Source organism: Lepisosteus oculatus, chromosome 6, assembly GCF_040954835.1.
Source record: "Lepisosteus oculatus isolate fLepOcu1 chromosome 6, fLepOcu1.hap2, whole genome shotgun sequence".
NCBI classification, from domain to species: Eukaryota; Metazoa; Chordata; class Actinopteri; order Semionotiformes; family Lepisosteidae; genus Lepisosteus; species Lepisosteus oculatus.
The window spans coordinates 45514539-45757576 of NC_090701.1; the positions used below are offsets into that span (position 1 = coordinate 45514539).

The 243038-nt window shown below is 43.3% G+C and overlaps 8 protein-coding genes and 9 non-coding genes across 22 annotated transcripts; 9 read left to right on the top strand and 8 right to left on the bottom strand.

Moving 5' to 3' along the window:
- Window positions 1-4322: 4322 nt before the first annotated feature.
- Window positions 4323-35761, bottom strand: LOC138239473 (uncharacterized protein DDB_G0283357-like). Its single transcript, XM_069191686.1, has 46 exons — window positions 35489-35761; window positions 35317-35435; window positions 34720-35004; window positions 34312-34401; window positions 33070-33354; window positions 32865-33006; window positions 32747-32797; window positions 32005-32195; window positions 31411-31500; window positions 30355-30453; window positions 29938-30105; window positions 29335-29424; window positions 29104-29271; window positions 28093-28377; window positions 27445-27612; window positions 27034-27132; window positions 26617-26784; window positions 25783-25950; window positions 24928-25047; window positions 23293-23391; window positions 22882-22980; window positions 22465-22632; window positions 21862-21951; window positions 20797-20964; window positions 20194-20283; window positions 19777-20061; window positions 19546-19713; window positions 18595-18810; window positions 18301-18468; window positions 17467-17634; window positions 16864-16953; window positions 16009-16128; window positions 14995-15114; window positions 14605-14703; window positions 14167-14286; window positions 13777-13875; window positions 13170-13263; window positions 12340-12524; window positions 12109-12276; window positions 10858-11025; window positions 9607-9705; window positions 8341-8460; window positions 7945-8112; window positions 6694-6792; window positions 4557-4719; window positions 4323-4394 (listed from the first exon to the last, which is right to left on the bottom strand). Exons 1-46 carry the CDS (start codon window positions 35759-35761, stop codon window positions 4323-4325), a joined length of 6762 nt encoding a protein of 2253 aa, XP_069047787.1.
- Window positions 35762-47153: 11392 nt separating this feature from the next.
- Window positions 47154-125665, bottom strand: LOC102692827 (putative uncharacterized protein DDB_G0282133). Its single transcript, XM_069191687.1, has 57 exons — window positions 125634-125665; window positions 97958-98241; window positions 97796-97890; window positions 97245-97499; window positions 94046-94195; window positions 92384-92452; window positions 91925-91966; window positions 89330-89425; window positions 88852-89165; window positions 88372-88641; window positions 88144-88242; window positions 87541-87630; window positions 85522-85812; window positions 85038-85118; window positions 84814-84882; window positions 84211-84300; window positions 82609-82899; window positions 82129-82398; window positions 81901-81999; window positions 81301-81390; window positions 79699-79989; window positions 79219-79488; window positions 78991-79089; window positions 78388-78477; window positions 76369-76659; window positions 75889-76158; window positions 75661-75759; window positions 75058-75147; window positions 73456-73746; window positions 72976-73245; window positions 72748-72846; window positions 72148-72237; window positions 70546-70836; window positions 69397-69576; window positions 68815-68904; window positions 68587-68685; window positions 67759-67857; window positions 65974-66264; window positions 64825-65004; window positions 64243-64332; window positions 64015-64113; window positions 63187-63285; window positions 60922-61011; window positions 59857-60024; window positions 59254-59343; window positions 59026-59124; window positions 58198-58296; window positions 55933-56022; window positions 54868-55035; window positions 54451-54618; window positions 54013-54132; window positions 53014-53103; window positions 51949-52116; window positions 50281-50448; window positions 49030-49197; window positions 47779-47946; window positions 47154-47265 (listed from the first exon to the last, which is right to left on the bottom strand). Exons 1-57 carry the CDS (start codon window positions 125663-125665, stop codon window positions 47154-47156), a joined length of 8811 nt encoding a protein of 2936 aa, XP_069047788.1.
- A 2643-nt stretch (window positions 125666-128308) lies between these two features.
- Window positions 128309-133305, top strand: LOC102692621 (macrophage-expressed gene 1 protein-like). The gene is made up of 2 exons (XM_006634082.2): window positions 128309-128738; window positions 131767-133305. Exons 1-2 carry the CDS (start codon window positions 128310-128312, stop codon window positions 133303-133305), a joined length of 1968 nt encoding a protein of 655 aa, XP_006634145.2. The 5' UTR covers window position 128309.
- An 11826-nt stretch (window positions 133306-145131) lies between these two features.
- On the top strand, window positions 145132-145203 carry trnaa-cgc (transfer RNA alanine (anticodon CGC)). The gene has a single exon. It is a non-coding gene; the product is annotated as a tRNA-Ala (tRNA).
- A 402-nt stretch (window positions 145204-145605) lies between these two features.
- dtx4a (deltex 4, E3 ubiquitin ligase a) lies at window positions 145606-171633 on the top strand. The gene is made up of 9 exons (XM_069191480.1): window positions 145606-147448; window positions 153960-154917; window positions 163080-163141; window positions 163684-163845; window positions 164996-165057; window positions 165319-165474; window positions 165756-165917; window positions 166676-166765; window positions 167258-171633. The coding sequence occupies exons 1-9, from the start codon at window positions 147241-147243 to the stop codon at window positions 167483-167485; spliced, it is 2088 nt and encodes a 695-aa protein (XP_069047581.1). The 5' UTR covers window positions 145606-147240; the 3' UTR covers window positions 167486-171633.
- Window positions 171634-174352: 2719 nt separating this feature from the next.
- On the bottom strand, window positions 174353-192817 carry mmp17b (matrix metallopeptidase 17b). 2 transcript variants are annotated; one of them, XM_069191482.1, is made up of 12 exons: window positions 192083-192817; window positions 187758-188027; window positions 187082-187214; window positions 185986-186160; window positions 185727-185835; window positions 185235-185412; window positions 183272-183448; window positions 182646-182736; window positions 180744-180826; window positions 178694-178846; window positions 177450-177653; window positions 174353-176712 (listed from the first exon to the last, which is right to left on the bottom strand). In XM_069191482.1, the coding sequence occupies exons 2-12, from the start codon at window positions 187953-187955 to the stop codon at window positions 176414-176416; spliced, it is 1800 nt and encodes a 599-aa protein (XP_069047583.1). In that variant the 5' UTR covers window positions 187956-188027; window positions 192083-192817; the 3' UTR covers window positions 174353-176413. The 2 variants fall into 2 exon arrangements, with proteins under 2 accessions (XP_069047583.1, XP_069047582.1); XM_069191481.1 differs by having other exon boundaries at window positions 187758-188334.
- Window positions 192818-198959: 6142 nt separating this feature from the next.
- Window positions 198960-199032, top strand: trnak-uuu (transfer RNA lysine (anticodon UUU)). The gene has a single exon. It is a non-coding gene; the product is annotated as a tRNA-Lys (tRNA).
- Window positions 199033-199252: 220 nt separating this feature from the next.
- On the top strand, window positions 199253-199324 carry trnaa-cgc (transfer RNA alanine (anticodon CGC)). Its single transcript has one exon. It is a non-coding gene; the product is annotated as a tRNA-Ala (tRNA).
- A 446-nt stretch (window positions 199325-199770) lies between these two features.
- Window positions 199771-199844, top strand: trnat-agu (transfer RNA threonine (anticodon AGU)). The gene has a single exon. It is a non-coding gene; the product is annotated as a tRNA-Thr (tRNA).
- Window positions 199845-201498: 1654 nt separating this feature from the next.
- On the top strand, window positions 201499-201580 carry trnal-aag (transfer RNA leucine (anticodon AAG)). The gene has a single exon. It is a non-coding gene; the product is annotated as a tRNA-Leu (tRNA).
- A 2104-nt stretch (window positions 201581-203684) lies between these two features.
- On the bottom strand, window positions 203685-203757 carry trnak-uuu (transfer RNA lysine (anticodon UUU)). Its single transcript has one exon. It is a non-coding gene; the product is annotated as a tRNA-Lys (tRNA).
- A 445-nt stretch (window positions 203758-204202) lies between these two features.
- On the bottom strand, window positions 204203-204284 carry trnal-aag (transfer RNA leucine (anticodon AAG)). The gene has a single exon. It is a non-coding gene; the product is annotated as a tRNA-Leu (tRNA).
- A 1671-nt stretch (window positions 204285-205955) lies between these two features.
- On the bottom strand, window positions 205956-206028 carry trnak-uuu (transfer RNA lysine (anticodon UUU)). Its single transcript has one exon. It is a non-coding gene; the product is annotated as a tRNA-Lys (tRNA).
- Window positions 206029-206671: 643 nt separating this feature from the next.
- trnal-aag (transfer RNA leucine (anticodon AAG)) lies at window positions 206672-206753 on the bottom strand. Its single transcript has one exon. It is a non-coding gene; the product is annotated as a tRNA-Leu (tRNA).
- A 616-nt stretch (window positions 206754-207369) lies between these two features.
- Window positions 207370-216024, top strand: LOC107078169 (erythroblast NAD(P)(+)--arginine ADP-ribosyltransferase-like). Of its 3 annotated transcripts, XR_011189927.1 has the most exons (7): window positions 207370-207561; window positions 208661-208689; window positions 209482-209594; window positions 210000-210682; window positions 211716-211833; window positions 211909-212674; window positions 212973-216024. XR_011189927.1 is itself a non-coding variant. In XM_015353896.2 (6 exons), exons 3-5 carry the CDS (start codon window positions 209514-209516, stop codon window positions 211801-211803), a joined length of 852 nt encoding a protein of 283 aa, XP_015209382.2. In that variant the 5' UTR covers window positions 207370-207561; window positions 208661-208689; window positions 209482-209513; the 3' UTR covers window positions 211804-211833; window positions 211909-216024. The 3 variants fall into 3 exon arrangements, 2 of the variants coding, with proteins under 2 accessions (XP_015209382.2, XP_069047584.1); XM_015353896.2 differs by having other exon boundaries at window positions 211909-216024; XM_069191483.1 differs by lacking the exons at window positions 207370-207561; window positions 208661-208689 and having other exon boundaries at window positions 209451-209594; window positions 211909-216024.
- Window positions 216025-219244: 3220 nt separating this feature from the next.
- Window positions 219245-225134, top strand: LOC107078171 (protein tyrosine phosphatase receptor type C-associated protein-like). Its single transcript, XM_015353906.2, has 3 exons — window positions 219245-219385; window positions 223333-223496; window positions 224160-225134. Exon 3 carries the CDS (start codon window positions 224264-224266, stop codon window positions 224846-224848), a length of 585 nt encoding a protein of 194 aa, XP_015209392.2. The 5' UTR covers window positions 219245-219385; window positions 223333-223496; window positions 224160-224263; the 3' UTR covers window positions 224849-225134.
- Window positions 225135-225813: 679 nt separating this feature from the next.
- LOC102691816 (ribosomal protein S6 kinase beta-2-like) lies at window positions 225814-242766 on the bottom strand. Of its 3 annotated transcripts, XM_069191485.1 has the most exons (15): window positions 241998-242766; window positions 241747-241784; window positions 240467-240581; window positions 239196-239264; window positions 238073-238220; window positions 237137-237194; window positions 235055-235155; window positions 234528-234618; window positions 233521-233611; window positions 233313-233420; window positions 232841-232903; window positions 231802-231879; window positions 231361-231468; window positions 229385-229497; window positions 225814-228418 (listed from the first exon to the last, which is right to left on the bottom strand). In XM_069191485.1, the coding sequence occupies exons 1-15, from the start codon at window positions 242058-242060 to the stop codon at window positions 228229-228231; spliced, it is 1434 nt and encodes a 477-aa protein (XP_069047586.1). In that variant the 5' UTR covers window positions 242061-242766; the 3' UTR covers window positions 225814-228228. The 3 variants fall into 3 exon arrangements, with proteins under 3 accessions (XP_069047586.1, XP_069047587.1, XP_069047588.1); XM_069191486.1 differs by lacking the exon at window positions 239196-239264; XM_069191487.1 differs by lacking the exons at window positions 225814-228418; window positions 229385-229497 and having other exon boundaries at window positions 231384-231471.
- Between the last annotated feature and the right edge of the window lie 272 nt (window positions 242767-243038).

Below are 243038 nucleotides of genomic sequence, written 5' to 3' on the forward strand. Positions count from 1 at the left end.
TGGTTTTCATACTTGAAGCTTGTGTTGTGGTTGGAGATGCTACAGATTCCATAGATGGAGCAATTGTAGACATAGTTGAAGTTATTCTTGTGGTGGTAGCAGGTGGAGTAATTCTTTTAATAGCGGTTGTTGTACTTGGTGGCGCAGTTGATGTGGTTTTCATAGTTGTTGAAGTAGGAAGGAGAGTTGTTGTTGATGGAAGAGCTGTACTTGTAGTACGTTTTATACTTGAATCTGTGGTTTGAGATACTGCACTTGTTGTTGAAGAAACAGAAGGTGTTGATGGAGATGCTGTAGGTGCTACAGGTGATGGATGTGAAGTGCTGATTGAGGTTATCGTATCAGTGGATTGTTGAGACGTACTTGCTGGATGAGATGATGTTGGCGTTGAAGAAGCTGATGTACTTTGGAAAGTGGTTTTCATACTTGGAGCTTGTGTTGTGGTTGGAGATGCTACAGATTCCATAGATGGAGCATTTGTAGACGTAGTTGAAGTTATTCTTGTGGTTGTAGCAGGTGGAGTAGTACTTGTAATAGCGGTTGTTGTACATGGTGGCGCAGTTGATGTGGTTTGCATAGTTGTTGAGGCAGGAAGGAGAGTTGTTGTTGATGGAAGTGCTATACTTGTAGTCGTTGTTGGACTTGAATCTGTGGTTTGAGGTTCTGCACTTGTTGTTGTTGAAGAAAAAGTTGGTGTTGATGGAGATCCTGTAGGTGCTACAGGTGATGGATGTGAAGTGCTGATTGAGGTTATCGTATCAGTGGATTGTTGAGACGTATTTGCTGGATGAGATGATGTTGGCGTTGAAGAAGCTGATGTACTTTGGGAAGTGGTTTTCATACTTGGAGCTTGTGTTGTGGTTGGAGATGCTAAAGATTCCATAGATGGAGCATTTGAAGACATAGTTGAAGTTATTCTTGTGGTGGTAGCAGGTGGAGTAGTACTTGTAATAGCAGTTGTTGTACTTGGTGGTGCAGTTGATGTGGTTTTCATAGTTGTTGAAGTAGGAAGGAGAGTTGTTGTTGATGGAATCGCTGTACTTGTAGTACCTTTTGTACTTGAATCTGTGGTTTGAGATACTGCACTTGTTGTTGTTGAAGAAAAAAAAGGTGTTGATCGAGATGCTGTAGGTGCTACAAGTGATGGATGTGAAGTGCTGATTGAGGTTATCATATCAGTGGATTGTTGAGAAGTACTTGCTGGTTCAGCTGTTGTTGGTGTTGACGAAGCTGATGTACTTTGGAAAGTGGTTTTCATACTTGGAGCTTCTGTTGTGGTTGGAGATGCTACAGATTCCATAGATGGAGTATTTGTAGACGTAGTTGAAGTTATTCTTGTGGTGGTAGCAGGTGAAGTAGTACTTGTAATAGCGGTTATTGTACTTGGTGGCGCAGTTGATGTGGTTTGCATAGTTGTTGAGGCAGGAAGGAGAGTTGTTGTTGACGGAAGTGCTGTACTTGTAGTCGTTGTTGGACTTGAATCTATGGTTTGAGGTACCGCACTTGTTGTTGTTGAAGAAAAAGTTGGTGTTGATGGAGATGCTGAAGGTGCTACAGGTGATGGATGTGAAGTGCTGATTGAGGTTATCGTATCAGTGGATTGTTGAGAAGTACTTGCTGGTTGAGCTGTTGTTGGTGTTGACGAAGCTGATGTACTTTGGAAAGTTGTTTTCATACTTGGACCTTGTGTTGTGGTTGGAGATGCTACAGATTCCATAGATGGAGCATTTGTAGACGTAGTTGAAGTTATACTTGTGGTGGTAGCAGGTGGAGTAGTACTTGTAATAGCGGTTGTTGTACTTGGTGGCGCACTTGATGTGGTTTTCATAGTTGTTGAAGTAGGAAGGAGAGTTGTTGTTGATGGAAGCGCTGTATTTGTAGTACTTCTTGTACTTGAATCTGTGGTTTTAGGTTCTGCACTTGTTGTTGTTGAAGAAAAAGTTGGTGTTGATGGAGATCCTGTAGGTGCTACAGGTGATGGATGTGAAGTGCTGATTGAGGTTATCGTATCAGTGGATTGTTGAGAAGTACTTGCTGGTTGAGATGTTGTTGGTGTTGACGAAGCTGACGTACTTTGGAAAGTGGTTTTTATACTTGGAGCTAGTGTTGTGGTTGGAGATGCTACAGATTCCATAGATGGAGCATTTGAAGACATAGTTGAAGTTATTCTTGTGGTGGTAGCAGGTGGAGTAGTACTTGTAATAGCGGTTGTTGTACTTGGTGGTGCAGTTGATGTGGTTTTCATAGTTGTTGAAGTAGGAAGGAGAGTTGTTGTTGATGGAATCGCTGTACTTGTAGTACCTTTTGTACTTGAATCTGTGGTTTGAGATACTGCACTTGTTGTTGTTGAAGAAAAAGTTGGTGTTGATGGAGATGCTGTAGGTGCTACAGGTGATGGATGTGAAGTGCTGATTGAGGTTATCGTATCAGTTGATTGTTGAGACGTACTTGCTGGATGAGATGATGTTGGCGTTGAAGAAGCTGATGTACTTTGGAAAGTGGTTTTCATACTTGGAGCTTGTGTTGTGGTTGGAGATGCTACAGATTCCATAGATGGAGCATTTGTAGACGTAGTTGAAGTTATACTTGTGGTGGTAGCAGGTGGAGTAGTACTTGTAATAGCAGTTGTTGTACTTGGTGGCGCACTTGATGTGGTTTTCATAGTTGTTGAAGTAGGAAGGAGAGTTCTTGTTGATGGAAGCGCTGTATTTGTAGTACGTCTTGTACTTGAATCTGTGGTTTTAGGTTCTGCACTTGTTGTTGTTGAAGAAAAAGTTGATGTTGATGGAGATCCTGTAGGTGCTACAGGTGATGGATGTGAAGTGCTGATTGAGGTTATCGTATCAGTGGATTGTTGAGACGTACTTGCTGGATGAGATGATGTTGGCGTTGAAGAAGCTGATGTACTTTGGAAAGTGGTTTTCATACTTGGAGCTTGTGTTTTGGTTGGAGATGCTACAGATTCCATAGATGGAGCATTTGTAGACGTAGTTGAAGTTATTCTTGTGGTGGTAGCAGGTGGAGTAGTACTTATAATAGCGGTTGTTGTACTTGGTGGTGCAGTTGATGTGGTTTGCATAGTTGTTGAGGCAGGAAGGAGAGTTGTTGTTGACGGAAGTGCTGTACTTGTGGTCGTTGTTGGACTTGAATCTATGGTTTGAGGTACCGCACTTGTTGTTGTTGAAGAAAAAGATGGTGTTGATGGGGATGCTGAAGGTGCTACAGGTGATGGATGTGAAGTGCTGATTGAGGTTATCGTATCAGTGGATTGTTGAGACGTACTTGCTGGTTGAGATGATGTTGAAGTTGAAGGAGCTGATGTACTTTGGAAAGTGGTTTTCATACTTGGAGCTTGTGTTGTGGTTGGAGATGCTGCAGATTCCATAGATGGAGCAATTGTAGACATAGTTGAAGTTATTCTTGTGGTGGTAGCAGGTGGAGTAGTACTTGTAATAGCAGTTGTTATACTTGGTGGCGCATTTGATGTGGTTTTCATAGTTGTTGAAGTAGGAAGGAGAGTTGTTGTTGATGGAAGCGCTGTATTTGTAGTACTTCTTGTACTTGAATCGGTGGTTTTAGGTTCTGCACTTGTTGTTGTTGAAGAAAAAGTTGGTGTTGATGGAGATCCTGTAGGTGCTACAGGTGATGGATGTGAAGTGGTTTTCATACTTGGAGCTTGTGTTGTGGTTGGAGATGCTGCAGATTCCATAGATGGAGCAATTGTAGACGTAGTTGAAGTTATACTTGTGGTGGTAGCAGGTGGAGTAGTACTTGTAATAGCGGTTGTTGTACTTGGTGGCGCACTTGATGTGGTTTTCATAGTTGTTGAAGTAGGAAGGAGAGTTGTTGTTGATGGAATCGCTGTACTTGTAGTCGTTGTTGGACTTGAATCTGTGGTTTTAGGTTCTGCACTTGTTGTTGTTGAAGAAAAAGTTGGTGTTGATGGAGATGCAGAAGGTGCTACAGGTGATGGATGTGAAGTGCTGATTGAGGTTATCGTATCAGTGGTTTGTTGAGACGTACTTGCTGGTTGAGATGATGTTGGCGTTGAAGAAGCTGATGTACTTTGGAAAGTGGTTTTCATACTTGAAGCTTGTGTTGTGGTTGGAGATGCTACAGATTCCATAGATGGAGCATTTGAAGACATAGTTGTTCTTGTGGTGGTAGCAGGTGGAGTAGTACTTGTAATAGCGGTTGTTGTACTTGGTGGCGCAGTTGATGTGGTTTTCATAGTTGTTGAGGCAGGTTGGAGAGTTGTTGTTGATGGAAGTGCTGTACTTGTAGTCGTTGTTGGACTTGAATCTGTGGTTTGAGGTACCGCACTAGTTGTTGTTGAAGAAAAAGTTGGTGTTGATGGAGATGCTGAAGGTGCTACAGGTGATGGATGTGAAGTGCTGATTGAGGTTATCGTATCAGTGGATTGTTGAGACGTACTTGCTGGATGAGATGATGTTGGCGTTGAAGAAGCTGATGTACTTTGGAAAGTGGTTTTCATACTTGGAGCTTCTGTTGTGGTTGGAGATGCTACAGATTCCATAGATGGAGCATTTGTAGACGTAGTTGAAGTTATTCTTGTGGTGGTAGCAGGTGAGGTAGTACTTGTAAAAGCGGTTGTTGTACTTGGTGGCGCACTTGATGTGGTTTTCATAGTTGTTGAAGTAGGAAGGAGAGTTGTTGTTGATGGAATCGCTGTACTTGTAGTCGTTGTTGGACTTGAATCTGTGGTTTTAGGTTCTGCACTTGTTGTTGTTGAAGAAAAAGTTGGTGTTGATGGAGATGCTGAAGGTGCTACAGGTGATGGATGTGAAGTGCTGATTGAGGTTATCGTATCAGTGGTTTGTTGAGACGTACTTGCTGGTTGAGATGATGTTGGCGTTGAAGAAGCTGATGTACTTTGGAAAGTGGTTTTCATACTTGAAGCTTGTGTTGTGGTTGGAGATGCTACAGATTCCATGGATGGAGCATTTGAAGACATAGTTGTTCTTGTGGTGGTAGCAGGTGGAGTAGTACTTGTAATAGCGGTTGTTGTACTTGGTGGCGCAGTTGATGTGGTTTTCATAGTTGTTGAATTAGGAAGGAGAGTTGTTGTTGATGGAATCCCTGTACTTGTAGTACCTTTTACACTTGAATCTGTGGTTTGAGATACTGCACTTGTTGTTGTTGAAGAAAAAGTTGGTGTTGATGGAGATGCTGTAGGTGCTACAGGTGATGGATGTGAAGTGCTGATTGAGGTTATCGTATCAGTGGATTGTTGAGACGTACTTGCTGGATGAGATGATGTTGGCGTTGAAGAAGCTGATGTACTTTGGAAAGTGGTTTTCATACTTGGAGCTTGTGTTGTGGTTGGAGATGCTACAGATTCCATAGATGGAGCATTTGTAGACGTAGTTGAAGTTATACTTGTGGTGGTAGCAGGTGGAGTAGTACTTGTAATAGCGGTTGTTGTACTTGGTGGCGCACTTGATGTGGTTTTCATAGTTGTTGAAGTAGGAAAGAGAGTTGTTGTTGATGGAAGCGCTGTATTTGTAGTACTTCTTGTACTTGAATCTGTGGTTTTAGGTTCTGCACTTGTTGTTGTTGAAGAAAAAGTTGGTGTTGATGGAGATGCTGAAGGTGCTACAGGTGATGGATGTGAAGTGCTGATTGAGGTTATCGTATCAGTGGTTTGTTGAGACGTACTTGCTGGTTGAGATGATGTTGGCGTTGAAGAAGCTGATGTACTTTGGAAAGTGGTTTTCATACTTGAAGCTTGTGTTGTGGTTGGAGATGCTACAGATTCCATGGATGGAGCATTTGAAGACATAGTTGTTCTTGTGGTGGTAGCAGGTGGAGTAGTACTTGTAATAGCGGTTGTTGTACTTGGTGGCGCAGTTGATGTGGTTTTCATAGTTGTTGAATTAGGAAGGAGAGTTGTTGTTGATGGAATCCCTGTACTTGTAGTACCTTTTACACTTGAATCTGTGGTTTGAGATACTGCACTTGTTGTTGTTGAAGAAAAAGTTGGTGTTGATGGAGATGCTGTAGGTGCTACAGGTGATGGATGTGAAGTGCTGATTGAGGTTATCGTATCAGTGGATTGTTGAGACGTACTTGCTGGATGAGATGATGTTGGCGTTGAAGAAGCTGATGTACTTTGGAAAGTGGTTTTCATACTTGGAGCTTGTGTTGTGGTTGGAGATGCTACAGATTCCATAGATGGAGCATTTGTAGACGTAGTTGAAGTTATTCTTGTGGTGGTAGCAGGTGGAGTAGTACTTCTAATAGCGGTTGTTGTACTTGGTGGCGCAGTTGATGTGATTTGCATAGTTGTTGAGGCAGGAAGGAGAGTTGTTGTTGATGGAATCGCTGTACTTGTAGTACCTTTTGTACTTGAATCTGTGGTTTGAGATACTGCACTTGTTGTTGTTGAAGAAAAAGTTGGTGTTGATGGAGATGCTGTAGGTGCTACAGGTGATGGATGTGAAGTGCTGATTGAGGTTATCGTATCAGTGGATTGTTGAGACGTACTTGCTGGATGAGATGATGTTGGCGTTGAAGAAGCTGATGTACTTTGGAAAGTGGTTTTCATACTTGGAGCTTCTGTTGTGGTTGGAGATGCTACAGATTCCATAGATGGAGCATTTGTAGACGTAGTTGAAGTTATTCTTGTTGTGGTAGCAGGTGGAGTAGTACTTGTAATAGCGGTTGTTGTACTTGGTGGCGCACTTGATGTGGTTTTCATAGTTGTTGAAGTAGGAAGGAGAGTTGTTGTTGATGGAATCGCAGTACTTGTAGTCGTTGTTGGACTTGAATCTGTGGTTTTAGGTTCTGCACTTGTTGTTGTTGAAGAAAAAGTTGGTGTTGATGGAGATGCTGAAGGTGCTACAGGTGATGGATGTGAAGTGCTGATTGAGGTTATCGTATCAGTGGTTTGTTGAGACGTACTTGCTGGTTGAGATGATGTTGGCGTTGAAGAAGCTGATGTACTTTGGAAAGTGGTTTTCATACTTGAAGCTTGTGTTGTGGTTGGAGATGCTACAGATTCCATAGATGGAGCATTTGTAGACGTAGTTGAAGTTATTCTTGTTGTGGTAGCAGGTGGAGTAGTACTTGTAATAGCGGTTGTTGTACTTGGTGGCGCAGTTGATGTGATTTGCATAGTTGTTGAGGCAGGAAGGAGAGTTGTTGTTGATGGAATCGCTGTACTTGTAGTACCTTTTGTACTTGAATCTGTGGTTTGAGATACTGCACTTGTTGTTGTTGAAGAAAAAGTTGGTGTTGATGGAGATGCTGTAGGTGCTACAGGTGATGGATGTGAAGTGCTGATTGAGGTTATCGTATCAGTGGATTGTTGAGACGTACTTGCTGGATGAGATGATGCTGGCGTTGAAGAAGCTGATGTACTTTGGAAAGTGGTTCTCATACTTGGAGCTTGTGTTGTGGCTGGAGATGCTACAGATTCCATAGATGGAGCATTTGAAGACATAGTTGAAGTTATTCTTGTGGTGGTAGCAGGTGGAGTAGTACTTTTAATAGCGGTTGTTGTACTTGGTGGTGCAGTTGATGTGGTTTTCATAGTTGTTGAAGTAGGAAGGAGAGTTGTTGTTGATGGAATCGCTGTACTTGTAGTACCTTTTGTACTTGAATCTGTGGTTTGAGATACTGCACTTGTTGTTGTTGAAGAAAAAGAAGGTGTTGATGGAGATGCTGTAGGTGCTACAAGTGATGGATATGAAGTGCTGATTGAGGTTATCATATCAGTGGATTGTTGAGAAGTACTTCCTGGTTCAGCTGTTGTTGGTGTTGACGAAGCTGATGTACTTTGGAAAGTGGTTTTCATACTTGGAGCTTGCGTTGTGGTTGGAGATGCTACAGATTCCATAGATGGAGTATTTGTAGACGTAGTTGAAGTTATTCTTGTGGTGGTAGCAGGTGGAGTAGTACTTGTAATAGCGGTTGTTGTACTTGGTGGCGCAGTTGATGTGGTTTGCATAGTTGTTGAGGCAGGAAGGAGAGTTGTTGTTGACGGAAGTGCTGTACTTGTAGTCGTTGTTGGACTTGAATCTATGGTTTGAGGTACCGCACTTGTTGTTGTTGAAGAAAACGTTGGTGTTGATGGAGATGCTGAAGGTGCTACAGGTGATGGATGTGAAGTGCTGATTGAGGTTATCGTATCAGTGGATTGTTGAGACGTACTTGCTGGATGAGATGATGTTGGCGTTGAAGAAGCTGATGTACTTTGGAAAGTGGTTTTCATACTTGGAGCTTCTGTTGTGGTTGGAGATGCTACAGATTCCATAGATGGAGCATTTGTAGACGTAGTTGAAGTTATTCTTGTGGTGGTAGCAGGTGAGGTAGTACTTGTAAAAGCGGTTGTTGTACTTGGTGGCGCACTTGATGTGGTTTTCATAGTTGTTGAAGTAGGAAGGAGAGTTGTTGTTGATGGAATCGCTGTACTTGTAGTCGTTGTTGGACTTGAATCTGTGGTTTTAGGTTCTGCACTTGTTGTTGTTGAAGAAAAAGTTGGTGTTGATGGAGATGCTGAAGTTGCTACAGGTGATGGATGTGAAGTGCTGATTGAGGTTATCGTATCAGTGGTTTGTTGAGACGTACTTGCTGGTTGAGATGATGTTGGCGTTGAAGAAGCTGATGTACTTTGGAAAGTGGTTTTCATACTTGAAGCTTGTGTTGTGGTTGGAGATGCTACAGATTCCATGGATGGAGCATTTGAAGACTTAGTTGTTCTTGTGGTGGTAGCAGGTGGAGTAGTACTTGTAATAGCGGTTGTTGTACTTGGTGGCGCAGTTGATGTGGTTTTCATAGTTGTTGAATTAGGAAGGAGAGTTGTTGTTGATGGAATCCCTGTACTTGTAGTACCTTTTACACTTGAATCTGTGGTTTGAGATACTGCACTTGTTGTTGTTGAAGAAAAAGTTGGTGTTGATGGAGATGCTGTAGGTGCTACAGGTGATGGATGTGAAGTGCTGATTGAGGTTATCGTATCAGTGGATTGTTGAGACGTACTTGCTGGATGAGATGATGTTGGCGTTGAAGAAGCTGATGTACTTTGGAAAGTGGTTTTCATACTTGGAGCTTGTGTTGTGGTTGGAGATGCTACAGATTCCATAGATGGAGCATTTGTAGACGTAGTTGAAGTTATTCTTGTGGTGGTAGCAGGTGGAGTAGTACTTCTAATAGCGGTTGTTGTACTTGGTGGCGCAGTTGATGTGATTTGCATAGTTGTTGAGGCAGGAAGGAGAGTTGTTGTTGATGGAATCGCTGTACTTGTAGTACCTTTTGTACTTGAATCTGTGGTTTGAGATACTGCACTTGTTGTTGTTGAAGAAAAAGTTGGTGTTGATGGAGATGCTGTAGGTGCTACAGGTGATGGATGTGAAGTGCTGATTGAGGTTATCGTATCAGTGGATTGTTGAGACGTACTTGCTGGATGAGATGATGTTGGCGTTGAAGAAGCTGATGTACTTTGGAAAGTGGTTTTCATACTTGGAGCTTCTGTTGTGGTTGGAGATGCTACAGATTCCATAGATGGAGCATTTGTAGACGTAGTTGAAGTTATTCTTGTTGTGGTAGCAGGTGGAGTAGTACTTGTAATAGCGGTTGTTGTACTTGGTGGCGCACTTGATGTGGTTTTCATAGTTGTTGAAGTAGGAAGGAGAGTTGTTGTTGATGGAATCGCAGTACTTGTAGTCGTTGTTGGACTTGAATCTGTGGTTTTAGGTTCTGCACTTGTTGTTGTTGAAGAAAAAGTTGGTGTTGATGGAGATGCTGAAGGTGCTACAGGTGATGGATGTGAAGTGCTGATTGAGGTTATCGTATCAGTGGTTTGTTGAGACGTACTTGCTGGTTGAGATGATGTTGGCGTTGAAGAAGCTGATGTACTTTGGAAAGTGGTTTTCATACTTGAAGCTTGTGTTGTGGTTGGAGATGCTACAGATTCCATAGATGGAGCATTTGTAGACGTAGTTGAAGTTATTCTTGTTGTGGTAGCAGGTGGAGTAGTACTTGTAATAGCGGTTGTTGTACTTGGTGGCGCAGTTGATGTGATTTGCATAGTTGTTGAGGCAGGAAGGAGAGTTGTTGTTGATGGAATCGCTGTACTTGTAGTACCTTTTGTACTTGAATCTGTGGTTTGAGATACTGCACTTGTTGTTGTTGAAGAAAAAGTTGGTGTTGATGGAGATGCTGTAGGTGCTACAGGTGATGGATGTGAAGTGCTGATTGAGGTTATCGTATCAGTGGATTGTTGAGACGTACTTGCTGGATGAGATGATGCTGGCGTTGAAGAAGCTGATGTACTTTGGAAAGTGGTTCTCATACTTGGAGCTTGTGTTGTGGCTGGAGATGCTACAGATTCCATAGATGGAGCATTTGAAGACATAGTTGAAGTTATTCTTGTGGTGGTAGCAGGTGGAGTAGTACTTGTAATAGCGGTTGTTGTACTTGGTGGTGCAGTTGATGTGGTTTTCATAGTTGTTGAAGTAGGAAGGAGAGTTGTTGTTGATGGAATCGCTGTACTTGTAGTACCTTTTGTACTTGAATCTGTGGTTTGAGATACTGCACTTGTTGTTGTTGAAGAAAAAGAAGGTGTTGATGGAGATGCTGTAGGTGCTACAAGTGATGGATATGAAGTGCTGATTGAGGTTATCATATCAGTGGATTGTTGAGAAGTACTTCCTGGTTCAGCTGTTGTTGGTGTTGACGAAGCTGATGTACTTTGGAAAGTGGTTTTCATACTTGGAGCTTGCGTTGTGGTTGGAGATGCTACAGATTCCATAGATGGAGTATTTGTAGACGTAGTTGAAGTTATTCTTGTGGTGGTAGCAGGTGGAGTAGTACTTGTAATAGCGGTTGTTGTACTTGGTGGCGCAGTTGATGTGGTTTGCATAGTTGTTGAGGCAGGAAGGAGAGTTGTTGTTGACGGAAGTGCTGTACTTGTAGTCGTTGTTGGACTTGAATCTATGGTTTGAGGTACCGCACTTGTTGTTGTTGAAGAAAACGTTGGTGTTGATGGAGATGCTGAAGTTGCTACAGGTGATGGATGTGAAGTGCTGATTGAGGTTATCGTATCAGTGGTTTGTTGAGACGTACTTGCTGGTTGAGATGATGTTGGCGTTGAAGAAGCTGATGTACTTTGGAAAGTGGTTTTCATACTTGAAGCTTGTGTTGTGGTTGGAGATGCTACAGATTCCATAGATGGAGCATTTGTAGACGTAGTTGAAGTTATTCTTGTTGTGGTAGCAGGTGGAGTAGTACTTGTAATAGCGGTTGTTGTACTTGGTGGCGCAGTTGATGTGATTTGCATAGTTGTTGAGGCAGGAAGGAGAGTTGTTGTTGATGGAATCGCTGTACTTGTAGTACCTTTTGTACTTGAATCTGTGGTTTGAGATACTGCACTTGTTGTTGTTGAAGAAAAAGTTGGTGTTGATGGAGATGCTGTAGGTGCTACAGGTGATGGATGTGAAGTGCTGATTGAGGTTATCGTATCAGTGGATTGTTGAGACGTACTTGCTGGATGAGATGATGCTGGCGTTGAAGAAGCTGATGTACTTTGGAAAGTGGTTCTCATACTTGGAGCTTGTGTTGTGGCTGGAGATGCTACAGATTCCATAGATGGAGCATTTGAAGACATAGTTGAAGTTATTCTTGTGGTGGTAGCAGGTGGAGTAGTACTTGTAATAGCGGTTGTTGTACTTGGTGGTGCAGTTGATGTGGTTTTCATAGTTGTTGAAGTAGGAAGGAGAGTTGTTGTTGATGGAATCGCTGTACTTGTAGTACCTTTTGTACTTGAATCTGTGGTTTGAGATACTGCACTTGTTGTTGTTGAAGAAAAAGAAGGTGTTGATGGAGATGCTGTAGGTGCTACAAGTGATGGATATGAAGTGCTGATTGAGGTTATCATATCAGTGGATTGTTGAGAAGTACTTCCTGGTTCAGCTGTTGTTGGTGTTGACGAAGCTGATGTACTTTGGAAAGTGGTTTTCATACTTGGAGCTTGCGTTGTGGTTGGAGATGCTACAGATTCCATAGTTGGAGTATTTGTAGACGTAGTTGAAGTTATTCTTGTGGTGGTAGCAGGTGGAGTAGTACTTGTAATAGCGGTTGTTGTACTTGGTGGCGCAGTTGATGTGGTTTGCATAGTTGTTGAGGCAGGAAGGAGAGTTGTTGTTGACGGAAGTGCTGTACTTGTAGTCGTTGTTGGACTTGAATCTATGGTTTGAGGTACCGCACTTGTTGTTGTTGAAGAAAACGTTGGTGTTGATGGAGATGCTGAAGTTGCTACAGGTGATGGATGTGAAGTGCTGATTGAGGTTATCGTATCAGTGGATTGTTGAGAAGTACTTGCTGGTTGAGATGATGTTGGCGTTGAAGAAGCTGATGTACTTTGGAAAGTTGTTTTCATACTTGGAGATTGTGATGTGGTTGGAGAGGCTACAGATTCCATAGATGGAGCACTTGAAGACATAGATGAAGTTATTCTTGTGGTGGTAGCAGGTGGAGTAGTACTTGTAATAGCGGTTGTTGTACTTGGTGGCGCAGTTGATGTGGTTTTCATAGTTGTTGAAGTAGGAAGGAGAGTTGTTGTTGATGGAATCGCTGTACTTGTAGTACCTTTTACACTTGAATCTGTGGTTTGAGATACTGCACTTGTTGTTGTTGAAGAAAAAGCTGGTGTTGATGGAGATGCTGTAGGTGCTACAGGTGATGGATGTGAAGTGCTGATTGAGGTTATCGTATCAGTGGATTGTTGAGACGTACTTGCTGGATGAGATGATATTGGCGTTGAAGAAGCTGATGTACTTTGGAAAGTGGTTTTCATACTTGGAGCTTCTGTTGTGGTTGGAGATGCTACAGATTCCATAGATGGAGCATTTGTAGACGTAGTTGAAGTTATTCTTGTTGTGGTAGCAGGTGGAGTAGTACTTGTAATAGCGGTTGTTGTACTTGGTGGCGCAGTTGATGTGGTTTTCATAGTTGTTGAAGTAGGAAGGAGAGTTGTTGTTGATGGAAACGCTGTATTTGTAGTACTTCTTGTACTTGAATCTGTGGTTTTAGGTTCTGCACTTGTTGTTGTTGAAGAAAAAGTTGGTGTTGATGGAGATCCTGCAGGTGCTACAGGTGATGGATGTGAAGTGCTGATTGAGGTTATCGTATCAGTGGATTGTTGAGACGAACTTGCTGGATGAGATGATGTTGACGTTGAAGAAGCTGATGTACTTTGGAAGGTGGTTCTCATACTTGGAGCTTGTGTTGTGGCTGGAGATGCTACAGATTGCATAGATGGAGCATTTGAAGACATAGTTGAAGTTATTCTTGTGGTGGTAGCAGGTGGAGTAGTACTTGTAATAGCGGTTGTTGTACTTGGTGGTGCAGTTGATGTGGTTTTCATAGTTGTTGAAGTAGGAAGGAGAGTTGTTGTTGATGGAATTGCTGTACTTGTAGTACCATTTGTACTTGAATCTGTGGTTTGAGATACTGCACTTGTTGTTGTTGAAGAAAAAGAAGGTGTTGAAGGAGATGCTGTAGGTGCTACAAGTGATGGATGTGAAGTGCTGATTGAGGTTATCATATCAGTGGATTGTTGAGATATACTTGCTGGTTCAGCTGTTGTTGGTGTTGACGAAGCTGATGTACTTTGGATAGTGGTTTTCATACTTGGAGCTTGTGTTGTGGTTGGAGATGCTACAGATTCCATAGATGGAGTATTTGTAGACGTAGTTGAAGTTATTCTTGTGGTGGTAGCAGGTGGAGTAGTACTTGTAATAGCGGTTGTTGTACTTGGTGGCGCAGTTGATGTGGTTTGCATAGTTGTTGAGGCAGGAAGGAGAGTTGTTGTTGACGGAAGTGCTGTACTTGTAGTCGTTGTTGGACTTGAATCTGTGGTTTTAGGTTCTGCACTTGTTGTTGTTGAAGAAAAAGTTGGTGTTGATGGAGATGCAGAAGGTGCTACAGGTGATGGATGTGAAGTGCTGATTGAGGTTATCGTATCAGTGGTTTGTTGAGACGTACTTGCTGGTTGAGATGATGTTGGCGTTGAAGAAGCTGATGTACTTTGGAAAGTGGTTTTCATACTTGAAGCTTGTGTTGTGGTTGGAGATGCTACAGATTCCATAGATGGAGCATTTGAAGACATAGTTGTTCTTGTGGTGGTAGCAGGTGGAGTAGTACTTGTAATAGCGGTTGTTGTACTTGGTGGCGCAGTTGATGTGGTTTTTATAGTTGTTGAGGCAGGTTGGAGAGTTGTTGTTGATGGAAGTGCTGTACTTGTAGTCGTTGTTGGACTTGAATCTGTGGTTTGAGGTACCGCACTAGTTGTTGTTGAAGAAAAAGTTGGTGTTGATGGAGATGCTGAAGGTGCTACAGGTGATGGATGTGAAGTGCTGATTGAGGTTATCGTATCAGTGGATTGTTGAGACGTACTTGCTGGATGAGATGATGTTGGCGTTGAAGAAGCTGATGTACTTTGGAAAGTGGTTTTCATACTTGGAGCTTCTGTTGTGGTTGGAGATGCTACAGATTCCATAGATGGAGCATTTGTAGACGTAGTTGAAGTTATTCTTGTTGTGGTAGCAGGTGGAGTAGTACTTGTAATAGCGGTTGTTCTACTTGGTGGCGCACTTGATGTGGTTTTCATAGTTGTTGAAGTAGGAAGGAGAGTTGTTGTTGATGGAATCGCTGTACTTGTAGTCGTTGTTGGACTTGAATCTGTGGTTTTAGGTTCTGCACTTGTTGTTGTTGAAGAAAAAGTTGGTGTTGATGGAGATGCAGAAGGTGCTACAGGTGATGGATGTGAAGTGCTGATTGAGGTTATCGTATCAGTGGTTTGTTGAGACGTACTTGCTGGTTGAGATGATGTTGGCGTTGAAGAAGCTGATGTACTTTGGAAAGTGGTTTTCATACTTGAAGCTTGTGTTGTGGTTGGAGATGCTACAGATTCCATAGATGGAGCATTTGAAGACATAGTTGTTCTTGTGGTGGTAGCAGGTGGAGTAGTACTTGTAATAGCGGTTGTTGTACTTGGTGGCACAGTTGATGTGGTTTTTATAGTTGTTGAGGCAGGTTGGAGAGTTGTTGTTGATGGAAGTGCTGTACTTGTAGTCATTGTTGGACTTGAATCTGTGGTTTGAGGTACCGCACTAGTTGTTGAAGTTATTCTTGTTGTGGTAGCAGGTGGTGTAGTACTTGTAATAGCGGTTGTTGTACTTGGTGGCGCAGTTGATGTGATTTGCATAGTTGTTGAGGCAGGAAGGAGAATTGTTGTTGATGGAATCGCTGTACTTGTAGTACCTTTTGTACTTGAATCTGTGGTTTGAGATACTGCACTTGTTGTTGTTGAAGAAAAAGTTGGTGTTGATGGAGATGCTGTAGGTGCTACAGGTGATGGATGTGAAGTGCTGATTGAGGTTATCGTATCAGTGGATTGTTGAGACGTACTTGCTGGATGAGATGATGTTGGCGTTGAAGAAGCTGATGTACTTTGGAAAGTGGTTCTCATACTTGGAGCTTGTGTTGTGGCTGGAGATGCTACAGATTCCATAGATGGAGCATTTGAAGACATAGTTGCAGTTATTCTTGTGGTGGTAGCAGGTGGAGTAGTACTTGTAATAGCGGTTGTTCTACTTGGTGGCGCACTTGATGTGGTTTTCATAGTTGTTGAAGTAGGAAGGAGAGTTGTTGTTGATGGAATCGCTGTACTTGTAGTCGTTGTTGGACTTGAATGTGTGGTTTTAGGTTCTGCACTTGTTGTTGTTGAAGAAAAAGTTGGTGTTGATGGAGATGCTGAAGGTGCTACAGGTGATGGATGTGAAGTGCTGATTGAGGTTATCGTATCAGTGGTTTGTTGAGACGTACTTGCTGGTTGAGATGATGTTGGCGTTGAAGAAGCTGATGTACTTTGGAAAGTGGTTTTCATACTTGAAGCTTGTGTTGTGGTTGGAGATGCTACAGATTCCATAGATGGAGCATTTGAAGACATAGTTGTTCTTGTGGTGGTAGCAGGTGGAGTAGTACTTGTAATAGCGGTTGTTGTACTTGGTGGCGCAGTTGATGTGGTTTTTATAGTTGTTGAGGCAGGTTGGAGAGTTGTTGTTGATGGAAGTGCTGTACTTGTAGTCGTTGTTGGACTTGAATCTGTGGTTTGAGGAACCGCACTAGTTGTTGAAGTTATTCTTGTTGTGGTAGCAGGTGGTGTAGTACTTGTAATAGCGGTTGTTGTACTTGGTGGCGCAGTTGATGTGATTTGCATAGTTGTTGAGGCAGGAAGGAGAATTGTTGTTGATGGAATCGCTGTACTTGTAGTACCTTTTGTACTTGAATCTGTGGTTTGAGATACTGCACTTGTTGTTGTTGAAGAAAAAGTTGGTGTTGATGGAGATGCTGTAGGTGCTACAGGTGATGGATGTGAAGTGCTGATTGAGGTTATCGTATCAGTGGATTGTTGAGACGTACTTGCTGGATGAGATGATGTTGGCGTTGAAGAAGCTGATGTACTTTGGAAAGTGGTTCTCATACTTGGAGCTTGTGTTGTGGCTGGAGATGCTACAGATTCCATAGATGGAGCATTTGAAGACATAGTTGCAGTTATTCTTGTGGTGGTAGCAGGTGGAGTAGTACTTGTAATAGCGGTTGTTCTACTTGGTGGCGCACTTGATGTGGTTTTCATAGTTGTTGAAGTAGGAAGGAGAGTTGTTGTTGATGGAAACGCTGTATTTGTAGTACTTCTTGTACTTGAATCTGTGGTTTTAGGTTCTGCACTTGTTGTTGTTGAAGAAAAAGTTGGTGTTGATGGAGATCCTGCAGGTGCTACAGGTGATGGATGTGAAGTGCTGATTGAGGTTATCGTATCAGTGGATTGTTGAGACATACTTGCTGGATGAGATGATGTTGACGTTGAAGAAGCTGATGTACTTTGGAAGGTGGTTCTCATACTTGGAGCTTGTGTTGTGGTTGGAGATGCTACAGATTGCATAGATGGAGCATTTGAAGACATAGTTGAAGTTATTCTTGTGGTGGTAGCAGGTGGAGTAGTACTTGTAATAGCGGTTGTTGTACTTGGTGGTGCAGTTGATGTGGTTTTCATAGTTGTTGAAGTAGGAAGGAGAGTTGTTGTTGATGGAATCGCTGTACTTGTAGTACCTTTTGTACTTGAATCTGTGGTTTGAGATACTGCACTTGTTGTTGTTGAAGAAAAATACGGTGTTGATGGAGATGCTGTAGGTGCTACAAGTGATGGATATGAAGTGCTGATTGAGGTTATCATATCAGTGGATTGTTGAGAAGTACTTGCTGGTTCAGCTGTTGTTGGTGTTGACGAAGCTGATGTACTTTGGAAAGTGGTTTTCATACTTGGAGCTTGTGTTGTGGTTGGAGATGCTACAGATTCCATAGATGGAGTATTTGTAGACGTAGTTGAAGTTATTCTTGTGGTGGTAGAAGGTGGAGTAGTACTTGTAATAGCGGTTGTTGTACTTGGTGGCGCAGTTGATGTGGTTTGCATAGTTGTTGAGGCAGGAAGGAGAGTTGTTGTTGACGGAAGTGCTGTACTTGTAGTCGTTGTTGGACTTGAATCTATGGATTGAAGTACCGCACTTGTTGTTGTTGAAGAAAACGTTGGTGTTGATGGAGATGCTGAAGGTGCTACAGGTGATGGATGTGAAGTGCTGATTGAGGTTATCGTATCAGTGGATTGTTGAGAAGTACTTGCTGGTTGAGATGATGTTGGCGTTGAAGAAGCTGATGTACTTTGGAAAGTGGTTTTCATACTTGGAGATTGTGATGTGGTTGGAGATGCTACAGATTCCATAGATGGAGCACTTGAAGACATAGTTGAAGTTATTCTTGTGGTGGTAGCAGGTGGAGTAGTACTTGTAATAGCGGTTGTTGTACTTGGTGGTGCAGTTGATGTGGTTTTCATAGTTGTTGAAGTAGGAAGGAGAGTTGTTGTTGATGGAATCGCTGTACTTGTAGTACCATTTGTACTTGAATCTGTGGTTTGAGATACTGCACTTGTTGTTGTTGAAGAAAAAGAAGGTGTTGAAGGAGATGCTGTAGGTGCTACAAGTGATGGATGTGAAGTGCTGATTGAGGTTATCATATCAGTGGATTGTTGAGATATACTTGCTGGTTCAGCTGTTGTTGGTGTTGACGAAGCTGATGTACTTTGGAAAGTGGTTTTCATACTTGGAGCTTGTGTTGTGGTTGGAGATGCTACAGATTCCATAGATGGAGTATTTGTAGACGTAGTTGAAGTTATTCTTGTGGTGGTAGCAGGTGGAGTAGTACTTGTAATAGCGGTTGTTGTACTTGGTGGCGCAGTTGATGTGGTTTGCATAGTTGTTGAGGCAGGAAGGAGAGTTGTTGTTGACGGAAGTGATGTACTTGTAGTCGTTGTTGGACTTGAATCTATGGTTTGAGGTACCGCACTTGTTGTTGTTGAAGAAAAAGTTGGTGTTGATGGAGATGCTGAAGGTGCTACAGGTGATGGATGTGAAGTGCTGATTGAGGTTATCGTATCAGTGGATTGTTGAGAAGTACTTGCTGGTTCAGCTGTTGTTGGCGTTGAAGAAGCTGATGTACTTTGGAAAGTGGTTTTCATACTTGGAGCTTGTGTTGTGGTTGGAGGTGCTACAGATTCCATAGATGGAGCATTTATAGACATAGTTGTTCTTGTGGTGGTAGCAGGTGGAGTAGTACTTGTAATAGCGGTTGTTGTACTTGGTGGCGCAGTTGATGTGGTTTTCATAGTTGTTGAGGCAGGTTGGAGAGTTGTTGTTGATGGAAGTGCTGTACTTGTAGTCGTTGTTGGACTTGAATCTGTGGTTTGAGGTACCGCACTAGTTGTTGTTGAAGAAAAAGTTGGTGTTGATGGAGATGCTGAAGGTGCTACAGGTGATGGATGTGAAGTGCTGATTGAGGTTATCGTATCAGTGGATTGTTGAGACGTACTTGCTGGATGAGATGATGTTGGCGTTGAAGAAACTGATGTACTTTGGAAAGTGGTTCTCATACTTGGAGCTTGTGTTGTGGCTGAAGATGCTACAGATTCCATAGATGGAGCATTTGAAGACATAGTTGAAGTTATTCTTGTGGTGGTAGCAGGTGGAGTAGTACTTGTAATAGCGGTTGTTGTACTTGGTGGTGCAGTTGATGTGGTTTTCATAGTTGTTGAAGTAGGAAGGAGAGTTGTTGTTGATGGAATCGCTGTACTTGTAGTACCTTTTACACTTGAATCTGTGGTTTGAGATACTGCACTTGTTGTTGTTGAAGAAAAAGTTGGTGTTGATGGAGATGCTGTAGGTGCTACAGATGATGGATGTGAAGTGCTGATTGAGGTTATCATATCAGTGGATTGTTGAGAAGTACTTGCTGGTTCAGCTGTTGTTGGTGTTGACGAAGCTGATGTAGTTTGGAAAGTGGTTTTCATACTTGGAGCTTGTGTTGTGGTTGGAGATGCTACAGATTCCATAGATGGAGTATTTGTAGACGTAGTTGAAGTTATTCTTGTGGTGGTAGAAGGTGGAGTAGTACTTGTAATAGCGGTTGTTGTACTTGGTGGCGCAGTTGATGTGGTTTGCATAGTTGTTGAGGCAGGAAGGAGAGTTGTTGTTGACGGAAGTGCTGTACTTGTAGTCGTTGTTGGACTTGAATCTATGGATTGAAGTACCGCACTTGTTGTTGTTGAAGAAAACGTTGGTGTTGATGGAGATGCTGAAGGTGCTACAGGTGATGGATGTGAAGTGCTGATTGAGGTTATCGTATCAGTGGATTGTTGAGAAGTACTTGCTGGTTGAGATGATGTTGGCGTTGAAGAAGCTGATGTACTTTGGAAAGTGGTTTTCATACTTGGAGATTGTGATGTGGTTGGAGATGCTACAGATTCCATAGATGGAGCACTTGAAGACATAGTTGAAGTTATTCTTGTGGTGGTAGCAGGTGGAGTAGTACTTGTAATAGCGGTTGTTGTACGTGGTGGCGCAGTTGATGTGGTTTTCATAGTTGTTGAAGTAGGAAGGAGAGTTGTTGTTGATGGAAACGCTGTATTTGTAGTACTTCTTGTACTTGAATCTGTGGTTTTAGGTTCTGCACTTGTTGTTGTTGAAGAAAAAGTTGGTGTTGATGGAGATCCTGCAGGTGCTACAGGTGATGGATGTGAAGTGCTGATTGAGGTTATCGTATCAGTGGATTGTTGAGACGTACTTGCTGGATGAGATGATGTTGACGTTGAAGAAGCTGATGTACTTTGGAAGGTGGTTCTCATACTTGGAGCTTGTGTTGTGGTTGGAGATGCTACAGATTGCATAGATGGAGCATTTGAAGACATAGTTGAAGTTATTCTTGTGGTGGTAGCAGGTGGAGTAGTACTTGTAATAGCGGTTGTTGTACTTGGTGGTGCAGTTGATGTGGTTTTCATAGTTGTTGAAGTAGGAAGGAGAGTTGTTGTTGATGGAATCGCTGTACTTGTAGTACCATTTGTACTTGAATCTGTAGTTTGAGATACTGCACTTGTTGTTGTTGAAGAAAAAGAAGGTGTCGTAGGAGATGCTGTAGGTGCTACAAGTGATGGATGTGAAGTGCTGATTGAGGTTATCATATTAGTGGATTGTTGAGATATACTTGCTGGTTTAGCTGTTGTTGGTGTTGACGAAGCTGATGTACTTTGGAAAGTGGTTTTCATACTTGGAGCTTGCGTTGTGGTTGGAGATGCTACAGATTCCATAGATGGAGTATTTGTAGACATAGTTGAAGTTATTCTTGTGGTGGTAGCAGGTGGAGTAGTACTTGTAATAGCGGTTGTTGTACTTGGTGGCGCAGTTGATGTGGTTTGCATAGTTGTTGAGGCAGGAAGGAGAGTTGTTGTTGACGGAAGTGCTGTACTTGTAGTCGTTGTTGGACTTGAATCTATGGTTGGAGGTACCGCAATTGTTATTGTTGAAGAAAACGTTGGTGTTGATGGAGATGCTGAAGGTGCTACAGGTGATGGATGTGAAGTGCTGATTGAGGTTATCGTATCAGTGGATTGTTGAGAAGTACTTGCTGGTTGAGATGATGTTGGCGTTGAAGAAGCTGATGTACTTTGGAAAGTGGTTTTCAAACTTGGAGATTGTGATGTGGTTGGAGATGCTACAGATTCCATAGATGGAGCACTTGAAGACATAGTTGAAGTTATTCTTGTGGTGGTAGCAGGTGGAGTAGTACTTGTAATAGCGGTTGTTGTACTTGGTGGCGCAGTTGATGTGGTTTTCATAGTTGTTGAAGTAGGAAGGAGAGTTGTTGTTGATGGAATCGCTGTACTTGTAGTACCTTTTACACTTGAATCTGTGGTTTGAGATACTGCACTTGTTGTTGTTGAAGAAAAAGTTGGTGTTGATGGAGATGCTGTAGGTGCTACAGGTGATGGATGTGAAGTGCTGATTGAGGTTATCGTATCAGTGGATTGTTGAGACGTACTTGCTGGATGAGATGTTGTTGGCGTTGAAGAAGCTGATGTACTTTGGAAAGTGGTTTTCATACTTGGAGCTTCTGTTGTGGTTGGAGATGCTACAGATTCCATAGATGGAGCATTTGTAGACGTAGTTGAAGTTATTCTTGTGGTGGTAGCAGGTGGAGTAGTACTTGTAATAGCGGTTGTTGTACTTGGTGGCGCAGTTGATGTGGTTTTCATAGTTGTTGAAGTAGGAAGGAGAGTTGTTGTTGATGGAAACGCTGTATTTGTAGTACTTCTTGTACTTGAATCTGTGGTTTTAGGTTCTGCACTTGTTGTTGTTGAAGAAAAAGTTGGTGTTGATGGAGATCCTGCAGGTGCTACAGGTGATGGATGTGAAGTGCTGATTGAGGTTATCGTATCAGTGGATTGTTGAGACGTACTTGCTGGTTGAGATGATGTTGACGTTGAAGAAGCTGATGTACTTTGGAAGGTGGTTCTCATACTTGGAGCTTGTGTTGTGGTTGGAGATGCTACAGATTGCATAGATGGAGTATTTGAAGACATAGTTGAAGTTATTCTTGTGGTGGTAGCAGGTGGAGTAGTACTTGTAATAGCGGTTGTTGTACTTGGTGGTGCAGTTGATGTGGTTTTCATAGTTGTTGAAGTAGGAAGGAGAGTTGTTGTTGATGGAATCGCTGTACTTGTAGTACCATTTGTACTTGAATCTGTGGTTTGAGATACTGCACTTGTTGTTGTTGAAGAAAAAGAAGGTGTCGAAGGAGATGCTGTAGGTGCTACAAGTGATGGATGTGAAGTGCTGATTGAGGTTTTCATATAAGTGGATTGTTGAGATATACTTGCTGGTTCAGCTGTTGTTGGTGTTGACGAAGCTGATGTACTTTGGAAAGTGGTTTTCATACTTGGAGCTTGTGTTGTGGTTGGAGATGCTACAGATTCCATAGATGGAGCATTTGTAGACGTAGTTGAATTTATTCTTGTGGTGGTAGCAGGTGGAGTAGTACTTGTAATAGCGGTTGTTGTACTTGGTGGCGCAGTTGATGTGGTTTGCATAGTTGTTGAGGCAGGAAGGAGAGTTGTTGTTGACGGAAGTGCTGTACTTGTAGTCGTTGTTGGACTTGAATCTATGGTTTGAGGTACCGCACTTGTTGTTGTTGAAGAAAAAGTTGGTGTTGATGGAGATGCTGAAGGTGCTACAGGTGATGGATGTGAAGTGCTGATTGAGGTTATCGTATCAGTGGATTGTTGAGAAGTACTTGCTGGTTCAGCTGTTGTTGGCGTTGAAGAAGCTGATGTACTTTGGAAAGTGGTTTTCATACTTGGAGCTTGTGTTGTGGTTGGAGGTGCTACAGATTCCATAGATGGAACATTTGTAGACGTAGTTGAAGTTATTCTTGTGGTGGTAGCAGGTGGAGTAGTACTTGTAATAGCGGTTGTTGTACTTGGTGGCGCAGTTGATGTGGTTTGCATACTTGTTGAGGCAGGAAGGAGAGTTGTTGTTGATGGAATCGCTGTACTTGTAGTCGTTGTTGGACTTGAATCTGTGGTTTTAGGTTCTGCACTTGTTGTTGTTGAAGAAAAAGTTGGTGTTGATGGAGATGCTGAAGGTGCTACAGGTGATGGATGTGAAGTGCTGATTGAGGTTATCGTATCAGTGGTTTGTTGAGACGTACTTGCTGGTTGAGATGATGTTGGCGTTGAAGAAGCTGATGTACTTTGGAAAGTGGTTTTCATACTTGAAGCTTGTGTTGTGGTTGGAGATGCTACAGATTCCATAGATGGAGCATTTGAAGACATAGTTGTTCTTGTGGTGGTAGCAGGTGGAGTAGTACTTGTAATAGCGGTTGTTGTACTTGGTGGCGCAGTTGATGTGGTTTTCATAGTTGTTGAGGCAGGTTGGAGAGTTGTTGTTGATGGAAGTGCTGTACTTGTAGTCGTTGTTGGACTTGAATCTGTGGTTTGAGGTACCGCACTAGTTGTTGTTGAAGAAAAAGTTGGTGTTGATGGAGATGCTGAAGGTGCTACAGGTGATGGATGTGAAGTGCTGATTGAGGTTATCGTATCAGTGGATTGTTGAGACGTACTTGCTGGATGAGATGATGTTGGCGTTGAAGAAACTGATGTACTTTGGAAAGTGGTTCTCATACTTGGAGCTTGTGTTGTGGCTGAAGATGCTACAGATTCCATAGATGGAGCATTTGAAGACATAGTTGTTCTTGTGGTGGTAGCAGGTGGAGTAGTACTTGTAATAGCGGTTGTTGTACTTGGTGGCGCAGTTGATGTGGTTTTCATAGTTGTTGAATTAGGAAGGAGAGTTGTTGTTGATGGAATCCCTGTACTTGTAGTACCTTTTACACTTGAATCTGTGGTTTGAGGTACCGCACTAGTTGTTGTTGAAGAAAAAGTTGGTGTTGATGGAGATGCTGAAGGTGCTACAGGTGATGGATGTGAAGTGCTGATTGAGGTTATCATATCAGTGGATTGTTGAAAAGTACTTGCTGGTTCAGCTGTTGTTGGTGTTGACGAAGCTGATGTACTTTGGAAAGAGGTTTTCATACTTGAAGCTTGTGTTGTGGTTGGAGATGCTACAGATTCCATAGATGGAACATTTGAAGACATAGTTGTTCTTGTGGTGGTAGCAGGTGGAGTAGTACTTGTAATAGCGGTTGTTGTACTTGGTGGCGCAGTTGATGTGGTTTTCATAGTTGTTGAATTAGGAAGGAGAGTTGTTGTTGATGGAATCCCTGTACTTGTAGTACCTTTTACACTTGAATCTGTGGTTTGAGGTACCGCACTAGTTGTTGTTGAAGAAAAAGTTGGTGTTGATGGAGATGCTGAAGGTGCTACAGGTGATGGATGTGAAGTGCTGATTGAGGTTATCGTATCAGTGGATTGTTGAGAAGTACTTGCTGGTTGAGATGTTGTTGGCGTTGAAGAAGCTGATGTACTTTGGAAAGTGGTTTTCATACTTGGAGCTTGTGTTGTGGTTGGAGATGCTACAGATTCCATAGATGGAGCATTTGTAGACGTAGTTGAAGTTATTCTTATGGTGGTAGCAGGTGGAGTAGTACTTCTAATAGCGGTTGTTGTACTTGGTGGCGCAGTTGATGTGATTTGCATAGTTGTTGAGGCAGGAAGGAGAGTTGTTGTTGATGGAATCGCTGTACTTGTAGTACCTTTTGTACTTGAATCTGTGGTTTGAGATACTGCACTTGTTGTTGTTGAAGAAAAAGTTGGTGTTGATGGAGATGCTGTAGGTGCTACAGGTGATGGATGTGAAGTGCTGATTGAGGTTATCGTATCAGTGGATTGTTGAGAAGTACTTGCTGGATGAGATGATTTTGGCGTTGAAGAAGCTGATGTACTTTGGAAAGTGGTTTTCATACTTGGAGCTTCTGTTGTGGTTGGAGATGCTACAGATTCCATAGATGGAGCATTTGTAGACGTAGTTGAAGTTATTCTTGTGGTGGTAGCAGGTGGAGTAGTACTTGTAATAGCGGTTGTTGTAGTTGGTGGCGCAGTTGATGTGGTTTTCATAGTTGTTGAAGTAGGAAGGAGAGTTGCTGTTGATGGAATCGCTGTATTTGTCGTACTTCTTGTACTTGAATCTGTGGTTTTAGGTTCTGCACTTGTTGTTGTTGTAGAAAAAGTTGGTGTTGATGGAGATGCTGAAGGTGCTACAGGTGATGGATGTGAAGTGCTGATTGAGGTTATCGTATCAGTGGTTTGTTGAGACGTACTTGCTGGATGAGATGATGTTGGCGTTGAAGAAGCTGATGTACTTTGGAAAGTGGTTCTCATACTTGGAGCTTGTGTTGTGGCTGGAGATGCTACAGATTCCATAGATGGAGCATTTGAAGACATAGTTGAAGTTATTCTTGTGGTGGTAGCAGGTGGAGTAGTACTTGTAATAGCGGTTGTTGTACTTTGTGGTGCAGTTGATGTGGTTTTCATAGTTGTTGAAGTAGGAAGGAGAGTTGTTGTTGATGGAATCGCTGTACTTGTAGTACCTTTTGTACTTGAATCTGTGGTTTGAGATACTGCACTTGTTGTTGTTGAAGAAAAAGAAGGTGTTGATGGAGATGCTGTAGGTGCTACAAGTGATGGATGTGAAGTGCTGATTGAGGTTATCATATCAGTGGATTGTTGAGAAGTACTTGATGGTTCAGCTGTTGTTGGTGTTGACGAAGCTGATGTACTTTGGAAAGTGGTTTTCATACTTGGAGCTTGCGTTGTGGTTGGAGATGCTACAGATTCCATAGATGGAGTATTTGTAGATGTAGTTGAAGTTATTCTTGTGGTGGTAGCAGGTGGAGTAGTACTTGTAATAGCGGTTGTTGTACTTGGTGGCGCAGTTGATGTGGTTTGCATAGTTGTTGAGGCAGGAAGGAGAGTTGTTGTTGACGGAAGTGCTGTACTTGTAGTCGTTGTTGGACTTGAATCTATGGTTTGAGGTACCGCACTTGTTGTTGTTGAAGAAAACGTTGGTGTTGATGGAGATGCTGAAGGTGCTACAGGTGATGGATGTGAAGTGCTGATTGAGGTTATCGTATCAGTGGATTGTTGAGAAGTACTTGCTGGTTGAGATGATGTTGGCGTTGAAGAAGCTGATGTACTTTGGAAAGTGGTTTTCATACTTGGAGATTGTGATGTGGTTGGAGATGCTACAGATTCCATAGATGGAGCACTTGAAGACATAGTTGAAGTTATTCTTGTGGTGGTAGCAGGTGGAGTAGTACTTGTAATAGCGGTTGTTGTACTTGGTGGCGCAGTTGATGTGGTTTTCATAGTTGTTGAAGAAGGAAGGAGAGTTGTTGTTGATGGAATCGCTGTACTTGTAGTACCTTTTACACTTGAATCTGTGGTTTGAGATACTGCACTTGTTGTTGTTGAAGAAAAAGTTGGTGTTGATGGAGATGCTGTAGGTGCTACAGGTGATGGATGTGAAGTGCTGATTGAGGTTATCGTATCAGTGGATTTTTGAGACGTACTTGCTGGATGAGATGTTGTTGGCGTTGAAGAAGCTGATGTACTTTGGAAAGTGGTTTTCATACTTGGAGCTTGTGTTGTGGTTGGAGATGCTACAGATTCCATAGATGGAGCATTTGTAGACGTAGTTGAATTTATTCTTGTGGTGGTAGCAGGTGGAGTAGTACTTGTAATAGCGGTTGTTGTACTTGGTGGCGCAGTTGATGTGGTTTGCATAGTTGTTGAGGCAGGAAGGAGAGTTGTTGTTGACGGAAGTGCTGTACTTGTAGTCGTTGTTGGACTTGAATCTATGGTTTGAGGTACCGCACTTGTTGTTGTTGAAGAAAAAGTTGGTGTTGATGGAGATGCTGAAGGTGCTACAGGTGATGGATGTGAAGTGCTGATTGAGGTTATCGTATCAGTGGATTGTTGAGAAGTACTTGCTGGTTCAGCTGTTGTTGGCGTTGAAAAAGCTGATGTACTTTGGAAAGTGGTTTTCATACTTGGAGCTTGTGTTGTGGTTGGAAGTGCTACAGATTCCATAGATGGAACATTTGTAGACGTAGTTGAAGTTATTCTTGTGGTGGTAGCAGGTGGAGTAGTACTTGTAATAGCGGTTGTTGTACTTGGTGGCGCAGTTGATGTGGTTTGCATACTTGTTGAGGCAGGAAGGAGAGTTGTTGTTGATGGAATCGCTGTACTTGTAGTCGTTGTTGGACTTGAATCTGTGGTTTTAGGTTCTGCACTTGTTGTTGTTGAAGAAAAAGTTGGTGTTGATGGAGATGCTGAAGGTGCTACAGGTGATGGATGTGAAGTGCTGATTGAGGTTATCGTATCAGTGGTTTGTTGAGACGTACTTGCTGGTTGAGATGATGTTGGCGTTGAAGAAGCTGATGTACTTTGGAAAGTGGTTTTCATACTTGAAGCTTGTGTTGTGGTTGGAGATGCTACAGATTCCATAGATGGAGCATTTGAAGACATAGTTGTTCTTGTGGTGGTAGCAGGTGGAGTAGTACTTGTAATAGCGGTTGTTGTACTTGGTGGCGCAGTTGATGTGGTTTGCATAGTTGTTGAGGCAGGAAGGAGAGTTGTTGTTGACGGAAGTGCTGTACTTGTAGTCGTTGTTGGACTTGAATCTATGGTTTGAGGTACCGCACTTGTTGTTGTTGAAGAAAACGTTGGTGTTGATGGAGATGCTGAAGGTGCTACAGGTGATGGATGTGAAGTGCTGATTGAGGTTATCGTATCAGTGGATTGTTGAGAAGTACTTGCTGGTTGAGATGATGTTGGCGTTGAAGAAGCTGATGTACTTTGGAAAGTGGTTTTCATACTTGGAGATTGTGATGTGGTTGGAGATGCTACAGATTCCATAGATGGAACACTTGAAGACATAGTTGAAGTTATTCTTGTGGTGGTAGCAGGTGGAGTAGTACTTGTAATAGCGGTTGTTGTACTTGGTGGCGCAGTTGATGTGGTTTTCATAGTTGTTAAAGAAGGAAGGAGAGTTGTTGTTGATGGAATCGCTGTACTTGTAGTACCTTTTACACTTGAATCTGTGGTTTGAGATACTGCACTTGTTGTTGTTGAAGAAAAAGTTGGTGTTGATGGAGATGCTGTAGGTGCTACAGGTGATGGATGTGAAGTGCTGATTGAGGTTATCGTATCAGTGGATTGTTGAGACGTACTTGCTGGTTGAGATGATGTTGGCGTTGAAGAAGCTGATGTACTTTGGAAAGTGGTTTTCATACTTGGAGATTGTGATGTGGTTGGAGATGCTACAGATTCCATAGATGGAACACTTGAAGACATAGTTGAAGTTATTCTTGTGGTGGTAGCAGGTGGAGTAGTACTTGTAATAGCGGTTGTTGTACTTGGTGGCGCAGTTGATGTGGTTTTCATAGTTGTTGAAGTAGGAAGGAGAGTTGTTGTTGATGGAAACGCTGTATTTGTAGTACTTCTTGTACTTGAATCTGTGGTTTTAGGTTCTGCACTTGTTGTTGTTGAAGAAAAAGTTGGTGTTGATGGAGATCCTGCAGGTGCTACAGGTGATGGATGTGAAGTGCTGATTGAGGTTATCGTATCAGTGGATTGTTGAGACGTACTTGCTGGATGAGATGTTGTTGGCGTTGAAGAAGCTGATGTACTTTGGAAAGTGGTTTTCATACTTGGAGCTTGTGTTGTGGCTGGAGATGCTACAGATTGCATAGATGGAGCATTTGAAGACATAGTTGAAGTTATTCTTGTGGTGGTAGCAGGTGGAGTAGTACTTGTAATAGCGGTTGTTGTACTTGGTGGTGCAGTTGATGTGGTTTTCATAGTTGTTGAAGTAGGAAGGAGAGTTGTTGTTGATGGAATCGCTGTACCATTTGTACTTGAATCTGTGGTTTGAGATACTGCACTTGTTGTTGTTGAAGAAAAAGAAGGTGTTGATGGAGATGCTGTAGGTGCTACAAGTAATGGATATGAAGTGCTGATTGAGGTTATCATATCAGAGGATTGTTGAGAAGTACTTGCTGGTTCAGCTGTTGTTGGTGTTGACGAAGCTGATGTACTGTGGAAAGTGGTTTTCATACTTGGAGCTTGTGTTGTGGTTGGAGATGCTACAGATTCCATAGATGGAGTATTTGTAGACGTAGTTGAATTTATTCTTGTGGTGGTAGCAGGTGGAGTAGTACTTGTAATAGCGGTTGTTGTACTTGGTGGCGAAGTTGATGTGGTTTGCATAGTTGTTGAGGCAGAAAGGAGAGTTGTTGTTGACGGAAGTGCTGTACTTGTAGTCGTTGTTGGACTTGAATCTATGGTTTGAGGTACCGCACTTGTTGTTGTTGAAGAAAAAGTTGGTGTTGATGGAGATGCTGAAGGTGCTACAGGTGATGGATGTGAAGTGCTGATTGAGGTTATCGTATCAGTGGATTGTTGAGACGTACTTGCTGGTTGAGATGATGTTGGCGTTGAAGAAGGTGATGTACTTTGGAAGGTGGTTCTCATACTTGGAGCTTGTGTTGTGGTTGGAGATGCTACAGATTGCATAGATGGAGCATTTGAAGACATAGTTGAAGTTACTCTTGTGGTGGTAGCAGGTGGAATAGTACTTGTAATAGCGGTTGTTGTACTTGGTGGTGCAGTTGATGTGGTTTTCATAGTTGTTGAAGTAGGAAGGAGAGTTGTTGTTGATGGAATCGCTGTACTTGTAGTACCTTTTGTACTTGAATCTGTGGTTTGAGATACTGCACTTGTTGTTGTTGAAGAAAAAGAAGGTGTTGATGGAGATGCTGTAGGTGCTACAAGTGATGGATGTGAAGTGCTGATTGAGGTTATCATCTCAGTGGATTGTTGAGAAGTACTTGCTGGTTCAGCTGTTGTTGGTGTTGACGAAGCTGATGTACTTTGGAAAGTGGTTTTCATACTTGGAGCTTGTGTTGTGGTTGGAGATGCTACAGATTCCATAGATGGAGTATTTGTAGACGTAGTTGAATTTATTCTTGTGGTGGTAGCAGGTGGAGTAGTACTTGTAATAGTGGTTGTTGTACTTGGTGGCGCAGTTGATGTGGTTTGCATAGTTGTTGAGGCAGGAAGGAGAGTTGTTGTTGACGGAAGTGCTGTACTTGTAGTCGTTGTTGGACTTGAATCTATGGTTTGAGGTACCGCACTTGTTGTTGTTGAAGAAAAAGTTGGTGTTGATGGAGATGCTGAAGGTGCTACAGGTGATGGATGTGAAGTGCTGATTGAGGTTATCGTATCAGTGGATTGTTGAGAAGTACTTGCTGGTTCAGCTGTTGTTGGCGTTGAAGAAGCTGATGTACTTTGGAAAGTGGTTTTCATACTTGGAGCTTGTGTTGTGGTTGGAGGTGCTACAGATTCCATAGATGGAACATTTGTAGACGTAGTTGAAGTTATTCTTGTGGTGGTAGCAGGTGGAGTAGTACTTGTAATAGCGGTTGTTGTACTTGGTGGCGCAGTTGATGTGGTTTGCATACTTGTTGAGGCAGGAAGGAGAGTTGTTGTTGATGGAATCGCTGTACTTGTAGTCGTTGTTGGACTTGAATCTGTGGTTTTAGGTTCTGCACTTGTTGTTGTTGAAGAAAAAGTTGGTGTTGATGGAGATGCTGAAGGTGCTACAGGTGATGGATGTGAAGTGCTGATTGAGGTTATCGTATCAGTGGTTTGTTGAGACGTACTTGCTGGTTGTGATGATGTTGGCGTTGAAGAAGCTGATGTACTTTGGAAAGTGGTTTTCATACTTGAAGCTTGTGTTGTGGTTGGAGATGCTACAGATTCCATAGATGGAGCATTTGAAGACATAGTTGTTCTTGTGGTGGTAGCAGGTGGAGTAGTACTTGTAATAGCGGTTGTTGTACTTGGTGGCGCAGTTGATGTGGTTTGCATAGTTGTTGAGGCAGGAAGGAGAGATGTTGTTGATGGAAGTGCTGTACTTGTACTACCTTTTGTACTTGAATCTGTGGTTTGAGATACTGCACTTGTTGTTGAAGAAAAACTTGGTGTTGATGGAGATGCTGTAGGTGCTACAGGTGATGGATGTGAAGTGCTGATTGAGGTTATCGTATCAGTGGATTGTTGAGACGTATTTGCTGGATGAGATGATGTTGGGGTTGAAGAAGCTGATGTACTTTGGAAAGTGGTTTTCATACTTGGAGCTTCTGTTGTGGTTGGAGGTGCTACAGATTCCATAGATGGAGCATTTGTAGACGTAGTTGAAGTTATTCTTGTGGTGGTAGCAGGTGGAGTAGTACTTGTAATAGCGGTTGTTGTACTTGGTGGCGCAGTTGATGTGGTTTTCATAGTTGTTGAAGTAGGAAGGAGAGTTGTTGTTGATGGAAACGCTGTATTTGTAGTACTTCTTGTACTTGAATCTGTGGTTTTAGGTTCTGCACTTGTTGTTGTTGAAGAAAAAGTTGGTGTTGATGGAGATCCTGCAGGTGCTACAGGTGATGGATGTGAAGTGCTGATTGAGGTTATCGTATCAGTGGATTGTTGAGACGTACTTGCTGGATGAGATGATGTTGACGTTGAAGAAGCTGATGTACTTTGGAAGGTGGTTCTCATACTTGGAGCTTGTGTTGTGGTTGGAGATGCTACAGATTGCATAGATGGAGCATTTGAAGACATAGTTGAAGTTATTCTTGTGGTGGTAGCAGGTGGAGTAGTACTTGTAATAGCGGTTGTTGTGCTTGGTGGTGCAGTTGATGTGGTTTTCATAGTTGTTGAAGTAGGAAGGAGAGTTGTTGTTGATGGAATCGCTGTACCATTTGTACTTGAATCTGTGATTTGAGATACTGCACTTGTTGTTGTTGAAGAAAAAGAAGGTGTCGAAGGAGATGCTGTAGGTGCTACAAGTGATGGATGTGAAGTGCTGTTTGAGGTTATCATATCAGTGGATTGTTGAGATATACTTGCTGGTTCAGCTGTTGTTGGTGTTGACGAAGCTGATGTACTTTGGAAAGTGGTTTTCATACTTGGAGCTTGTGTTGTGGTTGGAGATGCTACAGATTCCATAGATGGAGTATTTGTAGACGTAGTTGAATTTATTCTTGTGGTGGTAGCAGGTGGAGTAGTACTTGTAATAGCGGTTGTTGTACTTGGTGGCGCAGTTGATGTGGTTTGCATAGTTGTTGAGGCAGGAAGGAGAGTTGTTGTTGACGGAAGTGCTGTACTTGTAGTCTTTGTTGGACTTGAATCTATGGTTTGAGGTAACGCACTTGTTGTTGTTGAAGAAAAAGTTGGTGTTGATGGAGATGCTGAAGGTGCTACAGGTGATGGATGTGAAGTGCTGATTGAGGTTATCGTATCAGTGGATTGTTGAGAAGTACTTGCTGGTTCAGCTGTTGTTGGCGTTGAAGAAGCTGATGTACTTTGGAAAGTGGTTTTCATACTTGGAGCTTGTGTTGTGGCTGGAGATGCTACAGATTCCATAGATGGAGCATTTGAAGACATAGTTGAAGTTATTCTTGTGGTGGTAGCAGGTGGAGTAGTACTTGTAATAGCGGTTGTTGTACTTGGTGGTGCAGTTGATGTGGTTTTCATAGTTGTTGAAATAGGAAGGAGAGTTGTTGTTGATGGAATCGCTGTACTTGTAGTACCTTTTGTACTAGAATCTGTGGTTTGAGATACTGCACTTGTTGTTGTTGAAGAAAAAGAAGGTGTTGATGGAGATGCTGTAGGTGCTACAAGTAATGGATATGAAGTGCTGATTGAGGTTATCATATCAGAGGATTGTTGAGAAGTACTTGCTGGTTCAGCTGTTGTTGGTGTTGACGAAGCTGATGTACTGTGGAAAGTGGTTTTCATACTTGGAGCTTGTGTTGTGGTTGGAGATGCTACAGATTCCATAGATGGAGTATTTGTAGACGTAGTTGAATTTATTCTTGTGGTGGTAGCAGGTGGAGTAGTACTTGTAATAGCGGTTGTTGTACTTGGTGGCGCAGTTGATGTGGTTTGCATAGTTGTTGAGGCAGAAAGGAGAGTTGTTGTTGACGGAAGTGCTGTACTTGTAGTCGTTGTTGGACTTGAATCTATGGTTTGAGGTACCGCACTTGTTGTTGTTGAAGAAAAAGTTGGTGTTGATGGAGATGCTGAAGGTGCTACAGGTGATGGATGTGAAGTGCTGATTGAGGTTATCGTATCAGTGGATTGTTGAGACGTACTTGCTGGTTGAGATGATGTTGGCGTTGAAGAAGGTGATGTACTTTGGAAGGTGGTTCTCATACTTGGAGCTTGTGTTGTGGTTGGAGATGCTACAGATTGCATAGATGGAGCATTTGAAGACATAGTTGAAGTTACTCTTGTGGTGGTAGCAGGTGGAATAGTACTTGTAATAGCGGTTGTTGTACTTGGTGGTGCAGTTGATGTGGTTTTCATAGTTGTTGAAGTAGGAAGGAGAGTTGTTGTTGATGGAATCGCTGTACTTGTAGTCGTTGTTGGACTTGAATCTGTGGTTTTAGGTTCTGCACTTGTTGTTGTTGAAGAAAAAGTTGGTGTTGATGGAGATGCTGAAGGTGCTACAGGTGATGGATGTGAAGTGCTGATTGAGGTTATCGTATCAGTGGTTTGTTGAGACGTACTTGCTGGTTGAGATGATGTTGGCGTTGAAGAAGCTGATGTACTTTGGAAAGTGGTTTTCATACTTGAAGCTTGTGTTGTGGTTGGAGATGCTACAGATTCCATAGATGGAGCATTTGAAGACATAGTTGTTCTTGTGGTGGTAGCAGGTGGAGTAGTACTTGTAATAGCGGTTGTTGTACTTGGTGGCGCAGTTGATGTGGTTTGCATAGTTGTTGAGGCAGGAAGGAGAGATGTTGTTGATGGAAGTGCTGTACTTGTACTACCTTTTGTACTTGAATCTGTGGTTTGAGATACTGCACTTGTTGTTGAAGAAAAACTTGGTGTTGATGGAGATGCTGTAGGTGCTACAGGTGATGGATGTGAAGTGCTGATTGAGGTTATCGTATCAGTGGATTGTTGAGACGTATTTGCTGGATGAGATGATGTTGGCGTTGAAGAAGCTGATGTACTTTGGAAAGTGGTTTTCATACTTGGAGCTTCTGTTGTGGTTGGAGGTGCTACAGATTCCATAGATGGAGCATTTGTAGACGTAGTTGAAGTTATTCTTGTGGTGGTAGCAGGTGGAGTAGTACTTGTAATAGCGGTTGTTGTACTTGGTGGCGCAGTTGATGTGGTTTTCATAGTTGTTGAAGTAGGAAGGAGAGTTGTTGTTGATGGAAACGCTGTATTTGTAGTACTTCTTGTACTTGAATCTGTGGTTTTAGGTTCTGCACTTGTTGTTGTTGAAGAAAAAGTTGGTGTTGATGGAGATCCTGCAGGTGCTACAGGTGATGGATGTGAAGTGCTGATTGAGGTTATCGTATCAGTGGATTGTTGAGACGTACTTGCTGGATGAGATGATGTTGACGTTGAAGAAGCTGATGTACTTTGGAAGGTGGTTCTCATACTTGGAGCTTGTGTTGTGGTTAGAGATGCTACAGATTGCATAGATGGAGCATTTGAAGACATAGTTGAAGTTATTCTTGTGGTGGTAGCAGGTGGAGTAGTACTTGTAATAGCGGTTGTTGTGCTTGGTGGTGCAGTTGATGTGGTTTTCATAGTTGTTGAAGTAGGAAGGAGAGTTGTTGTTGATGGAATCGCTGTACCATTTGTACTTGAATCTGTGGTTTGAGATACTGCACTTGTTGTTGTTGAAGAAAAAGTTGGTGTTGATGGAGATGCTGAAGGTGCTACAGGTGATGGATATGAAGTGCTGATTGAGGTTATCGTATCAGTGGATTGTTGAGACGTACTTGCTGGTTGAGATGATGTTGGCGTTGAAGAAGGTGATGTACTTTGGAAGGTGGTTCTCATACTTGGAGCTTGTGTTGTGGTTGGAGATGCTACAGATTGCATAGATGGAGCATTTGAAGACATAGTTGAAGTTACTCTTGTGGTGGTAGCAGGTGGAATAGTACTTGTAATAGCGGTTGTTGTACTTGGTGGTGCAGTTGATGTGGTTTTCATAGTTGTTGAAGTAGGAAGGAGAGTTGTTGTTGATGGAATCGCTGTACTTGTAGTCGTTGTTGGACTTGAATCTGTGGTTTTAGGTTCTGCACTTGTTGTTGTTGAAGAAAAAGTTGGTGTTGATGGAGATGCTGAAGGTGCTACAGGTGATGGATGTGAAGTGCTGATTGAGGTTATCGTATCAGTGGTTTGTTGAGACGTACTTGCTGGTTGAGATGATGTTGGCGTTGAAGAAGCTGATGTACTTTGGAAAGTGGTTTTCATACTTGAAGCTTGTGTTGTGGTTGGAGATGCTACAGATTCCATAGATGGAGCATTTGAAGACATAGTTGTTCTTGTGGTGGTAGCAGGTGGAGTAGTACTTGTAATAGCGGTTGTTGTACTTGGTGGCGCAGTTGATGTGGTTTGCATAGTTGTTGAGGCAGGAAGGAGAGTTGTTGTTGACGGAAGTGCTGTACTTGTAGTCGTTGTTGGACTTGAATCTATGGTTTGAGGTACCGCACTTGTTGTTGTTGAAGAAAAAGTTGGTGTTGATGGAGATGCTGAAGGTGCTACAGGTGATGGATGTGAAGTGCTGATTGAGGTTATCGTATCAGTGGATTGTTGAGAAGTACTTGCTGGTTCAGCTGTTGTTGGCGTTGAAGAAGCTGATGTACTTTGGAAAGTGGTTTTCATACTTGGAGCTTGTGTTGTGGTTGGAGGTGCTACAGATTCCATAGATGGAACATTTGTAGACGTAGTTGAAGTTATTCTTGTGGTGGTAGCAGGTGGAGTAGTACTTGTAATAGCGGTTGTTGTACTTGGTGGCGAGGTTGATGTGGTTTTCATAGTTGTTGAAGTAGGAAGGAGAGTTGTTGTTGATGGAAATGCTGAATTTGTAGTACTTCTTGTACTTGAATCTGTGGTTTTAGGTTCTGCACTTGTTGTTGAAGAAAACGTTGGTGTTGATGGAGATGCTGAAGGTGCTACAGGTGATGGATGTGAAGTGCTGATTGAGGTTATCGTATCAGTGGTTTGTTGAGACGTACTTGCTGGTTGAGATGATGTTGGCGTTGAAGAAGCTGATGTACTTTGGAAAGTGGTTTTCATACTTGAAGCCTGTGTTGTGGTTGGAGATGCTACAGATTCCATAGATGGAGCATTTGAAGACATAGTTGTTCTTGTGGTGGTAGCAGGTGGAGTAGTACTTGTAATAGCGGTTGTTGTACTTGTTGGCGCAGTTGATGTGGTTTGCATAGTTGTTGAGGCAGGAAGGAGAGTTGTTGTTGATGGAAGTGCTGTACTTGTACTACCTTTTGTACTTGAATCTGTGGTTTGAGATACTGCACTTGTTGTTGAAGAAAAACTTGGTGTTGATGGAGATGCTGTAGGTGCTACAGGTGATGGATGTGAAGTGCTGATTGAGGTTATCGTATCAGTGGATTGTTGAGACGTATTTGCTGGATGAGATGATGTTGGCGTTGAAGAAGCTGATGTACTTTGGAAAGTGGTTTTCATACTTGGAGCTTCTGTTGTGGTTGGAGGTGCTACAGATTCCATAGATGGAGCATTTGTAGACGTAGTTGAAGTTATTCTTGTGGTGGTAGCAGGTGGAGTAGTACTTGTAATAGCGGTTGTTGTACTTGGTGGCGCAGTTGATGTGGTTTTCTTAGTTGTTGAAGTAGGAAGGAGAGTTGTTGTTGATGGAAACGCTGTATTTGTAGTACTTCTTGTACTTGAATCTGTGGTTTTAGGTTCTGCACTTCTTGTTGTTGAAGAAAAAGTTGGTGTTGATGGAGATCCCGTAGGTGCTACAGGTGATGGATGTGAAGTGCTGATTGAGGTTATCGTATCAGTGGATTGTTGAGACGTACTTTCTGGATGAGATGATGTTGACGTTGAAGAAGCTGATGTACTTTGGAAGGTGGTTCTCATACTTGGAGCTTGTGTTGTGGTTGGAGATGCTACAGATTGCATAGATGGAGCATTTGAAGACATAGTTGAAGTTATTCTTGTGGTGGTAGCAGGTGGAGTAGTACTTGTAATAGCGGTTGTTGTACTTGGTGGTGCAGTTGATGTGGTTTTCATAGTTGTTGAAGTAGGAAGGAGAGTTGTTGTTGATGGAATCGCTGTACCATTTGTACTTGAATCTGTGGTTTGAGATACTGCACTTGTTGTTGTTGAAGAAAAAGAAGGTGTCGAAGGAGATGCTGTAGGTGGTACAAGTGATGGATGTGAAGTGCTGATTGAGGTTATCATATCAGTGGATTGTTGAGATATACTTGCTGGTTCAGCTGTTGTTGGTGTTGACGAAGCTGATGTACTTTGGAAAGTGGTTTTCATACTTGGAGCTTGTGTTGTGGTTGGAGATGCTACAGATTCCATAGATGGAGTATTTGTAGACGTAGTTGAATTTATTCTTGTGGTGGTAGCAGGTGGAGTAGTACTTGTAATAGCGGTTGTTGTACTTGGTGGCGCAGTTGATGTGGTTTGCATAGTTGTTGAGGCAGGAAGGAGAGTTGTTGTTGACGGAAGTGCTGTACTTGTAGTCGTTGTTGGACTTGAATCTATGGTTTGAGGTACCGCACTTGTTGTTGTTGAAGAAAAAGTTGGTGTTGATGGAGATGCTGAAGGTGCTACAGGTGATGGATGTGAAGTGCTGATTGAGGTTATCGTATCAGTGGTTTGTTGAGACGTACTTGCTGGTTGAGATGATGTTGGCGTTGAAGAAGCTGATGTACTTTGGAAAGTGGTTTTCATACTTGAAGCTTGTGTTGTGGTTGGAGATGCTACAGATTCCATAGATGGAGCATTTGAAGACATAGTTGTTCTTGTGGTGGTAGCAGGTGGAGTAGTACTTGTAATAGCGGTTGTTGTACTTGGTGGCGCAGTTGATGTGGTTTTCATAGTTGTTGAGGCAGGAAGGAGAGTTGTTGTTGATGGAAGTGCTGTACTTGTAGTCGTTGTTGGACTTGAATCTGTGGTTTGAGGTACCGCACTAGTTGTTGTTGAAGAAAAAGTTGGTGTTGATGGAGATGCTGAAGGTGCTACAGGTGATGGATGTGAAGTGCTGATTGAGGTTATCATATCAGTGGATTGTTGAGAAGCACTTGCTGGTTCAGCTGTTGTTGGTGTTGACGAAGCTGATGTACTTTGGAAAGAGGTTTTCATACTTGAAGCTTGTGTTGTGGTTGGAGATGCTACAGATTCCATAGATGGAACATTTGAAGACATAGTTGTTCTTGTGGTGGTAGCAGGTGGAGTAGTACTTGTAATAGCGGTTGTTGTACTTGGTGGAGCAGTTGATGTGGTTTTCATAGTTGTTGAATTAGGAAGGAGAGTTGTTGTTGATGGAATCCCTGTACTTGTAGTACCTTTTACACTTGAATCTGTGGTTTGAGGTACCGCACTAGTTGTTGTTGAAGAAAAAGTTGGTGTTGATGGAGATGCTGAAGGTGCTACAGGTGATGGATGTGAAGTGCTGATTGAGGTTATCGTATCAGTGGATTGTTGAGATGTACCTGCTGGATGAGATGATGTTGGCGTTGAAAAAGCTGATGTAGTTTGGAAAGTGGTTTTCATACTTGGAGCTTGTGTTGTGGTTGGAGATGCTACAGATTCCATAGATGGAGCATTTGAAGACATAGTTGAAGTTATTCTTGTGGTGGTAGCAGGTGGAGTAGTACTTGTAATAGTGGTTGTTGTACTTGGTGGTGCAGTTGATGTGGTTTTCATAGTTGTTGAAGGAGGAAGGAGAGTTGTTTTTGATGGAAGCGCTGTTTTTGTAGTACTTCTTGTACTTGAATCTGTGGTTTTAGGTTCTGCACTTGTTGTTGTTGAAGAAAAAGTTGGTGTTGATGGAGATCCTGTAGGTGCTACAGGTGATGGATGTGAAGTGCTGATTGAGGTTATCGTATCAGTGGATTGTTGAGACGTACTTGCTGGATGAGATGATATTGGCGTTGAAGAAGCTGATGTACTTTGGAAAGTGGTTTTCATACTTGGAGCTTGTGTTGTGGCTGGAGATGCTACAGATTCCATAGATGGAGCATTTGAAGACATAGTTGAAGTTATTCTTGTGGTGGTAGCAGGTGGAGTAGTACTTGTAATAGCGGTTGTTGTACTTGGTGGTGCAGTTGATGTGGTTTTCATAGTTGTTGAAATAGGAAGGAGAGTTGTTGTTGATGGAATCGCTGTACTTGTAGTACCTTTTGTACTAGAATCTGTGGTTTGAGATACTGCACTTGTTGTTGTTGAAGAAAAAGAAGGTGTTGATGGAGATGCTGTAGGTGCTATAAGTAATGGATATGAAGTGCTGATTGAGGTTATCATATCAGAGGATTGTTGAGAAGTACTTGCTGGTTCAGCTGTTGTTGGTGTTGACGAAGCTGATGTACTGTGGAAAGTGGTTTTCATACTTGGAGCTTGTGTTGTGGTTGGAGATGCTACAGATTCCATAGATGGAGTATTTGTAGACGTAGTTGAATTTATTCTTGTGGTGGTAGCAGGTGGAGTAGTACTTGTAATAGCGGTTGTTGTACTTGGTGGCGCAGTTGATGTGGTTTGCATAGTTGTTGAGGCAGAAAGGAGAGTTGTTGTTGACGGAAGTGCTGTACTTGTAGTCGTTGTTGGACTTGAATCTATGGTTTGAGGTACCGCACTTGTTGTTGTTGAAGAAAAAGTTGGTCTTGATGGAGATCCTGTAGGTGCTACAGGTGATGGATGTGAAGTGCTGATTGAGGTTATCGTATCAGTGGATTGTTGAGATGTACTTGCTGGATGAGATGATGTTGGCCTTGAAGAAGCTGATGTACTTTGGAAAGTGGTTTTCATACTTGGAGCTTGTGTTGTGGTTGGAGATGCTACAGATTCCATAGATGGAGCATTTGTAGACGTAGTTGAAGTTATTCTTGTGGTGGTAGCAGGTGGAGTAGTACTTGTAATAGCGGTTGTTGTACTTGGTGGCGCAGTTGATGTGGTTTTCATAGTTGTTGAAGTAGGAAGGAGAGTTGTTGTTGATGGAATCGCTGTACTTGTAGTACCTTTTGTACTTGAATCTGTGGTTTGAGATACTGCACTTGTTGTTGTTGAAGAAAAAGAAGGTGTTGATGGAGATGCTGTAGGTGCTACAAGTGATGGATGTGAAGTGCTGATTGAGGTTATCATATCAGTGGATTGTTGAGAAGTACTTGCTGGTTCAGCTGTTGTTGGTGTTGACGAAGCTGATGTACTTTGGAAAGTGGTTTTCATACTTGGAGCTTGTGTTGTGGCTGGAGATGCTACAGATTCCATAGATGGAGCATTTGTAGACGTAGTTGAAGTTATTCTTGTGGTGGTAGCAGGTGGAGTAGTACTTGTAATAGCGGTTGTGGTACTTGGTGGTGCACCTGATGTGGTTTTCATAGTTGTTGAAGGAGGAAGGAGAGTTGTTTTTGATGGAAGCGCTGTTTTTGTAGTACTTCTTGTACTTGAATCTGTGGTTTTAGGTTCTGCACTTGTTGTTGTTGAAGAAAAAGTTGGTGTTGATGGAGATCCTGTAGGTGCTACAGGTGATGGATGTGAAGTGCTGATTGAGGTTATTGTATCAGTGGATTGTTGAGATGTACATGCTGGATGAGATGATGTTGGCGTTGAAGAAGCTGATGTACTTTGGAAAGTGGTTTTCATACTTGGAGCTTGTGTTGTGGTTGGAGATGCTACAGATTCCATAGATGGAGAATTTGAAGACATAGTTGAAGTTATTCTTGTGGTGGTAGCAGGTGGAGTAGTACTTGTAATAGCAGTTGTTGTACTTGGTGGCGCAGTTGATGTGGCTTGCATAGTTGTTGAGGCAGGAAGGAGAGTTGTTGTTGAAGGAATTGCTGTACTTGTAGTACCTTTTATACTTGAATCTGTGGTTTGAGATACTGCACTTGTTGTTGAAGAAAAAGAAGGTGTTGATGGAGATGCTGTAGGTGCTACAGGTGATGGATGTGAAGTGCTGATTGAGGTTATCGTATCAGTGGATTGTTGAGACGTATTTGCATGATGAGATGATGTTGGCGTTGAAGAAGCTAATGTACTTTGGAAAGTGGTTTTCATACTTGGAGCTTCTGTTGTGGTTGGAGATGCTACAGATTCCATAGATGGAGCATTTGAAGACATAGTTGAAGTTATTCTTGTGGTGGTAGCAGGTGGAGTAGTACTTGTAATAGCGGTTGTTGTACTTGGTGGCGCAGTTGATGTGGTTTGCATAGTTGTTGAGGCAGGAAGGAGAGTTGTTGTTGATGGAAGTGCTGTACTTGTACTACCTTTTGTACTTGAATCTGTGGTTTGAGATACTGCACTTCTTGTTGAAGAAAAACTTGGTGTTGATGGAGATGCTGTAGGTACTACAGGTGATGGATGTGAAGTGCTGATTGAGGTTATCGTATCAGTGGATTGTTGAGACGTATTTGCTGGATGAGATGATGTTGGCGTTGAAGAAGCTGATGTACTTTGGAAAGTGGTTTTCATACTTGGAGCTTCTGTTGTGGTTGGAGATGCTACAGATTCCATAGATGGAGCATTTGTAGACGTAGTTGAAGTTATTCTTGTGGTGGTAGCAGGTGGAGTAGTACTTGTAATAGCGGTTGTTGTACTTGGTGGCGCAGTTGATGTGGTTTTCATAGTTGTTGAAGTAGGAAGGAGAGTTGTTGTTGATGGAAATGCTGTACTTGTAGTACTTCTTGTACTTGAATCTGTGGTTTTAGGTTCTGCACTTGTTGTTGTTGAAGAAAAAGTTGGTGTTGGTGGAGATCCTGTAGGTGCTACAGGTGATGGATGTGAAGTGCTGATTGAGGTTATCGTATCAGTGGATTGTTGAGACGTACTTGCTGGATGAGATGATGTTGGCGTTGAAGAAGCTGATGTACTTTGGAAGGTGGTTCTCATACTTGGAGCTTGTGTTGTGGTTGGAGATGCTACAGATTGCATAGATGGAGCATTTGAAGACATAGTTGAAGTTATTATTGTGGTGGTAGCAGGTGGAGTAGTACTTGTAATAGCGGTTGTTGTACTTGGTGGTGCCGTTGATGTGGTTTTCATAGTTGTTGAAGTAGGAAGGAGAGTTGTTGTTGATGGAATCGCTGTACTTGTAGTACCTTTTGTACTTGAATCTGTGGTTTGAGATACTGCACTTGTTGTTGTTGAAGAAAAACTTGGTGTTGATGGAGATGCTGTAGGTGCTACAGGTGATGGATGTGAAGTGCTGATTGAGGTTATCGTATCAGTGGATTGTTGAGACGTATTTGCTGGATGAGATGATGTTGGCGTTGAAGAAGCTGATGTACTTTGGAAAGTGGTTCTCATACTTGGAGCTTGTGTTGTGGTTGGAGATGCTACAGATTCCATAGATGGAGTATTTGTAGACGTAGTTGAATTTATTCTTGTGGTGGTAGCAGGTGGAGTAGTACTTGTAATAGCGGTTGTTGTACTTGGTGGCGCAGTTGATGTGGTTTGCATAGTTGTTGAGGCAGAAAGGAGAGTTGTTGTTGACGGAAGTGCTGTACTTGTAGTCGTTGTTGGACTTGAATCTATGGTTTGAGGTACCGCACTTGTTGTTGTTGAAGAAAAAGTTGGTCTTGATGGAGATCCTGTAGGTGCTACAGGTGATGGATGTGAAGTGCTGATTGAGGTTATCGTATCAGTGGATTGTTGAGATGTACTTGCTGGATGAGATGATGTTGGCCTTGAAGAAGCTGATGTACTTTGGAAAGTGGTTTTCATACTTGGAGCTTGTGTTGTGGTTGGAGATGCTACAGATTCCATAGATGGAGCATTTGTAGACGTAGTTGAAGTTATTCTTGTGGTGGTAGCAGGTGGAGTAGTACTTGTAATAGCGGTTGTTGTACTTGGTGGCGCAGTTGATGTGGTTTTCATAGTTGTTGAAGTAGGAAGGAGAGTTGTTGTTGATGGAATCGCTGTACTTGTAGTACCTTTTGTACTTGAATCTGTGGTTTGAGATACTGCACTTGTTGTTGTTGAAGAAAAAGAAGGTGTTGATGGAGATGCTGTAGGTGCTACAAGTGATGGATGTGAAGTGCTGATTGAGGTTATCATATCAGTGGATTGTTGAGAAGTACTTGCTGGTTCAGCTGTTGTTGGTGTTGACGAAGCTGATGTACTTTGGAAAGTGGTTTTCATACTTGGAGCTTGTGTTGTGGCTGGAGATGCTACAGATTCCATAGATGGAGCATTTGTAGACGTAGTTGAAGTTATTCTTGTGGTGGTAGCAGGTGGAGTAGTACTTGTAATAGCGGTTGTTGTACTTGGTGGTGCACCTGATGTGGTTTTCATAGTTGTTGAAGGAGGAAGGAGAGTTGTTTTTGATGGAAGCGCTGTTTTTGTAGTACTTCTTGTACTTGAATCTGTGGTTTTAGGTTCTGCACTTGTTGTTGTTGAAGAAAAAGTTGGTGTTGATGGAGATCCTGTAGGTGCTACAGGTGATGGATGTGAAGTGCTGATTGAGGTTATTGTATCAGTGGATTGTTGAGATGTACTTGCTGGATGAGATGATGTTGGCGTTGAAGAAGCTGATGTACTTTGGAAAGTGGTTTTCATACTTGGAGCTTGTGTTGTGGTTGGAGATGCTACAGATTCCATAGATGGAGAATTTGAAGACATAGTTGAAGTTATTCTTGTGGTGGTAGCAGGTGGAGTAGTACTTGTAATAGCAGTTGTTGTACTTGGTGGCGCAGTTGATGTGGCTTGCATAGTTGTTGAGGCAGGAAGGAGAGTTGTTGTTGAAGGAATTGCTGTACTTGTAGTACCTTTTATACTTGAATCTGTGGTTTGAGATACTGCACTTGTTGTTGAAGAAAAAGAAGGTGTTGATGGAGATGCTGTAGGTGCTACAGGTGATGGATGTGAAGTGCTGATTGAGGTTATCGTATCAGTGGATTGTTGAGACGTATTTGCATGATGAGATGATGTTGGCGTTGAAGAAGCTAATGTACTTTGGAAAGTGGTTTTCATACTTGGAGCTTCTGTTGTGGTTGGAGATGCTACAGATTCCATAGATGGAGCATTTGAAGACATAGTTGAAGTTATTCTTGTGGTGGTAGCAGGTGGAGTAGTACTTGTAATAGCGGTTGTTGTACTTGGTGGCGCAGTTGATGTGGTTTGCATAGTTGTTGAGGCAGGAAGGAGAGTTGTTGTTGATGGAAGTGCTGTACTTGTACTACCTTTTGTACTTGAATCTGTGGTTTGAGATACTGCACTTCTTGTTGAAGAAAAACTTGGTGTTGATGGAGATGCTGTAGGTACTACAGGTGATGGATGTGAAGTGCTGATTGAGGTTATCGTATCAGTGGATTGTTGAGACGTATTTGCTGGATGAGATGATGTTGGCGTTGAAGAAGCTGATGTACTTTGGAAAGTGGTTTTCATACTTGGAGCTTCTGTTGTGGTTGGAGATGCTACAGATTCCATAGATGGAGCATTTGTAGACGTAGTTGAAGTTATTCTTGTGGTGGTAGCAGGTGGAGTAGTACTTGTAATAGCGGTTGTTGTACTTGGTGGCGCAGTTGATGTGGTTTTCATAGTTGTTGAAGTAGGAAGGAGAGTTGTTGTTGATGGAAATGCTGTACTTGTAGTACTTCTTGTACTTGAATCTGTGGTTTTAGGTTCTGCACTTGTTGTTGTTGAAGAAAAAGTTGGTGTTGGTGGAGATCCTGTAGGTGCTACAGGTGATGGATGTGAAGTGCTGATTGAGGTTATCGTATCAGTGGATTGTTGAGACGTACTTGCTGGATGAGATGATGTTGGCGTTGAAGAAGCTGATGTACTTTGGAAGGTGGTTCTCATACTTGGAGCTTGTGTTGTGGTTGGAGATGCTACAGATTGCATAGATGGAGCATTTGAAGACATAGTTGAAGTTATTATTGTGGTGGTAGCAGGTGGAGTAGTACTTGTAATAGCGGTTGTTGTACTTGGTGGTGCCGTTGATGTGGTTTTCATAGTTGTTGAAGTAGGAAGGAGAGTTGTTGTTGATGGAATCGCTGTACTTGTAGTACCTTTTGTACTTGAATCTGTGGTTTGAGATACTGCACTTGTTGTTGTTGAAGAAAAACTTGGTGTTGATGGAGATGCTGTAGGTGCTACAGGTGATGGATGTGAAGTGCTGATTGAGGTTATCGTATCAGTGGATTGTTGAGACGTATTTGCTGGATGAGATGATGTTGGCGTTGAAGAAGCTGATGTACTTTGGAAAGTGGTTCTCATACTTGGAGCTTGTGTTGTGGTTGGAGATGCTACAGATTCCATAGATGGAGTATTTGTAGACGTAGTTGAATTTATTCTTGTGGTGGTAGCAGGTGGAGTAGTACTTGTAATAGCGGTTGTTGTACTTGGTGGCGCAGTTGATGTGGTTTGCATAGTTGTTGAGGCAGAAAGGAGAGTTGTTGTTGACGGAAGTGCTGTACTTGTAGTCGTTGTTGGACTTGAATCTATGGTTTGAGGTACCGCACTTGTTGTTGTTGAAGAAAAAGTTGGTCTTGATGGAGATCCTGTAGGTGCTACAGGTGATGGATGTGAAGTGCTGATTGAGGTTATCGTATCAGTGGATTGTTGAGATGTACTTGCTGGATGAGATGATGTTGGCCTTGAAGAAGCTGATGTACTTTGGAAAGTGGTTTTCATACTTGGAGCTTGTGTTGTGGTTGGAGATGCTACAGATTCCATAGATGGAGCATTTGTAGACGTAGTTGAAGTTATTCTTGTGGTGGTAGCAGGTGGAGTAGTACTTGTAATAGCGGTTGTTGTACTTGGTGGCGCAGTTGATGTGGTTTTCATAGTTGTTGAAGTAGGAAGGAGAGTTGTTGTTGATGGAATCGCTGTACTTGTAGTACCTTTTGTACTTGAATCTGTGGTTTGAGATACTGCACTTGTTGTTGTTGAAGAAAAAGAAGGTGTTGATGGAGATGCTGTAGGTGCTACAAGTGATGGATGTGAAGTGCTGATTGAGGTTATCATATCAGTGGATTGTTGAGAAGTACTTGCTGGTTCAGCTGTTGTTGGTGTTGACGAAGCTGATGTACTTTGGAAAGTGGTTTTCATACTTGGAGCTTGTGTTGTGGCTGGAGATGCTACAGATTCCATAGATGGAGCATTTGTAGACGTAGTTGAAGTTATTCTTGTGGTGGTAGCAGGTGGAGTAGTACTTGTAATAGCGGTTGTTGTACTTGGTGGTGCACCTGATGTGGTTTTCATAGTTGTTGAAGGAGGAAGGAGAGTTGTTTTTGATGGAAGCGCTGTTTTTGTAGTACTTCTTGTACTTGAATCTGTGGTTTTAGGTTCTGCACTTGTTGTTGTTGAAGAAAAAGTTGGTGTTGATGGAGATCCTGTAGGTGCTACAGGTGATGGATGTGAAGTGCTGATTGAGGTTATTGTATCAGTGGATTGTTGAGATTTACTTGCTGGATGAGATGATGTTTGCGTTGAAGAAGCTGATGTACTTTGGAAAGTGGTTTTCATACTTGGAGCTTGTGTTGTGGTTGGAGATGCTACAGATTCCATAGATGGAGAATTTGAAGACATAGTTGAAGTTATTCTTGTGGTGGTAGCAGGTGGAGTAGTACTTGTAATAGCAGTTTTTGTACTTGGTGGCGCAGTTGATGTGGCTTGCATAGTTGTTGAGGCAGGAAGGAGAGTTGTTGTTGAAGGAATTGCTGTACTTGTAGTACCTTTTATACTTGAATCTGTGGTTTGAGATACTGCACTTGTTGTTGAAGAAAAAGAAGGTGTTGATGGAGATGCTGTAGGTGCTACAGGTGATGGATGTGAAGTGCTGATTGAGGTTATCGTATCAGTGGATTGTTGAGACGTATTTGCTGGATGAGATGATGTTGGCGTTGAAGAAGCTGATGTACTTTGGAAAGTGGTTTTCATACTTGGAGCTTCTGTTGTGGTTGGAGATGCTACAGATTCCATAGATGGAGCATTTGTAGACGTAGTTGAAGTTATTCTTGTGGTGGTAGCAGGTGGAGTAGTACTTGTAATAGCGGTTGTTGTACTTGGTGGCGCAGTTGATGTGGTTTTCATAGTTGTTGAAGTAGGAAGGAGAGTTGTTGTTGATGGAAATGCTGTACTTGTAGTACTTCTTGTACTTGAATCTGTGGTTTTAGGTTCTGCACTTGTTGTTGTTGAAGAAAAAGTTGGTGTTGGTGGAGATCCTGTAGGTGCTACAGGTGATGGATGTGAAGTGCTGATTGAGGTTATCGTATCAGTGGATTGTTGAGACGTACTTGCTGGATGAGATGATGTTGGCGTTGAAGAAGCTGATGTACTTTGGAAGGTGGTTCTCATACTTGGAGCTTGTGTTGTGGTTGGAGATGCTACAGATTGCATAGATGGAGCATTTGAAGACATAGTTGAAGTTATTATTGTGGTGGTAGCAGGTGGAGTAGTACTTGTAATAGCGGTTGTTGTACTTGGTGGTGCCGTTGATGTGGTTTTCATAGTTGTTGAAGTAGGAAGGAGAGTTGTTGTTGATGGAATCGCTGTACTTGTAGTACCTTTTGTACTTGAATCTGTGGTTTGAGATACTGCACTTGTTGTTGTTGAAGAAAAACTTGGTGTTGATGGAGATGCTGTAGGTGCTACAGGTGATGGATGTGAAGTGCTGATTGAGGTTATCGTATCAGTGGATTGTTGAGACGTATTTGCTGGATGAGATGATGTTGGCGTTGAAGAAGCTGATGTACTTTGGAAAGTGGATCTCATACTTGGAGCTTGTGTTGTGGTTGGAGATGCTACAGATTCCATAGATGGAGTATTTGTAGATGTAGTTGAAGTTATTCTTGTGGTGGTAGCAGGTGGAGTAGTACTTGTAATAGCGGTTGTTGTACTTGGTGGCGCAGTTGATGTGGTTTGCATAGTTGTTGAGGCAGGAAGGAGAGTTGTTGTTGAGGGAAGTGCTGTACTTGTAGTCGTTGTTGGACTTGAATCTATGGTTTGAGGTACCGCACTTGTTGTTGTTGAAGAAAAACTTGGTGTTGATGGAGATGCTGTAGGTGCTACAGGTGATGGATGTGAAGTGCTGATTGAGGTTATCGTATCAGTGGATTGTTGAGAAGTACTTGCTGGTTGAGATGTTGTTGGTGTTGACGAAGCTGATGTACTTTGGAAAGTGGTTTTCATACTTGGAGCTTGTGTTGTGGCTGGAGATGCTACAGATTCCATAGATGGAGCATTTGTAGACGTAGTTGAAGTTATTCTTGTGGTGGTAGCAGGTGGAGTAGTACTTGTAATAGCGGTTGTTGTACTTGGTGGCGCACCTGATGTGGTTTTCATAGTTGTTGAAGGAGGAAGGAGAGTTGTTTTTGGCGGAAGCGTTGTTTTTGTAGTACTTCTTGTACTTGAATCTGTGGTTTTAGGTTCTGCACTTGTTGTTGTTGAAGAAAAAGTTGGTGTTGATGGAGATCCTGTAGGTGCTACAGGTGATGGATGTGAAGTGCTGATTGAGGTTATCGTATCACTGGATTGTTGAGACGTACTTGCTGGATGAGATGATGTTGGCGTTGAAGAAGCTGATGTACTTTGGAAAGTGGTTTTCATACTTGGAGCTTGTGTTGTGGCTGGAGATGCTACAGATTCCATAGATGGAGCATTTGAAGACATAGTTGAAGTTATTCTTGTGGTGGTAGCAGGTGGAGTAGTACTTGTAATAGCGGTTGTTGTACTTGGTGGTGCAGTTGATGTGGTTTTCATAGTTGTTGAAATAGGAAGGAGAGTTGTTGTTGATGGAATCGCTGTACTTTTAGTACCTTTTGTACTTGAATCTGTGGTTTGAGATACTGCACTTGTTGTTGTTGAAGAAAAAGAAGGTGTTGATGGAGATGCTGTAGGTGCTACAAGTAATGGATATGAAGTGCTGATTGAGGTTATCATATCAGAGGATTGTTGAGAAGTACTTGCTGGTTCAGCTGTTGTTGGTGTTGACGAAGCTGATGTACTGTGGAAAGTGGTTTTCATACTTGGAGCTTGTGTTGTGGTTGGAGATGCTACAGATTCCATAGATGGAGTATTTGTAGACGTAGTTGAATTTATTCTTGTGGTGGTAGCAGGTGGAGTAGTACTTGTAATAGCGGTTGTTGAACTTGGTGGCGCAGTTGATGTGGTTTGCATAGTTGTTGAGGCAGGAAGGAGAGTTGTTGTTGACGGAAGTGCTGTACTTGTAGTCGTTGTTGGACTTGAATCTATGGTTTGAGGTACCGCACTTGTTGTTGTTGAAGAAAAAGTTGGTGTTGATGGAGATCCTGTAGGTGCTACAGGTGATGGATGTGAAGTGCTGATTGAGGTTATCGTATCAGTGGATTGTTGAGATGTACTTGCTGGATGAGATGATGTTGGCGTTGAAGAAGCTGATGTACTTTGGAAAGTGGTTTTCATACTTGGAGCTTGTGTTGTGGTTGGAGATGCTACAGATTCCATAGATGGAGCATTTGAAGACATAGTTGAAGTTATTCTTGTGGTGGTAGCAGGTGGAGTAGTACTTGTAATAGCGGTTGTTGTACTTGGTGGTGCAGTTGATGTGGTTTTCATAGTTGTTGAAGTAGGAAGGAGAGTTGTTGTTGATGGAATCGCTGTACTTGTAGTACCTTTTGTACTTGAATCTGTGGTTTGAGATACTGCACTTGTTGTTGATGAAGAAAAAGAAGGTGTTGATGGAGATGCTGTAGGTGCTACAAGTGATGGATGTGAAGAGCTGATTGAGGTTATCATATCAGAGGATTGTTGAGAAGTACTTGCTGGTTCAGCTGTTGTTGGTGTTGACGAAGCTGATGTACTTTGGAAAGTGGTTTTCATACTTGGAGCTTGTGTTGTGGTTGGAGATGCTACAGATTCCAAAGATGGAGTATTTGTAGACGTAGTTGAAGTTATTCTTGTGGTGGTAGCAGGTGGAGTAGTACTTGTAATAGCGGTTGTTGTACTTCGTGGCGCAGTTGATGTGGTTTGCATAATTGTTGAGGCAGGAAGGAGAGTTGTTGTTGATGGAATCGCTGTACTTGTAGTACCTTTTGTACTTGAATCTGTGGTTTGAGATACGGCACTTGTTGTTGTTGAAGAAAAAGAAGGTGTTGATGGAGATGCTGTAGGTGCTACAAGTGATGGATGTGAAGTGCTGATTGAGGTTATCGTATCAGTGGATTGTTGAGACGTACTTGCTAGTTGAGATGATGTTTGCGTTGAAGAAGCTGATGTACTTTGGAAAGTGGTTTTCATACTTGGAGCTTCTGTTGTGGTTGGAGATGCTACAGATTCCATAGATGGAGCATTTGTAGACTTAGTTGAAGTTATTCTTGTGGTGGTAGCAGGTGGAGTAGTACTTGTAATAGCGGTTGTTGTACTTGGTGGCGCAGTTGATGTGGTTTGCATAGTTGTTGAGGCAGGAAGGAGAGTTGTTGTTGACGGAAGTGCTGTACTTGTAGTCGTTGTTGGACTTGAATCTATGGTTTGAGGTAACGCACTTGTTGTTGTTGAAGAAAAAGTTGGTGTTGATGGAGATGCTGAAGGTGCTACAGGTGATGGATGTGAAGTGCTGATTGAGGTTATCATATCAGTGGATTGTTGAGAAGTACTTGCTGGTTGAGATGTTGTTGGTGTTGACGAAGCTGATGTACTTTGGAAAGTGGTTTTCATACTTGGAGCTTGTGTTGTGGCTGGAGATGCTACAGATTCCATAGATGGAGCATTTGTAGACGTAGTTGAAGTTATTCTTGTGGTGGTAGCAGGTGGAGTAGTACTTGTAATAGCGGTTGTTGTACTTGGTGGCGCACCTGATGTGGTTTTCATAGTTGTTGAAGGAGGAAGGAGAGTTGTTTTTGATGGAAGCGCTGTTTTTGTAGTACTTCTTGTACTTGAATCTGTGGTTTTAGGTTCTGCACTTGTTGTTGTTGAAGAAAAAGTTGGTGTTGATGGAGATCCTGTAGGTGCTACAGGTGATGGATGTGAAGTGCTGATTGAGGTTATCGTATCAGTGGATTGTTGAGACGTACTTGCTGGATGAGATGATGTTGGCGTTGAAGAAGCTGATGTACTTTGGAAAGTGGTTTTCATACTTGGAGCTTGTGTTGTGGCTGGAGATGCTACAGATTCCATAGATGGAGCATTTGAAGACGTAGTTGAAGTTATTCTTGTGGTGGTAGCAGGTGGAGTAGTACTTGTAATAGCGGTTGTTGTACTTGGTGGTGCAGTTGATGTGGTTTTCATAGTTGTTGAAGTAGGAAGGAGAGTTGTTGTTGATGGAATCGCTGTACTTGTAGTACCTTTTGTACTTGAATCTGTGGTTTGAGATACTGCACTTGTTGTTGTTGAAGAAAAAGAAGGTGTTGATGGAGATGCTGTAGGTGCTACAAGTAATGGATATGAAGTGCTGATTGAGGTTATCATATCAGAGGATTGTTGAGAAGTACTTGCTATTTCAGCTGTTGTTGGCGTTGACGAAGCTGATGTACTGTGGAAAGTGGTTTTCATACTTGGAGCTTGTGTTGTGGTTGGAGATGCTACAGATTCCATAGATGGAGCATTTGAAGACATAGTTGAAGTTATTCTTGTGGTGGTAGCAGGTGGAGTAGTACTTGTAATAGCGGTTGTTGTACTTGGTGGTGCAGTTGATGTGGTTTTCATAGTTGTTGAAGTAGGAAGGAGATTTGTTGTTGATGGAATCGCTGTACTTGTAGTACCTTTTGTACTTGAATCTGTGGTTTGAGATACTGCACTTGTTGTTGATGAAGAAAAAGAAGGTGTTGATGGAGATGCTGTAGGTGCTACAAGTGATGGATGTGAAGTGCTGATTGAGGTTATCATATCAGAGGATTGTTGAGAAGTACTTGCTGGTTCAGCTGTTGTTGGTGTTGACGAAGCTGATGTACTTTGGAAAGTGGTTTTCATACTTGGAGCTTGTGTTGTGGTTGGAGATGCTACAGATTCCAAAGATGGAGTATTTGTAGACATAGTTGAAGTTATTCTTGTGGTGGTAGCAGGTGGAGTAGTACTTGTAATAGCGGTTGTTGTACTTGGTGGCGCAGTTGATGTGGTTTGCATAATTGTTGAGGCAGGAAGGAGAGTTGTTGTTGACGGAAGTGCTGTACTTGTAGTCGTTGTTGGACTTGAATCTATGGTTTGAGGTACCGCACTTGTTGTTGTTGAAGAATAATTTGGTGTTGATGGAGATGCTGAAGGTGCTACAGGTGATGGATGTGAAGTGCTGATTGAGGTTATCGTATCAGTGGATTGTTGAGACGTAATTGCTGGATGAGATGATGTTGGCGTTGAAGAAGCTGATGTACTTTGGAAAGTGGTTTTCATACTTGGAGCTTCTGTTGTGGTTGGAGATGCTACAGATTCCATAGATGGAGCATTTGTAAATGTAGTTGAAGTTATTCTTCTGGTGGTAGCACGTGGAGTAGTACTTGTAATAGCGGTTGTTGTACTTGGTGGCGCAGTTGATGTGGTTTGCATAGTTGTTGAGGCAGGAAGGAGAGTTGTTGTTGATGGAAGTGCTGTACTTGTACTACCTTTTGTACTTGAATCTGTGGTTTGAGATACTGCACTTGTTGTTGTTGAAGAAAAACTTGGTGTTGATGGAGATGCTGTAGGTGCTACAGGTGATGGATGTGAAGTGCTGATTGAGGTTATCGTATCAGTGGATTGTTGAGACGTATTTGCTGGATGAGATGATGTTGGCGTTGAAGAAGCTGATGTACTTTGGAAAGTGGTTTTCATACTTGGAGCTTCTGTTGTGGTTGGAGATGCTACAGATTCCATAGATGGAGCATTTGTAGACGTAGTTGAAGTTATTCTTGTGGTGGCAGCAGGTGGAGTAGTACTTGTAATAGCGGTTGTTGTACTTGGTGGCGCAGTTGATGTGGTTTTCATAGTTGTTGAAGTAGGAAGGAGAGTTGTTGTTGATGGAAATGCTGTACTTGTAGTACTTCTTGTACTTGAATCTGTGGTTTTAGGTTCTGCACTTGTTGTTGTTGAAGAAAAAGTTGGTGTTGGTGGAGATCCTGTAGGTGCTACAGGTGATGGATGTGAAGTGCTGATTGAGGTTATCGTATCAGTGGATTGTTGAGACGTACTTGCTGGATGAGATGATGTTGGCGTTGAAGAAGCTGATGTACTTTGGAAGGTGGTTCTCATACTTGGAGCTTGTGTTGTGGTTGGAGATGCTACAGATTGCATAGATGGAGCATTTGAAGACATAGTTGAAGTTATTCTTGTGGTGGTAGCAGGTGGAGTAGTACTTGTAATAGCGGTTGTTGTACTTGGTGGTGCCGTTGATGTGGTTTTCATAGTTGTTGAAGTAGGAAGGAGAGTTGTTGTTGATGGAATCGCTGTACTTGTAGTACCTTTTGTACTTGAATCTGTGGTTTGAGATACTGCACTTGTTGTTGTTGAAGAAAAAGAAGGTGTTGATGGAGATGCTGTAGGGGCTACAAGTGATTGATGTGAAGTGCTGATTGAGGTTATCGTATCAGTGGATTGTTGAGACGTATTTGCATGATGAGATGATGTTGGCGTTGAAGAAGCTAATGTACTTTGGAAAGTGGTTTTCATACTTGGAGCTTCTGTTGTGGTTGGAGATGCTACAGATTCCATAGATGGAGCATTTGAAGACGTAGTTGAAGTTATTCTTGTGGTGGTAGCAGGTGGAGTAGTACTTGTAATAGCGGTTGTTGTACTTGGTGGCGCAGTTGATGTGGTTTGCATAGTTGTTGAGGCAGGAAGGAGAATTGTTGTTGATGGAAGTGCTGTACTTGTACTACCTTTTGTACTTGAATCTGTGGTTTGAGATACTGCACTTGTTGTTGTTGAAGAAAAAGAAGGTGTTGATGGAGATGCTGTAGGTGCTACAGGTGATGGATGTGAAGTGCTGATTGAGGTTATCGTATCAGTGGATTGTTGAGAAGTACTTGCTGGTTGAGCTGTTGTTGGTGTTGACGAAGCTGATGTACTTTGGAAAGTTGTTTTCATACTTGGACCTTGTGTTGTGGTTGGAGATGCTACAGATTCCATAGATGGAGCATCTGTAGACGTAGTTGAAGTTATACTTGTGGTGGTAGCAGGTGGAGTAGTACTTGTAATAGCGGTTGTTGTACTTGGTGGCGCACTTGATGTGGTTTTCATAATTGTTGAAGTAGGAAGGACAGTTGTTGTTGATAGAAGCGCTGTATTTGTAGTACTTCTTGTACTTGAATCTGTGGTTTTAGGTTCTGCACTTGTTGTTGTTGAAGAAAAAGTTGGTGTTGATGGAGATCCTGTAGGTGCTACAGGTGATGGATGTGAAGTGCTGATTGAGGTTATCATATCAGAGGATTGTTGAGAAGTACTTGCTGGTTCAGCTGTTGTTGGTGTTGACGAAGCTGATGTACTTTGGAAAGTGGTTTTCATACTTGGAGCTTGTGTTGTGGTTGGAGATGCTACAGATTCCAAAGATGGAGTATTTGTAGACGTAGTTGAAGTTATTCTTGTGGTGGTAGCAAGTGGAGTAGTACTTGTAATAGCGGTTGTTGTACTTGGTGGCGCAGTTGATGTGGTTTGCATAATTGTTGAGGCAGGAAGGAGAGTTGTTGTTGACGGAAGTGCTGTACTTGTAGTCGTTGTTGGACTTGAATCTATGGTTTGAGGTACCGCACTTGTTTTTGTTGAAGAAAAATTTGGTGTTGATGGAGATGCTGAAGGTGCTACAGGTGATGGATGTGAAGTGCTGATTGAGGTTATCGTATCAGTGGATTGTTGAGACGTACTTGCTGGATGAGATGATGTTGGCGTTGAAGAAGCTGATGTACTTTGGAAAGTGGTTTTCATATTTGGAGCTTCTGTTGTGGTTGGAGATGCTACAGATTCCATAGATAGAGCATTTGTAGACGTAGTTGAAGTTATTCTTGTGGTGGTAGCAGGTGGAGTAGTACTTGTAATAGCGGTTGTTGTACTTGGTGGCGCAGTTGATGTGGTTTGCATAATTGTTGAGGCAGGAAGGAGAGTTGTTGTTGACGGAAGTGCTGTACTTGTAGTCGTTGTTGGACTTGAATCTATGGTTTGAGGTACCGCACTTGTTTTTGTTGAAGAAAAATTTGGTGTTGATGGAGATGCTGAAGGTGCTACAGGTGATGGATGTGAAGTGCTGATTGAGGTTATCGTATCAGTGGATTGTTGAGACGTACTTGCTGGATGAGATGATGTTGGCGTTGAAGAAGCTGATGTACTTTGGAAAGTGGTTTTCATATTTGGAGCTTCTGTTGTGGTTGGAGATGCTACAGATTCCATAGATGGAGCATTTGTAAATGTAGTTGAAGTTATTCTTGTGGTGGTAGCACGTGGAGTAGTACTTGTAATAGCGGTTGTTGTACTTGGTGGCGCAGTTGATGTGGTTTGCATAGTTGTTGAGGCAGGAAGGAGAGTTGTTGTTGATGGAAGTGCTGTACTTGTACTACCTTTTGTACTTGAATCTGTGGTTTGAGATACTGCACTTGTTGTTGTTGAAGAAAAACTTGGTGTTGATGGAGATGCTGTAGGTGCTACAGGTGATGGATGTGAAGTGCTGATTGAGGTTATCGTATCAGTGGATTGTTGAGACGTATTTGCTGGATGAGATGATGTTGGCGTTGAAGAAGCTGATGTACTTTGGAAAGTGGTTTTCATACTTGGAGCTTCTGTTGTGGTTGGAGATGCTACAGATTCCATAGATGGAGCATTTGTAGACGTAGTTGAAGTTATTCTTGTGGTGGTAGCAGGTGGAGTAGTACTTGTAATAGCGGTTGTTGTACTTGGTGGCGCAGTTGATGTGGTTTTCATAGTTGTTGAAGTAGGAAGGAGAGTTGTTGTTGATGGAAATGCTGTACTTGTAGTACTTCTTGTACTTGAATCTGTGGTTTTAGGTTCTGCACTTGTTGTTGTTGAAGAAAAAGTTGGTGTTGGTGGAGATCCTGTAGGTGCTACAGGTGATGGATGTGAAGTGCTGATTGAGGTTATCGTATCAGTGGATTGTTGAGACGTACTTGCTGGATGAGATGATGTTGGCTTTGAAGAAGCTGATGTACTTTGGAAGGTGGTTCTCATACTTGGAGCTTGTGTTGTGGTTGGAGATGCTACAGATTGCATAGATGGAGCATTTGAAGACATAGTTGAAGTTATTCTTGTGGTGGTAGCAGGTGGAGTAGTACTTGTAATAGCGGTTGTTGTACTTGGTGGTGCCGTTGATGTGGTTTTCATAGTTGTTGAAGTAGGAAGGAGAGTTGTTGTTGATGGAATCGCTGTACTTGTAGTACCTTTTGTACTTGAATCTGTGATTTGAGATACTGCACTTGTTGTTGTTGAAGAAAAAGAAGGTGTTGATGGAGATGCTGTAGGTGCTACAAGTGATGGATGTGAAGTGCTGATTGAGGTTATCGTATCAGTGGATTGTTGAGACGTATTTGCATGATGAGATGATGTTGGCGTTGAAGAAGCTAATGTACTTTGGAAAGTGGTTTTCATACTTGTAGCTTCTGTTGTGGTTGGAGATGCTACAGATTCCATAGATGGAGCATTTGAAGACGTAGTTGAAGTTATTCTTGTGGTGGTAGCAGGTGGAGTAGTACTTGTAATAGTGGTTGTTGTACTTGGTGGCGCAGTTGATGTGGTTTGCATAGTTGTTGAGGCAGGAAGGAGAGTTGTTGTTGATGGAAGTGCTGTACTTGTACTACCTTTTGTACTTGAATCTGTGGTTTGAGATACTGCACTTGTTGTTGAAGAAAAACTTGGTGTTGATGGAGATGCTGTAGGTGCTACAGGTGATGGATGTGAAGTGCTGATTGAGGTTATCGTATCAGTGGATTGTTGAGACGTATTTGCTGGATGAGATGATGTTGGCGTTGAAGAAGCTGATGTACTTTGGAAAGTGGTTTTCATACTTGGAGCTTCTGTTGTGGTTGGAGGTGCTACAGATTCCATAGATGGAGCATTTGTAGACGTAGTTGAAGTTATTCTTGTGGTGGTAGCAGGTGGAGTAGTACTTGTAATAGCGGTTGTTGTACTTGGTGGCGCAGTTGATGTGGTTTTCATAGTTGTTGAAGTAGGAAGGAGAGTTGTTGTTGATGGAAATGCTGTACTTGTAGTACTTCTTGTACTTGAATCTGTGGTTTTAGGTTCTGCACTTGTTGTTGTTGAAGAAAAAGTTGGTGTTGGTGGAGATCCTGTAGGTGCTACAGGTGATGGATGTGAAGTGCTGATTGAGGTTATCGTATCAGTGGATTGTTGAGACGTATTTGCTGGATGAGATGATGTTGGCGTTGAAGAAGCTGATGTACTTTGGAAGGTGGTTCTCATACTTGGAGCTTGTGTTGTGGTTGGAGATGCTACAGATTGCATAGATGGAGTATTTGAAGACATAGTTGAAGTTATTCTTGTGGTGGTAGCAGGTGGAGTAGTACTTGTAATAGCGGTTGTTGTACTTGGTGGTGCCATTGATGTGGTTTTCATAGTTGTTGAAGTAGGAAGGAGAGTTGTTGTTGATGGAATCGCTGTACTTGTAGTACCTTTTGTACTTGAATCTGTGGTTTGAGATACTGCACTTGTTGTTGTTGAAGAAAAAGAAGGTGTTGATGGAGATGCTGTAGGTGCTACAAGTGATGGATGTGAAGTGCTGATTGAGGTTATCGTATCAGTGGATTGTTGAGACGTACTTGCTGGATGAGATGATGTTGGCGTTGAAGAAGCTGATGTACTTTGGAAAGTGGTTTTCATACTTGGAGCTTCTGTTGTGGTTGGAGATGCAACAGATTCCATAGATGGAGCATTTGTAGACGTAGTTGAAGTTATTCTTGTGGTGGTAGCAGGTGGAGTAGTACTTGTAATAGCGGTTGTTGTACTTGGTGGCGCAGTTGATGTGGTTTGCATACTTGTTGAGGCAGGAAGGAGAGTTGTTGATGGAATCGCTGTACTTGTACTACCTTTTGTACTTGAATCTGTGGTTTGAGATACTGCACTTGTTGTTGTTGAAGAAAAACTTGGTGTTGATGGAGATGCTGTAGGTGCTACAGGTGATGGATGTGAAGTGCTGATTGAGGTTATCGTATCAGTGGATTGTTGAGACGTATTTGCTGGATGAGATGATGTTGGCGTTGAAGAAGCTGATGTACTTTGGAAAGTGGTTTTCATAATTGGAGCTTCTGTTGTGGTTGGAGATGCTAGAGATTCCATAGATGGAGCATTTGTAGACGTAGTTGAAGTTATTCTTGTGGTGGTAGCAGGTGGAGTAGTACTTGTAATAGCGGTTGTTGTACTTGGTGGCGCAGTTGATGTAGTTTTCATAGTTGTTGAAGTAGGAAGGAGAGTTGTTGTTGATGGAAATGCTGTATTTGTAGTACTTCTTGTACTTGAATCTGTGGTTTTAGGTTCTGCACTTGTTGTTGAAGAAAAAGTTGGTGTTGATGGAGATCCTGTAGGTGCTACAGGTGATGGATGTGAAGTGCTGATTGAGGTTATCGTATCAGTGGATTGTTGAGACGTACTTGCTGGATGAGATGATGTTGGCGTTGAAGAAGCTGATGTACTTTGGAAAGTGGTTTTCATACTTGGAGCTTCTGTTGTGGTTGGAGATGCAACAGATTCCATAGATGGAGCATTTGTAGACGTAGTTGAAGTTATTCTTGTGGTGGTAGCAGGTGGAGTAGTACTTGTAATAGCGGTTGTTGTAATTGGTGGCGCAGTTGATGTGGTTTGCATAGTTGTTGAGGCAGGAAGGAGAGTTGTTGATGGAATCGCTGTACTTGTACTACCTTTTGTACTTGAATCTGTGGTTTGAGATACTGCACTTGTTGTTGTTGAAGAAAAACTTGGTGTTGATGGAGATGCTGTAGGTGCTAAAGGTGATGGATGTGAAGTGCTGATTGAGGTTATCGTATCAGTGGATTGTTGAGACGTATTTGCTGGATGAGATGATGTTGGCGTTGAAGAAGCTGATGTACTTTGGAAAGTGGTTTTCATAATTGGAGCTTCTGTTGTGGTTGGAGATGCTAGAGATTCCATAGATGGAGCATTTGTAGACGTAGTTGAAGTTATTCTTGTGGTGGTAGCAGGTGGAGTAGTACTTGTAATAGCGGTTGTTGTACTTGGTGGCGCAGTTGATGTAGTTTTCATAGTTGTTGAAGTAGGAAGGAGAGTTGTTGTTGATGGAAATGCTGTATTTGTAGTACTTCTTGTACTTGAATCTGTGGTTTTAGGTTCTGCACTTGTTGTTGAAGAAAAAGTTGGTGTTGATGGAGATCCTGTAGGTGCTACAGGGGATGGATGTGAAGTGCTGATTGAGGTTATCGTATCAGTGGATTGTTGAGACGTACTTGCTGGATGAGATGATGTTGGCGTTGAAGAAGCTGATGTACTTTGGAAGGTGGTTCTCATACTTGGAGCTTGTGTTGCGGTTGGAGATGCTACAGATTCCATAGATGGAGTATTTGTAGACGTAGTTGAAGTTATTCTTGTGGTGGTAGCAGGTGGAGTAGTACTTGTAATAGCGGTTGTTGTACTTGGTGGTGCAGTTGATGTGGTTTTCATAGTTGTTGAAGTAGGAAGGAGAGTTGTTGTTGATGGAATCGCTGTACTTGTAGTACCTTTTGTACTTGAATCTGTGGTTTGAGATACTGCACTTGTTGTTGTTGAAGAAAAAGAAGGTGTTGATGGAGATGCTGTAGGTGCTACAAGTGATGGATGTGAAGTACTGATTGAGGTTATCATATCAGTGGATTGTTGAGCAGTACTTGCTGGTTCAGCTGTTGTTGGTGTTGACGAAGCTGATGTACTTTGGAAAGTGGTTTTCATACTTGGAGCTTGTGTTGTGGTTGGAGATGCTACAGATTCCATAGATGGAGTATTTGTAGACGTAGTTGAAGTTATTCTTGTGGTGGTAGCAGGTGGAGTAGTACTTGTAATAGCGGTTGTTGTACTTGGTGGCGCAGTTGATGTGGTTTGCATAATTGTTGAGGCAGGAAGGAGAGTTGTTGTTGACGGAAGTGCTGTACTTGTAGTCGTTGTTGGACTTGAATCTATGGTTTGAGGTACCGCACTTGTTTTTGTTGAAGAAAAATTTGGTGTTGATGGAGATGCTGAAGGTGCTACAGGTGATGGATGTGAAGTGCTGATTGAGGTTATCGTATCAGTGGATTGTTGAGACGTACTTGCTGGATGAGATGATGTTGGCGTTGAAGAAGCTGATGTACTTTGGAAAGTGGTTTTCATATTTGGAGCTTCTGTTGTGGTTGGAGATGCTACAGATTCCATAGATGGAGCATTTGTAAATGTAGTTGAAGTTATTCTTGTGGTGGTAGCACGTGGAGTAGTACTTGTAATAGCGGTTGTTGTACTTGGTGGCGCAGTTGATGTGGTTTGCATAGTTGTTGAGGCAGGAAGGAGAGTTGTTGTTGATGGAAGTGCTGTACTTGTACTACCTTTTGTACTTGAATCTGTGGTTTGAGATACTGCACTTGTTGTTGTTGAAGAAAAACTTGGTGTTGATGGAGATGCTGTAGGTGCTACAGGTGATGGATGTGAAGTGCTGATTGAGGTTATCGTATCAGTGGATTGTTGAGACGTATTTGCTGGATGAGATGATGTTGGCGTTGAAGAAGCTGATGTACTTTGGAAAGTGGTTTTCATACTTGGAGCTTCTGTTGTGGTTGGAGATGCTACAGATTCCATAGATGGAGCATTTGTAGACGTAGTTGAAGTTATTCTTGTGGTGGTAGCAGGTGGAGTAGTACTTGTAATAGCGGTTGTTGTACTTGGTGGCGCAGTTGATGTGGTTTTCATAGTTGTTGAAGTAGGAAGGAGAGTTGTTGTTGATGGAAATGCTGTACTTGTAGTACTTCTTGTACTTGAATCTGTGGTTTTAGGTTCTGCACTTGTTGTTGTTGAAGAAAAAGTTGGTGTTGGTGGAGATCCTGTAGGTGCTACAGGTGATGGATGTGAAGTGCTGATTGAGGTTATCGTATCAGTGGATTGTTGAGACGTACTTGCTGGATGAGATGATGTTGGCTTTGAAGAAGCTGATGTACTTTGGAAGGTGGTTCTCATACTTGGAGCTTGTGTTGTGGTTGGAGATGCTACAGATTGCATAGATGGAGCATTTGAAGACATAGTTGAAGTTATTCTTGTGGTGGTAGCAGGTGGAGTAGTACTTGTAATAGCGGTTGTTGTACTTGGTGGTGCCGTTGATGTGGTTTTCATAGTTGTTGAAGTAGGAAGGAGAGTTGTTGTTGATGGAATCGCTGTACTTGTAGTACCTTTTGTACTTGAATCTGTGATTTGAGATACTGCACTTGTTGTTGTTGAAGAAAAAGAAGGTGTTGATGGAGATGCTGTAGGTGCTACAAGTGATGGATGTGAAGTGCTGATTGAGGTTATCGTATCAGTGGATTGTTGAGACGTATTTGCATGATGAGATGATGTTGGCGTTGAAGAAGCTAATGTACTTTGGAAAGTGGTTTTCATACTTGTAGCTTCTGTTGTGGTTGGAGATGCTACAGATTCCATAGATGGAGCATTTGAAGACGTAGTTGAAGTTATTCTTGTGGTGGTAGCAGGTGGAGTAGTACTTGTAATAGTGGTTGTTGTACTTGGTGGCGCAGTTGATGTGGTTTGCATAGTTGTTGAGGCAGGAAGGAGAGTTGTTGTTGATGGAAGTGCTGTACTTGTACTACCTTTTGTACTTGAATCTGTGGTTTGAGATACTGCACTTGTTGTTGAAGAAAAACTTGGTGTTGATGGAGATGCTGTAGGTGCTACAGGTGATGGATGTGAAGTGCTGATTGAGGTTATCGTATCAGTGGATTGTTGAGACGTATTTGCTGGATGAGATGATGTTGGCGTTGAAGAAGCTGATGTACTTTGGAAAGTGGTTTTCATACTTGGAGCTTCTGTTGTGGTTGGAGGTGCTACAGATTCCATAGATGGAGCATTTGTAGACGTAGTTGAAGTTATTCTTGTGGTGGTAGCAGGTGGAGTAGTACTTGTAATAGCGGTTGTTGTACTTGGTGGCGCAGTTGATGTGGTTTTCATAGTTGTTGAAGTAGGAAGGAGAGTTGTTGTTGATGGAAATGCTGTACTTGTAGTACTTCTTGTACTTGAATCTGTGGTTTTAGGTTCTGCACTTGTTGTTGTTGAAGAAAAAGTTGGTGTTGGTGGAGATCCTGTAGGTGCTACAGGTGATGGATGTGAAGTGCTGATTGAGGTTATCGTATCAGTGGATTGTTGAGACGTATTTGCTGGATGAGATGATGTTGGCGTTGAAGAAGCTGATGTACTTTGGAAAGTGGTTCTCATACTTGGAGCTTGTGTTGTGGTTGGAGATGCTACAGATTGCATAGATGGAGTATTTGAAGACATAGTTGAAGTTATTCTTGTGGTGGTAGCAGGTGGAGTAGTACTTGTAATAGCGGTTGTTGTACTTGGTGGTGCCATTGATGTGGTTTTCATAGTTGTTGAAGTAGGAAGGAGAGTTGTTGTTGATGGAATCGCTGTACTTGTAGTACCTTTTGTACTTGAATCTGTGGTTTGAGATACTGCACTTGTTGTTGTTGAAGAAAAAGAAGGTGTTGATGGAGATGCTGTAGGTGCTACAAGTGATGGATGTGAAGTGCTGATTGAGGTTATCGTATCAGTGGATTGTTGAGACGTACTTGCTGGATGAGATGATGTTGGCGTTGAAGAAGCTGATGTACTTTGGAAAGTGGTTTTCATACTTGGAGCTTCTGTTGTGGTTGGAGATGCAACAGATTCCATAGATGGAGCATTTGTAGACGTAGTTGAAGTTATTCTTGTGGTGGTAGCAGGTGGAGTAGTACTTGTAATAGCGGTTGTTGTACTTGGTGGCGCAGTTGATGTGGTTTGCATACTTGTTGAGGCAGGAAGGAGAGTTGTTGATGGAATCGCTGTACTTGTACTACCTTTTGTACTTGAATCTGTGGTTTGAGATACTGCACTTGTTGTTGTTGAAGAAAAACTTGGTGTTGATGGAGATGCTGTAGGTGCTACAGGTGATGGATGTGAAGTGCTGATTGAGGTTATCGTATCAGTGGATTGTTGAGACGTATTTGCTGGATGAGATGATGTTGGCGTTGAAGAAGCTGATGTACTTTGGAAAGTGGTTTTCATAATTGGAGCTTCTGTTGTGGTTGGAGATGCTAGAGATTCCATAGATGGAGCATTTGTAGACGTAGTTGAAGTTATTCTTGTGGTGGTAGCAGGTGGAGTAGTACTTGTAATAGCGGTTGTTGTACTTGGTGGCGCAGTTGATGTAGTTTTCATAGTTGTTGAAGTAGGAAGGAGAGTTGTTGTTGATGGAAATGCTGTATTTGTAGTACTTCTTGTACTTGAATCTGTGGTTTTAGGTTCTGCACTTGTTGTTGAAGAAAAAGTTGGTGTTGATGGAGATCCTGTAGGTGCTACAGGTGATGGATGTGAAGTGCTGATTGAGGTTATCGTATCAGTGGATTGTTGAGACGTACTTGCTGGATGAGATGATGTTGGCGTTGAAGAAGCTGATGTACTTTGGAAAGTGGTTTTCATACTTGGAGCTTCTGTTGTGGTTGGAGATGCAACAGATTCCATAGATGGAGCATTTGTAGACGTAGTTGAAGTTATTCTTGTGGTGGTAGCAGGAGGAGTAGTACTTGTAATAGCGGTTGTTGTAATTGGTGGCGCAGTTGATGTGGTTTGCATAGTTGTTGAGGCAGGAAGGAGAGTTGTTGATGGAATCGCTGTACTTGTACTACCTTTTGTACTTGAATCTGTGGTTTGAGATACTGCACTTGTTGTTGTTGAAGAAAAACTTGGTGTTGATGGAGATGCTGTAGGTGCTAAAGGTGATGGATGTGAAGTGCTGATTGAGGTTATCGTATCAGTGGATTGTTGAGACGTATTTGCTGGATGAGATGATGTTGGCGTTGAAGAAGCTGATGTACTTTGGAAAGTGGTTTTCATAATTGGAGCTTCTGTTGTGGTTGGAGATGCTAGAGATTCCATAGATGGAGCATTTGTAGACGTAGTTGAAGTTATTCTTGTGGTGGTAGCAGGTGGAGTAGTACTTGTAATAGCGGTTGTTGTACTTGGTGGCGCAGTTGATGTAGTTTTCATAGTTGTTGAAGTAGGAAGGAGAGTTGTTGTTGATGGAAATGCTGTATTTGTAGTACTTCTTGTACTTGAATCTGTGGTTTTAGGTTCTGCACTTGTTGTTGAAGAAAAAGTTGGTGTTGATGGAGATCCTGTAGGTGCTACAGGGGATGGATGTGAAGTGCTGATTGAGGTTATCGTATCAGTGGATTGTTGAGACGTACTTGCTGGATGAGATGATGTTGGCGTTGAAGAAGCTGATGTACTTTGGAAGGTGGTTCTCATACTTGGAGCTTGTGTTGCGGTTGGAGATGCTACAGATTCCATAGATGGAGTATTTGTAGACGTAGTTGAAGTTATTCTTGTGGTGGTAGCAGGTGGAGTAGTACTTGTAATAGCGGTTGTTGTACTTGGTGGTGCAGTTGATGTGGTTTTCATAGTTGTTGAAGTAGGAAGGAGAGTTGTTGTTGATGGAATCGCTGTACTTGTAGTACCTTTTGTACTTGAATCTGTGGTTTGAGATACTGCACTTGTTGTTGTTGAAGAAAAAGAAGGTGTTGATGGAGATGCTGTAGGTGCTACAAGTGATGGATGTGAAGTACTGATTGAGGTTATCATATCAGTGGATTGTTGAGCAGTACTTGCTGGTTCAGCTGTTGTTGGTGTTGACGAAGCTGATGTACTTTGGAAAGTGGTTTTCATACTTGGAGCTTGTGTTGTGGTTGGAGATGCTACAGATTCCATAGATGGAGTATTTGTAGACTTAGTTGAAGTTATTCTTGTGGTGGTAGCAGGTGGAGTAGTACTTGTAATAGCGGTTGTTGTACTTGGTGGCGCAGTTGATATGGTTTGCATAGTTGTTGAGGCAGGAAGGAGAGTTGTTGTTGACGGAAGTGCTGTGCTTGCAGTCGTTGTTGGACTTGAATCTATGGTTTGAGGTACCGCACTTGTTGTTGTTGAAGAAAAAGTTGGTGTTGATGGAGATGCTGAAGGTGGTACAGGTGATGGATGTGAAGTGCTGATTGAGGTTATCGTATCAGTGGATTGTTGAGAAGTACTTGCTGGTTGAGATGTTGTTGGTGTTGACGAAGCTGATGTACTTTGGAAAGTGGTTTTCATACTTGGAGCTTGTGTTGTGGCTGGAGATGCTACAGATTCCATAGATGGAGCATTTGTAGACGTAGTTGAAGTTATTCTTGTGGTGGTAGCAGGTGGAGTAGTTCTTGTAATAGCGGTTGTTGTACTTGGTGGCGCACCTGATGTGGTTTTCATAGTTGTTGAAGGAGGAAGGAGAGTTGTTTTTGATGGAAGCGCTGTTTTTGTAGTACTTCTTGTACTTGAATCTGTGGTTTTAGGTTCTGCACTTGTTGTTGTTGAAGAAAAAGTTGGTGTTGATGGAGATCCTGTAGGTGCTACAGTTGATGGATGTGAAGTGCTGATTGAGGTTATTGTATCAGTGGATTGTTGAGACGTACTTGCTGGATGAGATGATGTTGGCGTTGAAGAAGCTGATGTACTTTGGAAAGTGGTTTTCATACTTGGAGCTTGTGTTGTGGCTGGAGATGCTACAGATTCCATAGATGGAGCATTTGAAGACATAGTTGAAGTTATTCTTGTGGTGGTAGCAGGTGGAGTAGTACTTGTAATAGCGGTTGTTGTACTTGGTGGTGCAGTTGATGTGGTTTTCATAGTTGTTGAAGTAGGAAGGAGAGTTGTTGTTGATGGAATCGCTGTACTTGTAGTACCTTTTGTACTTGAATCTGTGGTTTGAGATACTGCACTTGTTGTTGTTGAAGAAAAAGAAGGTGTTGATGGAGATGCTGTAGGTGCTACAAGTAATGGATATGAAGTGCTGATTGAGGTTATCATATCAGAGGATTGTTGAGAAGTACTTGCTGGTTCAGCTGTTGTTGGTGTTGACGAAGCTGATGTACTGTGGAAAGTGGTTTTCATACTTGGAGCTTGTGTTGTGGTTGGAGATGCTACAGATTCCATAGATGGAGTATTTGTAGACGTAGTTGAATTTATTCGTGTGGTGGTAGCAGGTGGAGTAGTACTTGTAATAGCGGTTGTTGTACTTGGTGGCGCAGTTGATGTGGTTTGCATAGTTGTTGAGGCAGGAAGGAGAGTTGTTGTTGACGGAAGTGCTGTACTTGTAGTCGTTGTTGGACTTGAATCTATGGTTTGAGGTACCGCACTTGTTGTTGTTGAAGAAAAAGTTGGTGTTGATGGAGATCCTGTAGGTGCTACAGGTGATGGATGTGAAGTGCTGATTGAGGTTATCGTATCAGTGGATTGTTGAGACGTACTTGCTGGATGAGATGATGTTGGCGTTGAAGAAGCTGATGTACTTTGGAAAGTGGTTTTCATACTTGGAGCTTGTGTTGTGGTTGGAGATGCTACAGATTCCATAGATGGAGCATTTGAAGACATAGTTGAAGTTATTCTTGTGGTGGTAGCAGGTGGAGTAGTACTTGTAATAGCGGTTGTTGTACTTGGTGGTGCAGTTGATGTGGTTTTCATAGTTGTTGAAGTAGGAAGGAGAGTTGTTGTTGATGGAATCGCTGTACTTGTAGTACCTTTTGTACTTGAATCTGTGGTTTGAGATACTGCACTTGTTGTTGTTGAAGAAAAAGAAGGTGTTGATGGAGATGCTGTAGGTGCTACAAGTGATGGATGTGAAGTGCTGATTGAGGTTATCGTATCAGTGGATTGTTGAGACGTATTTGCATGATGAGATGATGTTGGCGTTGAAGAAGCTAATGTACTTTGGAAAGTGGTTTTCATACTTGTAGCTTCTGTTGTGGTTGGAGATGCTACAGATTCCATAGATGGAGCATTTGAAGACGTAGTTGAAGTTATTCTTGTGGTGGTAGCAGGTGGAGTAGTACTTGTAATAGCGGTTGTTGTACTTGGTGGCGCAGTTGATGTGGTTTGCATAGTTGTTGAGGCAGGAAGGAGAGTTGTTGTTGATGGAAGTGCTGTACTTGTACTACCTTTTGTACTTGAATCTGTGGTTTGAGATACTGCACTTGTTGTTGAAGAAAAACTTGGTGTTGATGGAGATGCTGTAGGTGCTACAGGTGATGGATGTGAAGTGCTGATTGAGGTTATCGTATCAGTGGATTGTTGAGACGTATTTGCTGGATGAGATGATGTTGGCGTTGAAGAAGCTGATGTATTTTGGAAAGTGGTTTTCATACTTGGAGCTTCTGTTGTGGTTGGAGATGCTACAGATTCCATAGATGGAGCATTTGTAGACGTAGTTGAAGTTATTCTTGTGGTGGTAGCAGGTGGAGTAGTACTTGTAATAGCGGTTGTTGTACTTGGTGGCGCAGTTGATGTGGTTTGCATACTTGTTGAGGCAGGAAGGAGAGTTGTTGATGGAATCGCTGTACTTGTACTACCTTTTGTACTTGAATCTGTGGTTTGAGATACTGCACTTGTTGTTGTTGAAGAAAAACTTGGTGTTGATGGAGATGCTGTAGGTGCTACAGGTGATGGATGTGAAGTGCTGATTGAGGTTATCGTATCAGTGGATTGTTGAGACGTATTTGCTGGATGAGATGATGTTGGCGTTGAAGAAGCTGATGTACTTTGGAAAGTGGTTTTCATAATTGGAGCTTCTGTTGTGGTTGGAGATGCTAGAGATTCCATAGATGGAGCATTTGTAGACGTAGTTGAAGTTATTCTTGTGGTGGTAGCAGGTGGAGTAGTACTTGTAATAGCGGTTGTTGTACTTGGTGGCGCAGTTGATGTAGTTTTCATAGTTGTTGAAGTAGGAAGGAGAGTTGTTGTTGATGGAAATGCTGTATTTGTAGTACTTCTTGTACTTGAATCTGTGGTTTTAGGTTCTGCACTTGTTGTTGAAGAAAAAGTTGGTGTTGATGGAGATCCTGTAGGTGCTACAGGTGATGGATGTGAAGTGCTGATTGAGGTTATCGTATCAGTGGATTGTTGAGACGTACTTGCTGGATGAGATGATGTTGGCGTTGAAGAAGCTGATGTACTTTGGAAAGTGGTTTTCATACTTGGAGCTTCTGTTGTGGTTGGAGATGCAACAGATTCCATAGATGGAGCATTTGTAGACGTAGTTGAAGTTATTCTTGTGGTGGTAGCAGGAGGAGTAGTACTTGTAATAGCGGTTGTTGTAATTGGTGGCGCAGTTGATGTGGTTTGCATAGTTGTTGAGGCAGGAAGGAGAGTTGTTGATGGAATCGCTGTACTTGTACTACCTTTTGTACTTGAATCTGTGGTTTGAGATACTGCACTTGTTGTTGTTGAAGAAAAACTTGGTGTTGATGGAGATGCTGTAGGTGCTAAAGGTGATGGATGTGAAGTGCTGATTGAGGTTATCGTATCAGTGGATTGTTGAGACGTATTTGCTGGATGAGATGATGTTGGCGTTGAAGAAGCTGATGTACTTTGGAAAGTGGTTTTCATAATTGGAGCTTCTGTTGTGGTTGGAGATGCTAGAGATTCCATAGATGGAGCATTTGTAGACGTAGTTGAAGTTATTCTTGTGGTGGTAGCAGGTGGAGTAGTACTTGTAATAGCGGTTGTTGTACTTGGTGGCGCAGTTGATGTAGTTTTCATAGTTGTTGAAGTAGGAAGGAGAGTTGTTGTTGATGGAAATGCTGTATTTGTAGTACTTCTTGTACTTGAATCTGTGGTTTTAGGTTCTGCACTTGTTGTTGAAGAAAAAGTTGGTGTTGATGGAGATCCTGTAGGTGCTACAGGGGATGGATGTGAAGTGCTGATTGAGGTTATCGTATCAGTGGATTGTTGAGACGTACTTGCTGGATGAGATGATGTTGGCGTTGAAGAAGCTGATGTACTTTGGAAGGTGGTTCTCATACTTGGAGCTTGTGTTGCGGTTGGAGATGCTACAGATTCCATAGATGGAGTATTTGTAGACGTAGTTGAAGTTATTCTTGTGGTGGTAGCAGGTGGAGTAGTACTTGTAATAGCGGTTGTTGTACTTGGTGGTGCAGTTGATGTGGTTTTCATAGTTGTTGAAGTAGGAAGGAGAGTTGTTGTTGATGGAATCGCTGTACTTGTAGTACCTTTTGTACTTGAATCTGTGGTTTGAGATACTGCACTTGTTGTTGTTGAAGAAAAAGAAGGTGTTGATGGAGATGCTGTAGGTGCTACAAGTGATGGATGTGAAGTACTGATTGAGGTTATCATATCAGTGGATTGTTGAGCAGTACTTGCTGGTTCAGCTGTTGTTGGTGTTGACGAAGCTGATGTACTTTGGAAAGTGGTTTTCATACTTGGAGCTTGTGTTGTGGTTGGAGATGCTACAGATTCCATAGATGGAGTATTTGTAGACTTAGTTGAAGTTATTCTTGTGGTGGTAGCAGGTGGAGTAGTACTTGTAATAGCGGTTGTTGTACTTGGTGGCGCAGTTGATATGGTTTGCATAGTTGTTGAGGCAGGAAGGAGAGTTGTTGTTGACGGAAGTGCTGTGCTTGCAGTCGTTGTTGGACTTGAATCTATGGTTTGAGGTACCGCACTTGTTGTTGTTGAAGAAAAAGTTGGTGTTGATGGAGATGCTGAAGGTGGTACAGGTGATGGATGTGAAGTGCTGATTGAGGTTATCGTATCAGTGGATTGTTGAGAAGTACTTGCTGGTTGAGATGTTGTTGGTGTTGACGAAGCTGATGTACTTTGGAAAGTGGTTTTCATACTTGGAGCTTGTGTTGTGGCTGGAGATGCTACAGATTCCATAGATGGAGCATTTGTAGACGTAGTTGAAGTTATTCTTGTGGTGGTAGCAGGTGGAGTAGTTCTTGTAATAGCGGTTGTTGTACTTGGTGGCGCACCTGATGTGGTTTTCATAGTTGTTGAAGGAGGAAGGAGAGTTGTTTTTGATGGAAGCGCTGTTTTTGTAGTACTTCTTGTACTTGAATCTGTGGTTTTAGGTTCTGCACTTGTTGTTGTTGAAGAAAAAGTTGGTGTTGATGGAGATCCTGTAGGTGCTACAGTTGATGGATGTGAAGTGCTGATTGAGGTTATTGTATCAGTGGATTGTTGAGACGTACTTGCTGGATGAGATGATGTTGGCGTTGAAGAAGCTGATGTACTTTGGAAAGTGGTTTTCATACTTGGAGCTTGTGTTGTGGCTGGAGATGCTACAGATTCCATAGATGGAGCATTTGAAGACATAGTTGAAGTTATTCTTGTGGTGGTAGCAGGTGGAGTAGTACTTGTAATAGCGGTTGTTGTACTTGGTGGTGCAGTTGATGTGGTTTTCATAGTTGTTGAAGTAGGAAGGAGAGTTGTTGTTGATGGAATCGCTGTACTTGTAGTACCTTTTGTACTTGAATCTGTGGTTTGAGATACTGCACTTGTTGTTGTTGAAGAAAAAGAAGGTGTTGATGGAGATGCTGTAGGTGCTACAAGTAATGGATATGAAGTGCTGATTGAGGTTATCATATCAGAGGATTGTTGAGAAGTACTTGCTGGTTCAGCTGTTGTTGGTGTTGACGAAGCTGATGTACTGTGGAAAGTGGTTTTCATACTTGGAGCTTGTGTTGTGGTTGGAGATGCTACAGATTCCATAGATGGAGTATTTGTAGACGTAGTTGAATTTATTCGTGTGGTGGTAGCAGGTGGAGTAGTACTTGTAATAGCGGTTGTTGTACTTGGTGGCGCAGTTGATGTGGTTTGCATAGTTGTTGAGGCAGGAAGGAGAGTTGTTGTTGACGGAAGTGCTGTACTTGTAGTCGTTGTTGGACTTGAATCTATGGTTTGAGGTACCGCACTTGTTGTTGTTGAAGAAAAAGTTGGTGTTGATGGAGATCCTGTAGGTGCTACAGGTGATGGATGTGAAGTGCTGATTGAGGTTATCGTATCAGTGGATTGTTGAGACGTACTTGCTGGATGAGATGATGTTGGCGTTGAAGAAGCTGATGTACTTTGGAAAGTGGTTTTCATACTTGGAGCTTGTGTTGTGGTTGGAGATGCTACAGATTCCATAGATGGAGCATTTGAAGACATAGTTGAAGTTATTCTTGTGGTGGTAGCAGGTGGAGTAGTACTTGTAATAGCGGTTGTTGTACTTGGTGGTGCAGTTGATGTGGTTTTCATAGTTGTTGAAGTAGGAAGGAGAGTTGTTGTTGATGGAATCGCTGTACTTGTAGTACCTTTTGTACTTGAATCTGTGGTTTGAGATACTGCACTTGTTGTTGTTGAAGAAAAAGAAGGTGTTGATGGAGATGCTGTAGGTGCTACAAGTGATGGATGTGAAGTGCTGATTGAGGTTATCGTATCAGTGGATTGTTGAGACGTATTTGCATGATGAGATGATGTTGGCGTTGAAGAAGCTAATGTACTTTGGAAAGTGGTTTTCATACTTGTAGCTTCTGTTGTGGTTGGAGATGCTACAGATTCCATAGATGGAGCATTTGAAGACGTAGTTGAAGTTATTCTTGTGGTGGTAGCAGGTGGAGTAGTACTTGTAATAGCGGTTGTTGTACTTGGTGGCGCAGTTGATGTGGTTTGCATAGTTGTTGAGGCAGGAAGGAGAGTTGTTGTTGATGGAAGTGCTGTACTTGTACTACCTTTTGTACTTGAATCTGTGGTTTGAGATACTGCACTTGTTGTTGAAGAAAAACTTGGTGTTGATGGAGATGCTGTAGGTGCTACAGGTGATGGATGTGAAGTGCTGATTGAGGTTATCGTATCAGTGGATTGTTGAGACGTATTTGCTGGATGAGATGATGTTGGCGTTGAAGAAGCTGATGTATTTTGGAAAGTGGTTTTCATACTTGGAGCTTCTGTTGTGGTTGGAGATGCTACAGATTCCATAGATGGAGCATTTGTAGACGTAGTTGAAGTTATTCTTGTGGTGGTAGCAGGTGGAGTAGTACTTGTAATAGCGGTTGTTGTACTTGGTGGCGCAGTTGATGTGGTTTTCATAGTTGTTGAAGTAGGAAGGAGAGTTGTTGTTGATGGAAATGCTGTACTTGTAGTACTTCTTGTACTTGAATCTGTGGTTTTAGGTTCTGCACTTGTTGTTGTTGAAGAAAAAGTTGGTGTTGGTGGAGATCCTGTAGGTGCTACAGGTGATGGATGTGAAGTGCTGATTGAGGTTATCGTATCAGTGGATTGTTGAGACGTACTTGCTGGATGAGATGATGTTGGCGTTGAAGAAGCTGATGTACTTTGGAAGGTGGTTCTCATACTTGGAGCTTGTGTTGTGGTTGGAGATGCTACAGATTGCATAGATGGAGCATTTGAAGACATAGTTGAAGTTATTCTTGTGGTGGTAGCAGGTGGAGTAGTACTTGTAATAGCGGTTGTTGTACTTGGTGGTGCCGTTGATGTGGTTTTCATAGTTGTTGAAGTAGGAAGGAGAGTTGTTGTTGATAGAATCGCTGTACTTGTACTACCTTTTGTACTTGAATCTGTGGTTTGAGATACTGCACTTGTTGTTGAAGAAAAACTTGGTGTTGATGGAGATGCTGTAGGTGCTACAGGTGATGGATGTGAAGTGCTGATTGAGGTTATCGTATCAGTGGATTGTTGAGACGTATTTGCTGGATGAGATGATGTTGGCGTTGAAGAAGCTGATGTACTTTGGAAAGTGGTTTTCATAATTGGAGCTTCTGTTGTGGTTGGAGATGCTAGAGATTCCATAGATGGAGCATTTGTAGACGTAGTTGAAGTTATTCTTGTGGTGGTAGCAGGTGGAGTAGTACTTGTAATAGCGGTTGTTGTACTTGGTGGCGCAGTTGATGTGGTTTTCATAGTTGTTGAAGTAGGAAGGAGAGTTGTTGTTGATGGAAATGCTGTATTTGTAGTACTTCTTGTACTTGAATCTGTGGTTTTAGGTTCTGCACTTGTTGTTAAAGAAAAAGTTGGTGTTGATGGAGATCCTGTAGGTGCTACAGGTGATGGATGTGAAGTGCTGATTGAGGTTATCGTATCAGTGGATTGTTGAGACGTACTTGCTGGATGAGATGATGTTGGCGTTGAAGAAGCTGATGTACTTTGGAAGGTGGTTCTCATACTTGGAGCTTGTGTTCTGGTTGGAGATGCTACAGATTCCATAGATGGAGTATTTGTAGACGTAGTTGAAGTTATTCTTGTGGTGGTAGCAGGTGGAGTAGTACTTGTAATAGCGGTTGTTGTACTTGGTGGTGCAGTTGATGTGGATTTCATAGTTGTTGAAGTAGGAACGAGAGTTGTTGTTGATGGAATCGCTGTACTTGTAGTACCTTTTGTACTTGAATCTGTGGTTTGAGATACTGCACTTGTTGTTGTTGAAGAAAAAGAAGGTGTTGATGGAGATGCTGTAGGTGCTACAAGTAATGGATATGAAGTGCTGATTGAGGTTATCATATCAGAGGATTGTTGAGAAGTACTTGCTGGTTCAGCTGTTGTTGGTGTTGACGAAGCTGATGTACTGTGGAAAGTGGTTTTCATACTTGGAGCTTGTGTTGTGGTTGGAGATGCTACAGATTCCATAGATGGAGTATTTGTAGACGTAGTTGAATTTATTCGTGTGGTGGTAGCAGGTGGAGTAGTACTTGTAATAGCGGTTGTTGTACTTGGTGGCGCAGTTGATGTGGTTTGCATAGTTGTTGAGGCAGGAAGGAGAGTTGTTGTTGACGGAAGTGCTGTACTTGTAGTCGTTGTTGGACTTGAATCTATGGTTTGAGGTACCGCACTTGTTGTTGTTGAAGAAAAAGTTGGTGTTGATGGAGATCCTGTAGGTGCTACAGGTGATGGATGTGAAGTGCTGATTGAGGTTATCGTATCAGTGGATTGTTGAGACGTACTTGCTGGATGAGATGATGTTGGCGTTGAAGAAGCTGATGTACTTTGGAAAGTGGTTTTCATACTTGGAGCTTGTGTTGTGGTTGGAGATGCTACAGATTCCATAGATGGAGCATTTGAAGACATAGTTGAAGTTATTCTTGTGGTGGTAGCAGGTGGAGTAGTACTTGTAATAGCGGTTGTTGTACTTGGTGGTGCAGTTGATGTGGTTTTCATAGTTGTTGAAGTAGGAAGGAGAGTTGTTGTTGATGGAATCGCTGTACTTGTAGTACCTTTTGTACTTGAATCTGTGGTTTGAGATACTGCACTTGTTGTTGTTGAAGAAAAAGAAGGTGTTGATGGAGATGCTGTAGGTGCTACAAGTGATGGATGTGAAGTGCTGATTGAGGTTATCGTATCAGTGGATTGTTGAGACGTATTTGCATGATGAGATGATGTTGGCGTTGAAGAAGCTAATGTACTTTGGAAAGTGGTTTTCATACTTGTAGCTTCTGTTGTGGTTGGAGATGCTACAGATTCCATAGATGGAGCATTTGAAGACGTAGTTGAAGTTATTCTTGTGGTGGTAGCAGGTGGAGTAGTACTTGTAATAGCGGTTGTTGTACTTGGTGGCGCAGTTGATGTGGTTTGCATAGTTGTTGAGGCAGGAAGGAGAGTTGTTGTTGATGGAAGTGCTGTACTTGTACTACCTTTTGTACTTGAATCTGTGGTTTGAGATACTGCACTTGTTGTTGAAGAAAAACTTGGTGTTGATGGAGATGCTGTAGGTGCTACAGGTGATGGATGTGAAGTGCTGATTGAGGTTATCGTATCAGTGGATTGTTGAGACGTATTTGCTGGATGAGATGATGTTGGCGTTGAAGAAGCTGATGTATTTTGGAAAGTGGTTTTCATACTTGGAGCTTCTGTTGTGGTTGGAGATGCTACAGATTCCATAGATGGAGCATTTGTAGACGTAGTTGAAGTTATTCTTGTGGTGGTAGCAGGTGGAGTAGTACTTGTAATAGCGGTTGTTGTACTTGGTGGCGCAGTTGATGTGGTTTTCATAGTTGTTGAAGTAGGAAGGAGAGTTGTTGTTGATGGAAATGCTGTACTTGTAGTACTTCTTGTACTTGAATCTGTGGTTTTAGGTTCTGCACTTGTTGTTGTTGAAGAAAAAGTTGGTGTTGGTGGAGATCCTGTAGGTGCTACAGGTGATGGATGTGAAGTGCTGATTGAGGTTATCGTATCAGTGGATTGTTGAGACGTACTTGCTGGATGAGATGATGTTGGCGTTGAAGAAGCTGATGTACTTTGGAAGGTGGTTCTCATACTTGGAGCTTGTGTTGTGGTTGGAGATGCTACAGATTGCATAGATGGAGCATTTGAAGACATAGTTGAAGTTATTCTTGTGGTGGTAGCAGGTGGAGTAGTACTTGTAATAGCGGTTGTTGTACTTGGTGGTGCCGTTGATGTGGTTTTCATAGTTGTTGAAGTAGGAAGGATAGTTGTTGTTGATGGAATCGCTGTACTTGTACTACCTTTTGTACTTGAATCTGTGGTTTGAGATACTGCACTTGTTGTTGTTGAAGAAAAACTTGGTGTTGATGGAGATGCTGTAGGTGCTACAGGTGATGGATGTGAAGTGCTGATTGAGGTTATCGTATCAGTGGATTGTTGAGACGTATTTGCTGGATGAGATGATGTTGGCGTTGAAGAAGCTGATGTACTTTGGAAAGTGGTTTTCATAATTGGAGCTTCTGTTGTGGTTGGAGATGCTAGAGATTCCATAGATGGAGCATTTGTAGACGTAGTTGAAGTTATTCTTGTGGTGGTAGCAGGTGGAGTAGTACTTGTAATAGCGGTTGTTGTACTTGGTGGCGCAGTTGATGTGGTTTTCATAGTTGTTGAAGTAGGAAGGAGAGTTGTTGTTGATGGAAATGCTGTATTTGTAGTACTTCTTGTACTTGAATCTGTGGTTTTAGGTTCTGCACTTGTTGTTAAAGAAAAAGTTGGTGTTGATGGAGATCCTGTAGGTGCTACAGGTGATGGATGTGAAGTGCTGATTGAGGTTATCGTATCAGTGGATTGTTGAGACGTACTTGCTGGATGAGATGATGTTGGCGTTGAAGAAGCTGATGTACTTTGGAAGGTGGTTCTCATACTTGGAGCTTGTGTTCTGGTTGGAGATGCTACAGATTCCATAGATGGAGTATTTGTAGACGTAGTTGAAGTTATTCTTGTGGTGGTAGCAGGTGGAGTAGTACTTGTAATAGCGGTTGTTGTACTTGGTGGTGCAGTTGATGTGGATTTCATAGTTGTTGAAGTAGGAACGAGAGTTGTTGTTGATGGAATCGCTGTACTTGTAGTACCTTTTGTACTTGAATCTGTGGTTTGAGATACTGCACTTGTTGTTGTTGAAGAAAAAGAAGGTGTTGATGGAGATGCTGTAGGTGCTACAAGTAATGGATATGAAGTGCTGATTGAGGTTATCATATCAGAGGATTGTTGAGAAGTACTTGCTGGTTCAGCTGTTGTTGGTGTTGACGAAGCTGATGTACTGTGGAAAGTGGTTTTCATACTTGGAGCTTGTGTTGTGGTTGGAGATGCTACAGATTCCATAGATGGAGTATTTGTAGACGTAGTTGAATTTATTCGTGTGGTGGTAGCAGGTGGAGTAGTACTTGTAATAGCGGTTGTTGTACTTGGTGGCGCAGTTGATGTGGTTTGCATAGTTGTTGAGGCAGGAAGGAGAGTTGTTGTTGACGGAAGTGCTGTACTTGTAGTCGTTGTTGGACTTGAATCTATGGTTTGAGGTACCGCACTTGTTGTTGTTGAAGAAAAAGTTGGTGTTGATGGAGATCCTGTAGGTGCTACAGGTGATGGATGTGAAGTGCTGATTGAGGTTATCGTATCAGTGGATTGTTGAGACGTACTTGCTGGATGAGATGATGTTGGCGTTGAAGAAGCTGATGTACTTTGGAAAGTGGTTTTCATACTTGGAGCTTGTGTTGTGGTTGGAGATGCTACAGATTCCATAGATGGAGTATTTGTAGACGTAGTTGAAGTTATTCTTGTGGTGGTAGCAGGTGGAGTAGTACTTGTAATAGCGGTTGTTGTACTTGGTGGTGCAGTTGATGTGGATTTCATAGTTGTTGAAGTAGGAACGAGAGTTGTTGTTGATGGAATCGCTGTACTTGTAGTACCTTTTGTACTTGAATCTGTGGTTTGAGATACTGCACTTGTTGTTGTTGAAGAAAAAGAAGGTGTTGATGGAGATGCTGTAGGTGCTACAAGTGATGGATGTGAAGTGCTGATTGAGGTTATCGTATCAGTGGATTGTTGAGACGTATTTGCATGATGAGATGATGTTGGCGTTGAAGAAGCTAATGTACTTTGGAAAGTGGTTTTCATACTTGTAGCTTCTGTTGTGGTTGGAGATGCTACAGATTCCATAGATGGAGCATTTGAAGACGTAGTTGAAGTTATTCTTGTGGTGGTAGCAGGTGGAGTAGTACTTGTAATAGCGGTTGTTGTACTTGGTGGTGCAGTTGATGTGGTTTTCATAGTTGTTGAAGTAGGAAGGAGAGTTGTTGTTGATGGAATCGCTGTACTTGTAGTACCTTTTGTACTTGAATCTGTGGTTTGAGATACTGCACTTGTTGTTGTTGAAGAAAAAGAAGGTGTTGATGGAGATGCTGTAGGTGCTACAAGTGATGGATGTGAAGTGCTGATTGAGGTTATCGTATCAGTGGATTGTTGAGACGTATTTGCATGATGAGATGATGTTGGCGTTGAAGAAGCTGATGTACTTTGGAAAGTGGTTTTCATACTTGTAGCTTCTGTTGTGGTTGGAGATGCTACAGATTCCATAGATGGAGCATTTGAAGACGTAGTTGAAGTTATTCTTGTGGTGGTAGCAGGTGGAGTAGTACTTGTAATAGCGGTTGTTGTACTTGGTGGCGCAGTTGATGTGGTTTGCATAGTTGTTGAGGCAGGAAGGAGAGTTGTTGTTGATGGAAGTGCTGTACTTGTACTACCTTTTGTACTTGAATCTGTGGTTTGAGATACTGCACTTGTTGTTGAAGAAAAACTTGGTGTTGATGGAGATGCTGTAGGTGCTACAGGTGATGGATGTGAAGTGCTGATTGAGGTTATCGTATCAGTGGATTGTTGAGACGTATTTGCTGGATGAGATGATGTTGGCGTTGAAGAAGCTGATGTATTTTGGAAAGTGGTTTTCATACTTGGAGCTTCTGTTGTGGTTGGAGATGCTACAGATTCCATAGATGGAGCATTTGTAGACGTAGTTGAAGTTATTCTTGTGGTGGTAGCAGGTGGAGTAGTACTTGTAATAGCGGTTGTTGTACTTGGTGGCGCAGTTGATGTGGTTTTCATAGTTGTTGAAGTAGGAAGGAGAGTTGTTGTTGATGGAAATGCTGTACTTGTAGTACTTCTTGTACTTGAATCTGTGGTTTTAGGTTCTGCACTTGTTGTTGTTGAAGAAAAAGTTGGTGTTGGTGGAGATCCTGTAGGTGCTACAGGTGATGGATGTGAAGTGCTGATTGAGGTTATCGTATCAGTGGATTGTTGAGACGTACTTGCTGGATGAGATGATGTTGGCGTTGAAGAAGCTGATGTACTTTGGAAGGTGGTTCTCATACTTGGAGCTTGTGTTGTGGTTGGAGATGCTACAGATTGCATAGATGGAGCATTTGAAGACATAGTTGAAGTTATTCTTGTGGTGGTAGCAGGTGGAGTAGTACTTGTAATAGCGGTTGTTGTACTTGGTGGTGCCGTTGATGTGGTTTTCATAGTTGTTGAAGTAGGAAGGAGAGTTGTTGTTGATGGAATCGCTGTACTTGTACTACCTTTTGTACTTGAATCTGTGGTTTGAGATACTGCACTTGTTGTTGTTGAAGAAAAACTTGGTGTTGATGGAGATGCTGTAGGTGCTACAGGTGATGGATGTGAAGTGCTGATTGAGGTTATCGTATCAGTGGATTGTTGAGACGTATTTGCTGGATGAGATGATGTTGGCGTTGAAGAAGCTGATGTACTTTGGAAAGTGGTTTTCATAATTGGAGCTTCTGTTGTGGTTGGAGATGCTAGAGATTCCATAGATGGAGCATTTGTAGACGTAGTTGAAGTTATTCTTGTGGTGGTAGCAGGTGGAGTAGTACTTGTAATAGCGGTTGTTGTACTTGGTGGCGCAGTTGATGTGGTTTTCATAGTTGTTGAAGTAGGAAGGAGAGTTGTTGTTGATGGAAATGCTGTATTTGTAGTACTTCTTGTACTTGAATCTGTGGTTTTAGGTTCTGCACTTGTTGTTAAAGAAAAAGTTGGTGTTGATGGAGATCCTGTAGGTGCTACAGGTGATGGATGTGAAGTGCTGATTGAGGTTATCGTATCAGTGGATTGTTGAGACGTACTTGCTGGATGAGATGATGTTGGCGTTGAAGAAGCTGATGTACTTTGGAAGGTGGTTCTCATACTTGGAGCTTGTGTTCTGGTTGGAGATGCTACAGATTCCATAGATGGAGTATTTGTAGACGTAGTTGAAGTTATTCTTGTGGTGGTAGCAGGTGGAGTAGTACTTGTAATAGCGGTTGTTGTACTTGGTGGTGCAGTTGATGTGGATTTCATAGTTGTTGAAGTAGGAACGAGAGTTGTTGTTGATGGAATCGCTGTACTTGTAGTACCTTTTGTACTTGAATCTGTGGTTTGAGATACTGCACTTGTTGTTGTTGAAGAAAAAGAAGGTGTTGATGGAGATGCTGTAGGTGCTACAAGTGATGGATGTGAAGTGCTGATTGAGGTTATCGTATCAGTGGATTGTTGAGACGTACTTGCTGGATGAGATGATGTTGGCGTTGAAGAAGCTGATGTACTTTGGAAAGTGGTTTTCATACTTGGAGCTTGTGTTGTGGTTGGAGATGCTACCGATTCCAAAGATGGAGTATTTGTAGACGTAGTTGAAGTTATTCTTGTGGTGGTAGCAGGTGGAGTAGTACTTGTAATAGCAGTTGTTGTACTTGGTGGCGCAGTTGATGTGGTTTGCATAGTTGTTGAGGCAGGAAGGAGAGTTGTTGTTGACGGAAGTGCTGTACTTGTAGTCGTTGTTGGACTTGAATCTATGGTTTGAGGTACCGCACTTGTTGTTGTTGAAGAAAAAGTTGGTGTTGATGGAGATGCTGAAGGTGCTACAGGTGATGGATGTGAAGTGCTGATTGAGGTTATCGTATCAGTGGATTGTTGAGACGTATTTGCATGATGAGATGATGTTGGCGTTGAAGAAGCTAATGTACTTTGGAAAGTGGTTTTCATACTTGTAGCTTCTGTTGTGGTTGGAGATGCTACAGATTCCATAGATGGAGCATTTGAAGACATAGTTGAAGTTATTCTTGTGGTGGTAGCAGGTGGAGTAGTACTTGTAATAGCGGTTGTTGTACTTGGTGGTGCAGTTGATGTGGTTTTCATAGTTGTTGAAGTAGGAAGGAGAGTTGTTGTTGATGGAATCGCTGTACTTGTAGTACCTTTTGTACTTGAATCTGTGGTTTGAGATACTGCACTTGTTGTTGTTGAAGAAAAAGAAGGTGTTGATGGAGATGCTGTAGGTGCTACAAGTGATGGATGTGAAGTGCTGATTGAGGTTATCGTATCAGTGGATTGTTGAGACGTATTTGCATGATGAGATGATGTTGGCGTTGAAGAAGCTAATGTACTTTGGAAAGTGGTTTTCATACTTGTAGCTTCTGTTGTGGTTGGAGATGCTACAGATTCCATAGATGGAGCATTTGAAGACGTAGTTGAAGTTATTCTTGTGGTGGTAGCAGGTGGAGTAGTACTTGTAATAGCGGTTGTTGTACTTGGTGGCGCAGTTGATGTGGTTTGCATAGTTGTTGAGGCAGGAAGGAGAGTTGTTGTTGATGGAAGTGCTGTACTTGTACTACCTTTTGTACTTGAATCTGTGGTTTGAGATACTGCACTTGTTGTTGAAGAAAAACTTGGTGTTGATGGAGATGCTGTAGGTGCTACAGGTGATGGATGTGAAGTGCTGATTGAGGTTATCGTATCAGTGGATTGTTGAGACGTATTTGCTGGATGAGATGATGTTGGCGTTGAAGAAGCTGATGTATTTTGGAAAGTGGTTTTCATACTTGGAGCTTCTGTTGTGGTTGGAGATGCTACAGATTCCATAGATGGAGCATTTGTAGACGTAGTTGAAGTTATTCTTGTGGTGGTAGCAGGTGGAGTAGTACTTGTAATAGCGGTTGTTGTACTTGGTGGCGCAGTTGATGTGGTTTTCATAGTTGTTGAAGTAGGAAGGAGAGTTGTTGTTGATGGAAATGCTGTACTTGTAGTACTTCTTGTACTTGAATCTGTGGTTTTAGGTTCTGCACTTGTTGTTGTTGAAGAAAAAGTTGGTGTTGGTGGAGATCCTGTAGGTGCTACAGGTGATGGATGTGAAGTGCTGATTGAGGTTATCGTATCAGTGGATTGTTGAGACGTACTTGCTGGATGAGATGATGTTGGCGTTGAAGAAGCTGATGTACTTTGGAAGGTGGTTCTCATACTTGGAGCTTGTGTTGTGGTTGGAGATGCTACAGATTGCATAGATGGAGCATTTGAAGACATAGTTGAAGTTATTCTTGTGGTGGTAGCAGGTGGAGTAGTACTTGTAATAGCGGTTGTTGTACTTGGTGGTGCCGTTGATGTGGTTTTCATAGTTGTTGAAGTAGGAAGGAGAGTTGTTGTTGATAGAATCGCTGTACTTGTACTACCTTTTGTACTTGAATCTGTGGTTTGAGATACTGCACTTGTTGTTGAAGAAAAACTTGGTGTTGATGGAGATGCTGTAGGTGCTACAGGTGATGGATGTGAAGTGCTGATTGAGGTTATCGTATCAGTGGATTGTTGAGACGTATTTGCTGGATGAGATGATGTTGGCGTTGAAGAAGCTGATGTACTTTGGAAAGTGGTTTTCATAATTGGAGCTTCTGTTGTGGTTGGAGATGCTAGAGATTCCATAGATGGAGCATTTGTAGACGTAGTTGAAGTTATTCTTGTGGTGGTAGCAGGTGGAGTAGTACTTGTAATAGCGGTTGTTGTACTTGGTGGCGCAGTTGATGTGGTTTTCATAGTTGTTGAAGTAGGAAGGAGAGTTGTTGTTGATGGAAATGCTGTATTTGTAGTACTTCTTGTACTTGAATCTGTGGTTTTAGGTTCTGCACTTGTTGTTAAAGAAAAAGTTGGTGTTGATGGAGATCCTGTAGGTGCTACAGGTGATGGATGTGAAGTGCTGATTGAGGTTATCGTATCAGTGGATTGTTGAGACGTACTTGCTGGATGAGATGATGTTGGCGTTGAAGAAGCTGATGTACTTTGGAAGGTGGTTCTCATACTTGGAGCTTGTGTTCTGGTTGGAGATGCTACAGATTCCATAGATGGAGTATTTGTAGACGTAGTTGAAGTTATTCTTGTGGTGGTAGCAGGTGGAGTAGTACTTGTAATAGCGGTTGTTGTACTTGGTGGTGCAGTTGATGTGGATTTCATAGTTGTTGAAGTAGGAACGAGAGTTGTTGTTGATGGAATCGCTGTACTTGTAGTACCTTTTGTACTTGAATCTGTGGTTTGAGATACTGCACTTGTTGTTGTTGAAGAAAAAGAAGGTGTTGATGGAGATGCTGTAGGTGCTACAAGTAATGGATATGAAGTGCTGATTGAGGTTATCATATCAGAGGATTGTTGAGAAGTACTTGCTGGTTCAGCTGTTGTTGGTGTTGACGAAGCTGATGTACTGTGGAAAGTGGTTTTCATACTTGGAGCTTGTGTTGTGGTTGGAGATGCTACAGATTCCATAGATGGAGTATTTGTAGACGTAGTTGAATTTATTCGTGTGGTGGTAGCAGGTGGAGTAGTACTTGTAATAGCGGTTGTTGTACTTGGTGGCGCAGTTGATGTGGTTTGCATAGTTGTTGAGGCAGGAAGGAGAGTTGTTGTTGACGGAAGTGCTGTACTTGTAGTCGTTGTTGGACTTGAATCTATGGTTTGAGGTACCGCACTTGTTGTTGTTGAAGAAAAAGTTGGTGTTGATGGAGATCCTGTAGGTGCTACAGGTGATGGATGTGAAGTGCTGATTGAGGTTATCGTATCAGTGGATTGTTGAGACGTACTTGCTGGATGAGATGATGTTGGCGTTGAAGAAGCTGATGTACTTTGGAAAGTGGTTTTCATACTTGGAGCTTGTGTTGTGGTTGGAGATGCTACAGATTCCATAGATGGAGCATTTGAAGACATAGTTGAAGTTATTCTTGTGGTGGTAGCAGGTGGAGTAGTACTTGTAATAGCGGTTGTTGTACTTGGTGGTGCAGTTGATGTGGTTTTCATAGTTGTTGAAGTAGGAAGGAGAGTTGTTGTTGATGGAATCGCTGTACTTGTAGTACCTTTTGTACTTGAATCTGTGGTTTGAGATACTGCACTTGTTGTTGTTGAAGAAAAAGAAGGTGTTGATGGAGATGCTGTAGGTGCTACAAGTGATGGATGTGAAGTGCTGATTGAGGTTATCGTATCAGTGGATTGTTGAGACGTATTTGCATGATGAGATGATGTTGGCGTTGAAGAAGCTAATGTACTTTGGAAAGTGGTTTTCATACTTGTAGCTTCTGTTGTGGTTGGAGATGCTACAGATTCCATAGATGGAGCATTTGAAGACGTAGTTGAAGTTATTCTTGTGGTGGTAGCAGGTGGAGTAGTACTTGTAATAGCGGTTGTTGTACTTGGTGGCGCAGTTGATGTGGTTTGCATAGTTGTTGAGGCAGGAAGGAGAGTTGTTGTTGATGGAAGTGCTGTACTTGTACTACCTTTTGTACTTGAATCTGTGGTTTGAGATACTGCACTTGTTGTTGAAGAAAAACTTGGTGTTGATGGAGATGCTGTAGGTGCTACAGGTGATGGATGTGAAGTGCTGATTGAGGTTATCGTATCAGTGGATTGTTGAGACGTATTTGCTGGATGAGATGATGTTGGCGTTGAAGAAGCTGATGTATTTTGGAAAGTGGTTTTCATACTTGGAGCTTCTGTTGTGGTTGGAGATGCTACAGATTCCATAGATGGAGCATTTGTAGACGTAGTTGAAGTTATTCTTGTGGTGGTAGCAGGTGGAGTAGTACTTGTAATAGCGGTTGTTGTACTTGGTGGCGCAGTTGATGTGGTTTTCATAGTTGTTGAAGTAGGAAGGAGAGTTGTTGTTGATGGAAATGCTGTACTTGTAGTACTTCTTGTACTTGAATCTGTGGTTTTAGGTTCTGCACTTGTTGTTGTTGAAGAAAAAGTTGGTGTTGGTGGAGATCCTGTAGGTGCTACAGGTGATGGATGTGAAGTGCTGATTGAGGTTATCGTATCAGTGGATTGTTGAGACGTACTTGCTGGATGAGATGATGTTGGCGTTGAAGAAGCTGATGTACTTTGGAAGGTGGTTCTCATACTTGGAGCTTGTGTTGTGGTTGGAGATGCTACAGATTGCATAGATGGAGCATTTGAAGACATAGTTGAAGTTATTCTTGTGGTGGTAGCAGGTGGAGTAGTACTTGTAATAGCGGTTGTTGTACTTGGTGGTGCCGTTGATGTGGTTTTCATAGTTGTTGAAGTAGGAAGGAGAGTTGTTGTTGATGGAATCGCTGTACTTGTACTACCTTTTGTACTTGAATCTGTGGTTTGAGATACTGCACTTGTTGTTGTTGAAGAAAAACTTGGTGTTGATGGAGATGCTGTAGGTGCTACAGGTGATGGATGTGAAGTGCTGATTGAGGTTATCGTATCAGTGGATTGTTGAGACGTATTTGCTGGATGAGATGATGTTGGCGTTGAAGAAGCTGATGTACTTTGGAAAGTGGTTTTCATAATTGGAGCTTCTGTTGTGGTTGGAGATGCTAGAGATTCCATAGATGGAGCATTTGTAGACGTAGTTGAAGTTATTCTTGTGGTGGTAGCAGGTGGAGTAGTACTTGTAATAGCGGTTGTTGTACTTGGTGGCGCAGTTGATGTGGTTTTCATAGTTGTTGAAGTAGGAAGGAGAGTTGTTGTTGATGGAAATGCTGTATTTGTAGTACTTCTTGTACTTGAATCTGTGGTTTTAGGTTCTGCACTTGTTGTTAAAGAAAAAGTTGGTGTTGATGGAGATCCTGTAGGTGCTACAGGTGATGGATGTGAAGTGCTGATTGAGGTTATCGTATCAGTGGATTGTTGAGACGTACTTGCTGGATGAGATGATGTTGGCGTTGAAGAAGCTGATGTACTTTGGAAGGTGGTTCTCATACTTGGAGCTTGTGTTCTGGTTGGAGATGCTACAGATTCCATAGATGGAGTATTTGTAGACGTAGTTGAAGTTATTCTTGTGGTGGTAGCAGGTGGAGTAGTACTTGTAATAGCGGTTGTTGTACTTGGTGGTGCAGTTGATGTGGATTTCATAGTTGTTGAAGTAGGAACGAGAGTTGTTGTTGATGGAATCGCTGTACTTGTAGTACCTTTTGTACTTGAATCTGTGGTTTGAGATACTGCACTTGTTGTTGTTGAAGAAAAAGAAGGTGTTGATGGAGATGCTGTAGGTGCTACAAGTAATGGATATGAAGTGCTGATTGAGGTTATCATATCAGAGGATTGTTGAGAAGTACTTGCTGGTTCAGCTGTTGTTGGTGTTGACGAAGCTGATGTACTGTGGAAAGTGGTTTTCATACTTGGAGCTTGTGTTGTGGTTGGAGATGCTACAGATTCCATAGATGGAGTATTTGTAGACGTAGTTGAATTTATTCGTGTGGTGGTAGCAGGTGGAGTAGTACTTGTAATAGCGGTTGTTGTACTTGGTGGCGCAGTTGATGTGGTTTGCATAGTTGTTGAGGCAGGAAGGAGAGTTGTTGTTGACGGAAGTGCTGTACTTGTAGTCGTTGTTGGACTTGAATCTATGGTTTGAGGTACCGCACTTGTTGTTGTTGAAGAAAAAGTTGGTGTTGATGGAGATCCTGTAGGTGCTACAGGTGATGGATGTGAAGTGCTGATTGAGGTTATCGTATCAGTGGATTGTTGAGACGTACTTGCTGGATGAGATGATGTTGGCGTTGAAGAAGCTGATGTACTTTGGAAAGTGGTTTTCATACTTGGAGCTTGTGTTGTGGTTGGAGATGCTACAGATTCCATAGATGGAGTATTTGTAGACGTAGTTGAAGTTATTCTTGTGGTGGTAGCAGGTGGAGTAGTACTTGTAATAGCGGTTGTTGTACTTGGTGGTGCAGTTGATGTGGATTTCATAGTTGTTGAAGTAGGAACGAGAGTTGTTGTTGATGGAATCGCTGTACTTGTAGTACCTTTTGTACTTGAATCTGTGGTTTGAGATACTGCACTTGTTGTTGTTGAAGAAAAAGAAGGTGTTGATGGAGATGCTGTAGGTGCTACAAGTGATGGATGTGAAGTGCTGATTGAGGTTATCGTATCAGTGGATTGTTGAGACGTATTTGCATGATGAGATGATGTTGGCGTTGAAGAAGCTAATGTACTTTGGAAAGTGGTTTTCATACTTGTAGCTTCTGTTGTGGTTGGAGATGCTACAGATTCCATAGATGGAGCATTTGAAGACGTAGTTGAAGTTATTCTTGTGGTGGTAGCAGGTGGAGTAGTACTTGTAATAGCGGTTGTTGTACTTGGTGGTGCAGTTGATGTGGTTTTCATAGTTGTTGAAGTAGGAAGGAGAGTTGTTGTTGATGGAATCGCTGTACTTGTAGTACCTTTTGTACTTGAATCTGTGGTTTGAGATACTGCACTTGTTGTTGTTGAAGAAAAAGAAGGTGTTGATGGAGATGCTGTAGGTGCTACAAGTGATGGATGTGAAGTGCTGATTGAGGTTATCGTATCAGTGGATTGTTGAGACGTATTTGCATGATGAGATGATGTTGGCGTTGAAGAAGCTGATGTACTTTGGAAAGTGGTTTTCATACTTGTAGCTTCTGTTGTGGTTGGAGATGCTACAGATTCCATAGATGGAGCATTTGAAGACGTAGTTGAAGTTATTCTTGTGGTGGTAGCAGGTGGAGTAGTACTTGTAATAGCGGTTGTTGTACTTGGTGGCGCAGTTGATGTGGTTTGCATAGTTGTTGAGGCAGGAAGGAGAGTTGTTGTTGATGGAAGTGCTGTACTTGTACTACCTTTTGTACTTGAATCTGTGGTTTGAGATACTGCACTTGTTGTTGAAGAAAAACTTGGTGTTGATGGAGATGCTGTAGGTGCTACAGGTGATGGATGTGAAGTGCTGATTGAGGTTATCGTATCAGTGGATTGTTGAGACGTATTTGCTGGATGAGATGATGTTGGCGTTGAAGAAGCTGATGTATTTTGGAAAGTGGTTTTCATACTTGGAGCTTCTGTTGTGGTTGGAGATGCTACAGATTCCATAGATGGAGCATTTGTAGACGTAGTTGAAGTTATTCTTGTGGTGGTAGCAGGTGGAGTAGTACTTGTAATAGCGGTTGTTGTACTTGGTGGCGCAGTTGATGTGGTTTTCATAGTTGTTGAAGTAGGAAGGAGAGTTGTTGTTGATGGAAATGCTGTACTTGTAGTACTTCTTGTACTTGAATCTGTGGTTTTAGGTTCTGCACTTGTTGTTGTTGAAGAAAAAGTTGGTGTTGGTGGAGATCCTGTAGGTGCTACAGGTGATGGATGTGAAGTGCTGATTGAGGTTATCGTATCAGTGGATTGTTGAGACGTACTTGCTGGATGAGATGATGTTGGCGTTGAAGAAGCTGATGTACTTTGGAAGGTGGTTCTCATACTTGGAGCTTGTGTTGTGGTTGGAGATGCTACAGATTGCATAGATGGAGCATTTGAAGACATAGTTGAAGTTATTCTTGTGGTGGTAGCAGGTGGAGTAGTACTTGTAATAGCGGTTGTTGTACTTGGTGGTGCCGTTGATGTGGTTTTCATAGTTGTTGAAGTAGGAAGGAGAGTTGTTGTTGATGGAATCGCTGTACTTGTACTACCTTTTGTACTTGAATCTGTGGTTTGAGATACTGCACTTGTTGTTGTTGAAGAAAAACTTGGTGTTGATGGAGATGCTGTAGGTGCTACAGGTGATGGATGTGAAGTGCTGATTGAGGTTATCGTATCAGTGGATTGTTGAGACGTATTTGCTGGATGAGATGATGTTGGCGTTGAAGAAGCTGATGTACTTTGGAAAGTGGTTTTCATAATTGGAGCTTCTGTTGTGGTTGGAGATGCTAGAGATTCCATAGATGGAGCATTTGTAGACGTAGTTGAAGTTATTCTTGTGGTGGTAGCAGGTGGAGTAGTACTTGTAATAGCGGTTGTTGTACTTGGTGGCGCAGTTGATGTGGTTTTCATAGTTGTTGAAGTAGGAAGGAGAGTTGTTGTTGATGGAAATGCTGTATTTGTAGTACTTCTTGTACTTGAATCTGTGGTTTTAGGTTCTGCACTTGTTGTTAAAGAAAAAGTTGGTGTTGATGGAGATCCTGTAGGTGCTACAGGTGATGGATGTGAAGTGCTGATTGAGGTTATCGTATCAGTGGATTGTTGAGACGTACTTGCTGGATGAGATGATGTTGGCGTTGAAGAAGCTGATGTACTTTGGAAGGTGGTTCTCATACTTGGAGCTTGTGTTCTGGTTGGAGATGCTACAGATTCCATAGATGGAGTATTTGTAGACGTAGTTGAAGTTATTCTTGTGGTGGTAGCAGGTGGAGTAGTACTTGTAATAGCGGTTGTTGTACTTGGTGGTGCAGTTGATGTGGATTTCATAGTTGTTGAAGTAGGAACGAGAGTTGTTGTTGATGGAATCGCTGTACTTGTAGTACCTTTTGTACTTGAATCTGTGGTTTGAGATACTGCACTTGTTGTTGTTGAAGAAAAAGAAGGTGTTGATGGAGATGCTGTAGGTGCTACAAGTGATGGATGTGAAGTGCTGATTGAGGTTATCGTATCAGTGGATTGTTGAGACGTACTTGCTGGATGAGATGATGTTGGCGTTGAAGAAGCTGATGTACTTTGGAAAGTGGTTTTCATACTTGGAGCTTGTGTTGTGGTTGGAGATGCTACCGATTCCAAAGATGGAGTATTTGTAGACGTAGTTGAAGTTATTCTTGTGGTGGTAGCAGGTGGAGTAGTACTTGTAATAGCAGTTGTTGTACTTGGTGGCGCAGTTGATGTGGTTTGCATAGTTGTTGAGGCAGGAAGGAGAGTTGTTGTTGACGGAAGTGCTGTACTTGTAGTCGTTGTTGGACTTGAATCTATGGTTTGAGGTACCGCACTTGTTGTTGTTGAAGAAAAAGTTGGTGTTGATGGAGATGCTGAAGGTGCTACAGGTGATGGATGTGAAGTGCTGATTGAGGTTATCGTATCAGTGGATTGTTGAGACGTATTTGCATGATGAGATGATGTTGGCGTTGAAGAAGCTAATGTACTTTGGAAAGTGGTTTTCATACTTGTAGCTTCTGTTGTGGTTGGAGATGCTACAGATTCCATAGATGGAGCATTTGAAGACGTATTTGAAGTTATTCTTGTGGTGGTAGCAGGTGGAGTAGTACTTGTAATAGAGGTTGTTGTACTTGGTGGCGCAGTTGATGTGGTTTGCATAGTTGTTGAGGCAGGAAGGAGAGTTGTTGTTGATGGAAGTGCTGTACTTGTACTACCTTTTGTACTTGAATCTGTGGTTTGAGATACTGCACTTGTTGTTGAAGAAAAACTTGGTGTTGATGGAGATGCTGTAGGTGCTACAGGTGATGGATGTGAAGTGCTGATTGAGGTTATCGTATCAGTGGATTGTTGAGACGTATTTGCATGATGAGATGATGTTGGCGTTGAAGAAGCTGATGTACTTTGGAAAGTGTTTTTCATACTTGGAGCTTCTGTTGTGGTTGGAGATGCTACAGATTCCATAGATGGAGCATTTGTAGACGTAGTTGAAGTTATTCTTGTGGTGGTAGCAGGTGGAGTAGTACTTGTAATAGCGGTTGTTGTACTTGGTGGCGCAGTTGATGTGGTTTTCATAGTTGTTGAAGTTGGAAGAAGAGTTGTTGTTGATGGAAATGCTGTACTTGTAGTACTTCTTGTACTTGAATCTGTGGTTTTAGGTTCTGCACTTGTTGTTGTTGAAGAAAAAGTTGGTGTTGGTGGAGATCCTGTAGGTGCTACAGGTGATGGATGTGAAGTGCTGATTGAGGTTATCGTATCAGTGGATTGTTGAGACGTACTTGCTGGATGAGATGATGTTGGCGTTGAAGAAGCTGATGTACTTTGGAAGGTGGTTCTCATACTTGGAGCTTGTGTTGTGGTTGGAGATGCTACAGATTGCATAGATGGAGCATTTGAAGACATAGTTGAAGTTATTCTTGTGGTGGTAGCAGGTGGAGTAGTACTTGTAATAGCGGTTGTTGTACTTGGTGGTGCAGTTGATGTGGTTTTCATAGTTGTTGAAGTAGGAAGGAGAGTTGTTGTTGATGGAATCGCTGTACTTGTAGTACCTTTTGTACTTGAATCTGTGGTTTGAGATACTGCACTTGTTGTTGTTGAAGAAAAAGAAGGTGTTGATGGAGATGCTGTAGGTGCTACAAGTGATGGATGTGAAGTGCTGATTGAGGTTATCATATCAGTGGATTGTTGAGAAGTACTTGCTGGTTCAGCTGTTGTTGGCGTTGAAGAAGCTGATGTACTTTGGAAAGTGGTTTTCATACTTGGAGCTTGTGTTGTGGTTGGAGATGCTACAGATTCCATAGATGGAGCATTTGAAGACATAGTTGAAGTTATTCTTGTGGTGGTAGCAGGTGGAGTAGTACTTCTAATAGCGGTTGTTGTACTTGGTGGCGCAGTTGATGTGGTTTTCATAGTTGTTGAAGTAGGAAGGAGAGTTGTTGTTGATGGAATCGCTGTACTTGTAGTACCTTTTATACTTGAATCTGTGGTTTGAGATACTGCACTTGTTGTTGTTGAAGAAAAAGTTGGTGTTGATGGAGATGCTGTAGGTGCTACAGGTGATGGATGTGAAGTGCTGATTGAGGTTATCGTATCAGTGGATTGTTGAGAAGTACTTGCTGGATGAGATGTTGTTGGCGTTGAAGAAGCTGATGTACTTTGGAAAGTGGTTTTCATACTTGGAGCTTGTGTTGTGGTTGGAGATGCTACAGATTCCATAGATGGAGCATTTGTAGACGTAGTTGAAGTTATTCTTGTGGTGGTAGCAGGTGGAGTAGTACTTGTAATAGCGGTTGTTGTACTTGGTGGCGCAGTTGATGTGGTTTTCATAGTTGTTGAAGTAGGAAGGAGAGTTGTTGTTGATGGAAATGCTGTATTTGTAGTACTTCTTGTACTTGAATCTGTGGTTTTAGGTTCTGCACTTGTTGTTGTTGAAGAAAAAGTTGGTGTTGATGGAGATCCTGTAGGTGCTACAGGTGATGGATGTGAAGTGCTGATTGAGGTTATCGTATCAGTGGATTGTTGAGACGTACTTGCTGGTTCAGCTGTTGTTGGTGTTGACGAAGCTGATGTACTTTGGAAAGTGGTTTTCATACTTGGAGCTTGTGTTGTGGTTGGAAATGCTACAGATTGCATAGATGGAGCATTTGAAGACATAGTTGAAGTTATTCTTGTGGTGGTAGCAGGTGGAGTAGTACTTGGAAAAGCGGTTGTTGTACTTGGTGGTGCAGTTGATGTGGTTTTCATAGTTGTTGAAGTAGGAAGGAGAGTTGTTGTTGATGGAATCGCTGTACTTGTAGTACCTTTTGTACTTGAATCTGTGGTTTGAGATACTGCACTTGTTGTTGTTGAAGAAAAAGAAGGTGTTGATGGAGATGCTGTAGGTGCTACAAGTGATGGATGTGAAGTGCTGATTGAGGTTATCATATCAGTGGATTGTTGAGAAGTACTTGCTGGTTCAGCTGTTGTTGGTGTTGACGAAGCTGATGTACTTTGGAAAGTGGTTTTCATACTTGGAGCTTGTGTTGTGGTTGGAGATGCTACAGATTCCATAGATGGAGCATTTGTAGACGTAGTTGAAGTTATTCTTGTGGTGGTAGCAGGTGGAGTAGTACTTGTAATAGCGGTTGTTGTACTTGGTTGTGCAGTTGATGTGGTTTTCATAGTTGTTGAAGTAGGAAGGAGAGTTGTTGTTGATGGAATCGCTGTACTTGTAGTACCTTTTGTACTTGAATCTGTGGTTTGAGATACTGCACTATTTGTTGTTGAAGAAAAAGAAGGTGTTGATGGAGATGCTGTAGGTGCTACAAGTGATGGATGTGAAGTGCTGATTGAGGTTATCATATCAGTGGATTGTTGAGAAGTACTTGCTGGTTCAGCTGTTGTTGGTGTTGACGAAGCTGATGTACTTTGGAAAGTGGTTTTCATACTTGGAGCTTGTGTTGTGGTTGGAGATGCTACAGATTCCATAGATGGAGTATTAGTAGACGTAGTTGAAGTTATTCTTGTGGTGGTAGCAGGTGGAGTAGTACTTGTAATAGCGGTTGTTGTACTTGGTGGTGCAGTTGATGTGGTTTTCATAGTTGTTGAAGTAGGAAGGAGAGTTGTTGTTGATGGAATCGCTGTACTTATAGTACCTTTTGTACTTGAATCTGTGGTTTGAGATACTGCACTTGTTGTTGTTGAAGAAAAAGAAGGTGTTGATGGAGATGCTGTAGGTGCTACAAGTGATGGATGTGAAGTGCTGATTGAGGTTATCATATCAGTGGATTGTTGAGAAGTACTTGCTGGTTCAGCTGTTGTTGGTGTTGACGAAGCTGATGTACTTTGGAAAGTGGTTTTCATACTTGGAGCTTGTGTTGTGGTTGGAGATGCTACAGATTCCATAGATGGAGTATTTGTAGACGTAGTTGAAGTTATTCTTGTGGTGGTAGCAGGTGGAGTAGTACTTGTAATAGCAGTTGTTGTACTTGGTGGCGCAGTTGATGTGGTTTGCATAGTTGTTGAGGCAGGAAGGAGAGTTGTTGTTGACGGAAGTGCTGTACTTGTAGTCGTTGTTGGACTTGAATCTATGGTTTGAGGTACCGCACTTGTTGTTGTTGAAGAAAAAGTTGGTGTTGATGGAGATGCTGAAGGTGCTACAGGTGATGGATGTGAAGTGCTGATTGAGGTTATCGTATCAGTGGATTGTTGAGACGTACTTGCTGGTTGAGATGATGTTGGCGTTGAAGAAGCTGATGTACTTTGGAAGGTGGTTCTCATACTTGGAGCTTGTGTTGTGGTTGGAGATGCTACAGATTGCATAGATGGAGCATTTGAAGACATAGTTGAAGTTATTCTTGTGGTGGTAGCAGGTGGAGTAGTACTTGTAATAGCGGTTGTTGTACTTGGTGGTGCAGTTGATGTGGTTTTCATAGTTGTTGAAGTAGGAAGGAGAGTTGTTGTTGATGGAATCGCTGTACTTGTAGTACCTTTTGTACTTGAATCTGTGATTTGAGATACTGCACTTGTTGTTGTTGAAGAAAAAGAAGGTGTTGATGGAGATGCTGTAGGTGCTACAAGTGATGGATGTGAAGTGCTGATTGAGGTTATCGTATCAGTGGATTGTTGAGAAGTACTTGCTGGTTCAGCTGTTGTTGGTGTTGACGAAGCTGATGTATTTTGGAAAGTGGTTTTCATACTTGGAGCTTGTGTTGTGGTTGGAGATGCTACAGATTGCATAGATGGAGCATTTGAAGACATAGTTGAAGTTATTCTTGTGGTGGTAGCAGGTGGAGTAGTACTTGTAATAGCGGTTGTTGTACTTGGTGGTGCAGTTGATGTGGTTTTCATAGTTGTTGAAGTAGGAAGGAGAGTTGTTGTTGATGGAATCGCTGTACTTGTAGTACTTTTTATACTTGAATCTGTGGTTTGAGATACTGCACTTGTTGTTGTTGAAGAAAAAGTTGGTGTTGATGGAGATCCTGTAGGTGCTACAGGTGATGGATGTGAAGTGCTGATTGAGGTTATCGTATCAGTGGATTGTTGAGACGTACTTGCTGGATGAGATGATGTTGGTGTTGAAGAAGCTGATGTACTTTGGAAAGTGGTTTTCATACTTGGAGCTTGTGTTGTGGTTGGAGATGCTACAGATTCCATAGATGGAGCATTTGTAGACGTAGTTGAAGTTATTCTTGTGGTGGTAGCAGGTGGAGTAGTACTTGTTATAGCGGTTGTTGTACTTGGTGGCGCAGTTGATGTGGTTTGCATAGTTGTTGAGGCAGCAAGGAAAGTTGTTGTTGATGGAATCGCTTTACTTGTAGTACCTTTTGTACTTGAATCTGTGGTTTGAGATACTGCACTTGTTGTTGTTGAAGAAAAAGTTGGTGTTGATGGAGATGCTGTAGGTGCTACAGGTGATGGATGTGAAGTGCTGATTGAGGTTATCGTATCAGTGGATTGTTGAGACGTACTTGCTGGATGAGATGATGTTGGCGTTGAAGAAGCTGATGTACTTTGGAAAGTGGTTTTCATACTTGGAGCTTGTGTTGTGGTTGGAGATGCTACAGATTCCATAAATGGAGCATTTGAAGACATAGTTGAAGTTATTCTTGTGGTGGTAGCAGGTGGAGTAGTACTTCTAATAGCGGTTGTTGTACTTGGTGGCGCAGTTGATGTGGTTTTCATAGTTGTTGAAGTAGGAAGAAGAGTTGTTGTTGATGGAATCGCTGTACTTGTAGTACCTTTTATACTTGAATCTGTGGTTTGAGATACTGCACTTGTTGTTGTTGAAGAAAAAGTTGGTGTTGATGGAGATGCTGTAGGTGCTACAGGTGATGGATGTGAAGTGCTGATTGAGGTTATCGTATCAGTGGATTGTTGAGAAGTACTTGCTGGTTGAGATGTTGTTGGCGTTGAAGAAGCTGATGTACTTTGGAAAGTGGTTTTCATACTTGGAGCTTGTGTTGTGGTTGGAGATGCTACAGATTCCATAGATGGAGCATTTGTAGACATAGTTGAAGTTATTCTTGTGGTGGTAGCAGGTGGAGTAGTACTTGTAATAGCGGTTGTTGTACTTGGTGGCGCAGTTGATGTGGTTTTCATAGTTGTTGAAGTAGGAAAAAGAGTTGTTGTTGATGGAAATGCTGTATTTGTAGTACTTCTTGTACTTGAATCTGTGGTTTTAGGTTCTGCACTTGTTGTTGTTGAAGAAAAAGTTGGTGTTGATGGAGATCCTGTAGGTGCTACAGGTGATGGATGTGAAGTGCTGATTGAGGTTATCGTATCAGTGGATTGTTGAGAAGTACTTGCTGGTTCAGCTGTTGTTGGTGTTGACGAAGCTGATGTACTTTGGAAAGTGGTTTTCATACTTGGAGCTTGTGTTGTGGTTGGAGATGCTACATATTGCATAGATGGAGCATTTGAAGACATAGTTGAAGTCATTCTTGTGGTGGTAGCAGGTGGAGTAGTACTTGTAATAGCGGTTGTTGTACTTGGTGGTGCAGTTGATGTGGTTTTCATAGTTGTTGAAGTAGGAAGGAGAGTTGTTGTTGATGGAATCGCTGTACTTGTAGTACCTTTTGTACTTGAATCTGTGGTTTGAGATACTGCACTTGTTGTTGTTGAAGAAAAAGAAGGTGTTGATGGAGATGCTGTAGGTGCTACAAGTGATGGATGTGAAGTGCTGATTGAGGTTATCATATCAGTGGATTGTTGAGAAGTACTTGCTGGTTCAGCTGTTGTTGGTGTTGACGAAGCTGATGTACTTTGGAAATTGGTTTTCATACTTGGAGCTTGTGTTGTGGTTGGAGATGCTACAGATTCCATAGATGGAGTATTTGTAGACGTAGTTGAAGTTATTCTTGTGGTGGTAGCAGGTGGAGTAGTACTTGTAATAGCGGTTGTTGTACTTGGTGGAGCAGTTGATGTGGTTTGCATAGTTGTTGAGGCAGGAAGGAGAGTTGTTGTTGACGGAAGTGCTGTACTTGTAGTCGTTGTTGGACTTGAATCTATGGTTTGAGGTACCGCACTTGTTGTTGTTGAAGAAAAAGTTGGTGTTGATGGAGATGCTGAAGGTGCTACAGGTGATGGATGTGAAGTGCTGATTGAGGTTATCGTATCAGTGGATTGTTGAGAAGTACTTGCTGGTTGAGATGTTGTTGGTGTTGACGAAGCTGATGTACTTTGGAAAGTGGTTTTCATCCTTGGAGCTTGTGTTGTGGTTGGAGATGCTTCAGATTCCATAGATGGAGCATTTGTAGACGTAGTTGAAGTTATTCTTGTGGTGGTAGCAGGTGGAGTAGTACTTGTAATAGCGGTTGTTGTACTTGGTGGCGCACTTGATGTGGTTTTCATAGTTGTTGAAGTAGGAAGGAGAGTTGTTGTTGATGGAAGTGCTGTATTTGTAGTACTTCTTGTACTTGAATCTGTGGTTTTAGGTTCTGCACTTGTTGTTGTTGAAGATAAAGTTGGTGTTGATGGAGATCCTGTAGGTGCTAAAGCTGATGGATGTGAAGTGTTGATTGAGGTTATCGTATCAGTGGATTGTTGAGACGTACTTGCTGGATGAGATGATGTTGGTGTTGAAGAAGGCGATGTACTTTGGAAAGTGGTTTTCATACTTGGAGCTTGTGTTGTGGTTGGAGATGCTACAGATTCCATAGATGGAGCATTTGAAGACATAGTTGAAGTTATTCTTGTGGTGATAGCAGGTGGAGTAGTACTTGTAATAGCGGTTGTTGTACTTGGTGGTGCAGTTGATGTGGTTTTCATAGTTGTTGAAGTAGGAAGGAGAGTTGTTGTTGATGGAATCGCTGTACTTGTAGTACCTTTTGTACTTGAATCTGTGGTTTGAGATACTGCACTTGTTGTTGTTGAAGAAAAAGTTGGTGTTGATGGAGATCCTGTAGGTGCTAAAGGTGATGGATATGAAGTGCTGATTGAGGTTATCGTATCAGTGGATTGTTGAGACGTACTTGCTGGATGAGATGATGTTGGTGTTGAAGAAGCTGATGTACTCTGGAAAGTGGTTTTCATACTTGGAGGTTGAGTTGTGGTTGGAGATGCTACAGATTCCATAGATGGAGCAATTGTAGACATAGTTGAAGTTATTCTTGTGGTGGTAGCAGGTGGAGTAGTACTTTCAAGAGCAGTTGATGTACTTAGTGGCGCAGTTGATATGGTTTGGACAGTTGTTGAGTCAGGAAGGAGACTTGATGTTGATGGAAGACCTGTACTTGTAGTACTTCTTGTACTTGAATCTGTGGTTTTAGGTTCTGCACTTGTTGTTGAAGAAAAAGTTGGTGTTGATGGAGATGCTGTAGGTGCAACAGGTGATGGATGTGAAGTGCTGATTGAGGTTATCGTATCAGTGGATTGTTGAGACGTACTTGCTGGATGAGATGTTGTTGGCGTTGAAGAAGCTGATGTACTTTGGAAAGTGGTTTTCATACTTGGAGCTTGTGTTGTGGTGTGAGATGCTTCAGATTCCATAGATGGAGGATTTGTAGACGCAGTTGAAGTTATTCTTGTGGTGGTAGCAGGTGGAGTAGCACTTGTAAGAGCAGTTCTTGAACTTGGTGGCGCACTTGATGTGGTTTGCATAGTTGTTGAGGCAGGAAGGAGAGTTGTTGTTGATGGAAGTGCTATATTTGTAGTACTTTTTGTACTTGAATCTGTGGTTTGAGGTACTGCACTTGTTGTTGTTGAAGAAAAAGTTGGTGTTGATGGAGATGCTGTAGGTGCTACAGGTGATGGATGTGAAGTCCTGATTGAGGTTATCATATCAGTGGATTGCTGAGAAGTACTTGCTGGTTGAGCTGTTGTTGGCATTGAAGAAGCTGATGTACTTTGGAAAGTGGTTTTCATACTTGGAGCTTGTGTTTTGGTGTGAGATGCTTCAGATTCCATAGATGGAGGATTTGTTGACGTAGTTGAAGTTATTCTTGTGGTGGTAGCAGATGGAGTAGCACTTGTAAGAGCAGTTCTTGAACTTGGTGGCGCACTTGATGTGGTTTGCATAGTTGTTGAGGCAGGAAGGAGAGTTGTTGTTGATGGAAGTGCTATATTTGTAGTACTTTTTGTACTTGAATCTGTGGTTTGAGGTACTGCACTTGTTGTTGAAGAAAAAGTTGGTGTTGATGGAGATGCTGTAGGTGCTACAGGTGATGGATGTGAAGTGCTGATTGAGGTTATCATATCAGTGGATTGCTGAGAAGTACTTGCTGGTTGAGATGTTATTGGTGTTGACGAAGCTGATGTACTTTGCAACATGGTTTTCATACTTGGAGCTTGTGTTGTGGTTGAAGATGTAGTTCTTGTAAGAGTAGTTGTACTTGGTGGCGCAATTGATATGGTTTGGATAGTTGTTGAGGCAGGAAGGAGAGTTGTTGTTGATGGAAGCGCTGTACTTGTAGTATTTCTTGTACTTGAATCGGTGGTTTGAATTACTGCGATTGTTGTAAATGAAGTAGTAATCGTTGGATGAGAAGTTGGTGTGGATCTTAGAGCTAATTTAATTTGTTCGGTGGTTATGACACTTGGGGATATTCTTGAGGTTGGAGATGCTGCAGTTTCACTAGGTGGGGGATTTGAATTTGTGGTTGAAATCACTGTAGTTGTGCCAGCATGCGGTGCAGTATTTGTGGGAGCAGCAGTACTTGTCAAAGCAGCTGATGAGGTTTGGACAATTTCTGTAGAAGGAACTGAGCTGGATGTTGGGGATGCTGCCATTGAAGTAGTGCTTTGACTTGAAGTTGTGGTTTGAAATATCGTACTTGTTGCAGTTTGTGGAGAACTACTTGTTGGATGAGAAGGTTTTCTGGTTGTTGAAGCTGATGTAGGTTGGATCGAGCTTTTGACACTTGCTGTAGTTTCTATAGATGGTGGACTTGTAGTCATAGAAATTATTGTTGTAGCAGGTGGAAGTGTACTTGTTTTTGTTGTAGTTGTACTTAATGGAACTGCTGATGTGGTTTGGGCAGTTTTTGTATTTGAGGAGACAGTTGTTGTTGATAGAGATGCTGTTATTGGAGTAGTGGTTGGATTTGATGATGGGTTTTGAGATGTCATACTTGTAGTAAATTGTAGAGAAGTATGTTGTGGTTGAGAAGTTGCTGTGGTGGTTGAAGTTGAGATGATTTGGTCTGTTGTTGTGGTTCGAGATTCTGTATTGTCACTAGGTGATGTGTTTGTAGTCAAGACATAAGTCATTGTAGTTGTGGTAACAGGTTGAACAGTAGTCGGTGAAGAATTTGATATACTTGTTGAAGGTGATGACATGGTTTGGATATTTGTTGTGGCAGAAGGGAGATTCGTTGATGCAGATACTGTATGTGTATCAGTGGTTGGATTTGAAGTGGTGGTTTGTGATACTATACTTGTAGTTGTTTGTGCAGACATACTTGTTGGTTGAGTTGATGTGGTGTTTGAACGTGATGTTTTATGGACAGTGGATATGAGATTTTGACTTGTTTTTGTGATTGGAGATGCTGTAACTTCAGCAGATTGGGGATCTTTAGTTGTGTTTGAAATTGTTGATGCTGTAGGAGGTGGAGTAGTACTTGTTGAAGCACCTGTTGCATCTACTGAAGCAGCTGACTTGGTTGGGACAGTTGATATTAATGAAGATTCATGAGATGTGGTGGTAGTTGTCGTGGCAGAGTGCATGATTGTTGTTGATGGAGATGCTGTTAGTGTAGATAATTCAGTTTTTGTTTTTGTCCTTGGAGCTGTAGTGTATTGTAGATTTGTTGGTGCTCTGGCTGGAACAGTTGCAGTTTGTGGATTTCTGGTTGTTTTGGCGGCAGTCAAACTTTTAGTATCTGGTGCTCTGTTTTTTTTTGTTGTGGGTCCTGCAGCTGTAGTTGTTGTAAGTTTTGATGTTGTGGTTGGTACAGTGCCAGTTACTTGCACAGTGTTAGCAGTAGCAGTTTGAACAGCTGTGCTTGAGTTTAGAGCAACTGCAGCAGTCCTTGTGCTGGTTGTTATTGGCTGAGTTCTTACAATGCTTGTGGTTGTTTTAGTTCTTGTTGTGAGAGCGTGGGGAGTTGTAATCGGTCTTGTAGTTCTATTTTTTGTAATGGACTTTGTAGTTGCAGTTCTGACGATTGTGGCAGAGGTTGAAGTAGTAGTGACAGCTGTGTTTGGAGTTGTTGCTCTTGGGACAGTTTTAGCAGGGCTGGGAGCAGTTGCCATGCTTGTACTTTTCCTTTGTGCAGTTGTAACCAGTTGCATTCTACTTGTTGTTTGAGCAACTGCAGTTGTTGTGATGGAAACAGTTACTGTTTTAGCACGTGGTATGCTTGTTATGTGTTGTGCAGCTCTTGTTGTAGATTGTGCAGTTGTAGTTGCTGTGGTGAAAACTGTAGCTGTGGTAGGCGATGCTACAGTAGCTTTAGTAGATGATACAGTGTTTGTAGTAGTTGGGCTACCTGTAGTTGTAGGTTGTGACTTGTCTGTGTCTCTTGTAGCAGTAGTCTGGGAAATTGATCTGGGTACAGCAGTTGTTGTAGTTGGAGCACCAGCTGTTGTTTGCATTTGTGCAGTTCTTTTTATGGTTGCATGAGCTGAAGTTGCAGTGTTTAGTGGAGTTACAGATGCTGTAAAAGCTGTAGCTCTAACAGTTAGTGCAGTTATACTGGTTTTGGTTTGAGCAATTGTAGTTGCAGTAGTTGGTGCATGTGTTGCTTGTGTTACTGTTGGAGCACTTGATGAACTGGTGGAGCTAGTTTTTGTTGTATTTGCTGTAGTTGCAGTAGTTCCTGGGGAAGCTGTAAATGTTGTTGAAACAGCTGTTGTCGTAGACATTGCTGATGTGCTTGGAGAGGTCGGGACAATTACAGTTGTTTCCAAAACAGTTTCTGGAGTAGCTGCAGCCATAGTTGTAGTGGATGAAGCAGCTGGAGATATTGCCGATGTGGCTGCAATGGTAGGTACAGTTTTGTTTTTGACATGGGCTGTTTCTTGAAGGGATGTAGTTGTGGGCTGACTGTTAAAACCTGTAGTTGGGGATGAACTGGGAAAGACAGCTGCAGTTGCTGTTTGACCTACCTTTGTCTCTGAAGAGATTGTACTGAAGAGGAAGACATACAAGAGTTTATTACATATTAAACTGCTCTGCATTACATTCTGCAAAGCATCTTTTTCATGTATGTAAATGCTGACACAAAGTCACTTAAGGAATTGTGATATATTTTCATGTCAGGTTTTGTTGCATGAGTAGTTATCAGTTAAACCATTTCTTTGCATGAATATTTTTTTAATTTAAAGTTTAAGAGCACAAATACCCAACCACCTACTCTCACATCACAGGCTCATTGGTTCTACTTCATACCAAGAACTCTTAATACAAATGGCATCTACAGTATAAATTCAAATCAATAATCAATAAATATTGGAGCCCACCAGCAGCAGAACTTTCTCCACAGTTCTTCCCATAGCACCATAGAGTATAGCAGTACAGAGCAGCAATTTAATGTTATCCCAAGACGTTAAGGTTCCTAACAAAGTTCCAACATTACTTTAACCAAGGGAGGGCCAACATCCTAGATCTGATAGTCCAGCTTTGGAAGGCTAAGATAGGAGCCATTTAACAAGAGCTACTTGTTGGGAGAAAAGATTACACCAATCCCTCCATTTCAAATGGAATATGTTCCACGACAAATGTTCCATAGGTGAAATTTCATTTCACTAAATAGAAACAAAATTCTATTTACTGTATGTGTTGTAAGTTCTGAACAAAGCTGTTGACTTACGTTGTGTTTGTACCCTCAGTCCCAGTGATCTGCCAGCAGACACAGGCTGCAGGAAAGAAGATAAAGGACAAATGCAGAGTGCTTGACAGGCAACAGTTTTATTACGTTCTTTAAACATATTACAGACACTCAAGTCTACAATCAAAATATGAAATGAGCATCAGAGCTGCATTAAGTTTTCAAAGGTGAAGAACATGATATAAATCCTTAAGATAAACAGTTAAAACTACATAGAACAACTCCTTTAGTTTACAATCAATAAGTAGTAATACTGGTATTTTGTGAGCAGAAAAATATTGAAACACCAAGCCTATTTACAATTTATTAAATACAGGACTTTAACCAATTTGCTCACCTTATATAAAGTGCTTGCTGTGAATGGATGAAATCTGACATAAATCCTGTTAGAGTGGAGTAAAGGGCTGCAGTGTTGATATACTGTACAGTGTGTAAGGGTAGAGTAAAGGGCTGCAGTGTTGATATACAGTGTGTAAGGGTGGAGTTAAGGGCTGGGTGTTGATATACAGTGTGTAAGAGTTGAGTAAGGGGCTGCAGTGGTGATATACAGTGTGTAAGGGTGGAGTAAAGGGCTGGGTGTTGATATACAGTGTGTAAGAGTTATCTTTGTGTGTATCTGCCCTGTTTTAGAGTGGTGTAGATCCAATGTAAAAGTAGCTACTGTACATACCGACTAGGAGAAACAGGGCTATTGACTCCCATGGCTTCATTCTCCAACGTGTTGCAGAAGGCGCTCACCAGAGTGCTGAGTGGGAGCAAAGGAGAGAATTTCGGGGTCAGTGTGTTCGCACCTTATGGACATTGTACTCGGAATACAGACATTTCTAGACACTGTAATCACAGGGAGAAGTATCCCACCGCCTGAGTTTCACTATGCAAGTGTTCTTCATATTCCACACATTCATTTAAACCTTGGAATGTATTTGTTTGCTCTTCTCTGACCAGATATTACACTCCTGGGCTCATTCCTCAGAAACTATGCCAAATATACTCTCATATTTATTATTCTACTGAACTACTGAAGAGTTTAAGAATCTTCAGATAGCCATGTTTACTACATGTTATACTCATCACCGCAGAGGAGCAGTGAGTATCCTAGTATCTACACAGCAGCTGGTCATACCTACCATCACCTATTCTGCGCCAGTTACAGTGGCTAGCCCACATTCACACTGACTGCATTCTCTGGATTCTCCCCTCAGGCTTTTGTACTATGTCTATTAGCTTACGGACTTTGCTTTTTTCCCACAGTTCTCATGCTTAACCCGGCATTAAGTTGAGCAGTTAGTGAAAATGGCAGGATTGATTTTTGAGTTAAAACTCTCTTCGTGTCCCATCGTTGTTAGAACATGCTCGGGCAGACTTTCACAGCAGGTAGCAATTTACCTATTATTTAATTATTATTTCCTTATTAGTACCATTTTTCTTTAAATACTTCCCTCATCCTTCGCTCGGGGCTCTGACATTAGCTGAGCTACTGTGCGTTTGCTACTTCGTAACTTCCTTACACCAGTTTTATTTTTTCTCTACCTTTATGTGCTTGCTTTGTCAATGTCACCACTTTTCCTGTTCTTTGCCACTACCATTCTGCAGCCCTGGGTGTTGGATTTATTTTTTGTGTGTCTTTTCTTTGTTGGCTCCTTTTTTTTCTACGGTTGCCCACCTTAACAATATAACAATAATATATTTGACAGGCAATGGGTTCTTCCTCTATTGTACATATGGAGATGTTAAGTAGCTGAGTAAAAGGTGCCTTAACCACCTGCCTTTGACTAAAGAAGTGTTTCCTACTGTCTATCTTAAATTGATTTACCTTAAGCTTCCAATTGTGACTCTACAGTACGTCCTTGTTTTACTACTTTACTATACCTCTTAGGATTTTGTATACCAGGATCAAATCCCCTCTCAGTCTCTTCTGTTCTGGACACATAAGCTTCCTCTATGCTCTTCCCTGGATTTGAATTCCATGCTTTTAAATCTATGTCCAAGTATTCTGTTTGCTTTTCTATTGATTATGTATACCACTGCAGCCGAAACCACAAAAGGCCAATCTAGATGGGGGAATATTTGCCTTCAATGTGTATTATAGTGCTTTCATTCCAGCAGGTCACAGATCCACAGAAATACTGACAGAGGATAGAAAGACAACGGTTTGATACTACTAATAAACGGCACAATACAGGGAAGAAAGGTTAAATACTTGTCCACTGAATGAGCTTTTCTCTCCTCCACACTCTTGAAATGTATTCATTAATTATAGGAGGGCATGGTTCCCAGACAATCCAGCTCGTCCACTTATATCACTTAAATGCGATGAATTTAAGTATCTCAAAATCTTTATACTAGAAAAGTGGAGTTTATTTTTTTAGAGTAGAATGGTGTTGCAGTACAAAGTGTGCAGTTACGGCATGCTAGCAGGACTGAATTCAAATTATAATTGTTGTTATTTTACTGTGTATTGTATATGTTATACATCATATACATTAATGTACTTAGACTTATTTTATTATTTGCCACACTTAACATGCAAATCAACTGATAAAAGTGAAGAAAAATTAGCAAAGTTGTTTTCCCCTCCAGGTGTCAATACACACATTGATTTGCTTTATGCATGCTAACCTACAGATACGTTAATGTTGCTCCAGTTGTGAAACTTTACATGTTCTCTGACCTAGTCTTACAGAAAAGATTGTACATAAATATGTAATTACCAGTACATCCTTCCATCCATGCCTTTTCTAGTCGATTAATCCAATTCAGGGCTGTGGGAGAACCGGAGTTTATCCCAGCAAGCAACAGGCACAAGGCGGGTTATACACCCTAGACAGGATGCCAGTCCATCACAGGGCACACAGACACAAACACGTACACACTTATGCTAGGGACAACTTTCCCAGGATCCAATGGACATACCAGTGTGTCTTTGGGCTATAGGAGGAAACCAGAGCACCCAGAAAATACCCACACAAACACAGGGAGAACATACAAACTCCACATAGATAGCACCCCAGGTCCAGACTTGAATCCAGAGCCCCAGAACTATGAGGCAGCAATGCTAACCAGCTTTTAGCATAATTTTAAATAGTTTACACGATTACTCAATACCAAGGAATTAAGTATGCTGGTATACTGTCAGTGAATTGAAAAAGGCTGATGATGATGTTGACAGAGATACACTTATAAACACAGATATAATTTGAAATATGGATGATGTGTGCCATCTATCCACAAAGATTGAATTTCTTTTGTTTTAATCATTGTAGTTTAGCAGTAGTAGAATTAGCAGTTGTAGTAGTAGCAGTAATATTTGTATTACACAGTTGGTGTATTACAGTAATATTATACTATTACTATTATATTATATTATTATACTATTATTGTAATACAGTAATAGGTGTATTATAAATAGTAGCAGTAGTAGATGTAGCAGTAGTATTTTATTAGTTCAGGTGGGGAGCTGCGTCAGCATGCATAGGCTGCAAAGGAACAAGTAATACTGTAGGTTTATTCCATGCTGAAAAGAGAAGAAAGAAAACACAACGTTTCAGCCATGGAGCCTTCTTCAGGTGTCTTCAGCCTTGACACCTGAAGAAGGCTCCACGGCCGAAACGTTGCGTTTTCTTTCTTCTTTTTTTCAGCATGGAATAAACCTATTACTTGTAGTATCTTATTGGCTGATTTATTAAATTACTCATTCTGTGGTGAAGAATCTTTAAAGGACAGATGCACCAGCAGTGAATTTGAGAACATCCGGAGAAAACCCATGAAGAGAACATGTTAGCTCCACACAGAAGGCACACATCCAGAATCGAACCTAGGACTCAAGAGATGTGAAAAACATACACTACCACCATGCATACAGCACTGGTATCCAGGCTGCCCCTGGTTATATGAGCCTTCCTCAATTCCTCAAGTAACCTTTATGTGAAGCCTAATTAAAGAGAGATGTCGGCTTGCTTCACCACAAATCAGCAGCATGTGTATTTTGTTCTTCACAGTTTTATACCACATAAAGGTTTGAAAAGTTTAGACAAGTATTAACATTTTTCTGTTGTTCCAAACAACCTTAAACCAACTGTGGCTATTTTATCTTTTTTTCAGAAGGCTGATAATTAATTCCTGTATTTTTGTATAATTTACAGAAAAAGAAAATCGGGAAATGAAAGATGCAGACATCAGGGAATTATCATAATAAAGTGCCTTGACCCAGAGACCCAAAATCTGGTTCGCTTCCTTGTTAATCCAAAGGACACCATGGGCAACACTGGAAACGGCGAGAACGTGGGTTTTCAGCAGATGTTAATACTCTCTACAAGCGCATTTTCAAACTCTCGAAGTGTATTTCCTCTTCTCTTAAATCCAGTACAAGGTCTTACATATTATTACACCATTAATAAAACAGCAATTATTTTATTGAGCCAAGGCATTGTTTAACCTACAGCCTCCTGCAACTGTACAGACGCACTTCAACTACAAAAACTTCAACAACAAACAATATCTCGGGATTAACTGAAAAGTGAGGAACATCTCACAAAGCTTTCAGAATACAGTTTCTAATAATTTGTAAATAATCCAACTTTAACCACACATATATAAACATGTATAGCTTGTATACATATACCCCGATAATTTAGGTATAGACTATGCACTTATTATTTATCGATCAAGGAAATGAATCGCGGAGATAATTAATAAATGTGTACAAACCCTTCTACTCCTTCGCTTTGAGAACTGAATTTTGTCGGCTCTCCTCTTCCGAAAGTCAGGTTGAAAACCGAGGCGGCGCGCACGCAGGTACTGTATGTCCCGGTGATAAAGTGAAGGCGCTCCCGTGAGGCGACAGCGGATAACGGACTGGGCAGTCCCGCACCCGCGCGGGCGGAACTTCGGCTCTGAGGGTGGAGCGGCCGCAGCGCTGCAACAGCGCATCGAAGCCACGGACTTCGGAAGACCCGAGTCTGTGTGATCTCTATGATCTGCTAGCTTGCATGCGTTTTAATCCCAGCCGGTCAATTTGTATTATTTGTGAATTCCGCCTTTCTGCACAGTCTTAGCAGTAATTACTCAAGTCCTTACATCAATATAGTCGTTAATATTAGTAACAGTAGTTGTTTTTGCAGTTCTTGTATTTGGAATGCACATTTCAAAGTTATGCTTAATTACAAATAACGCACATTCCTGTGCTAAATTTGTCGGCCAATCGCATTGTTCGGTGTGTAATTCGAATAGCCGCAGAAATGAAAATACTTGCTCTAAAGAACATAGCTGTGACTTTTTGTATTATCCCCCCTACTATTGTTAATGGTGTCATATTTAGGTAGAACACCCTGTTTTTTTTTTCTAATCTGCACAAGGTGATTATTCTTCACCTCGCCCAAACGCGCTTTCTTTACAGAGGTTCTGGGGCCAGAGGTCTTGTCAAACCAAGGAGTCGGTTTTCTGACTGATTTAAAGGGAAAATAACTGGGTAATCCGATAAAAAAAACATAGCTGAATACTAGCAAAGGACGTTTCTCACATCAGAATGACAATACAGTGATTTATACAGGGTATTGAACTTGCTAGCTCGAGAACAGAGTCGGTGCTGTGATCGCTTCGATGTCTCATCGGACCATGGCGCCTCAGAGCAACTAAAACGCGTGCAAAAGAAATCCAGCCGGGTTCTGCAATTCTTCTACCATTCAGTTTATATACCAATGAACGGTGTATTTCATTTTATGCTCATGATATATAATTTTTCACATCTCGGAATGCGACTGTGTTAAGTAATAGTAAGTAAACGCCTTGCTCACTGCAAGGGCAGTGATTCTGACCCTTTCCCACGCAAGACGCCAGTCTGTCCGTCGCAAGGTGACCCCAATTGACTGAACCGGGAGAATGAGAGGCGTCCGAATGAAACCCACCTGGACTCAAGTGAAAAAAGCATGCAAACTCCTGGCCCGACCTCTTCCTCCAACCTCTACCGCCGTGCCGAAGCCATGAATGATAGTAAATTATTGGTAGACAGCAGCATCATTATTTAATACAAAGACAATCCGTACTCAAGCGCTATGAAATCGCTCTTTATCTTTTATATGTTGATTAGTATTGTATATGCGCACTATAATTAGAGCTGTCCCTCTCCCTGTGGCGATTAACGCTAACTCGGTTTAGGGCCCAGGGAAACCGTCGCGGAGGTCTGTAACTGGCCCTTCAGTGCATTCAGAAACAAATGGTGTAAACTCCGCTTTCTCCCGTTTCCTCCTCTCTCCTGCACTGTGCTCTAAGTGTCTGCCGTGTTTCGTTCTTTTAACAAGATACGGAAAACGTCTATTGTAAGAAAAAGGCCTTGAAAGTGTTTTTGTAACCATACCGTATGTTGTATTTTAATTAGCATTACATGGAATGTACTCGGCAATGTAGAACATATACAGACATATGTTTGATATGGCATGTAGTAATGTCTTGTGACTAATATATAGTACGCAGATATTGCATGACACCGTGGCCAATCCTTTAGATCATGTTTCCCTTTGTATATATACAGTATTTGACAGAACTTTCTCGGACACCACGGAGAACACAAAAAGGAGTTAACTTAAGCAGCACCCACGAGGAGTCTAATGTTACAGAAAGACAACAATTCATGACCGCATTATTTTAAAGGGCGAAAAAACAAGCCACAATTTGGCATTAGTGTGCATCTCTAACAAGACAGAAATGTTCTATTTATAAACAAAAGCAGAATAAAATGAAACAGTCATTCTGTAGTGTGTAGTTTTTCCTCTATGTAAAGGAATCTGAAATCATAAACTGGGCATAAAGAGAAAATGGCAGTAAATTAACAGAATATATTTAAAAATGACCTTTTTTTATTTGAAACAATTGTGTTGAAATTTTATTGAACACAGGAAAATTCATTAATGGACTTTATAATAGACATTCAGGTGAAGTTAGATACTAATCATACACATTTACGCTTGCTTATGTACTGTGCCCTCCATAAGAATTTGAAAAGTCCAAATGGCTAATTTTGCTGTTTTCTCAAGCTGACACGTAGTGTTGAGAAGACAACAATCCTGGAACCAATCAGAGACAACATGTGAAGTAATGGGAATTTGATTTCTATTTGTTGAGTTTTACCTTCCAAACATTTTTGAGGTACAGATTTAGCTGTATACTGAAAGTGTGCTGTAATTTTTAATAGAGCCCAGAGTTTGAGGTTACATCGCTTGGCTGGGAATCCTGTACACTGTCTAAAGATGAGGGTCTCCAAGGCAGGTGAATAAAAACACTTTGACATTTACACTTTTTAAACAGCTTACAAATTAGTGGTGTTTTAATCTTTTTAACTGGAAAAGACTAAGCTGGCAGATTCAGCTTCAGAGTTGTGTACTGAATTGGAATTAATGACTGACAGTCTTGCTCATTGTACTCATAGTGCCATAGCAATTTGCCCTTGGGCCATTATTACCATATCTAAACACAATCAATATCCATCAAGATTAAAGTCCCCTGCAAAGTGTAACTTATTCAAGAGAATTTGGGTTTATTGTAATGTAGCCTTTGCTCTTTAAAGGTCTCTAACCGTTGGGTTATTGCTCACAAGCTTAAACAGCTATTGTAGCCTAAATCAGTAGCACTTAAATAACCTGCTGGCAGAATTGTGTTACCATCAGTACCTCCTACGACAAAGTATTTCATACAAACTTTGTAAGCTCTTGGTAATTAACAAATTCAAGCACTTCTTTCTCTCCTTCACTTGCACAATGACAGCCCCTGTGTCACTCCCCTTGATGGTGCAAAACTTGTGATTATCCCATTCAATAGGTACTTCCACTAATTAGCCAATTAGATTTAAAAAATCAACCAAAAGGGCGTCAGTGGCCAGTAAGACAAAGTATGATGTGCATAAACTGAAATAGTGTAAGCCAAAACAAACTTGTTACAGTTCTGCATACGATCTGTTTGAGGACATGGTGATACCAATGGTGTGTATTAGAATACTTCATTGTTCAGACTATAGGATCAATTGGGAAAAAACAGCCCTCCTCCCTTTCAACATTAATGCTGCAGGCATTGCATACTGTCATTAATGACGTCTCAATAATCATTCATTTTAAATATCTGGACATCCATACTTATCATTTCTTAAAACAAAATACAGTTAATTTTCATTCATTTTTAGAGTTCAATGATTCCTTTACTCCCTCTTAAAGGCTACTTGGAAAAAAGAATACATTCATTTTTAAATGTATCTGGAAGAGTAGGAGGCCTTGTATTAAGCTTTCTACATGATGAAACCGAATGTCGGTCTGCAATGCACAGACAGCCCTGAACAGGAGACCAGCTGGAAAAGAAAGATGTAGTCGTCACCATTGGGAACTGAACTGTGCTTTTTGCAGCTTCTTTCAAGAAAGGAACACAGCACCACAGACTGCCCCCATCCAAACACCGTGACTTGGCTCCAAAATCTGGACATCAATATACAATGTGCCACCCCATCAATAAGGATAAAAAAATATATATTTTACATGGAGAAAAAAAATAAGTAGGTAAAGTGGACATCTTTGGTCTACGCAATAACACCGCCCTCTAGAAACCGTGTAAAAAGCAAGATGTATTGTTTTATTGTATGAATCAGTAATGATTATCATGGAAACTAGAAAATCTGGAGGACCCTGCATCTGAATTTCTGGGTATTTTCTAAACGGCAACACCTGCGAATTTAGACAAAGTCGATAAAGGTTGACAGAGGTCACTAAGAACGAAGCTGGAAAGAAAACCTGGAGATGCTCCAAGAAGATTATTTTGGATTGGACACCACTGATCTAAATGATTTTTAAAGACAGTTTGAATTTTTGAGAAGGAAATTTATCATCCTCAGTTGACAAGTTAACACAATGTTTCAAAATTTTAATTGTACCACCAGAGGGATGTCATCTGTCCCATTGGGAGCTGAAATTATATATCACTTTTAACCAGAGCATTTTAAAATCAGTTAGAAGTTCAGTTCAAAGAACAGTGTTGATATATGCAGGAAACAGTTTCTAACAAAAGGTCTGGAGGACGTGAAACTCTAACCTACGGTTCAGCTATCTATTTATTTATAAATACCACACTGCTTAGTTATTGAACCCAATACGTTTTGGAGACAACTAAATGTCTGGGATACATTTCAAACAATTTAATGCCACTATTTTGAAATCATCATCTATCACAGCAGCCTATGGCTCTTTATGGACTCTACGGTGAAGACGAGATGTTCCTGATCTGTTTCACCCCAAGAATGACATTCATGGGAACACCCCATGATGCTGCTCAACAAGACTGGGGCATCTCCTTGTGGAAAGAGCAGAGAAAACAGGCTTCTCTCCTAGGGCAGTTAAGGAGAATGGAGAAGATGCATAGATCTTTTATGTCCTATTAAAACAACACCATTGCTGTCCTAGAACACCCAGGGTTGACAGTTTGACTGCCACCATGAGGTCTGGAGGGGAACAATTGCATTTGGACTGTTTGGGGATCTATTATGAATGAGCCTGCTCTTATAAAGTTTTATACTCCTGAAAGTATTGTGATACGGAACAGTATTTTAGAGAAGTCTGTGTATTAAAATGACAGCTGGTAAATGAAGTCTGACAACTCTTTGTTTCTCGGAGGATAGTCTTTACATAACATGCTGTACAGTGAGAGGGAAGTCTCCTTGGAGGTCATCTTCACTCTCCACTCTGCTGTTTCTAGAGGCTCTGTGTGGCATGGTATAGTCTCCTATGCCTTTAACACTTTTATTCATAAACAAACTAGTGGTATGTGTTGATAATACCGATTGTCAAAAAATGATACAATTCTAAAGATAGTCAAGCCATTTCTATAGTCAGCTGAAACAATGTTTAGTAATTATCTGACTAACCAATACAGAAGAAATATTTAATGGGTATTGCACATAGTAAGATTGCATTGGGCTAAATTTTCTCCTGCACGCAGTACAGCAGCCAAAGAGAAGACACTGTAATACAGAGACAAGCACCACAAACTGGCACAGCACACACTGTAATACAGAGACAAGCACAGCTCACTGACACAGCACACACTGTAATACAGAGACAAGCACTGATCACTGACACAACACACACTGTAATACAGAGACAATACTGCTCACTGACACAACACACACTGTAAAACAGATGCAAGCACAGCTCACTGACACAGCACACACTGTAATACAGAGACAAGCACAGCTCACTGACACAGCACACACTGTAATACAGAGACAATACTGCTCACTGACACAACACACACTGTAAAACAGATGCAAGCACAGCTCACTGACACAGCACACACTGTAAAACAGATGCAAGCACAGCTCACTGACACAGCACACACTGTAATACAGAGACAAGCACAGCTCACTGACACAGCACACACTGTAATACAGAGACAATACTGCTCACTGACACAACACACATTGTAAAACAGATGCAAGCACAGCTCACTGACACAGCACACACTGTAAAACAGAGACAAGCACAGCTCACTGACACAACACACACTGTAAAACAGAGACAAGCACAGCTCACTGACACAGCACACACTGTAAAACAGAGACAAGCACAGCTCACTGACACAGCACACACTGTAATACAGAGACAATACTGCTCACTGACACAGCACACACTGTAATACAGAGACAATACTGCTCACTGACACAACACACACTGTAATACAGAGACAATACTGCTCTCTGACACAACACACACTGTAATACAGAGACAAGCACTGATCACTGACACAGCACACACTGTAATACAGAGACAATACTGCTCACTGACACAGCACACACAGAGACAAGCTGTGGTCACTGACACAGCAGACTTAGTAATACACAGCACACAGACTCAGTAAATACACCTGGCACAGCAATACAGTTTATCAAATCCATGTGCAATGAAAGGGTTAAAAACAAGTTCTATCAAGGCACTCACACACAGAATCTGTGTCTGTGTCTGAGGGCCACCTGTCACGGATGTCGGAAGGGACAAACCGTGGAGATGCAGGAGAGCGGAAAAAGATCCATATGCGTAGCGGCGGAACGGTTAGCCCGGGCTTAGCAGTTCGGGAGTCGTATAGTAACCAATGCCCTCTGGCAGCGGATGTGGGGTGACCTGGTGCTAGGCGGGTCTCAGGACATCTGAACATCAATGCTGAGCGAAGGTGAATGAGAGACACAGAAATATATAGCCCCAGTGAGAGAGACACTGGAAGGACAGCAAAGCACAACAAACTAGGGACAGGACAGAGTAGTAGAGGGCAGACATGGTCAGGAGCAGGAAAACTCCACTGGGGATAATGACAGCCAGCACCCAGGCAGGGAAAGGCCTGGCAGGATCTTATGACTGGGAAGTGTGGTGTGGTGTTGACTGTAGAGATCTGGGATGGCAGGAATGAAGCCTCAGTTACCACCTCTTGGATACCTGCATGTACTGTATGAACAAGGAATAGTAATGTGGGAAACACTTTAAAATACAGACCTTACACTGGATCAATAGTGCAATGTAAACTCAGATTAATTTCTATTCACGAAGATTTAATTACAATTCAATCAATTAGTTTTCTCCCCTAATCACTCTAAGGCATTATCAGCAGGGTGATGTCTGATTTGAACACAAGCTACACTGTGCTGATTTGAACAAAAGCAAATGTAGAACAGTGACTAGACACTCCCACTACAGAAACACTTCAAAATGCAGGGGATTTGCCTGTAATGTAAGTACATTACATATAATATGATTCTTAAAGAGGAACTGCACTGCTATTGTCATATTTCAGGTTAGAAAGAATCAGCATTGATTAGTGCATTTCAAACCACAATAAAAGTCAGACGTGCACCATAGCTTGGAAAACCTCACAAATTTACATCACAAAATAGATGAAATTTCCACGTATGTACAGGGCCATATTCGACAGTTCAGAACAAGACAAAAAAACGTCCGGTGAGAGATGTGGGCTATATGACGTTGTAAACCTCTCTTTTAATCCAATAGAAATATTACTCACTTCTACACTTTATTTTTCAAACAGCACACACAGAAATAGAGTGTATATAGTTAAAATTAGTTATAGTTATAATAGTATGTGTTCTACTACCTGAAAAAGGCCTCATAGCCAAAACGTTGTGTCTCTTTTCTTTTCCTTTTAGCATGGAATAAACCTTTACCTGTTCCTCTGAAGCTTACACATGCTGACACAGCTTTCTACTTGAACTTTTGTGAAAACAACTTACCTGAAAAGCACTGTGGGAAAGTTTGATAGAGTGGCACCAATTTCCTGGGAAAGGGTTTCATTATTCTAGGAACAAAGTGAGATTTAGAAGTGAAATATTATTTATGATAATGAAATCTTCAGCATTAAAATCATATTCAGTCCCCACTTTCAGCCAATCACAAAATAGGTTATTTTAATATAAGTATTTAATTTTAATTTAATAATGTAAAGCAATAAGTAATAATTATTTTAAGGAATTCATTAGGTGTGTTCAAATCCTTTATTTAACCTGGTACCTCATTTCCAACAATGAGCTGGAAACCCAGCAGAATACTTCCTGGAGTCACCTTGGTCACGTGTACAGGAACAGTGTCGAAAACCCGCAGAGGTATCTTTTCTCTCAGTAGGGGGTTTTGCTTTCCTTGCACCTGCTCTATGGCCACATGCTCAACTGTTATTATATTGGTTTATTATTCTGTGTACAGCTACAGAATCTGTAAATCTGTCTAGCACATGATTGTTTGATTGATTGTGTAACAAGCAGAAAGCAATGCCAAGATGAGCTGATCCAGAAAGTATTAAATATATAATATATAGTAAATTAATTCAATTTTCAACCCAAATCACTGTTTGTGTGTCCTGCTTTTTTATTACTTCAAAGGCAGACAAGCTGTACATTCGGTCTTTGTTAATTTATTGAGACTACTGTGAAAAACAGTAAAACAAATACTGCTGTAGGTAGGAGTAGGCCTTTGATGTGTTTTTATTTTCGAGAAAGTTGTGGTTTTAAATGCCAGATCAGATCTTCATTACCCGATAATGATGGGTAGAATTAGTGTTTCATTTTGAATAACTTGCCTCGAATATAGTATAATTTGAACTCCTGACCCAGGGTTTATGTGAACAATATGCTAGCCCTTGAGCTAGTTATTTCAAAACACCAGTGAAAAGAAAGAAAAATCAAGAATACACTTTCTTGGTCGTTCCTCTCTACAGAAGGAGTCACTGGTTTATGATGGGCAGTAATATTAACTCCTGGTCCAGGAGCCCAGCAGTCTTTATACAAGACTGATAATCCTCTGTGTGTAAAGACTTATTCACATACTCGAGGTTATAGTGTTCATGTTTCAGTTTGTTGTGGAATATATAGAATTATTATATTAATTTAGGATTGTAAAGCTTGCTTCAGCTACCAAAAGCACTGACTTAGTCAAAACAGCAGTATATGGTTTGCTCCTAACAAGGTTGTTAAGAGAAGAAATTATCAGCTTCAGAGAACAGGAGGATAGTTACTTGAGCCTGAAACTCTATATCCACTCACCTTTTGTGTGGCTGTGTGCTGTGTGCTGTGTGTGGTTTGGGTTTTGGCCCCCTTAACTAACTGCACCCACTTCAATGCAGCATTGTCTGATCACTTACCCCACTCTCCCTTTACTCCAGGTCACTGGTGTTGCTTTTCTCCCGTCTGAAACGTTGCTTGAAATTACTCTGTGCACAGGAGTGCACCAGGGTTTCTGTTCCAGAGATGCTATGTTTAACGGACTCCTCTAAAATAATCTAAAAAATAATCCAAAATAATCAGGAGTAAAGGACTGAAGTACTCTGAGGCATTCTGTGTGGCTGCTGGCTGCAATGTGGTGGTAAGAAGAGGTATGTTAACGAAAGCTTTAGACATCAGTTGTTGATGTACAAAAGCTTTTAGGGTTCTGTATTAATTCAGACATCTATTCAAATTACAAAAAATATAGTAAATACTTACTTTGAAAGGACATTGTCATAATCTTTTCTTATGATGTTTATTTTTATTTCATTCCAGGAAAACGCCCACATCTTTCTTTATTTTATCTACAATAAAATTGTCTCCTCTGCATCATGCCTTCTACGCCTACGTTTGCAATAAAGATTTTAAGTGATACTTTTTGTGATCAAACAAATCAATACTGCAACCTGTTTTGTCTAAATGCAAATCATAAAACCAAACACAAACCTCATACTGCATATCACTCAGTCAATATCTTCCCTTCTGTCAGGAATGATGCTGCAGCCTGATGTTATAGTTCTGTTTCTCATCATTAGAGACTAGAAAGCTTACCAAGGCTGCCTTAAGTTAACGTCGACATGATTTACTATATTGCTATATAGTTCCTTGCTCTCTCATAATTCAAAACCAAGTGACTGTAGTTTAAGAAACTATATTAAGGGTATTTCTTGGGATCCAAAAACCGTGATTTCTTTAACACCTTTGTTATTTCAGGCACTTTCAGTCAAATATGTTCTTATTAATAAGTTGGTGGTGATGTAGCATTTCCTTTGACACTTCTGAGTAGATCACCTCTATTAAATTTAAACTGTTTGACGTATGTTAAGTCTTCTCCTATTCTTTAGAATGTTTGGAAAAAAGAATTCATGTGTTGTTTGTACCTCATGTACCTCTCCACATAAGAGTCAATACTGAGTGCCCCATTTTAGGATTGTGTTTTATTTGAATATTGAAAGAATTTGGACTAAAGATACAACAGATGAAAAACAGCAAAGTTCTTTGAAGCTCCTAAGTATTCAAAGAAAGAATGTTCATTTGTTCTGTTTGGAATGATCAGAGTTTCACTTTCATTTTCCAGTAGTCTTGTTGTGAAGGAGGTGGATCATGGCTTTTCTGACTGGCTGTGTCTGAACAGTCTACAGTTGGAGGTGCAAAAGTGCTGTTGAGAGTGAGAGAAATTTTACAGGGTGGATTACTCCTGTGAGTGATCAAAAAAATCTAAAAATTGACGAAGAAGACAGCTTTGCCATCTGCCTGTCTTTGTCTTTCTCAAGCCAGGGAATTAGCTTCAACAACATAGCTGAGTAACCTGCCCCATCCACTTACAACCCTTCATGAAAATCAGATAATCAAGTTTAAATGTATTTACTAAATCAATGCCTGGAGAGAGGAAGACAAAAGAGGGAATGGTTCATCTGAAGTGTACATAACAATGAGCTGGCAAAGCTACAGGTGTATTGCAGAAACGATTGCAGTAATGATAAGAGTTCAAAGCCGCATTGCAGTATTATGCTGCAGTTTTCCGTATCAGTGCTGCACCAGTTAAAAGCTCTGAAAATAACAACCAATGTTTTCTTTTAACATATGTGTGTCCACAGTGTGACCTGACCTGTGTCATGCTGGGTTTTTTTTTCTGACTGAATCAAATGACTCAGTTCTGACCACTTGGGAAAAGAGAAAGAAAGTGAAGCTAGAGTGGTACTCCATGCTCACTAACAAACACAGGTCATTTTGCCATTAATGGGACGACTGCATCTAAACAATAGGAAATAAAACAATGAATATTCACGCTTTATTGCATCGATTCATTTCCTGAATATAATCCCACAAAGGCATGACATTTAAGCATTGAAAGCCAATGAGGCATTATAGTCTATGAAAGGTTTGCATGTTGATGGTCTATTGGTATGAGCACTTAAAAAGCCCCAATCAAGTACAGAATTTCAGGTCCTCTGAGATTTTCTCAGAATCAGCAGTTGTATCAGTCAGGGGACAAAAATAGGAATGAAAGAGAAGTGCATTTCAAACAATCGATATTCAAACCCTGTACATTTAAAAAGGAGCAGCTCTTTAAAAGATTAGGGGACAGAACTGTTCCCTAGAAGAAATCAGGAAACAATACTGACATTAATACCCTCTAAAGCTTTTCTGCTGAAGAATAGTAAAAGATCTCCAATTTCTAAAATTGTATGACAATTATTTACATATACTCCCCAACAATGATTTCTCTGTTTGTGATTTTTGAAACTTGTGTGATAGATTTCAAGAGAATTAGTTTAAGATGTATGGCGTAATAACCTGAAAGTCCACTGGAATTTTCCAGAAAGTGAGTGCAATCTTATTTTTGAAGTTTCTTTCTAAGAGCATAATGCTAGGGCAGCTTTCTTTTTTTCCAACATTGCTTCCCTCTGCTGTCTTGATTGGCATGAATTTGCGATCTGCATTCCTGTGAGTTCACTTTATAATAATAATAATAATAATAATAATAATAATAATAATAATAATAATTGCTTACACTTATATAGCGCTTTTCTGGACACTCCACTCAAAGCGCTTTACAGGTAATGGGGACTCTCCTCCACCATCACCAGTGTGCAGCCCCACCTGGATGATGCGACGGCAGCCATAGTGCACCAGAAGGCTCACCACACATCAGCTATTAGTGGGGAGGAGAGCAGAGTAAATGAAGTCACTTTATAGATTTAAAGACACTTTTAAAGAGAACTGCACTTGCATTTGATCCAGATGCAAAGGAAACAAATAACAGTAGCATGAACCAAAAAGAAACCCACAGAAAACAGTCAGCTCAGTGTTCATTAAGTGCTGGGAGGTTGCACAGTGCTTAGGAGCTTCAATTCTCCTTGACAGACAGGAAGTAGTAACATAAGAACATATTCAGTAAGTGAGGGTCAGTCACAGGGCTCTGAGGTCAGGTATATCCTGAGACGAACAGTAAGTGTGGGTCAGTCACGGGGCTGTGAGGTCAGGTATTGTTATGGGCGAGTTGTTATGAACCCTGTGCAGGTCTCTAAGAGAGTCCGATGGCTTACGAGTCAGAGAAGGGTGAGGCAGCAGAGTGGTCAGTAGTTCCAGGCTAGGTCGAATTCGGGTTGAGAGATAATTCCAAAAAGGGGTAAGATGAATGGGTAGTTAAAAGGTCCAAATCTAGATGGGTCTTCGTGTCGGTGGTCAGAGGTTTGAGGACGATGCAAGCTCAGGAGGCGGATAGATTCCGAATACCGAGTGAGGACTAGGAGTGAAAGGAGGGTTTAAATAGTGAAGGAAGAGGAGATAGAATAATGAGGATTAACCGATGGCGGCTGTGCTCGTAACAGTTATATACTGAGGAGTTGACTCTTCAGATGACAAACAAGTCCACAGTTCTCACTGTGGCAGTCGGCTCATTCCACCACTGGGGAACAGCACAGAGAACAGCCGGGACTGGAATCTACGGTCTCCCAGCTTTAGCACTGCTAATCAGCCTGAGGAAGCAGCTTTCAGTGTCCTAGCATGAACTCAGGGCCTGACAGTAGTCTGAGGAAGGCCACTGGATGCCCTGTAGGCCAGTACCAAGTTTTTGAATCTGATGTGGGCAGGGACTGGAAGCCAATGTAGAGCGGTGGGGAGGGAACACTATCCGAGTGTTCGTGGAGGTTGAAGTTTAGGCAGGATGGATGAGACTGAGCAGGTTGTCATGTCAGAAAGGTCCATCCATGAGAGGACAAAAGAGCATGGAGACTACACAGGGCAGTAATTACAGAATAGAAACTGCAGTTTGGACTAAGTTCCATGAAGATTAAAAACACCTAGACTTCTGTGGATTTTTGTGTTGAAACAGGTATTACGGAATAACACTTACTGGAGCACTAGACTTCATTATATGTTCACTTACCCTGGAAACACGTGAACTACTGTAGGCGACTGTGCAACACAAAATATTTTTAATCAGTACGTTCAAATGTGAATGTTTTTTGTCAAACTTTCTCATCTTCCCAGCCTTGCCCATCTGTTATTTAGTGCACTTATTTTTTACTTAATTACATATTAATTTCTACAATTCCATTCTACTAAGGTTTCAATGTAGTAATCCAGAAGTTCTGGTTTGTCATAATTTTAAAGTACCTCAGATCCTGTTTATTATTATTTATTGTTATTAATATTCCAGTTTATTACTTTCAGTATTAAAATGTATTGTTACTGTAAAATATGTTTTTGTTTGTGACATGTATTATGTTTTCTTCAAAGTTTCTAGTTACAGTATATAAGTCATTTAATTGTTCTAAATAGTAATATAAGGTTGTGTAGGGAGCTGATTATAGTGTCTGCGCAAACTGTGATCTGGAGGGGCCCCTTTCCAAGATCTTGCCTAGGGTCCCCAAAAGGCTAGGCCCAGCCCTTGCAGAAGATTTAACCATTTCAAGTGCCCTGCAGCCTTTGGCCCTTCAAAGACACAACAGCACTCTCTACAGGAGAGTCTTGAACCCACAACCTGCCACTCATGAGCCCAACACCCCACCCACAATGCAGTGCTGCTCCAACAAGACCATCGGAGTCTGCTAAACACTCAAAGAAATTACTTTCCCTCTTAACGGACACTATTTGCTATGTGCTAGAAATTGAGCCTCTGGAGACCCAAGAGAAGAGCCACACCTCCTTCAGCAATACAGCGGCCGCAGAATTACAAGATTACAGACTTACACTGCTGGAACCTGATTTTCACGTTTTGATTCGAGGGCAGGGCATGACTAAAGCTTACCTAACCATTCAGCAGGCGAGCCCAAATGAGCCCTGAGTCATCCTTCACACAATCACCACCTTCAAGCACAGAGCAGAAACAACAGGCCTGCATTCAGCAAAGATTCATGCTTCACTTAAGACTCATTAGAAAAAGGGTCACACGGGTAGAAGCAAAACTGATGTAGAATCAGTGCCAGATATTTAAGAGAGATGTGCATCACCAGTTTCTCATTTCCATTTGCTTTTAAATTGAGAGAAACATATAATGATTACAGTTCAGGTGGGTAGCTGCATCAGCATGCGTAGGCTGCAAAGGAACAAGTAATAGGTTTATTCCATGCTGAAAAAAAGAAGAAGAAAGAGAACACAACGTTTCGGCCGTGGAGCCTTCTTCGGGTGTGAGAGAGACAGGGCAGTAGGCAAAGGTAAAGTAGCGGGAGAACAAAGGTTGGGAGGGAGGAGGAGTGAGAGGCGGGAGCAGGGGACAGAAAGAGAGGCCAATCAAGAGGTGTGAAGTCAGAATTGATGCAGAGAGGTGTGAAATGAAACTTCCAATGAATGGAGAAAATCTAAAAGAACAGTAGTCTGTCGTTAAGAGAAGGGAGAATGTGTGATCCTAGCTGCAGAATAATTTTGGTTTGGGTGGTCTTTCTGATGTATGAGTTCGGAAAACCGTCTTTGAGAACACAGACGGAAAGATTAGAGTGGTCGTGGCCGTCAGAGGTGAAATGAGAAACAGTGGGCTTGGAGAGATCTTTAATCTTCACAGCCCTGACGGTTCTCTGAAGCGGTCTCCGAGTCTCCTTCCTGTTTCTCCAATGTAGATGGCTGGGCATTTACTGCAAGAGATACAGTAAATAAGATTGCTGGAGGTACAAGATGCTGTCTGGGTGATCTGGAATTGTCCTGAGGGGCCTTGATGTTTTGTCTTGATGTCTTGAAAGAAACCAGGGCATGGGCTTACACAACTAAATTGTTCCTTACTCCCACAACCCTTTGGATAAAGACCTCATTTATATAAAAACATCTATTCCCGTGTGTATTAGAAAACACCAAACTGAAAAACACAGGTCTTCTAGCATGTGTTAAAGCAGTCCGGTGACTCAAACTGCCAGAACAGATTGGGCACTGGACTAGGGAGAGAGCTGAGCATACTCTTGGCATCTGATCTGGGTGCTGGCACAGTGTGTAAAATTACTCTCTGTCCTGGGAACTTCACTTTAACATTCTCTTATTCTGCTTCCCGAAAGACAAAAAAAGGACCTGCAAGAAATCTGAAAACAATATCCTGCAGGACCTTGGAACCACAATTCCTACAAATACTCACAAAGCAATTTCCAAAACAACAGCAAACAGTGAACCTGGAACATAGAAAACCATTCTTTTCAGTAGACATTTAAGAAGGAGGCTTGCGTACTTTTGTGAAAAATTCCATCACTTTCTATAACCAGCTTCTATTCTCTGTCATAACCATGGACAGGGTAGTACACAGTCATCTGAAATTGTAATAACTTTTAAAAAAGGATGATGAATCTGACAAAATGAAAACAGGACAACCTTTCCTATCTTAAGACAATTTATTGAGAAAATACTGATAAGGCATTACCCATTTCATTAAATGATATTTGACTGTATCAAACTGTATCAGAAACACATTGGTGCTGATCTTTTGATCCTATCCTATATCTGTCAGTTACAAGTCTTGTGTAAAGCTTATTCCATTCTAAATATCCTAAAGTACAAATCCTTATTCATACTTTGTTTAATGAATTCCAACTACTGCAGGTAGTACAGATACAGATTTTCCAATTTAAAAAGAGGTTCAACTTCTCATGTTTTCCTATAGCTAAAACCTCAGCTGTCGATTCTCTGTCTCGTGTTTATGTGTATTTTTCTGTGTTTTTCTTCATATTGTTTGCTACTGTGAAACAAATTGCCCCCTTGGGTTAATAAAGACCCTCTCCCTCTATTAGTAATCACTCTGAGCCCAGGTCGGACTCAGAGTGAGGATATAACAGAGAATCTCTCAGTAAGAAACACAAGCAGGACTGGAAAAACACAATAAGAGAGCAAGATCTTTTGGTAATAAACACACACAACAGAACACACAGTGAGACAGTTAGGAGATAAAAGAGAACCCCTCGGTAATAAACACACACAATAGGTCAGTAGGCAGGGTTAGAAAGAGAGGCGAGATAACAAAATCTCTGAAGAATACACACAAAAAGGAAACGAAACACAGAGAGAGAGGGGAGGTCATCTCTGTAATAAACACAATAGAATAGAAATCACAGAAGAGATAAAAGTGGCAACAGAATAAGTACACTAAAGACAGCCTGTGCTGCTACTCATGTACGTGACTTGTTCTAAGACCTGATAATCTTTTGTGTGTGAATGCCAGTAACACTTTGTGTGACACCAAACACCGCTACTGGCACACCTAAGGAGGCCCGACCTGCTTGGCAAGGTGTAAATTGAAAAATAAACCTGTCTTTGGTATTGCATAACACATTAGTGATGTCAAGCAGCACCACAGCTCTATGCTGGAGGAATATATTTCCAATGTGGCATATTGCCCCCTGGTGATGTCTTTTGGAATTGCACCTTTTGATTAGTTGCAGTAGTGTACGGTATAGAGTACCCGCAGATAAGCTTAGAATTCTTTATTGCTGCTGTAGGTACAAAGCCTGTTATTTAGCTTAGAATTAAGTGTTGTTTTCTTTGTGTGCCTGGACCAAACAGACTGTTGCCTGTCACTGCAATGTAGCAAAGAGACCCCTCTCTGTGAAATCAGCCATAAGTTGACCTGGTGGTCTGTGCCTGTGAGGAAGATGAGCTTGTCTTCTGGATATGCATCTTTCCAGTGTCAATACTCTTTTGGATGATGGATGTCCACTGGTGGAGCCTGGATGTCTAGCACGCTGGCCACAGACATCCGAGCATAATCTCAAACGTCACAGGCCATGGTCAATTATCCAGTAAGAAGACCACCTGGCAACCTCTTGACCAACCACCAGCCCTATTTTCCCCAGTTAAAATGTCACCTCTCACTGTGCTCCTCCTCTCTGCTGAACAAACTTGGCCTGACTGACAACAGAGCCACGTACCTGCCACACTTGCTGTCTAAACTCTGGAACATATTTTTCCCCAGAGTTAGACATTGAGCCCATATGTAAAAACAGAATTCTGCCCAAGGTCTAGCCTAAAGCAGAACCTTGACACCAGTTACTGTAGCTACCATCTTGTGTTCACTAGCTCACCAGACCAATATGGTTGGACTTTTTGCCGTCACGCCTGAACAGAGCATTATTCAGCAGTAGCCTCTACGCAGGGAGCAAAGCGACTTTCTCTCTTTTTCTGTGACTTGCCTCGACTGAGCAGGCACCGCCCTGTGCACACACTTTGTCCCAACTTTGGCAAATAGGAAAGAGGGAGATGTGCATGATCTGATCAACACAGGCAAGCGCGACAGATAACAGAAAAATAATTTAATTACTTGGTAAAAATACACCAAGCATCTCTGTGTGCTTCGCTACCATGCACGTGAAATAAAGACGGACTGACTGTCTTTAAAGGGGAAGCGGGAAACATTTCTCCAACACAATTATATTTCCCATTGTATTTCCAGTTCCAACAGATACAAATCTTAACACAAATCCACAACTTTTAAAAATAGAAACTATGAACCCTACAGTACTTCACACCTGCATGTCAAGATTACGGTATGCCCAGTGGATGTTTTGTTTGGATTACACTATGAATGAGTCTCTGAGGCCTCCCATCCAAAAAAAATTCAACATTTGTTTGGATGAGAGAAACGGATATCTTTTGATAAGTCGTGTACTGATTGTAAAGAATCTGATTTTGACAAATCTTAAAGAGCAAATTTTCCTTAAAGAATTTAAAATCTATCTGCCTGACTATGTTAAAGTTTTTTTTCATTGAACTGTTCAGACACCTACAGAGATGCCCGATCTAAATTTAAGGTCTGCTTTTTTTAGGGTTTTGTTATGCGAAATGTTTTTGCACTTGTTACACTCCGAGATCCTGACTGACTTGACTTTATATTTGCCCCATTCAGCTGAAACAGAAAAAGAAGACGTAGTTTCTGTAGTTAATCTTTGTGGAATTCGGTTTATTATAATATTTGTTTATTATTATTGTTGATAATTTGATTTATTGATTAATTGATTAATTGATTGATATAAATAAATTTTATAATAAAACCACTAACATCAACACAGGTGCTGCTGCTGTTCACAGCCTCTCACTAATTTAAAATGTCCTGAACTTTGAATTTTTAACATTTGAATGTTAAAAATTCACATTTGCTCATTCATATTTTACATTTATTTATTGAACATGTTGTGATATATGAACATAAAATGTAATTATAATATAGATAATATTTACTACTTTTTTTTTATTAAATGAGTCTCTTTTTATTTAAAAAAACATGTGCATTGAGAGGGAATCAAACACTGACCTCCAGGTTAATAGGCAAACACCAACCGTAGATCCATCTTGAGACATGAGGAGGCTAAAATTCCCTGGAAAGGGGAGAACACAAACAGACCCTGGGTTCAGAACACAGGAGCTGTCAGGGATGAGGCCTAAGACAGGTATAGGGTATCCTGCTGCTAGGCGGGCCTCATGACTTCTGTACCCTAATGTTGAGCCCTGAGCCCTGGTGGAGCTAAGAATAAATAGGGGGAGACACAACAAGGCGCACCGGGAACACATATAAACGATCACAGGGAACTACTGACAGAAGTAAAATGGCGCACCCTCTAGGGGAGGGATGTTGACTATAACAGAAACATTTAGACATGTTCCTCTCTACTACATTGCTGTTGATACTGTTACAATAGACGATGGGACACGGATTCTGTGGGGAAACGGATTCTGATCTGGAAATTGACGGCTTTGGAGAACCTGTGCATCGGGATGCCGAAGGCACAAGGCTGAGGTGTTTGTTTGTAAATCAGTAAGAGAATGTGTTTGTGAGCCTGACATCGAACTTTTCTCAGTTTCATTACGGCCATTTTACCTTCCTCGAGAGTCTCCTCAAATTGTTGTAACTGAAGTCTATATGCACCTGAAAGCCAACGCAATCAGGGCAGCAGAGCGAATTGAACAGACTGTTCAACACGTTCAAAACAACTTCCCCGATGCTCCTAATTTCATCATGGGAGCTTTCAACCACTGCTCCCTGAAGAAATCACTTACCAATTTCCATCAATATGTTTCCTGCCCTACAAGGCATTATAGGACATTGGACCTGTGTTATGGTCTGTTATGTCTGGTATGGTCTGTGTTATGTTATGGTATTTTAAGGTCAATGATTCATTGTTGATTTTGTTCTACCGGTCCTTCCTTGGATCTGGTCTAACTTTCACCCTGATCTGCTGGTTTGGCAACCTGAACCTGAGACGCAAGAATAAACTGGGCAGCCTTGTGTGAAATATGTCAGAAGGTCATTGGTGCTGTGTCCCGATCGTAACCCCTCCTCTTAAGGGCGCTCCAGCCCTTCCTCGTTTGTATCATTCCTGGCACCTGTTCCTTGTTTCTCCCCTGTTCAGTTTGCCTTTATAAGCCAGGCGCTCACCTTACTCGTGGCTCTGCATCTGATCCCCGCATCCTGCGAGCCCGGGACCTGGTTGCGCCTGGCTCCGTTATGTTTTTAACTTCCTGCTCTTGTCCTTGTTTCCTCCGCCGGTCCCGACCCGGCAAGTGATTTTAATCTCCTGTTTGGATGGATTTCCCAGCCTTGGACCTTTTGCTTTCGCATTTGGATTCCCCCTTTTGGATTTATTCTGGACTGTTTGCCTCAGCCACACCTCCCCGGATCACCAGCACCGTATGGACACGCCCCCCTGTTCATCCCTGTTCCTGCATGACTTTTCCCTAGTGTATTCCTTCCTCACTATTCTGGATTATGTCATCCGCATAGGGTCCAGATAGAACTGTTCGTTACATGCTGATCTTCCAACCCTCTCCTCCGTCTATCATACACTTGTTTTGCGTAAAGCAAAATCCATCTGCGATGATCCATCACACCCCTTGTTTAATAACTTCAAAGTTACTCCCATCAGAACGCAGATACCAACTCTCCAACTCCAAAACCAACAGATTCAAGTCCTCATTCATACCTGTAGCCATATTGTTTCTTAACTCTTGACCTTGACTTTTGAAATATGAATGTATATTGTTGTTCCTGTTGGGTTTTTTTTATTCTGTCTGTCTGCACACCAGTACTGCTGCTGTAAAACAACTTGTCCCCACTCCCCCTTCACCGGGTTAATAAATACACTCTCCCTCAATGAAACACCCATAGTTTGTAATGTAGGGTGCTGTGGCAAAAGCACACTTTGATAAAGTACAAATACATGTATTTCCCACAACCTGTACTGTAGTGGCTTTAAAACTATACAGCATTGTGCTGTATGCATGTGGCACATCTTTGTTCAAGTTTTAAAACTACAGTATGGAAAACACGAGTGCTTAGAAAACACAGGAAACAAACATTGACAAGAGAGGGAATGCTACTGAAAATTCCAGCTCTATCTCCCAGGTATAACTGTCTATTCTACATAACAAACACAGCAGGGTGTAACTCACCTAGCCTTGGTGACAAATAAAATGTTTGTTAAAGGACAGAGCTGCGTTAAGCAGAGTACACATACACTTTTTTATACTGCGATAACGAATGCAAGTATTCATAGAAAAGATTAAAACATTATAGCTTTTTATAAAGTTTATAAGCTTAATATAGTCAGAACGAGCATGTCAAAACATTTCCAAAATAACCATAGTACATGACCGAGTGAAAGTTTAAACTACAACTACAAGCCATATACAGTGTGTATAATATATTTATGTTCCTAAATTAATATTGTTTTTGACGTTCTGAGATGTCATGCTTCTGTTATTTTTATGCTCAACTACAAAATTTTCCCTTTAGTTGTAAAATTCCATATTAATATTCCATATTAAGCAGATTTTAACATGCAGAGTAGAGAGGTTAAATAAAGCTAGCGTTTCACTAACAGCTAATGCACCACATGTGCCACCTGTGGATCTCGATCATTTTGGCCAACGAATTACGTATTGTGGTAGCCTGTAGCTCAAATCCCGCAGTACAGGTTTTTCCCCTCCATTTTAAATGGCTACATCTGTACTATGCTGTGTTTGGGTTAGTTGTAACACTTTGTTTTTAAGCCAATTGTATCTTGCATAACCACAAAGCTTTCTGACACATGTTGATTGTATTACTTACTGTAGGTACTTTACTGCAAACTTCAAGAAGGAATTGAAGTTGAATTATACACCAGGATATTGTTGACTGTCCCATCTCAGCCCATGGACTCTGTGAGTCTTTCATCATCCCTGTGGCATCTCTTTCTTGTTTCCTCCTTGACAAGCTGCTAAATTTAGAGGGAGACCCTGGTCTTGACAGTGTCTGGGCTGTACAATATTTTTTCCACTTCTTAATGATTGTCTTTACAGTGCTGAAAGGTATATTTGGTGTTTGAGTTTTTTATAACTTTTCTCCATGCTCCTTGGTCTTCATGGTTGAATGCTTGACTGAAATTCACTATCTGAAGGAGAGTCCTCACAGATACAGTTGGATTTATTCTGAAATTAGGGTAAAAAAACTATCAATGCACACATATAGGTAGTGTGTAATTAATGCCTGCAATTGTGTGCAATAAAACGAATACATTTGTGCACCAAATTAATTTAGGTTTCCCAAGACCAGGGGTTGTACTGATTTTACAATCCTGACTTTTGCATTTTCCATTCATGTTATTTACTTCGTTTTGTTTTGAATGTGTGGAGTAGGATTATATGATTTAGATCAGGTGTATAATAACTATATGAATTAATATATGGGAAATATCAGCTTCTATTTCAAAGTATCATGTCTGCAAGTTTTACTTACTAAACCAAACTAACTAAACCAAAAGTGAAACCTAGGTTTCAGTACATCAGCTGCATTTCTTCTTACAGTTAAGACAGGACATCTAATACACCACATAGTCACACCCCAGGAAGTTCTGATGAATAAGAATGCTGAAATCACCTTCAGCATGACACTCATACACCAAGAGACAGCAAGTAACAAAACGACTGTCCCTTTCTACAGAAAGTGCCGCCATTTTTGTCAACTACACTTATAATATTTTTAGAAAACTATTTTTCTTCATCGCTTCATTATAGCTAAAGACTCACTTTTCCTGCTTAGAGATTTTTTTTTAACTTTCTGGAGACCACCTGTAGCATGGCTCTGAATGCAGCCATGTTCCTCCTGCTGGCAGCCTGGATAGGTCTGTCCCTGTGCTCAGGGATCCAGAAGTGTAGGGAAGTTGAGAAGGAGATCAAGGTCCTGGAGGCTCTTCCAGGTGGAGGATGGGACAACATTCGCAACCTGGACATGGGCCGGGTGATGGATCTCAGCTACTCCCTCTGCCAGACCACTGAGGACGGGTACCTGCTCCCAGATGAGGTCTTCATTATCCCCCAGAAGGAAAGCCGGGTGGAGCACAACTCGGAGATCATTGGGAACTGGCAGGACTACAGGAGCACGGAGGCAAGCTCCATCAATGCTGACGTGTCTTTCAAAAAGTTCCTCAACAGCAAGTTCTCCATCGAGAACAGGAGGGTGAAGACACATCAGGTGAAGGAGCAGTCAGTCACCAGCCGGCTGGAGGTAAAAGGATCCATCACTGAGAGACAGAGGCAGGGAGAGAGACAAGCACACAGAGAAGAGAGAAACAGGGACAGAGACAAGCACACAGAGAAGATAGAGACAGGGATAGAGACAAGCACACAGAGAAGAGAGAGACAGGGAGAGACAAGCACACAGAGAAGAGAAAGACAGGGTGAGAGACAAGCACACACAGAAGAGAGAGACAGGGAGAGAAACAAGCACACAGGAGAAAAATATGGGAGAGAGACAAGCACACGGAGAAGAGAGAGACAGGGAGAGAAACAAGAACAAAGGAGAGAAATATGGGAGAGAGACAAGCACACAGAGAAGAGAGAGAGAAACATAAAGACAAAATATGTGAGAGTTAAGGACACAGTTAAGAGACAGAGAAAAACAGATAGATTAAATAAGTGAGACATCCACAGAGCTAAGACACAAACATGTAATTAGTCAAAGAGTGAGACAGTCACAGTTACGAGAGAGTAAAACATACAGTGACAGTTAATGTATATAGACAAGGTCATAAGTGACAGAAGACAGGATAAGTGTCAGATAACAATACAGAGACAATGAGAGAGTCGAGGTCTCAGTAAAGACAAATAAATAGAGAGAGACAATGAGTGAGGCAATAACACAGTGTAGGACAGATTGAATATCTGTGACAAAAAGAGAAGAAGTAGACACTGAGGACTCTCATGTATACATGGATGTTTTTCACAGCAATAATTAATACAATCTTTCCATCTCTTATATCAGGTCATATTTAAAAAAAACATGTATTAATTCTAGACTCAGATGAAGCAAATTGGCTTTATTATTATGTCAAAATTGCTACAATTTTATACAGAAGCCTTAAAATGTTACTATACACATTTTCATACAGCATAACAATAAATTACCTTTCAGCATACAATGAAGCTTCTTTCAGAATCTGGGGAAATGTGCAGTTGATTAATTGCTGCAATTGCAATTTATGTGTTTGTTTGTTGCGTAGTTTACATTCACTGCCACAAAGTGAGCAAACTCTTTATTGGAAACATTATGCAACAAAATGTTTTCTTATATATCTAAGACTATGTTTACAGTACTGAGAAAATAGGTTTGTCTGTATTATTGTGCATTTTAGACCTAAAATGTAATTAGATCTGCATGAATATCTTAATAAAGGATTAATATACTGTTACAAATTGGGGGTTACGAAACTGATGAAAATCAGGATTTGACCAAACGGTTTAGTCAATCAGTGAAAGAATTATTCATAACCCCGGACTTGTAAGTGATTTCTAATCATATACCCGAGTGGCTGGTATAATTAGAGGCACGTGGATTCTTTATTATCTGGCACAGCTTTGTTGAGAGGAGTAATAATCCAGGCACACTCGGCTAAAACAAATATTTCTTACAATAAACGACACTGTCACGAGAGCCGGGTCACAATCCCCTGAAATGCATTGTTAAAGACATTATGCGTGACGGTCTAATCCGGAAGTGTCTGGAGAATGACTTCTGGGAAGGCACAGCGAGGTAAGGTCGGGATGACAGACAGGGGGCAGTGACTGAGGTGATCCTCAGTATGGGGGGAGTGCAGGCAAACGAGTCCAAAAGGAAGTCCAAAGGGGTAGTAAGGTGCACTCCAAAATCCAGATGCCGGGAGATCCATCCTAGACAATCAAAAACGGGAACAGGGAACTGGGACCAGGAACATGAAAGGTTAAAACGATGACAGGGCAAGGTGCTCCGAGCCCTGGACTCAGAGGTCAGGACGCCGTGATAAAGCCTATGCCCTCGGGCTTCTCCTGAGCCCAGTGATAGGTGGGCTTTTGGGCATCTGTCTTCCCAAGCTGAGCCCGGAACAACGGAGACACCGGGCTTAAATAAGGGAAAAGGGAATGAAACACAGATTAAACTAATTAAACTAAGAACAATACGGGAAGTAGGAGGTCTCACCTGGTGCTAGCTTCAAGTCCCAACTCCTCTGGACTCCTCTATCTTCTCCCTGCTCTCCTTGCTTCTTCCTCCTGCTTCTCCTCTCTCCCTCATGCTCTAAAGGTGAACATATACTGTGTCTTTCTGCCCTGCTCCTTTGCAGTCATTGATCCACAACTTGCCTAGGTAAACAAAGATAAACTTTACTATTGTTTCTGCTCAAGGGACACCCAGACCTCAGCAGTCCTCTCTGCTTTGAAGTTAGAGGTTTTTACTCTTCCCAGTGTCACAAACTTTATCTTAAATCTTAAGAGAGACTTCTCAAGTCACCCACAGCTGTAACAATACGATATCCTGATTAAACTATATAGCAGAATTACAAAATATACATTGGTATTATTTAATTATCAAAACGATTCAACAGTAAATATCCTCATGTATAATAATCAGGTAAATGAAACCTAAGATTCTGTACCTAGTGGCACCTTGTTAAGCAGCAGTGACTTCAACTAGACATTTCCTGTAACTGCTTACTCTCTCACATTGGCTTTTAGGAATTTTGGCATTTTGTTCCTCACAGGATTGCTTCACGTTGGTGACAGTTAAAGATTTCCTTGCACAGCAGCTCAATGCCATAATAGTTCAATGGGGTTGAGGTCTGGATTTCGATTTTGACTTCTTGGAAATCTGCATGTATGTTTAGTCTGTACTTTCAGCTAAGCCTCAGCCAGTGTATGGATGACCTGACATTTTTCTCCCGAATTTGCTGATTTAATGCTGAACTCATGGTTCTGTCTGTCTAGGTCCTGAGGCAGTAAAGCAGACCCAATTCATGATACTTCCACTGTAATGCTTGATAGAGAGGCTGGGTTCTTCTGTTGGAAAGCATTGGGAAGTCATAGTTCTACGATTACAGACTGATGTATACATACACTTATTTCACATACATTCTGTGTTAGTAATGGTTTTCTTTCTGTAGATATTCATATACATTATAATGGCATTGCACAGTTACTGTAGGTCAGCGAGTAACTGATTTTTTGATGCAGCAGAAATAAAAATATTCAGTTTCCACTATTTCTCTCTGTCTTTTCTTCTTCAGTTTCGTCACTTTCTGTACACCATCAAAGCTCATCCTAGCTTTGCCCTGGACTCACGGTTCAAGAGGCAGGTAATGGAAATCGCGGATGCCCTGGAGAACAATGAGACTAGGAACGCAGAATTCTTGTCCGAGATGCTGGTCCTGGAGTACGGAACGCATGTCGTGACCTCATTGGACGTGGGGGCCAGCCTGATCCATGAAGACTACCTCAAGAGCACCTTTGTCTTGGACACCAAGGTCTCTCAGAAGACTATCACCTTTTCCGCCCAGATCAGCTTCCTAAAGCTCTTCGATAATATCAGCCTGTCTTGGAAGAAGGTGGCTGAGACCACTGAATCCAAAATGTACGAGGGGAACATCACCTACTCTTTCACGGAGAGTCACGGCGGAGTGCCCTTCTACCCAGGCTTGTCTCTACAGCAGTGGGAGCAAAGTGTGGCCCAGAACCTGGTGGCCATCGACCGCTCCGGACTACCCCTGCCATTCCTCCTCAACAGCAACACCCTGCCTGACCTGTCTGTGGCCACTGTCCAACGTCTGGCCCTGTCTGTATTCAGTGCCATCGAGCGCTACTATACCATCAACACCCTCCCAGGATGTGTTGACCCCAACTCCCCAAACTTCAGCTTCCAGGCCAACGTAGACGACGGCTCCTGCAATGACACGGTGGCTATTCTCAGTTTCGGAGGAGTGTTCCAGCGCTGTACCGCCCTAACCCAGGATGGGGGCACCCTTTGCCCAGGCCTGGACCAGAAAAACCCCAAGACAGACTCCTTCTCCTGCCAGGCATTCTACAACACGACCCTCCTGCGCTCCGAGAACAAGGAACAAGGATACACTGTCTACGAGTGCCATCGGGAGTGCAAATCATGCTGGCTGGTCTTAACCTGCTGTAAAGACATCTGCAACAATGTCTACTACGTGCGGAGGGCAAACGTCGCCACATACTGGTGTTCTGCCAAAGGCAAGGTCCAAGAGTCCTCTGTAGTCCTTTTTGGGGGTCTGTACAGTGATACCCTGAAGAATCCCATCACCAAATCGTTCGGCTGCCCCAGAGGCTTCCTCTCCTTCGCCCTGCTCTCTGATGGGCTGAAGATCTGTCTGAGCAGCGATTATCAAGTGGGTACCCACTACTCTATGCTCTTCGGCGGTTTTTTCAGCTGTGAGGCAGGGAATCCCCTGGCCAACGGCCAGCAGAAATGCCCCCCGGGGTTCGCCCAGCACTCGGTGTCGGTGAGCGACGGCTGCCAGGTGATGTACTGCGTCAGGGCGGGGGTCTTCAATGACGCGGAGCTCCCTCCCGCTCGCCTGCCCCCCTTCACCCGGCCCCCCCTTTTCGGCAACGATACAGTCCTCGAGGACAGGTCTGCAGGGCGACTGAGCTGGAGGATGGGAACCCAGGGGGATGTCCAGTGGGTGATGGTGGAGCCGCAGTCACCCCATGCCTCGGCTCAGAGGGTGGGGTTGGGCAGTGTGGGGAGGCTCGCCATCGCAGCGGTGGTGTTCCTGTCCCTGTTCCTGACCCTGACCACTGTGTAGCAGGACAGGGGTGGGAGGGCAGAGCAGACAGGGAGGAGAGAGGAGAATATTCCCCAGCCGAGTAACATCACATCCCTCACACACACAACACACAATAGGACATGAAGTACAGAATAAAGGTGGTGGTTATTCATCTGGGGTTTGTATTCTTGCATTCTAAATAAGTAAGAAAGCATTGCTTATTAAGAACTATGAATTACTAGCTTATATTAATTTTGGAGGAATATTCTTCTCTACTTATACTTTTGGTGACATGAAAATGTGCACCATTGAAGTGAGTTCCTATATGGGAATACCTCTCAATATTATAGTACTTATATTTTCCCTTTACATTAATTTAATTTTCTTTTTAACATTTTCCTCCATTATTATTGGTTTCTGTGAGACTTAAAGCACAAACTGTTAGACCTTTCTGTTTTAAAATCATTATTATGGTTTGGGAGAGTGTTTGGGTTGAAATTTCTCATTTCTGGCTATTATACGTATCACAGTGTTCTAATCGATTATGTAATGTCAGACTGCTCCACTTAATAAATGACAAAAAGAATAACTGTGGATGGCGATTGGCTCCTATTTGAAATAAAACAGTTGTGGTTCTGGAAATGTCAGTGTGTTTGGAGGCTATTCTTTTCAGATCAGTGGTAAACACTCCTTTCTCCTTTAGACAGCCCTTGTTCTATCGCTCTGCTGTCTCCCATCAACCTATAAGAGGATTTAATAGCTTCTCCCCGTTGTCTTACTGGGATTTTGGCTGTGGGAGTTTTAATGTTCTTCTCCTGCTTCTGACATTCTGCTGGTTTTAGTTTTCATGTTTTATTTACCTGTATACTTCTATTTTCTTCTTTTTTGCCATTACGAAATCTCTGTATTCACTTATCTTACTGCAGTTGTATTATTGTTTTCTATTTTTCTTCAATACGTATGATGTCTCTGATTTCTTTTCTAGAATTGATTACTCCAACGCCCTACTAGCTGGTATGTCTACTGTAAGTTAAAGAAACTACAGTAATCCGGGAAGTCAGAATCCTGATCAGGTCACATTCAAGTGATCCCTTACGTACTTTCCTGGAGTTCTTGCACTTGCTTCCTATCAGGTTTCATTCAACTTTAAAATCTGCATGCTCACCTATAAGGCTCTGCATGACTTGGCAGCTCAGTACTTATCTGAGTTACTATTGTCCTGCTCCCCAACTCGCAACATTCCTACATCTGACTCTGGTCTCCTATCTGTCCCCCAAGCCTGTCTACACTCTGGGTGACAGGGCCTTCTGCATTGTCCCAAAGCTCTGGAGTTCTCTCCCTAAGGATATCAGAGTGTCAACTACCTTGAACACTGTCAAATCCAGACTCAAAACCTGCTGCTTAAGAAAGGCTCTGATTTAACTAGTATTTCCCTCTGCCCCTTGCATCATCTACTGCATTCTGAACCCTCATTTGTAATTGTACTAATGTTATTAGCTCCTTTTCGTGTTAATTTGTTTTGTCTTATTATTCTAAAGTGCTTTAAGAAGCTACTTTCAATGCTCCTTTTGCAATAAAAAATGTAAAACAAGGTTAATTATAATTTTGTATTCCTGAGTCTTGAGTATGCAGCCTCTTTGTCCTTCTACTTTATAAAGAAACCTACTGAATTGCCTGTTAAAGACCTTCCTTGATCCATTCATTTGGCAGAACTCTTGTCCTGTAGAAATACAATTATTAGTTGCACCTAAAAGTTCATCACAATGACATCCGAGCCATTTTTACCCTAAGGAAATTTATCTACCAGTATGTTCTTGGACTTTGGGAGGAAACCAGACATCCCTGGTTTAGAATTGATCCCAGAGACAGCAATGATAACCACGGTGCCTCCAAGAATCAACTTACACATCAATTCACATACCACTGTGTCACAAAGGACTCCATTAAATGTGTCAATTACAGATGTAGCCATTCAAAATGCACAGTGAAACCTGTACCTGGGATTTGAGTTTCAGGCTACCATAGTACATGATTTGCTGGCCAAAATGATCAAGATCGACAGGTGGCACTTGTGGTGTATTAGTTGTTAGTGAAACGATTGCTTCATTTAATCTCTCTACTCTGCATGTTTAAATCTGCTTAATATGGAATATTAATATGATATTTTAAAACTAAAGGGAAAACATGGTAGCTGAGCATAGAAATAATGGGAACTTAATGTCTCTGAACATCATAAAAAATATTAATTTAGGAATATAAATATATTATACAAACTTTTTATGGCTGGTAGTGGTAATTTAAACAAAAAATATACAAAATTTTTCCAGTTTCTTCATAAACATTTTATACATCAAAGTCGTTCACTCAATCATGTACTGTGGTTATTTTGGAAAAGGTTTGTAATGTTTGTTTTGACTATATTACGTTTCTATACTTCATAAAAAGCTATAATGTTTTAATCTTTTCTATGAAAACTCGTTATCGCAGTAAAAAACGGTGTACTTTTTAGAATCCACTTAATAGGGAATATAATATGGAATTGCGTGTCTAAAGTTTGAGAAATTAAAGTTATTGAGAAATTGATAATATTAATTAAAGGATCTAAACATCAAATATTTAAAGGAACAAGTAATAGGTTTATTCCATGCTATGCAAACCTATGCATGACACAGCTACCCACCTGAACTAAAATATTCACATAGCTCTAAGTATTACCGTAGTTCACTTTCTTTGTAAACATCTGCATCAATTTGACTCATTCACTTGTGATTACTTTGAAAACATTTTGCTTGTCCTTTTCAGTTATAGTTTAAGCTTCCAAGTTGCGTGTTGGTACAATGGCTTTGGTGCTTGCCTTTAATTCTGGAAGCCCAAGTTTGATTCCCTTCTTTTAAAAAACTAAAATAGCAAATATTATGGACACACTGTATTGATTTCTTTGTTATTTCTAAATATCACAACGTGTTCAAAGTTATATTAATTATATTAACAACATGAATGGGCAAACGTGGATACTGTCAACAGTTCAACTGTTTAGTTTAGTTTAGTTCAAGTCAATTCAACATACTCTATTCATTCAGGCGGGGCAATTAAAGATAGGTCTTTACAACAAGCTTTAAAATAAAAATGTATATAATTATAATGAAAATCAAGAACAACAAAATGGTATTAAAAAGATTGCTGAAACTGAACTATAATAACATATCTGATCATTTCAAACAATATGAATTTATTAAGAACGGCTAAAAATGTTAAAATGTCTATTTCTCAAAATTTTACGATAGTCCACTTTCTTTGTAAACATCTGCATCAATTTGACTCATTCACTCATGATTACTTTGGAAACATATTGCTTGTCCTTTTCAGTTATAGCCTAAGCTTCCAAGTGGCGCGTTGGTACAATGGCTTCAGTGCTTGCTTCGCATTCTGGAAGCCTGTGTTTGATTCTTGATCAGGGCACAAGCTCTCCTTTAACAAATAAACATTCCTTCTTTTCAAAGTTAAATTATATTAACAACACAAATGGGCAAACATGAACACTGTCAACAGTGGGAGTAAAAACCAGTTCAACTGCTTTAATGCAAGTCAATTCAACATAACTTATTCAATCAAGTCCGGCAATTAAAGACAAGCCTTTACAACAAGCCTTAAAACTAAATTATATATATATATTATAATTATAATTCATAAATAACAAAACAGTATTAAAAAGACTACTGGAACTGAGCTATAATAATGTATCTGATAATAATTAACAATATGAATTTATTAAGAGCAATTAATATTTCAAACTGCTTGTATTTTGAAATTGTATTTTATTGGGGTAATTTTCACAACCTTCTCTTTCTTGTTAAAATGCCTGTTTGTGAGACAGAGTGTTCCAGACCTCTCGTTACTTTATGAAACTCCTTCTGTATTTCCTGTTTTCACACAGATAAGAATAAACTAGATATGTAAATCTTTTCACAGGCGGAAAGATGTCTTGTACTCAATAGCTCTTTCACCACAGTACTCATTATGTTACATTTGTAAGCATCAGTTGAAACATTCTGAAGTCTGTCAAAACTGTAAAAAATGTAACCAAATAGTGTAGGTGAAACTGCTACATGTCCTGGATCAAGTGGTTAGAAAATAGATAGACTGGTGGATTTACGCTTGCAAAAATGTTCCAAGTTTAATGTGATACAGAAGATAATAATATTAATAATGAATGACCTTAGATGAACTGTAAGCTGAAGAGTTATAGAGGTGACACATTGAGTCTTTTTTTTCACCTTTGAATTACCTTTTACGTATTCCATTGCAGCCACTTTATGTAACGCAGCTCCTTCCTTCTTTAACAAACATTTTATTTGTCACCAAGGCTAGGTGAGTTACACCCTGCTGTGTTTGTTATGTAGAATGCTGACGCAGCTACCTACCTACCTGATGTAGCTTTGGATCACTTTACAACCATTTTTATTTTCTTTGTGATGCAACTTTGAAGTGCAATGGCAAATTCAACCAATTGTGAATAAAACAATGTTGTCAATTGTAATTATTATGAAGTTTACATAAACATTTTTATTAATTTGATATATTGCAGTATATTTATTTGAGAGTCACGATCGCTTAAGCATACTGTGGAGTATCAGATGTCAAGGAGACAGCCCACCACCACCCTGGACAGACTGATTGTGGTTTCCATCGTGGCTTTCAGTTTAGAGCATTTTACTCTGCGCCCAACTTTGGAGCAGTTTTGCGAAATGTCGCAAAGCAGATGTTTTATTTATAGTGGGTTTTAGTCTCTTAGCTTACTGGGGACATATCAGATGTTAAACTGAGAAAGGGAGACAGCCCCATGCCCCAGACAGACAAAGGTGATAAAAATCCATTCAAGAGGGTGCAGTGTGTTAACACAAACTCTACCAGAGCTTCTTGTGAGAGCAAGATGACTTTCTGCTCAAATTACATGAGAGCTACAGTACAGTCAGATAGATTTTAAATACTTTAAACAACTCTAGCTGTTTGTCAAATTCACCTACTTAGCACAGTACACAACTTCTAAAAAAGGTACCTTCTTCTCTCATGCAAACTCTTCAAAGGTTAAACTAATTACAAAGTAGGTATATTTTATAAAAGCAAGATTGCTCTGTTGAATATATAAAAAGAGTTTATTATTATACTGTAGCTTTTGAACATGACGTGCCTCTTGTAGGTTTGCACCCACATACAGAAAACCTAAAGGTAAGTTTTGTTTAAGCTGAAAATAAAAACTGTGGTATGACATAATACATACCTAATGAACACACAGTAGATGTTAGTGGTAGCTAAATATAAAAAAGTACACAACAGTGTTCCACCTTCTTCATAAATATTTTATGCATCAAAGTCTTTAACTTGGTGACTTGCAGTGGGTTAAGATTTTAATGTGCTTGTTCTAACATTATAAGGTTTATATACTGTACTTCATAAAAAGTTAGAACATTTTATCCCTGTCTAAGAATATATAGTAAGAAGGTGGGTAGCTGCGTCAGCATGCGTAGGCTGCAAAGGAACAAGTAATAGGTTTATTCCATGCTGAAAAAAAGAAGAAAGAGAACACAACGTTTCGGCCGTGGAGCCTTCTTCAGGTGTGAGAGAGACAGGGCAGTAGGCAAAGGTAAAGTAGCGGGAGAACAAAGGTTGGGAGGGAGGAGGAGTGAGAGGCGGGAGCAGGGGACAGAAAGAGAGGCCAATCAAGAGGTGTGAAGTCAGAATGGGTGCAGAGAGGTGTGAAATGAAACTTCCAATGAATGGAGAAAATTTAAAAGAACAGTAATCTGTCGTTAAGGGAAGGGAGAATGTGTGATCCTAACTGCAGAATAATTTTAGTTTCGGTGGTCTTTCTGATGTATGAGTTCGGAAAACCGTCTTTGAGAACACAGACGGAGAGATTAGTGTGGTCGTGGCCGTCAGAGGTAAAATGAGAAACAATGGGCTTGGAGAGATCTTTAATCTTCACAGCCCTGACGGTTCTCTGAAGCGGTCTCCGAGTCTCCTTCCTGTTTCTCCAATGTAGATGGCTGGGCATTTACTGCAAGAGATACAGTAAATAAGGTTGCTGGAGGTACAAGATGCTGTCTGGGTGATCCGGAATTGTCCTGAGGGGCCTTGAATGAGTGTGGTGGTGGCTGTGTACTTGCAGGTGATACAGCGAGCTCTGTTGCAAGGGAAAGTGCCTGGTGTGGATGGTTGTTGAGGGTGGTCAAGGGAGCTGTGAACAAGGAGGTTACGCAGATTAGGTGGTCGGCGATATGAGATGATAGGGCGATCAGAAAAGAGGGCCCCAATGGAGGGATCATCCTGTAGGATGGAAAAATTCTGGTTAATGGTCCTGGGGATAGGAAGTGTGTTAGGGTGGTAAGGAAGCACCGAGGGAATGCGGTAGTTACGGCGGGAGTTCCTGATCGGGTTGATGGTCCGGGGGGTGTTTTTGGCTCGGGCAAGGGCCCTGTCAATCACACTGCTGGGATATCCTCTGTTGATAAAAAATGAGTACATTTCGAGGGCTTGGTTCTCGAAGTCGATGTCGTCGCTGCATAGTCGTCGTAACCTAAGGAACTGTGAAAAAGGAAGAGAGTTTTTAGTGTGGTTGGGGTGAAATGAGCTGTACAGGAGGTAGCTGTGTGAATCCGTGGGTTTGTAATAAACTGAAGTGGACAGTCGGGGGTAGTTGATAGACAAGTGGATGTCTAGAAACGGAAGAGTGGTGGAAGATATGTGAACTGTATATTTGAGGGACGGGTGGAAGTTGGTGAAATGGTACAGGAAGAACTCGAGCCGATCGTTGGAGCATGTGGTGGCACCGACGCAGTCATCAATATATCATTTGTAGAGGTCAGGGACATAGCCAGTGTAGGAGGCGAAGAAGCGTATATAGTAAGAACACCACTTGCTGTAATTATAAAAAAAAAGGTTGTACTGATTTAATACCACTTGATAGTAATATTAATATAGAATTGTGTAACTAAGCAGGTAAAATATCACAAGTGGATGTCGTACACCCCTCAAGTACACGCTGGATAAACGCACACTGCTCGATCCACCTACCTACACCCTTGCACGTTCACAAGCTACAGTATAATAATTAACTTTTTTTTAATATATCCAACTGAGCAATCTTCCTTTTATAAAATATACCTACTTTTTTAGTTTCATCTTTAATGTGCTGTAATAAAAAGTTTGAAATTAATAAAACTCTAAACAGTATACAACTTAAATTCTGTAATTGGAATAAGATTGTCCCTCAGCATTGACCAGGATTCAAAACCAGGCATTTTCTGGCAACAGCCCAAATGCTCCACATGCCACATTAAGTTTTCACTGCTCCACCTGGCGGTTTTACAAAGAACTGCAGTCCTATCTTTAAAAAACCTGCAGTATAATGCATCCCCTGTGCAGGATTAATGGCTGGATCTGTACATCATTCAATCAACACCATTCCTACTGTCAAGCATGCAGACGGAGCCCAACGTTAATATGCTTCTCATCAACAGGGAGTGGAAAGTCAAAACTGAAATAAACATAGATGGAGCCTAGTACTGCAGAGTCTTAGTGGCCTAAGAGTAAGGAAATTAGTCCTTGAGTGGTCCAGTAAATGAGTCCTTGAGTGGTCCAGTCAAAGTACTGACCTGAAATCTGTTGAGAATCTTTTTTAAAGAGTTGAATACCGCTGTCCATAGGTGATCCACAGGCAGCTTGAGTGAGCCTGAGCAAATCTTTTAGGAACAATGGGAAGAAATTGCACCACATTAGCATGCAAAGTTGGTAGAGACTCAAAAGTAATTGCTCTAATTGCTGCCACTAAATATTCACAGGCAGGTCTGAATACTTATGCAATCAACATATTTCAGTATTTCAGTTTTTTAACTTTAGTTTTTTCCTATTTACAGAAACTTATGCAAGCAGTCTTCTGTTTGAATATGCAGGTTTTGAATAAACCTTTAAAACCTTTTGATCTTTAAAAACGTATCTGCGTCATTTTGTAATTTCACAAAATCGGATGCCATTTAAAACCTTTGTGAGGGACCATTTATTTTATTTTTGCATGATGCTGAAGTTTCATAGTTCTCTTAAAGGGTTTTTGGTAGTTAACCTGTTCTTTTTCTTTACAGGTTTTAAATTGTCTGTCCCCTTAACCATTGCTATTTGCAATGAATTCTCATTTGTCTTTGTATCAAGTAACAGGTAGTATATTTTAATAACATTTTCTACTAAATTATCTATGGCAAGAATTATAACACTCTCTAGTTGCTCAGATGTACTATATAAATAATAAAGACCCTGGTGTCACATCATTTCCATCTTCTAGACAATCTGGGGAAACTTTTAAAAAAAGCAAAATTTTATGTAGGTAAAAACACTAGTAAGGTCTTATTTAGAATATTGTGTAAAATTTTGTTTAAAACATTATAGAAAAGACTCTGGTACTCTGGAATGACTCCAGAGAACAGAAACCAGATGCATTCTTGATCTTAAGGGACTAAGGATCCTTCACTGGCAGGTTAAATTAACTAAACATTATCTTGAACAGAGAAGAGCATGAGAAGACCTGATCCACATTTTCAAAACCTGCAAGGGTATTGAGAAAGTCAACCCAGAGGATTGCTTCAGAATCAGCAGAGAACCAAGAACCAGAGGACATGCATGGAAACTATGTGGAAGTGAATGTAATTGTGAGAACTGGAGGCGTTTCTTTACACAAAGGGTTGTGGATGTATGGAACAAGCTGCCCAGTCATGGTATTGAAGGCAATGCCCTGGATCCTTTCAAGAAACAGCAGAATGAGAGGCTTTCATCAATGAACTACTAATGACCAAGGCTCTATGTACACCTAATACAGAGAAGTGAACTCCTCTTCATTCAAAACCATCTGCACCAGAACTAAAAGATACCATATGAGCATCCTTCAGCACACTCCACAATCACATAAAAACTCCACAGTGCTGCCTGAGCATCATGCTGCTGTCGCCTCCCTGTGGTCCCTATCAGAACTTCATGGACTGAATGGCCTCTCATTTATATTTGCTCTTATCTTCTAAAGGATGCTTCATGTTGTCCATGTGGTATGTTATTATTTGTAACCGAGATTACACTTTGCATAATCAATTATTACACTTTGCGTTTTGCATTTCTGTCCTTTCAGTTTTCCATGATGATACTTTGAGTAATTCTAGCAGAAAGACACACAACACCATTCAGTGCATCAGTCTACAATGAACAGCACACTTTCACTCCCACAGATTTCAAGCTTATTTGTTCACAGAAGCTGTGACTAAATCACAAAGAGAGAAAGGACAATTAATTGATTTCAGATTAACACCAGGACATAAGTGAACTGATCAGAACTGTACAGCTCTCACTTATGGCTTCACAAAGGGTAACGTATGGCCAGGACAGGCAATTCAAAAACAGATACTGTATTATAATGCCAAGAACATTGTCAAGGTCTTGATTAAATACCAAAGTGAGTATTACAGAAAAGAAGTGAGGACAACGTCAAGCTTTCAGTGACATGTGTCAGCTATCTGGGCTACAACAGAGCACGTAGCAAGTTCTCTCCTCGCTGCCCCGCTGGGAACACTGTGACAAGCTGCCTGTCTTCCTGTCTGCCTCACGCCTGGATCTAAAGATAAAGAGGAGATGGCATGACCAGTCCCATCATGCCCCAGAACTGGACAAGTCTCATCACCCTGCTATAAAAATGTCAAGGAGGGGATGGATGTGAAGGTCGTGCAAGCAGCATGTGGCCAAAATATAGAACAATTTCCTAATGCAGCCACTCAGATTGCTCAGAAAAACTGGTTACCACCTCAAGGGGACTTCAGTGCGCAACGGTACTCTGGACAAAGAAGATCGATATGTGGCACTGGTGGTGCGTTAGATGTGAGTGAAAACTTAAGCTTCGTTTCATCTGTCCTCCTACTTCTGGGAGTATTTTGGAATAAACCTACACATGCTGACCCAATATGGAATATTAATATGAAATAATGGAACTAGAGGGAAATTTTGGTAGATGAAAATAAAAAAGTTTCTGAACATCATTAATATTATCCACTCATGAATATAATTGTATGTTTTTAAGTGGTTCAGGTAGGGTATTACACTTTCTTCCTGAACTTCTGCATTGACTTCTTAAACAATCATTTATGGTTATTTGGAAACGTTTTGAGGTGCTCGTTTTGACTACATTTTGTTGTCGTGATTGTTGCAATGGAAAATCATCTAAACTCTTGCATCCCACCTTAAGCATTCTGAGTGACTACATCTGTACAGCCTGTGCATTCTAATCCATTCACCTGCCTTCTTTGTCATTGAATTGCATTTCCTATGTCCAATTTTGGATACAACAGGAGTCTTTGCATATCTATATTGTTTCAGCTGCATCCCTCACTTACCACAGAGGCCCAAGCTGATCTGTCAAGACATCAAAAAGTTAATTCGAATATTTAACAACACTTTACACTTATAATATGCCTTGCTGCTACAGTCAGATGTAGACCAAACTTTCATGATACACCATCTCCCTCACAACTGAAGAAGGCTCCACAGCCAAAATGTTGTTTCATTTCTTTTCCTCTCAGTGTGGAATAACCCTACACATGCTGACGCAGATACCTACTTGAACTTCTTCAACTCATACAATGTGTTTTAATGACGCACATAAGCATTTGTGAGTTCAAAGGGTTTCAGGTTTATATATGAGAAATTATTTTTCTGCTACTGTATGTATTTTCACACCAGCAAAGGGGTATTTCATGTTTAAACACATTAGTGCAATTGTGTAAGTTTACGTTGTTTGTTTTTTCATTGTAAAATTGAGTGCTAAATTGATATTCTTTCGAAACTACACCCTTGGTTTTTAGTGGTGTGTGCTCCAGACCGAAAAGAAATAGAAATTGACTCAATATAGTATATCACTGTCTCTGACCCTGTAAATAAAGTTCTCTCTGTGTTTCCAGTTACATCTGTAAACGTGTGTTACTGTCGTTCTTTAACAGGAATTACGGGGTTACAGAGCCACCGGCTACCGCCGCGTTATAAAACTACAGTTTACCGGCTTGATAAAAGCCGACCGCTTTTTAAATTTTGTTTTCATTTAGAAAAAAAAACATATATAAGAAAATACTCTTCATGCTTTTGGTATTATGGCAGTAGTCAGCGTCTTTGTTGATATCAAGGATTTATGCAGCTCGCTGTTTCTTTCAAGAAACGTCTGGGTGAGGTCCCTTAGATCGGAATAATAAAACAGAGACTGGCCTCCCCTCTCTTGTGCTCTGACTTGGGTTCTCATTTTCTTAACTAGCGGCCCCTGGTCAGTTCCCACGTGTGTCTGTACAACACTTACTGATAAACTATAAGAGCTCTTTAGAAAGATTCTTAGAAGCAATTATTTTAATTTAAGTTTCACCAGAGTCCTGCTCACATTGTTTCTTGAAAATGGAAAGAGGGCCTGTGAGGTCCTGTCCTTAATTATGAACTCCGTCGGACGGAAGGAGGTTGGAATAGTGGTTTAGTTTGCGAATTTCCGACTTCATAATAGCTCGAGTAGCATCCCCACTCCCAGTGTACAGTCACGAGGAAATATCTCATAGTTTAATTTATGACACGTATATAACAGCACGAACGGGACGTTTTATACACCATTTATTTACGGTTTCAAAACGTTGGATACAGATTAGAGGAGTCTCGTTCATCCAGTATAGCTTTCACCTCGTAGTCTCTGAAGTTGAATTCCTCAACCTGCCACAAGGGGGAAGCACCACATAAATAATGCAAATCTGCTGAACCGCTTCGGCGGCGGGAATTGTTGTAAAGACTTCTGCGGTATCCGCGTACCGTATAGGGGATGTAGCTCAGTGGTAGAGCGCATGCTTCGCATGTATGAGGCCCCGGGTTCAATCCCCGGCATCTCCATTAGCTTTTTTTTTTTCATTCAAATGCATTTATGACACAATTAGCCATGATTTTTAAATTAATTCTCAAGAACTGTGTTAATCGTTATCATTCTCTTAGTCGAATAAAAATTACAGCACAAAATGTACTCTTTATTAGAACCACACAACTTAAACTGAATCGACAGCTGACACAAATAAGATCCAAGAATATAAATATAGACTATGTATATTTTATATAGAATGAGTACGAGATCTTGGGTTGTGGCCAGAAGGAATATAACATCTAATTTTAAATATATGTATAGACTCGGGAAGAGCCAACCGGAATATTGTCATCTCCAGCTTTCACGTCACGTCCGACAGTCCAAACCCAAAAGTCTAGTAGTCTTGTTTGGAGCCTTTCTGATCTTGGGTCATTGTGATTCCCCCAATGATATTACCTGCTATAGAGCTCAAATGTAACTGCGCTGCTCAGTAACACAGTACCTTCGCGTAGCCTCAGCAGGGCGAGATGGGCGGGGCGTTACGAGCCTGCGGGAAGGGGGAGGGCAGACGGGCGTGGCGTCTCCGAGACGCGATTGGCTGCCCTGGGGAACTACGTGGGGGCGTGGCGAGTACCCGGACGCAGAGCCGCTCGGTCTTACACAAACACTGAAGCTCTCAGCAATGGGCACCGAGATTTGGAGCAAATAGCGCAGAAACGTGGAAGAAATGGCCTGCCGCATTCGTGATGGTTGAATCATGATCACGGGGCTTTGCTTTGCTCCCGTCTCTTTGCCCTCGGATGATTTGTGAAGCCACGCGTGGAAATTCTGGACTGAGAAGCCCACACCAGTAAGTTCCTATCACGACACTGCTAGCTTGTGATTCCGGACTCGACAGTCGCCCTTGCTGTGGGACGCATTGGGTGCGTGGAAACCCGGGCTCTTCGGCTCCAGCTGCTACCAAAAAAAACGGAGCGTGTTTTTTTTTCTCCTGGGCGGATTGTACACTGAACCCACTGATGCACGGACCGTCGCCCTGGGACTCGGAGCTACAAACTGTTGCATGTTTAGCCGAAGGAAAACCGAAATATTGGAGAAATTCTCTCACGGTTGACGCACGGAGCGGGTGAGGAAGAATACCCGGTATTGCGGTGGGGGTAGGCTCGCACATGTCCCTAGCCGAGCCCGGCCTCCCCGAGTTTGTGTCTCTCGTCTCCAGTCAATCGTAGCAGCGGGCGCCCCGTCACGTGACAGGCGCACCACCGCGAGCCCGTCTCGTGCGCGACTCCGTGTCCCCGAAAGAGGGGGTCTAAGGAGTGCGCCTGCCGGAGGAGGAGTACCCCAGCCCGGGGCAGAAGCGTGAGGGGTCGGTCGCCGCTGGACGTGAGTGAGCTGCTTTCGCAAACCGGAACCGAGCCGCGGAGCGCCGGGTCGGAGCTGGGAACCCACCCCCCCAGGCGCCGCGCTGCCAGCCGAACCGGTTCTCCGGTGAGTCAGGCAGGAGCGTGGATGTGTCACCGCGTCTCTCCTTCGTGCACCGCGAACCCTGCCTGAAATGGACACCGTGCTTGCAGCGGGGCCCAGGTCTCCCCAATAACCGAGCCTCGAGCCGATGGACCCCAGTATCCCTGCTTACTGCCACCAAGAACGGTACTGGTGGGCCCGGTCGTAACAACAGCGGGGACCAATGAAACAGAGCCTTAGCGTGTCCGGACACACACGGACACCTGTTTTTATTACAGGCTTGCTGTTTTATTCTCGGCGTCTTCACCTGCAGGATCTTTAAAGCGGGCAGCCTCTCCACTGCCCTCCTTGCGCGTAGAGACGCAGCCGCGTCGCTCTGCGGACTTGAGCGGCGACGATGATTTATTGAAACATCTGGGGGTTTTCTGGGATCGGATCGGGCTCCGCGGGCTGTATATTCAGACGCAGACTCGGGCCAGACCCAAACGCCAACTCCCCCCCACCTCACCTCCTCCTCCTCCTCCTCTTCCTCCGCGGTGTCTGGCGCTGCCCCCCTCCTGTCCCAGCCAGCCCGTCAGGCTACAGAGACGCCTCTCCCGACCGGAGCGATGCTGCTCGCCTCGGCGGTGGTGGTCTGGGAATGGCTGAACGAGCACGGGCGGTGGCGGCCTTACAGCCCGGCCGTGTCGCACCACATCGAGGCGGTGATCCGCGCCAACCCGCGGGGCGGCAGCGTGGTGCTGGGCCAGGTGGACACCAAGCTCTCCCCGTACATCATCGACCTGCACTCCATGCACCAGTTCCGCCAGGACACGGGTAAGGACATGTTTTCCAGAGAGAGAGGGTGTTTTATTAAAACTCAAAACCCGTACCGGGTCGCATCGTTCTGTCGCGGGTGTCTGGGCACCTGTCTGGATATCAGACCGCTGTTCTCTCTTTCGGCACGAATATCTGAGTCAATACCCTGTATACGAAACTCCCTGTCGGTTTCCGAGTCCATTTCTGCCTTTTGTGTCTGATGAGCGCCCTGTACGCTCCATTCGCGTCTCCGCGATTGCAAATCTGTGCAAATACATATTGTACGTGTTGACGTCTGACTGATATTTTCCCTCTGTCCTTATACCGAGTTCCATTAATCTCCCTGTAGTGCGGTCTGGGTAGGTCCTGTCTGTCCCTTGACGTGTCGTGCGCCTGTCGGACTGTCCTTTTCGACATCTGGAAAACTAATTAGGGAGCTAGAGACGAGCCAGACGCGGAAGCGATCGTCTTGCGCGATGGGTTTGCCAGACCTCCGTGCTCTCAATGAGTTTTCCAAAACTGACCGACGTGACCCCCATGCACGTGAAATTGTAATATTCCCCTAATCTGCGCTTGTCTTTAGACTGTTGGGGTGACCAGCGCAGGTGGTGACTCGGGGCCCAGGTGTCCACGCTGCGAGGTGGACTGTAGGCAGTAGGCACTTGATATGCCCCTGGGCTTGTCCTGGACATGCCCCGGGGCTGTTGCCAAGCAACGCTATCTATTGTCAGTTGTTCAGAGCCTCTGTGTGTAAGGTTAAGTGGAATCTCTTATTCATACACATTGGGATCCATAGATTACAAACATTCAGTCAAGTAAAAAAAATGGGTCAAATGATCTCCTCTTGTTTGAAACCTTGCTGGGGCTTTTATGTTCTCATGGCTCTGCTTGAGTTCCGACATCTGGTAACTCCCGGATTGGTTTCAAGTGCTTTGGGACTGAGGTCACAGTTCGGCAGGGCATTGCTGCACTATAAAATGTTATTGGGAGCTGTTCTGAAGTAGTTAAACTGGCCTTTTCCCTAGAGAACCTGAGCTGCTGCTGATGGAATGTCACTTTGACCTAGTCTTTTCTCCAGTGTTGAGGCTGCGATGGTGTCATCCTGAAGTTTTGGGGCAGGGAGACCCCAAGTGTGCCTGTAAAGATGTGGGTGCTTTTGGAGTTAAGAGCTGGTATTTCAAGACAGCTGTTGCTTAGATCTGGATAATGGAGACATTCCTTTCCTGTTACTGCAGAGTCCTGTTGGCAGCTGTAGTTTGTCACACAGCTTTCTAGCATCATTACAAAAGCAGAGAGAATGATTTGGAACAAAAACGGATAAAAGAAGGGTACAATTTTAGTTTTCTGTAGGCCCACATTCCTATGTGAAGAATTATTTTAAATGTCTTAATATAATATAATCTTCTCATTATCAAATATGACCTGATATCCACCTCCAGTTATCACAAAATAGTTGAGCAATTAATTAAAGAGAACTCAAGAGATTACATGAGAGGAGACCTACCTAGTCCTTTTGGAAGTTAGTAGTTACTTGATCAGATATTTCTTCCAGCTGTTTATTGAGGGTATCAAAAACACGGCTGGGTAGCTTGTTCCACACTCCCACCACCCTTTGTGTAAAAAAGTGGCTCCTGTCCAAATCGTAGTTTGGACAGGACATGCTGTCCAAGAGGAACTATTTAAAGAAGCTAGGTTATTGGCTTGTTCCACAACCTTTGTGCAAGTAAGATTTTAAATGCAGTCAATAACCCAAAGTTTCCAGAGGACATGGGTCAAAACGCCTTGGAAGTGCATTTAAAAACTAAGAACAGGAGGCACCTTTGTACACAGAGTTGTGGAAGTCTGGCACAAGCTGCCCTGTCACTGTTTTTTTCTAAACAGATTCATTAGGTTACCTACTTCAATGCCTTGAAGGCTTTGGCAGCATTATGATTCTGGTTTACAGGAAATGAGCATGACTGTGTGTCCCAACCCTGTTACTCGGAATTGAAGCTGAAAGGGAGAACTATTCGGATAACAAACCAGGACCAAAGCAGACATCAGCTGTGTTTGCTCATTGCAGATGCAATTTCACAGTCCCATGACATCTCTGAAGAATTCCCCCAGAAGGCACTGCACTCAAGAGGAGAACAAAGGTTCTTTAAGAAAAACACCCGCTAACTTATTAGGTGCAATAAATACTTCTTAAGCTGCCCTGCTTTCCCAGTGCTTCAGGGTTTCTTCATCTGGACTAAGTGGCACACTGGTGTTCTGAGATAAAGTGAGGAAGAGGAGGGAAAGGCAGAGGGAGAAGGGTTAGGCTGCTTGGAGATCTATTGTGAGGCTTGCTGAGCAGATGTTGAGGTCTCCATTGTCCGCGCCGGGTTCTCACGGCTCCTGTTATTAATGCGCGGCTGGCTGCTAACGGGGGTGGACAGGAGAGAGGCAGAGCAGCCTTGACCGGCATTAAGATGTCAGGCCTGTGCCGTTGTCCGCGAGCTGCGGTATCCCAGCTGCCTCTGCGACGTCAGCCACATTCCCAGACTCGCAGGTGACCCGGCAGCCCGGGGTCGGGGGGAGACTCGAGGGGGGGGGCAGGCTTGGAGGGCCCTTTGTCTGCAGACTGAGCCTTCCCAGAGTTCCTCAGCCCGGACCCTCGTGCTAGGCCAGCATGCTGGGACCACACTGTAAAGGGCTGATTGGGGCTTTTACCTCGCTTGGCCCAGACCCACAAGAGACTTATTCCAACTGGGGACCGTCCTGATCTCTTTCAGGACGCCAGACCAGTCTTCTACTAACAGCCAAGCAGGGTGGGTTGCGTTCATGACCGTTTTTATGTTCGGGAATGTTCGTTTCTCTCCGTTCACTCTCAGACGCCCCAACATCTCTGTCCGTCCCTTTGCACGAGGAAGGGGGAGAATGGAGATGTTTGGAAGAAGAAAAGGTCACGACCGAACTCGGGACGCCCCCTCCCCCTTTGTTCGTCTCCATCCCAAACTTCCACCCCTCTCTCTGTCCTGGAACACCGCTTGCTGCGCTAGTATGTGGGTCGCGTGCACCCCTCTTCTTCTTTTTCTCTGACCCCATTCATCGCTCTCCTGACTGAAAGGCTGTTGCTCTCTCTCTCTCCTTCTCCTTTCTTCGGCGTATTTTCCCAGGCTGCTGGGGGGGCCCTGGGGGCCGCGGAGTGAACAATCACAGCTTGAGAGAGGAGAGGGAATGGGGGAGGGAGAGAGGACAGAGGGGCTGGGAAGGGGTGCTATGTGACCCCTGATTTAGATGAGTCTTCACAGTCCAGTACAAGTTTTCTCCATTGTCTTCCCTTTACAGCTCTACTGTATTAACCCCTCTCTCTCAGAGCAGTGTTAATGTACTGGAGTGTCCAGTCAGTGTGTCTGGACTGTATTAACCCCTCTCTCTCAGTGCAGTGTTAATGTACTGGAGTGTCCAGTCAGTGTGTCTGTACTGTATTAACCCCTCTCTCTCAGTGCAGTGTTAATGTACTGGAGTGTCCAGTCAGTGTGTCTGGACTGTATTAACCCCTCTCTCTCAGTGCAGTGTTAATGTACTGGAGTGTCCAGTCAGTGTGTCTGGACTGTATTAACCCCTCTCTCTCAGTGCAGTGTTAATGTACTGGAGTGTGCAGTCAGTGTGTCTGTACTGTATTAACCCCTCTCTCAGTGCAGTGTTAATGTACTGGAGTGTCCAGTCAGTGTGTCTGGACTGTATTAACCCCTCTCTCTCAGTGCAGTGTTAATGTGCTGGAGTGTCCAGTCAGTGTGTCTGTACTGTATTAACCCCTCTCTCTCAGTGCAGTGTTAATGTCCTGTAGTGTCCAGTCAGTGTGTCTGTACTGTATTAACCCCTCTCTCTCAGTGCAGTGTTAATGTACTGGAGTGTCCAGTCAGTGTGTCTGGACAGTATTAACCCCTCTCTGTCAGTGCAGTGTTAATGTACTGGAGTGTCCAGTCAGTGTGTCTGGACAGTATTAACCCCTCTCTGTCAGTGCAGTGTTAATGTACTGGAGTGTCCAGTCAGTGTGTCTGTACTGTATTAACCCCTCTCTCTCAGTGCAGTGTTAATGTACTGGAGTGTCCAGTCAGTGTGTCTGTACTGTATTAACCCCTCTCTCCCAGTGCAGTGTTAATGTACTGGAGTGTCCAGTCAGTGTGTCTGTACTGTATTAACCCCTCTCTCCCAGTGCAGTGTTAATGTACTGGAGTGTCCAGTCAGTGTGTCTGTACTGTGTTAACTCTTCTCTCTCTCAGTGCAGTGTCTGTATTAATTCAGGTTCAAATTCAAGAGCTTTATTGGCAGGCCATTGAATTACTGTCTTGCCAAAGATGATGCAATTAATACAACATTTACCGTCATTTACAGTACAAACATCATTGGGCATGTACATACATCACATAAAACCTTGAGACAGGCTTACTCTCTGTACCTCAGGCTGTGACAACAGATATTGGGTTGCAGCTCTATTGAGTTTCTTCCCCCAGTAGGACTGCAAGATTATCTGATTCTAGGAGATGTGGGAATACTGGGATTAGATGTTTGTTTAATCCCAAACTATTTCTTACAAAGCAGCAGAAAGTATATCTCTGTCTCTGCTTCTCCCTGCTGGCAGTAGGAGCTCAGGCTGTGGTCACTGAGGCTGTACCTCATCATGGTGTGTTTCTTCTCACTGTCTCTTACCGTGGTCAAATACCCAGCTAATGTTTGTCTTTCTAGGGTCCTGTAGCTTTCCATCTTGTGTATGTCTCAAGCAGTCTTGTTCGTCTTGTGGCATGGTCTGGTTGGCTTTGATTCGTCTTGTTTTTATTTTGCTGTGCTGAGGGTTGGAAAGTGTGTAGTGTGCTGAAGGGGATCTTCTCTGGGCTCTACAGGGCCTTGTGGTGGTAGCAGTTCAGGTGATTTATTTTTTATGTTTACAGTTTGTTTCCGTCTATTGATTGGCAGTAAGTATTAGCCTAATTCAGCCCTTCAGACTTTATTAGGTAATCTCTCAGTCTCATTGCAGTGAACTGTAGTCTCCATTCAGTGTCTGTACTGACAAAGAGCCTTTATTATTCTCAAGAGGTAAACAATAGGCATGTACACACACAAATCAGTCATTTGTTAAGCAACGTTATGTCCCCAGGTACAAATGAGAACTTAAACCTATCTGTTTTAAAATTGGGAAATCTGTATTTGCGTTCTGAGGGGAATAATTGGAAACCGTTAATCAAAGGTTGTAAAGAGTCCTCTAGAATGAATTGTACTGTACGCAAGGCTTGTAACCGATAGATGTGAGATGGTGCTGATCTTTCGCCCTAATGACTTTCTTACGTAGTCTGACTTTACTCTTCTGTTGCACTTATTCCTCAGAATCAGATTCCCCAATCAGCATATCAGGCTAGAAGTTAGAACAGATTCAATAATATATTGACAAAATGAGGTCAACAATGAAACTGAAAAATTGAATAAAATTAAATAAAATAAACAGTCGCCCTTTAAAACAAAAAATAAAATCAATTTTAAAATCAATCTTTTTTTAAAATAAAATCAATATTTGCCTCAACAGTTAACTTGCAGTCCCATATCTGCAATCCCCAAATACTTAATTTATCTATTGTCACAACTGACTCACGCCTGATGCTGGTTTGAATTGGGGTCTGAGTTTGGTTCCTGAAATCAATTATCTTGTCTCTGGTTTTAGAGGCATTCAGTTTCTAATAGTTTTATTCACAAGTGGCAAATTCATCTACTAATGTATTAACTCTCTCTCTCAGACGTAGTGTTAATCCACTGCTTGTATTTATCTTTCTCTCTCCCAGTGCAGTGTTAATGTACTGGAGTGTCCAGTCAGTGTGTCTGTACTGTATTAACCCCTCTCTCAGTGCAGTGTTAATGTACTGTAGTGTCCAGTCAGTGTGTCTGGACTGTATTAACCCCTTTCTCTCAGTGCAGTGTTAATGTACTGTAGTGTCCAGTCAGTGTGTCTGGACTGTATTAACCCCTCTCTCTCAGTGCAGTGTTAATGTACTGGAGTGTCCAGTCAGTGTGTCTGGACTGTATGAACCCCTTTCTCTCAGTGCAGTGTTAATGTACTGGAGTGTCCAGTCAGTGTGTCTGTACTGTATTAACCCCTCTCTCTCAGTGCAGTGTTAATGTACTGTAGTGTCCAGTCAGTGTGCCTGTACTGTATTAACCCCTCTCTCTCAGTGCAGTGTTAATGTACTGGAGTGTCCAGTCAGTGTGTCTGGACTGTATTAACCCCTCTCTCTCAGTGCAGTGTTAATGTACTGGAGTGTCCAGTCAGTGTGTCTGGACTGTATTAACCCCTCTCTCTCAGTGCAGTGTTAATGTACTGGAGTGTCCAGTCAGTGTGTCTGGACTGTATTAACCCCTCTCTCTCAGTGCAGTGTTAATGTACTGGAGTGTCCAGTCAGTGTGTCTGTACTGTATTAACCCCTCTCAATTTTTCAATTCAAGGTGCTTTATTAGCATCTTTATTAGCATCTCTCTCTCTCTCTCTTAAATTCCTAATTACTGTGCCTCTCTCTGTCAGGTACTCTCCGTCCAGTGCGCCGCAGTTTCTACGAGCCCTCTTCTGCTCCAGGTCATGGGTGGGTGTGGGAGTGGGAGAACGATGCAGGCTCCTGGACTCCCTACGACATGGAAGTGGGCATCGCCATCCAGGCCGCGCGGGACCGCCAGCAGCCGTGGCTGGACTTGTCTTCCCTGGGCTTCTGCTACCTGATCGACTTCCAGAGCATGACCCAGATCAACCGGCAGACCCAGCGCCGGCGGCGGATCCAGCGCCGTTCAGATCTCGCGTACCCCCTGGTCTCGGGGCCGCTCCCCAAGACTGCGGCCTGGGGCGTGGCGCAGGCTGGGGGGGGTGGAGGCAGTGCTGGGGGGCTCGGGGGGGTGAGCGGTGGTGGCGGGGGTGGTAGTATTGCTGGCGCTAGTGCCTTTTCCACTGGCACTCTGGCCTCCGCCTTGGCCCCTGTGCCCCAGGCCTGTGGGTGTCAGCAGTGCATGCTGGTGCTGAGTGTTAAGGCCAATGCCTTGGCTCACACGCTGGGCGCACAGGTGCGCAAGCCTCCCCAAAACAAGCCCCCCAGCCCCAAGTCGGGGAATTACGCTCTCAGTGCCAACACGCTCCCCCATTCCTTCTCCCGTTCGTCCAGCTCTGTCAATCCCACTGCTGCCACCAACGTCCTCAACATCTCTGCCTCTGCCACCCTCCCGTTTCGGGCTGGCCTCCCTCCGCCTCCCCCTCTGCCCCCTCCCCCTCCTCCTCCCCTGTCTGCGTCCTCTACCCACCCTCCTGCCGCTGCTGTTTCCTCCTCTTCCTCCTCGCCCCTGCTCCCTCTCCCCCCGCCCCCCCCAGCGCCGCCGCCGCCGCCCCCTGCCTCAGCGTGCGCAGCCCCTCTGCCACCCCGCTCCAGCCTGGCGGGACTGAGCCGCCCAGCCCTGCAGCGCATCGCCATGGCACAGTCTCGAGCCCTCATCGCCTCGGGGTGAGTCTGATGAAACCGTTACCTGTGGTTTGAATTCGTTGCAGTAATTACGGTGCTGTGTGCTGCAGATTTGTGGAGAATTTTAAAACTAAACTGCAGAACAGCTGCCACACCTTGCTTATTAATGAGCACTCTTAAGATGAAACTGAAAGGGTCACCAGGTAAAAGAGGCTTGCCTTTTGCTACCCATGTTTTCAGATTTCATTTGTTCCATTTCTTCCAGTAACCTGATCTAATTAAGAACACGAGACAGTGTATAAATGAGAATAGATTGGTTTGCCATGTGGTGTATTGAAACACACACACTAAAGCCCCAGAAGGATTTGAACCTGCAACCCCTGGTTTCTAAGGCCACTGCTCTTACACCTGTGGAGCCTCCTCCATACATGCTATAATCAGTGTAGAAATTGATTGCATAAGTTGAACGTGACATGTAGGAAAACCATGCTTAATCCCCGCAGTTGTTTAACTGTGGAGGCAAATTACGAGGAAGTGATGATCTCATTCAGCACATGTTTAAAGTAGGCTTTATGGGCTGATTAGGTTATGCTTTATAGTACCTCATGTTCTACAAGGTTTGCAAGCTTGAGACACTGCAGAAAGATACCAGTTCATGCCCTCGTTGTCCTTTCTTTGTTCTTGAGCAAATGGGCTACAGTAAATTCACAGGTTACCTTCAGTCTGCATTCACTGTAAATGGGCTGGTCAGAAAGGTGAAGTCAGACGCAGTGAACCCTGTGCCAGTCTCGCCCTGCTCTGCGAGGACAGCGTACCTTATGACTGGTCCATGGGATGAGTCTCACAGGTGGTGGTGGCGTTTCCCCCTTGGAAATACCTCCACAACACATTCCTACCAGCACAGCTTTCCTTGTGTTCTGATCTGATTGAAGTCAGTGTTGGAGTCCTTAAAGGGATGGTTTTGGGGGTGCTCTAGCCAGAAAAGTTTTCCGACTGCTCCTTTAGAAAATAGGACTGAGGATAGGCCAGAACTCTAGGAAGTTTTCCTTGACTTGAGAATGGCTGAAACAAAAATACAGCGTATGTAGACTGTGTGTGACCTTGTCCCTTCCTCTGTCTCTGTGTCCATCTGTGTGATAGTGAGGTCACCTTCCATGTCTGTCTGTCTCTGTCCCTTCATCCATTTGTCTGTCTCTATGTGCGACTGTATGCATCTCTCTCCCTTCCTTTGTCCATCTGTCCCTCTGTGTGTGACTCTGTGTCTCCATATCCGACTGTGTGCCTGTGAGGTCACCATCCACGTTTAAGCATAACAAACAAATCGCGAAGGGATGAATGGGCCTGGGCCCCTTTAGAAAGAAAGCTCGTAAATCACATGCCACAGAGACACTGATGAAAAGCTCCTTGGCTGTGACTGAGATGCGTACAGGGACCCAACTCCTGTTTGGCTGTGTGATGCGTTTTCTTGTCCAAAAAAAGAGCAGTTTTCACAGTACCTCAGAACCAAAACAGCCCAGGCCTGTTTTGACAGAGTGATGGGGGGGGGGTTTAGTCAGGGTCAGCAGTTTCTGCGTGTGCTCCTGCCCACCCTCCCCCCAGTCACTCCCTCAGCCTTAGCATGTCTCTCACACCCAGTTCCCAGCCTTCAAGACTGAGGCCTTCTGTGAGTTATTGTGCAGGCCTCGTTTCCGTGGCAACCTTTAGAGTAGGGTGGGGGGGCTCACAGCTGCAGAGAGGGTAGGGGGAGCAGGAGAGGCCAGGCCTGTCGTCCCGGCAACAGGGCCTAGTCGACATTTGCAACACAATGAATCCTTTAGCAAGACAAAGACACTGGGACCAAAGGAGGCACAATAATAAGACGAGAGGGGGCCCCTTGTGTGTCGGCATTCGTGATGGAACGGCCTACTCTTTGCAGATCCAAGCCAGCCAGCCAGACGTGCACGAAGAAAGGAAGAAAATTTTCACAGGCACCTGGCGACAAAAGAGAAGGGCTCAGACAAATATTGACAGAGCCACACAGACCGATGAGCTGCTGAGAGAGAGAGAGCACGCTGTGCGTTCACGCACGCCTTCAGGATTAGCTGTATGGAAAGAAAGCAAAAGACGGCAGCAATCACGCAGACGGACAGAAAATTCATCTGAAAAGAAAGACGGAGAAACATACGTGATAAGAAGATAGAGAGAGTAGGCAACTCGGCCCATCTGGCCTGTTCGGCGAATTAAACTGAGGATCTCATCCAGTCGATTTTAATAAATTAGGCTATCGACTTTCACAATGTGGCGGAGCAGTTTGTTCCACACTCCAGCTACGCTCTGTGTAAATAAGTGTCTACTGTTCTCTGTTTCAAGTACGCTTCTCTATCCAAGCATGTGCCATATCCTGAATGCCCTCTGCCTGTAATGTGTAATGGTAGTGGTCCCTTCTATCCATTTCCATTTCCAGTTCAGTTGGGGGGAAAAGGAAACGTCACCGTGTGAATTTAATAGTTGCAGGCCGCGATGAGATTGGGTGCTTTCAAAGGTCACTGTATTGTGTGCAGTGGAGAAGTGGACAAAGGTACAGTTCAGTCGCAAGCAGGAGGAGAGATATTTAGACCCAGTCTAAATGTGTCTAGAGCCTGAATTGAATTTGGCCCTGGGTTCAATTCCAGACCTGGGATGCTATCTGCGTGGAGTTTGTATGTTCTCCCTGTGCTCATCAAGGTTTTCTCCAGGTGCTCTGGTTTCCTCGCACAGCCCAAAAGCATATTGGTAGCTTAATTGGTTTCTGGGAAAAATGTGTCTGTGAGCCCTGAGGTGAACTGGTGTCCGATCCAGGGTGTATCCTGCCTTGCGCCCAGTGCTTCCTGGGATAGACTCTGGCCCACCCTGACCCCGAGTTGGATTAGTGGTTTTTGAAAGCGATGATGATATTTTGTTCCGTTTTACTAATGGGCATCGGTTTGCTGCAGTACTGGGTGTGATTTGTAAAACTCCAGTTGTGCCCAAAAATGAAAACTGTCGCTGTTTCTTGTTGGAGTGCTGTTGACATTCAGAGAAATTGTGCCCCTGCTGGCTTTGAAAGAGTTACTAAAACAAGAAGCGATGAATACATTAAAAGTCAGATTGAACAGTAAGAGATCGTATATGAGTTACAGAGAAAAGGCACAACTGAACAGCCGTGATAGGATTGGGTGATGGTTTCCAAGTCTAATTTCCCATACGTTGTGATTAGTTCCAGGTTACGGAAAGGTTGTGCTTGCATGAGTGTATTGGAAGGCAGTGGGCATAGATAGGACTGCCTCTGCCGTGCCCAGATCCTTCCACTAGAGGGCACTGTAATCCACTTCTAGCTGGGCTTTGCCAGTGTTCATCAGTGGAGTCTGGTGAGGGTGCTTATGTCATGCCTTGTAAAGTGCAATTCCAGAGCAAAGAAGCTGGCTGGAATGATTGCGGATCACCCTTCCCTCCCAGGTTGCCACCTGCTATATATCCTTCGCGCAGGAAGACGCTACCGGTTCTTTAAAACCAGAACCACCCCAGTATTAGAAAGCTTCTTTCCTAGGGCTGTCATTTTGCTTAACCTGAATTCCCAGTTCAGTGAGCACTCTCTTCGTAATGTCTGTTGTCTTGTTTGTGTGTAGCTCTTGCAGCACCAGCTACACCAAAATAAGTTCTTTGACCACAAAATGTACTTGGCAAGTAAGATCAGATCAGATCCCTTTATTGGCCAGATACAATTTCTTGTATTAGGAATGTGTCTTTTCACATACCTCAGCTTGCTCTCCATGAGACACACAGACAGGGAGAGAAGCTTGGGGTCAGAGCACAGGGTCAGCCATTGTACAGCGCCCCTGGAGCAGTTGGGGTGAAGGGCCTTGCTCAGGGTCCCAACGGAGTAGGATTCCTCTGCCAGCCGCGGGATACAAACCGGCAACCTTCCAGCCACAGGCACGGATCCTGAGCCACAGAGCCACCGCAAAAGTTGATTCTGATTTAGGCAACGCTTGATTTAGTATGGATCTTAAGATATTTTGTTTTTGCATCCCTGTGTTTGTGAGCAGATGTATTTGCATGTCCTACTCTTTGCAATCCAGACTTTCCCATTGTTTGATTTCCGTCCTTCTGCAGATCTGTTACTTGCAGCTGTCTTGACATAGTAAGACTAGAGAACACAAGATGGGTCACAATTCTGAGAAGGCCCTGTAGTTTGTTTGGTAGCTTACTGATCCCAGCATCTCATCCAGCTGTTTCTTGAAAAACTCCAGGGTATTAGTTCCAACATCTCTAGGTAGCTTGTTCCACTCTCCTTCCACCCTTTGTGTAAAGAAATATCTTCCATTTGCTGTTTAAAATGACTTCCATATAGGTCCCTCTTGTGCCCTGTTTTTTGCTTCACTGTTTAAATTATAATAAGACCTGTGGGTTGACTTTGTCGATAATTTTAAAGATTGTGAAAACTTGTATCAGGTCTCTTCCTCCTCTATGCTGTTCAAGACAGAAGGGACTCAGTTCCTTCAGCCTGTCAGTGCAGTTCATTCCCTTCAGTGCCTGAATGTATCTGATTGCTTTTCTCTGGACTCTGGAGGAAAAAGACTGGTTAACTGTTTCCGGGAACATGTCAGAGCAGGGTAATCAAAGTTTTATCCAAGAATATAATTTACTTTTTAAACATCCAGAAAACATGTTTTAACACAAATTTTGGTATATTTTATCTTTTAATTTTAAATTCTTGAAAATGCATGTCATTTTTCTTCATGATGCAGTGCATTACCTCTTAAACGAGGTTTTTGAAAAGTGTTACCTTACACCAGTAGCTTGTAACAGTAATGGGTTCATTTTTGACGAGACGCCTTACAGGTGTAACTTGTAAACGTAAAAAGCAGATGTGGTAAGTGTTCAGCTTTCTTATGATGTTGAGTTTCTATCCCCCACAGTGTCTCTATACAGGATACTGCAAACATGCTAGAGTGTACTGCACACATTTGAGAAAAGTTGTCTGGTTTGCTTCCTGGGACATTCAGAGCTGAGAGCGCACATGGGTTCTACCCGATGAAGGCTCTCGGAATGGCGGTGGGGCAGCCTGTTGATTTCTCCCATGCGTTCCTTTCCTAATCCGATCTGAGGATCGGCCGGAGTCTTGCTCATCCGTTCACGTGGAAATTCGAAGTTCCAGAGGCGTCAGCTGGAGAGATTAGGTTCTCTTTCCACCTGCCATATGTCCGAGCAGCCTGCTCATTAGTCTGTCTTAGCTACAGTCTGACGTCAAGGGTCACGATCTCTTTCCGAGTGCACGTGTGCTGTGCCTTAGTCTCTCTTGGGCTTCTCTCTCTCTCTCTCTCTCTCTCTCTCTCTCTCTCTCTCTCTCTCTCTCTCTCTCTCTCTCTCTCTCTCTCTCTCTCTCTCAGGGTCCTGCCCCAACCACTGTGTGTCAGTAGCACAGATGGACAGTGTGTTAAACCTAGATTAGCATGGATCACACTGACTAAACTCTCACAAGCTGCCTCTCTGCATTGCTTCACACTGTGGACGAACTTCGGAAATAGACAGCCAGAACCCATAAAGATCCCAGGATCTCTTCCAGACAGTTCTTAACAGAAACCAGAGTATCTACTTCACCACCATGGCTGGGCAGCTTCTGCCACTCTCCTACCACCCTTAAAGTAAAGTGCCATATGTTCTGGGTTTTAAATTGCCTTCCACATGGTTCCTACTTGTGACCTTGTGTTTCACTCTTGATTCTGAAGAAGTCATATGGGTTGGCGTTGTTTATGAGGATTTTGAGCACTTGTATCTGGTGTTGTACCTTGTAGTCTTCATCAGTCCTCGTACACAGTCAATATTTTGCCTTATTCTATTCATCTCTATTTTTAATCAAAATCCACAACAGGGGCAGAATAGAATGACCAAAATGCAAGCGGAAGCTTTAGGAAGTTGGTGTAGGTAATTTTGACATGGAAGGCAGAGTCAGGAATCGCTGTCAGTGACAGTATTTTACTCCATCATGCTGTTCAGTCCAGCAGCTTCAGGTTCAGTGCCTCACAGCTCTAGGGTCCTGGGTTTGATTCTGCTCAGTCTGTGTGTGATCTGTTGATTGTTTTTCCACATACAGTGTGTCCCAGATGGCACATAAGGGTGTGTGTATCTGTCTGCAGAGTGTGAGTCTCTACAGGGTGTGTAATGAGTGTGTGTGTGTCTGCAGGGTGTGTTGAAGGGTGTGAGTCTAACAGGGTGTGTAAGGAGTGTGTGAGTGTGCAGGGTGTGTTGAAGGGTGTGAGTCTAACAGGGTGTGTAAGGAGTGTGTGAGTCTGCAGGGTGTGTTGAAGGGTGTGAGTCTAACAGGGTGTGTAAGGAGTGTGTGTGTCTGCAGGGTGTGTTGAAGGGTGTGAGTCTCTACAGGGTGTGTAAGGAGTGTGTGTGAGTCTAACAGGGTGTGTTGAAGGGTGTGAGTCTAACAGGGTGTGTAAGGAGTGTGTGTGTGGGTGTGTACAGGGTGTGTTGAAGGGTGTGAGTCTAACAGGGTGTGTTGAAGGGTGTGAGTCTAACAGGGTGTGTTGAAGGGTGTGAGTCTAACAGGGTGTGTAAGGAGTGTGTGAGTCTCTACAGGGTGTGTAAGGAGTGTGTGTGTCTGCAGGGTGTGTTGAAGGGTGTGAGTCTCTACAGGGTGTGTAAGGAGTGTGTGTGAGTCTAACAGGGTGTGTTGAAGGGTGTGAGTCTAACAGGGTGTGTAAGGAGTGTGTGTGTGGGTGTGTACAGGGTGTGTTGAAGGGTGTGAGTCTAACAGGGTGTGTTGAAGGGTGTGAGTCTAACAGGGTGTGTAAGGAGTGTGTGAGTCTAACAGGGTGTGTAAGGAGTGTGTGTGTCTGAAGGGTGTGGGTCTAACAGAGTGTGTAAGGAGTGTGTGTGTGTCTGCAGGGTGTGTTGAAGGGTGTGAGTCTAACAGGGTGTGTAAGGAGTGTGTGTGTGTCTGCAGGGTGTGTTGAAGGATGTGAGTCTAACAGGGTGTGTAAGGAGTGTGTGTGTGTACAGGGTGTGTTGAAGGGTGTGAGTCAAACAGGGTGTGTAAGGAGTTTGTGTGTGTGTCTGCAGGGTGTATTGAGGGGTGTGAGTCTAACAGAGTGTGTAAGGAGTGTGTGTGTGTCTACAGGGTGTGTTAAAGGGTGTGTAAGGAGTGTGTGGACCCTGCGAGTGTCCACAGGGCACGTGAGAAGTGTTTGTGTGAACAGTGACGCAGAGATAATCGCTCAGGTGCTACAGTGTTGTCTGTGTGAGGTCACTGAGCAGATGGACTCTCACAGATTAGCTCTATAAGAGTCCAGAGCTGTATATGAAAGAGACTGGACTGAGGCAAATTCTCCGATTCTGTAGCTATATTCCTGAGAAAAATGGACTAACAGACCTTTACCAGAATTGCGCCCACAGCAACTACAGCTTCTGACCTGCTTAGCTCCTTTATTACCTTGTCTGCTGTTTGGGAAGATTTGGAAGGATGACTATACTGAAATCCTTTCGGTGAGTTTTGATCTGGTGAAAGAAGAGAAGATTGGTTTGGGTTGAATGTAGACTGTCGCCTGTGTAAAGTCTGGTCTGTATCACTCATCTGTGTCAGGTAAAGGAAGTAGATGAACTCTGTATCCAGACAGTGCCAGTGTTAGGAGAGTGTTTTTCCTGATTTGGTGTTACAGAAGTGATTCTGAAGTGCCATTGTCTGAGTACTCCTTCCTATCTCATCTTTTGTTAAGAACCCCTCTCATGTGAATTAAATCATGTCTTAATTCAATGATGGTTGCTACAGGAGAATGTATTTGTATCTACAGTGTTGGAAAAACCTAATTTTATCAAATAATCTGTTACAGTTACAAGTTACTGGTGTAAAGGGTTACTTTTATAACAGTTCAGTTCAGTTACATGTGACTGGTATAAGTGAATACGAGGTTAAATAAACAAGTTAGGCGAAATTGCATGTAAGAGGATATGTATTATTTTACGTCATCATCTTCCACAGTTGTCTATATAGTGTATGAGAGGTTCTTTTTACAGGAGACAATACACCAATGAGGAAATTTTACAAGTGTTGTGCACATTTGTGAATGCTGACTTGACAAGCCCTCTGGTTTTAACACCTTGCCACTAATCTAATGGGTTTTCTTTTTAGCCTCTGAACTCTTGAAAATTGTCAGTCCTGGGAATTAGGAAGTGCTAAAACCTACGTTTTTCTGTTCCAGGGTTCCCACTGTTCCAGTGAAGAATCTCAATGGCTCCAGTCCAGTTCACCCAGCACTGGCAGGTAAGAGAGGGATTAATACACTACAGTACATTAACACTACGCTGAGATAGAGGGGTTAATGCAGTCCAGACATACTGACTGGATACTCCAGTACATTAACACTGCACTGAGAGAGAGGGGTTAATACAGTCCAGACACACTGATTGGACACTACAGGACATTAACACTGCACTGAGAGAGAGGGGTTAATACAGTACAGACACACTGACTGGACACTCCAGTACATTAACACTGCACTGAGAGAGAGGGGTTAATACAGTACAGACACACTGACTGGACACTCCAGTACATTAACACTGCACTGAGAGAGAGGGGTTAATACAGTACAGACACACTGACTGGACACTCCAGTACATTAACACTGCACTGAGAGAGAGGGGGGAGGTGATAAATATGGGAGTGTGTGGGTATGTGAAGGTGTCAGCAGTGCACCTCATCCTTCCAGCCTTTGTCAGCGTCTCTGTCGCTTCTTACCCAAGCCTTTCCCAGATTATGAGCATGAACATTTTTCAGTATCTCACTTGGCGCTCTGTGGCTCCCAGGTATCACCGGTATCCTGATGAGTGCGGCGGGACTCCCCGTGTGTCTGACGCGCCCACCAAAACTGGTGCTGCACCCTCCCCCTGTCAGCAAGAGTGACATCAAACCCATCCCGGGGCTGGGCCACTGCTGCCGCAAGACCACCAAGAAGCAGGCGCGCAAAGGTGACACGCCGCTCAGTACAGACTTGTCCACACTCCCACAATCCTCTGTGCGCACAAAGGTGACATGCCGCTCAGTACAGACTTGTCCACACTCCCACAATCCTCTCTGCGCGCAAAGGTGACATGCCGCTCAGTACAGACTTGTCCACACTCCCAGAATCCTCTCTGCGCGCAAAGGTGACATGCCGCTCAGTACAGACTTGTCCACACTCCCACAATCCTCTGTGCGCACAAAGGTGACACGCCACTCAGTACAGACTTGTCCACACTCCCACAATCCTCTGTGCGCACAAAGGTGACACGCCACTCAGTACAGACTTGTCCACACTCCCAGAATCCTCTCTGCGCACAAAGATGACACGCCGCTCAGTACAGACTTGTCCGCACTCCCACAGTTCTTCTCTGTTTAAGGAATCACCTGCTTTTTTCAGTTTGAGTGACCCTGAGTGTAACTCCCACTGCCGTCCCTGGGCCTTGCTGGTCGTGAGGAAATCCCCCGGATTTGACATGGGTGGTTCAGTTCCTCACTTTTTAAATATCGCTCCCCAAGACATTGCGCTCCCTCACTTTTTGGGGTCACTTTGTGACCCAACAGTAGTTTCCTTTTGGGTCTAATAATCCTGCTGATGCGCTTGGCCTATCAAATCAGGCGAGTTCCTACTAGTTGACTGATTCGCTAACGAGCCGGATGGGTCAAATGGCCCCCTCTCTTTTGCCACCTCCTTGCGCCACAGGGCAGGCCATGTCACACGGGATAGAGGAACTGAACCTCTTTGGTCTCCAGCTGAGCAAACTGCGCTAAGATTGCCCTTATGTTTTCAGTCACATCAGAGATTTTGATAAAGTGCATTTTCAAGTTGATCAAGGAGAAAACCGAATTAAGGACAGATGTATTTAAGACTGAAAAAAGGGAGGCATTTTAACACGGAGAGTAGAAGACTTCCTCTGGATGCTTATCCAGCCATGTTGCTGAACTGCCTGGGAGGTTTCAAGACTGAATATTCAGGGTCTGGATTACTGCACAGCAGGAAGTGGTCTCTACCTTTCCTATGCAGTGCAGTCCAACACAGTTCAGTAGTCCAGTTCAGTGGTATATAGGAGGAAACTGCTGGGTATTGAGAGTTCAGAGCTCTTGGTTTCTTTCTTTTAGGTAAAACCCCAGAGGAAGTGGTGAAGAAATACCTGCAGAAAGTGCGCAACCCTCCTGAGGAGGTGAGAATGTCGTCCGTGTCCTTCCCTCTCTGCTCAGTGTGTCTGTATCTGCCTCACTGTTTCCCTCTTTCTGGTCAGTATCTCTTTATCCCCCTTGCAGTCTCTGTGCACAATGTGTGTGTCAACCTTACTATCTCTTGCTGGTCAGCGTGTCAGTGGTGACCTCTTTCCCTGTCTGTCTGTCTCTCACTGGTCAGCGTGTCAGTGGTGACTGGTCAGCGTGTCAGGGGTGACCTCCCTGTCTCTCTCTCTCTCTCTCAGGACTGCACGATTTGTATGGAGCCCCTCGGAGGCCCCTCTGGCTATAAGGGGGCACCAGCAGGGGTGTCCAGGAACGAACCCGTGGGCAGACTGGCCAAGTGTGGGCATCTCTACCACCTGCAGTGTCTGGTAGCCATGTACAACAACGGCAACAAGGTGAGTACAACCCAGTGCAGTCCACCGCCCAACAGCTCGTCTGGGATGTAGCACTGTAGCTATGCAAACGCACACTGGACTGGGGCAGGTGGGCCCTGTGACGTGGAAACGTGTCAGTTGAAGACGGGACCTGGCCGGTTCCGCCTCTGTTTGCTCTCACTCTGCGATGGAGGCCCTGCGCGGGCACCTCATGTTCTCTCAGAGCCCCGTGTTGGACAGTGGTGCTGGCCTGGGGAAGGACTCCCATCTTTCATGGTGCCAACCGTACATCTCCTTTGCAGGACGGCAGTCTGCAGTGCCCCACCTGTAAGACGATTTACGGGGTGAAGACGGGCACACAGCCCCCAGGCAAGATGGAATACCATGTCATTCCCCACTCCCTGCCCGGGCATCCCGACTGTCGCACGATCCGCATCATCTACAACATTCCACCAGGAATACAGGTGTGTACGCTCTGTGTTCACCACAGGGACCTATCCTGCATGTCATACACAGCAGATACACTGTCCTTTAGATACACCGTGAACACCCACGCTCTATATGGGCTGCACTCCCAGCTGATGGTACTGCTACTGCGAATAATAATTCTTACACTTATATAGCGCTTTTCTGGACACTCCACTGAAAAAGCTTTGCAGGTAATGGGGACTCTTCTCCACCACCAGTGTGTAGCTCTTACCTGGCTGATGCGCCACTCTGCTCACCACACACCAGCTATCAGTAGGGAGGAGAACAGAGCGATGAAGCCAGTTCAGAGATGGCCAGGACACCAGGGTAACACCCCTACTCTTTTCGAGAAACACCCTGGGATTTTTAATGACCACAGAGAGTCAGGTCCTCAATTTTATGTCTCATGCGAAGGACAGCTCCTTTTGTACAGTATAGTGTCCTTTTTAGCATACTGTTGCATTAGGACCCACACAGACCACAGGGAGAGCAACTCCTGCTGGCCCCAGTATCACCTCTTCCAGCAGCAACCTTAGTTCTTCCCAGGAGGTCTCCCGTCCAGGTACTGACCAGGCTCAGACCTGCTGAGCTTCAGTGGGCTGCCAGTTATGAGTTGCAGGGTGATATGCCTGCTTGATAACAGTTCTTTTTAGTGAAATATGAGAATAAGACTATCGGACTTTTCACCCGTCACTTCTTCCAGTGTGTTCAGGCAGGGAATTGACCTCCTTTTTAAATCCCCTCTGACTAATAGGGTCCGGAGCACCCCAACCCTGGGAAACCCTTCACAGCGCGAGGATTCCCCCGACACTGCTACCTCCCTGACAGTGAGAAGGGGCGCAAGGTAACTGTACTGTATTAACCCCTCTCTCTCAGTGCAGTGTTAATGTACTGGAGTGTCCAGTCAGTGTGTCTGGACTGTATTAACCCCTCTCTCTCAGTGCAGTGTTAATGTACTGGAGTGTCCAGTCAGTGTGTCTGTACTGTATGAACCCCTCTCTCTCAGTGCAGTGTTAATGTACTGGAGTGTCCAGTCAGTGTGTCTGGACTGTATTAACCCCTCTCTCTCAGTGCAGTGTTAATGTACTGGAGTGTCCAGTCAGTGTGTCTGGACTGTATTAACCCCTCTCTCTCAGTGCAGTGTTAATGTACTGGAGTGTCCAGTCAGTGTGTCTGGACTGTATTAACCCCTCTCTCTCAGTGCAGTGTTAATGTACTGGAGTGTCCAGTCAGTGTGTCTGGACTGTATTAACCCCTCTCTCTCAGTGCAGTGTTAATGTACTGGAGTGTCCAGTCAGTGTGTCTGTATTGATCCTCTTCTTTCTCTCTTCCTCAGGTGTTGCGGCTCTTGCTGGTGGCCTGGGACCGGCGGCTGGTGTTCTCAGTGGGCACCTCCAGCACCACAGGTGAGAGCGACACGGTGGTGTGGAACGAGGTCCACCACAAGACAGAGTTTGGCTCGAACCTAACTGGCCACGGCTTCCCTGACCCAGGACACCTGGACAACGTGCTGGAGGAGCTCAGGGCGCAGGGCATCACTGAAGAGGACTGTCTGAGAGACTGAGGGCCAGAGGGCGGGAGTGCGCACAGACTGCCCACACTGACCACTAGGGGGCAGTCAATGCACTAGCTCTGAATCACCTAACAGGATCCGATGTTAACTAGCACTTGATAGAGAAACTAGAAGAGAGTTCCTGGGTGACTCTGCTGGAAATTGTGGTACGTTAATACTGACTTAACACTGCACTAAAAAGAGGGGTTAATACAGTCCAGACACACTGACTGGACACTCCAGTACATTAACACTGCACTGAGAGAGAGGGGTTAATACAGTACAGACACACTGACTGGATACTACAGTACATTAACACTGCACTGAGAGAGAGAGGGGTTAATACAGGACAGACACACTGGACCCTATGGTACTTTACCATTGCACTGACACTGTGTGAGAGAGCGCACAGGGTATGAAGTTCAGCAATAGGAGCTGTCCATCAGGGTGGTGCTGAAACATGTGAGAATGAATCCAGTACTAACTGACTACTTGGAAAGGAATGTGGTAGAGTGAGGTGGAGAAAGGAAGAGAGAGACATGTGGGTGGACTGGGAAGGGCTGGGAAGAGACAGTGAGTGGTGTGAAGAGTGGTTTGTAGAGAGCTTTAACACTTTGGTACATTAACACTGCACTGAGCACGAGAGAGTAGACGTAGATTTTATGATTGTGTTAACACTATGCTGAGAGAGGCAAAGGAAAGACGGAGGTTAATGTGGTACATAGGGATTTTTCTCCCGAAGTTCATTCCCATCTGCATGTGTATCAATGTCCAGTTCAAACTGAGAATGAGCTGTATTTGGCATGCATTATTTTGCATATTGTAAGTATATGTACAGAGTAGAGAGTTTTACGGTACAATAATGTTTCAGTTGTGCAATACTGCCCCCTAATGTGAGCACGTGTAGATTACATTGCCTCGGTCATTGCCCTTTTGACAACGTGAGTCACTACGCAGAGTTCGTCCCTGCTTTTGTATCCTGAGAAAAAGGCTGTCGGGTTGTAAAAATGTTGTGACAATAAGGAAACATTTTTCTCAAAACACGTTGGCAAAGTGCATGAGTGCGCCTCCCTCCCTCACTCTCTCAAGGTGAAGCTGCGACTGGTATTGCCTCCTCTGGTGGTGATTTGAAGTACTGCACCTCCAGCTACGAGAACATTCCTGTCTTTTCTTTTTTTTAAAATCCATTGTCTTTGGTGATTGCTATTCTTTCTCTGCATCCGATTTTCCGGATCGCTCGTTTGTTTGCCCTTTTGTCAGGATGAACCGAGGTGAAAGAACATGTTTCCATAAGTGTGTCAGTCCATCACTGGTCAGTCTTGTGTTTTCTATTGTACAAATTTGCGGTAAAGGCAACAGTGACTTGCTGTTTCAAAAGTACTAATATGAAAGGATACAGTTTCCATATCCCATAATACTGCTGACGTAAGGCTGGTGTAACAGTACACCACAGAGCTATACTTTTCAATAGTGTAGTACTACTGTGGTATGTACTGGTCTGATATAATACTATGTGGTTTAATAGAATATCAGAGTGCTGTTCTGTACTTTACAGCCCTTACCTGCATACTGATACAGTGATGCAATATTGCATCGCCATACTGTACACTAGTACAACACTACAGCACTGACCTGCGTTCTGATGTAGTGGTGCAATATTGCACTGCTGTACTGTACACTAGTACAACACTACAGCACTGACCTGCGTTCTGATGCAGTGGTGCAATATTGCACTGCTGTACTGTACACTAGTACAACACTACAGCACTGACCTGCGTTCTGATGCAGTGGTGCAATATTGCAGTGCAACACTACAGCACTCAAATTGATACTCATTCAGTGGTATAGTATTGCGCTACAGTACTGTACACTACTTCATCTACTTTATGTGCTTGTTACAGCTGATCATTTAAGTGGACTGTTTAGCAAATTGCAGACTTATCGAAGATTGTGAATCCTTTAGGGGAGAATGCTTCAGTTTCCTTCCTGCCTCCTGGAAGAAGGTGTGTATGAGAGAGAGTATGGTGATGTGTTGTTTGTTTAAGGTACTTCAGTCTGTACTGGTACGTGAAGCGGATTTTCTCCAGGAACAAGGGAGATGTAGCCGCTGTTGTGAGTGTGCATGTCGGCATGCAGATTAACAGACATTGTAGGTCATGCAGGCCTGGAGACGAAGAAACGCTCCTGATTTTTATAAAAGATTGGATTTCCGCTGCTGTTTCTTGCCAAACTGTATAGGGTGGGTACGCAGAGCCAGAGCCAGAGCCAGATCCCGAGCCAGTGACCTGCTCTACCAGGGACACCCCCGGCTCTCACTGGCGGGTTCCAAGACCGATCCGAATTCCGGTCAAGCAGTGAAGACCTTGGCAGTGGCCACTGTGAATCTGGCCTGGACGCAGGTGTTGTGGGAAGAGCAAGTCACAGGTCACGTGTGGGGCAGCCAGTGTCTGAGCCAAGCCCATCGTCTACGTCTGTCCTCCATGTTTGCATCAGCGCTGGTGCTGCAGTCAGCCCTGCAGAGGGACAGTGGAGCTGGACACTTTGTTCCAGACTCACACCCCCCTGCCTGTTAATACGCATCTCACCGGTCTTTATTCCCCCTGGCTGGTTAGGAAATAGAAATCCGGTGGATTTGGGGTGAAAGCGTGCTTTCTGTTAGCACAGTCCTGTAATCTGCTTTGATATAGGCCGGATCACTACATTAGAAGATGCTGAAATGCAGTTTCAGAACTGCATGTTCACACCCAGTGTCTGAAATTGTTTTTTTCAGAAATGTATTCTTGCAGCCAGGTTGTCCATAGCGTAGCGGAAATAAACGTGGCTGTGGTTTACGTGAATCGATTCCACTTTGCCAGAATGTCTTGGCTAGAACCTGCTGAGAATGAAGGCACTCTCAATGGAGGCTGAATAGACATGTCAGACAGTCCACAGGCACACCCTGCAACGTGACCTGGCGCCACACGCGCTGCGATCCTGGCTCTGAAACAGCTCTGCGCCCTTCGCGAAACCTTCCCGGGTAACTCCATAGTACATCCCCACACCTGCCCTGGACCCTCATAATGCCATGGTCTGCCAGTCTCTCGCAGCACAATGAAGTGAAAGGCTGGGGGAGACCTTTCGAGGCGTGTCCTGTTGTAGGATAAGGTCTTCTGAAGCAGTTACCGTAAAGGTTTACTGCGGCGGACGCGCGGGAGGCTGTATGTACACATGCGGGTGTAGCTGCATGCGTGTGCTGGCAGCACTTGACGGTGGTTGGGAATGTCGTGCTATTTAAGTCAGAGCTGCACTGGGCGGGCGGATGGCTGTCTGGGTTGGGCCGTGTACGTTGATGGCGCACCGGGGTTAAGAAGGCCAGTGGATTGCCAATAATGCAGTATGTTATGTTAACGGAGTTACCCCTCCAGCCGTCACCCCTTTCCCCCCTGCTGGCATGTCACCCCTCCTCCCCCAGAGAGAGCCGAAAGGTCTCTGCACCTCCTCTTCCTAAATGGTACGTGCTGGTGGCCATGTCCATAATGGTACCGGGTCCCCCAGCTGCCACTCCCTTAGCATGCCACCTCCAACAGTGGCATAGCCTTAAATGTCCCACCCCCCACTCCCTCGACTTTGCCATGCTCCTAACAATACCAAGCCTCCCTGGCTGTGCTCCCGCCACCCCAGATACTGAAGAACCGTGTGGTGCAGCTCTGACTTGAGTTATCTGTACTGACAGTTACTGCCAATAACCGGCTACCGATCCAGTCTGGTTATGTTCGGTCAGTTAGTGACCGGTTTATTACCTGTATTGTACCGTGTGTGTATATACATAATGTGTTTGTGTGTGTATATATATAAATATATACCAATTTACATGAAAACCATGTTTTTGAGCAGATCACTTGTAACCGAAATCTCTTTTCGGATGTTTTATAATGATTTCTCCTGTCATGTTTTTCTTCCGCGGTTTTGTTTTTCAACTCCTTAGATTTCGTTTCCTATGATTTTATATATGCGCGGACGCCCACGATTCTTAACATTTCTGTGTGTCTTTTTGTTGTCTAGGTGTTTTGAGTTAGCGCAACATCAAGATGAATATACAGATTCTTGCCATTTTAGGTGTCTTAATGTCTTTTTTTATTGTTTTTTTGGACTGAATTAAAGCTAGAAATTTCATGATGTGACGTTGTGTGTTCACGGAGTTTCTGGTGGCACCTCCCTTCTTATTTCATCGGTGTTAACAAAGGGCTTCCAGTTTTGCAGACCGAAGCAGTTTCTGCTGTCAGGCAGAGCTGATGAGCCCTGGTTCTGCAGAACTGCAGTCCAGCAATTCTGAAATCAGCAGCTTTCTATGACTTGGAGCACAAATGTTTGTGAGTTTGATAGCTTTAATGCAGTAATTAGCTCAAGTAAGTGACAATAGGCCAACTATAGTCCATTAATTCGATGGTATTGGGATTTGCTTTCTCGTCTTCCTCTGCATAATTGGCCAGATTCTGCTAATTCAATCGAGACGTGCTCCGGGGACAGACACCCTTGCTTCATATGTACAAGCAAAATGGGTTTATGGTGCTTAAGAAGGCCCATTTTGTGACTTTAGGGTCACAGTTTAGGGGGAACCCTAAACCCTGCTGGACTGCAGCTGTGCAGGACCAGAGAAGGACTGCTTTTCTGTCCAGACGCAGCCATCAAAAGTAAGTTACACCCCTGCAGCTCAACATGTGGCACAGAACTGAGCAGGTGAGCTCAGCAGTGCAGGTGTGTATTTCTTGTGTTGTCACAAAGTAGCAGGACAGGAAATGACCTCAAGTGGTAAGTTTTTTTTATGTTCTGTCACACATCTGGTGAAAGAGTAACGAAAAGGCTTCACTAAACAGATAAAATTGTAACAAATTTTAAATACCGAATCACACAAAACATTAGTTGCACTATATACAAAAATATTTGTGTGTCACAGGCCTATGTTCTACACACCCAGGAACTGAATGCTAGCCCTGTAACCTGAGACACTATACAATACCTTGACAAGCCAACAAGGGATGTCCCCTGCAACCTAAACAAAAAACACATGATCTAGTACTAAATCTCCCTTCCTTTAACCTGGATGCCCGAAAGTGAATGGGAATCTATCTCTATTCTAAAAAAAAACAACCGACTAGGAGAGAACGCCTTTAGCCTGGGGATTCAACAATAAAGGAAAGCAGAATTTCCTTGCCACAAATGGGTCGCCAAGCTCCCTATAACAAGGTTCAGATTACTTAGCTGGAATCTGATCTCCAAGACCGATCAGGGCAAGGTCCTGTCCTATGCATAAGTGTAGAGGAAGTGAAGTATAATGGTGTCTCCTCTCAGTTTCACTCCCATCTTTATCCTGTGTTGGAAACTTCAAATGATTTATCAAGAAGTTAATGAAGTAGAATAAACCAGGAAATCCTCTTTCATGATTTGTGTTTATTGGTTTCTCAGTCCACCTCCCCCCTCCTCAGATGAAACCCATTGTTTTTTCAATATTATAGCCGTCCCCGGGTTGTAACAATATATTTTTATTTGCCCAAAATTTTTCCAGAGCAACATTCCATTTACTTGAAAAGCTGTGTATTTTTAGTTCAGGTGAAGACAGCAGTGGCCCAGCAGAGAGTGGAACCCCCACCCTTCCAGTTATAGCCCCCTGACCACTGCTCCACCATGCTGCCCTCTCTGGTTCATGCAGGAGCTGATGTAGATGCTTATGCAGCAGGTTGATATTTCTACCATGGATCCTATGTCTTATAGGGAAGCGTGACAGTTCCAGGACCACGTTGATCAGTCATCTGTCCAGCCCACAGCTCGCTGTATTACTGTAAGGAAGGCTGATGCAGGGCTTGCCAAGCCCTGCTTCAGCCTGTGAGGTCCTGACAAGTTGGAACCCTTGAAAAGAAGGCGAGTCTGACAAATGTATGTGTCTTGTCTTGCACCTGTTGCCTGCTGGGCTAGGTTCTGGCTCCTCCACAACCCTGTACTGGATAAAGTGGTTAGAACATGGATGGATGAGCATGCAAACTCCACACAAAAGAGTCTACATCTCTGTATCCTGCCCAGGACACGAGTCATGAGCTGCTCTGTTCTTTGTTACATGTTCACACGTACTAAAAGATTGAATACCCCTGGTATGCTTGGTTGTGTTCCATATATCCTTGTTTTAATCCACAATATGAATTCTCCCTTTCAGGGAATCCATATTGCACTCTGTCATTCACTGCAGTGTCACAGCCTGACGTGAAAAACAGGTAAGAATTCGAACAGACTTCATGAAAACATAAAAACAAACATGATTGTGATGAATCCCCTGTCTGCTTCTCCTGGGCTCTGGCTTCGCCAGTGTTTGCGGGTCCCCCTGCTCAAGTCGTTGACCTCCCAGGATCCCGCAGTGGTGTTCAGAAACACAGGAAGACCATTATGACATTTTGGGTGGTGGTGATCTGTCTGGTTTACTTTCTAGTTTATGTAATGCTCTAAAGAAAAATCAAAGAAAATTCTTACTTAAGCAAAAAGCAATGTGCAGTTCCTATCCCAGTAAAACGCAGAGGACTGGCTGGGCCTGATCAGTACCACATTGGGAGTGGCAGAAGCAGCAGTAGTTCTAGGACAACAGAGATGCCATGTTGTTCCTGGTCCGTACTCCGGGTGAAAACGAGGTTGCTGATGTCAGTTGTGCTGCTGGGCAAGTAGGTGGTGATCTACAGTCATCATGAGAATTTCCATTCTGTAATGCCAGGGATAGTGTGCTATAAGCTGTGTACTCCTTTAGATGTGACCTCAGACTGAGGTTATTTGGTCAGTAAAGATCCCACTGACAGTAGGTGTGTTAACTGCTGTGTCCTGGCTGAACTCCACTCTGACCACAAGGGGGAATAAACACAGGAATAAAAGAAAATAAGGCTTTTATTACATCCAGCGTTACTGTATTTTCACAGATCTGTGAGGTACTCAAAAAGTTGCCTAAATTTTAATATTTTTCTTATTGGGTTGGGGGCCACATTTTAAGGCTGGAATATAAGAGTAATTGGCATTTTTGCAAAGGCAGCAAACTCACTATAGTATGCTAAACGTGATTTTAAAAGTATTTACCTAATATACAACCATGTCAAGGTAACTTAATACACCTAACACAAAAACACATGTTTTTTTTAATCTAATTTTACTTTAGCACAGCATTTTTGGCATGTGTATAAATGCCCTGGAGAATTCAAGTTAACATGCATACAGAAGTGCTTCTCAGAACATAAGAATTGTTACAAACAAGAGGGATCATTAGACCATGTCTATCTTGTTTGCTGTAACTTTGATTTCTTGAAGGAAGCTAAGGTACTGGCTTCATCAACATGGGTGGGTAACTTGTTCTACACTCCCACGGCCCTTTGTGTAAAGATGTTCCTCCTGTTCTCAGTTTTAAATGCACTTACATGTAGTTTCCACTTGATGTCCTCTGGGATGTGTTTCACTGTTCATACTGAAGAAATCCAATGGGATGACTTTATCAGTCTTTTAGCATTGTAAATACTTTTATCCTCTTGTAGTCTTCTCTCTTCAGGATTAACGCAATTCAGTTTCTTTTGTTAGTAAAGTTCATTCCCTGAAGACTGAAGAGATTCAGTTCCTTCTGCCTGTCAGTGTAGTTCATTCTCTCAGGATCCAGAATGTATCTGACAGCTCTTCTCTGGACTGATTCCAGAGCATTCATAATTTTTGTTGAATATTCTAAATCAGGTCCTCCTAGAGCATTATACAATTTTAACATTCCTTAATTCTACTTGTTTAACGTGTGTCTTTTATATACATACAGTAGCTTCTTCAAGCTCAGTGTTTGGTATTTTGTGTCAGTAATGCCTATAGCACACTATACAATTACAATGTGATGTGTGATGTGTTGTCCAGTTCCTGAGTCTTATCTACACCTTTATGAATTTCCCTTTTCAGCTTCTTCAGCACTTACAAATACTCCTATTTTGGTACAATTGACTGGTTTACTATTTCTTTACATGCTTATGTTTAGTCATTTTCCAGTCAGTAGGTAGTCCCCTGTCCTCAGGGGGAGCTGAAAGTTTGGTTAACCACCTGTAAATAAGACGAGGAAAAGTCCATTTCTAAGCATCAAAGTGCCCCGAGGTGGATGTCTTCACATCCAGTATACTGTAGGTCCAGGTCTTTTAGGCTTTTGTGGGTGAAGTTCCAGAAACCATCTCTGCAGTCTTGCTTGACTGTCTATGAAGAATTTAAATCATTAGGAAACCCTGAATCGGTTGTAACATTGCTTTATTTCACATCCCCTGGTTAGATTGTACCTGTGCCCTGATCTGTTAAAGACCTCGCTGAGAAAAGCTTTTACACATGTACGATATTTACGACATTAACAGCACAGCGACGTTCACAGCAAGGCAGACCATACAGCAAATGCTATAGTAACCATAACATTTAAATTGAGGCTTCTTCAGGTTAAAACCAGAAACAGTGTACACAGGACTTTCCTTCTAGCCCTATTTGTCTCCTCTCTCTGTATTTATTTACACTGGATTTGGGTTGCACTGCAGTTTATTGAGATTTACGTAACAGTATTGGAACGTTTACTACTCTGTCTCTTTCTCTGTTGCCATGCAGTCCTGCAACACCACAGAACCCTGCCTGTGTCTCTCAATATTACTGTTTTCATTATAGTACCATCCTCAAATGCAGTCTTCAAGTCTCAGAATGACAGAGTCCTCAAACACAGTCTTCCAGTCTCAGAATGGCACACTCTTCCTGTCTGAGAAAATGCACAGACACCCACCATGGTCTTCCTGTCTCAGAATGGCACAATCATCAAACACAGTCTTCCTGTCTCATAATGGCACCATCCTCCAACATGGACTTCCTGTCTCAGAATGCCATAGACTTCCTATTTGGTCTTTGTGTCTCAGAAAGGTATGGTCTTCCAACATGGCCTTCCTGTCAGAGAGGCACTAAGGCCATAATCAACAGTCCCAGGGAAGACAATCCCAGGTGGGCAGTCACAGTGCTCCCCCTGGACTTGGTAATGCAGGGACAGCCAAGTGACCGTAGGCACTCACGATACTCCTGCCTTCCCCTGGGGGGCGCCAGAGAGGAGGGGCCTATAGAAGGCTGGGTCAGGGAAGGATCCGGACAGTCCAGCCAATCATAGGCTGTTGATCTTGGGTAGCCAGGCTCAGGGTAGGAGCCTGGAGAGGGGAACCTCCAATAGAGGTGACCCTTGAACACGTAGGTGTAGCCTAAGAGAAAGGGAGAGACAGGACTTAATGCAGACAAACACGATCGACAGACTAGAGCACTTCAAAAGTAACACATACTGTACATAAAGATTTGAAATCACACCCAACATATCTCCCTCAGCTCTCGATAAGCCTCTTTCCCTAACTTCTCTTGGTCTTCCCTCCTGAAACTGTCTTGTCTTGTTCTTGTACAACATAAGGACATGAAAAGTTGGAAACGTGCTAATGTGCTTGTTTGAAAACTAGTAGCTTAGGGTCCAGCTTCTACAGTATGTCTGTGGTCCGGACCACCACCTCTCCTTGTGTAGAGAAGTGTCTCCTTTGGTCCATCTTATAGTATAGGAAGTATAATTCCTCACAATATCCACTGTTTCCCTCACATCCTTATGACGATGAGGAAAACGAAGTAATCCATTTGATATGCATTTTCTCATTTGTGGTAACCTGTGTAAATGATTCATTTTACATATATACCAATTTCTGTTTGTCCAAGAAAAACTTGATTAATAGAACAGTGCATCTTTTCCTGACGTCACAGTGGTCTCTTATTGGAGGGGCAGTATGTCTCTTCTTGATGTCACTGTGGTCACTCATTGGGGGAGCAGTGCAGGTCTTGGACTCCACTTTGTTATTTGTTGCTCTGGCTAATCCTTGTTGCTATGCCACCGGTTATGGGGGATCTGTTAGAAGTTCCCATATACCTCTGACCTCTGCCCTGCTCCCTCTCTGTCTCTCACCGTCTCCGTCCGTGGTAATTCCATCGACACCTCCCTCGATTAGCTCTTTCCAGGAGGGGTCTCCCATGGCTTCTTCCCACTCCCCCCACACCACCCTGCCAGCCTGGGGGTCCCACTGCAAATCTCCCTGCACGCTGAGCTCAGACAAGGGCCTGGGAAACCCCTCGATCAGAGAGAGGTCCTTAAACAGCCAGTATTGAGACCCTAGGAGAAATAAACAAAGAGGGAATTATTACAAACAGACTGGATACTACAGTACATTAACACTGCACTGAGAGAGAGGGGTTAATACAGTCTGTTACACACACACAATACAGACACACTGACTGGATACTACAGTACATTAACACTGCACTGAGAGAGAGGGGTTAATACAGTACAGACACACTGACTGGACACTCCAGTACATTAACACTACACTGAGAGAGAGGGGTTAATACAGTATAGACACACTGACTGGACACTACAGTACATTAACACTGCACTGAGAGAGAGGGGTTAATACAGTCCAGACACACTGACTGGACACTCCAGTACATTAACACTGCACTGAGAGAGAGGGGTTAATACAGTACAGACACACTGACTGGACACTCCAGTACATTAACACTGCACTGAGAGAGAGGGGTTAATACAGTACATTAACACTGCACTGGGAGAGAGGGGTTAATACAGTACAGACACACTGACTGGACACTCCAGTACATTAACACTGCACTGAGAGAGAGGGGTTAATACAGTACAGACACACTGACTGGACACTACAGTACATTAACACTGCACTGAGAGAGAGGGGTTAATACAGTACAGACACACTGACTGGACACTCCAGTACATTAACACTGCACTGAGAGAGAGGGGTTAATACAGTACATTAACACTGCACTGGGAGAGAGGGGTTAATACAGTACAGACACACTGACTGGACACTCCAGTACATTAACACTGCACTGAGAGAGAGGGGTTAATACAGCACAGACACACTGACTGGACACTCCAGTACATTAACACTGCACTGAGAGAGAGGGGTCAATATAGTACAGACACACTGACTGGACACTCCAGTACATTAACACTGCACTGAGAGAGAGGGGTCAATATAGTACAGACACACTGACTGTATTACAGTCAAGTAAGACTGCACTGATGTTGATTGAAGCAACAACATATTAAAAATGACTTTTCCACAGCACAGCAGACGCAGTGACAGAGTGACATGGAGGGACCCTTGCCCTCAGCCTCACCCGCGATGAAGATGATGCTGTGGTCGCTGGCTCTCTCGAGCACGGCACGCACCGACTCCAGTCCGGCCGGCAGCCCCCTCCAGAACCTCTGCAGCAGAACCGGCCGCAGAGAGAGCAGGTGCCCCCCCTGACTCACTCGCCAGAAATAGCGCCCTGAAGAGAGCACAGAAAAGTGGCAAATTTACTTTCCCGGCTCTCAGAGGAGAAATGCTCTTCGGGTGTGACCCATTCTGTTTCTTCTTTCTGCTGTTCGGCGTTGCGGTTTTCCTGAAGCACTCGAAAAGGATCAGCCCCACGGGATTTCATTTTTGTTTTATCATCTGCATGGTGGTGCACGGTTACAGTTATCGCATTTCCCAAGGTTCAAAGGTGGCAATTGTTTTTCCTTCCCTTTAAAAGAAGCTAGAGTTCATTCGTTCGGACAAATCCTAATGAAGACGGAGAAAAGGCGTGATTCGAACAGTGAGCTTTATTGGGGTAACCCACCTGGCTGAGGCGAACAACAACCTGCTTGTCAAAATTCCTGACGGTAATGAGAGAGCCCATAGTGTGGCAGCAGAATCCTCAAGCTCCGAACACTGAAGATAGCAAATGAATGAAGGTTCGGCTGGCATATTGGGAACCGACAAGTTTGACGGTAGCGTTTCTAAATCGATTAGAGAAAGAATGTTTGCGTTTGCTCCGGAGGGTAGCGATTGTCCAGCTGGGAGAGTAGAAGCGGAATCTCTAATGGAAGAAAACGGGGAATGTCTTTAAATTAGATTGGCCCAAGTGGATCGAATCTAAACCCTTAACTTCACAGAGGCAGCACCCACGGGACTAAACACGGAGACCTGGATTCCTGGAGGAGCGGTGAGGAACGATGCTGCGATCCAAGATGTGGGAAATTTATACGAAGGTAAGCAGAAGTGACTGAGATTAAAGTCTGACCTCCTCCCCACCTTTTATTTTAAACACCACGAATGCTACCGCTATAGGAGAGTGGTGTCTGTTTTGCATCTGGTGGGGAGTCATTTTCATGAACGACTACTATGAATTCTTCAAATTCCAAGGAGTAGTCTGTGTTGTATACCAGCTCTAAGCATTTGAACATGTAGTAATACCAAGCACGCATGATGCAGGAAGTTAATGTGGCATCACCATTTTCTCCTCTCTTGAATGAAGTCCTCAGAACTACATCTCTTTCTTTGTAATAACCCAACAACAGTGGGTGCAGCTTCGTTAAGATAACCACGTTGCACTAGGGAGCAGAAAGTGCATAAACAATACAAATGCATAACAGTATGGTGTCTTGATCTCCTTCTTGATGCACAGTCCACAGTTTGCACAGGCTTGCAGGTGTAGGACTATGCAGTACCTATAAATTGGAAAATGCCACCGTCACAGAAAATGTTTTAGGGGAATTCTAGTCTTCAGCATTGGATGCACTGATGTCAGATTCCCATGCCTGTCATCTGAATTTCCCTGATAGCACATAATGTCCTTTTATTCACATTAAATAATCATTTGCTTATTCATAGCCTGAAGTTCAGTTTGTGACACATGCCAACATAATACAGAACTGCGACGTGTTACAGTTTGACACAGAGGGAGCTCCTACACACAACTGGATTGAGACTGGCTACTACCTGGATGGCAGACCTCCTGGGAAAGCTAAGGCTGCTGCTGGAAGAGGTGTTAGTGGGACCAGCAGGGGGCGCTCACCCTGTGGTTTGTGTGGATCCTAATGCCCCAGTATAGTGACAGGGACACTACACTGTAAAAAGGCGCCGTCCTTCGGATGAGATGTAAAATCGAGGTCCTGATTCTCTGTGGTCATTAAAACAAAGAGTAGGGGTGTTACCCCAGTATCCTGGCCAAATCTTTCATTGGCCTTTCCAATCATGGCCTCCTAATAATACCCATCTATGTACTGGCTTCAGCACTCTTCTCTCCTCCCCTCTGATAGTTAATGTGAGGTGAGCAGACTGGTGCATCATCCAGGTGGGGGCTACATTGGAGGTGGGGAGTCCTCATTACCTGTGAAGAGCTTTGAGTGGATTGCACCCACCTTTGAAGAAGAACGTTTCTCCACGGATGCTGGCTACAGCATCAAATTCGGAGGAGCAGCGATCCGGCAGAGGACCAGGGGGTCTTGAGAGAGAAGGAAAGGGTTAACTCCGCAGTACCGCACAGGCACACTCATCAACTAGACTCAGACATGGGGGTGAGAGAAACTGTAGAGGCTCTGGGAATAAGGCACAGCCATTACAGAGTAGGGAACAGAAACTTGGGCTGGACAAGAGCTCCCTGCAGCTCCTCTAGGGGTCTTGATCACGACCTGAATAAGATCTCTGGGGAAAAGATACACTGGAAGACACATAGAATACTGCTGGTCCACAGCCCCCTAGAGGCAGAGATGTGAAGTGCAGCTGTATTACAACATCGACAGTGAGGAGTTAATATGGACCAACTAGTAGGGAATGAGGAGGCACTAGCAGATAATAGGGAACAGGGACTAGTGCGTGATAGTATGGAATAGTTCATAGAGATCATTTACCAGGGAATAGGTTACAACTAATAGAGAACAGGCAGCAAGGATAGAAAATAATGAAGAAGGACTTTGTTAGGGAGCAGGAGATATGGGTATAGTGAGTAAACGAGTCATCGTTACAGAAAAGTTAAAAACACAAGGATTGCCACGCACTGAGGACACAGCCAAAGAATTTCACAAAGAATTAGATACAATGCAAGAATACAAAAAGACCTGGCAGAAGATGGTTACGGTAGACAAGTGCAGAATACAAAAAAAAAACTTTTTAAAATGGACAATAGAGAAGAAGGGGTATCTGATAAAGCAGAAGTCTGGAGTATGAGGGAGATATCTAGCCTATAACTTGAAAAATTGTACTTGACATTGTTTTAGTGTTAATGTCTAATGCAGCACATTCATATAATAATGTAAAGGAACAAGTAATAGGTTTATTCCATGTTGAAAAAAAATAAGAAAACACAACGTTTCTGCCATGGAGCCTTCTTCAGGTGTGTCATAGGTGTGGAATAAACCTATTACTTGTTCCTTTGCAGCCTACGCATGCTGACGCAGCGACCCACCTAAAGTACAGTAAATACTATTATGTGTTCAATACAAATGTGTACGTGTTGCTTACAATGGTCAGATACGAATAAGTCCGAAAATTGTCCAGACAAATGTTTTAGGGGGAAAAACTGACTTTGATCAAGCTCTGTGCAATTTAACCACATTCCAATATAATTAAGATAGCTGTATTACCATACATGTAACTAGATACAACATAGCTTGACCTATACTTGCAAAATGGTAAATGCTGAGCTAGAAGAGGCTACATATGAGAAAAAGACTCAGGTGTTTATGTTGACTCATCATTTACATCTTCAACATAATGCAGGGAAGCAGTTGAAAAAGATGTTTGATGTCCTTGTAGATGAGGATGTTTTATTAATATTGTGTAGGGCACTAGTAAGGCCTCGTTTAATATATTGTGTACAATTTTGCAAATCACTTAATAGGTTTTATATTACTGCTCTGGAATTTGTCCAGAGAGTCCATAGAAGTCAAACAGATACACTTCAGAACTTAAGGCACAATATACTGGTAGTATGAAGTAACTGAACTCTTTAGTCTTAAGGGAGTGTCCCACACTGACAAGCTGAAGGAACTTAATCTCTTTAGTTTTGAGGGACTGTCCTACACTGACTTGCTGAAGGAACTGAATCTCTTTAGTCTTGAACGGAGAAGATTGCAAGAGAACCTGATGCAGTGTGGAACATATTTCTCAGCCATATTGCCGGAGCCGATACCCTGGCTTCTTTCAAGTTATCGGTGGATGAGATTTTTGGATGCCCGCTTCTCTTACAGCAACGTTCTTGTGATCTTATGAGCGGTTTAGGGGAGGAGGGGTTGAAAGCAGGGAATCATGGAAACAATTATTACCTGGCTGTGTGCCGATGGAGAGGTGGGCGGGTCAGGGCTGTTGGGATCACCAGACTGGGAGACTCTGAGCTCAGGAGATGCTCCCTCTTTCCTAAGGCACACAGAGAGCACATGGCATTACCATGATGGAAGAGACATGGGTACTTTGTGTGCCATCGCTGCACTCTCTGTAATGTCTTTCAGTCAGTTTCTGTGTACAGAGATAGGGTGCGCAAAAAGAGGTTAAGAATGTGTGGTGTTAGCCTAGATGCAGACAGATGACTGTCCCCTGGGGTGAATGTGCTTTCCATGACTGGAGCCACTCTATTCCAGCAGAGTGGAATACTAGGAAGGGCTCCGGTCTTCTGATGGCTACGTTGGGGGATGGAATTCCAATTGGGTTACTGTCCCTGTACCCCAAGAGTATCTAAGTGAGTTTTCCTCAGTAAGATTCCCCAAGGTCTGAATGGCTACAAATGTAACCCACTTTGGACAAATGCAACAGCTTAATTAATAATAAAAATCTCTACTCTGTCTTTACAGACAGTATGTGTTCCCCATGTCCAGTGTGCACTGGTGGTATGTGTCCACTATGTCCAGAGTTCACTGCACTGTATATAATGTATTCATTATATGATTTGATTTACCATATAGCCTTAAGATTTCTCTTCTGTCCTCCGGGCTCAACTGATATTGCAGTGGGTCACCAACCGGGCCTTGGTAGTATGGCCGCATGATTGACCGGCGTGCAGACGAATGGGAGAGCCCAAGAGCGTGGCCAAACTCATGCACCGCCACGGTGAACAGGTCAGTCCCCTGAGATTCTGGGGAAACAAACTGTAGCTAAATGTTGTTCCTCTGCATTGCAATGTTTTGCACTGTGTGAGCTACCGAGAACGCGTGAGGTGTCGGTAGGTATACCGCCACAAGCACCACAGTGTCACAGACACAAGTGAGGCATCGCTTTTTAATTTTGATAATGATCTGATAATCTGATGCCGGACTACACTATTCTGTAAAACTGCCAGGTGGTGCGGTGAATCCTTAAAGTACCGCATCCTTGTGTGGTTGTCAGACAAATCTGTACGCAATGTTTATTGACCCATAAGTGTTTTCCTGCACTTATTATACTGTATATATACTAGTGACAAACAATTACAATGATTACATCGTTGAGGCAGGAGGTGGTTACCACATTGCCACCACAACTCCAAATGAGATATGTTACGATACGATACAACAATAATAGAATTATTGTTTTTTTAACTACGCCCTGCATGTAGTATTGATATAATTAAAAGTAATTGTGTGTAAATAGCAATTAGAAAAAAAAGATCATTTTATTTTTAATTTTAAAAATGTTATTCATAGTGTCTTTAAAAGCATAACATATTAAAAAGTAAATAACATACAAAACAGGAAGTCAGATTACAATAAATGTTTTGTGTAATGATTTGAATGACTTTGTGTATTGTGTTGCAATGTAGCTGATACAAGTGCTCATTTCTAGACGTCTGCACTATATTTACAACAATATATTTAAATTGTTTATATTGCAATTTGCTGTAAATACCACTGTTGTAAAGGTATGCGCCTTTAATGTTTTTTAAATAATGTTTTTATCATGAATTAAAAAAATACATAATAGAAATGTAATTATCACTTGCAAAACAGTGGTGAAAATAATTGCATCTAGATGAAGGCAGCCTGCAAGAACTGTGGTAATAGTTGATGAATGGATAATTGTGGATATCACTTAATGGAATTCTTAACTTGGTAACATGTTGTATGTGTATATAAATTATAAAATCTGTTATATTTTCAAAAAAATGAACATTAAACAAAGACAAAAACTGATTAAATGGTAACATCTAATGCAACACAGCTGCCACCTAACAATCCTTTGTTTTGCAGGTGCAGCACTGAAAGCGGTATGCTGGAGAGGACTGTGGGGACTTTCTGCTTGTGTAAGTTTTGATCTGCCTTCTAGGTGACAGCATCTGTAGCTTAGTCTTCTGCACTGTCTCATATTTCTCTGGTCTATCAGAGAGTGGCTTTCTGGACTTACCAGTATCAGGGTGTCTTGCATCATGCTACAGGATTATTGCAGTGTCGCCAAGTATTACAGGGTCGGTGTATGTTTGTATTACACCTGTTCAGGAAGTATTGACTGATCTCTGCTGTGTTTCTCCTCAGACAGTATTGTACTGAGCTAGGCAGGAGAGTACCAGAATTAAACTATACATTTTTTACTTCTGATGATGATGATGATGATGATGAAGAGAGGTCCCAGATGGCCAAGTCAGGATGCAGCCACACAAAATAACAATGTAGAAAAAGCTGACCTCTTCCAAAAGGACCACAGAAAGAAAATAAAAGTATGCAAACAAAAACAAGATACTGACGACGATGATCATGAAAAAAGCAATAATTGATAACAAAAGAGAACTGTGTTTAACAACAGCACAGAAGAGAAGCAGCAGCCGGCAGTGCAAAGGTCCTCTGTCACCTGGACAGGAGATGAGGCACAGGATTATATCCTACAGAGGTGTACAGCACTGTGCTGTGCTCCACCAGTCTCTGTTGCGGGGCAGTGCTGTTTGCTTGTACCTGAAGCTCTGAAGGTCCAGTCCTCCTGAGAGTCTAGGTGCACTGTCCCCGCCCTCTGGGGGTCAGAGGGGAAGAAGGCGTGGCCAACTGCTCCCCCTGGCCCATCAAATGGGAAGCTGTCTCCATGGGAACCCTGCAGGAAGTCCACCTGGAGCTCCGCCTCCCCAGTCACACCCACCTCATTAACAGAAAGCAAGACTATTGGTACTATATAATACTCGATTACATTGATGTTACTTCTACAGCATCTGAAACTACTACTGCTGGCACTGCTGCTACTGATTTCTTTGTGATACTGTTACAAGAACTACTTTTATTACTTTGTCTATTACTGCTACTGACTCTACTCCAAATACTGCACATTCTAATCTATTGACAGTTTATATGTTAAATGATAAATTAAAAATAAGTCCAGATATCATCCATGATGTTTGCTGATATTTCATTAACACTGGCTGAAAAAAAGCATGAGTATAATATAATGAATCAAACCTCATGGAACTCCAGTGGGGTTGGCTCAGCCCACACCCTCAGGGCATAGAACAGCAGAGAGCGAATCATCTCACGGGACAGGGAAGAGTGGGAAGGGTATGATCGCACCCTGAGAAAGAGAGAGGTAAGTATAGACACACTGACTGGACACTGCAGTACATTAACACTGCACTGAGAGAGAGGGGTTAATACAGTACAGACACACTGACTGGACACTCCAGTACATTAACACTGTACTGAGAGAGAAAGTACACAGTACCTCCAGGATATGTTCTTGTGTGACTTTGTCCATTCTGCAGTGTCTCTCCTCTGTCTTTGAGGGTGCTGTTGCGCATGTTGGGAGAAAGTGGAAGATTGAGGGGTTGGCTGGGGCTCCCCTTGGTCATCAGGAAGAGAACAGCGAGGGGTGCTCATCAGGGTTAATGTTTCTTCATCTGCGAGTCAGAGAGAAGGACAGGAGAACTGGAGAGATTGTGACAGATCTGTGGTGGGATCAGACTTATAGACAAAAGAAAGGATATAAAGACAGAGAATCAGCTACAGAGCCCCCTTACAAACATTGATTCTAAAATATGTTTATGTAAAATATTGTTCTGGAAAACATGTATCAAGCCCCCTCTGAGTTATGAACAAAGAAGACTATGAGGAGAGATAACTCATTTAAAATCCTCCATAGCATTGACAAAGTCAACAAAGTCAACAGATTTCTTAGGTATCAAGAGAGAAACACAGACCAGAGGACACAGGTGCAAATAACATCGACATATATTTACAACTTAGAAAAAGAGACACTTTTCACAAAAGGATGTGGGAGTATGGAACAAGCTTCCCAACCATAGAGTTTGATCTGATGCTTTGGACTTTAACAAACTGCTTGATTAGACCAATTAACTACCAAACAGATGAGAGGGGGCCCAATTGACATATCCCGTCTGTAACTTGTCTTATGTACTTATTTTATAATGAATTGTGAATGTGCTATTTTTGTGTTGCAAAGAATTTTGAGAGGATTGATTTTGAAGGCATTATACAGAATATAACTCTCCTTCTTCTCGTTCTTCTTCTTATTATTATTTCATCATTACGGTGGATACAAAAACGATACTCTTCGAATGATACAGGTTTTCAGGAAGATGCTCTACATTCTTAAATTAATATTGAAAAGACAAAAAGATACTGTGTGATCGTTTCTAAAACACAGCACTTTTCACACGGCACAGTGTGTACAGACTCATAACTGCATGGGGCAGCTCCAGGTCACTAGTGTACACATGGTATCCTTGCACAATCAGGTTCCTGTAGGAGCCACACGGCAGCAGTGCCTGATGGGGGCTGTAGTTTTGTTGCACTCCTACCTATCACCCCAGTCTCTGGAAGGCCTGCAAATCGCTGCATGGCTTTGACTGCTTGAGTGACAGCTTCCCAGGTCTGCAGGTGGCCAGTAGCAGGGTCCGGGGGCGGGAGGTATCCATAAAGCGTCAGCCAATCCTGTGCAAGGAGGGGCAGAGCCATCAGTCAATTAACACACAGGAGAGCATCCCTGAGGAAGCTGAGCAAATAGAGAGACAAAGGAGTACAGAGAGCCACACAGCTGGCTGTTTTCGTCCCATGACCTCCAAATTGAGTGGTGACAACAAGATCAGACAGATTTAGTAAATCCCCTCAACCTGGAGTTAAAAAATGAACATTACGTTTTGTTAAATTGATGTTGCTACCTGATTTCCAGAAGCCCTGATTGTTTCAGACAGACAGTGAGACAATCATATCCACACACTGAGGTATGTAGGTTTACAATAAATTAAACCTTTGTTGCAGTCTAAGTCTCTTCATTAATCTCTTAATTCACCAAAACGCCTTCACTGCCCCTTGCTGGGATGAACAGGTGCTCAGGAAATCTTAAACAGCTATTCACGATGGATTTCAGTGTGGTTAAATGGCCAGGGTGCTTATTCTGACTGATGGCGACACCCCTGAGTGTGTTGGGACAGTATGGGCGAGAGGCTCCCTGCCTCCCACTTCTCGGAGACTCACCACCAGTGCTGTGCCCTCGTCGGCCACAGGGGGCGTCGTCGGGACAGTGGGGGCCGCCTCTGACAGGCACCGGGCAGCGCAGACGGACAGGCAGACGGACAGCAGGCTGTGCGGACGGAGCCCGGCCCATCCCCACGCCTCTCTCCGGGGCTGCATGCGGACCCCTGGCGCTCCAGGTGCCGACCGGGGATTCCTCATTCCTGCAGACCGGATGTCCAGTCTCAGTGCTTGGGAACGCGGGAGTTGAGTTGGCCCTCTGGTGCTCTGATCCTTCGGAGCCCAGCAGTACAGGTGTAAGTCAGTGCCGATTGATTGATTGATTGATTGATTGATTGATTGGCTGCTATGGTAAGAAGGTGCACTGAAACAGGTTCTGTCCACCATATGCTAGTTTCATATGTGATACAGCAGACACACTATCCTTTTAACTAACCCATCTCTCTTCCCTTTTCATCTACCATTAATACATTTCTTTCTCTCTTTTAATCTTTCAAGGTCAGCAGCCAAGCAAGAGGTCCTCAGTTAACAATAGTAGTTTCGTCTTCTTCTTCACCACTGTGGGATTGATTTGTTGACTCTGTGAAACAATGGACATGGAACAAAGAGAGAGGGCTCAATAGAGTACAGACACACTGAATGTCTTGCAGCGCAGCAGGGCAGTTTCTGCTTCTCCCTGCTGGCAGAAGATGTGAGTGGGGTAGTGTTGCTCAGCTTGTGCTGTGGTTTGGTTGACTCAGTTTTGTGCTGTCTGGAGGATGTTGATGTCAGTGTGGTTCAAGCACCGGCTGGCTGAGGGGGCTCTTCTCTGGGCACAGTGCCTTGTCATTCAGAGAGCCATCGTGTCAGTCTTGATATCAGTGGGTCAGTCAGAGTGCCAGTGTGTCAGTCTTTACAACAGTGGGCTAGTCGGAGTGCCGCAGTAGCTGTCTATACTGTATGTCAGTGGGTCTGTGTGTATGCTGCAGTATGTGTTGTACCTTGATATGTGTGTTTTAATGGTGTGTGTGTTATTACAGTGTGTGTTGATTGAATCCAGTGTGTGTGGTACTGCAGTGTGTGTTGATTGAAGACAGTATGTGTTGATAATCATAATTAATAATAATAATAACAAGTAATTCTTTACACTTATATAGCGCTTTTCTGGACACTCCACTCAAAGCGCTTTACAGGTAATGGGGATCCCCTCCACCACCACCAATATGCAGCCCCACCTGGATGATGTGACAGCAGCCATAGTGCACCAGTACTCTCACCACACACCAGCTCTCAGTGGAGAACAGAATAATGAAGCCAATTTGCAGATGGGGATTATGCGGAGGCCATGATTGATAAAAGCCAATAGGAACATTTGGCCAGGACGCAGGGGTAACATTCATACTTTTCTGAGCAATGCCCTGTGTGTTGATTTAAGACAGTGTGTGTGTTACTGCAGTATGTGTTGATTGAAGACAGTGTGTGTGTTACTGTAGTGTGTATTGATTGATGACTGTGTGTGTGTTACTGCAGTTTGTGTTGATTGAAGACAGTTTGTATCTGTTACTGCAGTGTGTATTGATTAAAGACTGTGTGTGGTACTGTAGTGTGTTGATTGAAGACATTGTGTGTCTGTTACTGCAGTATGTCTTGATGAAGACAGTGTGTGTGTGTTACTGTAGTGTGTATTCATGGAAGACAGTGTGTGTGTTACTGCAGTGTGTGTTGATTGAAAACAGTTTGTATCTGTTACTGCAGTGTGTATTGATTGAAGACTGTGTGGGTCTGTTACTGCAGTGTGTGTTGATTGAAGACAGTGTGTGTGTTACTGCAGTATGAGTTGAATGAAGACAGTGTGTGTTACTGTAGTGTGTATTGATGGAAGGCAGTGTGTGTGTGTTACTGTAGTGTGTGTTGAATGAAGACAGTGTGTGTGTGTTACTGCAGTGTGTGTTGATTGAAGACAGTGTGTGTGTTACTGTAGTGTGTTGATTGAAGACAGTGTGTGTGTGTTACTGTAGTGTGTGTTGATTGAAGACAGTGCTCCTGCTGTTGATCTGACCCGCTGGAGGAAGGAATTCATTATCTCTGACCCTGTAATCACATTACAGCGCAGCCCCCTTTGCTGTCCCTCTCCTCCCGGTCGCCTTCTTCTTTCACTCCTCTGTCATTCTTTCGCCTGTCTTTCTTCAACATCCTCCCCCTCCATGTGTCCCCAAAGCTGATCACCCCAAGTAATTCAATTACTTTACAGTACATTTCCCACTTCTCTCTCTTCCTCTGTCCTCGCCCTAAAGTCACCGACTTCCCTAATTCCATTATGGCAGCCCTCCTCTCTCCCTCCATATGTCTCTGCTTCAAGAACTGACCCCAGCTAATTGTACTAATGTACTCTGCCCGCCCCCATCCTCTCCCACCCTCCCTGTCCCTCATGTCACCCCAGCAAATTTCATTATTCAAAAAGCACAATGACTCCCTCCTCCCACTCTCCCTCTCCCCCACTCCTTGTGAGGTTTCAGTCCAAGTTCTGGCTGTTTCATCTTTCAGGATGTCTTCCCATGTGTCCCGGCGGCAGTGGGAATGTTTGTCTCATATAGAATATTCTCAATGGAACTTCAGCTACATCTTGTCTGCCTCCCTGCTCTGTGCCCACCACACAAATCAAAGGCAGCCAAACCACATCACAAATCCAGCAACACAATCTCACCCACCGGGGCATACACACATACACAAAAACTTGAATGCTTCAGGAGCCTAATAAGACAATACACACTAGTGGAGTATCGGACCAGGGTAAGAGACACCAAAGAGAAACAGGCTCTGATGAAACACAGGCTTACTGGCCACAGCCTGGACACAGAAACTGGACACAGAGAGACCTGACTGTTCAGAGAGGACAGGCTTACTGACCGCAGCCCGGCCATAGAAACTGTACACAGAAATACCTGACAGTCCAGAGACAGGAGAATTCTTATAATTTAGGGCATACAAACGCCACACAGATAGCACCCCAGGTCCAGAACTGAACCTGATACTAATAAAAATAATTAAAGTGAATACTGTCACAGAGTTGCTGAGTAGTATGTCTAATTTGAAGGATCTGAGTTGTGGCATGTGAGAAAATAGTAATACAGTACATCAGAGGCAGATTAGTACAAATAAATGAATTATTAATTAACAAGACAATGACACTAAACAAAATGACAAACCCCAAAAAATCATCTACATCTATTGCACACATATAACCTACTAAAGTCACTCTATGTACAGAACAAGGAGCCTTACACAGCTACAATCCACAGACCTAAACAAACAAGACTGCTAACCCTATAATCTAAATTCCTCAACAAGTGAACAGGATAACTACACTGCACTCTAAATCGACAGCATATAGGCCAGCAATAAATCTCCCTTCCTATAACCTGGACACCCAAAACCAAATGAGAATCTACAGTATCATTACAGTAGGTAATGTGATTAAAGATAAAACTCTTTAGCTCCAGGATTCCATAATAAAGAAACAGGAATTTCCTCAAATAAAAGATGGTCAGCTCTCTAAAACAAGGTTCAGATTACCCCTGGTCTCAGAGACCGACGAGAACAAGGTCCTCTCACCTGGCAGACCTCGTCTCTCTTCCTCTTGCTGCAGTCTGGGAATCCTGTGCTTTCAGCACTGTGATTCTGTGGGTTGATTTGTAGCGATTTACAAAGCAGTTCAAGAACTGCAGAGGTAACTAGAAGATGCTATTTGATCCTCTGGGTTTAGCAGCCTGTAACCTCAGCAGCAACAGAACAAACTTGAACTGCATGATTTCAAATTTGATGATACCTCTCCAGCTGAACTATTATTGTAACTTAAATCCTTCAAATTAGACATACTACATAGTATTTATGTGACAGTGTGCACTTATTATTATTATTATTATTATTATTTTTTTATTATTATTATTATTATTATTATTACAGCACCAGAGAAGTTTGTATTGACACCCTGGCATGAACGCCAACATACAGCACAACTAAAGATCACCTATTGAACACCAACACACAACCCACCAATAGACAACCTACTGAGCCCAGCACATGCAACCCACCTAAGAACAATCTACCTGTCACTAACAGACAACTTACTGATAGACAGTCCTGTGTACACTGACCCACAGTGACACACAAACCAGTCTACGCCTTTCTCCCCTGTTTCTCTTTCTAGCACAGTCTGTCTGGACAGCATCTCTGTGTTCTTGAGTAGGAAAAAGAACAGTGATAGTACACATTGAGTGAGAGAGACAGATGATTGATTTAGTTACACAGTCTCTGGGAAAACAGGATTGTTAAATATTGTAATCCCTTACCTTGACTCCTTCTTTTTGCCTCTGTCTTTAGCTCTTAGGAAACAGCTGCCTCTGTGGCCCTCAATAGCAGATATGTGTCCACTTATCCCTCCCCCTGCCTCTCTACCCCACCTCTCTCTTACTCTCTCCCACAGTCAGCACTGTGTGAACTCTCTCTCACTCTCTGTCCCACATACAACACTGCATTCACTCCCTCTCAGTGCAGTGTTAATGTACTGGAGTGTCCAGTCAGTGTGTCTGTACTGTATTAACCCCTCTCTCTCAGTGCAGTGTTAATGTACTGGAGTGTCCAGTCAGTGTGTCTGGACTGTATTAACCCCTCTCTCTCAGTGCAGTGTTAATCTACTGGAGTGTCCAGTCAGTGTGTCTGGACTGTATTAACCCCTCTCTCTCAGTGCAGTGTTAATGTACTGGAGTGTCCAGTCAGTGTGTCTGGACTGTATTAACCCCTCTCTCTCAGTGCAGTGTTAATGTACTGGAGTGTCCAGTCAGTGTGTCTGTACTGTATTAACCCCTCTCTCTCAGTGCAGTGTTAATGTACTGTAGTGTCCAGTCAGTGTGTCTGTACTGTATTAACCCCTCTCTCTCAGTGCAGTGTAAAAACATTCACCAATTTCTTTCTCCTTCTTTATCTTTGTGGTTTTTCTTCTTCTCACTGTGTCTCTTTAATACCTTTCCTGTCAGGCTTCCCCAGTCGTCTCTATATCAAACTGTGTTTCTCTCCCTCCTTTTCCCTGCTTCAGTCATTCCTGCATCTCCCTTCTTTTCTGTCTCCTGCCCCCTTCCTCCCTCTCTGCCCCTCGCTGTGGGCCCCTCCCTCAGTTGGAGTGTGTGAGCATGCCTGCGCAGTGTCAATGTCAGTGAAGTGTGTCGACTGACAGGTGTTCATGCACTCAAATTGGGATCCCGCTGAAGTAAACGGACGTTTGTTCATTCCTCAGGGAACAAAGAGCATAAAGAGACATTACCGGCAATGTAAGCAAGGGAATCTGAACAGGATCACATAAGGAATAGAAGAAAGATTCCAAACTGATTCATCTAATCTAGCCTGTTTGGTTGGTGAAGGTTAACTGATCTGAGAATCACATCCCATCATTTCTTGACACAAAGACAGGATATATCAGCTCCAACAACATCACTGGATAACTTGTCCCCTGCTCCCACCAATCTTTGTGTAAAGAAGTGCTTCCTGATTGGAGGATCTTTTCCAGTTGTATTTTGTAAGTAGCTAATACGGCTTCAACAACATAGCAGGGCAGCTTGTTCCACACCCCCACCACCCTTTTTGTAAAGATGTGCTTCTTGATCTCACTCTGTTTCACATGTTCTTCCCCACAGTTTCTGTTTTCAAAAGCTATGAAGTATTTCATCCTCATTTACAATCCCAATCCTTAACCTTTTCTTTCAGTTTAAACTGCATTTTACATCTGGATACACATGGATATTCTGGGTCTCCTGCTTTAGTTCTTTTACTAAGAATGGCTCTGTAGTATCTATGACATAACGCTCATTTCATGTGCTTTAGAAATAACATACGATTTTGTGAATTAGCAACAGTAACAGAGTACCATGGCTCTGAAATAAACAGTAAACAAACTAAACCAGAACAGTCAGACAAATGTGGGGGAAAACAACTAAATCATAATGTGTCTTTTAAAATTCATCACTTCAAATTTAGATATTCTCCCACAGCAATTATCATTTCCTCAGACAACACAAGGTCACAACACATCTAAAATGTGAGTTGCTCTCACACTCTGAAACACACAAACCTCCTTTCTGTGTCACAGAGACAGTGAGCCTCTGTCTCTCAAGTGACCACAATGGATCCAGCTTTAGAATAAAACAGAACGAATAATGGAGTCCATCTATCAAACCAGGCTATTGTTCTGACAAGGACTGACTCACAGACTTTACTGCCCTTTCAGAAGCACTCATTGTCACGTAGTCATGACTCAGAAAAAAATTCTCACCTACAAAACAGCTTGGGTTTAATAAGGAAGAGGAAACAGAGAACCCCACAGCAATAAACACATAACAGGACAGGAGACACAGTGAGAGAGAGGAGATCATAGAGATTCCTTCAGTAATAAACACACAACAGGAGAGGAGACACAGTGAGAGACAGGAGATAACAGAGAATTTGCCAGTGATATACAGTTCAGTTTCTTTGTCATATGCACAGGTGCAATGAAATGCTTATTTGCATGCATGAACCAATACAAAGATATTAAGGAAACACCAAAAACATAAACACAGAACAGCAGCAGCAACAACAATAAAGTTTAATAACATCCAACTTAAATACAAGTCAGCAAAAGCAGTGTGACAAAGAAAAAAAACATCGGTGGTGGGGTAGAGCTCAGTAATCTGACAGTTTGAAATTCTAACAAATTGTCTCTGAATCTGGAGGTACGTGCCTTTATGTGCCTATAATGCTTACCAGAGAGAAGGGGAGAGAAAAGTGGTATCCTTAGAGATACTTCCAGCCTTCCTGAGACAGCGAGCTGTAAAAATGTCGACAATAGAGGGGGAGCTATAATCCAATGATGGACTGGTCTGATCTGATCACCACCCATAAAGCCTTTCAGTCAGACAACGAGCTGCTGAGAAACCACACTGTAATACCACACGTGAGCACACTCTCAATAGCGCACCTGTAAAATGTAGTTGAAGACAGACCACATTGTTTCAACTGTCTGAGTAACTAAAGGAGCTGCTGTGCCTTCTTTATAGCTTCAGTTACATGCTGGAACCATGTTAAATCATTACTGATGATGGTAACCAGGAACTTGAAGCAGCTAACCATCTTTACAGCCACCCCATTGATGTGAATAGGCGTGTGGTCCCCACCCTGCTTTCTAAAATGGACAACCAGCTCCTTGGTTTTGCTGACGTTAAGAGAGAGGTTATTGTCACAGCACCACTCCACCAGGTTCCTGAACTCATCCCTGAAGGACAACTCATCATTACTGGTGATGGTCATGTCATCTACATATTTGTAGATGGAATTGGAGCTGTGTCTGGCCACACAATCATGGGTAAACAAGGAAAACAGCACGGGGCTAAACACACAGCCCTGAGGAGCACCTACTGTATGTTGATGGTCAGCGTGGAAGAAAGCCTTCCATCGACTCTCACAGTGTGTGGTCTGCCAGTCAGGAAATCCAGAATCCAGCTGCAGAGAGAGGTACTGATGCCCACATCATTAAGCTTACTGACTAGTCTGGATGGAACTATAGTCTTAAATGCAGAGCTGTAATCAATGAACAGATTTCCGGCATATGTGTCTTTATTATCCAGATGAGTCAGGGCAGTGTGAAGAGCCAGGGAAAGAGCGTCGTCAGTGGACCTGTTACGCCAGTATGCAAACTGCAGGACTTCTAAGCACTCAGGTACCATTGTGTTAATAAGCCTCATGACCAGCCTTTCAAAGCAGTTTATAGATGTGAGCAGATGTGACCACTGCAGGTTTGTAATCATTAAAACGGGTCTTAGTATTTTTCTTTGGCTCTGGTTTTCTTATAACACATGGGAATGGAAGATTGGAAAAGTGAAAGATTAGAAATATCCATAGGATCGGAAACCATTCTGACTCTGGCAGGTATGGGAATTCTGCGATAAGATTTGTTCTATTCCTGAATTGGATAAAGCAGTTACAAAAGGGATGAATGAAGGTTTGTCTAATCCCAGAGGAGTTCTTGCAGTGCAGCTCTGTCTCTGCTGGTCTCAGCTGGCAGAAGATGTCAGTGGGGTAGTGTTGCTCAGCTTGTGCAGTAATTTGGTTGACACTGATTTGAGCTCTGGCAGTTGCGCTGTCCTGAAGCTGGCTGGTATCAGTGTGGCTTCAGGACCTGCTGGAGAAGAGGGCTCTTTTCTGGCCTCAGTTCTTGACTCAGCAGGGTCTTATGGTGGTAGGTCACTGTTTCATAGGTCTAGTCAATACATTTTTGCTCTCTTCTGTATATTAATTAACAATTGTTATTGCTTAGTTTGGCACTGCATGTGTTGTTAAGTGTTTTTTGTTTTTCTGAACTTGGAGAATGTTTTTACCGAACTCTGAGTGTGGGGCTCAATGGGGTGTTGTCCTGTTTGGACCCTGCACTTCACTGCCATATGGGGCAATGGGTTTTGTGAAGGGGTGATATTGCAGAGTCTCCTTTTAATGGCATAGAAAGTGCGTTCACTACCAAAACTCCCAGATGAACTGATTGCCAATCCAAGGTATGTGGTCAGACACACTGACTGGACACTCCAGTACATTAACACTGCACTGAGAGAGAGGGGTTAATACAGTACAGACACACTGACTGGACCTAACAGAAAATTAATTTTACACTAAGAAGCACAGGGAGATAGAAACAGAGAAAGAGTGCATTTCCAGATGTAGGTACATCCTGTTGGAGGGGAGGAGGTCCGTCTTTGGGATGAAAATAGCACACTGTGCGCTGTGTGAGGCTGTATATCTTTTTTTTTTAATTTTTAAACCAGGTAGCTGAGCCAATAATGCAAGGTAATGTGGTTCCATTATGGTAACATTTCTCCTTTTGGACAACATATCTCCTTTTCACTGGAAACAATTCCCACTGGAAACAAGACATTACCCTGAAGAAGCCATAGAAAGAGCTACACATTTCAAAGACTGTCTGTGGTACTGGCCGTGTTAATGTAGCACAAGAAATCATCAGCCCTGCTTGGAATATTGCAGTAGCAGTAACGAAAGCCATGAGCAGTGCAAATAAAACATATAACTGCAGTCAGGGTCAAGGTCGAAGGCAGAGGTCGCAGACAAAAAAAGACCCACTTTTGTGGTGGGAGTGGGTGGGGTGGCCTGGAAGTGGCACTATGAATGCGTTTCACTGTCCGAAATTTGAAAGTGCCCAAATTCTCTGCACAGGCGGAGGGTTTCCTAGGAAATACAAATCCGCATTCAGACCTTTAAGGAACATAGAGAATCTGTTCTGATACAATGAGATAGTAATGACTTAGAGATGGGAAATTCCACTGGTCAGACACTTTGAAAGAGCATGCTTCAGAAAGCAGAAGTCTTAGCATGTGTCACTGTGATGCACGGGTATCATCTGCTTCCGTACTAACTGTAAACATATTTTGCATTAAGTAGATGTTGCGTGCAAATGTTAAAATGTAAGCAAAACGGTCCTGGAATTTAAACTTTTTTCAAATACAAATCTTAGTACGGGCACTCAGAAGTATAGATGCAAATGAGAACATGTGGTAGATGCTATAACTGTAGTTTTAATTTTTGCTGCAAATATTATTTCAAACAATCATTGTATTCATTGTAAACAACAGTATTGGAAACAATCATGAAATCAGCGCAAGACGTCTCAGAGCAGAGTTATATGTGTATCTTGTATTTGCTGAGCACGTTTGGGATGTAATAATAATTCAGCCTCTGGGCTTTGCTGTACTCCTTCTTGAAAATAGTGCTTCAGCATTGATTGCTCTATTGTAGAATTCATGAAAATGTAAAATAAATGTGGTATAGCTAGAAAAGTGAAGGACCAATTACTATGGAAATTAACAAACGGTATAAGAAACACAACCACCCAAATGGGACTGGAACCCTGGACTCTCAGATTAAAAGTCTCATGTGCTGCCAGCAGCATTCTGATGAGTCATGTGACCTGTCTGGAACGACACCCAACTTTACCCAGAAGCGACAGCACCACTCCCAGTAGGATGAGAGAGAAATACAGCACCACATGGGGAGTCAAGGGGGGTCTCTCAATTCATCCTCCTTCTCATTGAGGGCAGAGTCTGTATAGACACCTGGTCCAGAGTAGAACCACAGACTTGCGAACTGAGGAACCCAGGACAGCTGTTGCCTCTTTTATTGTGTTCAACATGAAGACGGGTCTTAATAATAATAATTGCTTACACTTATATAGCGCTTTTCTGGACACTCCACTCAAAGCGCTTTACAGGTAATGGGGTCTCCCCTCCACCACCACCAATGTGCAGCCCCACCTGGATGATGCGACGGCAGCCATAGTGCGCCAGAACGCTCACCACACATCAGCTATTAGTGGGGAGGAGAGCAGAGAGAGTAATGAAGCCAATTCATAGATGGGGATTATTAGGAGGCCATGATTGGTTAAGGCCAATGGGAAATTTGGCCAGGACGCCGGGGTTACACCCCTACTCTTTTCGAGAAACGCCCTGGGATTTTTAATGACCACAGAGAGTCAGGACCTCGGTTTTACGTCTCATCCGAAGGACGGCACCTGTTTACAGTATAGTGTCCCCATCACTATACTGGGGCATTAGGACCCACGTGGACCACAGGGTGAGCGCCCCCTGCTGGCCCCACTAACACCTCTTCCAGCAGCAACCTTAGTTTTTCCCAGGAGGTCTCCCATCCAGGTACTGACCAGGCTCACACCTGCTTAGCTTCAGTGGGTTGCCAGTTGTGAGTTGCAGGTTGATATGGCTGCTGGCACATAATAAAAGGACAAGCTCCCATTTAACTTAATGAAAGCAGTCAGGATGGAATGATCAGTCTACAAAAGAGTTTCTGGGTCAGTTCTTTTGGTAATGTCTGCTAACCTCACCAGAGGTTCTGTTATTAATAATAATGCACCTCTGCTATGTTACACAGTTAAAACGTTGTTAAATAATAGGGCAACACAAGGTATAGACATTTTAACAGAAACTGGTCAAACACATCTCACACTTTTGGAGCCCCTTGACTCCCCATGTCTCACTGTATTTCTCTCTCATCCTACTGGGAGTGGTGCTGTCGCTTCTGGGTAAAGTTGGGTGTCGTTCCAGACGGGTCAAGTATGACTGCGCTTTGCCACAAGAAGAGACACCTGACTCGCCAGCACGCTGCCGGTAGTTTATGTCTCTCAGAGCCCGGATAGCTCAGTCGGTAGAGCATCAGACTTTTAATCTGAGGGTCCAGGGTTCAAGTCCCTGTTCGGGCGTGTGTTTCTCTTTTATCAATTTCATACATCCAAAATACTTCGTCTTTCGGCCTTTCTCTTTCTCGAGTTGTACCGTGTATATTTTCAATGTTAAATACGTTTCACCATCTGTTGCATTTTTCTACACATCCACCAGCGCTATTCAAGGCAGCGGAAGGCTGAAAACCTCAAACAACAAAACTCCCCTATTTGGGGCATTTTTTGTTTTAGGGTTTTCATCGGGGATGTAGCTCAGTGGTAGAGCGCATGCTTCGCATGTATGAGGTCCCGGGTTCAATCCCCGGCATCTCCACGCGCCTTATATTGCCAAAATCATTGAAAACTTCTCTTGATCAAGAGGCCTTTGCTCGTTTCCTTAAGGAGCCCGCTGCACACGGTGAAATTCAGACCCTCTGGAGATGTTACGGTGTTTCCCTGCGCTTTTAAACGCACTTCTAATGCATTCGCTTTGTTTTAAATAATTCAACGTCATCTGGAGAAAAGTAGGGAAAGATCGTCTTTCTTGTCACGGCTGTTGACCTGCTGACTCTCAGCCGGGTTTACTTGAAAACCCGTTCAGCGAGCGAGACTCCCTCTGGACTCCGCACTGAGCTGAGAGCTGCGCGAATCCTCACTGTACCGTTACAAGAGCTTTCATGGAGATGATCTACATAGAGCGCAGCGACAACAACATCGTGAACTGTTTCGTTATATGAAGGAAAAGCTGAAAACGTAATTCTGGGAAGAAAGAGTAGAGTTGGCGCCGTGGCTTAGTTGGTTAAAGCGCCTGTCTAGTAAACAGGAGATCCTGGGTTCGAATCCCAGCGGTGCCTTTTCGTTCACGGAGGCACATTTATGTGCGAAAACAGCAGAATGCCCCTCAAAACGTCTATATCCAGAGATAGTTCAGGTGGGTAGCTGCGTCAGCATGCGTAGGCTGCAAAGGAACAAGTAATAGGTTTATTCCATGCTGAAAAAAAGAAGAAAGAGAACACAACGTTTCGGCCGTGGAGCCTTCTTCAGGTGTCAAGGTGACACAAGTTGTGTTCTCTTTCTTCTTTTTTTTTAGCATGGAATAAACCTATTACTTGTTCCTTTATATCCAGAGATGCCAGGGAAGAAGAGATTTCAGTCACAGGAAACTAAGGTGCAGTCGCTTCCACGCGAAATGCAATTGAAGACGCCCGACATTCTCCGGGCCAGCGAAAGTGAAAGACCGCGACACAACAGTTCTGTTCTAAACGTTACGAAAAAAACATGCCAAACGTGCAAGAGGAAGAACGTTGTGCTGGTTGATGCAGTTCATTTCTCATCGATGTCGTACACGGTCAAGATCGAGAAATACCTTCTCATCGGGAGCATATTTCCACCGAAATTCCATAGGAGACAAATGGTGAAGTTGCACTTTTCATCCAAAAGAGAGACACGGTCTTGGTCCAGTTACTGATAAAACTTCTATATAAGCGTCTCGGAAACGAAAGCAGCACAAACGCTACTTTCAACAGCACAAACGAGTGAGCTGGATTTCATCGTTTGTGCACTCTGTACGGGGGCCGACTTCACGGAGTTTTTAACTTGCCTTTAAATATTCAGCGGACTTGAGCATAACATGCCAGAAGAACGTGCACGCACATATGGCTTTCAGAGGTTGGAGTAAATGAATCGCCCCAAGGGTAATATCGAGTGAGGCGCCATGAAGATAAAAACTGCGAAGGTATTAAAATATTTAGTTCTGAAGATCTCGTGACTTCCCAAAAGACTTAACACTGAATTCTTATAGTCGCATTCCAGTGCTAACCAATTACTAATACCCTGTATTCATTGCAGAAAGCAGTGGAGACAGTTATATTGCAATTAAAAATGTATTTATTTCGAAGAGTATGGGACATTGTGAATCAATAAAGACGTTAAAAAACCAAGCAAATAAGTAAAGCATTTTAAAAATAGATTCTCATTGACAGTAAACAAGCCGATCCACCTGGCGCTGCTAGCTCTCAGCTCTCAGACCCGCGATTGGCTAAACCCCCGAGCAGTTCGGGCTGTGATTGGGTGAAGAGTGAGAATCGATACTCTGATTGGGTAAAGCGCCACAGCGGAAGTTCCGAGAACGTGTAGATACACAGGTGATGAAAGTTCTTCTTGGTCCAAATACTGTAGCCCCGGTTAACCGTGTGTGCTGTGTGAGCACGCTGGATATACAGTAACACATCCATTGGTTTCCAATTACTGGTCAATCTAAGAGAAGTCGCACTGAGGTCAAAACTGAACAGCAGACAAAGAATGTCATGGCATCCACAGCGCGTTCACGACCCCGATAGCATGTCACGATAAGAGTGCGCGCATCACGATCACATCGCGATACCCATTGCGACTGGTGCATCACTGTCATGGCGCCACTTTTGGTCCATAAATCGCGATATGACATATCCCGACAAAACGCCCCCGTTCTCTTTTCGAGACACGATATGTTGGAAGTTAGCCGTACAAGGTAGCGTGGCCGAGCGGTCTAAGGCGCTGGATTAAGGCTCCAGTCTCTTCGGGGGCGTGGGTTCGAATCCCACCGCTGCCAATAGCTTTTGGCCTCCTTGCAATTTGAACAGTTGGAGACAATCCTACTATTCTTAAAGTAACGAAAAATAACACACCACCACTGCAAGAGGAAGAAAGTTGGAAAACAAGTCGTGCAATGTCAAGTTTCGACAGTATGTTTTCCTCAACGCTGGCTGTATACTCTCTCTGTGTTCGTGTGGGTTTCCTCTGGGTGCTCCAGTAGTGTCCCACAGTTGAAAAACATACCAGTTGGTTAAGCTGGCTCCTGGGAAAATGTTTGTGTGTGAGACCTGTGACAGACTGGTGTCCCTCCTGGGTCTATCCCTCCTTGTGCCCATGGCTTGGTAGGTTAGGCCAAGCAGGGAGTTCTGCCTTAAAGGTCTGATGAGCCTTCAATCAACTTTGAAGTGAAACATACAGTATATGTGCTTCACTTTCCTATTCTAGGAAGAGATACAGTTGAATATAGTGATGTTTTCCTGGATGTGTTGACACATGTTCAAAATATATTTACTGACATCTGAAAGGGTTTTTTTCCCCTCATAGATACCTAAAAAGAGAAATGAAGAAGTAATTACTGTGAACCATTATTGTTCCACTTTCACTTCTAAACAATCTAAACTCTGTTCTGGTTTGATTGGTGTTGTTAAATGGGTTTCTTTAAATGTGTGACCTGAAAACGGGACCTACCTAAACGTGTGCTTTCCGTTTCCATCTATCTGGAAAATAAAATCATTATAGCAAAGCAGTAAAGATATTTTATATCCAGTAAGTGAAATCCTAATGATTCCCTAAATAAATCAGACCACTCCAAACTGGTTTGTGTTTATAAGAAACACACTGTATTCATACAGTGGAATAGGAGAATGAGCTTTTAAATTAGTTTCTCATTTTATGTGGATTATAACGAGACCTGTGGTATGTAATGAATGAGCCAGTTGGAGTCTCCTGTCATTATATTACTGACCACTACTGATTAGGATGCACTAACGGTACAAAAATTCCAACCTTCTGATATCTTCCTACATAATGCGTTAACACCTGAGGGTAACATTTTAACTTGACCGGTAGTCTGACTATTTCTTGCACCGGGAGGTCTCTAATGCGCATTTGCTTCCCTCTGTTGTTTCTCTGCGGTACTGCAGCCTGTTTGAACTGGTATGTAGAAGAGATACGAGGCTCAGCGACCGTCCTGGACTCATCACTGCTGAGCAGATCCAGTAGCACGGAAACCCCATTGTTTGTATTTTCCATTTGTCTAGTTAGGACCTTGAAACAGTAGTTCTAAAAAAGACTGTATATCTGCTATATAGACTTAATGTTACATGGTGTCCTGAGGACTTTGTATTTTCAAGTGTACATTTGTATTGTGTATTGTGTGTCAAGCTTGTTCCATACACCTAGAATCCTTTAACAAGAAAGGTGCGCGAGTGCTCGGTGTTAAACGCACTTGTAGTTTCTCCCTTGTGACCTCTGATTCGTTTCCGATTGTGAAGAAGTCCTCTCGTTGACAACGCCGGTCTCCTGAGGACTGGGAACGCTTAAATCCAAGTGCACCGCGATTCTGGCGGGACACGAATCCACATCATTCGAATGACTTCATTGTATCAAGGTCTAGAAGAGCAACGCGCACACTTACTGAAGTGATATCCACAACCTCATACGTGTGTGAGAAAACTGTAGTAGTCGGTATTCTGTCATTCCAGTTTTTCACGTCGCTCCGTGGTTCTTTGAAAAGTTCATCACTTTATAGCTTTTCCTTCATATAGCGAAACAGTTCACGGTGTTGTTGTCGCTGCGCTCTATGTAGATCATCTCCATGAAAGCTCTTGTAACAGTACAGTGAGGATTCGCGCAGCTTTCAGATCAGTGCGGAGTCCAGAGGGAGTCCCGCTCGCTGAACGGGTTTTCAAGTAAACCCGGCTGAGAGTCAGCAGGTCAATTCTTCAACAACCGTGACAAGAAAGACGATATTTTCCTGCTTTTCTCCAGATGTCATTAAATTATTTAAAATAAAGCTAATGCATTGGAAGTGCGTGAAAAAGCGCAGGGAAACATCGTAACACTTCAAGACTGAATTTTGTTTTGTTTTGAATGTTTCCAATTGACAGAAGAAAATCAAGCGCCCGAACAGGGACTTGAACCCTGGACCCTCAGATTAAAAGTCTGATGCTCTACCGACTGAGCTATCCGGGCTCTGAGAGACATACACCACCGGCAGCGTGCTGGCGAGTCCGGTGTCTCTTCTTGTGGCAAAGCGCAGTCATACCTGCGCAGTCATTTATCCTCCGTCTCATCGAGGGCAGAGAAAAGTAAAGGCACTGTGCACATCTGCGGGAAATCATGTCGGAGTTTAGTGACAGCGACTTCAGAGACTGGACGCTAGAACGAGTACGGTTTACGTTCTCCCATTCCCGCTTTCTGACCCGTATTTAATTGCGATTTATTCTGACTCCGTATTAACTGATAAAATATAGACAAATTCTCCAGCGGGAGATCACAAAAACTTATGACAGTTCTGGTCTTACACGTGCACCGAAAAGATGAGAAATGAATCGCATTAGAAATCACAGCTTTTTGTTACTTCAGGAACAGTAGGATTGTTTCCAACTGGTCAAATGGCGGGGAGTCGAAAAACTTTTGGCAGCGGTGGGATTCGAACCCACGCCCCCGAAGAGACTGGAGCCTTAATCCAGCGCCTTAGACCGCTCGGCCACGCTACCCGCAAGATTGTTGTGTTTTGGTGTCTCACAGAATGACGGTTGTCCTCACCTCTTGTCGTTGGAGGCGTGGGAGCGACTGAACCTTCGATTACTGAGATGTTTCCTCTCTCTTGGTGAAATCTCTACTTCTCTGGCACCTCTGCATGTAGTTCTTCTTAGCCTGAGGCTTCAGAGCTCTATGTATAGCGTCCTTGAAGTCATTTTACAGGAGGAGGCTTTCTGAAACGTGTAGCGCCTCCTAAAATTAGAAGCTTTTAAAGGGTGCTCACACCAGAAGAAGGCTCCACGGCCGGAACGTGTTTTCTTTCTTCTTTTTTTTCAGCATGGAATAAACCTTTTACTCGTTCCTTTGCAGCCTACGCATGCTGGCCCAGCTCCCCACCTGAACTACTTCAGCTTTTAAAGGGTTCGATCTGGTGACAAGGATGAGGTTAATTTAAAATTTGAATGACACAAACCCACATTCGGTTGAAGTGTATAGCTCCCATTTAAGTCTGCGGAATTTCACTCGAAGAAATTCTGTTGGATCTAGAAAACCTTGCCTTTAAGTATTTAGCACGTAGGGGTTTCACAATCTCCCGAAGGGTAATATCGAGTGAGGCGCCATGAGAATAAAAACTGCGAAGGTATTAAAATATTTACTTATAAAAATATTTCAATCTTGTTTGATCCTTCATGATGCTTTTAAACTTGTATGAAACCCACGAAATTAGTATTCTATTTTCGACGCCAAAAATTGGAAATTCGTGACTTCCCACAAGACTTAACACTGAATTGTTATAGTCGCATTAAAGTGTTAAGCAATTCATCGTGCCTTTAACTTCAAGAATGGTCTGCTAATAAAAGCGTCAAATACAGACTCTGGTACTACTGTAGTAGTCGGTATTCTGTCATTTCAGTTTTTCACGTCGCTCCGTGGTTCTTTGAAAAGTTCATCACTTTATAGCTTTTCCTTCATATAGCGAAACAATTCACGATGTTGTTGTCGCTGCGCTCTATGTAGATCATCTCCATGAAAGCTCTTGTAACAGTACAGTGAGGATTCGCGCAGCTTTCAGCTCAGTGCGGAGTCCAGAGGGAGTCTCGCTCGCTGAACGGGTTTTCAAGTAAACCCGGCTGAGAGTCAGCAGGTCAATTCTTCAACAGCCGTGACAAGAAAGACGATCTTTTCCTACTTTTCTCCAGATGACTTTAAATTATTCTAAATAAAGCGAATGCATTGGAAGTATGTTTAAAAGCGCCGAGAAACATCGTAACACTTCGAGAGTGCCTGAATTTCACCGTGTACAGCGGGCTCTTTAAGGAAACGAGTTAAGTTTCCACTGACTCAAGCGTAGTTTGCAGTATGAGTTGAGCCGATATAAAACTCCTGGTGATTTCTGTGATTGAGCCCGGGACCTCATTCATGCTAAGCATGTCCCCAACCAAGACAGAGGGAGAAGGAAATCGATCAAGCACGGAAGTATCGTTGTTGGGGGATTTTAGCCTGCAGTTACACTACGTCACCTGTCATCTCTTGTGCCGTCTGGAATAGCGCTGGTGGATGTGAAAAAAAATGTAACAGAGGTTGAAACGTATTTAACATTGAAAATATACACGGTACAACTCGAGAAACTAAAGGACAAAAGACCAAGTATTTTGGATGTTTGCAATTGGCACAAGAAAATCAATCGCCCGAACAGGGACTTGAACCCTGGACCCTCAGATTAAAAGTCTGATGCTCTACCGACTGAGCTATCCGGGCTCTGAGAAGCACAGACTACCGGCAGTGTCCTCGGGAGTCAAGCGAGGCAAAGCGCAGTCATACCTGACCCGTCTGGGACGACACCCGACAGATTTTACCCAGAAGCGACAGCACCACTCCCAGTAGGATGAGAAATACAGTGAGACATGGGGCGTCAAGGGGCTCCCTCAATTCATCCTCCGTCTCATCGAGGGCAGAGAAAAGTAAAGGCACTGTGCACATCTGCGGGAAATCATGTCGGAGTTTAGTGACAGCGACTTCAGAGACTGGACGCTAGGAATTTTCAGGATACTTTTAAATTATAGCTTCAAACAAACCTGAATTATTTTGCATGAAACATTTCGGAATCCCTGTGAAATCCAGTACGAGTACGGTTTACGTTCTCCCATTCCCGGTTTCTGACCCGTATTTAATTGCGATTTATTCTGACTGCGAATTAACTGATAAAATATAGAGAAATTCTCCCACGGGAGATCACAAAAACGTATTACAGTTCAGGTCGTAAAACGTGCACCGCAGGGATGAGAAATGAATTGCAATCACAGCTTCCCGCCTCTTGCAATAGTGTCATGTTATTTTTCGTTACTTTAAGAACAGTAGGATTGTTTCCAACTGGTCAAATTGCGGGGAGGCCAAAAGGTATTGGCAGCGGTGGGATTCGAACCCACGCCTCCGAAGAGACTGGAGCCTTAATCCAGCGCCTTAGACCGCTCGGCCACGCTACCCGCCGCTTTCTTTGTTGCTGTCTTAGAGAATGACGGGTGTCGTCACCTCTTGTCGTTGGACGCGTGGAAGCTACTGCACCTTGGATTACTGAGATGTTTCCTCTCTCTTGGCGAAATCTCTACTTCTCTGGCACCTCTGGATATAGTTCTTCTGAGCGGCAGGGTTCAGAGCTCTACGTATAGCGTCCTTGAAGTCATTTTTTACAGGAGTAGCGCCTGCTAAAATTAGAAGCTTTTAAAGAGTTCGATCTGGCGACAAGGAGGAGGTCAATTTAAAATTTGAATGACAAAAATCCTCACTTGGAGTCCGGGGGTAGAGGCGCATAGTTCCCATTTCAGTCTGCTGTATTTGATTCAGAGACACTCTGTGGGATAGTGCCATGAGGGCAGGGCTCCACTTCCAGTGCCAGGAACACAACAGCTCGGAGTCTGTGTGTGACAGTGGGAGAGTGTGGAATTCACTTTGGCCTGATGTGCCTCTCAGTGCACAAAGACTCTGTTCACCCAGGCAGGACTAATTTCCATCAACTTCAGATTCCCCTTTCAGCATGAGCCTGTGTGGTAAGCAAAGGCTTAAACTCACAGAGCTGGTTATAATTGCAGCTCTCTTGTAACAGAGCTCACTATCTTAACCCTGCCCTTGTCCTGGTGAGGGTCTCTGACACCTTCGTCCTGTGGAGTCCTGAGACTCATCCCTTTCGTCTTCTTCTGCAGGACCCCCGGTGTCGGAGAGCCGCAGCAGAGCGGACTGGGATCAGAGACCTGCGAGCCAGGAGGACTCCTCGTGCCCTGAGCCAGCCTGCAGCAGGTACTGTGTTTGCCATCCTGCTCCTGAAGCTCCGTGTCTGCTGTCGCTTCTGAGTTCAGGTGCTTTTCTCCCTCCCTGCTGCTCCTCACACTGTTTCTGGCAGGTTTCCCCTTTCTGTGAAAATAAATGCAACAATAAAATCATGTAATAAATAAACTGGAGGACCTTGGAGATATGAAGAACGGATATGGGATTAGAACCCCCTAAAAATTCATTCTTAAGGAGCTTTAATGAAATCCTCACTCTTTGTTGTATGAAGTTGTCCAATATGATAAACGTGGTCAAACTACATGAGAAGCAGTTTCTTGCCCATTGGTTAATTAAAGACCCCCTATTATTTATAAATATGACTTACATTAATATTAATAACATTAACAGCTCCGATACAACGGAATGCTTAATGAATGCTGAGTCACATCAGCCACCGAGAGACCCGGTGATTTGCAAAGTTAGTTAAACAAAAATACACACTAGAAAATACAAAGACCTTATAACATACAATCTTTATAGCAGATATATAGTATATTTTAGAATAGATTTATCAGGGTCCCAACTAGACAAATGGAAGATACAAACAATGTGGTTTCCGTGCTATTGGATCTTCTCAGCAGTGATGAGTCCAGGACGGTCGCTGAGCCTCGTATCTCTTCTACATACCAGTTCAAACAGGCTGCAGTACCGCAGAGAAACAGCAGAGGGAAGCAAATGCGCATTAGAGACCTCCCGGTGCATGAAACAGTCAGACTAGCAGTCAAATTAAAATGTTACCTTGAGGTGTTAAAATGTCATGCAGGAATATCTGAGGAGGCTGAAATTTTTGTGCCTTTAGTGCATCCTAATCAGTAGTGTTCAGTAATATAATGACAGGAGACTCCAACTGGCTCATTCATTACATACCACAGGTCTCGTTATAATCCACATAAAATGAGAAACTAATTTAAAAGCTCATTCTCCTATTCCACTGTATGAATACAGTGTGTTTCTTATAAACACAAACCAGTTTGGAGTGGTCTGATTTATTTAGGGAATCATTAGGATTTCACTTACTGGATATAAAATATCTTTACTGCTTTGCTATAATAATGATTTTATTTTCCAGATAGATGGAAACGGAAAGCACACGTTTAGGTAGGTCCCGTTTTCAGGTCACACATTTAAAGAAACCCATTTAAGAACACTTTCAATGCACCAATCAAACCGGAACAGAGTTTAGATTGTTTAGAAGTGAAAGTGGAACAATAATGGTTTACAGTAATTACTTCTTCATTTCTCTTTTTAGGGATCTATGAGGGAAAAAAAACCCTTTCAGATGTCAGTAAATATATTTTGAACATGTGTCAACACATCCAGTAAAACATCACTTTATTCAACTGTATCTCTTCCTAGAATAGGAAAGTGAAGCACATATATCTTTCACGTAAAAGTTAATTGAAGGCTCCTCAGACCTTTAAGACAGAAATCCCTGCTTGGCCTAACCTACCAACCCATGGGCACAAGGAGGGATAGACCCAGGAGGGACACCAGTCTGTCACAGGTCTCACACACAAACATTTTCCCAGGAGCCAGCTTAACCAACTGGTATGTTTTTCAACTGTGGGACACTACTGGAGCACCCAGAGGAAACCCACACAAACACAGGGAGAGTATACAAACTCCACACATGTAGCACCCTAGTCATTGAGCCCAGGGCCTTTGCATTGCATAGCTGTGATGCTAACCAAGTGCCACCATGCCACCCGAAGATATTTAGATAAAATGCAAATTGTTTTATGGCATGTATAAATCCCCTTAAAACAAATCGTGTGTTTGTGCATATGTAAAGTACAAGAGGAAGAGAGTTTCACCTTTGGTCTGTATTTCTTCAGCACTTTGTCATATTTCCGCTCTGCTAGAGCGCTCACTGTCGTGTGTGTGTAACAGACAGCACAGCAATATAGTGCTGATGTCCCAAGATGTGGGAGGATAGGACTCACTGGATGATTGTCTGCTTCGTTGGGCTCGGTGCTATTACATCTGGAGAACCTACACAATCGGTGAGTTTATGTATTTATATATGTGTGCTTGTATCTCGCAGACACCTCCCACCCATCCTCGAGCTGTGCAAATAGCCCAGCAGACTTCACAGAAAGTGACATCACAGCAATGATCTCACCTTGTGAAACCTGTTCAGAACCTGTGACATTGTAAAATATAATAACAACCGATAAATTTCCTTTAAGCTACTGTCTCAATTATTCATTTGAATTCTGAGCTGAAAACTCTTTCAGTCTTGTAGTATGATAATTACGTACTCACTATTACAAAAAATTTCAAAATAATAAATTGTCCGGGACAGGATAGCTGGTGTCATCATGTTACAAAGTAAAGTTCTGAAAAACATGATTGTTTTTCAATGTTTTGTAAGCTGTTTTTCTTAATTTGCTATTTTTGTATCAAAGTTCCCCCACACAGTGAAACTGGATATGGCTGAGAACTCAGTCGACGATCAGTATCTGAGCTGTCAGACTGAGATGCTGAATGTGACAGTAAAAGGAGGACTTCTGGAAAAGGAGAAGAAGGAGAACCACCTATTTCGTGAAGCCTGGGATGTTGTCGAATGCACTGAACCTGTTCCTGGGGGAACACCTGAGCACTGCAGAGCGATTTTTGTCTACACCTCCAACTCCATTTACCTGGAATTCAATAAAGCCACAAGAAGCAGTGGGGGCAGCGTGCAGGACTACATGAACACTTACCCATACAAGTCTCTTCACTTCCTGCTGACCGACGCTCTCCGCTTGCTGAGACAACAACTCACTGTCTGCTATAAGGTGTACAGGGGAAGTAGAGAAGACTTTGTGGCAGAAGTGAACTCAGAAATAAGATTCGGCCAGTTTTCATCCAGCTCTAAAGATGAAGCCTTTGCACACTTTTTTGGAGATACTACCTTCTTCGAAATCCAGACCTGCCATGGGGTGGACATTGAGATGTTCTCCCAGTTTCCAGCTGAGGCCGAGGTGCTGATCCCTCCCTTTGAGAAGTTCAAGGTGAAGTCAGTGACAGAAACAGACAAAGGCAAGAAGAAGATTGTTCTGCAGTCCCGCGGTACCTACAGTAATCATGCATGTTCATTCTTTCCAAGGCAAGTTCCAGGGGTTCTTCTCATACCCTGTTTTAGAGTTGTATGTGAACAACATATATGCTGGCATTAAAGGAGACTATAATGTGGTACAGTGAGCTATGAACTATAAATAAGTCCATTATTTCCACCAATGCCTGGATTTTGGTTTTCCCCAAGTATCGTTACACTGCTACCACACCTATCCCACTACTGCCCCCAATTGAAAATAATGAACTTCCCAATATGTCTTTTCCAAATGGCCCCCATTCATTCTTATACTTTTTGTGTGATACACAGAAGTGGAATGGGTGCAGTGAATTTAATATTTATTTCTCCAGAGGGAGCACATGCTGTATTAGTTAAGAGGCACACTTTCTCTTTCTCAGGCTGTGAAAGGAGATCACACTGATCAATCTGCGGTCACTATGCTTGTTTTTTTCTGTACAGCCAGGTATGCCTCAGTCTAGTTTCTATGCACAAGCTGTAGGCACTGTGTCTGTGCTCTCTGGAAAGCCAAGTCTGCCTGTGTCACCCCACATCTGTGACCAGGCTATGGTCAATGACCAAGTCCTCTCTGGACACTCAGGTCTGTCTGTGTTCAGCTTTAATGGCCAAGCTGTAGTCAGTGAGCCTGTACTTTATCAGGCTCTATTTCATATGGGCTTCCTCTCCAAAGACAAACAAGTAAGTTCATTGGCTTCTGTGTAGATTGGTGCGAGTGTGTTTGTGTGTGTCTGCACCGCAATGGACTGGCGTCTCCTGCAGGGTGTATCCTGTCTTTCACCTGTTAATTGCAAGGATAGACTCTTCCTTGGAAGAATCGGTTAGAAAATAGGTGGATGGATTATTTATATTTAAGAATTTCAAAGATTCGCAGCTTGTGCATTTTAAAGGTCATGCAGTTTTGTTCTCAGTGGCTGTACAGTACATCTAAAAGAAATGCTTTAATTAAAGAATCTACTGACTGTCATGTCTAGTGATATGTGCATCTGTAACTCTCTGTTCTCCTCACCCTCTCTCTGTCCAGCTGACACTCTCTCCTCTCGTACTCCAGCTCCAGGTCCTCCCCTTGCACCCTCTCCTCCTCTGTCCTGGCTCCTGTGCTCTCTGTGGTTCTGCTCCTGCAAGGCCTTCTGGGATAATGCCCAGGATACTGCTTGCTGTCCAACTGGGTGAGTCTTCGTCAGCTCACAAGGTTCCCGAGTCTCCGTGAGCTGGAGATATATTGATCTTTCCTCTGTTCGCAGGTCAACACGAGAACTGACTACAGCTGCAGTTTGTTACCATCCTTCACAAGAGAGAAATCATGAAGATTAATTAATGACTGAAAACTGTATTTATGCTTCAGGTGATGTAGTAATAGATGGTGGAAAATTAGAAATGCAGCGTTGATTACTAAACTGATTTGGGAGTAACAAATTAATAAGAATTAATTATTTTTGGTTAATGACTTTAAAGCTATTCAGGCTAAAAAGATGATATCTATACTGAGTAAGGAGAAGAGGCTGTTATATTTTTAGTGTGTGCAATTTCAAATCTTTCTAATCTTCACTTTAACTCTGTAAGCCCTTCTACTATAAACAGCTATTGACATAGAGGTATTTTTATGTTACTGCACCTTTTCAGTATGTCAGGACTGTTGAAACTCACTGTGACTGTAGCCTCTATTGTAATAGGACTGTTCTACTGTACTGAGACTGTAGCTGCTACTGTAACAGGACTGTTCTACTATAATGTGATATTAATACATCGGAGATTGTCAAGTGTTTTCTTATACAGTTTGGTAGTGTACAGTGTGCATTATTGTCCAGTCTATACAGTCTGTTTGTCAGTGTACAGTGTGTCACTATACAATGTCTGCACAGTCCGTTGGCTGGCTGAAACAACAACAAGACTGGTCAGCTTTTAACACTTTCCCACATCTCTTTGTGTAAGAAGTGCCTCCATGACCCATACGCCATGGGAACTCTCACTGCAACAGAAACAGAAACTGCAAACAAAACGATAAAACAGGTAACAGGTTCCACAAAAATGAGCATTGTGCAAGACTACAGAACTGATGTATATGAAAAAAGTGTCAAATTATAATTGGCAGCTCAATAGGAAGTGGACACATTGCAAGGGAAATGGCTACATGAATTTGAAACTTATCCTCCTCATTCCTGAATGCAGTCATGTATCGACACTGACGAAGGAAGTGCTAAACCATTCCACAGTGCTTTGCTCTCAAAGATTTCTGAACATGTTCAGTCCACTTGATTAATTGTAATTGTACATATTATGGGTTGTCTAACTTTAGTTTACTCTTCAGGAAGTAGAACACGGTTCAAATCAGGAGACTGACTTGGCCAGTTCAACAGTTTCCACTACTTCTTCCTGATGACCTCCTTGGATAAGTGTGCCGTATGTTTTGGGTCATTTTCTTGCTGCAGGGTAAGACAAAAGAAAGTTTCTGGAAAGAGATGAGTAAATGGTTGGAAAATAGAGAATGAGAAAAGAGCAGGTTGCTAAGACATAAGATAAATGTCTTTTACACTATCCCTATCAGGTAGACATCACCTGATCAGGGGCAAGTTGTTAGGCGAGGAGTGCTGTGACTCAGGCGCTCTTCCAGCTTTGCTGTGGCTGCTGGCCGGAGCGGAAGGAGCAGGGGAATCTGATGGTCCAGTTGAGTTCTTTGCTACTTCTTTGCCTTCGTGTGCTGGCTTCCTTGGGTCTTAACGTCCAGTCCTCTTGGGCCGAACTTCAAGAACTTCAATCTTCCTGGGCCTTTCTTCACTGGACTAACCTCCTGTCCTCCTGGGCCTAACGTCCATCCTCAGACCTGACTTCCAAATTGTGGTTCTCGGCTTGCCCTGTTTATTAGCCTCAGACCAAGATCACTTGTCAGTCATGTCTGCCAGGGTTCTGGTTGGCCAGTTCAAATCTGATATTTGCATATCTCTCCTTCAGGAACTTGTATTGCTTCTATTAGGAGAGACAGGATGTAATGCTCAATATTTGCGAAAACTCATAACTTCTTCTGAGTTTGATATTTCGATTTTTGAACTACTCATGTTTTGGAGTACTGATGGAATTTGTCTGCACTTTGTTTGGCTGATATTGAGATTTCTGAACTACTCATGTTTTGCCCATTCATTTGATACCAAACAAGCATAGCCCACTTCTTCCTGAAGTGATTACTATCCCTTGTATTGTATTTTAATTGAATATTTTGAGTTTACCCTTTTGTGAGGGAATGAAGTATGTGATGTGGCATCATATCCAGCACTTTGTGCTGTCTTATACAATAAAAACTGAAAGACGGGGTTAAATTAAATCCTTTCTGTATGAGGTTTAGACTTCTAAACAACAGGCTGGAGTTTATGGTAGGAAAGGGGGTTAACTGATAAGGATTCCAGATGCGAGCTAGGAACCCCCTGGGGACGTAATCTTAACTGACCATTTGGCCAGGGTCTGTTAACTGGCCAAATACCATGACCCCCACTTTTTACCATAATACAGAGTGACGTCAGAAGCGGAAAGAAAATACTATATAAACTAAAAGTTTGTACCTGCACTTGGAACAATACTTTGGTTTTGTTGTTTCTTGCGGGAAACAAGACTTCGGCTTGATTGTTCCTTGCATGCAATAAACTCATCTGTTTAATTTCATCTCAGGATCCATAACCTTAATCTTTCTGTTACAGCAACACTATTTTGTCATGTCAAAATCCTGATATGCAATACAAGCAATGGCAGGTGGTTGTACCTCATTTCGCCACTGAAGGTGTGTCTTGTTTTTCCAAATTTTGGTCCTCATCCGATGTGATTTGATCGAATAATCTATTATTATAATCTAAATCCTTTTTGTAATGCTTGTTGCAATCAGAATTCTGACTGTTTTTTCTGTTTAAATATTAATAGCCCTTTGATCTAAGACCAAATAGTGGTATCTAAGGGCATTTGAACAGATATCCCTTGTTTTCTTGAGGTTTATGTTTCCTTTGAGCATAACTATGTGATTTCGTCATGGTTATACTTCATTTCTTCATGTACTGTAATGTCAACATTGGTTGACATTGGTTAAATGGTAAAACATGGTGTTTGTGGTACATAGGATATATACATATGAACAAGTTAAAGGTCTGCTGAAAGGAAACACAATGTTTCGGCTGTGGCGCCTTCTTCGGGTGTGAGGTTTAAAATTCCTTAGCTTCTTTGATGTTGTTGTCAGAAAGGTTCATCTGTTGTTTGATGGAGAAAATGGTAGAAAGCATTTTCCGCGAAAATTGTTGTAGAAGTCTCTGAGTGTCAGAGTCAAAGGAAGAAGTGTTACATTTCCGGCGAACTCCTTTAGGAATGATATTATAACGACGACATGAAGGAATAGGAGGTGGTGAGAAAGCCTGGTCGTGGAACAGATCGCTGGGAAGAGACGGGATGCTGGTTTGGTGAGAGAGGGAGGGAAGCAGCCCAGGGAGGAGGAGGAGGAATGACAAAGAGATCTGGAAAAAGATTTAGAGGAAGGCATAGTGGGTCGCAGCAGAAGTAGGTTGAAGTAGGGAGCTGCGTCAGCATGGGTAGGCTGCAAAGGAACAAGTTAAATGTTTATTCCCTGCATGAAACACAACGTTTCGGCTGTGGAGCCTTCTCGGGTGTGAGCATATATATGGACGATTTTAAGGTATGGTTGCAAGGAGCCTTGAAACTGAATCTTGACAAGAGTCCTTCATTGCATTCATTGCCAGGTAGTGGCCCCAAATGTATGGCCTTGCCCCTGGTGGAGAGTCTCTTCTCTTGACTCGTGAATCACCAGGCCTACTTTGTTCACTAAGTGGTGATTGTCTCACACTAGGGGGTGCTGCAATCAAAGAGAACTTACAAGCATCCTTCTGCAGTTCCATAGTGAATTGCAATTAATTCAGCATATCATAACAACTCAGGGACCGCATGACATTCCTTGATTTAAATTCTATACTTTTAACCATATATCCTATCATTTTGCAATTGCTTCTCCAGATTGTCTAGGATATAGTTCTGTGTCAGTCCCTCCTTGTCAGTGTATGGGCTTGTGTATTGCAGCGTGGTGGAGCTATTTTTGAAATGTTATCATACAGTGGCCTGTGCTGTGCAGGGATTTGCAGATCAATCTGTCATTGCTTAACCACCTGGGCTGCTGCAGCAAACTGCACAGGATGTGGCTTCACAAACACATGGGGCACATACTAAACCAACAATCTAATTCACACAAGCTCACAAACTGCACACCGCACTGACACACTTCGTCTGACAACACCTTAACATTCTGTTAATTCTTATTGCTTTGGCAACAGTGTAATTCCTTGGTCATGCCAATAAAGCTGTTTGAATTTGAACTCGAATTTGAATTTGAGTTTTATTTGAATTTGGAGCTGAGAGACAGATCAGTGTGCAGTGACAAGTGACAGATCACTACAGACATGAGACAGCCTCAGAGCAGCACTGCAAAAACACCATAAGTTAGGCAATGAAATCACAGCAGAAGCTAAAAACCATTAAAATATCCATTGATATACCCACTCAAACTGGATTGCAGCCCATTGTGTGATCTCCTTTCACAGCTTGAGAAACAGACAGTGAGCCTGTCTCTCAATAATAATAATACAGTGTGTGATCTCCTCTTCCAGCCTGAGGAACAGAAAGTGAGCCTGTCTCTCAATAATAATAATACAGTGTGTGATCTCCTGTCACAGCTTGAGAAACAGACAGTGAGCCTGTCTCTCAATAATAATAATACAGTGTGTGATCTCCTGTTCCAGCCTGAGGAACAGACAGTGAGCCTGTCTCTCAATAATAATGCAGTGTGTGATCTCCTGTCACAGCCTGAGGAACAGATAGTGAGCCTGTCTCTCAATAATAATACAATATGTGATCTCCTGTCACAGCCTGAGAAACAGACAGTGAGCCTGTCTCTCAATAATAATAATACAGTGTGTGATCTCCTGCCACAGCCTGAGGAACAGATAGTGAGCCTGTCTCTCAATAATAATACAGTGTGATCTCCTGTCACAGCCTGAGAAACAGACAGTGAGCCTGTCTCTCAATAATAATAATACAGTGTGTGACCTCCTCTTCCAGCCTGAGGAACAGACAGTGAGCCTGTCTCTCAATAATAATGCAGTGTGTGATCTCCTGTCACAGTCTGAGAAAGAGACTATCTCATAATGTATTATGAAATGTATATAAATGTTCAATTATATGCCTGTTCTGAAAATGCTGAATGTAAATTTTATCTGTTTTGACAACAACATAATTCATTGGTTATGCCAAAAATGCTCTTGAATTTGAATTTGAATTTGAAAAAATAGAAAGGCAGAGGAGAGAGAGGGAGCAGTTCTCAAGTTCACCACATCCTGTTATGTTATGAGTCGTCAGTCACACTAGTCTTTAATCACTCTTCAGTGTTTTTCTTTTTCTAATCTTTTGCACACTAAACTAAACTCTAATCTAAACAACAGTTGAAATACAGCTAATTCAGGAAGTTTCATTACTTTACTACTGGGATTGGGAAAATAAGAGCATAAACAAAAGACAAAAAAGGAAAAATGTCTGTGATAAATTCAAAATGATCATTGCTCTGATTAATTAATTCAACACTCTCTCCTTCTCCCCCACCTGTCTCTCAGTTCTTTTCATTCTAACATTTTAATTCTCTAGAACTACAATAAACGTAGTGCCAAGGCTTGGGACATAAAATACAGTAAAAATAAAAATACAATTCAGTTTTAAGCAAAAGCAAAACCAGACAAATACACACTACAGAGACAAATGCAAGAACAGCATATCCAAGTTTGGATATGAATCCCAGGGGTATCTCTCTGCAGAGTCCTCATTTTGCATAACAGACAAATATCTGGAGAGTTTCCAACAAATGGCGTGGAGGTGCCTGGTGTGTGATCCTAATGGTATTGAATCAGTGGACCTAAAGGTCTCTGACCTGTAAACTTTAAAGGTGTCAGACCCTTGGGCCTGGTGGTGTCTGATCAGTGGGCCTGGTGGTGTCTGATCAGTGGGCCTGGTGGTGTCAAACCTGTGAACCTGTTGGTGTTGGACCAGTGGGCCTGGTGGTGTCTGATCAGTGGGCCTGGTGGTGTCAAACCTGTGAACCTGTTGGTGTTGGACCAGTGGGCCTGGTGGTGTCTGATCATTGGGCCTGGTGGTGTCTGATCAGTGGGCCCGGTGGTGTCTGATCAGCGGGCCTGGTGGTGTCTGATCAGTGGGCCTGGTGGTGTCTGATCAGTGGGCCTGGTGGTGTCAAACCTGTGAACCTGTTGGTGTTGGACCAGTGGGCCTGGTGGTGTCTGATCATTGGGCCTGGTGGGGTCTGACCTGTGGGCCTGGTGGTGTCTGATCAGTGGGCCTGTTGGTATCTGATCAGTGGGCCTGGTGGTGTCAAACCTGTGAACCTGTTGGTGTTGGACCAGTGGGCCTGGTGGTGTCTGATCAGTGGGCCTGGTGGGGTCTGACCTGTGGGCCTGGTGGTGTCTGATCAGTGGGCCTGGTGGTATCTGATCAGTGGGCCTGGTGGTGTCTGATCAGTGGGCCTGGTGGTGTCTGATCAGTGGATCTGGAAGGGTCTTACCTGTGTCTGAAGAGTGGAGTTCAAGCAGACCACTGGGCCTGCTTGTGTTCACTCAGAGGGCCTGGATATGTCCAACCAGTGGGCCAGTGTGTCAGACCTGGAGTAGCTGTGATCTGTGTAACCTGTGTATATCTGTGGGCACTGAGCAATCTTGCCTGCAGGGCACCACTCCCTAATTGCATCTGGCAGTGCTGTGCCCATGATGCCTGTGCCTGCACACTGGGGCAGCTGTGGCAGGTTTGAGTGAGAAAGAGGCAGCAGGAGTGAGGAGGGGCCCTCTATTTCAGTTCCCTCTCAGAAGCGCAGTTGTGTGCCTGCTGGCTGTCTGCCCAGTCCTCTGAGGGCAGTATGTCTCCTCCCCTCCTCTCTCCTCCCACTCGATCTGTCCAGATCTCTGAAGTCTGAAGTTGAGCCCATATCTGACTGTCTGGACCAGGAGTGTTTGTGTTTAGAGCCTCTCTCATCATTCTGAGGCTGTTATGTGTTTCAATACTGAGAATTAGAAATAAAGACTAGTTCACTTCCCTCTCATTAGATGAGAAGAATGTGAAAAGGTCACAAATGAGAAGAGGCCGTTTGGTCCCTCTGGTCCATTTGGTAGTAAGTAGTTTTAATTGTAAGTCATTCAGCCATTTCGTGTTCTTGTTGCACACTCCCAGAACCCTTTGTGTAAAAAAGTGCCTTCTGTTACACATCTATGTAGTTTCCACTTGTGCTCTCTCACTGCCTTGTGTGCTCTGAGGCTCTCTGGGCTCTGTAATGAATTTTCGGGGTGTGTCTGTCACTGTCCGTGTCTCTCAGTGTGTTGGAACACTCTGCATTGAACCTGATCAGAGGACGCTTCCCTGGAATATGAGTATTCATTTAAAACACCACCCTGCTGAAGTCAATTTCTCTTCTCTTATCTGTTGATGACACGAAAAGCACTTTTCCTCCCTCTCTCTCTCCTCCCCCCACTGCTCTCTCTCTCTCTCCCTTGCTCTCTCGTTCTCTTGCGCCCTCACTCCCTCGCTCTTGGTGCACAAAAGCAGATTTCTGCACTTGACAGAAACAGACCCTTGTCTTCTGCGGCGTCACCCCGGCCCGTCTCCTGCTCGTTCTCCGACTCGCGGCCCGCGGGGGTGAGTGCTCGCTTCGTTCTCTTCTGTCGGGGGTAATTTCGGTGGGGCCTGGGGGGCTGACTCTGCAGTCGGGGTGCTGTTTGTCACCCGGAGTGGGTATGAGCTGCCGGGGTCTCTTCATCTCAGTATCTCTCCATCTGTCTGGCTCAGAGCTTTCTTTTTGCTCTCCTTGCCCTGTCACCATCGTTAATCTCTCAATCGCTCTTCTTCTGCTCCTCCCTTCCTCTATCTCTTCCCCCTCTTCCCTCCCTATCTGATCCTCCCTGCTCTTTCCTGTCCGTGCCCATAAACTCCTTCCTGCCCCTTGCAATCTGCACTGTCCCTCCTGCTCCTCCCAGTCTGACTGTCTCTCCTGCTCTTCCCAGTCTGACTGTCTCTCCTGCTCCTCCCAGTCTGTCTCTCCTGCTCCTCCCAGTCTGTCCCTCCTGCTCCTCAAAGTGTGCTGTCTCTTCTGCTCCTCCCAGTCTGTCTCTCCTGCTCCTCCCAGTCTGTCCCTCCTGCTCCTCAAAGTGTGCAGTCTCTCCTGCTCCTCCCAGTCTGCCCCTCCTGCTCTTCCCAGTCTGCACTGTCCCTCCTGCTCCTACTTGTCTGACTGTCCCTCTTAATCCTCCCAGTCTGACTGTCTCTCCTGCTCCTCCCAGTCTGCACCGTCCCTCCTGCTCCTCCCAGTCTGTCTCTCCCGCTCTTCCCAGTCTTTCCCTCCTGCCCCTCCCTACTGTTTCCTGTGTGTCAGTGATCTCTAGTCAGTGCAAAGGTGATCACAAGGTGATTAGCTATCACTACTTATTGATCGCTTGCCTGTGTATCAAGGATGATTAGTTAATAAATCAGTGATCACTAGGTAGTGTAGCAACCTAGACTGTGTATCAGTGATCACTAGTCATTGTATCAGGGGTTGCTGCACAGTGAATAAGTGGTCACTAGTCAATATAGCAGTGATCACTAGTTACTGTATAAGTGATCACTAGTCAGTGTATCAGTGATTACTACTCAATATGTTTCAGAAATTACTAGTCAGTGTATCAGCACTCATTATTCAGTGAATTAGTAATCACTAGCCAGTGAAACAATCATCACTATACAGTGAATGGGGTAATGATAATAATAATTAATAATTGCTTACACTTATACTTACACTTTTCTGGACTCTACTCAAAGTCCCCTCCACCACCACCACCAGTGTGTAGCTCCACATGGATGATGCGACAGTAGACATAATGCACCAGAACACTCACTACACATCAGCTCTCAGTGGGGAGGGGAACAGAGTAATGTAGCCAGTTCAGAGATGGGGATTATGAGGAAGCCATCATTGGAAAGGCCAATTTGAAATTTTGCCAGGACACTGGGGTTATACCCCTACTCTTTTTGAGAAACACCCTGGGATTTTTAATGACCACAGAGAGTCAGCACATTGGTCATCCTTCATCCAAAGGATGGCACCTTTTTACAGTATAGTGTCCCCATCAGTTCATGGAGCATTGGGACCCACACAGACCACAGGGTGAGACCCCCTACTGGTCCCATTAACACCTCTTCCAGCAGCAACCTTAGTTTTTCCCAGGTGGTCTCCCATCCAGGCTCACACCTGCTGAGCTTCAGTGGGTTGCCAGTTGTGAGCTACAGGGTGATACAGCTGCTGGCTATAATCACTAATCTGCATGTCAGAATGTACATCAGCAGTTACTAGTCAGTGTATCACTTTGTATCAGTGATCACTATGATCACTAGACAGTGTATCAGTGATTGCTATTCCGTGTGGATCAGATATTATCGGTCAGTGTATCAGCAATCAATTCTCAGTGCTTCAGGGATTTCTATTTTGTGAATATGTTAGAGTACCAAAAATGACTAGTCAGTGTTTATCAGAGATCACTAGTCAGTGCATAAGTGAACACTAGTCAGTTTATTAATACTAATTAGGCAGCGAATCTGCAATCACTAGTCAGTGTATAAGCAATCTTTATTGAGTGTGATTTCTTCGTAAGCCCACATGAGTACTAGATTCTCTGTAATCTTTCCAACATGAAGAGGAAATCTATTCTTCTATCAAAAAGAGGAAATTCAGCATTTTTGATAGAAGTTAATTAATCTGAGGATCTCGTTAAGCCATCACTTGAAAGAATCCAGGGCATCAGCTCGTTCAGCAACAAGACTGGAGAGCTCTTTGTAAAGAGATGTCTCCGGTCTTGATCAGAGGGTCGCACCCAACCATTACTTAAAAGATACCGGCTTCAACACAATTGTTGGGTATCTTGTTCCATACTCCAACCACCCCTTGTGTAAAGATGTGCATCCCATTCTGAAATGCACTTCCACCCTGGTTCCTCAGGCATCCTTTGCCTCGTGTTTTACATGGCTCATCTTTATTAAAATGTGGTGCCCACGGCTGTACAGGATATGCCGAACGAGGCCTTACTTGTGCATTCAACAACTGTAAAACCCAGAGCAGCCAGAGCCAGCCTCGCGGTGACTCAGAACGAGACGTTTCTCTTCCGCTCCCCCTCAGCGGAGCAGCGGGTGCACCACCCCAGCGCAGAAAGAGAAGTGAGAGAGAGTGCGAAGCTCAGCATGATTTTTCCACTGCGCTGCGAGAGCGCACACTTCCTGTCCTGCTTCAGCTCTGCTGCAGAGGCGAGCGGCCCACTTCCTGTCTCCAGCCGGAGATACCGGTGGAGGGGTGGGGGGAGACACAGTCGTGGTGGATATGAAGGACAGCCAGTGTCGCATGAACTGTTACCGTATGTGCTCGTCTGTCTTTTACATCAGACTGGTCTCAATCAAGAAGATGTCATTCTGCCCATCAGGCCCATCTGCTTACTTAATTGATCCCAGGAACTCATCTAGCTGTTACTTGAAAGAAGCCAGGGTATCAGCTTCAAATACATGACCGGGCAGCTTGTTCCATACTCCCACCACCCTTTGTGTAAAGAAGCGCCTCTTGTTCTCAGTTCAGTGTTGCCATTTTCTCCTTGCTGTCACACGCATGACTCACACCGATACATGCGCTTCAATTATGACTTTCGGATGATATTTCTAAATCTGACAAGACGATACATTTTCTTGCATGTGCAAATGATCGCTAACAAAGATCTCCCTTCTTTAATGCACAATTTTGATGTCTGGTGAACTGAAATTGCTGTAGCTCAGGAAAAGCATGCATTGTCTTATTCAGACAATTTCTATTTAAAATTATTTCTGAAACTACAGGCTTCACGCTTGTTCAGTAGCAAGTCTGAGTTTCACAAAATAAAAACATCTGAGCCATGTCTAAGGAGCAGGGTGATTCTAAACTGCAGGAAGCTACACATGATCTGGGATCTGGGTGATTGCGTAGATTCTTCTATGTCCTCGACAGAAAGCAAACAGAAATCTCAGGTATAGAGAAACAAGTCTGGAACTGAAAATACTTAAGCTCTGCAATGCACTAGTGAAACTTAAATTAGAGTATTGTGCAGCATTTTGGTCACCAAACCACAAAAAGGATGTTAGAGCATTAGACAGAGTTCAGAGAAGATTTTATCAAAGTATATAAGACCATAAGGAGTACAGACAGGACCACAACTTCATACTCAGTAACAAAACGGAATTCTAGTCACTAAAAAGGAAATATATTTAGGCCCAACCTGGGCTCTTTAATAAAAAAAAAGCTGGTTGATATTTTTTATTTGCTAATTTCTATAATATATATTATATAATATAATATATAGCATAATATTTATTTGGGAACTCCAAATGGACAAAATAACAAATATTGAATAGAGTAAGACAAGCTGTTTCTGAAGATCTGAGGGTTTCTGAAACAAGTGTCGCTGTTCAGCAACTATCAAACCGCAAAACGAGCAAGATGGTCCGACTGATCGGACCTGACGTGACTGTCGACAGCCAATGTGAGATGAATCAAGCATGTGTGACAATCCTATGATGTCAGGCTGTTGTTTCACCAGATCAGTGAGGATTGGCCGAGAGTCGACGCCACTGTGGCACAGAGGACAAGACAGAGAGAACAACCGCCAATCCGCAGTCACTAGCTCAGCCAGACTAAGCACACCACAAGGGGGCAGTGTCGGCCAGCGCAGGGGTGAGGCACACCTGGAACCCTTGCACGCAGGTACGAATGTGCTCAGCGACAGCTCTGTCTGCAGGGTGTTCCAGTCGGCCTCAGCAGCCACCTGAAAACTGACGTGTTTTGCTCACTTGGACAGAAGTGTCAAGACTTTCATCGTAAAGACGCACAGATAAATCTTACAAGTGGAGAGTGTTTTCCTTATTTATGATCTGAAACTTAATGTAGCCCAGCTGCTGCTGCTACTACATCTGATGACGCAACTACAGCTTTGATTAACAGAACTACTTCTACAGCTCTGATAATCTTTTATGTTTCTACTACACTTAAAACTCCTATGGCAAATACTGTACTGTATCTGTATACTCTTCTAGAAATCAGTGTGTCAGTATTGAGCCCTCTCTCTCAGTGCAGTGTTAAAGTACTGGATTGTCCTGTCAGTGTGTTGTTAATCTCACCCTCCTCTGTGGTTTTCACTGCCTCGCTCTCACTGTTTTTGGTCCTGTTCTGTCTCCAAGTTAGACTCTACCTACCTCATTGAATTGAGTTAATCACTGTGTTAACTATTTTGAGCCACACCCAGACACACCCTCTTTCAAGACAGACTGATGGAAGACAGGTTGATGTGTAATGACTTGGCTGTAGCGTTATGTTAATGTACGGTTGTGTCCAGTGAGTTAGTGTTTACCATCTCCCTCACTCTGACAGGCCGGTCAGACAATCCTGGATCCCACCACCACCTGCGACACGTCTCGTCCAGCTTTCAAACCCGACTCCTGCACCAGCACCGAGGATCCGAGCCGGGCGCCGAGATGAGTGACACTACGTCCGAGGAGAGATCCAGCACCACCACCGTCCTACTGCTCTTCGTCTTCTTGCTCCTCTTGGCCGTTCTGCTCGTCTTCTTCTACCGCCGGCTGAACCGAGCCACGGACGGGGCCTACGCCCTGAGCAAGCTCGGCCCGTGGCTGGGAGGCCAGGCGGAGAGGGCGAGCTCAGGCCTGCGGGCCCTGGAGGGCCGCGTGGGGCTCGGCCGGGGGGGGGGAGAGGGGGGCTTGGGGGACGAAGAGGCAGAAGAGGAGGGCGGCGAGGAGGAGGAGGAGGACGAGGAGGAGGAGGACCGAGAGAAGGACGTCGAAGCCTGCGCCCCCAGGCCGCGAGTGAAGTCGGACAGCGAGGACTCGGAGGATGACTACTCCAGCATGGAAGGCTGCAACCTCAGGGACAGGGCCAAGCTGGACGAGGAAGAGGAGGAGGAGCAAGAGAAGGAGAGGGAGGGGGAGCAGGCGGGGGAGAAGGGAGGGCTCCTGGTGGACCTGGGGCACTTTGCCGGCAGCGCCTCCTGGGCAGCAGACGAGTCACTTGTGCAGGGGAAGGAGGACATGACTGTGCTGTAAGAGGGGGGGGGGGGGACAGTGGGATACATTTTGGGGGAGCAAGAGCGAGGACAGGGTGGGGAAAAAAATACAGGCACCCCACCCTCCTCAAACCAGGCTCTGCACTCGGGGTGTCCCCGCAAAGCCAACTGCAGCTGAAAGCACCGCCAGCGGACCACAGCGCTTTTTAAAAAAAAACATCCAATCCGACTTGTAAAAATACTTAAAACGGCAATGTACTTTTTGAGCAGTTTTTTAATGTTGTGGAAAGTGCCTCTTCCGGTACAAATAAATCCTGTCTTTCATACACACGGCTTCAGTAAGTGACTGTGTGCGTCGTCTCTCCCAGCGAGGGCCAATTTCTCCGGGTGCTGCGACTTCTTCCCACATCCCGCCCTTGGAGCGTACTGAGAGCTAACACTCCGCTAACACTTTACTAGAGGCTTCCGGCAGGGCCGGATTTTGGGGTTCGGAGGCCCTAGGCACTTTCACTCTGAAATGTGCAAAAAGAGGGGTAAACGCAATTGAATTCCGTCGATCGACATGATGCAACTATTCTAATGCCAAACCACGTGATTGATGGAGCGAGTCGAGCGACCATCACTGCGATACTTCTAGTTTCTAGAACAGCCGCTAGAAAGCTGTGATTATTGATTTGGAGCACCTCGCAAGCATGTTGTTTCAGCTCGTTTTTCATTAGTCACTAGTGTTTCCCTCCTTCGCAGGCCCTAAAACTTTACGAGGCCCCAGGCACTGTGGAAATCCGGAACTGACAACCGATTCCGATTCCTAAAAGAGCACCACTGGAAAATCTAAAGCCAGGTTCTTAAAAAGCAGAAGGGATTCAGTCTTTCCCCTTACTGTATTAGCAACATCTTTAATAATCGTGAACCGCAATGGATTATAGTGATTTTCGTTTTAAGGGAAGATCATCTACCAATTGAGTAATCGGAAATCTCAAAAAGAGGAAAAAAAACAGAAAAAAATGGAATTATCCATGAATTTATTTCAGAAACGAAGATCATTATCTCCAATTTGTTACAACATGATAATACAATTTAATTTCCCCCCTAAGGTTACAGCAGAAGATTACATTTTTAATGAAAAATTATAGAATAATAATAATTTTCCGCACCTTTAGTTTATACTAAAAGAAAAGAGTTTAATTTTCCCCAACCTAAAGTTATAGAAGAAAACTTAGTTATATTCTGTAACAGATGATTTGAGAATTAAGTTTTAACTAGCAGACCTACCTGCCCTGATGTCTGATTTCAGAAAGCGTCAGGCCCACCACCACCTGGGCAGGCAGTGATGGACTACCACCAAAATCACAGAGTGGCACCGCAGTCCGAATAACACTGCTCGAAATTAACAGTCAAACCCGAGCTGGCGAGCCAACAGTGGAAGATCTTCCATTTCAACCGGTAAGACACTGTCCCCAAGTCTCAAGGTAAAGGCCACAGAGTAAATAAAGATTAATATATCAACACGTTTATGTGTGTGCAAGCCCCCACAAACCCGACTGCAGCTTGTGGGGTCCCCAGGGTACGCCCCACCCTCCACAAACCTGGCTCAAGCTGAAACATTTCCCCACTAGAAGCAAACATCCGCTTGCGAATAAAACCTGAAAATAATGAGCAGAAACCAAATCCGTCTCCACCCGTGTCTGCCTCCCGATTCCGAGCCCTGCTGTCAGCTTGATCCCCGACCGAAGACCCAAAAGAAACAGCACTTGGCCACACAGCACCAAGCGTGTCAAACACTCCCAGCAGAGCAAACCCGATCGAAGAATCGCAACGAGGTTGGCGGCAGGAAACGTGAAACACTTCCAAAATGAGAATATTACGTAATTAATAGCGCGTATGAGCACCCTGATTAACACAGTATTGTGTGTGTCATTTTCGAGAGGAATCTGTAGGTTATGACTGCTGGTATTGACTCAAGTATGTTCAAGACTAGCCCCATAAACCCATCAATATCTGTAAACATAATTGAGTATAACACTGACCGCGGGATTCTGACCCCATACTTCCCATACACTCATCAACACCAGTGAACATGCTTGTGTATAACCACTGGATATGGGAATCTAAAGCACCATACTTCCCATATACTCAAGCATTCATCAATCATGGGATTGTCAGAAACATAACCTACATGGCTGGTGAGCATAACCTGTACTTAAATGTAAACAAGTGACACTTGTGCTATTTCACAGGACCACAGTTACTGGCCACCACCAGCACTGCATGTTTCACACTGGTCTGAGCACATGAGGTAGAAGATCAGACTTCACAAACTGGGGAACCGCAAGGTCTTCCAGGTCTCCCTAAAATCAGCCACCCGAAGCACAGTTGAGTCATTTAGGATGATGATCGGGGCAATATGGCCACTACACTATTTCACTTAACACGCCTCTGTCAGTAGCCAGAATGATTTCTGAACAACTGGGACAGTTCCAATGATTTCAGGGTGACCCACAAAACCTGCTGCACTGGGGGGTCACCAGCAGCTGGGGTGGTCGCCCTCTCACCATGTGGAAGGGATGTGTTGTCCTATAGCTGCCACGCATGATGGCCTATTTTAGCGGTGGCTTTTCAGGGCTCAGGGGAGAGTCTTACACTAACAGGCTGAAGGACTTGAATCGCTCTAGTCCTGAACAGACGAAGGCACCTGACACAAGTGTTCAAGATCTTCAAAGGCATCGAAAGTCACCCAAGCAAACTGCATCAGAAGCAGCTGTGAAATATGGACCAGAGGGCACAAGGAAGTGCATTTAGATCACAGAACAGACTTCTGCGCTTCTTTACACAGAGGGTAGTAGGAGTGTGGAACAAGCTATCCAGCCATTTTTGCACTGGCTTCTTTTAAGAAACAGCTGGACGAGACCCTGAGAACAATTCTCTACTAACTGCCAAGTGGGCTAGAGGGGTCAAACAGCCTTCGATTGTGACCGGTCTTAGTTCTGACAAACTGCAGAGGGGAGTAGCTGATATGTGGAATAGATCTGGAGGCACAGATAAGTTGTTATTTTCACTTTCTATGTCAACAGATATTAAGACATCAAACTTGTATTCAATGAGCATAAAGATTTTCTCTTCACAGGGAACCTCTGGATTTTTATTTATTTAGTGGGAGGAGGGAACAATCCTGTAATATTCCAAAACTAATGTTAGTATTGAGACTCTGGGACAGTTTCTTAGCGTTTGATGAATTTTGCAAATTTGGCAACATTTCCCATTAAATGCTCTTGAGACGAATCAAGCAAAGTATCGCATGAAAGTAGAACTACATGGTTTTAAAAATCATTCTTTGCGATCCGCCCGAGAGACATGATTAACTCCCCAGGCAGCTGCCTGTAACATTCAGATATGCAGGACACCCCAGCCAGCCAGCCATGCTCATCTTCCACTCCGCCCTCCCCTGGTCTTGTGACCGCCCTGCTTCTTGGTACGCCCTGGCGTCCTGATTGGCTGGGAGGCATTGATGTCACTGGGAGGGGGCGTGGTGTCCATTCTCTGCTCCGCTTCTCCCTCTGCTTCCCCACCCGGGTTGCGTCTGAAGGGCTCAGCCATGGAGAACTTGATCGGACTGAAGGAGGAGGAGTGAGACGCAATTGTTAATACAGCGGGGAACAAACAATTCTGCTTTGTACATGGTGAACATCACTGACCACTGGGTGGTATTTGTACAAATGCACTGAAAAAGATCCACATAAGAACAGAAACAGGTCTATCTAGCCCATTTTGTAGTTGGTAGCTTAATGATCTAAAAAAAACCCACATCTATGTGTTTCTTGAAAGAAGCCGGGGTATCAGCTTCAACCCAATGGCTGGGCAGCTTGCTCCACACCCCCAGAGCTTTTTGTGTAAAGGAGTGCCTCCTGTCCCGACTGCAGGATCTCATCCAGAGGTGTCAGCATTTACAAGACGGCTGGGAAGCTTCTTCCAGACTCCCACCACCCTTTGTGGGGCAGCTGTGTGTCACCAAGCATACGAACATAAGACAGGCAGAACAGCCTCCTCTTGCTTGTGACATATCAGGCCTACTTGCTAGTTAGATGAGATGCGAGGATCTCAGCCAGCTGTTTCTTGAAAGAAAACACAAAGCCTAGATCGATCATTTAGTAGGCCAGCAGTGTTCTGAGCCAAGGGTCTGAGGTTAAACTCCCTGTCAAGACAGTTTCGTTAGTTTTTGATACTGCTGCTCAGGAATCAGTCCAGACAAGATGCATTCTGGGGATGAAGGGAATGAACCACACTGACAGGCTGGAGGAACTGAGTCTCTTTAGTCAGAAGGGAGTGTCCCACACTGACAGGCTAAGGGAACCAAATCTCTTTTTGATCAGTGAAATGCAATCCAAAGGACACAAGTGGAAACTACTGTGAAGCTGATTTAAAACTAAGAACAAGAAATAATTCTATACACAAAGGGTTGTGGGAGGATGGAACAAGCTTCCCAGCCATGTTGGTGATGTACCGAGAAAGAAATTGGCAGGTTGGGGGGAGGGAGGGAGTCACATGGTACTTGTATTGTCACATTTGAAAGCAGACGCACCTGATGGGTGTCCTGGGGCTGCTGTTGAGTCTCCGTGGTGAACGGGTTTTGGGTTCAAAGGAGAATCCCTCCTTCAGGCTTTCTAACACTGAAGGAGCAACATAGGTGAAGCCCTATGAGAGAGAGAGAAAGAGAGACACATCAGTATTGCTACCACACTGTTATTATCACTGCTATTGCTGTCTTTTTCGTATTTATACTGTAAACATCCCTTCTTTGATCTCTTCTTTGCATCTGCATGCATTTACGAGTGCTCTCAGAACGTATGCAATGTAGATCACGCCAGTAAGGCAGTTTAAACAGAATGTATGAGTGTCTGCATACATACAGACTCACTGACTAGACTGGACACTGCATTCCAGCTGCTCATCTCCAGTGAGAAACAGCAGACGTAAACGGGTGCCCTCTAGTGTCTGTGAGTGGAGCTGCAGCGCACTTGCTTGAAAGCCAGTTAGATGTGTGTTCACTGTAGAACAGGGGCTGGCGACCTTTCAGGAGGGGCGTGACAAGAGTCCTCTATTGCCCTTGTGTTTATGGATTTGCACAACGCTGATACTTTTTTTAAATAATAGGCCGGCATACACTGAGTAATAGAAATGTAATATTAAAATATTATCTCGAATAATAATGGATTATTTAATAAGCTAATTGCCCTTGCTTTCCCTTACCGAGGTCTCCGATCTCAGGCTTGTAGCTTGACACTTTAAGCAGCACACAAGCCCCTGAGTGTTCAGGTGTGTAAACACCTGTTGCAAATGCTGAGAGCAGGGAAAATGCCGCTTTCTTCAAACATTCAAATTTCGCTGGCAGGGACTTATCCACGTCATCACTTCCGGTAGCCTCCAGCGTTTCACCGAAAATTCACCTCGACCGATATCGAAATTGCCCATTTTAACCAGAAAAGAAAACAATCGGGCCAAATCATTTCAAATCCCCAGATCTGACGGCAAAATGTTGATGCCAGTTCTCGTGCGTACCATCCCAACTCGGCAACGCGGATTGTGCAATGTTCTGAAAGTTCTCAAAGAGGTCGGAAATAGTGGAAAGTTGAGATCTCCATGTCCCAGGAAAAAAATGGCAAGTTTTGCAAGAAATACCTTCCACATTCAGAAATGACCCACAACAATTTGATCTGCACCCTGCAGGCAGAGGCTGAGCTCATTCATACGTGTGGCGATGGTGACAAGAAGCAGTAGTTCTGTAGCCCCTTTTTTATCTTGTACTTAGAACACAAAAGGGCAGATTCCTTACGTCGAACAGATCCATACTCATCTCTCCAAAAGGGCTGAAATGAGCGAACATTTTAGCAACTGTCATCTTGTCCAAAATGTTCAACTTTACACTTAAATGTGAAAAATGTTATCAGAGGCACAGATTGTGAGCTTTCCTGTGAAAATAGGCTACCCCTGGTAAGAATAATATGGTTAATAAGCTAAGTGAATCATTTTTTCTGCATCAAAGAGCTTTTATAGGAAGCATTGTTTTTATAATTTTTTAACTCAACTTTCTTTGTGAGATTTATTGCATGTGCTGCTTTCACTGCATTAAAAATCACATGGTTGCCAATAATAGCACGTGTTGTAGGTTGCAAACCCCTGCTGTAGACAGTGGTACACTGTCAATATCCACAACATTTTACTTGTCAGTATAGACAAAGTTTACCAGTATTCCGCGTCACCCAGGCCAAATCCTTAATACAATACAGGACAGTATCACCGAAAATTTGAAAGTCACAATACAATATAATACAGTATAATACAGAAGTGTGGAATAACAGTGCATCCTGGGAGCGTGTGGGCGGGGCCGGGAGGGAAGGTGTGGTCACTGATTGGTCTAGTTCAATGAAGGGGTGTGGCAGGGGGAGATTTAATCCTCAAGGGGAGTTTCAGAGGCTCACTTGCAAGCAGGCAACCAACCAGGAATAAAAAAGGTAACTTTGATTTAATTGGTAAAACTCAGTAACCCCCATGTCTCACCATGAATGCCTGCTCAGCACTCTCACTGAGGGTGGTGTCATCTGGGCTGTCCACTGGGGTCTGTCTGGTGAAGCGCGTGTCAAACTGACTGACATCCTCCTCCGACTGCTACTGAAGGAGACAAATAGAAAAACAGAGGGGTTAATACAGTACAGACACACTGACTGGACACTCCAGTACATTAACACTGCACTGAGAGAGAGGGGTTAATACAGTCCAGACACACTGACTGGACACTCCAGTACATTAACACTGCACTGAGAGAGAGGGGTTAATACAGTACAGACACACTGACTGGACACTCCAGTACATTAACACTGCACTGAGAGAGAGGGGTTAATACAGTACAGACACACTGACTGGAAACTACAGTACATTAACACTGCACTGAGAGAAATGAATAGACAGACACATGGACAAGCTCACAGGTGTACACAGTACCAGGCAGGGTTTGTATGGTGGCTCCACTTTCCTGTTCAGTAGGTCATCCCAGTTGATGTGTCGGAAGAAGGGGTGTTTCTGAACGGAACAAATGAAAACTGCACATCTCAGAAATCACCCCAGCACAGGCAGGCATGATTAAGATGGTTAAAGGAAGATCTCAGAACACACAAGGTTCTGTAATGCAGAATCACATAATAAAGAAGGAGAAAATGTGCCTCTATAGTGATATTCAAACAGAGAATACTGCACAGTTTAAGTCACTATATTACCAATAAATATTACTCATATTTTCATAAAAATTAACTACTAAATCACCAAACAGACAACTGCGCCTCCTCTTCTTTGTAACTTTTATTATGGTTTTAGAATTTGCCTCATAAGTGTGGACATTCTATAGATAAAAGAAAATATCAGATCTGATTAAATGAAAAATTTTGCAGCTCTCCAGAGCGTGCAGCTTTCTGTACAGAATGCCGTGTAACATATCCTTATAATCCTTATAATTATCTTTATACTTGTATAAGTGCTTTTCTGCACACTCCACTTAAGGTGCTTTACAGATATCCACCACCACCCACCAGTACATCGCCCCCACTTGGATGATGCAACATCAGCCATAGTGTGCCAGTACACCCACCACACACCAGCTATCAGTGGGGAGGAGAGTAATGAAGCCAGTGCAGAGATGGGGATTATTAGGAGGCCATGATTGGTAAAGGCCGGGGGAAATCTGGCCAGGACACCGGGGTTACACCCCTACTCTTTTTGAGAAATGCCTTGGGATTTTTGAATGACCTTGGAGACCTCAGGTCCTCGATTTTACATCTCATCCGAAGGACGGCGCCTGTTTACAGTATAGTGTCCCCATCAGTTCATGGGGCATCAAGACCCACACAGACCACAGGGTGAGCGCCCCCTGCTGGCCCCACTAACACCTCTTCCAGCAGCAACCTTAGTTCTTCCCAGGAGGTCTCACATCCAGGTACTGACCAGGCTCACACCTCCTGAGCTCCAGTGGGTTGCCAGTATAAGTTACCTGTATATCCCCACAGTCTGCCTTACTGGACCCAAGCCTCTGAACGGGACTTTTTTTCAAAAGCTGGAGAGACCAAAAGAGAATGTAAGATTTCAGTGCTCCACAAAAATGAGACTAGTGAGTCAGTGATCTGTTGCACAGTTAGCACATGGTGCTGGTCGGGCTTCAGTAACAGTCATTGCACATTAGCAGAGGCCAGTATTGAGTAAGTGTTGACTGCACTGCGGTGTGACAGTTCATAGTCAGCAAGCAGGTCCCCAGCCTAGTGTGGGGTAAAGCAGTGTTCAGTCAAAATCCAGCGTGGAGTAAAGCAGTGTTCAGTCAGTTGGTGTGCAGGTCCCTAGCTCAGTGTGGAGTAAAGCAGTGTTCAGTCACAGCTGGTGTACAGGTCCCCAGCCCAGTATGGAGTAAAGCAGTGTTCAGTCACAGCCTGGTGTGGAGTAAAGCAGTGTTTAGTCACAGTAGGCTGCACCTTCTTCAGCAGCTCTCTGGCATCCACAGTGAGGTAGGGCGGCAGGCTCAGTTTACACTTCAGAATCTTGTCGATGGTCTTCTTCCTGTTCTCCGCTGTGAAAGGGGGCTGCGGGACACAAGAGATGACAACAACCACAATGTTACAAGACCAGCAAAGTCACCACAGAGGCTCCACACAGCTGCACAGACCCCCAGCCCCGTCTCACCGAGCCCGTCAGCATGTCATACATCAGGGCTCCCAGGCTCCACCAGTCCACCGCGCGGTTGTGTCCCGAGCGCATCAGGATCTCCGGAGCCCTGGAACACAGGAGTACAGGTGAGACACGGGCGCAGGAGGGAGAGACAATTGAAGCACAGAGCTGACAGACGAGGTCAATGCACCAATCAGGGTGATGTACTGTAATTAGTGGAGTACCACAGGGCTCTATACTAGGACCACCACTTTTCTTAATTATATAAAAATGTGATTAATGGAGTACTGCTGTCGTCTGTACTTGGACAGCGGCTATCCTTACTTTTATCTATATTGTGATTAGTGGAGTTCTGCAGGGATCCATATGTAAAGAAGAATCACTGTGCTTCTAAATTTATATCAATGGACAAGATTCTGAAAAAGTTAATAAACTTGTCAGATTTACAGATTATCCCAAATTAGGAAGAATACCAAAAGCTGTAGATGATGCACAGGAAATTCAAAGCAAATCAGAAATACTTTGAGACTATACAAACACCTGGCAGATGATTAAAAACATTAACATGCTGAGCTGGAAGCAATACGGAGCTACTTATTAAAATGTCTTGGGTGTCTGTCAACATTATTTATATCTCCTAGAAAGTGTGGAGAAACAGTAGAAAAGGAACATTCTACGACAGATAGTTTCATATCTTGGGAGTAAAGATTTATGAAGGCACAGATCAGGAGACATAAAAACATTCAAAGATGACTGTTATTAATAGACGTTACAGCATTCAGACCCTTGTGTTTTAACCCTGGCTTCTGTCAAGAAATAGCTGGATGAGACTTCAGATCAATTAAACACGAACCACCAGATGGGTAGATGGTATGATATGCGTCTTCTCTTTCGTCTTATGTTCTTATATTTGGGTAAGGGAACACAGAAAGGAAAGGAAACAAAGGCAAGGTACGTGAATAGCTAGACAGAAGAAACAATCAGAGTCCCTAAACTACACGTGGAGAGACACAGAGACTCACATGTACTCTATGGTTCCACAGAAAGTGTGAGTGACACTGCCTTCGTGGATCGACTCTTTACAGAGACCAAAATCTGTCAGCTTGATATGACCTGAGAGAGAAAGAGAGGTTAATACACACATTGACTGGACACTGCACTACAGAGCATTAACACTGCACTGAGAGAGGGGTTAATACAGTACAGACACACTGACTGGACACTCCAGTACATTAACACTGCACTGAGAGAGAGGGGTTAATACAGTACAGACACACTGACTGAACACTCAGTACATTAACACTACACTGAGAGAGAGGGGTCAATACAGTACAGGCACACTGACTGGACACTACAGTACATTAACACTGCACTGAGAGAGGGGTTAATACAGTACAGACACACTGACTGGACACTACACTACATTAACACTGCACTGAGAGAGAGGGGTTAATACAGTACAGAAACACTGACTGGACACTCCAGTACATTAACACTTATGAGGAGGTTAATCCTGTACTGTAAGTACTGTATGTGATGCTAGCAGTACCGTGCTGGTTGAGCATGATGTTCTCAGGTTTGAGGTCTCTGTAGATGATGCCATGAGAATGCAGGTGTCCCAGAGCCAGAGTGATCTCACCCAAGTAGAAGCTGAGGAGTCAGAGACAAAGACTGCTTTACTACAAATCGACAGACGGACCTCAGACTGGCCCTGTCGCTATGTTTCTCAATCAGTGAAGTACACCCCCAGCCAGCTAATGAACGAAATGCCTCTCTACCTGCCTAAGAGAAGAACAAGCTGAATCGGGAGAGCCCAAGGTTCTCTGAATAAATCAAATTACTAGTTATAATCAAATATAAAATAACTGGATAAAACAGTATCCAGTTAAGGACTGGAGACCCCTGGGCTAAACAAATTAATAACACAATGTCTTAAAACTGGATACACTAACACACCACAGTATACCCTTCTCCAACATGAGTTTGATTACCAGCTCTCCATGATTTTTTTCGTGCTAGACAGATATCCATGGCAACACGCTCTAGATTTGTACAGTAATCTCTCCAATACTCCCAATATCGGCACACACACCGTCCTCTCTCAGTCTGCATTCACTGTTACTGCAAGAGGTATCCATGGCAACACGCTCTAGACTCGTCCAGTAAATCTCTCCAATACTCCCAATATCGACACACACCCCCCTCCTCTCTCAGTCTGCTCTTCACTGTTACCAAGAGAGGTATCCATGGCAACACGCTCTAGACTCGTCCAGTAATCTCTCCAATACTCCCAATATCGACACACCCCCCTCCTCTCTCAGTCTGCTCTTCACTGTTACCAAGAGGAGTGTGGCCAAGTCCCCATCGTCATTCTTGACATTTTTTTCAGTCATCAGCTTCCAAGTGCGTCATCAGGAGATACCCTTTACCACCACCAATCAGAGGTCATCAATCAGTGATGTCAGTTTAGCACATGGAAATGCCAAAGGTTTATGTCACAACTTGGGTCTATGTCATACAAAGCTCAGTACAGGGCCATTGGTCTGAGTGCAACACTATATATATATAAGGAACTACAGGTGAATTTACATTCAATAACATCTCCTAATTATTAACATTTCATATCTTGGTAACCCAGCGTTGGACAGGAGTCCGCAGTACGATCTTACTACACGAATTGATTACCAATTTTGTGGAGTGGTGTCATCTTAACCATCTCCAGCTTAACACCAGCAAGACCAAAGAAATGATCTTTGACTTTCGAAGGAATAAGTCTCCGCTGAACCCTGTTTCCATCCAGGGTGAGGACATAGAGGGCGTACATTCCTACAAGTACTTAGGGGTACACCTGGATGATAAGCTGGAGTGGTCTGGTAACACTGATGCCCTGTACAAGAAAGGTCAGAGCCAACTCTATTTTCTTAGGAGACTCAGGTCCTTTGGTGTGTGTGGAACACTGCTACACATTTTTCATGAATCAGTGGTGGCGGCGGCCATCTTCTACGCTGTGGTGTGCTGGGGCAGCAGCATCATGACAAAAGATGCAAATAGACTCAATAAACTCATCAAGTATGCTGGCACTGTGCTGAGGATGAGCCTTGACCCCATGGAGGTGGTGGCTGAGAGGAGAATGCTGCCCAAGCTCACAGCCATCATGAACAACACCTCTCATCCGCTTCATGGGACTGTTACTGGGCAGCGGAGCACATTTAGCAACAGACCGCTCCAGCTACGGTGTTCAAGGGAAGGTTTCCGCAGGTCTTTCCTCCCGGCAGCTGTCAGGGTGTATAACACTGCCCTAGACTAGGACTGTTAGCCCTTCATTTGCTCCTCTATGGACAGCATGTTTACTCCATTGTACTTTTTGGACAATCAGTCTGTAATAACCTATGCACATTTTGCACATATTTTATTGTTTTTACAGTCACTATGATCAGCACATTTTGCACACACCTATGTACTTATTTATTTTTATTTATCTTGTTTGTCTTTTGTTTTATGACTAATCTGATGTCTGCTTTGCTTGTCTTGGGCTGGACTGCTGTAACACATCAATTTCCCTATGGGATTAATAAAGTCTTATCAATCTATCTAATTAACCAACAATGGAAGAGTGTGGAGGTGTTCTTACCAAGCAGTGTCCTCCATGAAGATCCCCTCTTTCTCCAGCTGCATGAACAGTTCTCCACCTGAGAGAGACACAGCAACAGCATGAACCCCCTGACACACACACACACTCTCCCCCTGAGAGAGAGACAGCATGAACCCCCTGACACACACACACTCTCCCCCTGAGAGAGAGAGCATGAACCCCCTGACACACACACACTCTCCCCCTGAGAGAGAGACAGCGACAGCATGAACCCCCTGACACACACACACTCTCCCCCTGAGAGAGAGACAGCATGAACCCCCTGACACACACACACTCTCCCCCTGAGAGAGAGAGCATGAACCCCCTGACACACACACACTCTCCCCCTGAGAGAGAGACAGCATGATCCCCCTGACACACACACACTCTCCCCCTGAGAGAGAGACAGCATGAACCCCCTGACACACACACACTCTCCCCCTGAGAGAGAGAGCATGAACCCCCTGACACACACACACTCTCCCCCTGAGAGAGACAGCATGAACCCCCTGACACACACACACTCTCCCCCCGAGAGAGAGACAGCATGAACCCCCTGACACACACACACTCTCCCCCCGAGAGAGAGACAGCATGAACCCCCTGACACACACACACTCTCCCCCTGAGAGAGACAGCATGAACCCCCTGACACACACACACTCTCCCCCTGAGAGAGAGACAGCATGAACCCCCTGACACACACACACTCTCCCCCTGAGAGAGAGAGCATGAACCCCCTGACACACACACACTCTCCCCCTGAGAGAGAGAGCATGAACCCCCTGACACACACACACTCTCCCCCTGAGAGAGAGACAGCATGATCCCCCTGACACACACACACTCTCCCCCTGAGAGAGAGAGCATGAACCCCCTGACACACACACTTGGGGCTGCTGTGCACCCCTCCTCCCACACACACCCCCTCACCGCTCAGACACTCCAGGATGAGGTACAGTTTGCCCCCTGTCTGGAAGGCGTAGTGCAGGTCCACAATGAAGGGGTGTCTGACCGACTCCAGGATGCTCCTCTCCGCCCGCGTGTGAGCTGTGTCCTTTGCGTTGCACACAATCTTGGCCTGGAGGAGACAGAGGGGTTAATACAGGGTTAGGGTGATTGAGAGGGGTTAATACAGACACCAGACTAACACAGCCCTGAGAGAGCGAGGGGTTAATACAGACACCAGACTAACACGGCCCTGAGAGAGCGAGGGGTTAATACAGACACCAGACTAACACGGCCCTGAGAGAGCGAGGGGTTAACACAGACACCAGACTGACACAGCCCTGAGAGAGCGAGGGGTTAATACAGACACCAGACTGACACAGCACTGAGAGAGCGTGAGGGGTTAATACAGACACCAGACTAACACAGCCCTGAGACAGGGCGAGAGGGGTTAATACAGACACCAGACTAACACAGCCCTGAGAGAGCGAGGGGTTAACACAGACACCAGACTGACACAGCCCTGAGACAGGGCGAGAGGGGTTAATACAGACACCAGACTGACATAGCCCTGAGAGAGCGAGGGGTTAATACAGACACCAGACTAACATAGCCCTGAGAGAGCGAGGGGTTAATACAGACACCAGACTAACATAGCCCTGAGAGAGCGAGGGGTTAATACAGACACCAGACTAACATAGCCCTGAGAGAGCGAGGGGTTAATACAGACACCAGACTAACACAGCCCTGAGAGAGCGAGGGGTTAATACAGACACCAGACTAACACAGCCCTGAGAGAGCGAGGGGTTAACACAGACACCAGACTGACACAGCCCTGAGACAGGGCGAGAGGGGTTAATACAGACACCAGACTAACATAGCCCTGAGAGAGCGAGGGGTTAATACAGACACCAGACTAACATAGCCCTGAGAGAGCGAGGGGTTAATACAGACACCAGACTAACACAGCCCTGAGAGAGCGAGGGGTTAATACAGTCAGTCTGGACAGCAGCACAGAGGGAGCATAAGAATCAGAATCTCAGAATCTCAAAATCTCAAAATCTCAAAATCAGAGTGACAGAGAATGAGAGAGGAAATAAATGGATACCTTTCTCAGAACCTTCATGGCAAATATCTTCCCGCTGTGGAGCCCCTGAACTTTTCGCACCTGGAACACCTGAGAGCCACACAGCAGAGAGCAGGCGTCAGTGTCCATGCCCAGTGGAGGGCAAGGATCAGATCCCACAGCTCAGCACCGTGATCCGTTTCAGCTTTTTCCTGCTGCCAGATTCTGTCACATGCTGGTCTCACCTCACATCTGGGTGGACCAGAGGGGGGTGCTCTTCCCTCCAAACCCCACTATTTTCTTACCAAGCCCCCAGTATGGTGACCAGAGACTAGCCCTACAGAGAAGAGTATCTATAACTGAGAACAGGAGGCACTGTTTTACACAAAGGGTGGTGGGAGCGTGGAACGTTCTGATACTCTGGCTTCTTCCAACAAACATGGATGAGATCCTGGGACCAATTAACTACTAACTACCAAACAGGCTAGACGGGCTGAATGGCCTCCTCTCATTTCTGATCCGTCTTGTGTTTTCATGTAATTATTATACAAAAGGATATTACAATATTAACAAGGTCTTACACCCATCTTATAATTGCTTACACTTATATAGCTTTTTTTCTGGACATTCCACTCAAAGCGCTTTACATGGGGACTCCCCTCCACCACCACCAATGTGCAGCCCCCACCTGGATGATGCGACGGCAGCCATAGTGCGCCAGAAGACTCACCACACACCAGCTCTCAGTGGGGAGGAGAACAGAGTGATGAAGCCAATTCATAGAGGGGGATTTTTAGGAGGCCATGATTGGTAAGGGCCAACAGAAAACTTGGCCAGGACGCCGGGGTTACACCCCTACTCTTTACCAGAAACGGCCTGGGATTTTTAATGACCACAGAGAGTCAGGACCTCGGTTTTACGTCTCATCCGAAGGACGGCGCCTGTTTACAGTACAGTGTCCCCCTCACTATACTGGGGCTCACACAGACCACAGGGTGAGCGCCCCCTGCTGGCCCCACTAACACCTCTTTCAGCAGCAACCTTAGTTTTTCCCAGGAGGTCTCCCATCCAGGTACTGAGCAGGCTCACGCCTGCTGAGCTTCAGTGGGCTGCCAGTTGTGAGCTGCAGAGTGATATGGCTTCTGGTCTTCACAATCTTCACAATACAGCACATTAACATCACACAGGACAACAGTAGGACCGAGCACAGTGAAGGGACACACACCCCTCGCCCTGCACAGTCATGGAGTTCATACCCTTCACTCACAGCACACACAGCTCGGCCTTCTCCCCCTGACAGGTGTCTCCCTCACCTTGCCATAACCCCCCTTGCCCAGCACTCGCAGCAGCTCGAAGCAGTCGGCCCCCACTCTCTCCGTCCCCACGTTCACACTGAGAGGGGAGAGCTCCACCTCCTCACACTGAGTCCTGAGAGAGAGAAGGGGGTTAATACAGTACAGACACACTGACTGGACACTCCAGTACATTAACACTGCACTGAGAGAGAGGGGTTAATACAGTACAGACACACTGACTGGACACTCCAGTACATTAACACTGCACTGAGAGAGAGGGGTTAATACAGTACAGACACACTGACTGGACACTCCAGTACATTAACACTGCACTGAGAGAGAGGGGTTAATACAGTACAGACACACTGACTGGACACTCCAGTACATTAACACTGCACTGAGAGAGAGGGGTTAATACAGTACAGACACACTGACTGGACACTCCAGTACATTAACACTGCACTGAGAGAGAGGGGTTAATACAGTACAGACACACTGACTGGACACTCCAGTACATTAACACTGCACTGAGAGAGAGGGGTTAATACAGTACAGGCACACTGACTGGACACTCCAGTACATTAACACTGCACTGAGAGAGAGGGGTTAATACAGTACAGGCACACTGACTGGACACTCCAGTACATTAACACTGCACTGAGAGAGAGGGGTTAATACAGTACAGACACACTGACTGGACACTACAGGACATTAACACTGCACTGAGAGAGAGGGGTTAATACAGTACAGACACACTGACTGGACACTACAGGACATTAACACTGCACTGAGAGAGAGGGGTTAATACAGTCCAGACACACTGACTGGACACTCCAGTACATTAACACTGCACTGAGAGAGAGGGTTTAATACAGTCCAGACACACTGACTGGACACTCCAGTACATTAACACTGCACTGAGAGAGAGGGGTTAATACAGTCCAGACACACTGACTGGACACTACAGTACATTAACACTGCACTGAGAGAGAGGGGTTAATACAGTCCAGACACACTGACTGGACACTACAGTACATTAACACTGCACTGAGAGAGGGGTTAATACAGTCCAGACACACTGACTGGACACTACAGTACATTAACACTGCTCTGAGAGAGAGGGGTTAATACAGTCCAGACACACTGACTGGACACTACAGTACATTAACACTGCTCTGAGAGAGAGGGGTTATTCAGAAATAGATAAAGCCACGCACGAGATGGATTTCTAGAGAAACACAAATCTATACAATCAGGGAAGATTAACATTCGCACGGAGATGCAAAGACTGAACTCACAAGTCAGGCTCTGCCCCGGGAGGGTCGAACACCTCATCCTAAAGAGACAACAGAACAGGCATCACGTTAACAGAAGAAGCCAGATGCACCTGACAACCGAGAGAGGCAACCCGGACGATCAGAAGGCTGAACGAAGTTTATTCGGTCGGTTACTCCTCATCAATATGACTAAGCGGGGAGTGGCGTCGCGGCACTGTCCCGTCACCCTCCTGAAAGGGACCGACACGGGCGCCCCTTTCATCCCTACTCACCCCGGTGTCGTCGGGGTCGCTGACGTCCTCGTTCTCGAGGTCGATGTCGAAGACCCCGGCCATAGCCGCCGGCACTGGACAGGGGCAGAGACAGGAAGACACAGGGAAACACGGGAGTCACGGCCGCCCCTGCTCTGGCCAAGACTGCAGGGTTACGTTACAGGGAACAGATCGTGTGTAACAACACACAGCGCTACCAGATCACCCCTCCTGCTGCTGCCATGACTGCTTACCGACTGAGAATAACAGCAGCAATACTGGCAGACAAGTCGTGTCGCCTTTCAGATAATAGCTCCTCGCTTTACTACGAGCAAAAAGTAAAAATGACCACGAAAAGTAAACTTCCGCTCCAGCGCTGCACTTGTGGGCAGCTCGGTTACATTGCCTGGCCCGTGATCGCTTAGGTTTCACCCTTGTCAGCGCGGGCTTGCCCACGAGTGCCAGCTCCACACCGGACACCCGTGTGAGTGGGAGCTCCACAGGCAGTCGGGGACTCACTGACCGGGCGCCCCGGTCCTCCTCCAGGACAGCCCGACTGACAAGAGACCAGAACTTCGTCAACCTAAGCGTCCAACCTGTCCTCCCTTTTACTCTTCTCTATATTTCACTCCGGCTACTTCGGGACTTTAACCCACTGCGTCATCAACAGCGGCCGCAGGTCTCTGGCGCGCTACCGTAAAAGCACGAATACGAGGGACGTGATCATTTCTGCATTTTAGGAGGTTACTGTTCAAACGCCATTCTTTCACAGACATGCACTGGCAGCCAGGTGCCACGCTAACTTCCCAAACTATTTAAAAGTTTTTAGTGTTGTTTCAGTGTGGTGCAGTGCGGATATGGTCTAGTGCCCCTCAAACACAAGGCAAGCTGGAGCAGCGTTTCCCAGTATCGCGCGGTGTTTTTGCAAGCGAGTCAGACAAGGGTAACCTGTTTATGTATTTTGACTGTACACCAGCTATAACATAAAGTACACGGAAAATATGACATGGTGCTGCATGTGCCCGAAAGGATAACGGTCATTGTGTCGCGGTGTGACGGACG

What these genes read in the sequence shown, in the direction of transcription:
- LOC102692621 (XM_006634082.2), top strand. Translation starts at nt 128,310, where the DNA reads ATGGCTCTGAATGCAGCCATGTTCCTCCTGCTGGCAGCCTGGATAGGT. An exon ending in CAGTCACCAGCCGGCTGGAG is followed by an intron (nt 128,739 to 131,766) that starts GTAAAAGGATCC and finishes TTTCTTCTTCAG; the next exon opens with TTTCGTCACTTTCTGTACAC.
- LOC102692827 (XM_069191687.1), bottom strand. Translation starts at nt 125,665, where the DNA reads ATGCGGGGATCAGATGCAGAGCCACGAGTAAG. An exon ending in AACATCATCTCATCCAGCAA is followed by an intron (nt 79,990 to 81,300) that starts GTACGTCTCAAC and finishes CATCACCTGTAG; the next exon opens with CACCTTCAGCATCTCCATCA. An exon ending in CACATCAACTGCGCCACCAA is followed by an intron (nt 54,619 to 54,867) that starts GTACAACAACCG and finishes CATCACCTGTAG; the next exon opens with CACCTTCAGCATCTCCATCA.
- dtx4a (XM_069191480.1), top strand. Translation starts at nt 147,241, where the DNA reads ATGCTGCTCGCCTCGGCGGTGGTGGTCTGGGAATGGCTGAACGAGCAC. An exon ending in CGAGCCCTCATCGCCTCGGG is followed by an intron (nt 154,918 to 163,079) that starts GTGAGTCTGATG and finishes TTTCTGTTCCAG; the next exon opens with GGTTCCCACTGTTCCAGTGA. An exon ending in TGCGCAACCCTCCTGAGGAG is followed by an intron (nt 165,058 to 165,318) that starts GTGAGAATGTCG and finishes TCTCTCTCTCAG; the next exon opens with GACTGCACGATTTGTATGGA.
- LOC102691816 (XM_069191485.1), bottom strand. Translation starts at nt 242,060, where the DNA reads ATGGCCGGGGTCTTCGACATCGACCTCGAGAACGAGGACGTCAGCGAC. An exon ending in TTCATGGAGGACACTGCTTG is followed by an intron (nt 235,156 to 237,136) that starts GTAAGAACACCT and finishes CTGACTCCTCAG; the next exon opens with CTTCTACTTGGGTGAGATCA. An exon ending in AGCCCCAGGACACCCATCAG is followed by an intron (nt 228,419 to 229,384) that starts GTGCGTCTGCTT and finishes CTCCTCCTTCAG; the next exon opens with TCCGATCAAGTTCTCCATGG.
- LOC107078169 (XM_015353896.2), top strand. Translation starts at nt 209,514, where the DNA reads ATGTGGGAGGATAGGACTCACTGGATGATTGTCTGCTTCGTTGGGCTC. An exon ending in CTGGAGAACCTACACAATCG is followed by an intron (nt 209,595 to 209,999) that starts GTGAGTTTATGT and finishes TTTGTATCAAAG; the next exon opens with TTCCCCCACACAGTGAAACT. An exon ending in GCATGTTCATTCTTTCCAAG is followed by an intron (nt 210,683 to 211,715) that starts GCAAGTTCCAGG and finishes CTCGTACTCCAG; the next exon opens with CTCCAGGTCCTCCCCTTGCA.
- LOC138239473 (XM_069191686.1), bottom strand. Translation starts at nt 35,761, where the DNA reads ATGAAAACCACATCAACCTCGCCACCAAGTACAACAACCGCTATTACA. An exon ending in TACAACAACCGCTATTACAA is followed by an intron (nt 15,115 to 16,008) that starts GTACTACTCCAC and finishes CTCAAACCACAG; the next exon opens with ATTCAAGTCCAACAATGACT. An exon ending in CACATCAAGTGCGCCACCAA is followed by an intron (nt 4,720 to 6,693) that starts GTACAACAACCG and finishes CTAAAACCACAG; the next exon opens with ATTCAAGTCCAACAACGACT.
- mmp17b (XM_069191481.1), bottom strand. Translation starts at nt 188,141, where the DNA reads ATGGTGGACAGAACCTGTTTCAGTGCACCTTCTTACCATAGCAGCCAA. An exon ending in CCCCACTGGAGTTCCATGAG is followed by an intron (nt 185,413 to 185,726) that starts GTTTGATTCATT and finishes TCTGTTAATGAG; the next exon opens with GTGGGTGTGACTGGGGAGGC. An exon ending in CTCCATCGGCACACAGCCAG is followed by an intron (nt 180,827 to 182,645) that starts GTAATAATTGTT and finishes TTCTCTCTCAAG; the next exon opens with ACCCCCTGGTCCTCTGCCGG.
- LOC107078171 (XM_015353906.2), top strand. Translation starts at nt 224,264, where the DNA reads ATGAGTGACACTACGTCCGAGGAGAGATCCAGCACCACCACCGTCCTA.